The 288358-nt window shown below is 47.6% G+C and overlaps 1 protein-coding gene and 1 long non-coding RNA gene across 9 annotated transcripts; both read left to right on the forward strand.

The window, feature by feature from the left end:
- Positions 1-7228: 7228 nt before the first annotated feature.
- LOC307181926 lies at positions 7229-12464 on the forward strand. Its single transcript, XR_013827080.1, has 3 exons — positions 7229-7728; positions 8290-8406; positions 12194-12464. It is a non-coding gene; the product is annotated as an uncharacterized lncRNA (long non-coding RNA).
- Positions 12465-28376: 15912 nt separating this feature from the next.
- ARNT2 (aryl hydrocarbon receptor nuclear translocator 2) lies at positions 28377-232278 on the forward strand. Of its 8 annotated transcripts, XM_079909991.1 has the most exons (21): positions 59759-59850; positions 62538-62607; positions 81451-81565; positions 88667-88714; positions 101417-101630; positions 105310-105523; positions 139437-139539; positions 142320-142385; positions 142728-142813; positions 181207-181283; positions 183406-183540; positions 186018-186092; positions 193373-193524; positions 199541-199648; positions 203750-203822; positions 205111-205234; positions 210559-210658; positions 214117-214255; positions 214958-215123; positions 225860-225996; positions 227583-232278. In XM_079909991.1, the coding sequence occupies exons 2-21, from the start codon at positions 62547-62549 to the stop codon at positions 227679-227681; spliced, it is 2292 nt and encodes a 763-aa protein (XP_079766117.1). In that variant the 5' UTR covers positions 59759-59850; positions 62538-62546; the 3' UTR covers positions 227682-232278. The 8 variants fall into 8 exon arrangements, with proteins under 8 accessions (XP_079766119.1, XP_079766118.1, XP_079766123.1 ...); XM_079909993.1 differs by lacking the exons at positions 59759-59850; positions 62538-62607 and adding an exon at positions 28377-28398; XM_079909992.1 differs by lacking the exons at positions 59759-59850; positions 62538-62607 and adding an exon at positions 32526-33688.
- Positions 232279-288358: the final 56080 nt, after the last annotated feature.

Genomic DNA, 288358 nt, shown 5'->3' on the forward strand with positions numbered 1-288358 from the left:
CCTGCGTGCAGATATTACCAACCACAACCCCTGAGATGCTGATGGCCTTAGACTAGCCTGTAGATGGTGGCTCAAACACTTACAGCTTGGCAAGAAGCCCCCATGCAAACTCGGGGCATTTTTTTAAGGGGAGAATAGAACGAGAAAGGCTGTCTGAGTAAACACATGGATTCTTCCAGAAAGAACTCAGCCCCCAATACACTCTTTTTCCTTCTTTAAATCAGAGAGGAGAACCCTATCCCCACGCGGGCCACAGCAGCAGACACAGTGCTGCTAAGAACAAAGTGAGGTCCCTTTGCGCTGAGCCATGAAGAGCTAAGATCAAGAGCAATTAAGTTGGGGAACCTCACAGTGAAGGCTGAGAGCTTCTGCTCTTGGGATCATGCTTGGGGCACGTGTCGACCTAAACACTGAGAATGTTCTGGAACCAGATTGTCAGTTCTGACGTTGCCAGCACACATCAGCTTGGGCAGCAGGTGGAAGAAGAAGAATACAGGAGAAGGGTGATGAACTAAGTCAGGGCCAGGGTGCAACCAGAACGTAGCTGTTGCCTGACGTTCCCTGACTGAGAGGAGATGAATTCCCAAAGGAGGAGGGATTGGGAGACCAATACTGCAATCGTCTGGCAGCAGGGCCTTGAATGAATTCCACATCACCCGGTATAGGTTCACCCACAGGCTTTATTTAGGGAAGGAGGAACTTACAAAAAGGTAGGTTCATGGAGAGATGAGGTTGGGGGTTCGCCCTGCTCCCTGGCCCTGCTGTGGGTGTGTGTTGCACAGGACCATGCTGGCAGACAGAAGCCTTACTGGCGAAGGACACGCAAACCACAGGGACCAACAGTGTGAATGTGGGTGCAGCTGCTGGAGCCATTGTCTGAGAATGTGGCTGCAACAACCTGGAAATCTTAGGTCCTGTGGGAAGTTGAAGCTTCCTATCCTGGTCCTATCCTAGGGAACTCATTGCCTGCGCAATCATAGTGAGCCCCAGAGTCACTTTCTGGCCCTCCCTGTCCCTTGTATCGCGGTAAATCAGGGTCGACACCTAGAATGATGGCAGATGTCAGGCAGGTGACATGAGGAAGGGCCCAGGGGGAAGTATGGGAGGTGGAGAGCGTGAGTCCCAGCTAAAGGAGACATGTGAGATCTTGGTTCTCTGATCAGGGATTGAACCCACTCCCCCTACAGTGGAAGCATGGAGTCAACCACTGGACCGCCAAGGAAGTCACGTTATTTAATTCATTTTTTAGAAACACAGTGTGAGCCTCATAAAATCATCCCTGAGCTGGAGGCAGCCTGTGGCTGCCAGTTTTAGCCTGTCTTGTAAACTATAATTTGCAATGTGTTTTAATTCAACAGTCATTTGCTTATTATTCATTTTTGCAAATTTAGTTTTTTTTCTAGGTTAAAAAATTTTTATTATAAAAGTTTCAGGGGCTTCCCTGGTGGCGCAGTGGTTGAGAGTCCGCCTGCCGATGCAGGGCACACGGGTTCGTGCCCCGGTCTGGGAAGATCCCACATGCCGCGGAGCGGCTGGGCCCGTGAGCCATGGCCGCTGAGCCTGCGCGTCTGGAGCCTGTGCTCCGCAATGGGAGAGGCCACAACAGTGAGAGGCCCGCATACCGCAAAAAAAAAAAAAAGTTTCAGGTGTACAGCATTATAATTCAACCTCTGATTACACCAGAGAGTGGTCACCACCACAAGTCTAGTTGTCATCCTTTAAAACTCACTTTTTTTTGCTGGCAAACAGAGATATCAATCTATTCTTCTGGAATTCCAGTGGGCTTGGGGGCTAGGGAGAAAGGATCTATTGTCCAGAGCAGTGCTTTGCAGAACTCTTTTTTCAAATAAAACCTTCTGTAGAACTAGTACAATATATAAACTGATAAAAATGATAAATGGGTTCCTTCATTTCCATGGTGAAAATAGATTTTTGAGGGTTTTTTTCACCCTGATTATATAAATAATGCATGTGTGTTGGGGAGGAAAATAAAACAGTACAAAACAGTATAAAGGAAAAAATGAAAGTCCCTGAAATCAGACCTCCTGAGAGAGTCACCATTACCTTTCTGTCATTACCTTTTTGTACATCTCCTTACACACACACACACACACACACACACACACACACACACAATATTTACACAAACGAGGTTGTGCTGTATTTACTCAGGACATCATTTTTAATTTAAATTCTCTTTTTGTTTTGCCTGCCCGGCCCTTCTTCCCTTCTGTCTCTCCCCCGGCTCTGTCTCTACCCCGATTCCAACACACGTTAGAACCTAATGGGTATTTTCCTATTTCCCTGTCTCCTTCCCGACTATGTCTGTGTCTGTCTGTCTATCTACCTATCTGCCTCTCTCTCTCTCATGTGTGAGTAAAATACACTTAGGGTATCATTGTTTTGCATGAGTGAGATTGCGTCACGCATGCCTGTTGTTCAAGAAGGAGCTGCCGCACAGCCTCATTTTACCTGCTCGGGACACCAGGATGCTATGCGGCTCCCTTATATCAACGTCTCCTTGACTGATGCTGGTTCACGTTGTCTCTGGGTTTGGCCATTACAAACATGCTGAAGTAAACATCCCTGTACTGATATGTGAAGTTTTATGTTTTGGTGCTTCTTTTTCTTACGGGTAGAATCCCAGGAGAGGGACTATAGTTTCAAAGAATACGTTTTTAATTTTAAAACTTACTGCCAGACTCTTTTCTAGTGGTCTAAAACAAATTCCCATTTCTATCAGTGGTGTGTCAGAATCTTCTTTCTCCTGAAAGCTTACCAGAGGGAGAGTTTACAATTCATTTTAGTTTTGTCAGCCTGATGGGCTTAAGATGATAACGCATTATTTATTTTGTGATTTTTTTCAGACTTCAAAGGGTTTTGAGTATCTTTTCGTAGGCTTACTGGCCAGTTGGCTATGCTTTCCTGTGAATCTCCTATTCTTTTTCCTTTAAAAAGTTAGGTTGTCACTAACAAACGTAGTAAGGTAGATAGCTAGTGGGAAGCAGCCGCATGGCACAGGGATATTATTGGCTCGGTGCTTTGTGACAGCCTGGAGGGGTGGGATAGGGAGGGTGGGAGGGAGGGAGACGCAAGAGGGAAGACATATGGGAACATAAGTATATGTATAACTGATTCACTTTGTTATAAAGCAGAAACTAACGCACCACTGTAAAGCAATTGTACCCCAATAAAGATGTTAAAAAAAAAAAGTTAGGTTGTGCATTATAGATACCAATGCTTTATCCGCCATCTGTGTTGAATATTTTTTCCCAGTATAACATGTGTCTTTTGAATTGATGATATTCAGTTTCCTCAGTGAAATAGAAGTTAGTTACTTTGAATTTGATATCTTTTGCCATGCAAAATTAAAACAGCATTATTTTTCAAGCAAATACATTTATCTTTTCTCTTTTAACGTATTGTCTTGTTTACGAAAGTCTCCCCATGATTATGTGTGTACTGTACTGGGAACAACAGTAACTGTTCTAGCTCCCTACTACGTACTGGGTAGGAAGAATTTCCCTCTACCCTTCAGAGGTTCTTTCAGCTGGTCTAATGATCAAATCGACATGAGACATGAATAGGAGAGAAACCAAATTTAATTTTGTACATACAGATGTTCAACGACAGAAAGGTAAAATGACGTATGTATGTCATCCTGAGCTAAGGAATGGGGCCTGGGACCTCCAAGGACAAGAGGGTCATTCACAGAACAACAAGAAGAAGAAGAACAGATGTTTGGTCATTAGGTGTCTACCCTGATGTACAGATGCAGCACTCAAATCAAAACTTATCTTTGGTAATAATTCTCATTCTGGGAAAGACCCCTCAATCTAAAAACTCCTACACTGTCTATACCTTAACTACCATTAAGGGAGGGGCAGACGTTTCTCTGAACCTGCTGAGTCTCACTGGCCTTTAGCTCAAAATAATCCACATGCAAAAGTGACACGTTTGGGGGACGCTCGTTCTGAACCGCTTCATTACTGCTTTACAACAAATGACATCAAAACGCTGGCTGAAAACAACAACAGTAACTGTGTTGCAGCTTCTGTGGGACAGAATCCTGGGTGTGGCTTAGCTGGATGCTCTGCTTCCGGGTCTCTCCCAAGGCTGCAATCTACCTGTGAGCTGGGGCTCTGGTGGTCTCCCGGCTACACTGGGGGAGGTCTGCTCCCAGAGCATGTGGCTGTCGGCAGCGCTCAGCTTTGTGTCTGTTCCTTGCCCTGTGGGCCTCTCCGTAGAGCAGCTCACCACCTGGCTGCTGGCTTCACCAGAGCAAGGAAGCAAGAAGGGCCAGAGACAGTGCCAGCCAAGGGGAAAGTCATGAACTTTTATACCCAAATCTGGGAGGTGACATCGATCACTTTTGCCTCACTCTATTCATTAAAAGTAAGTCACTCTGGGCTTCCCTGGTGGCGCAGTGGTTGAGAGTCCGCCTGCCGATGCAGGGGACACGGGTTCGTGCCCCGGTCCAGGAAGATCCCACATGCCGCGGAGCAGAAAAGAGTCAGATGAGAAGTCTGGGAGAAAGCACTAGCCCATCGCGGTCTGTACCATTCTCTGCAACTCCGTGCTCTCTCCAAATGGATAGGAACCTCCTTGAGGGCAGGGAAAAGTTCCAAGTCTTTTCCTTCTATAATCATCATATAATCGTTTCTCAAAGCCCATCCCATCCCTGCTTCAACCGTTGCCATGCTTTCTTGTTGCCATGTTGAGGCTCCAACCAGGCCCTCAGAACTGAGCTACGTCAGCAATGGCATCACACAGGGCTTACTGGAAGCCTGGGAGCCCACTCAGATCCCAACTGCTCCCAGAGAGGTTGTGGCTCCCAGATCTCCCTGTGGGACAGCGCCTGTAGCTGCCGAGTCACGGAAACCCAGGACTCAATCACACTCCCCAGTCTGAGAGAGGGTGAGACACCACCTAAGAGTGGGAGGAAGGAGAGAAGTCCTTCTGGAGACCATGTTTTAGGCCACCTTCGCCCCGACAGGATGAACGAGCGGCAATGGGAGGAAGAGGCTTTCTCTAAGAGTCCAGGTAAGCGGGGGGAAGATGGTCTGGTGGATGATGGAGCCTGGCAGCCACGGGTCTGCCTTCCCTGGACAGGGGGCCAGGAGAGTGAAGGTGAAGGATTTGGCGTGAGGGGTGAGGCTCACTGAGGCTTTCACTGAGAAAGAACCGCCCTTTAGGAGACAATTCACTCAGTGTGTAACGTGAATGAAGAAATGAAGGAATGAGTGACTGAACCTAAGAATTTCCTCTTGGGAGTCTGAGGACCTTTCCTGGATGGGCTGAGACTAGGAACTCGGCTCTTCAAGGCTGAGACCTTCCTGCTTTGTGTCCTTGGAAAGGAAGCAAGTGGGCAAGTGGGGCAGTGGGTGTGGGGCTGGGGAGGAAGTGGTTTGGGGTCTTGTCCTTCAAGTCATCACGTTTTCTACTGACAATGAGTTAAGACATCATGTGCAGCTTTAAGAAATACAGTTGACCAGGAGGCTATGGGAGTGGGTGGCATGAGGAAGCACGGTACCCCATGCGGCCGCAGGGTCCCTGCCCCGGTGGGCCTACAGCTGTCCCCAGTGGAGAGAAAGAAAGGTCTGGGCAGACTCCCTCCCACAGCTCCACGGACCTCCCTGTATGGCCTCTACCCACTTCTTCCGAGGACCTCAGCAGCGCACACATGGGGTCACATCAGAATCACAAGGTCAATTCCCACTTAACCGGTGCTTCTGCCACAGATCCCACTTTCACAGCCAGTTTGCCACCTGGACCATGTCCGCCATCTTCTCTCCCCTTTCCCTGTCCTGCCCCCACTGGCGCAGTCCTGAGTCCCCTTCCCTTCTTGGCCTGGCCTCCAACACCTTCCTAGGCTCCTCCTCGCCCTCTGCTGTCTCTCCCTGGACCTTTCACTTCTCTCTACCCGCAGAAACACACAACTCCACCTCTCTCAGCATCCTGAGCTTTCCAAACTACCCTCCTATCAGAAACATGCACAGACCCTGAAGCTGACACGTCTGACCCACGCAGATGCACTCCATGAGGTTTTCACCTACTGGCCATGGAGGCAGGGATCAGGGCCCCCAGAAGCCTCCATACTGATGGAGTTCATCTCACAGGGACGCCTTCAAGGAGCTTGTTTGGAGAAGGTTTTTCACCTGCTACTGATTCTTGGTTTAAAAAGGGCACGGGGAAGAAGTGTACATGCAAGAACCTTAACAAAGTATACACATTATTATGTCTTGAAGTACAATCCTTCTATAAGTGCTCTCTTTAAGAGAGGTTGGAAAGAGGTATTTCACCTGTTGTATGCTAACACCCTAAATGTACTAGAAAATCACTTCACAGACAACATCTCTCACAGAAATAACATAATAATATGAAGGTTCTGGGGAAACAGCTGATTTCCATGTGCTAAAGGACAAAATTCATTGGCATTAAACAGATATTGAAAAAAAATTAACTTGAAGATCCTCCAATTACGAACATCAGCTCCCAACCTGTCTTATAGTGTCTCCCCAGTGACTTTTGGTATGAGGTACCACTGCGCTCATGAGACTCCATCTCCCCCAGCAGCGTTCCCAGCACCTTGCAAGATGTGATGAGATTTCCAGAGGTGGAGGAGGGTAGGGATGGAGAGGCCCCAGGGACCCCTGAGACCAGGGCCTGAGCATAGAGACCAGGCTCTAGGCCCCAGAGCTCATGTAACTGACACTCTGTCCTCAGAAGCCTCAACCCCGGAGGACAAGGCCACGAAGCATGCAACGTCCGAATCAAGAAGCCCGAGCGCCGGGACCAGGAAGACGCCATGACTACCAGAGAGGTCTCGGTCCTCGGCTTCCATGGAGCGGACCTCTCACTCGTCCAGATACTGGGCGCGATTTGAGAGGCGGCGGGTGCGCTGTGCCCATGACACCCGAGTGCGCACGGTGCAGGGGGTGGCCGTGGCCTGGTAGCCCCGGAACGCCGGCGCCCCCGAGGACGAGCCTCCCCGCGTTTTCACAGTAGGCACCCTGTGCTCCCTGCCCAGCCCCGCAGATCCCGAGTCCCTGCCCGGCGCTCCGGAGCCTGGAGCCCGCCCGCCGTCTCGGAGGCGCGCGGCCACCCCCGAGTGGCTGGCGAGACGGGCTTCCGCCGGAAGGCCTGCTGTCGCGCGTTCCCGGGGCCCGGCCCGCGGTGGAGTACGCCGAGCGCGGGATCAGGAGGGCTTACCGGCCGCCGTGTCTTCTCCGAGGAGCTACCGGAACGCCGGCCGCCCAGATGCCGCCACGCCGGCCCCGACGCTGCCAGCTGCGCGCCCAGCGGCACCTGCTGGCGGCCGAGGCCCGGGAGGAGCAGGCCCAGGAGGAAAGCTGTCGGCGCCTGGAGGCCAGGCTGCGGGCGCGGAGCCGGGCGCTGAGGCGGCTGCCGGAGGAGGCCCGGCAGAGGCGGGGGCGCGCGCTGGAAGGGCTGCGCTCAGACACCGGACGGCGAGCAGGGTTGGGAGGTCTGGGTCTGTCCCGACAGCCTTCGGGGCCGGCTCCTCATCGCCTCCGGGAGCCCCTGCACCCGCTGCTTCCGGGGTCCGCTCTCGCCCTCCACGTGCCCAGGAGGAATGCCTGGAGGGACCCGGGGCTTTGGGACAGCCGACTCCGGATACCAAGTCAGGGCAGAGGCTAGCCCGCCAGGAGAGATTGGAGGCCTCACCTAGAGGATGAGTCCCATGGAGACCCTGAGGATGGCCACGGCGTAAGTCGGGAAAGAGAAGGGGATTTCAGGGGACTCTGGGGACTGGGAGGGGGCCTCAGCTCTAAAGAGGAGAGGCTGTGAAGGGGGTGTAGCTGATTCCTTGGGGGAGGGCGCAGAAGGACTCCAGGATGTGGAGGAACCAGCCTGCACTAGAGCCATGGGAACAAGCCCTCTGCCAAGACAGCAGGATCCCTTCCCAGCCACTTCCAGGGAGAGGCAGGAAGGAGGCCCTGCAGGAGGAGGAGTGCAGGCCCTGCAGGAAGGAGGAGGGCAGGGCCTCTAAGAGAAGGTCAGCTCACCATCCAAGTCCTCTGGCCTCCCTGGGAGAATTGGGGCTGGAGGGATGTCGGTTTCCTCTTTGAGGGGAGTAGAGGTGGCAGCTGGGCTTGGGTGCTGTGCTCTTCTCAGAACAGGGGATCCAGCTCTGGACAGTTCGCAAGGGAGCCTCTCAGGTGCAATGGAAGCAGCTTAGGAACTAGTTCATCCCTTTAGAGCAGGTTTTACCTTCTGCTGATGAACACATCCGTGGCACTTATTCTTTCTTTGTCCGGTGGTATCCAGGTAGGACCTATCTTGAGATCAGAAAACTGGAAGAAACACCTGGCTGAGAATGAAGCAGCAGAAGAGGGGGTGAGGCCCCTCAACCCTGGAATTACAGCGATGGCCCAGATGCTCCAGGTGAGGATGGGAAGGGGCATGTTCAGGCCCAGATTCCATCTTGGGCAGAAATACCAAAGTCACAGCCACAGCATCCATTCTTAGGGCTTGGGAAGTCCTGGGGGTGCCAGAGGTGTGTCCATGTCCCTGGGAGGTGAGAGGAGTGACATAGGGAAGCTTTAGGGCCCAGGATGTGTGGACAGGGGCTCCAGGCCTGGCACATCCATCCATAGGCTGTCCTGTTTGTACTTCTCAGAGGGACGGAGAGGGATTCTGAGAGAGACAGGGTCTGTAGTGGAGGGAAGCCGGGGCGTTGAGGCAGGATCCATTCTGCATGGCTCTGATGATGAAAAAGGAAAGCTTGTGATTCGCAGGTACCAGTTGGGGATGGTCTGGCATTTCCAGGATGAGCAGAGGCTGGCTGGAATTTTCCCACTGTCCAAAAAACCTTTCGGCTGAAAAAAAATTTTTCCCCCCAAACTGCATACTCCTAGTTAAATTCCTCTATGTACAGTCCACAAAAGGCCTAAAATGCACCATGGTGGATTTTCTAGTAGGGCCTTTGGGGCAGGAAGTTGGGATTGGTGCCTATCAGAGTAAAGAATCTTAGGTGGTTCACATGTTATTACTTTTTTTATTAAAATTTTTTTTTTATTTTTATATTTTCTTGGCCGTGCCATGCTGTATGTGGGATCTCAGTTCCCCGACCAGGGATTGAACCTGCACCCCTTGCATTGGAAGCGCAGAGTCTTAACCACTGGACTGCCAGGGAAGTCCCTCACACGTTATTTTGAATTGCATGTGGTGTCCAGCCTTCTTCACCCCTTGACATGTACACTCGGTAGATGTTGAAGAATGATGTTTTAACCCTCACAGAATACTCTGATCATTTTGAGGTATAAAGAACAGAGAGAGGTCATTGTCTCTGAATACCAAGGGAGAATTCTGCTGGGTCTGACTTTTGTATAGTCTATGTGTGCTTTCATCCTTTGATTGAAATCTTTGAATCCAACTACAAGACTTTTTAACGTATTTAAATAGATTCAACTATGTTTCTTTTCTTTAAGACAAAATAAGTTTATTTATATCTTTAAGATGTTAACCGAACGTCATTCTTTTTTAAAATGACACATTCAAGGCGTATGCCTGTTGAACTTTAAAAAAATTATTTATTGTTTTTCAACTTATGAAGGTCTTAACGTTTCTATAGCATGTTTAAATACAGATTTTTTAAAAAGAAGTAGTTATAGTTGCAACCACCTCCTCATATGTAAATTACACTTCCTGTCTTAATGTGTCCAATTTTCAAAAATACTTGTGTATCCTTCCTTGCATTTTCCTTGCTTGGATATATCTGTATACAGTCACAGGCACACACAGAGATTTTTTTTTGAGTTGAGTATTTTCTTTTTTTAATGGAAATTGGGTCGTACTCTACCCACCTTGCTCTGCCCATCAGAAGGGTACGCATTACTGGAATGAACACTGGGGAGGGCCTTAGGGGCTGGGGTAGGGGACATGAGGGGTCACCACCCACTCAGTTGCAAACCCCGAGGAAGGCAGGTTGGGAGCCCAGCACCTAGTGCCGCCAGCGACCAGCCCAGCCTGCCCAATATCCCTGGGCCGCCGGGCTTTGCCGGGACGAACCACAGGAGGGGAAGCTGGCGGCTGAGGAGGGCGAGGCCGGGAACCCAGACCCCGGGAGATCCAGGTAGCAGCCGCCCCTGGCAGTGCTTGTGCCACAGGTGGATGGCGGAGGGTTGGCAGCCAGCATGCTTCTGGACTGTGACTCGGGAAGGGTGAGGGAGGGATGGTCACACACGTGCCTGCCTCCGCCCAGGCGAGGGGCCTGGGGTCGAAAACCAGGAGGAGGACAGTCAGGACAGTCACACGCTTCCAGGCTGGAGGCTCTGCCCTGGAGGGTCCTCCCAGGGCACTCATCCCTAGCTGGGGGGCCCGAGACCACACTGTGTTCTTCCGGAGCCTCCCAGGATTGCTGCGTGCCCAGGGCCAGGGTCGTAGGGCTGGGCCTGGCCACCTCCCTTGCAGCAGGTCTGGCTGTATGTTGTCCCCTGTGGACATCCTGGCATTTTTGAGGTTCTTTTTTGGTGGGTTTTGGCTTCTGGGAGCAGACACTGCAGGGAGAGCAGGTTTATGACTGTGCACCGCCCCGCCACTTGGCCCTGGGCCTGTCCACTGCAGCTGTGCCCAGCACACGATCCATGGTTAGAATTTATGGATCCTTTCCAATGATGTACTTTCCTAGATCTTGTTTCGGCTCTATTTCTTTTATACTTCCCCCCGCCTCACTTCCCAACCCCTCCCCACTTAATTTCCTTGTGAGAATCCATTAGTTCTCCTTTGTCCTCACCTTCACCTGATTCTGAGGCCCTGGATGCCCAGCCTGTAGGAATCCCATGGAAGATGCTAGAAGGTGGTCCATGTGCTAACCGCTGCCCAGGACCTTGGGGTGGGAGGCCTGAGGCTCTGCATTTCTTGCAATATCTTCAGGTAATTTTGATGCTGATAAAGTGGGAGCTTTGCATCTTATAGGGTCCCTTGTGAGACTGGCCTCTGATTTCCCACGAGCTCCACTGTCCTGCGTGGTTTAGATGGTAGACTTGGGAAGGAGATGGCGCTAAATGACAAGGAATCTGCAGCCAAGCCTGCCTGGTCTTTCAGTTTTCCCCACTGTCATTGCTGGCTGTGAACAGACTGTCCTATTCCTAGACCAAAGAACTGTCTGAATGAGCTTAAAACAGACTCTCCAGATCTCACTTCTGGGTAAGAAATGAACTTAGAAAATTCAGCAGTAGCAACAAACCCTGCTTAAAGTTTTATTTGCTAAAACAAACAAAACAAAAAGAAAAAGGGCCCTGAATAAAATCCCAAAGGGCAAGAAACGAGCCTCTTCCTTTAGGCAACCTCCCTAGTCCCAGCTTTCTTATCTCCTAACACTCAAGAGTGTACAAACTAAAATCCTCGGAATAAAGATCCCAGGAATATTACTGTCACCTAGCGAAGATCTCCCCCACTGCTGGGTCAGGCATTTGTCCGAGGTCCTCCTGGGCTCCCTGGGCCTCTGTACTTGACACTCAACACACCAAGCTGCAGAGCTATTAAAAGACTTCCCAGCAGCGGGCATGACCCCAGTGACCTTGAGCCCCTGAGCCCCGAGAACCTCCCATAGTCAAAGACAGCCCTCCACCCTGATTTCTTCTCCTCAGGGGTCTCAGGATTATTCTGGTCCTCGTGTCCCTTTTGGCAGCTTTTCTGTTAAAGGACCTAAGGGCACTTCTGCTCTGTGCCTAGCACCCGGAAAATATGCCACCTCTGAGGTTGGGCAAACAGCTGTGTAAACTACAACTTTAAGACTGGCAGAGGCCACAGAAGCACTGGGAAGGAGAGAGGTGAACAGTTAGAAAGGCCTGATTCTGAAGGCAGCCATGGACAGAGACCCAAACTCGCAAAGCTGGCCCCAGGTGAAGTACACTAAACTTGTGGGTCCTGGGCCCTTTTCTACTTTCAAAGGAGAAAGTCTTTTGCCCTGAACCTTTTCAACTGGATTGGAAGTGCCTTTGACTTATGATATAAACCTCCAGCGCCTCTTGGGGTGCCTGATGGTTCAAGGAGGCCTTGCCTAACACCACCTGTTCTTCCTGCTGGTAAAGAACCCGTCATTTTAGTCTCAAGCTCATTAGCTGACCTCAACTTGGATTATTGGACCTCGAAGGTGCTCTGGCCTAGAAATACTTCCTGGGTTCATCTTCTCACAGCTGATAGCTTATTTCCCTGTTTTATTACACAGTGAGAAATGGAACCAGGAAAGGAGTATGGAGACATGAGCCCTGACCTGTTAGCATCCACTCCTGCTTCCTGAGGAGGGAAGAGGTAAGGAAGACAGCAGTTACTGTGTCCTTTTACACGTGTGTGATGAAATCCTTACAAAGACCCTCTCAGGTAAATAGCTGGTAGAAAACACTTTGCTTTTTTAGTTTTAATTTTTTAAATTAAAAAAAATTTTCTTATTGGAGTATAGTTGCTTTACAATGTTGTGTTAGTTTCTGCTGTACAGCAAAATGAATCTGTAAGTATACATATATCCCCTTTTTTTGGGGATTTCCCTCCCATTTAGGTCACCACAGAGCACTGAGTGTTTCCTGTGCTATACAGCAGGTTCTCATTAGTTATCTATTTTATAAATAGTGTATATATATATATATATATATATATATATATATGCTGCATATATACATACAAAGTGAAGGAAGTCAGAAAGAGAGAAAAACAAATATCGTATAATATCACTTATATGTGGAATCTAGAAAAATGATACAGATGAACTTATTTGCAAAGCAGCAAAGGAGTCACAGATGAAGAGAAACTTATGGTTACCAGGGCGGGAAGGGGTTGGTGGGATGAACTGGGGGATCAGTATAGCATTTAATCAGCTTCTCCCCAAACCCAGGATCGGAACGCCAGCCAATCCTTCACAGAATCCCAGACTTACCCTGAGCCAGCTGCTCTGCCATCCTGCCTCCAATTCCAGCTTCTTTCCAATCCTCTGATGCAGAGTTTTGGTTTTAAATGTATTGTCTCCTTTCATGGATTGGACCCAACCCTCATCATGACAACCTAGCCCCGTGGCTCTCAAAGTCGAGCAAGCATTAAGATCACCTAGGGGGCTTGTTAAAACACGCATTTCCGGGCCTCATCCCTAGCGTTTCTCATCCAGGACGTCTGGGGAAGAGCTTGAGAATTTGAAATTTTCTAACAAGTGTCCGGGTGGTGTTGATGTTGCGGGTGTGTGGGCCTCCCTTTGAGAACTACTAATCTAGGTGGTGATCACTTCTCTTTACAGGGACCCCCCCGCCCCCGATCTGGGAGCTGTGGGGGGCAAATGGAAGTTATCTCCATGAGGCTCTTGGGCAGCAGCCCCGTCAGAATATAAGGGAGAGGGACTTCCCCGGCGGTCCAGTAGTTGAGACTCCGCATTCCCAATGCAGGGGGTCCGGGTTCGATCCCTGATCGGGGGACTAGATCCCGCACGCATGCCACTAAGACCCAGCGCAGCCAAACTAAATAAATATTTGAAAAAGGAATATAAGGTAGAAAGAAGGGGAGGCTAGACTGTTTAGCTGACCTCCTGGGTAGGATCTTTCAAATCATTGGGATTTCAAGCCACTGGAGCCCCAGGGGCTTCGCAGCCAGTGATGTGAGGCTAAATGTTTAACAACTGGCCACTGAGGGTTTGCGGGGGGGGGGGGGTGCCCAGATTTGTGGCACCTGCCAATACCTACGTATGAATATGCTGTAGCCGATCTCAAGCTACAGCTATATTACCTTGGGCAATCTTCAGTTTCCCCACATATAAAGGGCAGTGATAAAATACGTTCTCCGTGTCGTCAGGTGTGTTAGCAGTAATGCACACAGGATCCCAGGAGCAGAATGGACTCCCAACAAGTGGTTATTCTTGTTCTCAAGATTCCCCCCAAAACTCCCCAGGGAGAATTATAATTTCTCCCAATGAATAATGTGTGTGATGCGTTCAGTCGCAGTGGATATATGTTTTCAAAGTCAAGCATTTTTGTTTTAGAACCTGTTTTAAACTGTGCTGGAAAACAAAATTTCAGCTAGCATTTGGCCTAGAAAAAAGGGTAGAGAATGCTATGCCCCATTTGGAAAGAAGTTGATGTGGTATTTTTCTCATTTACACCTATGGTCTCATATTGTGCATCAGTGATATTAAGAATTTTTAAATGAACGATATAATTATTCATTGACTGTTACCAAACTGTTGCTCTTTTTCTTTGGTTATCATGAACAAAGTATTTGCCTGGAAGACAGTGCTTGAGAATTCTTCAAGCCCAAGAATATAGAACGGTGGGAAACCAGACCCCTTCCCATCTTTCAGTACTGTTTCTAGAACAGCATTTTCTCCCATAGCGCCATATGCTCTCTCAAAACACCAGTTTGGGCACATTCTTGCAAACCTTCAAGTGTGGAGACCTGAAAAGTGCCCATTTGGCATTTACAGATGGAAAGGGGAATGAACTCTTCCATGCCGTAGGCATTCAGGTTGTAGAGTCCTGCCTTCAAGGACTCTCAGTGGGTGAGGTCTGCAGGCATGTAAACATTGAATCAAATGACTGTGCAGAAAGAATGCCACCAAGTTTAAAATACGAGCTTGTGCAATGCAGGAAGAAAGAGCAGTCCTTGTAATGGCACAAAGATAAAGGAGGCCAGTCTTACATAACTCAAATCCAATTTTATGACAAAACGTCATACATTTTACAATGAAAAGTCAGAAGTTCTGTTGAATGCAGATTTGTCTTAATTAAAATTATTTGGTTGCAGGTAAAGGGAAGCAACTCAAGTGGCTTTAGGACGAAAAATAGAGATGGGCTCCGGAATGCTTTGGGGAGCCCTAAGGCTTGATGGTCACAGGACCATTCATGGTACCCAAGAGCCAGAAAGCCCTCAGATACTCAAACTGTCCTCTCTCCCCATCTCTTTCTCCCTGCGTGTCTGTTTCATTCTTGCCTTTCTTCCATTTTTCTTTCTCTGCTTCTCCAGGAACAGGATGGAAAATGGCTGCCCCACACATTTAAGTATGTCTTCCCTAAATCCAAACAACCGTAGCCACATAGCAACGTGGCAACTGCAGGGCACTCTGCTCGCAATGGGCAGTTCTCAGGGAAAGTGAGTCATTCCTTGGGTAAACCATCCCCCTAGTGTAAATCATCAGGTTGGGACATGAATGGGGGATGCAGCCTTTGCCCTCAAGAAGCTTACTGTCCAGCGAGTGACACTGCTCAAGTTGCACAGACAGCGATGGAAATGGCAAAATATCACCAGATCTGGAAGAGTGGTGCAGATAAAGTGCTGGGGGAGGTCAGAGGGAGAAGAGAGGGAAGACATGGGAAGAAATGGAGCATTGAAGGAATATTTCAACCAGCGTAGGAATTGGAAGGAACCCCAAACCCAAAGGGTGAAGCGGAGTCTAAGGGATAATCAAACAACAACCAGGGAGACTGAGCACAGTATCTAATGAGGGGCCGGGAATTAGATGAGGCAAAGCGGTTCAGAAGGAAAGCTGGGACTGAGCTTGTCCTGAAGTTTTCCTTTTGTATGTGCATAGCAAAGAACTGGCTCTGCAGAGTTACCCCGTGCCTGTTCCTTGGATTCATCTTCAAAGCACCTCTCACGTTTTATCCTCATAGTGACCTTCCCATTCTTGTTCTGACTAGTACCTCTGGTGATCAGTTTACCATGTACCAGGTGCTGTGTTACCTATACTGTCTCGGCAGGTTTCCATAACAGTGCAATGAACTAGGTGTCATTATTCCCACTTTAAATGCAAAGGTTAAGCAAGTTGCTTAGGGTGACACAGCGACGAAGTGACAGATCCAGGTCTGTGTGATGCCAACACCTGTGTTTTGTTATCACTCTAGTGTCTGTGGGTTCTGTCTCTTGCCTGTTAACTTCTGAGTTGTCACAAAAATAGCATCTGATGTATCACATTTTTCTGCCTCCACTAAGAAAATGACCTATAATTCCAAATCGCCTAAATAGGCTGAGAAGAAGCAGCTGAGACTGGTAAATACATGCAAATTCCTGGAAAAAGTCTGGTACAAAATACAAGACAAAGGGCTTCCCTGGTGGTCCAGTGGTTAAGACTTTGCCTTCCAATGCAAGGGGTGTGGGTTCGATCCCTGGTCAGGGAGCTAAGATCCCACGTGCCTCGCGGCCAAAAAACCAAAACATGTAACAGAAGCAATATTGTAACAGATTCAATAAAGATTTAAAAACAAACAAACAACAACAACAAAAACCCAAAATACACGACAAGTTCAGCCTAGAAAACTCCCACCAGGTTTCTGCCCACTTTCTGCTTCTTGGGTTAAAGAGTTCTTGAAATCTGCATGACCATGTGTTTTCATTGTAAAACTTCTCACAGTAGCATTATAGCTCCAGTGGGGGATGCTGTTGAAAGCAGAAGAGCATCTACATTTAGCACAGAAGGTCAGAAGGAAGCCTCTAAGTAGGAAAGTATGTGTGCTTAAACTTTTGACTGATTTAAATATGGAGAGAAATTTAAGCACTCTTTCGGTGTCAGCAATTCCAACCTCATAAATTAGGAACAACTACAGTAAATGCATCTGACAGCATTTGAGCTATCTTTTCTTTTTTTTTTTGGTCTAATTATAAAGCGTGGGGCTGAAATCATTTGCTTTGATTTACCCAATTTCCTATTGTCAAGTGCTACGTCTATGCTTGATGTGATTATGTTAATGTGCTAATTAAGTTCAGTGTCCTTTGTTGTACATTCTGCTTTCAGCAAAACAAGAGAGTAGTTCTCAAAGTATGTTTTCTTTGACTGTGTTCTGGGATAAATAGGGCAAAATACCTTGGGAGGGCAGGAAATGTTATCTTTTGGGCTGAGCTGGCTTCCATACAATTTAATTTGAATAATTGAACATATTTATGAGGTACAAGAAGCAAACAAAAAAAGAGCATTCAAGCTGTGTGTTGTGCCTTGCCGTCACCATTCGAGCTGCAGTAACAGTGAGCATGCAGCTTCGTGGGTCATAATGTTTTGGGGGGAACACTATGGGGACACAAGCCGAGAATATTCTGCTTATGTTTTCCCCAAAGCTATCTTTTCCTTGAATTTATATCTTGTATTTTTTCTTGACTCAGTTTACACAGACATTTTCGTTATCTTGCAGTTAATATTGCTTCTGATTTTCATTTCGAAATTCCAGAAAAAGACCTGAGGCCCAGGTCTTGTCTGAGATAATGAATATTTCTTAAAAGAGACTGAAAGAATCCATTGTTTCAATTTGCAAATGGTCCCATGAGTATAAAGAACTCAGGAATGCCAGTTCCCTGCTCCCAAGATTATCCTGATGGGCTTGAAGGTATCTGGTTAACCTGCACTGCCTCGAGACACAGCCAGGTATCTGTGTGAGTGCTCTGTGTTAGGTGACTCACAGGGCAAAGGAAGTTGACACCACAATACCAAAAACTGAGCTGTGAGCAGTGGGGTACAGACTGGCTAAGAGCTGGGATGTGCAGTCAGACCCGAGTGAAGATCTTGGCTCTGTCTTTTACTTGCTTGGTGAGTTATTTAATCACCCTCAGCCTCTGTTTCCTCTTCTGAACAATGGGAAGAGTACTGTATTTCATAGACGCCATCAATGGTAAAATACGTTACTGATTGATGTACCACAACAAAAAACACACATGCACAAGAAACAATGACAGTTAAACTGATGTGATACTTTCTTAGCATTTAAATTTTTATTTCATGTTATTGAGAGATGTTTTAGATTTATTTAGACAGAGACTTTTTAGAAAATCATGTATCACTCTTCTGCATATATTTATTCTTCTCCTAAAAGTTGGTCACATTCAGTGTCCTCCTTCTGAATCACTTTCACCTCAGAGCTGTCAGTGTCCATGTTTTTCTTTACAGTATAATCACGTGGGCCATCAGCAGTGTAGAATTTGGAGCACTTCTTGCAAGAATGTCCTACTGTTGTCTTCAGGACATTCTGCAAGTCTTGATGCTGTACTTTCTTGTTCTTACCAGAAAGCATCAACAAAAGGCTTTTAGTCCAAGTTGTGTCTAGATAGAGAAAAATGACTGTGTCAATGTGACACGGACTGTGAAACACCACTGACTGGAAGATAAGTCTCGATTTCAGAAACGTGCATCCTAAATCCATGAGATACTGTAGCAGCACTTTCCTCCCAGGGTTGCTGTGAGAAAAATTCAACTAGAACCCTGAAATAGTGCCTGGCACTTATTAAGCATTTAGTAAATAGTAGCTATTAGTAATGCTACGATAATACTTTGTGATGGCTCTGTATATGTAAATTATCAAATAATTTGATTAAGTTAATAAATTATACCCAGGCTATAATTATACAGTTATTTTAGGAATGTGTGTATGTTTGGTCTCAAATAAATGAAAAATTGAGACCAAAGTTGATACTAAATTATGTAGATAACTTAGGTGTACTAGATCCCAACTTGGAATAAAGATTCAGCTGGCTATGTTACTCATGGTTAATGAAGATCACCCCACCATCAATGAATTCGTTATGCAACTTCATTATGACACAGTCATTGCTGCAGCCAGTTCAGCCATGGACTCAGATATATGATCCATGGACAAAGACTTTTATGTTTTTAAAATGTCGATGGAAACATCTCACCACGACACACCTATTAAAATGGTGAAAAGCGAAAGCACTGACAACACCAAATGCTGGCGAGGATGTGGAGCAACAGGAACTCTCAGCCGCTGGTGGGAGTGCAGCACGGTACAGCCACCCTGGAAGACAGTGTGGCAGGTTCTTACTAATTGAAACATACTTTACCGTTTCTCGCCATGTGACCCAACAATCACACCTCTTGGTAGTTACCTAAAGGGACTGAAAATTATGTTCACACAAAAGTCTGTGCGTGGATATTTATAGTAGTTTTATACATATTTGCCCAAACTTGGAAGCAACCAAGGTGCCCTTGAGTAGACGAACCAATAAACTGTGGTACATCAGATGATGGAATATTATTCTGTGCTAAAAAAAAAAAAAAGCTATCAAGTCATGAAAAGACTGGAGGAAACCTATTACTAAGTGAATGAAGCCAATCTGAAAAGGTTACATACAGTGTCCCCCAGTATCTGCGGGAATAGGTTCCATGACGGCCCTTGGATACCAAAATCCACAGACGCTCAAGTCCCTTATATAAAATAAAGCAGTATTTGCATATAACCTACACACGTCCTCCCATCTACTTTAAATCATCTCTAGATTACTTCTAATACCTAATACAATGTAAATGCTATGTAAATAGTTGCCAGGCGAGCAGTAAAGTCCAATTTTGATTGTTGGAACTTTCTGGAATGTCTTTTTCCTAATATTTTCCATCAGAGATTGGGCGAATCTGTGGATTTGGAGCCACAGATGCAGAGGGCTGACTGTACTGTATGGTTCCAATTACGTGACATTCTGCAAAAGGTAAAACTTTGGAGAGAGTAAAATAATCAGTGATTGCCAGAGTTCTGGGCAGGGGGCGAGGGGGAGGGAGGGATGAACACGTAGAGCACAGAGGATTTTTAGGGCAGTGAAACAACCTGTATGATACCATATTAGTAAGATCAATGTTGTCATAAATTTGTTAAAAACCCATAGACTGTACACTACCAAGCGTGAATCATTCTGACCATAATTCAAAAAGATACATGCACCCTAATGTTCATTGCAGCACTATTTACAATAACCAGGACATGGAAGCAACCTAAATGTCCATCAACAGAGGGATGGATAGAGAAGCTGTGGTACCTATATACAATGGAATATTACTCAGCCATAAAAAGGAACAAACTTGGGTCATTTGTAAAGATGTGGATGGATCTAGAGACTGTCATGCAGAGTGAAGTAAGTCAGAAAGAGAAAAACAAACATTGTATATGAGCACATATATGTGGAATCTAGAAAAATGGTACAGATGAACCTATTTGCAAAGCAGAAATAGAGACACAGATGTAGAGAATGAACAAACGTATGGACATCAAGGGGGAAAAGGGTGGGTGGGTGGGATGAACTGGGAAATTGGGATTGACATATATACACTGTTGATACCATGTATAAAATAGATAACTAATGAGAATCTACTGTATAGCACAGGGAACTCAGTGCTCTGTGGTGACCTAAATGGGAAGGAAATCCAAAAAAGAGGGGATATACGTATACGTAGAGCTGATTCACTTTTCTGTACAGTAGAAACTAACAGCATTGTAAAGCAGCTATACTCCAATTAAAAAAAAAAAAAGAGTGAACCATGATGTAAACTATGAACTTTGAGTGACTACGCTGTGTCAATGTAGGTTCATCAGTTGTAACAAAGGTACCGCTTTGGTGCGTGATGTTGACAGCAGGGAGGTTGTGCTTGCATGGGCAGGGGGTATATGGGAACTCTGTACTTTCTGCTCAATTTTGCTGTGACTCTTAAAACTGTTCCCTGACAAAAGTCTACTAAAGAAAATAGTGGAAACATTTCTAGACTACAGGAGACTACAGAGACATAGCAACATGTGACCCTGGATTGGGCTCTAAGTCAGAATTCTTTTTTTCTATAAGGAACATTTTTTTTGGTAATTGGGGGAAAAATGAGTAGATAATTATTTCATCAGTGATAACTTCTTGATTTTAATAATTATAATGTGTTTACGTGAGAGAGAGTCCCTGTTCTTGAGAAATACACACTGAAGTAGTTCGCAGAAAGGGCTGCAATGTCTCCAGTTATTCTCAAATGGTTCAGAAAAGTAATGTGAAGATGTATATATAGAGAGAAAGCGAGAACATAAGTGCCGTGACATGTTAACAATGGAGGTGAAAGGTAGGATAGCTCTTTCTACTATTTTAAAGCTCTACTATGAGCCTGAAATTATTTCAAAATAAAAGAGAATAGAAAATTGGGGAAATAAACCACTTCAAAGGAGGTAAAATGGATGGAAAGTGTATTAAACTCATTTTGGACCAATTCTAAATCCCCCCCCCTCTGACTTTTCATTACTGATACGCACATTCGTAGAATTGGAATCATAGTGTTTGTTTCTTTCTTCCTGCCTTTTTGTTTTTGTAACCCACCGTTACTTCACATAAGCAATGCCTTGCGTTGGCAGAGTGTAACGACCGGGCACACTCTAGGGGCCGTTTGGAGCCCACTGTGTGCCTGTGCCTCGTGGCTCAGCTGCCTTACTATTGTTAGGAATTTCAGTTATTTCTCAGCCATTTATTGTTTCCTTAGTGCTTGACTCTATATATCTATCATTTATGTATCCATTATCTATCCATCTATCTAGCTATTTTATACCTATCTATCATCTATATCTATTATCCATCCATCATCTATCAGCTATGTATCTATTATCTATCTATCTACCTGTCTAGCTATCTAGCTATCTAGCTAGCTATTATCTGTCCATCTATCTAGCTATTATCTATCTATCTATCATCTATCTATCCTCTATATCTATTATCCATCCATCATCTATCATCTATGTATCTATTATCTATCATCTGTCTATCTACCTGTCTATCTATCCATCTATCTAGCTATTATCTATCACCGTCTGTATCTATTATCCATCCATCATCTATCATCTATGTATCTATTATCTATCATCTATCTATCTACCCATGTACCTTGCTATTATCTATTTATCTATCATCTATATCTATTATCCATCCATCATCATCTATCTAGCTATTATCTATCTGTCTATCCTCTACATCTATTATCCATCCATCATCTATCATCTATGTATCTATTATCTATCATCTATCTATCTACCTGTCTATCTATCCATCTATCTAGCTATTATCTATCATCATCTATATCTATTATCCATCCATCATCTATCATCTATGTATCTATTATCTATCATCTATCTATCCATCTACCTGGCTATTATCTATTTATATATCTATCATCTATATCTATTATCCATCCATCATCTATCTATCATCTATGTGTCTATTATCTATCTATCATCTATCTATTTATCCATCTACCTGGCTATTATCTATTTATATATCTATCATCTATATCTATTATCCATCCATCCTCTATCTATCATCTATGTATCTATTATCTATCATCTATCTATCTATCTATCTATCCATCTACCTGGCTATTATCTATTTATCTATCATCTAATCTGTTATCCATCCATCATCTATCTATCTACCTGTCTATCTATCCATCTATCTAGCTATTATCTACCTATCATCTATATCTATTATCCATCCGTCATCTATCATCTATGTATGTATTATCTATCTATCTATCTCAATACTAATACCATCATCAGTAATTGTGAGAAACCGATTCCCTGTGCACTTCTTGCTCTTGCACCTGCTCTCACTTTCTCACTGAATCTGTGAGTTCTGGCCCCTGGGCATCTCACAAAGCACCACTTAGAGGTCATCAGGTATCCTTGAGAAACACAAAGCCGAATCGCTGACTAGAATAGCTTCTGTCCACACAAAATCCCTTCATATTTTTTGGAGACAAGGCAAGGGGGTAAGTCCAGTTGTCTGTGTGCAGCAACGTGAATGAATGAAAGACCTGGGTGAGCGTGTTCATGTCGAGGAGCAGACTGTACACCTATGGCTGCAGAGGAGCAAATATGTTCATTGCGTGTTTTCCTTTGCAAGGGGCACATGACATATTATAATTACCATACATGAGCAAGGTGTAAGGAGCAGCCGTAAAATGGGTTCTCACCTGTGAAACCTGCGTGTCCACCACCGAGCTCAAGGAGTAGCACGTGACAGATGTCTAAGCCCCATGCGCCCCGGCCCGGACCTCCTTCCTCTCCCTCTCTCCCTACTTTCCTGAGTCGTGTGCTTATTATTCCTCCGCTAGCTTTTTAATTTTACCACATGTGTATGTATCCCTTAACCATGCATGTTTTTAACTTTGTGTAACCAAAATCATGCTTACGTATTCTTCTGAAACTTATTTTTTCTTATTCAAAGTTGTTTTTAAGATTCAGCCGTGTTGATGTTAGTAGCCGTTGTTCATTCGTTTTCACTGCTGTGTATTACTCCACTCTGGAGCACACACCACACTGTGTTTGTTCATTCTCTTATCCATGGCTGTTTCCAGTTTGGAGCTGTTAAATCAAATGCTGCCATCAGCATCTTTTTGCGAATCGGCTGTGTCCCTCTGCATCCCTGTGCAATCTGGGGGCTCATCTGCTACTGTGACCCAAAGAGCTTCCTTGCCCAATTCTTGAAGGTATAAAACACAAAGTCCAATCATAAACCTTAGGAAACCCAACTTTGTACTTTAGAGAAGTTGTTTAGAGACGTTATTTCAGTTCACTACTGATCTCACCAGAAAGTTCAACAATCTGGGGTCGAATCTGTGTGCTGACATTGTCAACAGGATAAGGGACAAGGCACTTATCACAGCGTGTGTTCAGCTAGTGACCAGCGAAACCACAACAACCGGGTCTCAGAGTGGGCAGCCTGCAGGCTCCTGCCGTCTGCGTGACCAGAGCTTATCTGGGGCGTTGAGGGCTTAGCAGGGAAGTTACCTTTCTAGTTTGTATGTTATAATATCTATCAGTAGTGAGGGGCTCTTTTTTGCATAGATTAACACTTGGAGATTGAGTGAGCAAGCATTTTTGAGTCTGATCAACCTGGGTTCAAAGATTTAGCTCTGTGACTTTGGGACAGTTGCTTAACCTCTATGAATATCAGTCACCAGATCTGTAAAATGATAATAAGCAAAGATTTACATAAAGGGTTAAATGAAGTATATACAGAAATAATTTTTCTCTCTTTAGGCACCCTTTATATAGGTATATGTGTAGATAAAGGCCCAGATAGTCACATGAATACAAATGTCCTATGGTTGTCCTATAGATTGTGTTGATTTAAATTAGACATTGGTGAGACCAGGATCTTCTCCAGGGAGGTCACGGGATGCCCGGCATCACGTCGGGGCATGAACACTGCCCATGGTCTGGAATGTTGTTGTTTTTTTTTTTTTTTAATTTAAGCAGAGCTCGTCAGGTGTTGAGGGACAGACTGAACTGACCAAATGCTAATCTGTTTTTAATAGGGAACATAAATGCCACGGTGCTCCCAAGGGTCGGCCAGTTCATTACGTCCTTAGGTAACCAGATCATAGGTTGAAGGCTGCGAAGGTGGGGGGGGGGGTGTTTTGGGGTGGAGGAGGGAGCGGGGTACAGGCCAGATGCTGAGTGATAGGAGATTAGAAAGATGGCCTTGAGACCAGTATCACTGAGTCATGACAGCCTGATACGTCCAAGGGGAGGAACCAGCCACATGAACAGGTCCCAAGATCCCACTGGAGTCTTGGACACACTTTGCTTTTTGCGTGTTGCTTGATAAAGCTCCTCGTAGACCATTCCTTTTTGTTGCCAAAGGAGTTCTTGAGTATGTTTGTTTGTTGGTTGGTTTTTTAATTGTCAGTTGTAACTAGTCTAGTCTTTGTTTATTTGAATATGTATTTATCTTCGGCAGGACTTGCTTAGATTTTCTAGTCCCGTTCTTTCTGCTTTAGAACAAATAAAGATCTTCTTTTAAGTCAATATCTGCTTTAAACAACTTTATCTATTTTATGTTGACTTCCCACCCCCTGAGCTCTGGGCTGGGGGTGAAGGTGGGGGTCCCATTCTCAGCACAGGATCCCGTTGCTCTGATCAGAACTTCAGAAATGGCCATGGCAACTCGGCAAACAGCTCCTCTCTTTGGGCACCGTGAGAGGGTGACTGGGGAAGTTCCCGATTAGGAATGCACCTGAAAAAGAGAAAAAAGTGAGGGTTTCAAAGATACCTTGTATTAACAATGTCTGGGACCTGTCACAGCGAGGATGCTACTGTCCTGTGGGTTGGCTCTCCCTCTGACCGAATTCTCCTGAGTTATGTCAACGGAGTGCCAAGGGACTATACAGGGGCCAAAGCCGAATGGTTCTCACAATGAATATAGGGATAGTCAGTATTACTTTTCCATTCAAGGATCATGTAAGACAAATATAATTTGATGGACAAATATTCTGTTTAAATTAAAAGTTTAGAAACTCACGTGATGAAACGGAGACCATATGAGGATCTGTGCTTTCTCCTAAGCATCTCCTTGCTCATTTTCCCTCAATCCTGCAGGATGCTATGCTTAAACAGTGACATGAGGATGAGGAGACCCAGCCCCACCCTTGCTATCATCCCACAGTCTCTGTAACAGGGAATCTGACTTACAAGATTGAGAAACCCATGCTTAGGGAAGGGTACCATTATCAGTCTCATCCTTGTCTTATCCAGTCCCCAGGAACAGCGGGGAGGAACCCACATCTTGGTAGGTCAGGAAGGAATGCATGTTTCCACTTTCAGTTCTCTAGGGAAGCTGGAAATCTTAAACCAGGAATTGAGGTGGGCTCTGAACTGTCTGAGGGAGGGATGTTCCCAGGTTTCTGGGAGCTGGAAGACATTGGGACTCTGGACTTCAAGGAGCAGAGAAGGCCAGAGCACTGGGTGGTGGGAGGTGTGCACGTGGAGGTAAGGCCAGGTACGCGGTACCAACATGCCCCTGGTTTGTGCTTCATTTGTTTGGCTTGGTTTTCAGTTGATGACAAGTTGGTGTTCAGTGCAGGTGGCAGGTGACTTAGCAGCAGAGAGAAGGGCCGGTTTCTGGAGCACATGGGCCTGTAGTTAGAGATACTCTGAGTTCTGGTCCCATTCACAGGTGAGAAGAAGGCACAGAGTTGCCCTTTGTGAACAAGGAGAGCAGAACCTGCCCTAGAGCCAAGCCGGGACGGCAGCCAGGGTGTTGGCAGCAGGGCCCAGTAGAGCAGAAATCTAGCAGGGTTCCTAGAAGAGACAGGTGCTGACCAGGAGAGAAGTCTGGACTAAGGTGTGGCAGGGAGGTGGCCACCTGGGGTGGCAAGAGGCAACCAAGACAGATTCCTGGGAAATTCAAATTCCTCGAGGACCCCCAGAGATGCCTGGGCACGGGAAACCTGGTGAAAGACTAGACTTCTTGCTAATAAGGTGGGTGTTTGTGTCGTACTCTGAGGCACCATAATGGAGGACTTAGGGATTTCTTCCCCTTCCTTCTAGCCATAAGGTACCCACCTTGCCCAGGATGCTAACATGGTACACGTCTCTTGCCGTTTCTAACCTTTAATTGCCTAATAGATACAATAAGCAGAAAGAACTGGAAAGTTTCAAAGGTTTACCTCTAAATTACACATGAGATGGGCTTTCAGGTTTACCTCTCAAAGTCTATGACTGTGTTTAAAACAGGTAGATATTCAGAAGACCAAAACCTAACCCCTCAATAAGTGAGACTGAACGTTTGCCAAATAAATGTTCTTGAACAGAAACAGATTTCCCTCTCACAGTGTGACCTACAGGAAGGGAAGTCATTGTCACCTGTCTTTTATTTGTAGTAATTTGCATGCTAGTGATTGAACAGTCGCAGACCAGTTGGTTGGATAATGAATTTGGTCTAGACGTGTTGTATCAGAGTAACCAGAGTGGATGCCAACAGAATGTCGAATATCACTTGGAAAGGGAGGTTAATCATTAACCCCATTAATTCACTTGGTATTTTTAAGCAAAAATTACCTCTGTAAATGTATAACATGGGAAAAGACCTAATGCATAATAGTTAGTATTACCTACTAAAACACCCGGAGAATCTTGTTAGGCTGAAAAAGAAAATCGTTGTCCTTTGTGAGGTGGTTTCCAAAATGGATTAATACAAACAGGAAAGCAGTTATCTATCAAAATATGAATAATTTCACATAGGTTCTATTTCTTCACTAATAAAGCCAAATCAAAAATGCCTGAGCCTGTGGAATAGTAGTGTCAGAGTGATGTGAAAGTCAGAGAGTGGGGCACGTAGGAGAGGAGTTGTTCTAATTCCTACTGGAAATGGAGTTGCTGAAACCATTCTCATGCACCTGGAGAAAAGGAAGGCTTACACTGCATACAGTGCTGAGCACTGGGTAGAATATCTTTTTTCATACTCATTTCCCTCTTCTTCTCTAAGGGTAACTGATGTAGCTTTTAATATGGATCAGAACTATGGTTACCATTGGGGGGAAAGGGGGGGTGGGATGAATTGGGAGATTGGGACTGACATACATACACTACTATGTGTAAAATAGATAACTAATGAGAACCTGCTGTATAGCACAGGGAACTCTACTCAGTGCTCTGTGGTGACCTAAATGGGAAGGAAATCCACAAACGAGGGGATATATGTGTACGTATAGATGATTCACTTTGCTGTACGGCAGAAAAGCGCAACATTGTAAAGCAACTATACTTCAATAAAAATTAATTTAAAAAAAGAAAGAAAAAGAACTATAGCAGGAAATTAAAAATAAAAACCCAGCCAAGAGGAGTTAAAAGATAGAGCTGCTGGGGTTCCCTATCGCTGGAAACGTGTAAGATGTTGCAGAGAGAAGCAACATTTCGTTCTGTGTATCCTGTCAAGACAGTCACATTGGGGAGGCATGGTGGGTTATATGATCACTCATGTCTGATAAGATACTCAACCACTCACTCCATAAATATTAGAATACTTCTTATGGGTCAGGATATGAGCTAGGTACCAAAGGAGGAAAAAAAAAAAGGAAAAATGAAGGCAGTAGCTCACAGCTTAATGAAGCAAAAAACATATAAAAAAAACAACCCCAGTACAGCGAGATATATGCTAAAGTAAAGGAAAAGGAGAGATATGGAGCCCCTCCATGAAAGAAGTCATGGAGTCACTGCTTGGAAGGGAGAAGCCAATCAACAAATGGTGACCGATGAGTGAGAAGGTCATGGGGGAGGGGCAAAGGAAGCATTATGTTGTGTGTAGGAAATGACAAGTACTGGACTTTACTGGAGCATAATTGTTGGTGGGGGGTGGAGAGTGAGTGTCAGAGGTCAAATGGATAGGTAGGTGGAGCGGATACACGAAGGTCCTTTCCAAAGGCTTAGCCCTTGGAGTAACTGGTGAGTGCTTCTTTTGGGGCTTGCTAAATCCCCTTCTGCATTCCTCCTTGTTAATTTTTTTCTCTTTCTTTAACGCTTACCCACTTTGCAGTGGCCGTCCATGGGTACGTCCCCTAGCCTTTTCATCCTTCTCTCGGAACAGCATCCCCATGTTTTTGAGCGCTGCTTCTTTGTGGCTCCAGCCACAAGGTTTCATCAGGAGCTGCGTTCTTCTCACATGATCAGGTCTCCTATCCCAAGGTGGGACAGTCAAGGTCACCTGCCTCCTGGGCACGGCTGGGCTAGAGGTAGGCATCCAAGCCAGGGCCAGCCTCAGCTGCTCTCTGTTCGTGGGAGCCAGGGAGTTTCATCTCTACATTTCAGGAGCTATGTTCTGCACCGTGTGGAGGAAGGTGGTGTGTAGTGAGAAGGAATGACCCACAAAGAAGAGGAGAAGAGAAAAATGGGCACAGTGAGTCCTGGCAATGTTCGGATGCTTGTTCCCAGTTTCCCTGAGGTCTAACTGGATCCCTGTCTTCTGTGTTTTGCTCACTTTGTGTATTATCTGGGTGTATTTAGCATCTCATGAAAGGTCTCTCCTTTGAGCCAATATGAGTTGGGGAGTTGCTGTGGTTTTGAATTCCTTTTTTTTCTTTTCCAATTTACCCCATCTTACCCTAGGCTATTGAACCTTACCTCTCTGATAACAGCAAAAATATCAACAAGTAAGTTATACCAACCACATGCCAGATAATGTTCTAAGCTTTCTATAAATATTAACTCGTTTAATTCCCACAAAATTCCTCTCAGGTGAATGCGCTCCATTGTCTCTGTTTCATGGATGACGAAACTGAGGCACAGAGCGTTTAACTCCCACAGCAGGTGAGTAGAGCTGCTGAGATCTGAACATGGGCTGTCTGGCTTTGGAGGCCAGAGCAGCTGAGAGTCTACCCTGCTAGGCTGTCTTTGCTTTACGTGGTAGATGAGGCCAGTCCAGATGCCACCAGCAAGTCAGCAAAAGGGCAAGGGCAAGCACGTGCTGCCCCAGTAAAACTGTGGAACTCAGACTGGGACTCGAACCCGGCCACAACCCAGACTGGGACTTGAACCCACAGTCTTTATTTTTGAATTTTATTTTATTTATTTTTTTATACAGCAGGTTCTTATTAGTTATCCATTTTATACCTATCAGTGTATATATGTCAATCCCAATCCCCCCAATTCATCACAGCACCACCACCCGCCCCCGCCACTTTCCCCCCTTGGTGTCCATACGTTTGTTCTCTACATCTGTGTCTCTATTTCTGCCCTGCAAACTGGTTCATCTGTACCATTTTTCTAGGTTCCACATATATGCGTTAATATATGATATTTGTTTTTATCTTTCTTACTTCACTCTGTATGACAGTCTCTAGATCCATCCATGTCTCTACAAGTGATCCAATCTCGTTCCTTTTAATGGCTGAGTAATATTCCATTGTATATATGTACCCATCTTCTTTATCCATTCGTCTGTCGATGGGCATTTAGGTTGCTTCCATGACCTGGCTAATGTAAATAGTGCTGCAATGAACACTGGGGTGCATGTGTCTTTTTGAATTATGGTTTTCTCTGGGTATATGCCCAGTAGTGGGATTTCTGGGTCATATCGTAATTCTATTTTTAGTTTCTAAAGGAACCTCCATACTGTTCTCCACAGTGTTCATATCCATTTACATTCCCATCAGCAGTGCTAGAGGAACCCATGGCCTTTTAACAGAGATCACACACCCGGTCTCAGGACTTAATGAAGCTCAGGTTCTTGATGTCTCGTTGCAGAAAGAATTCAGTGAGAAGCAAAGTGGTAGGTAAGAAGTGGATTTATTTAGAGAGAAACACACTCCACAGGCAGCGTGTGGGCCACCTCAGAAGGCGAGAGGCCCCGAAATAGGGCGTGGTTCGTTTTTATGGGCTGGGTAATTTCGTAGGCTAATGAGGGGGAGGATTAGTCCACCTATTTGGGGGAAGGGGCGGGGATTTACAGGAATTGGGCCACTGCCTACTTTTTGGTCTTTGAACTTGGCCTTGGAACTATCATGGCGCTAGTTGGTGTGTCACTTAGCTTATGTTAATGCATTACAATGAACGTATAATGAGGTTCAAGGTCCACTGGAAGTCAGATCTTCTGCCACCTTGGATCTCGTTGGTTCTAACCAGTTTTGGTCACGTTCTACGGCTATGTCGTTCTTTTAATGGTTGCCCCCTTCCCTCATGTTTCACCAGTACCTAAAGAAGTTCAGGCCTTAGGATGAGAGCAACTCCCAAGAGACAGACATCTCCAGGGAGGAAGACTATGCCTGTCCCATTGTGGTCTAGTCATTGTCTCCAAGCCCACTCAGTCATAGCCACATGCTTTCCCCTTGGGGCCGGGTGACTCTGGCCCATGCTAAGAGGAAGAGTTGCGCTCAGGCTAGCGGAGCAGAGTCTACGGTCCCACACTATGGCTGAGAGTAAACAACAAACTTCACATCAACATATCTTACATTAGCATTTGTTGTTGTTCCATCAACAACCAGAAAAAGCTTAGCCTGCGCTGCCACTGTGCTTTTCGTCAGTTCCTTCTTGAATTTCTAGTAGCATTTGCTGTATACATTTTCATGTCATGCTTCCTGGTCTCTTGCTATGTTAAAGTTAAAAGAAGATAACAATTCTTGGAATCATTATACGTTATACAGTGGGAGTCCTGTCTCTTATATCAAAGGGATACGAAGCAGAGGCAAGGTGATCTCTTCCCCCTACCTAGTGTTATCAGCACTGTGGCCTACACCCCGAGTCATTTCTGGGAATACCGTACCCAGAATCGTGTGCTACAGGCCCAGCGGTTCAGCGTTAATTAAAAAAAAAAAAATGCAAATCTCAGCTTTGAAAGCAATAGCCTCCTTTGGAATTTAAAAGAGTTCTAGGTTGTTTAAACATTGAGTGGGATTCCTGAGCCTGTTAACCGGTCACAGTCTACTAGCTCTCATAATTAGCACAAGACCACTGTACTGTGCAAACGACACTCAGTATTCAACAATGACTAACTGCTCCATTTCAGACTGCTTACTTAAGAGTGGGGGGTTTGCATCCACAATGATGTTTCTGGGTAGTTACCTATTTAACACCGAGAGACAAGAGAGATGATGAGGGCCCAAATCACCCACTCCTCTATCCCTTCACAAAACCCTGCCCATTCCACCCCTCCACCACCCCCCCCCCCAAATCCCAGCATTGTGGGTGACTCAATTCCAAGTCTTATTTGGCTACTGAGCTGTGTGACCTTGGGAAAGTCACTTCCCTACTCTGAGCTTCAGTTTCCTTATCTGCAGACTCTGGGGGCTGAATTGGGTGATGCCAAAGGTCCCTTCCACCTCTAAGATGTAGTGACTGGGGGAGAGGATCTAAGATGTAGTCACTGGGGGAGAGGATGAAATGCCTCCTTCTCTGTTCAAACGCAGACATATTTATTACTTACTGAAAACCGCAGCACGGCAGACTCCAAGCAGACCATGGTAAGTGTCCCAGCCTCTTGTAGCTGTCCATATTCTACCTTTTATTGCCATGGACAAATGCAAGAAGAAGGATTAAAGATATCTGCAGAGCAGCGTTTTAGAAAAATGGGCAGAGGGCAGCAACACAGTTAAATATATGTGTGCGTGCAGCTGTAATGGTCACGTTTACTACACTTTTATTTTTTAGGGAGACTATTAAAAATGTATTTGTTTGGAGATAATACCAAAATGAGCCACATGTTGTGGACGATGCGTGAACACCAAGGAGAGGGCCTTGCTTACCTCTGAGGGGTGTGGAAAGTCGGAGAATGCAAAGAGCTTGGTGGAAGCAGGGGTACAGTGATGCTGGGGGCTATGTAAAGATGCGCCACCACAGACAGAACTGCCAGTGGGGAGCGGCTCCTAAAAGGGGATCGTTCTGTAGCAGAAACATTGAAGGTGGATTTTTACCTTGCTTGAGGAGTGCAATAAGCCTCCTCTTCCACTTACCCTAACAAATCTTCAGTCAGGTAGACCGTGTATTTATTAAGTGCACATGGGTCTTTGAGGGTGTTGCCGGTTGGGAGTATGTGGAAGAGAGCCTGAGCTCTCATTTGACTGATGCTGGGGAAATCAGGGGCAGCTACTTGGATGGGGGTGGTTCCAGCTGGTGCCCGAGTTGCTCTCTCTCTCCCTCTCGTTATCTGTCTGGAGCTGGCCTGTCGTGATGCCGGATGCACACATGCCTTAAGTCTTCACCTGAAGTGTCTTTCTTTTCCACCTCTCCACATTCTGCTCATTTCTTTACGGCCTAGTTTGTGCTTTCTTGATCACTCCACCCTCTCTCTGGCCTCATTCATTCACCAGTGACCACAAGGTGCCCCAGGCAGCTGTTGCTTCTTGAGTGCAAATACCTTAGAAGTCCAGGGAGGGCAGAGCCCCTGTGGCTCTCTTTCCACGGTCTGACCAATGCCTAGCTTTGTGCCAGGCACACAACAGACATTCAGTTTCGTGGAATCGATAAACAAATGAATATTAAGCACGTGTTAGTCAAATCAGTGGTGTCAAATACTCTCCGGAAGACAATGCTTATGCGAAAATATACCCCAAGCATTTTTTCTCTACCCACCCCTCCAAATGCTTCTTCGTAAGGATTTCAGACAGTCCGATGTTTTTGCAAACATGTCTACATTTAGGGGCCATCTTGCCCTTTGTGGCTCTCACTGGGATGTGTTCACTCTTCCATGGAACCTGCACAGGGCACCCACTAGGGTGCCAGTCTTCTTCCTAAGAGCCAGCTTACCGTCTGGCAGAGAAACAATCCCTCCAAGCTCCCTACAGCCTAACTTTACCAGGATATGCCGACAAAAGCATTTAGAGAATCTTTTAAATGCTCAGGTGGTCGCATAAGGCTCCTGCAAGAAGTTCAGGTGATAGCCAATGACAGCCACCGCGCAAGAAGGAAAGCAGAGCTGAGAGCCTTTCTCAAAGCCAAATCATCCACAAATTCCCGGGCCGGCTGCCTCTGCCAGGGTGTTTGCTGAGTGCTCTCGTCAGCTGTCCGTGGCCGTGGCCTTGGAGGTGCCCGTGGCCTTGGGCGTCTCTAGCCGCGGGAGCCGAGCGGCACGGCCCTGGCATGCTAAGTGGGCAGCACTGGGGCGCCTTTGTTTCTCTCCGTCTCCGAGACCCGCGTCCCTCTGCATCTTAAGAGGTTGCCCCCCCCACCTTCTCCGCCCCGGCCCTCTGGCCTGGGGACAGCGCCCCTCCGTGATGCGTCCCGGACACCCGGGGGTGGGGGAGACCCGGACCCAGCGACAAGGGAGGGGCCGCGCCTCCGGCTCAAGCCTGGGCACCTGCGCGGGCCCGAGGGGGCGGCCCCAGACTCGGGGGTCGCCCCACCCGCCCGCGGCCCCAAGTCTCGCGGTGCTGCGGCCTGGCCGGGGGAGCCGCGGCCCGGCACCCCCCGCCGCGTGACAAAGGCTGAAGCGGGAGGAGGAGGCCGAGGAGGGGGCGGAGGCGATAAAGGCGGGGGCGGCGGGCGGCCGCGGCGGCGGGAGAGCGCGGAGGCAGCGCCCGCCCGCGCCGTCCTTTGTGTGGCAGTGGTGGCGGTGGCGGCGGCGGCGCCTGGGCCTGCGCTGGCCTCGCCTGCCCCGGGTGGGGCGCCCGGCTCCGCGCCGCCCCTCCTCGTCCCCGCCCGGCGCGCGCCGAGCCTTCCGAGCAAGATGGCAACCCCGGCGGCGGTCAACCCTCCGGGTGAGTAGTGGCCGCGGGCCCCATCGCAGCCCGCAGGCCCTGCCCGGGGCCGGAGTGGGCCGGAGGGACTGGGTGCGCCGAGCGCCCCCGGGAGCGCGGAGCCGGGCGCTCGACACCCCCTGGGGCAGGGTGGGGGGAGCGGCTGTCATTCTGCGCGGCAGCCTCAGCATCAGCACCAGCCGCGGCATCTTCATCCCAATCTCTAACCCCATCCCGGTTTCCAGGACGCGCCAGCTCCTACCCGCGGGCGGCGGACGCTGGCCTCGCCTCCCTGGGAACCAGAAGGGCCAGTCCACGATCCACTTAAGTTCCGAAAATACCCAGCTTTGCCTCCCCCATCCGACGCCTTTTTCTCTTCCTGTTGCGGCCCCTGTGGCATCAGGCGTCTGCCGGTCGGGGCGGGTAGGAGGGTACCGCGTTGACCGAGGGAAAAGTTTGGACCCAGGATTCAACAGGGTGGAACTCCCCGGATGCTCCCCTGCCCGCCCCGCTCCCCAAGCGCTGGTCCTTTGCGCCCTTTGCGACTAGCTACTATGTATCCTGATCTTCAATGGACACACGCACACAGTCTGTAGAAACGCAGCGTGGAGAAGCCCAGGCCGGTTCAACATCCTCTGCTTTCTAAGGCTGACCTGTTCTCAGGGTGCCGTCTATGACAACTGTGCTCAATGGGCAGATTTCAAAAAATGGGAAGAGTTCATGATCAGGTGGGAATATTGACCTGCTTTGGAATTGCAGCAGGGAAATTCTATTTTAGTTGGGAAAATGCCCTACCTTGTGAATAGGACAGCCAGAAGGGTGTCCGAGAATGGAAAGGGGGACACCTAGACAGACTGCTACAAAGTTTTGGGTGCTGTGCAGTGACTGCTCTGGCCATGACATGGTGTTAGATCCCTGTGGAGGATGCAGGGAGAGGAAGAGAGAGGCCAGTCGTCAGGGAGTTCCCCGTAGAGGGAGGTCGTGGGGTGGGTGGGAGGGTGAACACCCACAATGCCTAGCAAAGAAAACAAATGTGTCATACGAGTTAGAAGTGAAGGATTCCTTCCATCTAAAGTGGTAAGGGAAAGGCTTTTGGAGGTTGGACATTTTAAAACTGGAGTTTGAAGAACTGGAAGGTTTGAATACACAGAGCCCGGCGCTGAAAAGACTTGCAGGTACAAGGGATGGCGTGAGCTATGGTGGACTTACTCTGAGCGTGTGTAGATGCCAGTGGGTGGTTGGAGCGTTAGGGGTATAAGTGAGCAGTGGAATATCACACAGACTGGTTTGGCAGTGGCCAGGCTTTAGAGGGCTTTGAAGGACAGGCTAAGGAGTATGGGCTCTTGCCCTACACGTTATGAGAGAGTTCTCTGTGGTATTGAATAGGGTAGCCACATGGTCACAGTACTTGTGGAAGATTAATTTGTCAGCTAAGTTGAGGTACCATGGAAAGGAGGCAGCAAGACTGGAGGCGGGGAGGCGGGGTCAAAATGAGGCAGGTGCTGGGGAGGTGAGACTTAGCGGCAGTGGCTTGGAACAGAAAGAGGAAGGACAGCACCATTGGGCAGGTGGAGCAGCTCAGACTTGCACTGCTTAGATTGGGGGTAAGGGTAAAGGGGGTGGCCTAGGAGGCACTGAGGTGGGGTGTCCATGGAGACACCGAGGTGAAGAGCCTCAGTAGTTCCAAGGACGGAGGTTGCATTAGCAAAGTAGGGAGTCTTGGAAGAACAGATGAGTTCCCTGTCCAGACGCTGTTTGAAAACAGCTGTGCCAGTTTGCTTGCGACCGAAGCCTGCCATTTCAACCTGTTCAGCTGCTTAAAAATCAATAGGAAAAAAAAAAAAATCAATAGCAACTTGATCGATTTAAATGTTATGACATTAGAAAAAGCGAAAGAAGTTAAATGAGGATATTTTAGTCCAATGTAGGTTTATGTTGGAAATAGGAATAAAATCAGAGGCAATGTACATTTTATATATATATATATATATATATATATATGTTTACACATATACACATATACGTACATACCATTACATCTCCGTTTAAGGCGTTTTGTCCATAACACTGTTCCGTGAGCTTAATGGAATAAATACGGGGCAGCTGCTGGGCTTGGCGGTGCTGAGCACACAAATGTCTGTGCCTTGGACTGTGGGACACTTGAATCAAGCAAGTGCAGGGCATTGTTTTTATTATTTGCAAAATAATAAAATAATTTGGCTTGCTTGATGGACAGTGATGTCTGTGTCTTTTCTCTGTTCGCAGAGATACCAGAGATCTTGAGCATGGTGAGACCTTCTCAAGGGAAAACTCCTTGAGGGGGTCGCCTTTTCTCTTACCCACCCGTCTTGTCTTTGAGTGGCCCTCCGCGGTAACCCTCAAATCTGTGGGGCAGGTTGTTCTCTCACCGTGTGAATCGCGAACCTCTTTGGGGAAAGGGTGTAGTTTCAAGGGATACAGCTAAAGGTTAGAGCCCAGAGAGAGGTTTCAGACTTTTCCTGGCAAGTTACCACCAAGAGAGGCAAGGTGCCCGAGCTGGACACCCAGAGTCCACCTCTCAGAGGCATGAGTCATGTGATGCTTGGTTGAATGCCTCCTCCTCTTTCTCCCACCTCCCCCCCCTCCCCAGATGTTGTTGCTTTGCAAAGAATAAGAGCTCAGTGAACACAGGCAAATGCACTGGGAGGCACCGAGGTTTATTTCTGCTGCTAATCTGTGTCCAGGGTACAAAGGTGACAGGCCGTCACTTCCGCACCCCTACCCACTTGTTCCTTTCTCTGCGGCTGACCACGGCACACCAGCAGACCCATTTGCGATGATGCTTGTCTGTGATGTACGGCAGGGGCACTCTGGGGTCTAGGTAATGACAGGTGAAGTTGGAATCTTCCTGCTGTCACGTATTCAGGTGATCTGAGCCAGGTTCAAACCTCTAACCTGCCCCTTCTAGGTCCCCTGTTTGGGTTTTCAGATTCTACCAGTTACTCTGGGGGAAGAGTGGTCTTTGGAGAAGGAAGGGTTTGTCTTCCGGACGTTCTTCTCGTGGCATCTGCCACAGTACTCCTGGTCTGGTTCCCCTCTCCTGGGCCCTCTGACCCCTCCCTATTTCTAGGTCATTGCAGCCCCTACCTTCATTGCTAATATTATGGTAGTGGCTGATTTTCTCTATTCTTTCTAGATAGGAAGAACTTATGTCCTCTAGACTAGAGAATGGAACTCTAGAATCTTCTGTTCCGTATATATGTATTATTTGTTTCACTTCCTTTGGGTGATTTTTAAGCATTTCTGATTTGTATTTAATAATGAAGGTTTGAATTAGTTTCATGCATGAAAGGGTACGTGCAGCTGAAATGGCACAGTTCGGAAGGGGACTGTTTTTCCAACTCCATTGTTTCCACCTTAATCTTGTGTAATTTAAGCATGAGGGACTCAGGTTCAAATTCAGACCAGTGATCATTAGGAATTATGCATTATCGGAGCACACTCCGAAATGAGTATCTGCAGAGTGTTAATAAGGCTTGCACATTTTTAAACTTCAGAGGTATGTTTTAAGAGATTTAGAATTTCTACTTTTTTCTGAAATCAACTATTAGATTTTTTTCCCCCTCCAGGTTTCTGGTCTCTGGCATTTTAGTTTGGAATTGATTGTATAGTGCAGAAGATTCTTGGCACAAATTGCCTTGGATGGAGGGATATTCGGGTCGGTTCAGCAAACATATTGAAGACCTTTGACCTTCCAAACACTGTGCAGGGCGGAGGGCAATGTGAACATCCCTTCCTCAACCTCTGGGAGTTCTGAGTCTAATAGGGGAGATGTCAAGACCAGGTTTATAACAAAAGGTGGAATGAAATGAACTTGACTAGGTGTGTATGTATCATGAGAGGAAGCTTTGTAGGGAGGTAGCTTCTGAATCTGGGCCCCTCAAAAAGAGAGAGTTTGGCCTATGGAGAATTTAGGAAGGGTCTCAGAGAGCTGGTGGTGGGTGTGTGGGTGGGTGGATTTGTGAAAGTCTGGGGAACCGTCAAGTGCTTGTCTTCTCAGTGCTCTCAGGGACCCAGATGGACCCGCAAGAACGATGGGGTAGAGTTAGAACTTTGGAGAGATGCTAGCTGTGATTGCAAGCTGCCCAGCAGCACTGCCTCAGCTAGAGGTGGAACACCCAAACGAGCTGAACATACATGTCCAACGTCTTTACACACTGCATTTCGTGCTTTCTAGAAGTCTCTTGATTGCAAGATACATCGTTATTTTATGTGCTTCCCAGAAAATACTGCTGCCAGTTCAATGATGATGTACTATCAGTCGTAAAATGCTCCTCCATTTCAGTGATGTTTCAGAAGATTGCATCTAGAACCAGTAAAATACCGTGCATTAAGAAAAAGTCAATTTTGCTGCTTCACCACCTGTACGTAAAACATATGGTCTCTTTTTCCAGTAAAAAATGATACAGAGTTTGCCCTTTAGGCATGTGCCAGGGAGCCCAGTGATGAACCAACAGCCTTTTAGCACTTGTCAAAAGATAGGAGTGATATCTAAACAAGAGATTGATTTATTCCTCAGTCAGTGTTTATTAAGCAACTACTATGTGTCAGTTACGGGGAGCTGCGCTAGCTTGAGGTCGGGAAGAGCTGGGCTGGTTCGAGGAGCCAGAACAGGCCAGGGTGGCCGGAGGACGGTGGGTGAGCAGGGGCGACGGGGGTGTGGGGGACCACTCACGGAGAGGCATGGATTGGGGTACGGGGTTGAGGTTCAAGTCTAAGAGCAACAGAGAGCTAGACGGGTATTGAGCAGTGGAGACACGTGATCCCACCCGCAGTGGCTGCTGTCTGGAGAGCAGACTGGAAGGAGGACAGCGGAGAAGCAAGGGTCCCGTTAGATATTGCTAACGTGGACGGGGGGTGGCATTGGGCGTGGAGAGAAGGAGATGGAGTTGAGATATATTTGGGGGCCAGGACGCCATGCCGAGCAGCTCCAGGGGCACTAGTTGTATCCTCGGCCATCCTTGCAGTCGGGCAGGGCACCTGCAGCACCTCTTTTTTGCGGGTAGCACCATAACTGTAGGGTACAGGGTTGGGAGAGGGTGCTGAGGGGGAGGGAAGGGTCAAGAATGAGTCCCAGCTTTCTGTCCTGACAGCTGGGTGGTGGGAGGTGTTGGGAAGATAGTGAGGCACACGTGGCTGTGGGGTGTGCTCGAGGTTCCTGCATTAGACGGTTGGGTGCAGGTGCCCAGGAGACACAGAGGTGGAGCCGCTGGGGAGACCGAGGGCCGTGTGGGCCCAAGGGATCTGGGCTGGAGAAATAAGTAAAGAGCAGCTTCTCTAAATGCTTTCCTTGGGGAAAGTGAGATCAAGGAGAGTGGAACACTTGGACCAAATCCCCTCAGTTCCCCAGCAGTGCCTCCATTACTGCTTCATTGTCGGCCTGTGCCGAGATTCACCAAGATGCACGGAGAAATAATTTCTGTATCTTTTCCAGAAGCATTACTCCACTCACAGTGTCAGCTCTGTGCTGGGCCGTCCTTAGGAAAGGAATGTCCAGCAGAGTTGCCCAGGAATGGGATATGCTGTGTGAGGAGCTGAGAGCGCTTTCACACAGAAGCGGGTAGGAGCCGTGCAGGTCAGGCTGATGCACTAGTTTAACACACAGAACTTCTTGTTCAATGAATAGAAATGGACTCCCGCTTCTAGTCAAGCCCTTTCCCACTTGAGGGCTTTTGCTTGTGCCGTGTTCCTCTTCTTGGGATGATAAACTGCTCACCTGTCCCTTCCTCCTCTCTCCCAGCCCCTCCCCACACCTAACCATTTCCCCATCCGACTCCTTTTGTTTCCTTACGGCCTCAGCTTGAATTCTTATCTTACTCCATTGGAGAAGGCCCTCCTGACCCCTTTATCCAGATCAAGTGAGCCTGTAATGCATTCCACCAGGGCCCCGCAGGGTGGACTTGGGTTGGAGCTCTTCCTCTCATGCGGAATGAAACAGTAAATCACCTAGATGTTTGATCCATGCCTGTGTGTCCTGCAGCTCTGGGAGCCCCCTGAGGGCAGGGAAGGCATCTGTCGCTGACGTGGCCCCAGCATCTACCATATTGCCTCCTGTACAGCAAGGCATGCGGGAAGGTTTGCTGATGAGTGAACGTCTGGACGCCAGACAGTTGCATCATAGTTTCGTATGTGACTGCCTTGAAATGCCCACCTTGAAGAAAAGAAAGCATGTGCACTGTATCTGTGGGTCTCTGAAACCAAATACACCAGTGCTGTCTGATCCAGATTCTGATTTTTATTGGTGGGAACTGATTCTGATCTGAAAACCCTACCAGAAGAATCTGTCCCCACAGCAGTGCCTCGAGACTTTATAATAAGGCCTTGGAAACACAGATATTATCCTTCTTCCCAGAAGGAGGGCAGGGCAGACTGGTAGTAGCCTGGAGACCAGCTGGTAGTGGTGGAAAACCCGTATCCCCACCCTGTGAAAGCCCCACAAAGGTCCTCCCCTTTGGGGCCTTCTGCTCTGTGTGCGAAACCGTTGCTATGGCTTGTGTAATCACCGGCAGTTACAGATAAGGTCCCCCGGGCTGGCTCTCCATCCAGCTGCCCCCCCGGAGGGGCTGACACGGGTCCCAGAAAGGCAGCATTGAGGGGCCACAGGCCCTGGAGTTGGAAGCGAGACCCTTTGCAAATAAGTAGAGTCTGTGTGGCTTTCAAGACTGACTGTAACGATTGGAACATTTTTCAGGGAAATCCACAAAGAAGCAAAAATGTTCACAAGTAGGTAATTCCTGCTCTTGTACATTGTACAGTAACATGGGGCATCTTTGACTGCTCCAGTTGTGTTGTGAGAGCAGCTAAGCAGAGCCTGGGAGGGGTCTTCTCCTAGCCCCCGCTGAGGAGTTGGCTTCTTTCTTCCCCATAATCACTTTTCCTCCTGAACACAACAAGAAAGATACGTGTGGATTATGAAAAATTTGGAAACTGTATGTAAGTGCCAAGATAGTTCTACTACCCACTATTGAGAGTTTCACATATGTTGTTACAGACTTTTTAAAAAAGTCATAAGTCAACACAAAGTAGAATTGTTCAGAACATATCATTTTTTTCCACCTTCATTAATAGGAACAGTGTATCTTACCAGAGATACTGAAGTGTTCTGATTTATGGCCTTGTCATAATTTTTTGACTTAGTCTCATATTTAGGCATGTAATATTTGGAGTGCTTTTCCATTTGTCAAAATTATACACAACACTGTAGTGTCCATCCCTGTATGTAAATATATAATTACATGACTTTTTTCCTTAGGGTAACTGCTAGAAGTGGAATTACATAGCCAAGTGGGTTGGTATGTTTTTATTTTATATTGCTTTCCACAGAGGTTAAACCAGAGGCTCAGAGGGGTTCAGAGACTCACCTGGGGTCCCTAGGGCATACATGGACATGAGCTCAGATGCTCTGCTTCCAGCTCTGGGCAGGGCCCTGCAGCCCCCGCCAGGCTCCCCTCTGCCCCCCGGGTTCTGTCTGCACCCAGCCCTGCCCTTACCCGTTCCCTTCTTTCACGTGGCCTTCCCAAACACACGTGCTATAACTGTCCTGGAAACCTCTGATCCCTGTCTGTTGTCCACACATCCTCCTTGGTTTGAACTATCCATCCCCCACCAGACCACCTGGCTGACCAGCCCCCAGACTCAGAGAGCACAGGGCGCGGTAAGGTGTTGTCCTTCCTGCCTGCCTTCTGTGGCGTTAGGCAAGCTGTGGTAGTTACTGCCGCTTCAGATGCAGATTCAGGACGTTTTAATAACGGAGGGCAAATGTGTTTGCTTTTGGTTTTGATGATCCCTGCTTTTCTTCCACAACTCTAAAAAAATAGAGACCAGCTGCAGGTGGCACTGGGCACCTCTGCACCCAGGCTCAGGTAGCAAAAGGAAAGGCTTGGATGTTGGCAGCCTGGGACGATTCTGGGGTACTGTGTCCAGGGTGAAGAGCACCCCGGGGGGTTGGCCCAAGCCAAAACCAAGCTCAGTGGGTGGATTCAGAGCTTTCCGGGAGCCAGGTCAGTGAAGTACCTTGCTGGTAGCCGAGTGAGGGACCAGAGGAGAGGAGGGTAGTCTTCGGTACACGGGGCACTCCTGGGGGACCTACAGTGACCTACTCGTGGCCATCAGAGGCTCTCTGCCTGTTGAGAAATGCAACTTCCCTCCGGTTTCTGTCTGGCCTGCCAAGCTGCCCTAACCACAGTTAAGGAAAATCCACTGGAATCGATAAATGATTGATTATTTATCAGGAGGGCCACGTGGTTGCTCCTTACAGACAGCAATACGTGAGCTGGGTTCCAGACTTTGAGGCGACAGCAAGTAGCGAAGTTCATTTTGCCCCCATTTATTTCATTCATAGCCGTCATCAGATGCTATTCTCTTTCTTCTCTCGGAGACTCTGAGCCAAGTGGCAGGGCATCTAAGAACCCTGGCCCAGGGGGGCCAGAGATGTGTCCACACAGTGCTTATCGACTGGGAGCCATTCCGGGTTGTTACAGCATCAGGGGTGGGTGGGGAGGTAGGGTGGGAGGTGGCATCTTGGGGGTGGAGGCCAGGGACTCTGCTAAACATCCTGCAGTGCACAGGGCAGCTCCCACAACAAAGAATGACCCAGCCCCAAATGTCACCAGTGCCAGGCTGAGAAACCCCGGTCTATGCGGACAGGACTTCTCGTAAGCCTCTGGGCAGTGGCAACTGAGAAAGGAACCCGGGAGTTCCATGGGGTACACAGCTGGCAGAAATGAAGGGGCTGGCCCCCGAGACCACCACTTCAGAGTACGAAAACATGGTGGCTTTAGAAACAAGATGCTACTTCTCAGAAAATTATGAGATCCATAATGGAAGTTAATTTAAATGTGAAATAACAGAACTGCCCGAATTTTTTATTATTATTTTTAGAACAGCATTGATGTTTCTATCACATCAGCAGGTTTAAAACGAGGCATAGTCTGGACTCATTTGCCATCATTTGATATGCTTGATGGATTCCAAGTCCCAGAAAGAATGAAATGAATGAATGTGATCAAGGATCACAGCTGTGTTCTCTCTCTTTGAAAGCATTTCACATCAGAAAACTTCTAATTTGTTTCAGCCAGCCTTCCCCGGGCACCCCTCTGCCACCCCTGCACCAAGGGTGAGGTGCCCAGTGCTGGCGGTGGCGTGTAGAGAGATGCTGAGCGAAGTAGGTTGGCCACACGTGTGTTCAGCCAGTGTCCACAGCAGGCTGGGCGGGACAGTTTTATGCACATGACTGGCGGCTTGTTAGAGGGCAGGAGCGAATGTGACCCCGCCCCCCAGCTCCTCCTGAAGGGCAGAGAGAGCGTGTGTTACAGGAATGGCTCGGGGCGCACAGCTCGATTTAGCACCAGAGTACGTGCCTTTTCCTGAAGTCAGCCTCACAAACCACAGGTCTCTGTTTCCCGCTGCCTGCCCGGCGTCTTGTCCACCTCTCCCTCACGTTTTGCAAAGCCAGCACCTCCTCCACGCCCGCCTCCCCCAGGTCCCCTGTGGCAGTGAATGGTACCACACTCCATTCACTGGTCCAAGCCCGACATTAAGTATTTTAATTGCTTATCCACCTAATTAAACAAATATTAATTGAATGCCAACTCTGTGCTCACAGTGGTGTGCAAAGCCAGGCGTGGTCCCGGCCCCCGTGGAGCTCACTGTGGGGAGAGTCGGCTGTTTATTAAACAGTCACATGCACGAGGGTATTATTTAAGTAAGTATCAGGAAAAAGAAAGGTGTCTTTGTGTCCAAATGCAACAGGAAGCCATTGAAGTGTTGTGAGCAGGGCTGTGATGTACTGGGAGGTGGATTTTGAAAAGATCCCTCTGGCTGTTGAATCAGGCCGGCCTGGTGAGGGCATCCATCCTCCCCGTCCAGGGAGGGGACCACCGGGGCCTGCTCCACGTGGCAGTGGACATGGAGAGAAGCAGGTGGATCCCCGAGATACTTAGGAGGTAAAGCCAACAGAACCAGATGATGGATCAGATTGAGCTGATAGAGGCGGCAGTGGCTAGGTTCCCAGTTCAGTCACGGGAAGGGTAGGGTGCTGTTTCCCAAGACGGCGAACGTTGATGAGGTCCTGGTATTTTGGTGGAGGTGGCAGGGAGATGACAGACTTGGTCTTGGGACATGTTGAGTTGAAGACATCATGAGTTCAAGGCATCCAAGTGGGGATTTGCCAGAAACCTCAAGTTGCTTCATTTCCCTTTTAGAGTTGGGATTTTCTTTTTTCACTATGGTATCCCCAGTGGCCTGAATGAAGCCTGCCACATAATAGGTGCTTAATAAATATTACTGAATGAACGAATGAATGAATGGATTGGTCTCCAAGTCCCTCAAATTGCGAACCAATGAGAAGCAGCATGACCACTACAAGGTTCCTTTTCTGTTTTTAGTAACTTTCTACGCTGAAGTAATTTCAGGCTTACAGAAAAGTTGCAAGAATAGTGCACAGAACTCCTGTATTCCCATCACGTAGATTCCTCAAGTGTTAACATTCACCACCTTTGCCTAATCAATTTCTTCAGTTTTTCTCTCTCTTTATTTTCCTGAACAATTTGAGAATACATGGTAGACACGACGCCCCTTTTAATTCTAAATACTTCAGTGTGTGTTCCTAAGAATTAGCACATCCTCCTACAGAGCTACAATGTATGATCAAAATCAGGAAGTTAGTGGGACTTCCCTGGTGGTCCAGTGGGTAAGACTCAGCGCTCCCCAATACAGGGGCCTGGGTTCGATCCCTGGTCGGGGAACTAGATCCCGCATGCATGCCACAACTAAGAAGTCTGCATGCCACAACCAAACCGATCCTGCATGCTGCAGCGGAGATCCCGTGTGCCGCAACTCAGACCCGGCGCAGCCTAAATAAATATTTTAAAAAATGTTTAAAAATCAGGAAGTTGGCATTAATAACAGTATCAGCTAAGCCACAGACCTTATTCGTATTTTACCGTTGTTCTTCACAGCCAAAACATTTTTTTTTTTTTTTTGGCTCCAGGTTTAAACCAGGATTACAAGTTATGATGTCCCTTAGTCTTCTTTAATTCTGGAATTACTGCTGTCTTTTTTGGTTTGTTTTTTTCCCTTTCATGGCTGTAACATTTTTGCTGAGTACATGCCAGTGCCTTTATAAAATATCCCTCAATTTGGTTTTGTTTGATGTTGCCTCACGATTACGTTGGGATTTTGCTTTTAAAATTTTTATCAAGAACCCCCCCCCCAAGTGATGTTATATCACAAGGCTGCTTTTAGCAGGCATTACTTAAAAGCGAGTCTCTGAGTCGATGAAGTCAAGGTCCTGTGCAGATAAAGCTAAGGAAGGATGATTAGTGGTTCCACGTGCCATTCCCTACGTGCTTGGCAAACCTCTTTGGGTTCTATACACCATATATAGGTAGCTTCAGATGCTCCTTGTCAAGTGCAGGTCCCAGGGTTTTGGGGTTTTTTTTTTTTAAAGCCTGTGAGGATAACAGTTTCCTAACTAAATATCAACTTCACTTGACAAATAAAATAATTATAATCTAACTGTGTAAGGATGATCATATCTCTAATAAAGTCAATAGGAAGTTGAAGTGTTTAATTACCAACTTTCCTAACATACAGATTGGGAAGCTTTTCAGGTAAGTTACTCATGTGCAGTGCCTGAAACACACTGCAATTAACAATCGGATCTTCCTTCAAACAGTAATTAGTGTGTGATTTGTCCTGCTCTTCGTGGCTGGTGCATATCCAGGTTTAGATGTGTATTTGTGTTTACTTTAGGAAGTGAATTTGCTGCTGCTTTTTTTTTTTTTGGCTGCACCACATGTGAAATCTTACCTCCCCGACCAGGGATCCAACCCGGGCCCCCTGCATTGGAAGCGTGGAGTCTTAACCACTGGACCACCAGGGAAGTCCCCTGCTGTTTCTTCTATAGTCCACTTAAAAACAAGTTTGCATTTTACTGTGACTTCATAAAGAAAGACCTAGTGACTTAAAAATCAGATATTTGGGGTGCATAATTTGCCTGCAGAAACTTGCTGAGTTTTTCCCCAAGATCTGAGAATCTCCGTCCTCCCTCCTTCCCTCTACCCCTTCCTCCCTTCTTTCTTTCTCCCTATGTCTCTTTCTCTTCCTCCTTCATCTTCTCCTCCTTGCTTCCATTTGTCCTTCCTCCCTTCCTCCCTCTCTCCCTTGGTCCTTCTTTCCCTCCCAGCTCCCCCTTCCTTTGCGTCAAAGACCCAAAGGAACCAGAGAGATTGGAAATGTTCGGGTCACCGCAGTAGCTCATGCTGGGTCACCTTGCTACAAGTATTTAAAAACCCAGACTCCTCTACTGTGTGAGTGGTGACGATGTGAACACCATCTACTAGGGGACAGTAGAGGCAAAGGCCTCAGTTTTCCCATCTGTAAAATGCGGTGACTTCTTCATTGAGCACTGACTGTGCTGTGTGCTCAGGATTCAGAGGTGAGCAGAACACTGCCCCCCGGGCTCGAGGCAGGCCACGGAGGATGCGGTGACCATGACTCGTGGGCTGGCTGGTTACCCTCTCGTGGCCGCTGCCGCCTCACATGTACAGTGGTGCACCTCTTTCGGTTGCATTGTGGATTAGATGGTTCTGTTTAACACCTTTTGGGGTGGGACCTGGCACGTGGTACACACTGGGTCAGCGGTGACTTTGCTCCCTGTAATTGTTTTTCACGGGGGCGCGGAACAGGGCCCAGGGCTCAGAAGTGAAGGGCATCTTTCCAGCTGGGCAGGGAAAACGTGGGGAACAAATAACCAAAAGTGCTTATGAAAGCAGGCAGTCTGATGTTACCAGGGCTCTTCTGTGCATGTGGGGATCGCAAGCTGTCCCCGCTCCAGTATTCCTCCTCCCAGGCTCAATGCTGGGGAAGTCCCCGCCCTGCCTGTGTTCCTTACCGGGGCAGTCCCTCCCCCACCCTGCTGGACTCCAGGCTTTTCCCTCCTGTCGTGTTGTGACTGTCCTTCTCGCCATCCCTCCCTGTTTGCTAGACTTTCTGCCCTGGTCCTGCCCCTAACTGCAGACCAGTGTGTAATGCCCTGCCCCCCACTTCTCTGCTCCCTGTTCTCACTGGCATAGTGGGGTGGGGGAAGGGTCCCATCGCCCTAGAACAAGTCTCCCTCCTGGCCTCTTCATACTCTGGACAGACTGGGATGGGCTGACCACCCAAGAGGGTCCCCTGTTGAATGCCTAGGGCTGCTGTGACCTCAGACACGGTGCCTGGGCGCCTGGAAGCGGCCTCTGCAGGTGGTGGCTTGGTGCCCCTGTCTCCTTCCACCTCTTGAACTGGCGCCACTGGGCCTCAGGCTGCATCCCAAGACATTTCAGTTTTTCACAACACTTTGTGGACAGACTAGGAGTTAAGACGTGTGTCTCCTTTGTTCAAGTTTATTCATTCGTATTCATCCATTCAACAAATATTCATTAACTGTATGCCCTTTATTAATCATGGTGCTTAAGTGCTGGGATTATACTGGTTAGAAAGAATGGCGCAGTCTGTGCCTTCAAGCATTTACAGTCTTGCAGAGGGCAGCTCCTCCCCTGAGTCATTCAGGCTGAATGTTCGCGCAGGAGCTGTTAGGCCCGTCCACCACTAGGTGGCGCAGTCACACAGGTAGCTCAGTCACTCAAACTCGACCTGCCTCAGAATCACCAGGAGGGTGGCTTGTTAGTACCAAGTGCTGCCCTGTCCCAGAAGCTCTGTCAGTAGGTCGGGGTCGGGTCAGAGAGGGGTTGGGTTGACATTTGTATTTCTGACAAGTTCTCAGGTGATACTGCTGGTCTCTGGACCACCCTTCAGGTCCACAGAAGCAGAAGCAGCTAAGCCAATACTGTGCCCGCTGCCAACTAACTCAGCCTGTCTCAAGGCTTCTGGGTGTGTGAACTTCATGGATCGTTCTGATGGCTGGACGTAATAGCCTCATTTCACAGATGAGGAAGTTGACAGCTGGTAGGAGGCAGAGCTGAGACTGGCACTGATTCTGATCCTAAGTTCACCCTCTTTCCACTGTCACACTGGCTCTCCCTGGGTGGTTTGGGAGAGGAGGAGGAAGGTGAATGACTGAGCGGACCTGGGGAGATGTGAACTAGAAGTGTGATAGGCATTCCAGGCGGCAGGCGAGGTGGGAAGAGTGCTGTATTCGTGCCCGGTCCTGGCTCTGTCCGGCATGGGCCTGGTTTGTGCCCTTGGGCACCCCGCTTTTTCTCTTTGAGCTTTTATTTTCTCATCTACAAAATGAAGGTTTGGACCGTGGTGTGGGGATTTGTTTCATTTACTGTGCTGGGTATTCAGTGGGCCTCTTCAATCGAGAGACTGACTTTAGGGCTGAATTTTTTTTTTTTTTAAGTAAATTCTTTCTCTCTAGCCTCTCTTTCTGGAAATTCTGTTAGTTAGCTACAGACCTCCTGGATTGATCATCTCTCTCTTCTCTCCTTCCCCAGCTCCTGATTGCTTTGGGGAGGTTTATATTTCTTTAGAAAACAAACCGCCAGTCTCATTCCTTGGGGGAAATACCAGCTTGTTGGCATTAGGGGTTAGAAGTTCCTTACTGTCATTAATGGTGTGTCGGGAAGAAAGAGGGGATGAGGCATGTGTCACTGGGCCTCCTTTAACTGGAAAACGGTGGCTTTTAAAAGAAGCATCTAGATTCACTTTTCTTTTAAAAGAAAATGATTCTCTAACTGTGTAAAACAACAGAAGCCAAACTATACCACCATGTACTACTATTTACAACTTGAAAAAAGTGATTTAAAGGTTTGAAAATAAAAGGACTGACCGTGGTCTGTCAGGCCAGTGCAGACAAAAGGAAAGCTGTGATCACAATTTTAAAATCAGTAAAAAGGGAATTATTGCCAAAACATCTAATGGTACAAAGAAATTATTACCCTATAATTTATTGGTTTTGAACCTTAATGGACCCAACAACACTGTGTAACTGATAGGAATTTCTTATGATACCTTGCGTGGAAACCCCATCTTACTGCTTTATTTTTACCCATCAAATTAAACCTGCCTCATCTCTGCCAGGTTGGCTGTTGGAACATCCATTTTCATTTTTCCGGGGAAGATACACCCTTTGGTCATTTATGACACCTTTGGACCTTACACAACTCAGGAAAATTGGAAACAGGCCTCTGGTCTTTGGCAGTTCCCAGTGAGATGCTCATTAGCCAGATCCTCAGGTCTGATTGAAGGCAACCTGTTGGCTAGCTGTCATTTAGTCCAAGTGGGCTGTCAGGAAATTATAGCATTGAAAAATAAGCAAAATTAGGAAACTGATGGATGAGTTAAATAGCTACTAAACACAGATGAATAGGGAATTAATGAATTAGAAAGTGGAACGAAAGAAATGACAGAAGTCAGCATAGAGATCAGAGTTAGAACATATCAAAGAGTGGCTATGAGACAAAGAGACTAGGCTTCCTACTTCTTTTTTTTTTTAATTGAAGTATAGCTGATTTACAATGTTGTGTTAGTTTCAGGTGTACAGCAAAGTGATTCAGGTATACATACACATCTATCTGTTCTTTTCCAGATTCTTTTCCCTTATAGGTTATTACAAAACATTGAGTATAGTTCTCTGTGCTACACAGTAGGTTCTTCTTGGTTATCTGTTTTATATATAGTAGTGTGTATAAGTTAATGCCAAACTCCAATTTATCCCTCCCCCCCACCACTTTCCCCTTTGGTAACCATAAGTTTGTTGTCCATGTCTGTGGTTCTATTTCTGTTTTGTACATAAGTTCATTTGTATCATTTTTTTTAGATTGCACATGTAAGCGATATATTTGTCTCTGGCTTACTTCACTTAGTGTGATCATCTCTAGGTCCATCTGTGTTGCTGCAAATGGCATTATTTCATTCTTTCTTTATGGCTGAGTAGTATCCCATTATATATGTACCACATCTTTTTTAAAATTTATTTCTTTACTTATATTTATTTTGGGCTGCGTTGGGTCTTCATCGCTGTGCGCAGGCTATCTCTAGTTGCGGCGAGCGGTGGCTACTCTTCCTTGCGGTGCACGGGCTTCTCATTGCGGTGGCTTCTCTTGTTGTGGAGCACGGGCTCTAGGCGCACGGGCTTCAGTAGTTGTGGCACGTAGGCTCTGTAGTTGTGGCACACGGGCTTAGTTGCTCTGCGGCATGTGGGATCTTCCCGGACCAGGGATCGAACCTGTGTCCCCTGCATTGGCAGGCAGATTCTTAACCACTGAGCCACCAGGGAAGTCCCTGTACCACATCTTCTTTATCCATTCATCTGTTGATGGACATTTAGGTTGTTTCCATGTCTTGGCTATTGTAAATAGTGCTGCTATGAACATAGGGGTGCTTTTATATTTTCGAATTATGGTTTTCTCTGGATATATGCCCAGGAGTAGGATTACAGGGCCATATGGTAGCTCTATTTTTAGTTTTTTATTTTATTTTATTTATTTTTAAATTTTTATTGGAGTAGAGTTACTTTACAATGCTGTGTTAGTTTCTGCTGTACAGCAAAGTGAATCAGTTGTACATGTACATATATCCACTCTTTTTTAGATTCTTTTCCCTTATAGGTCATTACAGAGTATTGAGAAGAGTTCCCTGTGCTATACAGTAGGTCCTTATTAGTTATCTATTTTATATATAGTAGTATATACATGTCAGTCCCAATCTCCCAATTTATTTTTAATTTTTTGAGGAACCTCCATACTGTTCTCTATAGTAGCTGAACCAATTTACATTCCCACCAGCAGTGCAGGAGGGTTCCCTTTTCTCCACACCCTCTCCAGCATTTATTGTTTGTAGACTTTTTGATGATGGCCACTCTGACCTCACTGTAATTTTGATTTGCATTAGGCTTCCTCCTTCTTAGTGCATGAATTAGAATTCCAGTCAGAGACAGTAGGGAGAACAGGGGTGGGGCAATATTCGAAGACAAGAGGCTGACAATTTCCCAGAAGTAACGAAGGGCATTGAGCCTGAGATTCAGAAGCTACAACAAATCCCGGAAAAGATACAAAGAAATCCCAACCTAAAGAAAATGTAGTGAAAATAGAGAACACCAAGGACACCGAAAAATCCTAAAAGCAGTAACAAAGAACAGGCAGATCACCTACACAGCAGTGGCAGTGACAGCCGACCCTTGAACAACGCGGGGGGTTAACCCACATACAGCCTGTAGTCAGCTCTCCGTATTCCCTTTCCTCTGCATCTGTGGATGCAACCCACCACAGACCGCGCAGCTCTGTAGTATTTACTATTGAAAATATTCACGTATCAGTGGACCTGTGCAGTTCAAACCCAAGTTGTTCAAGGGTCAGCTGTAGGTTGATGAGTGACTTCTTGACAGCAGTAATTCAAGCCAGAAGACAACAGAATAATAATTTCAATACGCTAGTTGAAAATAATTGTAAACCTAGAATTCGAAACTTTACAAAATTTTTCTTTTAAGAATGAGAGGAAAATAAAAACATTTCAAGATAAATAAATCAAGAGAGTTACAGATTTCATCAAAGAAGCTTGTAAAGGATGTAATTCTGGGAGATGTTAAGTAACCCCAATGGAAGTTCTGAGGCACGGGGAGGAATGCTGAGCGAAGAGAGTGATGAACACAGAATAAACATAAGTATGCTTTGAATATAAATAAATAATACTAACATGTACTTTATGGGGTGATCAGAGGTAAAGCTATCCAGGATTCCTGAACTCTGCCATATGTGTAATCGTATTTCTAGAGTAGTAATTAATGCAGATAGAGTATATAACCTTCGAACTAGCAGAACAACAAAGAACAGAATGGTGTATATAACCCCCATCTCCAATAAAACGGCAACAAAGGAGGGGAAAAGAAACAGAAAAAGCGGGACAAAAAGAAAAAAAGCGGTAGAAGTAAGTCTGTACATATAAGTAGTCCCAACAAATTAATAAACCTTTGTTTCTGGATTAGGAAACAAAGATTGTCAAATTAGATTAAAAATATATACCTATAGCCATGTGTGGTTTACTAGAATCATATTTAAAATGTAATACAAGGAAGTGTGAAGTTTTTCCATTGGAAAAGTTTACAGCTTCAATAGGGCATGTTTTATTTCTTAAGGTGGGAATTTTTTGTATAAATTTCATTCCCTTTTGTATATCTTAACATTTTTCATAAGTTAAAATTTAAAAGTCAGCTTAGACCAAGTTAAATATCAACGGAGAAAATATTTTTAAAGTATGTGAGGAAGAGTTAATATCAATGTATGTATATCTGTACACGTGTGTGTATGTGTGAGTGTGTGAGTCTATGTGTGTATACACAAACAATAAAAGGAAGACTAAAAGCTCGACCATTTTTGAAATAAAGAACTAAGCAATTCAGAAAATAAATAAAAATAATCACAATTATGTTTAGATTCATTGATAACTAATGAAATAAAAGTCAAAACAAGGTATACATTTTGCTTGTCAGTTTGGCAACAGTTAAAATGCACTATAAAATCTTGCGTTGGCCGGGAAGTTCGTTTATTTCTGGTGGTGGTAAATGTGTACACTCTCTGATTCAAGTATGTTAATCGATTTTAAGAAAATAATCAGAGTGAGAAAATACCTCATACGGAAAGGATTTTTGCAGTGTTGTTTATAAAACTGGAAACAATCTAAATGTCCAACAATGACAAATAATGGTTAAATTATTTGTATGTATTTTAAATGGCCTATCATTTAGGCATTACAATGATGATATACTTCTATTTTTATTGACAGGAAAAAGCTTCATGATCTATTAGTTGAGAAAAGTAAATTATATTAATAATATGATCTTATTCATATTAAATATATCTATTTTTATTCGTATTTATATATGTACAGAAAGGGGTCTGGATTCATATTCAACAAAAAGTTAACTATGGTTATCTCTTTTTGTGTAAGCATATTTTCCAGCTTTTTTGGTCTTGTAACTTATAATCGAATAAAATTTTAAATAGAGAATGTGTTCCTAACCTAGAGGCCATATTTCGTACTGTGTGATTAAAAGCAGTAGCTTTTTAATCCAATGTACGTTGGTTTGCATGCGTTTTAGCTCTAGCCGTTACTTAGCTGTGTGACTTTAGGCAGATTACTTAGCCTCTTAACTTTGGTTTCCTTATCTGTGAAATGGAATAAGAACAATACCTAGCTTCTGGAGCAGTTGAGCTGAGCTGTTGAAATGAGACGCTGCATGTAAAGTGTTTAGCAGTGTGCTGGACGGTGTCTGTGCCCAGTACATGTCAGCTGTTCCCATCACTGGAATCATTCTGGCTCTGAGGACCATTTCCACATGGAGCTGAGAAATGATTCTCAAGTGATCTGAACAAGGGCAGCTTTGAGCAGTCAGTGTGGAAGCACACAGCAACTCGTAACACTAGGAGCACATACCTGTCAAAGGGATGAGTCACATGATCGGTTATGTCACATGTCCTTCTCAGTGTCTATTGAGATAAGCACAGGTTGTTTTTTTTTTTTCTTAGTTCAGCTATTAATAGATTTCCTAATGGTGAATTATCTGCATCTTCCTGGAATAAAAGGTACATGGTAACACTGCATGGTTCTTTTAATATTATTATTGTAAGATATGCTGGATTTGATTTGCTAAGATTTTATTTAGGGCTTTTCCATCCATGTTAATGAGTGAGATTTTTCTGCAAATACAGAATTTGTAGTGTAGCCAGTGAAGTGTTGTGCTTGTCCAATAATTCATCATATATACCGATTACAAATATTTATTGTGTGTGAGAGAGACATGGAGAAGAAAAAGGAGAAGAAGAAGGAAGGGAAGGGGAAACGAAGGGGGGAGGAGGGGAGGAGGAGGAGGAGAAGAAGGAAGGGGGAGGGGGAGGGAGAGAAGGAGGGGAGAGGGAGAGGCGGAGGAGAAGGAAGAGGGGGAGGGGAGGAGGGGAGGGGGAGGGGAGGAGGGGGAAGGGGAGGGGAGGAGGAGGAGGAGGAGGAGGAAGAGGGGGAGGAGGAGGAGGGGGAGGGGAGGAGGAGGAGGAATAGGGGGAGGGGGAGACTCAGAGAAAATAAAATCACAATATATTCGCCAGGATTCTTTCACTCTCAAAAGACAGACGGCCCAGTTCAAACTAGCTTAAACAAACCACGCAGGAATTATTGTTCATAAAGTTAGGATCGCCAGACGGGCGTTTGGCTTCAGATAAAGATCCAGAGGTGCTAGCACTGTACCTACGGCACTGTTTATCCTTCCTTCGGTCCTCTAGCCCTTCCTCTTGTGCTGGTTTTAATCTCAGGCAGGCTCTCCCCGAGGGGTGGTCCAGTTACATCTCATCAGCGAAACTCCTGCAGAAGTCAGATGATAGCACTGAGCCAGGGTCTGTTGCCAGGGGATGCAGTACTCTGACAGACCAGATCTGGGCATGTGCCCACCCCAGGAGCCCTCTTGGGGTCCCACTTTAGCCACATGGACTGTGAGTGTGTGTGTGTGGGGGGGCATATCTCAAACGTGGTTCTCAGCACTGTCACCAAAGTGCAGAAGGGGGCGGGACAGGCAGTTCAACAGATGATTGATTATCCGTAATTGATCAGGTGCTTTTGTGTGTCCCAGGTTGTGGTTACTTCATTTGGTTTGCACACCACTCCCATGAAGTTTGGTTTTATGTCACTTTACTCCCGTATTTATTGGGGAGATGCTCAGAAGCTTTCCCACTTTGCCAGGACTATAGAGTGGTAAAGTCAGTCCAAGTTGAGGACTCCTCTCCCTCAGTGGGGCTGCTTCTCCGGTCAGGACAGCCTGTGCCGCGTCTCCTGGAGACGCTCTCAGGCCAGCCATGGCGGTGTCATTGTCAATGTCCCACGTGCTGTTACTATAGCACCCTCTTGTCTGTAATAGTGCTGTAAGATCTACCTGCGGGTGGAAGCCAAAGTGATTGTACCCTTACTGCTTCACTATCACCTAAAACCTTTCCTTTCAGTTGTCTGAGTCATACTTTTCCTTTGGTTTATTGACAAAACAGCTTTCACTGTTTTCCTCCCAAAGAGTCCTAAAAAGACAAACAGGTAGAGAATGGATTTCTAATTTGTCTCACAGACTCAGGCTTCCAGACACAACTGAAACCCAGAATCTTCGCTTCAAAGATGTGAATGTGGAGCTGTCTCTATCTATGGTTGCTTCCAAGAATCTGACATGAATTTTGTAACATTCCTTATGAAAAATAAGTCTTGTTTTGCAGCACAAAGCGCTGAAGTTGAAGGATCACATAAGACGTAGAGCAAGCGAGTTGTTAAAATAAACACTTATCACAAAGATGTTTTTGCAGAGTAACTTGGGATATTAGCCCTTATCCAGCTGCTCTTGACCAAGTCTTGGCACACTGGGTGTTTTTGCTTTACAATATTGAAGGTCCGCTCAGAGTAGCCTTGTTTCTGTCAAGATGAACATAAATGAGATGATCAAGATGAGGATGAACAGGGACTCAGATGCCTTTAAATAGCTCAAGACAAGAATGTCCTTCCTGGGAGCCTGAAATGCTGTGTAATCTTTGACTTCTTTTTTTTTTTTTTTTTGACTTCTTAAATGTAGAGCAGACTTCCTGTTTCTGCGAGTGTGGCTCACTAAATGGCTGTTTTAAAATCTGAAACCCTAAGACGCACGTTGCTTTCCACTCTCTTCGATGAAGATAGCTATGTCAGTAGCATCTCTACAGGATGACCTCTGAGGGTCGTGATCCATATTTGCTCCCTATTTCAGGTTCCCCAGTCTATCCAGGAGGCTCGATTGAATTAAGTACTCTTTAGAAATGGAGATTTACCGTTTATTTGGTGTATGGATAAAAGCGAAAAGATGGAAATGCGATTGATTGCCTTCTGTGGCCAGGGAGGTAGATTCTTGAGGTCCGTGCTTCTTCTCAAGATAAATGTGGGTTATTGGTAGCTCCTAACAGCTCCTGGGTCATGCTGGCCCACATATTTTCCTTCTTTTTTTTTTTTTTTTTAAGATTTTTTGATGTGGACCATTTTTCTAAAAGTCTTTATTGAATTTGTTACAATATTGCTTCTGTTTTCTGTTTTGGGTTTTTTGGCCTTGAGGCATGTGGGATCTTAGCTCCCCAACCAGGGATCGAACCCACGCCCCCTGCCTTGGAAGGTGAAGTCTTAACCACTGGACCTCCAGGGAAGTCCCCTGGGCCCCATATTTTCTACTTTGAGCATAACTGGACAAATAGAGTTGGGTTTTAGGATATTATCTTAATAGGATACCTAGAACAGCAAATCATAGGAGCCCCAGGCTGCCATCAGAATTCACCTCCTCCTGACCCTCTTTCCATCAGAGCAAAACCCAACTTCTTAATGGCCCCTTTCTCCCAAGGCCACTACCTAGGAGGGGGCAGGGCCGAGGAAAGGGAAGACTTGGTTAACACGAGGGTGCGGTCATCATTCCCTGGGTTGTCTTCCCTCGGTGTCCACGAAGAGGAAAAAAGTTTTCACTACTCTTAATCTGGTTAAATTGTTTAGAACACCTTTCACAAATGAAAGGCATTCTTTTTGCCCAGGTGCTGTTGACCAACTGTATTCGCTTGGGCTGCCATAACGAAATACCACAGACCGGGTGGCTTCAACAACAGATATTCATTTTCTCACAGTTTGGAGGCTGGGAAGTCCAAGATCAAGGTGCTGGCCCGTCTGGTTCCTGACGGGAGCTCACTGTCTGGCTTGCAGATGGCCCACTTCTTGCTGTGTCCTCACATGGTAGTGAGAGGGGGGGAAGCAAGCTCTCTGGTGTTTCTCATAAGGGCACCGGTCCCATCGTGGGGCCTTCACCCCTGAGGTCTCATCTAAACCTCATCACCTGCCAGAGGCCTACCTCTGACTACCGTCACATTAGGTTTTAGGGCTTCAACATGTGACTTCTGATGGGGACACAATTCAGTCTGTAGCGCTAGCACAGAACTATTTTTGTTAGATGCTTGTTGTAGTGACCCACGTTTGGGGCAGTAAGGTCGTAAACTCGGGTGGGAAGAGTGAGAAGAAACAGACGTCAGGAAGGGCCGTGAGGGGGGCAGCAGGCCTGCGAGGTTAGGGCTCTGTGGCCAAGGCTCCTCCTGCTGAGACCTGAGCTTGTGTGCTCTGTGTCCCTGTCTCCCTCTCTCCTAAGACACTTAAAAATGACTTCTTTGTTCACGGCTCAAACTGAGTCTGTATGGGACCATCCCACTCAATTTTGAGTTTGAGGCAGGGCCTGGCATGGTACCTGATAGAAGATGGCTGCCTGGAAAACCTTAACGGAAGGAAAGCAGGGAGTTTTGAGCCTCAAGATTGAAAACAAGTGAGGTTCTGCTGATGGAAAGAACGGAAGTCAGCTTATCAGATGGTTTGGGAAGGAAAAACTGAGTTCCGTTTTAGAATATAAAGATTGAGGTTAACCGTGGAACCTCTAGTCCATACGTTATTGCCAAGTAGTTGAAGATCATGTAGTCATACGTCTTAGGAAGATACAGGTCATTTCTTTTAACCCTGTAGTCACAGCAGGGTTCCCTATGATAAAGCCATGGCCCGATAGCCCCCCACCCATGCTGGGTGACATGTTCATTTATAAGGCATTTAGACATTCCCGTCCCAGCTCTTGGAAAGTTCTCTGCTACCCTTCAGTTCTACTATAATTCTTCCTTGTTCCCGTCATCTGAGGGCTTACAGTCTGCATCCAGCTTCCCTTCCTGCTGCCCGGCCAGCCCCGCTCTGCCTCGCCGTGTCTCTCTGGCATTTATGGTTAGATCACCCCCCTCAGCAGCTGGTCCTGATGATGGTGAAGGGCAGTCTCTGCTTGTCTATTGTATTGACCTGCGGGCTGAGTACAGGGACTTAAACACCACTGGTGTTTGCATAATAAGGACTGTACTCATCTGATGACTGAGTGGAACACTCATTGTGGGCCAGAGGCCCAAGATCTGGGTGCTTTCCTCCAACCCTACGAGAGGCAGTGCTGTGGAATGGTTCACCCTGACCACGTCTGTGCACAGACTCAGAGGACGCTGGGGAAACTGCTGCGTAGTGAGCCATACTCGTATGTGCATTGCCACATTGACCTACTAACCGTTTCTTGGACATGATCTCATGAGGCATGAGTACATGGGTTGCGTCACTTACAGATGCAGCGGGGGTGGGTCAGAGTGTGGCTCACCCAGCTTCACAGGTGAGCAAAGAAGGGACCTGGATGTTCTTGTGTTCCAGCCTCAGCATTGTGTTCAACCTTATGCCGCAGTTGTGCAGGGATTTTCTCAGCTGCTTGAAACCACTGTCCGCTGAAGGGCCCTCAGTTGATAAATGTGGGAAGTGGTACTGAAGGAGGGTCCAGGTCACACAGAGGAGGAACTGGCAGAACTGAGACCGTAAGCTTTGTGTCCCACATCCCTGACACATGCCTTCACAAAGCAGATTCTTCAATTTAATAGAGGCGAATTCCGTTCTCTTCTGGAAGAGATATGCAGAGGATTCTGAGAACCACTGTTGGTTCAAAGTGAACGTTATCCCTTTAATATGCAATTCCCAACTTTCATTCTCTGTCATCTGCTCATCTCCACATCTGGCCCCTGGATCTAGAAATAGACAAAAATAATTTTGTGACGTGTAATGAACTTAACCCTCGATGTGTATTTGACACATCCTTCAGGCCAGGAAGTGGCCTGGAAAATACAGAGGGTTTACTTGATACAGTGTAAGTCACCAGAAGGTTCTTTCTTCTCAGAATGCCTTTTCTATGTTCCAAGCCTCCTTTTAGGATAGAAAGCAGAGGAAATGAACTTGACTGACACAGCTTTTCAGAACAAAGGGATGCTGTGCCCTAATACTGCTGGGTCGAAGTTCCCAGCAGAGCCTCCGCCCAGTCAAGAAAGCCAGGCCCTTTCTCGTGCCAGCCAGGGTCACGACCACCATTCTGTCCTAGGAGGCGGCAGAAGCACCCCTGCACCCCTGCCTGGCATCTCATCCTTTTCCCTACCCTGCCCCCCTTGGAGTCACATCCACAGGACATCACTGTCCTCTGAGAAGTACCAACAGGGCAGCCGGTGAGGGACCACCAGCCATCATCAGGATCTTTTTGTCCCCTCAGAAGGGTTCTCTTGCCATTCAGGTCTCCTCCCCAGGATGAGAGCCACTGTTCCTGGTACCACCATGGCTTCCTAGGCCTTCTGACTCGATACCATAGCTGTGACTGGGCTTTCAGCCTCTTAGATGAGTCAACAGGTCGTATGACGATGTGTGTGGTCCCGGCTCTGAGATCTAGGTGGTCTCCCCACTTCCCAGGCCCAACCAGCCTCTCTTCTCCCCTGTCCCCCAGCCATGCTGGCCAGTTTCCTGTCAGACCCTGGATCTAAGGTAGACCCATGGGAGAATGGAAAGGTCAACTATGCGTCATTTGTATGGTCAGACCAGTCAAACCCATAGCAGAGCTCCTAAGTCAACGTTCTTCCCCTCCAAAATCTCCCTGGGTGTATTCCCTCTTGGGATACCCCAGAGCCAGGAAGAACAAGCCCAGAGGAGACAGAGCCCAGAGGACCCCAGATGCCACCACCGCCGGTCTCAGATTTGACGTGTAAATGGTTTCAGCCTCTCCTTCCTGGCTTCTCCATACCCTTCTCCTGATGTCTTTGAAGGCCTGGATCTGCCTGATGCTTCAAGGATATTGGTTGTGACCTTGGGGTTTTGCTCTGCTCGGGTGGTCTGTTTAGCTTTAGTGACACAGAGAAATCGTCAGGATTGGGAATGTGGGAATGAGGGTCATAATATCCTCCCCCCATTCCCCCCACCGCCAGAAACTTGAAAGCAGTCACTTAGGCAGCCAGTCCAGACCTTGGGTGGGGGGAGGACGGTGTACCTGGGAGAGCCTGTGCAGCTTTCCGTGGTCAGCTCACCCACGAGCTCAGTCTGCCCCGCTCTGTGCTGGGCCCTTCCTGGGTGGTGCGTGCACAGGGATGAATCCCACATTCTCCTGCCCCAGACAATGTCCTAGGGGAGTTTTCCACCAGCCGACACTCTGCTCGTCTTCATTGATATCATTCACCAGGATCCAGTATCACACCCCCCGCCCCCGTGACCTCCCGCCATGGGGCAGTGGGCAGCAGTCAGGGGAACCGTGCAGTGGAATTCTTCTGAAGAAAAACAATCATCACCTGTCACCACCACCCCATCCCTCCAATGCAGTAAGTCCCCTACACATGTACCTTCAGGTTGCGAACTTTCAAAGATGTGAACGTGCGTTCGCACATCCAGTCACGTAAGTTAGTTCACGTGTCTGGCTAACATTGTCACGTGTGTGTATCCTGTACAAGTGGTTGTGCTTTTGTGTACTTTACTGTACAGTACTGTTTAGAGTACAGTAGTACAGTATCTTTATTTCAAACCCAGGAGGGCCAGAAGCAAACATAAAAACAGCAGTGATGTAGCTGGTACTGTACTTTTCAAGGTACCGTACTGTAGGATTAAAAATGTTTTTTTTATTTTTTGTGTTTCTTTTTTACGTATTATTTGTGTGAAAAGTATTATAAACCTATTACAGTACAGTACTATACAGCCGGTTGTGTTAGTTGGGTACCTAACTTTGTTGCACTTACGAACGCGCTCTCGGAACGGAACTTGTTTGTATGTAGGGGACTTACTGCAAAGGCAACAACGAAACCAGACTCAAACCCCGAATTGTCCCTGCAAAGTCAGCAGCCCAGGCCCTGCGATTGGCAGGCTGTCTGCCTGCTCCGCAAGGTCTCCTTCCAGAGGCCCTGGCTCTCTTCCGACAGGTGGGTTGCCGGGAACAGCAGGGTTATGATGGGTTGCATGGAGTCTTTATGGCCGTTGCTCCTGCCCATGTCCCGGTCACGGGAGGACCAGCCCCCCCTCACCCCGTCCGCCATCTCCAGGGCAGTCTTCCTGAGGCCCTCTTCCTGCCAGCGCCTTTCCTCTGAAAGCCCGTTGGCCTTTCCTTTCCCCGGTAGCTGCGGGGCTGCCTTTAGGATCCTGAAGGAGGCACGGAGGGGCCCTGCCTGCTCTGAGCCTCCTCCCAGAACGCCCGTTTCAGGACCGTCCCTCGTCGGGGCTATGGGTGGGGATGGGCGGAAGCAGCTTGGCCGGCGCTTCTTGCAGTCCAGGACCGATTCCTCTCTCTCTGTTGCTTCATCTTCTGTCCTCTCCTTGTGCATTTTCCCCTCAGGCCTCGTGGCCAGGACAGCCCCATTGCTTACTGCCAGGACCCTGGTTCTGCAACCCAGCCAGCTGTTTCTCAGCCCCCAGCCCGAGCTGTTCCCACTCATCCAGCTGCTTCTGCAGGGCTCTGCAGCCTTCTCTCACTGCCTGCACTGCTGTTGGCAGCTCCTGCTGGTCTTGGTGCCGAGGGCAGGCTCTGCATCCCTCATCCTCCTTGAAAGATCACCCAGGGGCTGAAGCCCTCTCTGGCCATGCGTGGGTGGCCTGCTGGGTGGGGATCATCTTGCAGGAGGCCAAGCAGTAGAAGCAGCTCTCTGAAATGACCAGCCACCCCTTGATCTCTGCCTGGACCCCTCCTCTGCCTCGGGGTCAAGTCCAGGTGTGGTGGCCCTGGTCCCCTTCTCAGGTGGCCTGATGGAACTGACCACAGACCTCGTGAGGGTTTGACTTGGTGGAGCCCTCCTGGGAGCTCAGCCTCAGAGATTGGGGGTTTTCTCAATAGGTAAAAATGCAACATCTGTTTCCCATCTAACTACTACTCTTTTGGGTGTGGACCGTGATGAAATACACACACTTGCTGTGTTCGCCGGCATCTCTGGGGCACAGTGGGAGGGCAGTGCCGTGCCCACCGTCAGCTGCATTAGAGGTAGAAGGTTCCTCAGCTTCTCCTGGGACCTGCTTTGGCAGGAGGCTTGGGCTCATTTGCTTAGACCAGAGGTTGCAAATAGTGGCTGATGGACAACATCTGGCCTGCCTCCTATTTTTCTATGGCCCACAAGCTAAGAATGATTTTTACATTTTTAAACGGTAGGGGGAAAAAAGCCCACAGAAGAATAATACTGCAAAATGTGAAAATTATATGAAATTCAAGTATCATTTGATAAGTTGGCACACAGCCAAACCCACTCATTTACATACCATCTATGGCTGTTTGGGGACCATAACCTCAGAGATGAGTAGTTGCCCCAGAAACCGTGGCCTGCAAAGCCCGAGATATCTACTTGCTGACCCCTCACGGAAGAAGTGTGCCGACCTCTGGCTTAGATGGTCTGGACTGAGGGGGACTTCTCTGCTTGGGCCAGAGCCTCTGAGCACAGAGTGATGTTCGCATGAGCTCTTGGAGCCTGGGGTCTTCATCTATAAGTAGAGTGTGGTCTCATGATCACCGAAGGCCTCTCCAGCCCAAGCTTTCCATGGTTCTAGGAAACCTCAGTAGCTCCTTCACCAGGAGCTCACCCACTCCGCCCTTCAAGTATCAGGGTCCTGGCAGAAATTGGGCCACGGGGAACAAATCCATTTGGTTTTTGGTACCAAGGAGCACAAAAACAATACAGTAATCACTTTGAAAAGAAAACCAACTTTAATGCCTTGCATGTAAACATTGTTACTCCTTTGCACATTTTGTATTTGTGGTCACTCGCTGTGTAAAACTGAAGGCACAACGTGTTTCTCGCATGATGGATGAATTATTCATCAAGGAATATATTCAACAGGGAAACCACTTTGTTTCATAAAACTTTTCAAAGGAGATTTTATATCTCTGGAAGGATAGTGATTTCCTTAATCACCTTTTTGTGGGGTGTGTTCCCGGTTTTTTTTCTTCTTTTTCAAGTAAAGGCATGTAAAGAATGAGAAGAATTGCACTTAAAGAATGAGAAGCGTTCTTCTTTTTTTTTTGTTCCTGTTTGACAAGATTTCCTGAATGAGAAACGCTGGTCCTTCCCCAGGCGACAGCATGACACTGGACGTCTATAGACTTGAGGGTGTGTAACAATATTGCTTTTCTCTGCTGCGTTTTCCTATGGAAAGTTTACCTCATTGACATTCATCTCTATGTGGAGTCACACAGTCGCATGTGACCGCACCTGAAAACTTGAAGCCAGAGATAGAGTCCCGAGGGACAATACCAGGGCAGAGGGACCTCAGAAGGAGAGAGTTTAGGTGAAGGTGTGCATATGCTTTTGTGTCAGGGAGAGGGTTGGCGGGAATCAGAGATGTCAAAGGGCTGAGAAGTGGAACCAGCAAGCAAGGGACAGAGGGAGGGGTCAAGAGAAAATTGGTGGAGAGGGAGGGGCTCAAGGGGGGGCAGTAATGCAGCAAGAGTGCAAGGGAAGGGAAGTGGAAGAGGTGGGGAGGGAGAGGAGAGGAGGGAGGGGAAGGAAATGTACAGGAGCAGGACGGTGGAGGTAAGCAGGCGGGAAACCAGGAGCTTAGACTAGAGAGGTAAAAAGTGGTGCCTCAAGGAGATTTTACATGACTTTTTCTTTTTTTTTTTAACATCTTTATTGGGGTATAATTGCTTTCCAATGGTGTGTCAGTTTCTGCTTTATAACAAAGTGAATCAGTTATACATATACATATGTCCCCATATCTCCTCCCTCTTGCATCTCCCTCCCTCCCACCCTCCCTATCCCACCCCTCTAGGTGGTCACAAAGCACCGAGCTGATTTCCCTGTGCTATGCGGCTGCTTCCCACTAGATATCTATTTTATGTTTGGTAGTGTATATATGTCCATGCCACTCTCTCACTTCGTCCCGGCTTACCCTTCCCCCTCCCCGTGTCCTCAAGTCCATTCTCTAGTAGGTCTGCATCTTTATTCCCGTCTTGCCCCTAGGTTCTTCATGACCATTTTTTTTAGTTTCCATGTATATGTGTTAGCATACGGTGTTTGTTTTTCTCTTCCTGACGTACTTCACTCTGATGGACCTAGAGACTGTCATTCAGAGTGAAGTAAGTCATGACTTTTTCTGAAGTCCTGGGTGCAAGGTGGCGGGTGGGCAGAGCACATAGCAGGTGGGAACGTCCAAGGCCACCTTCTCCTTGATTCTTTCCAAGTCCTTCTCCCGTGAGGCCGCACCTGGACTCTACCTGCAGGTGAGCTGCTGGTACCAGTGGGGTGTGTTCACCCGCTCATGCCCATCCCTCCCGGGATGACTTTTACACTCCCCAAAGCCCACTGTCCAGGGAGCTCCCCATCCCTTGGTGTCTGCAGACACAGCAGGTGGCCAGCATGGCTCCTCCTGGCCCTGTGTCCTCCCTCCTGCATTTACCTCCAGGCCGCTTTTCTCAGATGCGCAGCGTGCCTCTCCAGCTGCCGGCTCTCCCCCTGGGCTTCCTCCGTCTCTGGGCTGTAGTACTTGCTCCCTTATATTTTGGTTTTCAGTGTTCAGGAACCCTTAGGCTCCAAGATTCAGGGCATAGGAACCGCCCCCCCCACCCCCAAGAAGAGCCACTGTCCGGTGCTCTTGCTTTGGGGACGGCAGAACCCACTGCTGCTGAGCAGGGGCCATTCAGGCTTTTGAACTGGCTTCCTTTCACTGTGGGGTCCCCGTCCTCCCTTCCCCCCGCTTCTCATCCGTTCCACTTCCTCCCAATCCAAACAGCAGTGCCTCCTGTGCGTCTTTCTCACCACACTCCTCTGTCTCGCGCCTGCTTCCTCCCCTCTCTCCCTCCACAGGGAGCGGGCAGTCATAAGGATACTCTATCCGAGGTCGTTACCGGGTCAGACATGGGTGGTGTGTGGGCTCCAGAGACGGCTTCGAAGCTGCCATTGGTTACTTGCCACTGATTTTGCACCTGAATAATTGAGAACCTTTTATGTGCCCCTTGGAGCAGCACTCAGAGTAAAATTAATTCCTCCACCCATTCATTCATTCACGTGAAATGTATGTACTGAGGGGCCTGGGCGTCCCATCTATGATGCTCTGCACCAGTGAGCAAATGACCTCCATCCAGGTGTCCAGGAAACCTCCACTGTCTTCACCCAAGTCACCCCCTTCCTTCGTCCTTCCCTGTGTCTGCCCAGCTCTCACCATTATAGAGCTTCCCCCTCCTGTCTTTACCCGAGGACGTGGCGGGGGCTTCGTCCAGCCTGGGCGAGCCAGCTGTAGCTGAAGTCCCAACTTCTCACCAGACAGGCACTCTGTTTCTCGTTGACTTTCAGGCCAGAGGTGGTGTTTTAGACTGTTTAAACTGCTATAACAAGAATACCATAGACCAGCGGCTTAAACAGCAGACATTTATTTCTGACGGTTCTGGAGGCTGGGAAGTCCAAGATCAAGGCGCTGGCCTCTTTCCCCCTTGCTGTGTCCTCGTGGCTGGGAGCAGAGAGACAGGGAGAGGAAGCAAGCTCTCTCCTGTCTCTGCTTACAAAGAAACTAATTCCATCATGAGGGCCCCATCCCTAGGACCTAATGACCTCCCCTCCCAAAGGCCCCACCTCCAAATACCATTCCACTGGGATGAGGGTTTCAACATATGAAGTTTGGGGGGACACAAAGCAGTCTATAACAGGTGGGTACATCACTCAGAAGAGCAGTTAGGATCTGAGCATTCAGCAAGGCTTCCAGGAACCCTGTTCTACGGGACCCAGTTCATCTCAAACATGGCAACAAGGAGAGCATGGCAGTCGTTGAAAGATGTGTCGAGTCCCTAAGAAAAATGAATAGACACTGCTCCCTGCCCTCGGGGACTAGAGACCCATGCTCAGCAAATGACATATTGTAACAGCATGATCTTGCTTCCGCCCCGTGCCTCCAGGGGTCTCCGTCACAGTGCCGCCTCCTTAGGGTTTGAGTGAAGGTTCGGAAGTGTTGCTTGCGGGGCGGTTCGGGGAGTCTAAACTCGGCAGTGGTGTTCCCAGGTGACCCACATCCCCCAGATCATTAACCATCTAGTGTCCTGGTGGGGGTGCGTTTGCTCATAGTATATGGGTCCTGGCGCCAGAGGTGTTACCCACCCCTTTCACTGTGGCGTCCAGGACCTGGCGTCCACACACAGCTGCGTGCGGTCTGGTTTAGTATATGTGCCACTCTCTGTCAAAAGTGTCCTTGTTTGGATGAGGATTGATAAGGCCGCGGTATCTCTGAGACTCTAGTCTGACTCGCTTTGTCCGTCGCTCACTGGGTAAACAGTGTTCACCACGAGTGCGCCGGCTCATTGCCTCCAGAGCCTCTGGACCTTTCCCAGGCGTCGCTGCTTGCGGTGTGGGTGTGCTGACACCTCAGGTCCCGGGGCTCTGTGAACTTACCTGTGTGTCCCTTCTCACACAGCCACGTGTCCTGGGCTCTTTGCTGGTCCTTCTTCCCTCCCATTGTCAGGCTCCCTCTTGCCTTTCTCCGTATTCACCGCCTACACCGTGCCTGGGACCAAATACTAGGTAAGCGTCGGGGTGTGTTGGAAGGCGGGCACAGCTGTGAGGAGTTCAGGACCAGGTCCTGGTTCTGAATGGTACCAACTGGAATGACCGGCCCCCTGTGTGTGCAGGGAAGTGGGCCTTCGCTCCCCACGGCCCACGGGCATGGAGAAGTCATGGACTGGGGGTGGGGGATAAGGGGCAGGCCCAGGCCTCTGGCCACCGCTGTCCCTCGTCCCCGCTTCTCAGCGGGCAGCAGCATGTCCCTCAGCTCGAATGACTACTCTCCTAGTATTTCTTGGCTGGAGTCTCACCTTCTCTGTTTCTCTCCTCCTGTTTTTCTCCTCTCCTCTTGTCTGGCCCCATCTCCCCGTTCTTTCCACTTTCCTGAATATTTCAGATTGTTGACCACGTATATTTACTACTGTTCTCATCAGAAAAGAATAAATACTGTCTCACCTGGGAAATGGGGATGGTGGTGCTTCTCTCACAGCCCTGCTGTGGGACTCAGCAGGTACTTCATCTTGGAGCCACGCCCCCTTCCCACCCACCACCCCTTCCCCTTCCTCCAGGGCGAGCTTGCTCAGCTCTAGGTGCTGCACGACTTCCCACCTGCCGGCCTCTGTTCCACTTCCCAGCTCCGTGCTCTAAGTTCCCAAGCAGCCCGCCCACGGGTCCAGCATCCCACGCCTGCTCCTTCACTTTCAAATCAACCACTTGCATTGTACCCCCACCATAAGAGTACTGTATTCTAAATTGTAACAACTTAGAGATACAGAAAATGGTAAGTGGGAAATAAAAATCACAGGTAATCTGACCATTCAAATATAGCTTTGTCCCCTTTTTAGTGTACTGACCTCAAGACACACACACACATACAGACACACGCACAGAATCTTTCTCTGCTGTATGTGTGTATTAAAGGTGCATTGAATTAAATCCATTGGACCTAACGCTGAATCTCTGAGCATCAAAGTCAACGTTTGGTTGTGTTTGAGGCTGGCGCTGAATATCACCATCGTTGAGTGAAAGCCAGACATTTTACAAAAGTAGGTTTTATTGCTATTTTACTATTATTTATTAGTAGTAGTTACATTGTAAAAGGTTGACATCTGACTCAGAATAATATATGGGCACTGTTCACGGCTGATTGCTCCTGTGTTCATCATGCTGCAGTCGGTGATACTAAATAGATGTTCGTTTGCAGTTGAGTTTGGGGGAGGAACGAGAGGTATCAGGCGGACTTCATATTTCCCTAACACCTCTCTTTTTTCTCTTTGTTTTCTTAATTGCATCTAGATTGTTGATGATTTCCTCTAGATCAGCCTGGTGTACTTGATTTTGAAGGTTTTCTCTCGTGCAGTTTGGAGGTAGCAAAGTTGACAAAGCTGGCTACTAATCCATCCTTGTACAGATATGAAAACTTCCAAATAAGAATTTTCCTTGAAAGATGCATGGCCTAAACAGATAAATTGTAAAAATTTAAAATCTCGACAGTTTATTGCTATGAAGGCCAGTACATATACCAAACAACTCCACAAAGATATTAATTACAGGGCTTCCCTGGTGGCGCAGTGGTTAAGAATCTGCCTGCCAATGCAGGGGACATGGGTTCGAGCCCTGGTCCGGGAAGATCCCACATGCTGCGGAGCAACTAAGGCCGTGCACCACAACTACTGAGCCTGCGCTCTAGAGCCCGTGTGCCACAACTACTGAAGCCTGCGTGCCTAGAGCCTGTGCTCCGCAACTAGAGAAGCCACCACAATGAGAACCCCATGCACCACAACGAAAAGTATCCCCCGCTCGCTGCAACTAGAGAAAGCCCACGCGCAGCAACAAAGACCCAACGCAGCCAAAAATAAATAAATTTTAAAAAGCAGTCTTTCAAAATCTCTAAAAAAAAATATTAATTACAGCATACTCTGATAATCTCTTTTATTCTGCTTTGTAGTATTATTTATGGTTCTATAGACATCTTAGCTCAAAAAGGATATAACAGTCTTCCTAAAGGCAACAAGCTAATGCATTCTCCCTTAATATTTGTATCATTTCCCCATTTTCTCTTACATTTAAGTATTTGAAAATTCTTAATAATTGGTTTTGCACGTAAAATTAATAGCTTTCAGCCTATGGCAATGAATTATGACACATTATACTCCTGCAACAATATATTTATAAACCATCTGATAGGGAGAATTGAAACATATATACAAGGAGCTTTTCAATCTTAGTTCGTCTAGAATGCCTATTTACGTTTGAAAGTGAACATTCAGACTTGAACAGTAAGTTTGTGTGGCATGCCTTGTTTTGGGACTGCTGTTGATATACTATAGATGTAGATGACGATAGCGACCCATGTGATTATAGGGTCATTGATTACCCACAAGTTCAGGGATGCCAGAAACGATCCTGAAATTGGTATTCCACTGCTCGTCCTTTCAAAGGTCGAGGCATTCGTTCAGAAGCAGGGCAAATACTGTGACTGAAGCTGAATTTTGATGAATCCCTGACAGATGTATGTTCGCCTCTGAGCTTTTGTATCCTGCTCTATGAATGTGTACCCTTAGCATTTTCCTGTAACATTATTCTTTGAAATCATAATATTTAATGGCTGAGTGTGTTTTTATCTGTGTGGGTATTCCATAATTTATTAGCTTTTCACTTTATGTCAGATGTTTGAGTTCATTTGGTTTCTTTTCAACTTCAGACTGTATTTGGACAGTCAGCACGCATGCGAGTCATTCCTTTCTTCCCTTACCCTTCATATCCTTGGTCGCCGTGCCAAGGCCTTGGCAGTAATCAAGAATTGGCCTCTTCCGTTTCATACAGGAAGGTCTCTCACGTATATTCATGTCTCCTCCTGCCTCAAAGAGTTTCCTTCAACCACAGCCTGGATTTTAACTGAAGATCCCTCTAAGACGCTCTCAAGGGCATCCTGTCCACTGACAGACCCCGAGCCTACAGCCCAGGCGACCTGGCCTGTCTTCTGCCTGACAGATGAGACCCACTTCCCTCTGATGGTCTCTGGCTGTCGTATTTGACTCAAGCATGGGACAATTCGTGGTGGAGGCCCCGTTGTGGTTATATATATATATATATATATATATATATATATATATATATACACATGTCCCAGAAGGCGGCCAGATTGAGTGTGGAGCTCACTTCTCCTGTCTTCCTCCAGAATCATAACCTCATTGGTAACCTCCCTGCCTTTCTTCCTCTGGGATTGTTGGTTGTCCGTCTTCTTCTTGGGTCTGTGTGTTTTACCCTTTTTGTAAAGTTCAAGGCAGGGATGCAGGGCCTTCAGCCAGGAAGGTGGGCTTGGACACTAGTGGGAATACAGGTGCTAACGCCCTAGTGGGCTCTGGTGCAGTGTCCGTGTTCCAAAGGGCACAGCACTGCCCACTCGGGCCAGGGAGCAGGGCTCTGCGTAAGCCAGCATTGCTAGCTGAGGTGGGAGGGCATCTCCCCAGGCTGCCCTGGGACTGGTTCCAGTTCCCTAATGCCAAACCTGCCTGCTGGCTAGGAGTGACTCAGGCCCACAGCCAGGGCTCTGTGTCCAGGAGGGAGACACGAGCTGATGGAGGAAGGACCTGGCCTCTTCCTTCTTTCCTGGGTCCACTGGCCATCTCTTCCCATGTCTACCACCTCCTGCCCTGCTGCAGAGACCCCCACCCAGCCCACCTTTGGATGAGGGCTGCCTTACAGAGGATACACGGCTGGTTAAAGTCTAGCAAGGACCTGGGGAGTGCCTTTGGGAGTCATGTGCCCTGCCTTCCTTCCAGAAGTGGAAGGGACCCTTTCTCCCTTGCACATCAGGAGGAATCTTTTTTGATCTCTGCCTGACATGTTTTGATAACAATCTAGAGATTTCAGCATACATTGTGGTTGCACAAGAAATCCAAGTCACCAATTTTTCAGAACCTAAGCAGTTAACATTAGAAATTTTGCCGCAAATAAATTGATCAGTATGCAAGACAGTTGTCACGGCTGAATCATGGTCCACAGTTAAGGTAAACAGATCTGTGATGACATTTTCTGAGCGGAATACAAATGCAGCTCATTTCCTCCCAGAGGTTTCTGACATTTCTTCTACACGGAAAACAGATTCTCCCAAGAAGGTGCTGGTCACAAGGAAGAAAGATCTTTCTTTAATCCCTCTGAAAAGGTATGGCTGTGAAATTTTTTATGCTTTCTGCGAAAAGAATTGTTCTAAGAGAAATGAATAGTGACGAGAGCGTCTTTCTTTGATTAGCTGTCCCTTACTCCCTCCCAACCATGGAGAGACCCTTTTGGGTTTTGTTTATTTGAACGTTCATTAAAATATGATGTCAGGGCTTCTCTGGTGGCGCAGCGGTTGGGAGTCCGCCTGCCGATGCAGGGGACACGGGTTCGTGCCCCGGTCCGGGAGGATCCCACATGCCGCGGAGCGGCTGGGCCCGTGAGCCATGGCCGCTGAGCCTGCGCGACCGGAGCCTATGCTCCGCAACGGGAGAGGCCACAACAGTGAGAGGCCTGCGTACTGCAGAAGAAGAAAAAAAAAATTATGTCATTGTATTGTGAGAGTTTGCATGTCAATAACATTGTTTTGCAACGTGAAGATCAAGGGATATTTTTCTTATTTAGGTTCACATGAAATAGTGGGGGAGGGAACAAAATGTTTTTTCATTTCCTCATGTTCTTTTCATCTGTAACGCTCTCAAGTTTCACATTTTCCCCCAGGTTTTTGCTCCCTGTACTGTATTTTAGGAATTCTATACACTGTGTCTGCATCTGAAATGTGAAGTAGTCCTTAGCTAGATGCTGCATTGTAAGCTAGATCTGTTTTCTGTATTCAGGTGAAGCTTTCAAAAGCCTCAGCTTGTACTGCAGTTGAAATGAGCTGAAAACCTGCAACTTTGTGTAAGGGTAGGCAGTCATTCCATCCCTGTGTGTAACGGAAACAGCATTTCCTGGGTTGGGGGCAATACTGGCATTTGGGGTGGGACTGCTGTAGATGGAGATATTTCTGTCTATTTGTGCATTTGTCGTTGGTTATGACCAGGGATCCTGAGCAAGGAGCTATACAAGACGGTTGCATTTGAGGTGGGGGAATAATTCTAGATCCTGTTGGGAGTTGCAGTTGGGGTAAAAGGCCAGAAAGCGCCAGTGACTGGACATGAACAAGAGGGCATGCCCCTCAAAGCAGGGGCATGAATGAGTCTGTTCACCAATTCTGGAGCAATCAAAGGAATACACTTAGGAAAAGGGCATCTTTTATATCGTGCTTCATTCCTCCCTGAAGCGTTTGCTGTCCATTGCCAGGATAGCACAGGTGTGGCCTCCTCCAGAAAGCCTTCTTGGATCTTCCTGGTCCTTCCCACTACCCAGTGTCCAGTCTCTTGCATAGCACACAGCTCTCAGTATGAAATTACCTGGCTCTGGGTCTCCATCACACTCAAGACTGAACCTGTCAGCGGCAGGATGGGGTCTTTTCATCTCTGACCGACCAGCTGGTAGCACAGCTCCTGGCTCAAAATCAGAGCTTTGCAAATGCTGTGTGTAATTGAAACAGGCCCCATTTTCTTACAGCAGCTTCTGCAGAAGGAAGGGATGTCCTGATTAACCCCATTTCTTAGTTGGAGAATAGATGGGGAAACTGAGTCGCATAGCAATGAAGCCAGACTAGAACCAGATGCCTATTTAGTGCGTGACCCTCTGAATAAATGGACAGAGGAAGGTGTAAGCGATCACACCTCTCCTTTGCTGCAGAGTCCCCATATATCAAGTGTATGGTGTGGTAGATGTAAATATGCAACCGAACCAACCGTATTTTTCTTCCTCCTCCAGAAATTTTTTGCCCCATGCAGTCTCAGTGTAGGAGGATCAGGTGACCAAGGCTTTTTAGAGTCTTCCTTTCTGGGCTCTGACAGTGACACATCATGTATTTTGAGGCAGTAACATCATCTCCTTCCTCCTGAATGCCCTCTGGGTGGCTCCATCATTCAGGCCCTGTTATCTGTCATCTGGACCGCTGTGACCTTCATTCATTCACAGGAGAAGTACAGGTACAGTAAGAATGAGTCACCAGGGACCAGACCTAGAATGGGAGGGGAAGGGATTGGCCAAGGACAGGCTTCCCTGGAAAAGTGATGTTTGAGCTGAATCTCAATGACCGTTAGGAGTTAACTTGGTGAAGAGATGGAAGAGAGCTTTCTGGCCACAGGACACAGCATGTGCAAAGGCCCTGAGGTGGGAGGGAACACAGTGTGTTCATAAGATTGATAGGGCTGTGTGGCCAGAGCCGAAGAGGTGGGTAGGAGAGGTGGACAGCAGCCTGGCCACACAGGAACTGGCTGATCGTTGCAGGGAACTCCACATTTGTGCTGAGAGCAAAGAGAAGCCGCTAGAGGAGAGAAGTAAGAGGTGGACTGGTCAGCTCAGACTCCTGTGCGAAGAGTGGGAGAGTAGATGCAGAGGGATCAAAGGAGGAGGCCCTGCGATAGGCCAGCAGAGAACCCAGAGGATGGAGAGACCTTTAGGACGTGACAGCAGGACTTGAGAACTGGATTTGGGAATCATCAGCACAGAAATGGTATTGATGCTGGTGCTTGAATGGGTTCACCTGGAGGGAGAACAGAGAAGAGGGAGTGGTGTAAGTGCCTGGAGGCCTGTTGGAGGAGGGGGAGCTGGCCAAGGAGAGGAGAAGGCGGGCCTGAGAGGTGGGAGGGAGGGGATGCGGCCCCTGGCAACCCAGGAGAGAATGCTGGTGATGGTGAGTGGGCAGTTGCGCCCCACAGAAAAGGGCGGGGGCAGAGATGAGACCCCTGAGATGATGCCAGCTCCCTAGCCAGGTGACAGGGACAAAGGCCTGACTGCGGGGCATTGAAGGGAGAATGGGAGGTGAGGAGACCCTGAGGGGAGACCCGAAGGGGAGCAGTGACTTTGCCACATGTGGCAACTTTTTTTTTTTTTAATATTTATGTTATTTATTTATTTATTTGGCTGTGCTGGGTCTCACTTGCGGCATGTGGGCTCCTTAGTTGTGGCATGAGGGATCTTAGTTGCGGCATACACGTGGGATCTAATTCCCCAACCAGGGAGCGAACCCAGGCCCCTTGCATTGGGAGCGTGCAGTCTTACCCACTGGACCACCAGGGAAGTCCCTACACGTGGCAACTCTTACTTGTACAGTTGACAGTTCCTCCTCTGCTTTTAGGATTGATATGCATGTTGACGTGGTGTTCTGGTCCGTAGGATGTGTTCATGTTTCAGTGGCACTAGAGCCTCTCCTTGTTACGTGTGGTCAGCCCTCAACTGCAGGGGAAGTCAAGGTGCGGACCATGACCGCCACGCTTCTCTCAATGGAATTCCTTGCCAGTGCCCGCCTGGGTTGCCCACAGGGAACCAGAGTCAAGTGGGCGCGGGTGGTTCATCCGGGATTTCTGGGCTCCCTTGCTGGCTTTCGTGAACCCTCTGAAGGCAGTGTGGAGCTGTGTGGGACCGTGGGGTCCCAGGGCTGTGACGGGGGCACGTGCACCTGCTCAGGTGAGGCTCTCCTGGGTGAGAGCACGGTGTGGTGAGGAGGGAGCCGTGTCCACCTCAGTCCAGGGCGGGGGGTGTGCATCTGTGGAGCCCTGCAGAGACCTGGGAGAGGGGGTGGAGGCACACTTGGGGCCTGTCTGCTGACCCCTCCCTGGGCTATGGGTGGGCCAGCCACTTAAAGGCAGAGCTCTCAGCAGGGAGGCAGTGTGAGGTCAGCACAGGACGAGGACCGCGGCTCAGGCTGCCCGGGTGTGTGGCAGCCCCCGTGTCTCCCTGTAATAGCATCACCCTGGGGGGCATTTTGCACGTGGGGCTGCAGAGGAGTCAGTCCCGTGGCCACCCCCCTCTTCTGTGGCCCACTGTCACCCTTCCTGCACTCCTTTGAGGCAGAGCCATAGAAATCAAATCACAGAAGTGACCTAATTCCTTACCGTAAGAAAATGATTGTAAGTTTTGTATGTGTCTGTGTGTGTGTTTTACTTAGCAAACGCTTAGAAGTGCTTACTGTGTGCCAGACATCGTTCTAAGTGCTTTATGGGTACTAGCTTTTTTAATCCTCATAGCAACCTCATGAGGGATTTACTATTTCTTATTATGCCCATTTTATAGATAGAAGACTGAGGCACAGAGAAGCTAAGTTTTGCTCAAGGGTTAGGTAAAAATACACACACACACAATGTCTGCTTTAAAAAATATTCTTTTCTTGGGGGAAAGTCAAAGGGGAAAGGGGAAATAACTTCTGCCAGGCATCTGTTATTTTTATTTTTTATTTGCCAGTCTTCTTTATTTTTTTTTAAACGACAGAAATTTATTGTCTCACAGTCTGGAGGCTAGAAGTTTGAAATCAAAGTGTCAGCAGGCTTGGTTCTTTCTGAAAGCTCTGAGGAAGACTCTTTTCCGTGCCAATCTCATTGCTCCTGGTGGTTGCCCACAGTCTTTGGCATTCTGTGGCTTGTAGACTGCCAGGCGTCTTAAATGAGGGATCTTCCTTAATCCCCACAGTAACTGTGCATGATGTGGGGATATTCCTTTTTTTATAGATGAGGAAACTGGAGCTTAGGGATAATGAATAGCTTGCCCGTGACCCCAAAGCATGGACATTTCCTGCATGTCACGCAGCTTCCACCTGGGCCTGTGATTTAGAGTCTTGATGTTACAGCGTCTCTGGTTGCCCCCACCCCACCTGGGGAAGGGGTCTGCTGGCCGCCCAGCCTCTGCCTGAGCACCTTGAGGGGCGAGGGCCCAGCAGGGGGTGGCTGAATGGCGAGAGCCCGCTCTGCTGCTTTGCAGTCATGTGACCGAGGCATGGCCCTGACCTCTCTCTGCCCAAGTTCCCTCGTCTGTAAAACGAGTTGACTTTATACCTCTCTTGTAGGCTGGATGTAAAGCACACGTGAAGAGCTTGGGACATAGCGAGCACTCAACATAAATCTTATTACCTTTATACAGAAATATTTTACATATTTTTGTATAGGATGTTTATCATTATTATTAAGCCAGTCCATTCCATGTTGGACACTCTTGTTATTAAAAAGGTATCCCCTTCCTTTATCTCTGTCTCATTCGTTCACTGCTTCTAGCTCTCCAGCTATATATGCTTTCGACTGTGGCTTACAATGAAACCCTTTAAAAATACGTATTTCTCTGTTTGTGGTCATTAAATTAACACATCATTAGATTAGTGTTAAATTAACACATGTTGTTGAAGAAAAAAACCTTGTATATTCAAAAACAAAAAGAGCTTTTAGGAGAAAATAAAACCCACCTATAATTCCCACAACAAAAATAGCCAAGTTTAACACGTTGATGTACTTGTATCTGCCTTCCGGTCTTTTTCTGTGCATATATTAAGTACACACACACACACACACACACACACACACACACACACAGCTGTGGCATCCTTTTGTGAGGCAAGGGTAACTTAATGTCTCTTGACACGTACTGCCAACTCATCCTTCACAAAGGCTGTGTTCATGTACACCCCCAGGGGCAAGGTATGACCATGGCCACATTGTCACCCAGTAGGTATCCGACTCGATTTCCTCTCTGCTCAGTGCTACGGTCAAGGTTCCACTTTTCTTCCTTTTGGAGTGAAATTCAATAGCCCTGGAGCAAATCAACAATGGGCTTATGGGGATACTTTCCATCTAAATGTATAATACCAGGCTCGGGGACTTCCCTGGTGGCACAGTGGTTAAGAATCCACCTCCCAATGCAGGGGACACGGGTTCGAGCCCTAGTCCGGAAGATCCCACATGCTGCAGAGCAACTAAGCCTGCACTCTAGAGCCCGCGAGCCACAACTACTGAGCCCGTGGGCCACAACTACTGAAGCCCATGTGCCTAGAGCCTGTGCTCTGCAACAAGAGAAGCCAACGCAAATGAGAAGCCCTTACATTGCAATGAAGAGTAGCCCTCACTTGCTGCAACTAGAGAAAGCCTGAGAGCAGCAGTGAAGACCCAACGCAGCCAAAAAAAAAACAAAACAAAACCAGGCTCTGCCTTGGAGACCCTCACCTCTGAGTGAGGGTCTCACCGGGTGACCCTCACCTGGTGAGTGACCTTCCTCTGGCCACCTTTCCTGGGTGGGTGTCCTAGAGATTTGGTAACTTATATTCGAGTCACATGAAAAAGTTGCCAGATCTGGGGAGCAGTTGTCATTTTTCCAAAGAAGGCTGACAGCTGATCACATTGGTAGATATGAATGTAGATTACAGATGAGAGAGACATGTTTTTTATATTTTTATTTGAATGTATTAAGAGTGGCTCCTAAAAGACATTAGAGAAAAGTTTAACCTTTAAAGTGAATTTCAGTCTCATCGGTTGCATCTTTCACTTGGTTTGTTTCGTACCTAAAACTCTATTTTAGTTACCACAATGGCATTTGATAAAATGAGACATCCGTTCCTTGACAACACTAAGAAAATGGGATAGGAGTAGATTTCCTTGATGTCGTAAAGCATATTTGTCTTAAACCAGCAGGTCATTACAATTAAATTCAAGGGCCAAGCAAGTTTGCTTACCATCACCATAATCATGATAATTTTAATCATTGCTTCCTGAGAGTTTTCTTCCCTCCCAGGCACTGTGTTAGGCTCTTCATATACATTATCCTTAATTTTTAAAATGATCCTTTGAAGTAGACTATTGCTAGGAACTGTTTGAGTTGTGATTTGAAACCAGGTATGTTTCGCTGCAAAGCTCTGTGGCCTTTCTGGTACCCAGTTATTGGTCATTATTATTGAATATTCTGGAAGTTCTGGTCAGTGAAATAAGACATGAAAAGAAATTAAACCTTTAACTATTTAAAGTGAGAAAATAGTATCATTATTTGTACCCCATAGGATTTGTAAAATTAGAAAATTCAGAAGAATTAATGATGAATCATTACAACAATTTAAAAAATTTGGTGAAATGGCAGGACATATGGCAATGGCCCTAGAAACTCTGTAGCCAAATTTTGAAAGCATAATACGTACACAGAACAGCAAGGGAGGGGAGGGCAACACCTATCTTAGCTGCTGGTCAAATCAGTTGACATCAAGCATGACAGAGTTATCGTAGCACAATTATCTTCATAGCTAGTAACCAATCAGAAAGTAATCTGGGAAAGGAGATCTCATTCACACTAGTAGCAATGGTCATAATACACAACACAACATCACATCGTAATAACATCACAAAGTACCTAGAAATAAACTGAATGAGAAAGTGGGGGGATCTGTATGATGAAAATGCAAGACTTTTTATTGAGCTAAAAAGGAAGTCTTGAGTAAATTATAGACTTATGTCAATTCTTTGTTGAAAATTCTAAATGTTGCAAAACTGTCACTTTTCTCCAAAATTAATTTGTAGGTTCAAGATAATCCAATTAATTTCCAAAGGAGGTTAAACTTTATATCTTAATCAAATTATTCTAAAATTTAAATGGAAGAATAAGCCAGAAGAACAAAGATAATTCTGAAAGGTAAGAGCAGTGAGAGAAACTTGCATCACTAAGTGTGTTATGATGGTGCAATACTAGAGCAAGTATAGATAACTGGGTAATTGACAAAAAAAGGAAATAGATATTCTAGAAACAGACACATTTTCTATGTACAAATAAAATGTAAGAGGGAGCATCAAAAAAACTTATGGGGAAAAGGAAGGACTCGAATAAATGAGGTTAGGACAATTGATCTTTTCTTATGCTGTGGACTGAATTGTATCATCTTCTCAAAATGCATATGTTGAAGCCCTAACCGTACCAACCCCCACCCCCACCCCCCATTGACTGTATTTGAAGCTAGAGCTTATGGGAGGTAATTAAGTTTAAATGAGGTCATAAGAGTAGGGCCCTAGGATTGGTGGCCTTAGAAGAAGAGAAAATGTGACGACACGGAGGGCAGGTGGTCTGTAAACCAGGAAGAGGATTCTCACTGGCGCCCAAATTGGCTGGCACCTTGATCTTGGACTGCCCAGTCCCTGAACTGTGAGAAAATACATTTCTTTTGTTTAGGCGCCCCATCTGTGGTATTTTGTTATGGCAACCCAAGCTGACCGATACATCTTAAAACTCTACCTCTTAAAGCTTTCTCTAGTATTAAAAAATCTCTCTCAAAAAAAAAAAAAATCTCTCAACCTAAAAAAGCAAGCAACAGATTGGAAAAATATTGTAAAAGATTTTCAGAAAATGTGGCAAAGCTCTAGTATCTTTGTCATAAAAAGAGATCATACAAATAGAAGAGAAAAAAACCACTGAGTCTCAGTAGGGAAACGGGTACATGATATACAGATGCAGTGTACAGGAGAAAATGTAAACCTAGAATGAGTCAGGTCTTCTTAGAGATGCTTTTTGAATGCGGGAGGGGGGAGGGGGTAGTTTTGGACATTGTGGATGGTGAGCTGCCATCCTTCTGTATTGTGCGTGCAGCCCCCTTTGCTGGAGATGTGTATGTGCCTCTCATTTGCAAATTATGTCGATGTATTTGCATATAAGGCTCCCTTGCTCCCTTCCCCTTATCCCATGGTGCATGGGCTCTATGACACATGCATATCACATGTAAAGATTGTAGCCAGCTCAGCGTATCCACCACATGGCCTTCATGAAGCATACACTTTCTCTGTGGTAGAAACTACTTGTGTCTGCCTGTCCACGTGCACTTGGTATCTCGCACCAAGCCTGGAGGGCACAAGAATATACCTAGCGGGGTCTGATGGAGGCAGGCTGGTGTGGGCCTGTCTTCGCAGAGCTGGCTCTTTTTCTGGGCCAGTGAAACTTAATCATGGGAAACAGTCCAGCAGAATAAGATGCTGATGTGACAGCAAGACTGGGCCTGCCCCTGGCCCGGGCCCTGGTCCACCGTGGGCACCTGTGGAAGTCACTTAATCTCTTTTTCCTTGCTTCCCTCATCTGTCTGAGGAAAGGATTGGACTTTCCATATTCCTCAACCCTTGCCCCATAGCCAGGGTTTTTGTGGAACTTCACCGTCTGCACCTTTGTTTTCCCCAAATAAAATGGGACAGATATCAGCTTCTTTCCTAACTGCACATTGCCTTCCGTTTTCCACTCCTTCCTCCCCACTCCCCACCTCCGAGCTGGAGGGTAACCACACAGGGAAAGGGTGGGCCTTTCCAGGTCTGCAGACAATGGCAAAGATCTCCTCCAGCCTGACGTTTCCTTAACTCAAAGGCAGGAATGAGGTAGTTGACTTTAAAATACTTAAACTAGTGTCACGTGGAACATGAGTTGTTCGGAGAACACATTTTAAGAGTTTCCACCATTAGAGACCTTTATGATACGCTGGCTTAGTCACGGGTAAACAAACGTCCTTATATCAGGACTTCTCGGTGTGTTTTTTTGGTGGGCGCTGAAATCTTCGAGAAGGGGGATAAGTGTGTGGCTTTTCCCTAACCTGTTTGACCACGCAACCCTTTTTCCTGGAGAATCTTAAGGTCCTGATGTTCTGTGGGACTTACTTTGGGAAGCAGTGACTTCTGTTTTCGCCCATGTTTGCACTGGCAGTGATTCAGCCTTTTAATTTTGGGACTTAATGGACTTAACATGCTTTAGCCTCCATTGCAGAAAAGAAATACAGATTTCTTATCAGAAGCAGGCAGATATAAGGTTATGAGGTCATTGCTGTTCATACTGCCTAGCTGTCACAAATCCAGTACAGGAATTGTTTAGAGAGGAGAGGATTGCTTTAAGAAAGGGATTTTTTTTTCTCCTTGAGTACTTTCCAATGTGTACATTAGTTTAAAAAAAACCAAAAACAACAACAACAAAAAACTAATAGCTCTCAAATTTTTGTGAACATAGTGGAGTAGCTAAATTAAGATTTTGTTTATTAGTACTGTAAAATTCTTCTACAGATCTTTTGAGTGGAGTAGTTCAGGTTGACCTTAGAGTGTGTTTATTAAACACAGTGTCTTTGGACATAACTGTGGATCAGCGGTCAGATGCCTCCGTGGTTTCTGGGAGGGGGCAGAGAGCAGTAACTTAACACTTCTGAGCATCACCAACGTTCCTTCACTAACAAGGGCCCAGATCCCTGTCTTTATCCCAGACTGTCTTTCTGAAATACATTTTCGTAGACTGTTGCTTCCCTTCTGCCCTGAATAAGAGTTGGGCTGAGAAAATAGAGCCCTGTGGGAGTCATTCCCAAGAACAATAAACAGGATAGAGAGGCCCCTGGAGTACTGCATTTGTCATTTAATGGTCTGAGGAAAGGTCATCTGAGTTCAAGAACTCTCCACAAAGTGGGAAGGAGAAATTCTTTAACTGTGGTTTCTTTGACATTAGGGATGTGTACCTTGGTCTTAACAAGCTTCTGAAAGTTTCTAGCTTATAAGCAATAATACATTATGATAAAGATGTACTGGAGAGGTACTCTCGTCTAATGCCAGACATACCTGTTCTTTTTTTAACTGAAGTATAGTTGCTTTACAACCTTGTGTTGGTTTCTGCTGTACAATGAAGTGAATCAGCTCTATGTGTACATCTATCCCCTCCCTCTTGGACCTCCCTCCCAACCCCCGCCATCCCACCCATCTAGGTCATCACAGAGCACCGAGCTGAGCTTCCTGTGTTTTATAGCAGGTTCCCACTAGCTATCTATTTTACACATGGTAGTGTATTTCTGTCAAACCTAGTCTCCCAGTTCATCCCCCCCTCCCCTTCCCCGCACCGTGTCCACATGTCTGTTCTCTGTGTCCTGTGTCTCTATTCCTGCCCCGCAAATAGGTTCATTTGTACCACACCTAGAGTCTGTCATACAGAGTGAAGTAAGTCAGAAAGAGAAAAACAAAGACATACTTATTCTTTAAATTAACATTTCTTCCCAGAAAGTCCTGGCTGTGGAGAGCCGTTGTCACTGGCTTACCGTGCAGCCCGAAGGGATGCTTTTAAGGTCCCTGGACCTCACTGTCCTCGTCATGAATGGAGGGCCAGGCGGGGCTCTGTATTCAGGGATTCTGAGCCCATACCTAGAGAGGGGAACAAGACTTTCTGCTTGAACACAGATGCCCAGGGTGAGGACCGAGCATCAGTGGTGGTGCTGCAGGGGATTGGCTCTTTTGGTTCTCTGGGTTGGCCCCATGTGGGCTACCAGTAGTTGGCACCAGCAGTGGGGTCCTTCCCCTTAAGCTTTGGCCACATGCCTGGATTCCTGAACGTCTTACCCGCCTCCAGGTGACAGGAGACAGGAGCTCTTTATGAAAGCTAAGTTAGCTGCGCGAACTCTTTTTTTACCACCTAAACTAAGTATGGGCATACTGCCCAGGGATATCCTTTTCCAGACAGGGGAAGGGCTCAGCTGCGTCACGTGACTAATGATGGGCCCAGGACCCAGGTCCCTGGATTCTCCTCCCAGGTGGTGCTTTTGGTCTGCCGGACAAGCTTCTTGCTTATTCTTGGACTTTTCTGGCATTAACAAAACCTCTCATCTTTGCTGAATTGCAGAAATGGCTTCGGACATCCCTGGATCGGTGACATTGCCCGTCGCCCCCATGGCGGCCACTGGACAGGTGAGGATGGCCGGGGCCATGCCCGCCCGCGGAGGAAAGCGGCGTTCTGGGTAAGCAACCTCGGTGGTTCCAGGAATTGGGCTTAATACATGTTGAGCAACACTCTTGACCTGTTAGGAAAATATTGTCTCTCCCCCTCCTGGAGAATCAAAGCTCAGCAGTTTGCATCCTGTTTAGATTTTGCAAGATTCCTAACTATGCATGTGATTTGCCTCTGAGTGTTTTTGGGCCTCGGCACCCAGCTGGGGACTTCTGTTTGCTTGTCCTTGTGGTGAGAGTGGCTCTGTGATCCTGCTGGGCTTTGCTCAGGCCATCTCTCTGAGGGAGGGGACTTACCCATCCCTCTGCCTGAGCCCACCAGCCGGAGGGCAGCCCTGCAGGTCGAGCTTCAGCCCCTGTGGGCAGCAAAGATCCCTCTGGTGCTCTCTGTTCTTTTCTCCCTCTACCCATCTTTGCTAGGTGGTGTGCAGGAATTCCTTTCCAAAAAACTGGCTCTAGCCCAGCACCTAAAGGCTGGGCGGCTTGCATCGTAACCTGCTCTGCCAGTAAAGTTGGTAACAGTGTTAAGTTCTGGTGGGACCAGAAAGACCATCATTCCTAAACTGATGGAATCCAAAACGACATCTACTCATGATGTATGGTGTCTGTAGCTGTGCAGAGATCTACGAAACCGATCAACCAACACAGATCCCTGCAGGAAAAACATAACCGACATTTTCAGACTCTGTATATCAACCAACCCCTTTCCTTCATTGAATCAATTTTATTTTCAATGAAATATTTGAGAGACAAATATTTGATAGACAAATACTTTCATGAAATAGAATAGACATTGAAATAGAATGAAATATTTGATAGACAAATACTTTCATGAAGTAGAATCAATTTGTCCTATTAATGCAATTTCCAATAACCCAGGTCTCTCCAGGAAGACAAAGGTCCAGGCTCATTTGTAAAATGGTCCATCATTTTAAACCTAAGAGTCGCTTTTAAACCAGTGTGATTCTTAAACAGGGCTGGGGGAGGGGGAGCAGGTATGTTATGAGGACCTGGAATGGAATGGAGTAGGATGAAAAAGCCCCTTCAGCGTTATAATTTGAGATGGTGAAAAGACTGCTGTGTGTGTAGTAGTCTTTAAAAGAAGGGCTAAGATTTTGGTGATTAGTGAGAGGGTAATGGAGTCTGGTTCCCCAGCTTTCTCCCCTCCATTCAGCTCGCTTCCCTCCAGGGTCAGCGTTCCTTCCAGCGGGACCAGCAGAGCTCTCAGGAGCAGTGTGGTACCTGGGGCAGAACTCCTGAGATCAGCTTTAGAGCAGGAAGCAGCCTGCCCTGGGGCTGACTACAAAGCCAGACATCCTCTTTTAACCAGCTACCCTTGCTAGCTAGGTGCTAAGCTCAGTGGAGTGTGGGCTGTTGAAAGAATGCACTTGATGTCAACATATAAACTTACTGAATTTTTGTTTAAGATGCCAGGCCTTTTAAAAATTATTTTAAATGTCTGTGCTTGCTAACTTCCATTCCCTGGGGACAGAGCCTCATTGCTGGCCCAATCCTTTTTAAGAAGAGGAAGCACAGGACTCTTTTTGTTTCTTTTTTTTTTCTGTATATTTAACACTTTTTAAAAATTTTTTAAATTTTATTTTATTTATTTTTTTATACAGCCGGTTCTTATTAATTACCCATTTTATACATATTAGTGTATACATGTCAATCCCAATCTCCCAATTCATCCCACCACCACCACCCCCCACCACTTTCCCCGCCTTGGTGTCCATACGTTTGTTCTCTACCTCTGTAGCACAGGACTCTTTGATGCAGGAAGGTGGGCTGGGCCAGGGCCAAGGACAGGCAGAGATGCTGGGGCCCAGTATTTGCAGGACAAGGAGCCCTCTCCGTGCAGGGGAGTCGTCGCTGAGCCTCTGCCACCCCTCCCGCAGGGTGTGTGCTGGGCCTACGCTTTGCTCAGGGCTGGGCTGTGGCGAGCTGAGGCTCCTGCCCTCCTTGACCTCCGAGTTCCTGGCGTCCAGACCCTGACATCTGCTTGCTGCCTGAGCTGATGACCGGACAGTGGACTCGGTCTCCTTTCTGAAGAGGTCCTCCAGGCTGCCCCTTTCCCTACCAGGTCACACATGCACGGCGTGACACTGGAGGTGGAGGGGGACCTGGGGTGGACTGAGACAGAGCCCAGAGGTCACTTCCACTTAGAAGCAAGGAAGCACCACAGCAAGCAAAGAAACCAGGGATTCAAGGGGACGCACAGCAACTGCTGGCACGCTACCCAACCAGCAGGATGAGGGCCCGCGCCTCCGAAAGGCACATCAAGGAGCCGACCTCCTCGGGGGCTCGTCCTTTATGCTCCTCATTTTTGGAGCCCGTGCGCCTGCTTCCTTTTCCCCGTCAGAAGGAAGAGCAGGCAAACCGCGCTTCCTTCTGCTAAGCCCCTGTGACTAAGGGATGTATCCTCTGCGTCTCAGCAAAGAAACCTCCATTTTTAGAGGGCAGTTTCCATAGTAACTCTCACATCTGGTATTTTACGTGTTTTGCTGAAATTCTGTGATGGAGGCCACCGCGGTTGTAGAACAACCACAGCAGTGATAACGCCCCGCAGACCGCAGCCTGCGCTCTCAGTCCTGACGAAAGTCACATTCATCAAAAAGCAGGTCACCCCGGGCTTCCCTGGTGGCGCAGTGGTTGAGAGTCCGCCTGCCGATGCAGGGGACACGGGTTCGTGCCCCGGTCCGGGAGGATCCCACATGCCGCGGAGCGGCTGGGCCCGTGAGACATGGCCGCTGAGCCTGCGCGTCCGGAGCCTGTGCTCCGCAACGGGAGAGGCCACGGTGGTGGGAGGCCCGCGTACCCCCCCCCCCAAAAAAAAAGGCAGGTCACCCCCTGCGGCGCCCACCCCTGCACCATGGCGCGTTTATGCACGCTCCCCCGTCACTGCCACGGTGCTCTTCCTCCTTCTCTCCGAGACTGTGGGGCACAGCTGGAGACGCAGGGAAGGGGAGAAGGAGAGAGCAAAGGAGTGGGGGGTTGGGAGAGGTAAGGACCTGCCTCCCGCCCCCTATTCCCTGCCTAGGTCTTCCCGCTCTGACCTGGTGATTCCGGTGGAGGGACGTGTCCCAGATTCCCAGGATGACCACCCAGCCCTAGTGTTTTAGAGCCAAGTAGAAGTGACCCCTCGTGGGGTTTGGATGCCCCGGCCACATGCCTGGCCCAGCGCCGTGGATCCTCTGATGAATGCTCTTTCCCTGTCCCCTGACGGCTCCCCCAGTAAGCATCTTAGCAAGCAGCGTGCTCTGCGAGCAGTTGGGACAAAGGTGAAGGTTCAGAAGTTTCAGATTCTTTGAAAAGTGATTCCACATGTGTGGCAGAAGTGACCAGAAGCAAGTCACCTGGATTGCGTTTTTGTAGAGAACTCCCTGATCCCAGTGAGGCGGTGGGACGGCATGGGGGGGGCATCCACAGGGCACACTTGGTGCTTTTCAAGTGACAGGGGAAGTGGCTGTCATTAGACAGGCTGTGCCCATCCCCAGAGTCAGCCCTTGGTGGGGAGGGAGGGTGAGGCTGGAGGGCACTGGGTGTACCAGCCCCTTCCCGCTGCCCTGGAGGCAAATGTTGGGCTTCTAAAATATCGTCATTGGAGGGAAACGATTTCCAAATTGTGTGCGGCCAGTAGGCCAGCGTCTGCCTGCAGTCTAACCCCACGGCTGCTGGAATGTGGTTGAGTAAAAGACATATTACATAAGCAGATGTTTTGCTTGGTTCAAATTTCTGCAGTAGTGTTGCTGTAGCCCCAGTCAGCTGGCCCAGGCCCTGAAGGAAGGGTGTTGGCTCGCACCCGTGTCACTTCTCTTTTTTTCAGCAGCAACTTCACGCTGGCCTGGGGTCGCTCGTTTGCTGCACTCTAGAACCAGCCTTGTTGGCACAGCGTCTCATCTTCTCTCATAAGAGCATAAGTGAATGATTTGCTGACTCATATTTGACGATGCATTATTATTATTATGCAATCACTGTCAGGCAGGTCCGCAGCACTCACTCGTAACTAGCTGCAGGCTCAGAAATGCTTGAAATGCTTTTCACGGCTTTTTATCGAGGTCAGAATCCATGCTCAGCAACAGGAAAGTGAGGTAAAATGCATTCTCAGCCCACCTTTTGAGGACTCTTAGATCATCCACTTATTGTACCAAATTCTTTAAAGTGAATACAATAGGACTTAAAAGGCATGTTTTGATTTCTCTCCCTTATTATCCAGATGCTTAACTATAATAGAGACACATAAAAGACACACAGGATGATTGACTCAGAGTTTTTACAGCAGAAGGAAAGCACAGCTATTGTAGTCATATTTAAAGTGGAGCCTTTGAATTGGTGGCAGAAGACCCAAAGGCAGCGTCTTGGCAAGCGCTCCTCCGAAAGATCCTTCTGTCCTCAGAAGTTGAATTGTTTTCTGTGTGGCTGATGAGCAGTGAGACCGCTTTGGGGTCAAGTGAGTTACCCTGAGGATCTGAACGGTCGTTTGTGTCCTGATTGCTCTCCTGAGTTCACGCCCACATTATGCATTTCAAAATTCCTAGATGTGATGGCAGCGCACGTGTGATCACACGCTTACACAGGTGGGAAGGCACAGTTTTGTGGTCCCTAAGTTTTCATAGCCAAATCCTGCTTCCTGAGTTTTCAGTAGACTTCAGAAAACTCCAGCTCCAGAGCCTGGCCGTCCCTCTCTTACACTCTCTGCTCAACTGGGCTGACCTGATCCAGACTGGGACCGTTTACCGTATGGCTTGCTTCCCCATCCGTCTGCTGCATGAGGTTCAGGTAAAGAGACAAGCTGTCCTTAATGAAAACTCTGGTGACCAACTGTCCTGGTTGGCCCAGGACCTTCCCAGTTTTAGCACTGAAGCCCAGTACCTCCACAGATCCCCACATTCTGGGAAAACCTGGACAGTTGGTCTCCCTAAATACCCCAAAGATCGTGCAGCCTGAGGAGGGAAGACTGACTTAATCAGTTGTATCTTGCAGGAGCCAGATTATCACGCTCGTATCAACTTGACCTGAAAGGCATTTTAAAGATAACTGTACATGTCACACCCACTTGAGGTTTTGCTAAATGCTTGCATAAATCCATTAGAATTTTGAAAGTGCGAGTTCTTTTTCTTAACACTAGTCTGTTTTTGCCAGCCCAGGGGTGTTAAGTAACCTTCATGTCTGCAGCAAAGTCGCTCTTACCCGTGATGAACACTGGGTGGCAGTGTGGTTCTGTAGCTCTGCAGAGGCCCAGAGGCTCTGGGAGCAGGATTTTTGGTGCTATCTCCCAGACGTGATTTTTCAGGAAAGGTGAGGTGATGGCTTAGTAGCTAAGCAGTATATTGATGACTCTGCTTCATTTAGAAAGTCGTGCGTTCAGCCACCATTTTCCCACAACATAGGTGACTCTGCAGCTGCTGTCTGGTGCCCGGCTGCCCAGTCTGCATTGTAGCGGGGGTGCATGTCTGTCTCTCCCAGTGGTGTTTTAACTCTACTTTCCCTTTCTTATCACTCTTCTTCCCGGTCTTCCCTCCTCTTTGTGCAGAAGTATTTTTGTTAACATCGCTGTCATCTCTCCCGGTTATGTAATGCCTTTTGTTCTTTTATTCCAAGCAGCCAGTGCAAGCCCTGGTGCCTGGAAATCAGGGATTCCAAACTGGCAGGGGATCCCATCAGTTCAACTCACATTAGAACTCTGGCCACACTGCACATAAAACAGTCCAAAAATAAACATGTGATACCATTTTAAAGAAGACAATGTTCCTTTGCCCTATGTCATCACAGTCTCTAGGTCCCCCAAGTAACCCCAAAGCCTAGAGAGTACGATTTATCTCATTAGGGGCCTCTCCCACGTGCTTGTCCCGTGGTGGCTCTTCCTATGCAACTGGCCATTTCCTGGTGGCCCGGGTGCCCTGTGCCTTCCCCCCATCACCCATTACCCACTGGGACCCCGACCCTGAGAGCTGAGGGGGAGATCGCGTTCCCTGTGAGGCCAGCAGCCCTGGCATATGCAGCTGTGGTCCTAGAGCACACCCACCACTCTGGTGGCAAGCTGTTGGCCACCAGGCAGGCCGACCTCCCTTCTGCTTGGGGTCCACGGAAACTGTCCCACTTAGTCCCTCGGTTCCACTGAGAACAAGATGGGGCATGCAGTGGCTCTGAGACGTTCTTCCCCCAAGGAATCCCACCTCCCTCAAATGTCCAGGAGAGCTAAGACATCTGTACCATTTCTGTTTTGTTCCCGAAGACTCTGGGTACACCTTAAATAAGTACCTGCTCTGCTCTAACATCTTCAGGAGTAAAATTAACTGACCTTAGAGAGGACTGTTTTTTGTTGTTTGTTTTTTGAGAAGGAGAGTTTGGGATATCAGTTAAAGAAATATCTATCAAAACTTTTTGTTTTATGTGTATTTGGAGAGGCCCAATGAAGTGGGAATCTTCAGTATTTATTGGGTGAGTTTCAGTAAGCAGACAGGCACTTTGAGTAGCTTGGGCCCCAAACGACTGTTTCTCCCGCACACCCATTTACTTGGACCTGGAGTTTATAGGCTAATGGCCTTAAATGCCCTTTCCATGTTGACTCATCCACGCCAGCCAAGTCCTCACATGGCACAACCAGTAGTATATGTTTCCCTCATAATCCCTTCATTGCCCTTAAAACTTCCTGTTTTTGAAACCCTCTTGGGCTTTTCTCAGTCTTTTAATATACCACAAAATAATTTAAAGAAGGAAGTCTCCCTGTGGAATAAATGATATGGAGGGGAGCAGGTATCCCCAAAGGTGGTGGGAGATAAGGGGTGTTTGACTTTTCCAGCACAGCCTGAGCAACCCACTGGCAGCCTGTATAGGGTTCTAGAAGGGTTCGAGTTGATATTCCAGCACTTTTGCAGAAGTCCCCAATCATATAATTAATGGCACTGGTGCTGTAGACCTTTCATTCTGCCCTTTCTTGTCTCAAACCTGTACGATGACCGTGTAGAGAGACTGTTTTTTGCACTGCCAAGGGTTGGGATTGTTGGAGAGCAATCTGACCAAATAAAACCCCCTGTGTGCGACACCAGCTCATGTGTCCAGTTAAATGTCCTACGTATAATGAATGCTCACTCGTGATCTTGACTTTTCAGAATGGACTTTGATGATGAAGATGGAGAAGGTCCCAGCAAATTTTCAAGGTGAGTTTACTTTATGTTCCCTAGATTTAAAGAAGCCAAGACCATTTATCACCTCATTGGGACCAACAGGGGTTTAAATGTCTTTCGTCATTGAAAGAAAGCCATTGCCTCTGGCCCGGGGACAGGTATCTATTAGCAAACCTGCCAACCCCAGCCTGGATGATCAAAAGTTAAGTAACGAATTATTAGCTCTTTTGGCTTTTTGAATTAAATACTGACTGCCCGTTTCAATGGATTCTTTTTTAAAAGACAGACCAAGAGTTCAAGTTTAGAAAAACAGTCAAGATAAAGCCTCTTTTTCTACCGTGGAAAATAAGGAGAAATATAAGAAACCTGGGTGGCCCTGTTCTGGATGTAGGATATAAAATTGGACCTTACGTTCCTAAGAGCTGTATCACCCACTGGCCACGTGACAGCATCTCTAACTAGGCTCTGTGGGGCTGTCCTGAGAACAGACCGCCTCACAGAAGGATACTGGCCCGTGGGAGCCGGTGGTGGTAGATGTACCGCGTACCTGAAGGACAAGGCCGGCCCAGCCCCGTGGCTTTTTTTTTCTTTATTATCTTGTTCAAGTTACGGGAGGAAGTTTGGCAACACGGAGAAAAGGGCAAAGATCAGTCTTAGCAAAATGCCCATCTGTACCCAGTTTACTTATGGAAGGGCCTGCCTTGACATTCCTCCCCCGCTGCCCCATCAAAGCACTCCTAATTCCTGGTGGTTGATGCGTTTGAAAACGTACCCCAGGTTACGGGTACCTTTCTCCGGTACGCACAGTCCACAGTTTGGATTGACAACCTCGGTTATTTTATAAGTGTTTTTAGCAGAATGATGTCCGTATTGAGCCCCAGACCCATGGCCTCCGCCAGTTTGCTCATCCCCATGCAGTTACTTTTGGTTGGCTACCTTTTACCTGTGTTGTGGGTGTGGATTGAGCACCCCTTCCCCAAATCCAAGAGGAACATGCGTCTCGTTCCTGTTCCTGGGCTTCCTGGCATCTCCAAGTCCATAGAAAGTCTTGTCACTTGAGACGCTTTCCTCCCCGAGAACTTTGCCTTCCATCCTCCCCGCTCCGCTTGGGTGAGAAGGACAGGGAAGGTGGAGCACGCTTTGACCTCTAATGACCCCGGAGTTTCTAATCAAATCAAGACACGAGTTTCAACAACAAAAGCGTGTATTCGTTTTCCCTTGGTGCAGACAGAACCCCAGCTTAGATGTCCACCCATTTCTTAGGATAAGTTTTAATAGCAGGGAGTGCTTTGTTCCCGAAAAGAGAGCTAGCCTCGGAAATAAGGGCCCACGTCTCCCCAGCCTAGTTTGCGCTCGCCTTACACAGCCTCCCTTTACAAGGAAACAATGACCTGTGGTTTCTTGGAGCAGAATTCCCCTTGAGATAACATTCCATCGCTTGTTGACCTCAGGAAATGATGGTTCCTGGGTCTCAGAACAGAGGGAGGAAGAGAGACGAGGAGTGACGTTTGTTTGACATGGAAGATCAGTGTCAGTGATGAAATAACAGTGCAGGGACACAGAGAGCTCATTGTTTGAGGTCCCATCAGGAGGAAACAGAAACCCTAGACTCTGTGAAACTGTCTTGTAAGCCCGCCAGTGAGTCAGGTTGTACATAGTCAGGGTTCAAACCTAGGCTTCTGGGAACCGCATCCTTTCCCCTGCACATGGAAAATAAGAGGGAACGATGGGACGTGCTTCCAACATACACTGGTACCCGCGGAAGCCTGGGCCCACTTCAGTGTGTGACCGTCGGAGAGTTGATGGACCTGTCAGCCGGAGGGGGCATCTGAGCTGCTCCCAGCTGGGGAGGCGACTGAGGCTACCTGCCCTCCGCTTTGCGAGCTGTTCTGGCAGCCGTCCAGGAGAGGGTCGGAGAGACTGCTGCAGGCCGTCTCCTGCCGGTGGCGGGCATGGCCTGCCTCGGGGCCGCTTCTGTTTCCCACTCCTGTGCTTACAGTCAGCCTAGGGAGCCCTTGGGCGAGGCCCTGGCAGAGAGGGTGGCTGAGATGCGGGCATCTCACCAGCAGAATTTGCTGTCTCAGAATCGGGCCAGGGTGCTAGGCTGTGATTTCTGTCCCCCTGCTATGTGTGCAGCCAGCTTTCCCAGGGCTTCTCAAGGGTGGTCCCAACTCAAACGTCCGGCCTCTCGTCAGACGTCGTGTCTCAGTTTCGGATATGGGAAATGCGGTCACAGCCACATAGGAGGTAAATCAATTGGGTTTGGTTCCTGCCTGATCACAGCAGGTCTCAGGAAGAACAAGGTAGTAGCCATGAAGCTGCCCACAGCCACCTAACCACACACATGCACACATGTGCACATGTGCGTGTGTGTACCCAGCCGCTGCACACAGGTACACACATATGCACGCGCACACACATGTGTTCCAGGGCCAGAAATGCCCTGAGGGCCGCTGCACCATCCCCAGGCCTCAGCCCTCCTTTCCACACCGGTTCATGCCGCTCTGGGGGCTGTGGGACGCAGGACAGGGCTCTGCTGACCCCGGATGCTTCCCACCTCCCACACAAAGTTACGGGCAACCTGGTGGGCAGAAGCCAGTCTGCAGGGGCGGAGGATCGTACTGGGGGATGCAGAATTGAAGCCTGGGGGAGACAGCTCGTTGAGCAGCTTGGATGTGGATAAAAAAGGAAGAGGGCATTTGGGGCTTGGGGAGGGAGACCACTCTTAAGGATGGGAAGAGACCATGAGCACATGTCCACGGGGAGGGGGAAGAGTGAGTATAACCGGGGATTTGGAAGGTTCTGGAGTGGGGTTGGGGAGAGATGGGTCAAGGGAGTGGGGAAGGGGAGGGATAGCTCCAAGCCCAGCAGGGGGACGACCCATCCTTGGCCGCAGAGAGGAGGAGCTGCAAGTGCAGCTGAGTGTGATGCTGCTGGGTGTCCGGAGAGTTGAGGGGTTCATTCTGATGGTTCCTCCTCTCTGGTTAAGCAGAGGCCGTGTGCTCTCAGGGGCAGAGGCTTAACGGTGCGCCTGAGAGAGAAGTTTGGGATGCCTGGGTGGAAGAGATGTACGAACTGTACCGTAGACCCCACACCCTAGCACACTGTGTTAGCGTGCGGTTTTCCCCCAGTAGCGCCCAGCTGGTTGGATGCCGGGGGATGCAGACGGCCTGTGCACTCAGGCCCGGGGGGTCCAGCAGGGGGGCGGGGTCAGCAAGGTGGTTGATGTTGATGAGAGGGCCGTTGAAGAGGTCAAGCTACAGGTCCAGCTGCAGAAGGAAGAAAGGCCAGGAGCAGAGAGAAGGGAGGGTTGATGACCTGGGAGAACATGGAGGGGAGTAGACTGGAATACAGCTCGTGCCACCCCACGTTCGTGGTCTGCAATTTCAGTCGGGGTCTAACGTTTTTACCTCCGTTTCCTCCATTAGCCTCGTTGGAATTCAACCTGGGGCATCCCAGACTTCCCTCTCAGGCACACCTGTAAGCCTCTGCCCACTGCAGATGAACGAAGAACCTTCTGCTTTTGTGGGAATCTGAGGGAGCTGGAGAAGCAGCGGGTGTGTTCACGAAGTGGGGAGTCGCAGCTCTGGGAGAGGTTGGCCGAGGCTCAGGGGTGGGGGGATGGCTGCTGGAGAAGAAGGGGGACGCGGAAGGTGGTACAGCCGGGCGGGCTGGTGCAGGTCCCCGCTGTCGCCTGGGTGGCTGGTGGGGACGGTGACAAGGAGCCTGGAGGGTGGTCGAGACAGGTATGTGGGAGCGTCAGGGGAGTGGGCGTTCGGAGCCGGCCTTCCTTCCCAGGCTGGGCTCCACCTCACGCCTCTGGGAATTCCAGTTGCCAAGTCATCCTCCTGTCATCGGTTGGGGTTGAGCTCTCCATCTCTGGGAAAACTGATTATACACCAGGAAGTGTTTCTCCGAAGATGAATCTCCCGGGGGCGGGGGGGGTGAGTGGGGCTGGACCCGCCTTCGGGGAGGCCAGCGTGAGCCCCTCCCTGACCCCGTCCCCTCGCGGACAGCCCTGGTCTCCCTGGGAGGCGCTCGCAAATCCTGCCCAGCAGATCCAGCATCCCTACACTCGAGGAGAGGCCAGAGCTCTTCCATCATGCTGAGCGGCTCAGGGTTCTTCCTACTTTAATGCCCCCTTGGTGGATAATCTAGTGAGTCCCAAAATCTCCTCTTGTGCCTGCAGCTGGGCTCAGTGGCGTCCTTTTTTTTTTTTTTTTAATTCTTTTTTGTTGTTGTTTCTTTGTTTTTTTCATTTTGGCTGCGCTGAGCGGCATGCGAGATCTTAGTTCCCTGACCAGGGATCGAACCCGCGCCCCCTGCATTAGTAGTGCGGAGTCTTAACCACTGGATCGCCAGGGAAGTCCCTCAGTGGCGTCTTGAATACTGTTTCATACACAGGACAGCTGGCATCCCAGAGCTGTCATCAAGAGAGTCAACTTTACACACCATGCTCTCCGTGTGACTTACATATATGTACATACACGTGTACGTGTACGTGTGTAATGTTCATTAAAACAGAAGAGTGGAAACATGAAAACTAGAGATCTTTTTAAATGTTGGGTTTATGTCTTAGGAACAACCAAGTGTTCACTCCCAAACCCTTCATTTTTGTCGCTACGTGCTATCAACCATGTTCACACTCATTCTGCACCCTTTCTCAGAAGACCCAGGAGATCTCGCAGGGAGTTCTCACATCTGTTACTGTGAATTCTACTATAGTGCATGGGACCATCTACAAACCTGGAACTAAAAGACCTCGTTGATGAATTTTATTAGTCTCTCTTCCACCCTTCACCCTTCACCCTTCGAGGACCGGCTCCAATTGACCTTCCCGAGGTTCCATCCATCATCTGTGTGACTCTCAGCTGTTCCCTGGGGACACAGTGTCACCCAATTGCAGCAGTCCAGGAGTCCTTATATTTTTTTGTAGGGTTTTGCCAGTGAACCTCTGACATTATCTAAAAGTAAAGCTGCCCACGCTAGGAAAGTTTCCACAGAATTGACTTTTCCTTTTTCATCACACCCATTTTGATATTTTCCTCTTGGTTTTGTGCAGTATTTACGCTTGTGGGCATTTTGTTTCCTGGCTCTGTGGGTTGCGATGATGTTTTAGTTTAATCTTTCCCTGGGAATCTACCACCCTGTTTTATTTAGAGCTCTGATATCAAAACCCCATTGATAAGGGAAAACTATGCAACGTGGGCTTGTCCTGCAGAGATCTTTCCTGGCAGAAAAAGAAAAAGATTGTCATGTCCCAGAATTCTCAGTCTGTCCATCTTAGCTGAGAGAGCTGAGCATTTTGTTTCGAGGTGGGAAGATGCTCAAAGTGCTTCTGATGCAGAGAGGGCAGCTGGGAAGGAGCAAGGATTGCCTTTTTTTTTTTTTTTTTCCTACTTATTTATTTATTATTTGGGGCTGTATTGGGTCTTCGTTGCTGCGCACGGGCTTCCTCTGGTTGCAGCGAGCGGGGCCTACTCTTCGTTGCAGTGCACAGACCCCTGATTGCGGTGGCTTCTCTTGTTGCGGGGCACGGCCACTAGAGCGCGGGGGCTTCAGTAGATGCGGCACATGGGCTTTAGAGCACAGGCTCAGTAGTTGCGGCTTAGGGTCTTAGTTTCTCCGCGGCATGTGGGATCTTCCCGGACCAGGGCTCGAACCCGTGTCCCCCACATTGGCAGGCGGATTCTTAACCACTGCGCCACCAGGGAAGCCTGGATTGCCCTTTTCTGTTGGACTTCATCTTATCAGTAACCTTGTGGGGGACACCCTGGATTGGCCGTGTGGACTCCGTTTAGAGCAGGGAGAGATTCAGCTGAGCCTTCTGACACTGCCGAGTAAACACCCAAGGTGAGCACTGCCAACCTTCCCAAACATTCTCCTTGCCTCAACAGCCTTCGTTCTTTTTTTTCTGGACTGTGATTTTCTTTTCTTCCTTTCTTTTTTTTTTTAGTTGGAGTGTAGTTGCTTTACAATGTTGTATTAGTTTCTGCTGTACAGCAAAGTGAATCAGTCACATGTATACATATATCCCCTCCTTTTTAGATTTCCTTCCCATTTAGGTCATCACAGAGCATTGAGTAGAGTTCCCTGTGCTATACAGCAGGTTCTCATTAGTTATCTATTTTATACATAGTAGTGTGTATATGTCAATCCCCATCTCCCAATTTGTCCCACCCCCGCTTTCCCCCTTGGTGTCCATAGTTTGTTCTCTACTTCTGTGTCTCTATTTCTGCTTTGCAAATAAGTTCGTCTGTACCTTTTTTCTAGATTCCACTTATAAGCAATATTATACGATATTTGTTTTTCTTTTTCTGACTTATTTCACTCAGTATGACAATCTGTAGTCCATCCATGTTGTTGCAGGTGGCATCATGTCGTTCTTTTTTATGGCTGAGTAATATTCCATTGTATATAGGTAGCACGTCTTCTTTCTCCATTCCTCTGTCGATGGACATTTAGGTTGTTTCCATGCCCTAATAGCGCCACAGTAAACGTTGGGGTGCATGCGTCCTTTCGAATTATGGTTTTCTCTGGGTATATGTCCAGGTGTGGGATGGCTGGGTTAGGTGGTAGCTCTATTTTTAGTTTTCTGAGGAACCTCTATATTGTTCTCCATAGTGGCTTCGACAGCCTTAGCTCTTATGAACCAGTGAAGTCTGGCAGAGAAGTTGGGTAGAACCTGGCATGGTGTAGCCCATGAGCAACCAAATTACTGGGGGGTTTAGCTTGAGACCTTCTTGTCATTTCAGTGGGTTGGGGTTAGGATTGGAGTTAGAACGCTTTGGGATGAACTCCTTTCAGGTGGAGCCAACCCTCTGCCCTCAGGCCCATCTGGACCAGTCACCCCTTCGTAGATGTTGGGCTCTCGTGCCACTGACTTCAGTTTTGATGCCCTTCTTTCCTTGCTCAGCAACCCCAGCTCCTCCCGCTTTTCTCCTGCAGAGACTAACCTAGATTTGCAATGACAGTACCTGGATAACCCCAGACTTTGTGGAGAAGGGGAGGAAATCGTTTCTGGAGTCGTAAGTAGTCCTGAGCTGTGTCTCTCTAGAAGCCGCCAGGCCTTTTCTTCCCCATAGAGCCTTAGGTATCTTTGCCTGTCAGTCTCCCCGGCTGTTCCAGCTCTGAGGCTGGGACCAGTCAGCGCTCTCCTGAGGAGCCTAGTTCAAATCCTGGGACGTCAGTACCTCTCTGAGCTCAGGGTCGTCTTCCACAAAGGGCGGTCCTGAGGACCAGAGCAGTGACCAGTGGGAGAGGCCTTGGGAGGCTGTGGGGGAAGTGATCCCACCGGAATGGGGGTGATCAGAGACTGGGCCTGGGCCTCCTCTTTGCAGGACCTGGGCTTTCTCAGACTCCATCTCCCTGTGTCTTGGGTGAGCCTTATCTTCGGCCTAAACACTGGGGTATCTTGCAGCTGCTTTGCAGAAAACCATGCCGTGGATGGCTCCTGGGGGCGGGGTTCCTGCCTCCTTCCCAAGGAGGAAGCATCTTTTGCTCCTTCTGCAGAAGCCTTGGAGCCCAGGGAAACTGCCTCGCTGGACATGCCTCTGTGGGTCCCCTCCGCAGGGCCTGTGACCAGCGTCACCGTGGGGCTGCCCAAAATGCCCTCCTCGGGCCTTCATGGCTCTCACGGTGCCCTGCCCTGCCACCCAGGAAGGGCTGGGCAGGACAGGAAGGGTGTTCCCTGAAAGCTTGCAAGATACAGTCTCCCTCCTGGTGTCAGGGAGGAGGAGCCAGGGCCAGTCTGAGCCTGAGGCTGCTGTCAGCCAGCAAGGACTCGTGTGGAAACCCCCCAAAATCTGGAACGCCCCCCCCAAATCCTCCCCCCATGGTCAGGATGGTTCCCCATCCCAGTCCTGAAGGACAGATGGTCTGCACCTCTGCAAAGGGTCTCCTCCCACAGTCTGACTCCCCCCGGCTGGAGGGGACGGATGCTTCTTTCGCGTGAGAAGTGCTGAAGACCTTTACCGAATCAGACCTTTCCTGCTGCTTGGCCGTGTGTATCCAAGTGGACAGAAGAGGCGTTTTGCTTGTTTCCTGCTGGTCTGTTGTTGAGACCATGGTGGCCTGGAGAGCAGCGCGTGTGTCAGGAGGTGGCGGTGGAAGCTGAGGTGTCATAGAGGAACGTGGCCCTGGTCCCACCTGGAGCAGGGCTGCTCTACCAACAGTCCTGTCACCTGTGGAGCTACTAAGCTGGCAATGGCGGGGGGTGGGTGTCAGCACTGACTTCTCAGGTTTGGGACCTGGCCGTGTGGGTGACCAGGCCGAGAGGGAGCTGGTCGTGTCCCTGATGGTGTCAGGCTCTCTTCCACCCCCAGGGCTCACAGCTGGTGACAAGAGCAAAGAGAGGCAGCTGGAGGACTTAGGTTTACCACACGCTCCTCTCAGCCAGGCCTGCCTAAGGGGCACGCAGGGTCTTGGGGCCCTCGGGTTCCTGGAGGTTTCTCGGGACTTTTGTTGTAAGTCCTGTTTGTTCGTAAGTCCAGCAGAGTTAGCCTAGGTCCCCAACTAACACAGTCGACTCTCTAGTACTGTACTGGAATAGGTTTATAATACTTATCACACAAATAATACATAAAAGACAAACACAAAAAATAAAGAAAACATTTTGACTCTTACAATACAGTACCTTGAAAAGTACAGTAGTACAGTACAACAGCTGGCATCCAGGGGCTGACATCTAGTGAACAGGCAAGAAGAGTTACTGACTGGAGGAGGGCGAGGAGGTGGGAGATGCTAGAGCTGAAGGATCGTCAGCAACAGGAGACGGAGGACGAGCTGCGATGTCACTCACGCCTGACGTGGATGGCACAGGTTCTGGTTCCCCGCTGGAATCAGATGCACGTTCGCGTCTTTGAAAGTTCGAAACTTGAAGGTTTGTATGTGGGGGACTCGCTGTGCACAGGGGCTGTGTCTTTGCCTGCCCACTCTCTGTTGCCTCTGCTGGTCTGTCAGCGTCTGTCCTGCCTGCCCGCCCCCAGCGCTCAGACCCTGAGGTGCCCCGGGTGTCTTGGGTCTGTGGTGACCGGGAGACCTGGCCCCGGCGTGGAGCTGTCCTGTCCGTCTGCCTGTGCAGGTCTGTCGTTCCCTTCCCACCAGAGATGGGAGACTCAGCTGCCATCCGCGGAGTTGAAGGAAGATCTTTATTGAGATTTCCAAAGCAGCCCTATTTTGTATTTAATCAGGATGGACGTGTATCTCACTGCTCCGATTACCCTTAGGAGGTCAGCCTTGGGAGCCAAGTTGGAAGAGAAACCCAAGGCAGCGTGCAGCTGCACTTCCTCTTTCTTGCCCTTAGTTTCTGCAACCGTGTTCCTGGGCCAGGCTGGGGGCCCTCTTGTCCCAGCAGAGGTGTTATAGCCGACGGCTGTGCCTGCATCCTCAGCTGTCACTGCTGCAGAGCCCTTGCCCCATGCCCACGTACAGAGGGGCTCATTGCTTTATTGATGCTGCACGTGGGGCACACGAAACTCAGATGCCAAGGGCACAGGCTGCCCCTGCAGCTCCTCCAAGCAGACCCCGCATCGGCCCACACCCTGTGAAGGATGTGGCCTGGGTCCTGGGGACACTTCCTTCTGTTTTCCCAAGAGGGTGTTTTTCCTGTTTCTTGCCTCCGTGATCTTTCAAAACGGACCTATATATACATACATGTATATGAATAGACATATACGTATTTTAATAGATTCCGTAGCTACACTCATTTATCTTGTTGCTAGGTAACTGGCAGCTCTTCGTCATTTTGACCTTCTGTTGATAACTCAGTCTTACTTCGTGAAACGATTGGAGCATTTTCTGCACTGGTCAGTCAATACAGTCGGTTTTAAACAGTTGCCCTCGCGTCTCCGTCAAGCACCTGATGTCACGAGTTGGGTTTATCCAGTGCAGGGATGAAATTGCTTTAGATCCATGTTTAAGAACTTCACAAAGACTCTTCCCCCCAGATGTTTACAAGGCGAGATGGTCTGTGGCTCTTTTGGAAATAGGATCAGAAGCAGGCGTGCCCTGGTCCAGTCTTGGCGCGGTTGCTGTGGTAGCTAGCCAGGGGCTTGGACTTGGCCCTGTGGGTCTGGGGCATCACTGAAGGGCTGGAAAGGGAAGAGCTGGGTTTGCGTCTTTAGAAATATCCACCCAGTCACAGCACGCAGACTGAACTGAGGGCGATGGGATGAAAGAGGTGTCCAGACTGCGGAGGCTGGTGGCACCGAGTTGAGGGGGTGAGAAGTGGTACCAGCCGGTGGGCGTGGGCCGGGAGAAGGTAGAAGAGAACCGGCAGGTATTTAGAAAAGATCTGACGCAGACCGAGTGTGAGGGGAAGAAGCACTTCACTGTGGGCTGCCCTGAAGGTGAGGAAGAGGGGACAGCGCATTCCTGTGCTGTGAGGCGAGTAAAGGAGCTGAGCGCCTGCTGGAACACAGGGCGGAAAAGTGGGTGGGCCCCGACGTGGGGTGCAGGGGGGGTCCTAAAAATCAAGCTGAGGAGGTGGAACTTAGACGGCAAGCCGTAGGAGCAAGTTAGGGTTCGGGAGTGTCTCTGAGCAGGAGATACGGGGAAGCATGTCCAGGGCCCCCCGGCAGGGATGTGCATCCCACATCGTAATGTACTGTTCCTGCGTGGCCAGAGTTTCTGTCCGAGACACCCTTCAGCAGTCCCAGGCAGCGTTCTCTGCACACCGTCTCCGCTCCTGTCTGCCTCGATGAGGTGCAGGCTGGCAGGGTGGAGAGCACGCCCCCGAGCGAGCTCACCCAGGCCCTCCCGGTGTACAGTGCACACTGGGCCAGCGGCTCCAGGCCACCTGTGACAGGTGTGTGTGGAGGGCACAAGTGGGTGATGGTGATGAAGACCGGGGCACACAGGAGTCCCCTGACAAATTGCCCCCTTCTCCCCACTGCCCCGTCTCTGTGATGGACCCCCTCTGCTTGGTTGTCTTTACTCTCTCCACAGTATACGAGCCCCCGCCCAGGAACCTGAGAGCCGAGAGCCGTTTCTCCCGAACAGCGGGCATCCTCCCTTGCCCCGTGCAGCAGGGGCGCTTGGGCTGCCTCCGGCTGTTTCCTGTGCTCCCTAGTCCGCTGCCAAGGGCCCTCACTATGGGCAGGAGGGGAGACCTTGCCCCAGGAGTCCCCTTGCTGGCCTCAGCTGCCCTCTCCTTCTGCCTCCCCGCAGGACTCACCCACCTCCGAACCTCTCCCCAGCAGCCCGCTGAGGGGCGTGGGAGACCCAGGCCCTGTTACCAGCCCAGCTTCTCACGCTCCTGGTTGCTCGGCCCTCTCCTCCAAGCCCCAGGACCGCCCCTGCACCCAGGCCTGTCTGCTCCTGCCCACAGAGGCTGCATCCCAATTCCAGCCCTTTCTTTGATCCTGCTGATTCTCCCCCCAGAATACGCCCCCTTTACCTGCTCCCTCCCAGCTCCTCCCCCAGCCCTTCCAGGAGCACCTCCCCCTCTCCTCTCTTATTCTCTCCTGGGGTCTTTACTTTCCATGTGCCTCTGGGAGCATTTAATCCCATCCTGCCTTCATTTCTACTATGCAAGGTGATGTTTTACCATCCTAACTGGTACTTAGCTGCTTTAGGATAGGAGCGGGGCATTCCCTGGTTCCTTCGTCCCCTCCCCCTTGTGCGCCGGCTCAGTGCTTTTTGTATAGAAGGTGCTCACCGGGCCGCCCGGCTTAGCTCCTCCCCCTTGGTTTGTCGTGTTCACGTGACCCCTGCCTGTGATCAGGCCTGCCTGGCGTCTGCTCCCAGCCTGGGAGGGTGGGGTGCGAAGCCCCATGGATACATGCAGTGTGTGAGGCAGCCTTGCCTGGGGTGCTTCCTTTCTTGCTTAGTGTCACCCTCATACTCTGAGCACCTGTGAAACCCTAAATCCTACAACGGACGTGTGATGTACTTTTAGACAGTTCTTTTATCCAAGGTGACAGCTTTGTCTCAGTGTCGTTGAACTGGGTTGGCTGTCACTCCCTTTCAAGCCTAGAGGTGATAATCTCGAGACAGAAACATGCTATCATCCCTTTTGCTAGTTTAGCATCTTAACACGTCAGCGAGGGTTGCTCTCAGAATTCCTGGCAGTGCTGGGCTTTTTAATTGGCTCTCCGTTGTTTAGTGAGCGGGATGCACCTGTTCTGTTACTAAGCTGCAGAAGATGTGCAGCACATAGTGCGAAGGCTTGTTCACAACTCGATGTGACGTAGGTCTGTGGCGTGGCTGTTCAGTGACACCAAGAATGGCAAGGCTAGACATGTTTCTCACTGCGGGTCAAAGTAAACCACGTATTTGAGCAGATGGTAACTACATTCGGTGTGTGTGCACGTGTGTGTGTGCGCGTGCACGTGTGTGTGTGCGCGCACACGTAGCATGTACAGATCCGTGGGTGCACGTGGAAAGCATGTTGAGTTCACTTTGATGCCTGAAGGATAATGTCTTCATTCTTTATGCTTATTAAGAAGTACTTAGGTACATGGGATCAGTGGAAAGCTTTGAGTACATATTTAGAGGTGAGTCTGAGGCATCTGTAGAAGCCTGTCCCCACCCCACCCCCCGAGAAAGAAACTTGCTAATGTGTCGGGGAGCTGCTCTGCCCAAGATGTGTTCAAAGCCACTGAATTAGCCATTACGAGCTAGTCTTTTGATGACTTGGCATTAACGATGTACGTGCCATTTTACACCGTCAGACAGTAACCCCCAGTCTGATCCTTCTCTTTCCCCCTCCCCTGATCTCGTGCTTTCGGGAAGAGAGAACCACAGTGAGATTGAAAGGAGGCGGCGGAACAAGATGACCCAGTACATCACCGAGCTCTCTGACATGGTCCCCACGTGCAGCGCGCTGGCCCGGAAGCCAGACAAGCTCACCATCCTGCGCATGGCCGTCTCGCACATGAAGTCCATGCGGGGCACCGGGAACAAGTCCACAGACGGCGCCTACAAGCCTTCGTTCCTGACGGAGCAGGTACCCCGTTCGTCCCTCGCCTGCGTGCTTTTCTTCCCCGGTAATGGCATCATTGGAAGGGGAGAGAATGATTGACAGCATCGCCAAGATGAAATAAGCTACGTGGGGAAACAGGGTTAAAGGCTGAGGTAGGGACGAAACCAGGGGATTTTATTTCCATTCTTCACTAGGAAACGCTCTTCCAGGGGTGTCTGTCTGATTTTGCGTCCTCTGCTTTTTAAATTTCCCATGTACCTTAATAAGGCATCACTCAAAAAAAAGACATTGTGCTTAGCATGCTAATATAGGAGAAAGCCAAGCAAAACCACAGCTCTTCTGTGGTAGAATAGCGGTGGTGATCATGATGGCGATCAACGTTTTGGTAGCCGTCACAACAATCATAGTGGCAAGGATCCTAACAGCCAGCACTTAGGCCTCTGCCCTGAGCCGGGGTCAAAGTCAGATCTTTCTGTGCAGGATTTCATTCAGTCCTTATTCTAGCCCGAGGAGGAAGCCTCTGTAATTCATCCCTGCTTTAGAGATGAGCAAGTGGACTGGAGGCTTAGAGAGCGTCAGTCCCCTGCTCAGTGGCGGGGCCAGGAGTTGACACAGGTTGGTCAGACCCCAAAACCATGTATTTAACAGCTGTACTAGGAGCTGCATAGTTGGGAAGAGCAAACCCAGGAAATGGTCAGTGGGAAGTATTTTGTAACTTGACCGTTCCCTGCGCTGGAAGGCCTGTGTTCTGGGTCATGGTTCTTCTCCATGCTGGTCAGTAGTAGCGCAGATCATCAGATGCCCTCAGCTTCTGTTTGCTCACCTGTGGATGAACATGAGCTCTCTGCCTTCCTGACTCTGAGGGGTACTGCAGGATAAAGGAGATGATGGACTTGAGAGCACTTTGTATATGGTGCAGGCAGGGGAAAGGGAAGTGATGTGCTGTCGGGGATGCAGGTAGGAAGTGTTAGGTCTCGTCGGGGGCTTCTCGGGAGAGAGCTGGCCCTGGCAGGCTGTGAAGGAGCCCCAGAAGATGCACAGAAACGGGAGAGGAAGGGATTCGACACGAGCAGACCAGTGAGCACAGAGCCTTGGAGGAACAGGTGAGGAAGGCGTGTCCAGAGACAGAATCGTTTATTGTGCCAGTGTGAAGAATCCGTTCATGTCACAGGACTTAGGTTTAGAAAAAGAGCAAAGGGAGAGGAGCTAACATGTATTCCTGTGTGGCAGGCATTTTAGCAAGGGCTTGGGTCATCCCAGGGCCCACGTGTTCCTCACCTCGAGGTGTGAGGAGGTGTGGCAGCAGAGTGACCCTCGCTGGGAGGCCACGGGGCCCGGTGGTCCAGGGCACAGGGCCCAGCCTCTTTCCACCTCTGTAAAAGGACCACAGTGATGGCTCCCACCGGGCAGGGTCGTGGAGACAGGTCAGGGAGGCAGCAGAGGAGAATGTTTAACACGGGGCTGCAGTGGAATGAAGGATGGAGAGCTGGCAGGTGAGCAGACAGAAATGCATTATGACCACGAGGATCGTGAAAAGCTTTTTCTCTGCATTTCTTTAATCCTTACGTGGACCTGCCAGGGTCCATATTTGACATTAATCTCTTTACCTGTAAGTGACTCAGGATTAAGAAAGTGAAGAGAAGAGAGAAGGCAGTTATGCAAGTTACATGAGTCCTCCCCATCTTTCTCTCTCGGTTCCCAGGTAGGTTGTTGATGACAACAGCAGCTACAAGTGTTAAGCGCCTACTGTGTGCCAAGCCTTTACTAAGTCCTTCACGTGTAAGATCTCACTGAACCTCACAGAATCTCACTGAAGAAAACGTGTGAAGAAATGGAAGCCGAAGATGCTCAGTAGGGAGCCCAGACTTGCACGGTGAAGTGGAAAGGCCATAGCTGATGGTCTCCTTTCATGCCACAGTCCGTGCCTTTAGACCTAACTGTTGGCTTAACTGGAGAATACAGGCAAGGCTCATTCTGGATTCGAGGCACAGGACCTTGGTCATGAGTGACGTGCTCCCAGAAGACAAAAACCGGGGAGGAGGGTGTAGAAGGAGGGGCCTGTGATGAGGGTGAGGCTCTGTTCCATAAGCCCTTCCCACAGTCCTTGCAAAAGGGCTGAAACTGTGAAAACCTCCGTGGAGGCATCAGCGTCCACTTCCTCTCCTCCAAAGACAGAGAATTCTCTACTTTCCCAGACAACCTGTTTCATTTTTTACAGTCCTTCCTGTTGGCAAGATCTTCTCCATACTGAAAGTAAAACCGCTGACCCAATCTTCTGAACTGAGTAAACATCTAAGCGACATGGAACAGCAGAAGGCCAAGCAAGAGAAATGGACAAAATAAACTTTTCCTTAAAAAAATGCTTGTACAGCCTGCTTCCACGCTAGATTCCCAGACAGAGGATGTTACAGTTCTGACTCGGCCAAGGGCTCAGAGATGCTGGCAAATCTCCCCAGTTTCTGCTCCCCAGCAGACTCACATGTTCTAATTTTCGGGCTTTTGGAGCCCCCTCAGGACGGGCACTGAGGGTGGGGTCAGATGCTCTAGACTCCACGTCTTTTGCCTCCATGCAGATGGCCCTTACTCTGTTGTTCCAGAGGGGCTTCCACCTAAGATTACACGTGAACAAAGGATTCCCAGCAAAAAGTGCTTGCCAACCACTGACTGGAAGGATCCCTTTGTTCTTTGGGCCCTGAGCAGTGTGTGAGGTTGTTAGAGAGGCGGCTGTGGACCCCAGCACACGGGGAAGAGATAGCCCCCCAACTCCTGCAGGAATGGAGCCCCTTTCATTCAGCAGGAAAGGGCTCCTGAGCTTGATGGGAGAATGACAGGGTAGGTAGCCACACCTGAGCTGCCTGCAGGCCCTGCAAAGAGAAGACTTTATAACAGAGTTGACTTTGCCCCCTCTATGTCCCTCTCGGGATGATGGCCAGGCTTCCTGCCGCCCATTCATTGATCCCAAGCAACTTCCTTCCTGCCTTCACTGACAGTCATGAGCTCTGTGAGTGTGACTCCAGGGCTGGTGCAGTCAGCCTCTCTTCTCACTGTAAAGTGACATGGACAATGCTAGGTGCCCTGCCACCTTCTGGGATTACGCTGAGAGTCTGTTGAGATGTTGGCTGTCAAGGAGTCATGAAAGTTTGACAGACATGCAGATGTAAGGTGATACTCTTACATCTGCCGCCAGCATTCAGCTCAGAAAGGAAGGAAGAGAAGGAGAATGAGTGCACTCTGAGTGTGGCAGGTGGTGGCTGGGGAGACACCTGGTGCCTTTCCTTCTCTCCTTCCACTTTCCTATGATCCCTCCCTCCCTTCCATGAGCCCCGTGTGTACCGGGCGCTTCTGCTCCAATGACATGACTGCAGTTTGAATATGTAGGTGAGGCCATTCACACCTCTGACAACCCAACACCTCCTGGTGATCACTTCTTGCTCTCTCATTCCCCTGGGCTGGAAATTTCCTCTCTCCCTAAGAGAGGCTGGTTAAGACAGGGTTAACAGTGTTTGGAGTAGCTGTATCTTAGGGCTAGTATAAGCTTCATGCATTTTTACAGCTCATCTTCCCAAAACAAACAAACAAAAGCCCCAAAACTGTTTGTGTCTCACAATGAATTTCTGAATAAAAGTTGAAGGTTGCTAATAAGACTATTTAATTGGCCTGGGTTTGTCCATGCTTGGTCCTAATCATGATTTTTTCTTCCCAGGAACTGAAGCATCTCATCCTTGAAGCGGCTGATGGATTTCTGTTTGTAGTGGCGGCTGAGACGGGGAGAGTGATTTATGTGTCTGACTCCGTTACCCCCGTGCTGAACCAGCCCCAGTCAGAGTGGTTTGGGAGCACCCTCTATGAACAGGTGCATCCTGACGATGTGGAGAAGCTGAGAGAGCAGCTGTGCACCTCAGAAAACTCAATGACAGGTCAGTGTAGCTCTCTCTCTCTCTCTCTCAAAACTTTTCCCTGGAGAAAAATTTCTTTCATTAAACATATCAGGAAGCTGGAGGTCAGAAAAAATTGCCTACAGGTGAGGGATGTATTTGACTTAGCTTGTGTAATAGCTTCATTCATCCTGTAATGTTTTAAAACTTCATTTTTAATACATCATTTTTTTCCTATATTTTACCTGCAATTAGGGCATGTCGCCCCTAGGAAGCGCTCTTGACACATTAGTCACAACCACATGCTCTGAAATGAGGGTTATGCCTCAAGTGCATGATTATTTGTGAACCTGATTATAGGCACTGATTTCCCAGACCTTACTTACCAGAAATGAAATTTCTCATTGAGACGTTTAAATACAGTCAGCTCTGCTCTAACCCAAAATGCATGTCATAAAAATCACTGCAGTAAACAGAATCATGAAACAAAACCCACAGGGCTTAGTGGGAGAAAGTGGGCTGGGAACACAACACTCAAAAATTTGTCAGTGACAGGTAAGAACAAAACTAGGAACCTGATAAAAATGGGAGCACGGCTTGACACATTCGATGGTTAAGAAATTTATAAATATCACCATAAATGTGACACTTGGCCTTGAAACTGACTTGAAGTTTACTTATGGAAGCGAGCCTCAGAAGGGCTGCCACTTGGGTGTTCCTGTGAAATGGTGCAAGGACAGTCATGCGAAATCAGGCAGAAATCAAAAACTGTAACACCAGATGTTGGACAGGTTACGACTCATAACACACACGGTAAATTGAGGCGGCTGCTGTGTGCCTGAGTGTGTGCATTTTGTGAATTCCTATGTGGCTGAGTTCAGCTGGGTGCAGTTTTCTGTGTTCATCTAGTATGTCTTGCAGATGAAATCATGCATAAGCAAACACAAAATTCACATTCTGCTCAAATTGTCCCCCAGTGGATCAATCGCACTGGAACAGATTTGCGTTTTCAAAACAAGCGTTATAGTAGAGCTGACTTATACCGTGATGCTTGCATTCCACTTTATGATAGATCTGTTTGTGCGGTGGTGTTCCTCCTGCCACACTGAGAGCCACTGGATTCTCATCCACTCCTGTGTCTGCCTGCAGAGCCTTACTCAGTGCCTGGCATGCAGTAGGCTTTCAGCAGAAGCCTGGTGAGCAAATGAGGCAGTGCTTTGCTCATTGTAGTGGTCTGCTAGGGCTGCCGTAACAAAATACCACAGACTGAGTGGCTTAAACAACTGACATTGATTTTCTCACAGTTTTGGAGGCTGAAAGTCCAAGATCAAGGTGTTGACAGGTTTGGTTTCTGGTGAGACCTCTCTCCCAGGCCTGTAGACGGCCGCCTTCTCACTCTGTGCTCACATGGACTTTCCTCTGTGTCCACACATCTGTGGTGTCTCTCCCTGTTTATTTATTTATTTTTGGCTGCGTTGGGTCTTCGTTGCTGCGTGCGGGCTTTCTCTAGTTGCGGCGAGCAGGGGCAGCTCTTCGTTGTGGTGCGCAGGCTTCTCATTGCAGTGGCTTCTCTTGTTGCGGAGCACGGGGTCTAGGTGCATGGGCTCAGTAGTTGTGGCTTGCAGGTTGTAGAGTGCAGGCTCAGTAGTTGTGGCGCACAGGCTTAGTTGCTTCATGGCATGTGGGATCTTCCTGGACCAGGGCTTGAACCTGTGTCCCCTGCATTGGCAGGCTGATTCTTAACCACTGCTCCACCAGGGAAGTCCCACTCCCTTTTTCTTCTTATAGGGATACCAGGCCTACTGGATTAGGGCCATACTCTTTTGACTTTATATGACTTTATTCACCTCCTTAATGGCCCCATGTCCAAATACGGTCACATTCTGAGGTTCTGGGGGGCTAGGATTTCAAGATATCAATTTAGGGGGGACACAGTCCAGTCCATAACACCTATGATAAGACTGAATCAGATGTTGTCAAAAGTGACAGCAGTACCACTGTTTCTGAACGATAATAGTCATCTTCTCAGTGTTGGTTATCAATGATACGTGAAAAGGAGGGAGAAGATAAAGGATTAAGGTGTGAGGACAGAGCCTACATTGTGCTTATCTCGTGCCTCCTGAAATGGTGACACGTGACCGTACTTGTAAAACAACGGCGCTGAAACAGACGCAAAGAAAGACGTGCTCTGCCATCCCCCAGCCCGGGGTGAATTAGAGAACTCCCTGTAGAAATCGTTGGGAACACACCTTGTAAAGTTAGATATCTGGGAGGGATGTGAAAGGGAAATAAAGCAGCCAGGAAGTGTTGGTTTGACAGCTGAAAACACCTTCTGTGGAAAGAGCTGTCTTTTTCCAGACTTCAGTGTTTGAGCACAGGATGTGGCTTTTTGAAACCAGTCAGGAGACCCAGCTGGGGCAGTTGGTGGGGGAAGTGATGGTCAAGGGCAGGTCAGGCTCTGGGTCAAGGGTTTAGCCAGCGGGCTCACCAGAGTTGGGTGGACACTTCTGTCTGTGGGAAGTCTTAATGTGTCTGGCAATGTTTAAAGGGGCAGAGTGAACCACATTTGGACAGAAATGTCCCTGGAGTGGACCCTGGATGGTGGCCTTGGCATCCTTCACCTCCAAAAAGTTCCTTGTGCTCTTTCGTGGCTTTTTTTCTTTTTCCTTTCCTCTCTTCCTTCCTTTCTTTCTTCCTCCCTTCCTCCCTCCCTCCCTTCCTTCCTTCCTCTCCTTTTTTTCTTTTTTTTTTCTAAGAACGCTGAACACGAGATCCCTCCTTACTCCATTTTAAAGTGCACGTTACTGCATCCTTAACTATAGGTACAGTATTGAAAGCAGATCTCTAGAACGTACTCATCTTGCATAACTGAAACTTTATACCCATTAAGCACAAACTCCCCATTTCCCCTTCCCCCCAGCCCCTGGTAACCACCATTCCCCTCTCTGCCTCGATGAGTTGGACCACTTTAGGCACCTCGTATAAGAGGAATCAGGCAGTATTTGTCCTTCTGTGACTGGCTCATTTCACTTAGCATACTGTCATCTAGGTCCAAACCTATTGTCGCAAATGGTAAGACTAACTTCTTCAAGGCTGGATAATGTTCCATTGTATGTATAGACCACATTTTCTTTATCCATTCATCTGTCGATGGGCATTTGGATTGTTTCTGTATCTTGGCTATCGTGAACAATGCTGCAGTGGACGTGGGAGTGCAGATAGCTCTTTGAGATCCTGCTTGCAGTCCTTTTGGATATACACTATAGCCAGCAGTGGGGCTGCTCCCAGGCAGGGTTGATTCTCACCCAGGCTCTCCTCATATAACAAAAAAGGTGTTTACTAGAAGCTCTAAGTTTATGTTCTACTAACTTTGCAACACCAGCAGAAGCTGTTAGCCTTCCCAGTACTTCCAGCAGATGTCCCAGGATTGGCTCTCTTGGACCAGCTTGGGACACCTGCTCTGCCCTGTTCCGGTGGCTAGGGAGTCTGAGCCAGGGTGTGAGGCCAGCTTCTCCATCCAGGGCACTTGGACCCGAGAGGTGGGGAGATGTGATTTCCCAGAGGAAATTAGCGCAGTCACTAAAAGTTGGCCCTGGCTGGGAGAGCCAGGCTCTGGGCGTTAGAAGTGATGCCCATGGGGAAGGATGGGCGTTCTCCTGGAGAACGGGGAGCACCTTCTCCTCTTACTGGGAATGCTGGGGATATTGGGGTTAAAGGATTCTGAGCTGAAGATGGAGCCAGTGTCAGGTATGAAGGAGGGCAGTGATGAGGTAAAAGTTTGATGGAGGGAGGGGCTGCAGAAATAATTACTGTGGGTCTTGGAGTGACCTGAGCCCCAGCTTACTGTGTGGAAGGAGAGGAACCAAGGAGAGGCCCAGGCTTTCTAGATGGTGGCAGAGCCTCTGACTATAACTGGATGTGCCCAAGGGGTGGGGTCAGAGGGCAAGCAGCACAGAGACCTGCCCAGCAGAGTGCAGAGAGAGCGAGTCCTTCTCTGTATCTTCCATGATCTATCCCAAGACCCCACCCACTCACCACCACTCTGGAAAGCGCTGATCCTGGCGAGCAGAAACTGGAAACGCCTTGTCAGTGACACTGTGCTGCGCAGGAAGTGCCTGGTGGCCCCGGCTGGGAAGTGGACGTGGAAGAGGATAACCCGTGGCCTCGTCAAGACTAGGTTTATTTGGCCCATTTCCCCACTCTGCTCTTCTGTGGCTCTGTATCTGCTTGACTCTTCCTTCATTCAGAGAATTGGGTCAGCCTTTTGGTTCAGTATAGGGAAGAACTTTGCAATAGTTAGAACTGTCCAAAGGCACAAAGAGTGTAAAGCCAAGTTTGGATTAACCTTCCTTCTTTCCTTCCTTCCTTCCTTCCTTCCTTCCTTCCTTCCGTCCTCCCTCCCTCTCTTCCTTCCTTTCTTTTCTTTCCTTCTTTCCTCTTTCCCCTTCTTTCTTTATCCAGTCACTACTTTTTAAAAATCATTGGGGACTTCCCTGGTGGCGCAGTGGTTAAGACTCTGTGCTCCCAACGCAGGGGGCCCGGGTTCACTCCCTGTTCAGGGAACTAGATCCCACATGCATGCCGCAACTAAGAGTTTGCATGCCATAACTAAGGACCCTGCCTGCCGCAACCAAGACCTGGTGAACCAAATAAATAAGTAAATAAATACTTTTTAAAAAAATCATTTATTCATTCATTCAACCATTACCTGTTTTGCATGGCCGTAGAAAGGTCATTTGGGATGCAGCCTCTCCTTCCCAATCACCGACAGGAGTTTCCAGCTGTTGTTGAATGAATGGACCCCCATTTCTTAATTGTTCCAAATTATTTGTGATAGTTTGGGGAGAGCCCCAGCCAGGTCGGTCCCTGAGGCCTTTGGCTGGAAAGCTCCAGTGCGTGATTCACATGTCCCAATCAGCTGTGATTAAGCTTCCCTATCTCCCCGAGAGCTTCGCTGAAGTCCAGAGATACTTTCAGCCTTGGATCACAGGATTTGGCCGGGCCGCGGTCTGGGCACAGATAGCAGCTCACCAGGAAGCCGTGCTCAGCCAGCTCTGCCGGCTGACCTGTCATCACGCTGTTTCTGGGAGAGGTTAAAGATGCTGCATCTGCTGTGCAGTCTCCCTGCTCGTCCGCGAGAGGGGACGCCTTTGGGACCCATCGCACGTTTTGCTTTTATTTTCTCACTCAACCCTAACAGGGAACTATTAATAACTATAACAAACTCTCTTACATTCTGATAGCATGTTTTTACCACTTTAGTGGATATGAACCCAGGCTGCACCTGCATCTCCTAAGAGCATCTTAGAAATCACAGGCCCCCTGGGCCTAGACTCAAGAGCTACATTTTAATGAGATCCCCAAGGGATTTATATGCACATTCTAGATTGAGAAGCCCTGAACTAAAGAATTTAGCAAGTTGTGGTTGGGGTCTTGCAGCTGCTGGGGTCGGAGACATCCTTCGACTGCTGGGGCCGGCAGGAAGCGGTGGGATCGGCCCCAGCAACCTCTGCTGCCCGTCTTGGATTTGCCCAGCTCTCGGGCCTGAGGCCAGGCCTTTGGGGAGAGCAGCTGGAGGAGCAGCCCTTGGAGGCTTGATGCCCAGGGCACTGGCTGGCCAGGCAGGGGCACGAGCATACACAGAGCAGCCCGCAGCCCTGGGACCTCGCTCTGCAGTCCACACATGGCAGACTCTCCACCAGGGTCAGGAGGAGGTTTGCAGGGTCGGCAGTTGGCATCCTCCCCTGCAGAAGAGGAGGAGAGCAAGGAGCTGGGGGGGGGGGCTCACACCGCGCCCTCGCGGACCCTCTGGAGCAGAAGCAAACTAGTTACGCGTGGCACCGCAGAGGACAGCAGGCCCGCCTGGGAAAAGAGCTGACGGCAGTCAGCATTCAGCCTCACCCACCCAAGGCAGCTGGGCCTCCGTCGTAACACTTTGCAAAGGAGGGCAAGGACGAAACTGTGTTGGACTCAGCCACGCAGCTGGGTCCTTCCGGGAAGAATATCAGGCCAATAATTGGTCCCCCAGGGGTCCCATGAAGTCCACCCCTGTGATATCAGCTCTGGAAAAATATAGTCTGTTTCCAAATGTCAGTCATGAAGGTAACTTCATGAAAACCATACTTGCAAATCTATAGCTTATTTTCTTTGGAATAGCCACACTTAGTCCTTGGACTAACGCCAGACTCTGAACTCCTAAACACATTCATCAGTCCCTTTCTTGCCATATTAGGTAACGTAGATAGATGTGCCCCCCCCCAAAAAAATCCCTATTTTATCTGAGTCAACTATTAACACCGTTATTGGGTTTCTGCTGAAATAGAAATAAAGTGTTTTAGTGGCAAGCAAAGCATGTTTATTTGATTCAGGCTCCTTAGAAATTGCCCAGTTGTGTAGTGAACACTTAGGCCACCGGAAACAGCGTTTAGAGTTGGGTCGCCAGAGGTGCTTGGTGAATGCACGTGAGAGCGCAATCGGAGAATCACGAGCTGGTTAGTTTCATGTCTTCCTAGTGACTTTTCCACTAGAAACCGCAACCTACTTAGATCTGTTATCCCAGATGTTTCTCTGGCGCCAGTTCAGTTCTTTCTCATTGTTAAATATTTATACAACCTGCCTTGTTTTGCTTTGCTACATACATAGCATGTTGTTGCTGCTGAGCTGTTTGTGTTTTTCTCACATATTTTATGTTGGAAGATATCTCATGAATCCGGACAGATTTCCAGCTTGGGTTGCTGGGTTCATTATCACTCTGGTGTCACCGCGGATAAAGGAGTTGGGCATTGTTTTCACACACGTCGCAGATTGTGGCTGGACGGCCAGCTTCCCTGCCATCAGGGAGAGCAGAGAGAGCTCACCCCAGCCTGCGTGTGTGCTCACCAGGGCGGCTGAGGGGTGAGATGGGGTGGGCACGGGGGCTGAGGGGAGACCCCTGGGGGTCGTGGAAGCATCCCTACGCTTGGAGTCAGATGGACCTGGTGACAGTTCGGTTCATGGCCCTTTATTTTGTGTGAATGACTTAATCTCCCCGGGCTAAGTTTCCTCACCTGTAGATGCAGACAATAATATGTCCCCTACAGGACTGCGTTGAAGCATGCACGACAGGACATATGGGATAGTATTAATGATTGTGTTTGAGAATTGTGGAGATTTCATTCACTTTTTTTTTTTTTTGCGGTACGCGGGCCTCTCACTGTTGTGGCCCCTCCCGCTGCGGAGCACAGGCTCCGGACGCGCAGGCTCAGCGGCCATGGCTCACGGGCCCAGCCGCTCCGCGGCATGTGGGATCTTCCCGGACCGGGGCACTAACCCGCGTCCCCTGCATTGGCAGGCGGACTCTCAACCACTGCGCCACCAGGGAAGCCCTCATTCACTTTTAAATAACTGAAAATTATATTTAAACACTGATGTGGATCAGTGGTTTTCCAAACTATCTGTCTTGCTTGCTTTATTTCTCTTCTTACCCCTATAAAACCTGTCTTAGGATTTTGGCACTGTTGACAAGGGAAGGTGGGTAGACTTTGACCTTTCTGAGTTTTGCCCGGTTATGAAAGGATGGCTTCCCCCTCCCACCCTGTGCTTGAGATCCCCCATCACACATTCCGGAGGAGGAGAGGGGTTGAAGAAGTGCTTACTCTCTTTCTCTCTTTGTTCTGTTGGTTCATTCATTCATTCATTCATTCATCCAGCACATATTTATTGAGTACTAACTCACTTTGTGCTGAGTGTTGGGGATATAGTGGTGAACAAAACTGACGCAGTCTGGCTCTCCTGGAGGTTAAAGTTTAGTGGGGAAGAGAGACAGCAAAGAAATAATCACATGTAACACACACAACACACCATGACAAGTGTTAAGGAGGAAAAGTCCAGCGGGGGCGTGGAGAACAAATAACATAGGACCTGGCTCATCTGGGCAGGTTGGAGTGGGCTCTTGTGAGTGAATGAGGCTTAGTGACATCTGGGAGCTAAATGTTACCCGAGGAGACGGTGGAGGGTGAGGAGAGTGTATGCTCAGTCCCAGAGCAGTAAGTACCCAGACCACTGCAGGTTTTCAACCAGAGGAGTCCCGGGATCCATGGTGCTTGTGAGAAGCTCACTCCGGCTACAGAGTGGAGAACATGCTGTGTGGGAGCCAGCCTGGGTGGGGGGAGTCACGGTAACGAGGGTGTGGGAATTATCCTGGGGCGGTGATGCAGACGGGGGTTAGGATGGTGTCTTAGTTTCCTTGAGATGCAGTCACAAATTACCACAAACTGGGCAGCTTAAAACAACAGGAATTTACTCTCTCACAGTTCTGGAGGTCAGAAGTCCAGAATCGAGATGTCAGCAGGGTCGAGTCCTCCTGTAGGCTCTGGGGCAGACTCTCTCAGCTTCCGATGGTGGCCAGCAATCCCTGACGTTCCTTGACTTGTAGACACGTCATTCCCATCTCTGCCTTCTCATCACATGGCGTGTGTGTCTCTGTGTCCAGTTCCCTCTTCTCACAAGGATGCCAGATGTACTGAATTAGGAGCCACCCTGATAGAGTATGACCTCATCTTAACTTGGTTATAGCTGCAAAGACCCTATTTCCAAATAGTGTCACAGTCACAAGTTCTGGGTAGATGTGCATTCTGTGGACCTACCATTCAAGCCAGTACAGGAGGCGCAGGGGAGTCGGAGATTCAAGACATGTTTAGGCAGCAAAACCAACAGGGGGAGATGATCCACTGACCCTAGTTCTGTCTCTACCCAAATTATGTTTTAAAAGCTGATGATCTAGGGCCTTTGGTGACCTTTTGTTGCTGCCTGGATTGTCACTGACAAGTTTCTTCCACCAGAAGTGAGTTGGACTGGGGAGAGCTGGAGGTACCCCCTCAATGGCCCCGACGTGTCATGTTGAATCAAGTCACAAAGCTCATCCCTTCCTGTCATGCGTTTGCACCCCAGTGGAGCGCTTTGGACCCATCAGCCTGCATTCATGATCAACTTGGCTACAGTGCAGAATGTGCTCAGTGTACAGTGCTGGGAAGCAAAGAGACTCAGTGGGAAGCGAAGAGACTCAGTGTTGTTCCTTGTGTATAACTGTGGGTCACCCTGCAGCGTGAGTCGACAGTGTCACGACCCCAGGACTGGGTCTTGCAGCCCAGTGGGTGGGGCGGAGTTTGCGTGCCCCTCCCCCAACTATCCATGGCGCTCCTTCAGATCTGAGCCTCAGCAGAGGTAGGGCTGTGCTCTCCCAGTTCCTCTCCTTCCTGCTCCCCCCCCCACCCCGCTTCACTTCCTTCTGGCTGGACCTGCTGACGCTCGCCCCCATCCATCTGAAGGAGGGGGAAGCCTGCCCGAAGGCAGGATACAGAACAGCCTCTCAGAGCTGGTGGGGCCTGGCATTCAGTCACCCCTCCTGACTGGGATGGGCAGTCTCATTCCTGCCTCTCACGCTCCCTCCAGCTCCTAGCCTGGGCTTCCGTCTCTCTCTGCCTGCCCTCGTTCTGACCTGATTCACTGCGTGATATCTGAGTCCCGCCCACCGCCCCCTGTCTTGGGCCAGACCTGCCACTTTGCACTGTCTTCACGGACAGAGCAGAGCCAGCCACAGTCCAGAGCCAGGGCCAAGGCCGTGTGGTGCTGAGAGCGCTGGAAGGTCGCCGCGGCTGAGCGCGGGCTCAGACGGGGAGAGAGCAGGGGTCCAGGTCAGGGGTCCAGGTCAGGGCCTGAAGCTAGAGAGGGAGCTGGGCGATGCTAGGATGGCCGAGGGCAGGGAACAAGCAGGGCACATCCGAGAGGGGAGGTGGAGTTTGTCCTCCAGCTTGGGCCATGTTCTGCTGTGACACAGACCTGGACTGCTCGGGCCTGTCTCTGCCGGTCTTCAAGGTACAGAATCAGTTTCCAGATGTAGGACTTAGACCGTCGGTGCAGCCACAGTGCCTGCGTTTCCTGAGGCTTCCTTTGGAGTCAGACCCTGCAGCTAGGGTAGGGCACCCATCCCCTCACCAGACCCAGACTCTTTTCTCTTCCTGTCCTTGCCTCCCCTTGTCTCAGGACCTGTCCTGCGTTGTCCGGAGTAACAGCTTGTTGGGAAAGGGTCCAAAACTTAAGTGTGCCCAGCTTTACAAGTCTGCAAGAGGCCTGCCTAGGAATGGCCCTGAATGATTGGGTTTTCCATTCATCATGGAGCACACCTCTGCAAGAGAAGTTACGGAGAGGCGCACAGACTCCTGCACAGAGGGGCTTCCAGGAAGGCAGGGAGACATCCAGGGATGCAGGTGAAACAGCCACCGCTGGGAGTGTTGTGTTCATTGTATTTATGTACAGCCAAGTGGATTCTCCCCTCTGGTGTTAGAGAACCAGCCGCTTCCCCTTCAAGTGAGAGCCTCCCTGGGTGAATCGAGGGAGCCCTCGGCCTCCGCCCAGGCTGTGCCATTGCTCAGTTGGGCAGCCAGGTTTGAGAAGAGAGGGGAGCAGGGCCGCCATATCTGGGGAGAGAAGTAGTCTTTTCCCAACTAGCAAGAGCAGTGAGTCTGTCCTGAGAAAGGGGGAGCCTGAGGTTACAGTTCTTAAATAGGTCAGCATACACATTTTCCATCCCATTATAAAGGTATGTGAATTAGACTTGAGAACTTTAAATCTTGCTTCAAATGCACGCCCAGATTTAACCATATCAAAGAACCACTGGTGCGTTTCTCTGAAACGCTAAAATCACCCCCTAAAGATCTGTTCTCTACATGCTCATGTCTGTATCCTGGCTTTTCTTGAACTGAGGAACATGCAAGAGGCGCTTGAAACACAACTGCTTTGTAAATACGTTTTTTTAATTCCCAGCCCCTGACACAGTGGTTCTCAAGCTTGATGCACATCAGAATTTTATCGGATGTTTTAAAAATTCTAATGTCAGGGCTTCACCACGTTTCTCTGATCTTAATTATGTTGTGGTCAAGCCCAGGCATCTATATTTGTAAGAGCAGCCCTGGTGATTCCAGTGTGAACTAGAGGTTGAGAATTGCTGTATCCTGGCGTATCCCCGCCAGATAAAACCCAATCCAATCAAATAATACAGCCTCATCTGTTTTACACTAGGAGAGAGATTTCAGCAAGATCAAAATAACAAAGAAACAAAATGTTAAAAATGCAATCGTGTAGCAACACGATTGAAAAACGAGCAGCTTCAGCATTTTAGAACCTGTTTGCAAGAGTCTTCATTTCTTAATGAGGTATCTTTTGTCCTAAGTTTGATGCTCAAGAAATAAAGACCTTTTTTTTCCTTCCACGTATGAGAGGAAACTATAACAAAAATAATCTATAAGTAGCGTTGTTTTTAGGCAGATGAAATTATTTGGAGTTAGTTTAGGACATTTGAAAAGACACATGGAGTCATTGCTTCCTGCTGGTATGATTTCGGTTTCAGTAATATTCTCACGTGATGGTCACATTGTGTAATGCTTTGGTTAAAAATAACTTGATTGCAAAAACCCCAGCGTGATCAAGAAAATTAAAATAGTTTCCTTTGGTTTCACTAAAAAAAGAGACATATTTCCTCTGAAAGGTTGTGACTCACGCCAAATGGTTAAATAAAAATGCACACATAGCACTGACCTTTCCTGTTTATTGCTTTCTCAATAGAAGCTAATTGAGGAAAACATCTACATTCGGTTTTCCCTTTGTTTTTGTTTTTTTAACATCTTTATTGGAGTATAATTGCTTTACATTGTTGTGTTAGATGCTGCTCTATAACAAAGTGAATCAGCTATGCGTATACATATATCCCCACATCCCCTCCCTCTTGCATCTCCCTCCCACCCTCCCTATCCCACTCCTCTAGGTGGTCACAAAGCACCGAGCTGATACCCCTGTGCTATGCGGCTGCTTCCCACTAGCTATCTGTTTTACATTTGGTGGTGTATATATGTCCATGCCACTCTCTCACTTCGTCCCAGCTTACCCTTCCCCCTCCCTGTGTCCTCAAGTCCATTTTCTACGTCTGCATCTTTATTCCTGTCCTGCCCCTAGGTTCTTCAGAACCTTTCTTTTTTCTTTTTTAGATTCCATACATATGTGTTAGCATATGGTATTTGTTTTTCTCTTTCTGACTTACTCACTCTGTATGACAGACTCTAGGTCCATCCACCTCACTACAAATAACTCAATTTCGTTTCTTTTTATGGCTGAGTAATATTCCATTGTATATATGTGCCACACCTTCTTTATCCATTCATCTGTCGATGGACCCTTAGGTTGCTTCCATGTCCTGGCTCTTCTTTTCTTATCCACCAGTTTTCTCAGGCTGTGATCTGACGGGTGGGTTTCAGTTCTCCTCTCTCTGGTGATGATGTAAGTTACTCTCCAATGAGTGACAGACAGTGTCATTCTCTAACCTTGAGTTGAAGGCTCATATTCTGGGGATCTAGAGTCACTAGAGCTGTGCATCGTGTGGACCTCAGAGGTCACACGGGCTGACTCTTCTCTGGATCACACAGCTCCTTCCAGAGCACGCCTCTGGAGTGGGCGCCTGGCTCCTTCTGGAATGTCCGCAGGGGCAGAGCTGACGGCCTCGGCAGACAGCCCTGTCTGCTTTGGGATAATATCCCTGTGCTCAGTCAGTTTGGTCACCCCAGCCCCTGTTCTAACCAGCACAGCTGACTTGTCTGATAGGACTGGGAGTCTGCACACACGCACACAACACACACACGTGGGGTGGCGAGTGAAGGACATGGACTTGGGAGACAGAGTCTGCCATGAGTCTGGGTCCTGGTATCACTCTCGCCCGGCGAGGCAACCTTGAACAGAGGCCGGGTTCTCCCTGGGCCTTGGTTTCCTCCTCAGGGTTGCCGTACGGCTGGTGCCTAAGACGGTGCCTGGCCTGTGCTGCGTGCTCAGAGCTCGTGGGCGTCCACTCCCTGCAGCCGGCAGCCTCGGTCTCAGGTGGAGTCCCCAGACACCACGCCTGGTTGGGGGTTCGTGCACACACCTCCTAAAAGAGCCCCCGAAGAGGAATGGTGAGGGAGAGGCAGTGTGGGTCAGAGGCAGCGCCACGCCAGGTTGGGTTCAGGAGAGGTCAGCTTCAGCCTGATGCCACAGGGAGCTCGCGCCAGAGTTTGTCCCACCTGGAGGAAAGGAAGAGGGCTGTCCTTGGTCACAGACCTCGAGGGGTGCGTGTAACTCCCTGGCACCTTTAGGCCAGGCGGCTTCCAAGTGGCTCCAAGCACACGCCTCTGAGAAGATGCACGTGTGAGCCGTTAGCTGAAGCACCTCCAGCAGCTGGAAGAGGGATCTGCTGGTCAGAGATCCAGAGAACTTGGCTGGGATAATAGCAGTGGCCACGACATCCCTCGGAGTAAAGAAGCCCGAGGTGGGAGATGAGGATCCTCAGGCTTGCCCACAAAAGCAGCTGAGGTTTGTCCTGGACAGCCTGACGAAGCAAGTCTTTGGATTCCCCACTGTCCCAGCTCTCTAGCACTGGCAACAGCCAGGCCCAAGGCAGAAGCCAGCTCCCAGGGCTTGACCACTACGTCTTCATGGATGCAGGGGAAACCTCTTCCTGGGAGGCAAATTGCATGTCTTGATTTAATCCAACAGATATTTATTTAGCGCACATCACTGTGTTAGAAACTGAAAATACAGCTGTGGGTGAAACAAACGTGGTCACCATCTATGATGGAGCTTTCGGTATGGCTGGGGGAAAATAGCAAACATGGTCAGACGAACATAGAATTTAAATGGTGATGTGTTCTAAGGGGAAAAAACAGGAGTCTAAGCACAGTAAGAGGGGACCCCGACTCCCATGTTAGCAGTAGTGGGGAGAGTGGCACAAGGAAAGTCCTCTCTGAGGAAATGATTGTTAAGTTGGGACCTGAAGGATATGAATAGGGATTAGCAATCTGTAGGGCCTGGAGTGTCAAGAACTTCCCCAGCCATGGGACCAACACGTGAAAAGGCCCTGTGGCAGGGAAGGTACTGTCGAGTCTGGGGAGGTGAATAAGGCCATGGAGTGTGACGGGGGAAAGGCCAGGCCAGTGGCAGCCACAGAGGACCATTACGCGTTAGAATTTACTCAAAGTGCAAGAAGCAGTCCCTGAGCACGTTATCATGCTCCGATTTTCATTTTTATGCGTTTTCTGGTGCAGGGAAAGAAATGGTTTTATTTGGAATCCAAGAATGAAAGGAACTAATATATACATACTACCTGAGGTGCTCTGTGAAGTAACTTCACAAATATTTCTCATGTAATGCTCATGAGAAGCCGTTTTTGTTTTACATGTGGATATCCAGTTGTTCTAGCGCCTTGTTGAAAAGACTGTCCCTTCTCCACTTAATTGCCTTTGCATCTTTGTCAAAAATCACTTATCGCTGTGTGTGTCGGTCTATTTCCGGACTCTCTATGCTGGTCTGTTGATCTCTTTGTCTGTTCATACACCAGCTCCACAGTGTCTTGATCACTGCAGCTTTCATGAAATCAGGTAGTGTTCGTCTTCCAACTTCTTCTCTAGAGTAATTTTGGTTCTTCTAGGTCCTTTGCAGTCCCATATGAATTTTAGAATCAGCTTGTCTGATCCTACAGGAAAAGTGTGATGGGATTTTGATTGAGGTTGCATCCAATCTATTGATCAATTTGGGAAGAACTGACATCTTAATATTGAATCTTCTGACTCGTGAGTACTGTCTACCTCTCCATTTATTTAGTTTCTCTTTCATTTCTGTCAGCATTATTTTGTTATTATCATGGTACAGATCTTGCACATCTGTCAGATTTATCTCTAAGTATTTTGCATTTTTATGCTTTTGTAAATGGTATTTTTTTCATTTAAAGTTCTAATAGATGGAATATAGAAGTAGAATTGATTTTTTTTCTTGCCTGATTGCATTGTCTAGAACTTATATGTAAAATATAATGTAGAAAAGAAGTAGTGAGAGTGGATATCTTTGTTCTTTTTATGATGATACAAAGTATTTAGTCTTTCAACATTAAGTATTATCTTAGCTTCAGTTTTTCATAGACTTGAGATTTGAGTTAAGTTATCTTCTACACAAAGTTTGCAGGGTGTTTTTATTACAAATTGATGTTGGATTTTGTCAAATACTTCTGTGGCATCCATCGTGATAATAGTATGGTGTTTCCTTTTTGGTTTGTGCATGCAATGGATTACATTGTTTGATTTTCAGAAGTAAAGCCAATCTTGCATTCCTGGGGTAAACTCTACTTGGATGTGATGTATTATACTTTTTACATATTGTTGGATTTGACTTGCTAACATTTTGTTTAAAATTTTTTATGTCCATGTTCGTGAGGGATATTGGTCTGCAGGTTTTTTGTGTTTTGGGTTTTTTTTTTCTGGTAGTATCTTTGCTCTACTGTCTTGTCACTTGCATTGACCCCTATGAGAAACCTGCTGTCATCTTTATCTTTGTTCCGCTTTTCTTCTCTGGCTGGTTTTAAGGTATTTCTCTTTGTCATTGGTACTGAACAATTTGATTATGATTTAGCTTAGTACAGTTTTCTTATGTTTATTATGCTTGGGGTTCATTTAGCTTCTTTGGTCTTCAGGTTTATAGTTTTCATCAAATTTATTTAAAATAGCAGCTATTCATTCTTCATATTTTTTTTCTATCTCCATCTTTCTTTCCTGTTTCAGGGACTCCAGTTACCTGTATATTAGACTGGCTGAAGTTGTTCCACAGTTCATCGATGCTCTTTTTATTTTATTATCTTTGTTTCTTTTTCTTCTTAAAAATCCTTTTATCTGTGTATTTCACCTTAAATAGTTTTTTTCTATGTCTCCAAGTTCACCACTCTTTCTTCTGTGATACCTGATTTGCTATTAATTCCATCCTGTGAATTTCTTATCTTAGACATTGTAGTTTTTGTATCCAGAATTTCAGTTTTTTCAGTGTTCAAGTTTTTACTGTCCTTTCTGATATTTCAGTTGGTGCTTTCCCTGTCCTCAGATAATCTCCTCACATGCATGTGAGGTCAAGGGGGACCCTCTACAGATCTCTGGGGTTCTCTTTGTGGACCTCTCTCCCTCCTTGTACTCTGTCCTGTGGATTCTAGCTGCTTGGTCTTCCTGGTCTGTCAGCTCGATTTCCTCAACTCAGGGAGTCCGCTGGGCTCAGCCTGGGTGCCCTGTGCCTACGGTGCAGCCTGGAGTTCTCCAGGCAGTGTGGTGGGGGACTGTAGGGCTCAACCTGTGTGTTTCCTGTCTCTCACAGATCACTGTCCTTCGCTGCCTCATGTCCAGTGTTTTGAGCACTACTGTTCTGTGTTCAACTGTTCAGTAGTTTTGTCAGTTGTTTTGACTGTTTCGGAAGGGAAGGCAAATCTGGCCTCTGTTACTCTGTGTTGGCTGGAAGCAGAAGTCCTTATATTTCTTTGAATGTCTCTCCTCTGTCAGCTCTGTTTTGCAGTTCCCGTGATGGATCTCCTGACTGTTCCCTCAGAATGTTAGAGGTTTGCTTATCACACTCACCTCCTTTTTCTTTTTCCGTGATGTCTGGGGCAGTTTCTCTTTGGAGCTTTCGAATTCAGCAAAGTGAGCTTTCAGCAGTATCACTTTGTACTGCCTCCATTTGAGTTTTCAATCCTGAAATCATGTTTTTCATCTAAAACTAATCTTTCGTGGTCTCAGGTTGTTCTCTTTTTATTTATGAAAGATCTCCTCAAATATCGCTGAGATTTGGTATTTCGAAATATTGTTTTCTTTCTTGGAATGTGTTTCATGGAGTGGAGTGGTATTATTCCAACTTTTCAGATCACTTCCTTCCTTTTTTAGGTACTGAATCTTTTCATCTACTAAGCTACCCTTCCCCTTCCCTCACCTTTTTATTCATCCTATGTTCTTAACATTTATTAAGACTTGAGATGATTTAAGTCATTGTATATTTCTTTGAAACTTAATTTGTCTAGCTTGGGGGTCTGGTTGGCTGGCAGGGGCTATGAGGTTGTGCAGGCAGGGGCCGCTGTGTGCTCTGGTTGTGACAGCCTCAAGTTGGCAAGGGCATCACCCACTCCTCTCACTAGCATGCTGCCCCTTGGAAGCGGCCTTTCCTCCTCTTCGTGGAGCAGGTTGGCTGCTGTAAGTCAAGGTGATGTGAGAGCTCTGCCCCTGGCCTCTCTGGGTCCAGACTCTGGACCACTTCTCTGCTTTCTGACCCCCTAGTCTCTTCCCTGCTTGCAGATTTAGAGGTTTCTTTTAGGGGACCCTTTCCCTTCCTTCCCAGGCAGCCCATTCTTTTGTATTTGTTGAGCCGTATTCATTCTCATCCCATCCTTAGATGTGCTGTTTCTTGCAGAAATCCCTCCATGTTTCTGATCCATGTTTCAAGACCCCTTCCACTGTTTTTCTGCATGGGTACGCATCGTCCCTGCTGCTTTTGTATTTCTTTGAGCATTTCATTAGCCATTTGCAGGGGAGGCGAAGCACGACCTGAAGTTGCCTTCTTGAGCTACATGTCAACCTGGGCTCTTTCCATGCACCAGGCAGCCTCTCTGCAGCAGAGGACAGAGAGTAGGGTTAATCGTCCGCCCTCAGGCTTGCATTTCTGGCATTTTTGCAGCATGATACCCCAAGAGGAATGTATTTCTTTAAATCACACTCCAGCACATTCTAAACAGGATGAAGAATTTGTACTTTGTCTACAGATTAAATAGCAGAAGAGGTGCCGGCCGGCCACAGGGGGGACTGCGGGGTGACGATTTTATAATGAATAGCAGAGCCCCGGGCTACAGCACGCAGCACTCCAGTTAGTCCACGTCATGTTTGGAATGTGAGCATTGGAGAAAGCTGTTAGGCTCTGGGGCTTTTCAGCGAGGTATGAGAGCTGTTGTTTAGGTGGATGAGATGGTGTGGCCTGTCACGCCTGCTGGTGCTGTCTGCCCCGTCCTTGGTACGGATTTGCCCCAAATGTTCTGGTCTTGGGCTTGTCCCTGCACACAAGGCAATTATCCCTTTGATGCTCTGTGCTGATTTCACCACCCTCCTTTTGCAGAGCTGCTGCCTACTCCTTGCCCAGTTAGCGACTCCTTACCACCTTCCCCAGATGGTGGAGTGGGGAGATGGAAAGATTGACACAAAAACCAGACTGCTCGGCTGGGAGGCTCCTTCTGAGTGTCCGCGGGGCCTCTTAGTCACCGTGCTCAGTCCTCTTTGCCAGCCCTAGCCAAGGGTCCCTGTGAGCCCTTTTGCGTATTTCGTTATTTCACAGCCACAGACGAGAGTCCTGACCCAAACCCCAGCCACTAGCTTCCTTGGTCCAGAAAAGCAAAAGGGCTCAGAGGAGGGATGTTTCCCCTCAAACCTATCCCTACCCCCGAAAACAGTTCACCCTGTGGGTCAGCCAGGAGCCTGGTTCTGCTCAGTGATCATGATGGCTCTTGCCAACGGTCACTTCTTCCCAGTATTGATTTAGAAAAACAGCACAACCTAAAAGTTGACAGTTACGTTTTATTCGGAGACCTTACTGAGGACTATAGCCTGGGAATCAGTCTCTCAGGTTGCTCTGAGGAACCATTCCAAAGAGGTAAGGGAAGAGCCAGGACATACAGTAACTGCCCTACCTACGAACCTTCAAGTTGCGAGATTTCAAAGATGCGAACGTGCGTTCGCATGTCCAGTCACGTCAGTTAGTTCATGTGTCTGGCATACCTTGTCCCGTGTGTGCATCCTCTACAAGTGGTTGCGCTTTTGTGTACTTTACAGAACTGTACAGAGTGCAGTATCTTTATTTCAAGCTCAGGTTGTCCAGAAGCAAGCCTCAAAGCCCGTTGGTGTAGCTGGTACTAGTGTACTTTTCAAGGTACTGTACTGTAAGATTAAAAGTCTTTATTTCTTGTGTTTGTTTGTTTTTTATGTATTATTTGTGTGAAAAGCATTATAAACCTATTCCAGTACAGTACTGTAGAGCCAATTGTGTTAGTTGGGTACCTAGGCTAACTGTTGGACTTACAAACAAGTTGGACTTAACGAGTGCGCTCTCAGAACGGAACTCGTTCGTATGTAGGGGACATACCGTACAGGAGTTTTTGCTAAAAACGAAAACAAACAAATAAAACCAGATAGTTGAACATGAAGAAAATTACTATTAATCACCAAAAAAAGACATCTCAAGGATGTTAGTCCTTTCTGTGTATGGGAAGATGCAATGAGTCTGGGCTCATTGAAATCATTCCTTTGATTTCATCTTAACCGTCTGGGGCCAGTATCCTGTTTTTCTCCATCCTGAATCCCCTCAGGGCGCACCATAAGGCGGCTGCAGTGGCTGATGGCTTGATGGCAGGCAACATTTGTTGTTTACCTGAAAGGCAGGCAACAATATTTTGTCCATGCCAGCAAGCTTTTTTTTGCTGCGGACTGAACACTGTCCCTGGATACTAGGGACAGTGAATCCCAAGCCTGGCGTCTCTCTTTCCCTGAGTGTCAGAGGTAGGCAACATTGGATAGTAATGCTAGCCTTACAGGTTTTTTGCTTCTGAAATCGAAATTATTGTTATTCTTATATAAATCTTACGAATTTCCCCAGACAGTTCTGGGACAGTTAGAAGTTTTGCTTTTACAATACGATGTGGCCTGTGCAAAGCACATTCAACGTTGGTTGCCAAAGACATCAGGGGACGGCTGGGTCTGTCGGAAGCACATTTCCTAAACATCTGGAATCTCTGGCTCTCCTGCCTCTGTGTGAAGGACAGTGGAACAGCCCTGAAGGCTGGACTCTTCTGTTTGCTTCTGTTCACGGCGTTCTGGTCTTCTGGGCCTTGGGGCTGGGCCTCAGCCTCTCTCCCGCTGAGCTCCATCTGGATAGGACTGGACCCCATTTGCAGACCCCTCCCTCCACTGTCCTGCACCCTGCTCAGATCCCTTGGCTTGGGACACCCCTCCCCTCTAGCTCCGCCTCTCTGGACCTCCAGGGCTCCTTCTAATGCCACCTCTTCCAGGAAGCTTCCCTTGATACCCCTTTGTGCTCTCTGACGTGAAGCACTCTCTTTCTGCTCTGTGCTGCCTTTGCACTTGGTCTAGACTTCTCCTCCAGCCCTCAGTTGAGTTGGTTGAATAGCTGGCAGAGAACGGTGCCTTGTCTCCCCCTAACTGTGAGCCGCTGGAGCGTGCACTTTGAAGTGTCTATGGAATAGAGCCAGTTCATAGATTCTTGCTCCCTGCGAGCCTTTCAATGTTCATGAGCTTCCAGGTGCCCTCTTTCGACAATATTATTTTGACAAAAAACTGCTGCTCTGTGTGGTGAATTTCCATCTCAGGGCAATTGGGCTGCCTTTTGTAGTCCCTTCTTGTCCAAATTCACCGCGGGCCAACCACCCTCCTCTCCTGCCAGCCTGAGTCATGAGCACCGGATGTGATATGGAAGAACCCTACCCAGCATACGGTCCAGGTGGGGAGAGTTTAACACAACGTGTAACTCGAGCTGGGTAAGGAAGCGTCCCTCGGTTGCTGCCATTAGACCGTGTGTCTTTCCTTACGAAACCCCTTCCAGAGCCAAGTGCCGGTGTCCCAGTGTATAAATAGTTGTGAACCGGCTAGTGTGACACACAGCCTGCCATTCATTGGATGTCACCCAGCTTTCCCTGCCTGGATAACCAGACAGAACCAGGGGCCCAGGTTACTAGGGGAGGGCCCTTGTTTACTGCCTCTGTGTTGTTGAGGAGATCTCAGGAGCTCGGCTTCCAGTAGCTGCTCAGGTTTCCTACTGCCAAAGGGAGATGCAGTGAGGCTTGAGGTGGGTGGAGGTGCTCTGAGACAGAAGCCCTAGTCCTAAAACTTCAGGAATCCTTTAGAAAATAGGGGGAAAAAAGACTCGTGGGACATGCATTGGAGCACATGAAGATTGTAATTCAGCCACCATACAGTCATGACAGCTTAACCTCCGTGGTAGGTGGTGGCGATTCAGGACAGAGCTATTGGACACCAAACGTGTGGGAGACACCTGGCCTGGGGGACACGAAGAGATCCAAGTCATCTGACCAAGTACAGTAAGTCCCCTACACACAAACGAGTTCCATTCCAAGAGTGCGTTCGTAAGTCCAATTTGTTCATAAGTCCAACAGTTATCCTAGGTCCCCAACTAACACAATCGGCTCTCTAGTACTGCACTGGAATAGGTTTATAATAGTTTTCACACAAATAACACATAAAAGACAAACAAAAAATAAAGAAAACATTTTTAATCTTACAGTGCAGTACCTTGAAAAGTACAGTAGTACAGTACAACAGCTGGCATCCAGGGGCTGGCATCGAGTGAACAGGCAAGAAGAGTTACTGGAGGAGGGCGAGGAGGTGGGAGATGGTAGAGCTGAAGGATCGTCAGCAACAGGAGATGGAGGGCACGATGCAGTTTCACTCACGCCTGATGTTGATGGAACGCACGTTCGCATCTTTGAAAGTTCACAACTTGAAGGTTCATACCTAAGGGACTTAGTAGCTATGATGTTAGGGAAAATGGTGGGCAGTATATTCAAAGGTTCCCCAAGCTTGCCCCCTGCCCCCGATTATTCACTCAAACATGAATCTAGGTTCTTCTGGGAAGGGATTTTACTGATGTGATTAAAGTCCCAAGTCAGGTGACCTTAAAAAATGAAGATTATCCAGGTAGGTCTGACCCAATCAGGTAGGCTATTTAAAAGCAAATTATGGGCTTCCCTGGTGGCGCAGTGGTTGAGAGTTCGCCTGCCGATGCAGGGGACACGGATTCGTGCCCCAGTCCGGGAGGATCCCACATGCTGCGGAGCGGCTGGGCCCGTGAGCCATGGCCGCTGAGCCTGTGCGTCTGGAGCCTGTGCTCCGCAATGGGAGAGGCCACAACAGTGAGAGGCCCGCGTACCGCAAAAAAAAAAAAAAAAAAAAAAAAAAAAAGCAAATCATTTTTTCTGGCTGGTGACAGAAGGGAAAGTTGGAGAGATCCAAAGCACAAGAAGGATACCGTTGCTAGCTTTGAAGGTGGAGGGGGCCGTGAGCAGTGATCTGTGAAGGTCTCCCTGAGAGTGACTCCCCCCACAAAAAAAAGCCAGAATGGAAATGGGCACTTCAGTCCAACAGCTGCAAGGAACTGAACCTGCCAAGACCTTGAATGAGTTTGGAGGTGGCGTCTTCCCAAGAGCCTCGAGACAAGAGCCCAGCCCAGCCAACACCTTCAGTTTGGCCTTGTGGGACCCTGAGCAGAAAACCCAGTCAAGTCCACCCAGACTTGGACCTAAAGAACGTGAGCTAACAAATAGGTGTTGTTTTAAGCCTCTGGGTGTGGGGTAATTTGCTACAGGGCAATAGAAAGGAACACAGGTAATAGGGGGCAGAGCATTCCCTGGGCTGTCGGCGGTTCCCAGAGGAATAGGAGAGGACCCCTGCCCTGAGAAGCTCACATCCTGCCATCACCAGTAAATGGTTGCATGTGGATTTGAAATAGTAGAGCAGCGTTGCAGACGAGATAATTATGAATGTATTCTTGATGAGGAAAAGGTGAAAAAGAAAGGCCTTCTTTCTAGAGCAAGAATTTTAGAGGGAAGGGGAAGGAGAAGCGCTTTCTGATACATTTCATCTCGAGACTTCACTTTCATGTTCATCTCCAAGCATTTGCAACAAGTCGAAACCTTGACTGTGACTCAGGCAGTGCTCCTGGGGTAGCATTAATCCGGTGCAGCTCAGACCAGAGCAGCATGAGTTCAGCCAGCTGCTCCGCTCGGGCCCCCAGAGGGTTTCTTTAGAATGGCGCTTTCCCACTCCGCCCGAGCATTAACTCCCCCTTCCCAAAGCTGAGTGAGCTTTTGCTTTTTGTGAACATGTCCCGCTGAACCAGGGACTGCATTGCTAGCACACCCTGTTCTCCTGAGAGGCTCTTGGAGAACTGCCCGCTACCTCTAAAGACAAAATGGAGACCTGTCCAGGAGCAGAGGGGCCGAGCGAGGGACAGGAGGGCTAGGTGACCTCGAATCTAGCAGAGTTTCTCAGTCTTCCTAGGGTGAGATCCATCTCTCACTCTGATTCCCTCTGAGATCACCTGTAAAGAGGGACATATGTATATAGTCTATCATCCGAACCTGGACACTTTGGGAGTGAAAAGAGGCCCTCCTAATAACTATGCTGGGACATTGGCAAAAGCCAGGACGGGCAGGTGTGGTCATTCTAACCATGTCTGCCCCGAGGAGTGCTGCTCCTTCCATAACTCCATCCAAATATAGACATAAATCCATTCCAGTGATGTCCGAGGAATGGCTGAGACAGGCTAGCATAATCTACAGGTCTCTATTAAATCAGAGGGAAAAACTGAAAAGCAGGAAACACACACACAGTTAAGAATTACAAGGAAAAAGTCCTTGCATTTTCCTAGTCCAGGTTTCTGATCCTGAAGCAGCTACGGGCTGGCAACGATCCCCTGCAGATGGCTGACCTCTTGCCCCCCTGCCTGCCCATCTGCTTCCGTTTGGTGGCTGCTATCTTAGCATCTGCGGAGGGATATGGCCTCCCAGGTCCCCTGAGCAATCGCTGCTGTGACGAGCACAGACTCCAGTTCAGATCGTGACTCCCCACTCCCCAGTGATGAGACCCATCTTGGCTGAATTATTCAGTATCTCTGGGCTTCAGTTTCCCCATGGGAACAATACAGCCTACCCAGGGGCTAGCAAGGAGGGGGTGTTGTTGTGAGTTTCTGCCCAGGGTGCCAGGAATAAAGGGCTGCATTGTTTATAGAGAATTAAAAAACAATACCAAAGCCTACTAAAAGGTCATCTGCTTTTTATTATCACCCTGCACCAGCAGTTCTCGGCAATATCGGTGATAAAATACTTCTCCCCTCTGAGGCTGGTGACTCCCGATGCCCTTTCTCCTTCTCCCCACTCTACCTCGGTACACCATCTGACCTAATTCCCGGGGTTGCGATGTAGACCAAACAAATAATGCATAGAAAATGTTTAATAATATTTTATGATAATCACTGGTCCTTCCTAAAATCCTCTAAAAGTGAATCCTTTGTCTTTCCTTTTCTGTCAGAGGCCGGAGATTGTTGTGTTGGTCTGGGCTATTTGGCTGCAAGTAACAGAAATTAAAATTGAACTGCTTTAGGCATTAAAGAGGGCACTTATTGGCATCAATGATGTGAACACTGCGAAGGAACTCCTTCACTGGTTTATGTCTTCACTGCTTTCTTAGAGTCAGCTTCATTGTCTTAGATCCAGTTCTCCATGAAGCTGGAATCATGGCTGCTGAAAAAGCTGTGCTCAGATTCCTAAAGAAAAAGGGGAGAGGTAGAAATGGTCACATTTTGCCTATGGAGGATTCTGATTGGCCTGGCTGGACCATGTCCTAGTCTTGGGGCCAGTCACTATGGACAGAGGAGGAGTGAGGTCCAGTGATTGGCCCAGCTTGTGTCAGGTTGCCCAGCCCTCACCCATTCACTGTGGGCACAGGGTGGATGAGGTGCTATGATTGGCCTAGCTTGTGTCAGTTACCCAACACTCAGCCAATCACTATGTCCCAGGAGATGGGCTCTTATAAGATGGCAGCTTCTCGTTTGACTTCCCTAATAAAGGAATAGCACAAGGTAACCAACAAGGTCCTACTGTGTAGCACAGGGAACTCTACCCAATATTCTGTGATAACCTACATGAGAAAAGAATCTAAAAAAGAATGAGTATATGTACATGTATAGCTGAATCACTTTGCTCTATGCCTGAAACTAACACAACAACGTTGTAAATCAACTATACTTCAATAAAATTAAAATATTTTTTTTAAAAAGGAATAACACAAGAACATTGTGGTGGGGGAGGTTCTGGGTGGATAGAGGAGCAGTTGTCCTTAGCAACTCTACTGCCCATTCAGAGACCCCTGCTTCTGGTTTGAGAAGAAAATAGCTTGGCTACAACTTCAGAATTGGTATATTTGTACCCTCAGTTGTGTCCAAACACCTGCCAGAGATAATGAAAAATAGGAAAATGTACCCACCCTCGGTAGCAGAAGGCCCATTCTCTCCCAGGCTCAGTAGCTGTAGCTCGTGCTCTGGAGTTTGTTCTGGAACAGGCCCTGTGCACTCTGCTTAGGTTCCTCTGCTGTGGGGTATGTGTTCCTGTGTGCACAGCTGCTGGAATGGCTGGGCTCAGCCTTTTGAGAATGAGAACACATTGTCACTGGAACAGCAACCAAAGTCTCCTCTAGCCCCTGGGCTCCCGTTTCAGGGGCCACACATTTTTGGAAGGACATCAAATATTGTCCATCATGGAGCCGTCGCTTTGCTTTTGTTGCTAATCATTTTCTCTTGTTTTCCTCCTTTTCAAACCAAGATAAGATGTTTCCAGTTTTCTTAAGGATTCTTTTGATGAAATAATTCTAATTTATATTTGTATTTCTGTTATAGCCTGGGGAGCTGTTTTATGAGCACAAAGCCTTCTTTTGTGATCTTATCCAAGACAAACTTCTGATTCTTCTTTTATCAAAAAGTTACTACTGACCAAAATACTACTTAAAAATCAGCTTACTGAAAACAATTATAGAAGGGCCCTCTGCCCGTAGAAAAAGGTGCTCTGTTGTTGGACTCTTTATAATCATTCTTCTTCTAAAATAGGAGTCAGCAAAATGTTTTTTGTAAAGGGCCAGATAATGAATATTTTTGGCTTTGTGAGCCATATTGTCTCTTTCACAACTACTCGTTTCTACTGTCCTAGCATGGAGGTGGCCATGGGCAGTGCATAAGTGAATGGCCATGGCTGTGTTCCAATAAATATTTAAAAACCAGAGAGTGAGCCAGCTTTGGGTCATAGGTCAGAGTTTGCCAACTCCTGTTCTGAAGCATCTTATGCTTTTTCACTGTCTTTTTAAAAGTATAGTTAAAATCCAGGATGTGTCATAATTCTTCCATTTCATGGAGCAGAAACACTGAATATTGGTCAATGTGTTAACTGCAGGGTTCACTAGGACCTGGCATTAAGAACCTTAAGAAAATGTTTTCATTTGATGCAGTAATTCCATTTTCAGGAATCTGTCCTAAGCTGATATGGCTAGTTTTTTCTCTGTAGTTATTTACCACAGTATTATTTGCCACGTAAAAATCCTGGGAACAACTTAAGGTCCCGTGGTAAACTGTCTACTCAAAATAATATCACAGAGCCTTTCAAATCATATGTATGATTAAATCCTTTATGAGTCTATGTTGTAATATAAAATGGAAAAATATATACCATGAAACCTCACTTAATTAAAAGAAAAGAGCAGGCATGCATAGAAAAAGATTGACAGGAAATACACCGAAGTATTAATAGTTTTTTCTCTAGAGAGGAAGATTATCTGAGTTTTTTACTGTGTGTGTGTGTGTGTGTGTGTGTGTGTGTGTTTGATTTTTCTAAAAAGACCACTTTAGTTCTAGAATTTTAAAGAAGTATTTTAAGGAGAGAAGTAGTTCTTCAACCTTTTAGCCTGAGACAGTGTAGTATGCGTTATTCTAGAATCTTCCTTAGAGAAGCCAAGGGGCAGGGGCTGGGTTGACTCTAGGAGAGCCTCTCAGACCTGTGCTCTGTGTCCAGGACGGTCTTCTTAGGGCTCACAGATTGGCTGCCTGGGGTCTGCCAGTCATTTATACGGTAATTCTCGAAGCAGACTATTGAGCTCTTATGTGTAAGTCTTCGAATCCCCACAGAACCTTCAAAGTAGGCAGGTCTGACCCTGCTTTCCAGTTAAAGGGACTGAGACAGAGAGAAAGGAAGTGACCTGCTCCTCTCCCACAACTGCACCTGCAGGATCTGTGTCTCCCATCCTTCCCAGCCTTTCTCTTTGAAACAGCCTACTTCAGGTTTGGGATGTGTTATTCACTCACTGATGGTTCTGCTTTGTACATCAAATTCAGAAAAATATCTGCTTCCACAACTGCTGGTTGCGTTGGAAGATTTCTGGGGCTTCTTCGGAAAAGTGGGCCATTGTGTAACGTGAGACCTGCCTGCTCTGGTGACCGGCTGGGTGCGCGTGCTCAGAGAGAAGCTCGTGGCTTCTGTACTGAAAGCAGGAAGAGCTGATGGGTTGGGAGGCTTCGGCACTGGCCTGTCTGAATTCAAAGAACTGGTGAAGTGGGAGGGCCAGAGTGAAAGGACCAGCGGGTGTGAAATTTGTGGTCCAGAAGGGGATGTTCGAATGTAAACTCTCCCAGGGAGCAGTTGTAGATGCCTGTGGGTTCCAGCATACGGTGGTGGGCGTGGAGTCTGCCATGGAGTGGGGCGAACATATCAGAATTGAGGAGGACAGATACTGAGGCAGGGATGTTAGGGGAGTCCTCCACATGGAGGCTGAACCCATCCATGGTGACAGCAGGTCTTGGGGTGAAGAGAAGGACTATGAGTGACGTGCTAACATCTAAAAATGAAAGAGGAGCAGTGACCCGGAGGTTTGAAGACGACAGAGGACGGGGGGAGAGGGGTAGTTAGGGAGTTTGGGATTGCCGTGTACACACTGCTATATTTAAAATGGGTAACCTGTAAGAGCCTACTGTGTAGCACAGGGAACTCTGCTCAATATTATGTAACAACCTAAATGGGAAAAGAATTTGAAAAAGAATAGATACATGTATATGTATAACTGAATCACTTTGCTGTACACCTGAAACTAACACAACATTGTTAATCAACTATACTCCAATAGAAAATAAAACGTTTTTAAAAACTACTGTAAAAAAAAATAAAAGAGGGCTTGCAGGTGAACGAGGCTGACATGGTGAGTCTGGAAGGAGCCTGGGGTCATATGAGAGGAGTGCTGGTTTGGAAGGGCTCTGGGGGCCCAGGAAGATGGCAGACCTACCTCTGACCCCGTAGCATATGGGATGTGAGAGAACAAGTCTCTTTTCCGAAGAAATGCTGCCAGGGGAGCAAGCAGGTCAGGCTGGACTGTTAAGTCGGGGGGGCTGGGGAAAGGCCCTCAGCTTCTGAAAGGAGCTGAGGATATAGGAGTTTGTTTATTTCAGAGTGCGTGTTCCAGAGGGCACCTAGAGGAGATGAGGGAGGAGGGGAACAGGGGGCTTGGATCGTCGTGGTTGAAGAGGACAGAGAGTAGAGAGAGGTGACCAGGGTGGCCGGGAGTTTAGGCACCAGCCAAAGGAAAGCAGGATGGGAATCACGGTGACAGCAGCCAGTGACAGGATTACAAAGGAGCGAGTCCTCCTGACCCAGTGGATGAGGTTGGGTGTCAGGGGAGTTTCTGGAAGGGGTCAGCTTTGGCCTGGTTGATTGTGTTTCTAGGGACCCACTGGGAACCAGTCCTAGAAGTCCAGACCCATGGTTCTAAGCAGACCAAGGTTTCTGTGGGTCAGGAAAGAAGGTTAAGAGCGGTAGAAATAGCAGCTGTGTCTCCATGCTTGCTTCTCTCCTGGGGAGCCCCGTTGTAAGTAAGTCGACACCCAGTTGCCATGGGATGGAGCGTGATTCTCAGTCCATTACACTGGGACTCACTGCCCAGAGCCGGGGGTCGGCCCCCTCCCTTCATACATCTCCCCTGCTATTAAATTTGTCACAAATCCAATTTCCATAAGCCTTTCAGGAACACACCTACTGCATAAAGTAGGCATGCTTTCCATTCCCAAGGAGCCTGGAATGGGGGTTCGTTGTGCCTGAGGAAATTGGAGAAGCACACGGAGAAATAAACGCTGAAGCTCTTGCCCCTCAGGGTCAGGACAGCAGACCGTGGAAATGTGTTTTTTCATTTCCTCATGTTCCAGGGCTCATGTGCTTCGCAGCTGTGATTTATTTTCACAGCACACTCTGGAATTTGACAGACTTTCATGCTGGCCTGCTTCACAGCTGAAACCATTTGCCATTTGGTAGATGATGAAGCAAGTGACAAGTTCCACTAAAACAGCCCTAAAAAGAAGACGTCTGTGAGTGAGACAGACAGGTGTCAAACGCTGGCGGGCCTCCTCCGTGCGGGATGGTGCCAGAGCTCCCAGCAGACAGAGAGCCGGGCGACGGGCTTGAACTGGGGGTGCACCTCCTGCTTAAAGATGCGTGGCTCTGTGGTGGGCATGATGGTGACTACCGGCTTTCGGAGGGCTGCTCACCCCGCACCCTACAGGGCCCTGGTCCACGTGGGGAGCTGGGGAGCGAAGGCTGCAGTGTCCCAGCTGCTGCTGCAGGTGCTGGGGAAGGAGAGTTGACGCCCCTTCCGAAACCCTGCGTGCCGCCCCTGCTTCCTCCCCTCTGCTCGAAGCAGTGGGAGTCACTTGGGTGGGGGGGGCGGCCTTCTTCAAGGACCTTTCAATTTCAAGTGATAGAAACCATTCAACTACTTACTGCAAAGGTGTGGCTCTCTGACCACTTTCTCACTCTGACTTTATTTTGTTCCTAGCACGTATTTCCTCCCGACGCACTCTCTCCTCCTGTCTCCTCCCTTCCCTCCCGTTCTTCGGTTTTTGTTGTCTATTCACGCGCTGGAACAGAATGGCCTTTGCCTGGTTAGCTTTTTGTGCTTATATTGGTGCTTTACCTATTGTAGGTGTTTAATAAATATGTATTAAATGATGGCAAGATGACACCTTGGGTAGATTGTGACAATAAATAGGAGTTAGTCAGGCAAAGGGAAGGGAGGTCCCAAGGCAGCTGCAGGGAAGGCCCAGAGCTGAGAGGTGAGAGCAGCCCCTGGGGACCCATGATGAGTCATTGTATGCCAGGGAGGGAGCTGAGCGGTGGTGAGTGACTGGTCAGCAGGAGGGGGTGACAGGTAGAGTGAGGTGAGCAGAGACCAGATCTTGGGGGACCTTTTAATGCCATGCGGCATGTGGCATGCGGGATCTTAGTACCCGATCAGAGATTGAACCCACGCCCCCCGCAGTGGAAGCGCAGCGTCTTAACCGCTGGACCGCCAGGAAAGTCCCTTTGGGGGACCTTTGATACTGGGCTGCAGGACTTGGATTTTATTGGGAATCCATCGTGGGGAGCATGAAGGGTTTTCAAGGAGGAGTGTGACAGGATCATTTGTTTGAAGTCTGCTGGGAAACTCACCCTTATTGCTCTCCTTCTGTGTGCAGGTCACTTGTGTATGTGTTGTATCACAATGATCCTGAAAGTAAGATCCTACTCCTCCATTTTGCAGGAGTAAAACTGTGGACTAGGGAAGCTAAGTGCTGGGGGTCACACAAGGCATAGAACCATTGTCATTTTTGTGTTTTAAGTAAAGACTCCTGGTAGCTGCGCAGAAGCCTGATTGAAGGGGGCAAGGCTGCTGCAGCATTCCATCCAGGGGAACAGCGATGGCAGATCTAAGTAGTAGCAATGCAGATGGACGTGCATAGACCAAGGTGTACAGGAGGGAGAGTTCACAGAACGTTAGTAATTGACCAGATGTTGGAGTGAGTTTTTCATACTCACTATTTAATAAGCAGTTATAGAGCGCTTTCTATGAGCCATGCTTACTTTATAGCATTAACCCATTTAATCCTCGCAGCAACCACCCGAGCAAAGTGCTATTATTATCCTCGTTTTACAGACGAAGAAGCTGAAGCACAGAGATGTTAGGTAACTTGCCCAGGGTCACACAGTAAGTGAAGGAGGCAGGATTTAAAGCTAGGTCCACGCTCTTAGCTATTAGGTTTCTAGATGGAGCAGCTGAGTAGTGGTAGTGCCAACGACCAAGGCAGGGAACTACGGAAAAGGCAGCTCTGGCTGCTTTGGACAGGAGGACGGATTTGGTTTTGGACCTGTGGAGTTTAAGGTGTCTGAGATGCCCAAGAGACAGCTGGACACAGAGGAGCTTCCCAGAGGTCTCGCTGGAGATGACATCTTGGTGTCATCGGCATGTAGGGCGTAGGAGAGCCAGAACATTACTAGAGGGTCCTGGGGAGAGTGAGAGAGAAAAGGACCAACCCTCCCACACCCCAGGAGTGCCAGGCTGGGCTGAGGAGAAAGAGCCGCCACAAGGGCTGAGAACCAGCAAAGGAGAAGCAGGAGAAAGTGGTGTCCCGGGGTAAGAATGTTCCAAGGAGGAGGGACTGGTCAAGGTCAGGGATGAAAGCAAGAGCGACTGAATAGTGTGTATTGAATGTGGCAACAAACAGGGACCCTGTGGTCTAGGCTGGAGCAGCCTTGTGAGCTGTAGAGAAGGCAGAGTGCAGGGAGGGGCCAAGCCATCAGGAGGAGCGGGGCGGGAGACGGTGCACGTGGACAGGATGCTCTGACTGCGGGGGTTAGGGGGAGGATGGGAACTTCAGAAGTTGGGGGACAGGATGGGAACTGACAAGAAGGATTTTTTATTTGTTCCCACCCCACCCTGAGACACCGATGATGAAAGATACTTGATGATGTTTGAATACTGGAAGGAGCAGATGGTAGGGAGGGGAGATGTTAGAAATAACTGGGTTGGAGGGCTCTGGCTGATGGAACAAAGCCCATTGTGGGTGGGGAGGCCGCACTGAGATTCAGCATTTCTTCCTCTGAGATGAGAGCACAGCGGGTGATGGGTGCAGATGCGTGTGTGTTTTAACGTAGGGACAGGGAAACAAGGAGGTAACAATCCATTTATACTAGCATGTTACTTAATGCCAATTGTGTTGAAAAGTCCTCTTATGGATGGGTAAAAACAACTCAGTTCAACTAGCAAGCGTATACAGTCGAGCCTCCGTATCCATGCAGATTAGTTCCAGTACCCGCCACAGATACCAAAGTCCACGGATGCTCAGGTCTCTTATATAAAGCAGTGTAGTATTTGCATGTGGATCTTAGTTCCCCGACCAGGGATCAAACCCACATCTCCTGCATTGGAAGTGTGGGGTCCTAACCACTGGACTGCCAGGGAAGTCCCCCTCCTGTATACTTTAAATCATCTCTAGATTACTTGTAACACCTATATCTAATAACAATATAAATGCTATGTAAATAGTTAATTCAAGTTTCGCTTTTTGGAAATTTCTGGAATTTTTTCCCCCAATATTTCCCATCCATGGTTGGTTGAATCTGGGAATGCAGAACCCATGAAATACGGAGGGCTGATTGTACACTGAATCAGACACCATAAGTGGTGCTAGGACACAACATTTTAAACTTGATTCCTTTCTTCAAGGTACAGAGCTCAAGGTCAAGGAAAATGGACATGTCATTAAATCATTACGATACAATGTGGAAAGTGTTATAAATGTCTGTTTCTTCCACCAGACATGGTGGTAGACATGATCTTGCACATACGTGCATCCCCTGAGCCTCACAAGATGCCTGTCTCATGAAAAGCATTTGATAAATACTGAAGGAAGGAATGAAGGGGGAAGGGAGGGAGAGAGGGAGGAAGGGAGAAGAAGGAAGAAAAGGACATGAAGCTCTGCCTGAAGAACTTAGAAAAAATTTCCCAGAGGTTGTGACATGTGAACTGGTGCTGAAGGATGAGTAACAGTTCACCGGGATGACAGTTCATGTGGAACAGAGAGAGAATTTCTGGCAGAAAGGACCATATCTGCAAATGTGTGAGGGCACAAGGCACTTATAGATATGCCTGCCTGGTGAGTGCTTTGATGAGGCCACGGTCCAGAGCCGCTCTCTGTACTGCAGGGAAGCCTCTAACCACATATGGTTACTAAGCACCCGAAACGGGGCCAGTCGGAATTGAGATATGCTCTACATGTAAAATACACACCAATTTCAAAGACTTAGTATGAGAAAATGTGGAACATCCCATTAGTAATGTTTGCAGGGATTACATGTTGAGAGGATAATGTTTTGGATATATTATTAAAAGTAATTTTACCTGCTTCTTTTAACTTTTTAAAAATGCTCCTGCTAGAACATTTAAAATTACATAGATGGCTCTTAGTATGTTTCTCTTGGACAGGGTACCAGGAAGCGTAGGGGAAATGAGGTTGAGTGGCAGGCAGGGCTCAAATCATGGACTCTGGAAGGACCTCCTGTAAGCAATGCAGTTTTTAAAAAATTTTTATTTTATATTGGAGTTTAGTTGATTTACAATGTTGTGTTAGTTTCAGGTGTGCAGCGAAGTGATTCAGTTATACACATACATATATATATATATATATATTCTTTCTCAGATTCTTTTCCCGTATAGGTTATTACAAGAGTATTGAGTAGAGTCCCCTGTGCTATACACACTCCTATATATAAAATAGATAATCAACAGGGACCTACCATATAGCAATGCAGTTTTAAGCCAGGACGGGCACAGTCAGATGCGTGTTGTCTAGACAGCTGTCAGCTGTGTGAAAGGTGGACTGAGGAGAGAGAATGCTGGGGGTTGGAAGTGAGTGAGTCCCCCTCGAGGAATGATGAGCCAGACGAGATGGACCGACTGAGTGTGCGGGAGGCGAGGGAGAGGAAGGTAAGATGACGTCGAATTCTGGCTTTGATTGCCGTTGGATGGAGAAGCTTTTGCGCGTATCTGGGGAGAAGTGGGTGATGCTGCCTTCGAGGTATACAGTCAGCTGCTGGTGGTTTAGATCTTGGTGCTGGAGTTGTAGACGTAGGGTCATTAGGATAGAGGTGATCATGAAAACCTCGGAGTGGATAAAATCGCACAGGGGATGCATAGAACAAGAAGAGAAGATGGCTGAGGTTGGAGCCCCTGGGGGATGAAGGGGCAGACACGAGGAGAGTGGAGAGTGCTTGTCAGAAGCCAAGGAGAGGGGGGATTTTTGAGAATCATTGTGCCGTTGAGTAAAGTTCTGCCAAGCAGTCAGATGAGTCAAAGAGAGAACGCGTTTTGGATTTAGCAATAAGAAAGTTGTTGGTGACCTTGGTGAATGCCGTTCCCATGAAGCAGTGGGGGAGAAAGCCGAATTGGAGGGACTGGTGGTGATGGAATTGAACAATGCAGAGGCAGCAAGTGTGGACCACTCTTTGAAGAAAACAAGGCATTTGACTTGTGTGGATTTCATTGCTTAAAGAATGTTGGGATTTCCAAGAAACAAACGACTTGCGATTTGTGTTGCCCCCTGTGTTTTCATTTGCAGAGCTCTCCCTGCACCTGCACCCCCCACCCCAATCAAAGGCAGAGACTTATGCAAATGTCCTTTTCTCTCTCTCTCTCAGGCCGGATCTTGGACCTGAAGACTGGGACGGTCAAGAAGGAAGGGCAGCAGTCATCCATGAGGATGTGCATGGGCTCCCGGAGGTCCTTCATCTGCAGGATGAGGTCTGTTTGGGGGAACAGTGGGCTGGGCTCTGATGGGGTTGCTCCCTTCTCACCTCCGCTGAGAGTCCTGATGGGCTGTAAGATCACACCTTCACTCTGGTGATGTCATCTGACTGCAGAATGTAAGCCTTCTCCTTCTTGGTCTGTCTCACCTGTAAATGGAGAAGATGAGTCGACAGTTGGACATATAGTTCAGGAATTCACAGGAGAGTTTGGGGCTGAAGCCATAGAGTCAGGGATTGACGACAGTGAGGTGTATCTAAAGCCCCGAGACCGCATGAGATCACCTGGGAAATGAGTGTTGCTAGAGAAGAGCTCTGAGCTCAGGCCACCCCTGCACCAGGGAGGCGAGGAAGAACCGGCAGAGACTGAGAAGGAGCGGCTGGGCAGATGGCAGGGAACAAGAGAGGGAGAAGGAAGTTTCCAGGAGGAAGGCGTGGTCCACTGCCAGATGCTGCTGCTGATTCCCAGATACGAGGACTGAGGATCCATCACTGGACCCCAGAGGGAGAAGCAGCGGCAGCTGGAACTGCAGGCAGGTGAGCGAGGCGGGCGTCCTCCTCTCCTCCAGGAAAGAAGTCGGTCCCCGCTGGCCCGGGCACGTGCTCTCCCAGGCTCTTCTTGAGCACTTTTCCCGACAAGGCCACCCAAGTCCACACCAATCCTGATTCAGCTCCAGCGCCTCCTGCCCTCTCCGACCTCCTCCCCGCCCCTGCCAAGCTTCCCGATGCTCCGATCTCAGGGCCGGGCACAGTGGAGCCACTCACTACCGTCACCTTCCTCCAGTGGTTTGCTTCTGGGACGGGGACTTACCACTTGAGCATCTGTTGGGAACTATGAAGTTACAGACAATCGATGTTTAAAATAAGTCTATATTTTCACTAATTCAAAGTCACCTTTTGAAGCAACTCTACTTCTTTTTTTTTTTTTTTTTTTTTTTTTGCGGTACGCGGGCCTCTCACTGTTGTGGCTTCGCCCATTGCGGAGCACAGGCTCCAGACGCGCAGGCTCAGCGGCCATGGCTCACGGGCCCAGCCGCTCCGTGGCATGTGGGACCCTCCCGGACCGGGGCACGAACCCGTGTCCCCTGCATCGGCAGGCGGACTCTCAACCACTGCGCCACGAGGGAAGCCCAAAAGCAACTCTACTTCTTAAACAAAAACTGTTAATCTACGGGCTAGGCCATCTCAGATCACAGGTTGCCTGTGTTGAGGGGAGACCTGCCTCTCTAACCTCTAGCTGAGTCCTGAGAACCGGCAGAGGACTTGAGTATGGCTGTCCTTTCCTCCCCGTCGGCTCCTCTCCAGGCTGAGCATTTGGAATGCTTCCAGAAGACACGGATGGAATCCCCTTCACCGCCTGCCTCAGGTCATAAGGCGGTGTTGGAGTGACAATACACGAGCATCTCCTTGTGATTTAGCACTGAGTCTGCGCAGACTGCCTTCCCTCTGTTCAGCCTACAGGGGCAAGCTGGGGGGCTCGACTCACATGCGTTAGTGTCCACCCAGGGACAGAATGCCATCAGTTAATGTAGTCCGACACAGCAAGGGCTTTCCACAGTGCTTTGGCCCATCCTAGCTTGATGGACATTCAGTCTAGCACCAGCAATGTGAATTCTTAATTGCACCATCTAAGCAGTTGCCTTGTGAATGAATGTATTGGAAGCATCAAGTTCACCATTCCTGAGTAGCCTCCAGTGCCATTAGCACTGCCCTGTCGACCAGATTCAGGCGGTCCGCTTCCTGCCCTGGTGCCTCTCAAGACATGCTCTAGGTAGCTCTTCCCAGTGCCAGACCCACACTACTTGGATTTACCTGTAAGGTGTGCAGCACTGCCATCTGCTGAGAGCATGGCCTTCGCCTCCAAATAAAGCAGCTTAGTTTCAGGAAGACACTGGGCATCCCCAGGCAGCAATGTCTTAGATTGACCTGCTGTGAAAATACGCTCGTGCTGGCAGCCATCCCAGGTCTCAGAGTGTATAACTGGACTCTTATCTTTGTTGTATTGAATACTGAGGCATCCAGGGCATTACCTGCTATGTAGCTGGGAAGTGGAAGCGCATGTAAAGAGTGGACGTCCTGAGAGCACAGGTCAGAGGTTGGCCACAGTGCAGGCTTTGGACATGCAGAGCCTGGATGCTGAGAGAGTTATGGAGAAGGCAGAAAAGGTGCTACCAGAGTGGGCAGTGGGACGCCTCACGTCCCCTGCCTCCCAGAGAAGGACCCCAGAAAGCCCTGATTCCAGACTCATCCCTCCCTGTCCCCACTCTGACCTTTGCCATCCGCAGGCCTGCAGCTGTCTGCTTATTCCTAGTGCCAGAACATTGCAGGGGAGGAGGCAGTTTCCACGCTGTGAAGCTAAAGGCTGAGAAGATGCTTCTGTTCATCAATTGGCAACATCTGTTTTGAGTCGATGCCTCTGCTCGGGCCTGAAGAGACACTGTTGCTGTCATCACCCTCTTCCCTTGTTTCCTGAAAGCCACCAAGTTACACTGAAATGATCTGCAGGACGGAGCATGGCCAGGATCCTCCTAGTGTCTTTCTGGATGTCTGCGGCTCCTGGGCTGGGCCCTGAGGCAATTTCCATGTGCAGTGCAGAATGGCTCTTGCCTTCAGTGACAATCAAAATTCACAGGCATGCAACCCTGCTTCTGCACTTTGGAAAGAACTTGGCTACAGGGTGCTCGCATTAGATAAGGCCCGTATACTTGCCTGCAGCACTATGTGCTTTATAAACTTGCCTAGGTCTTCACTCACTCTAATATATTTATCAAATCTTAGGTGTGGAAATGCTCCTTTGGACCACCTTCCTCTAAACAGAATAACCACCATGAGGAAAAGGTTCAGGTCAGTAAGCCTTTCTGATGTATGTTTTGGGGCTGTGCTGGTAGATAGCTTAAATGCACTAAGCTAAGGAGTAGCCGGACTTGAAGACGGGGCTTAGCCTTGGAGAGCACCAAGAGACCCGCACATCAGGGTTGCAGTGGTTGAGATGAGAAAGGGAGTTGGGTGGATTTATTTTGCATATTCAGACCATGTAGGAGGAGGGAAAACAGGATGGTGGGAAGTCAAGTTTGAAAACCACAAGGCCAACAGGAGAACCCAGTAACCTAGATACCAAAAGAGTCATGGACATCCTTGCCTCACCCCCAGATGTCGAAAACAACCTCACAGAAGTTCTTTCTCTAGGAATGGCCTTGGCCCTGTGAAAGAAGGAGAAGCCCAGTATGCTGTGGTCCACTGCACAGGCTACATCAAGGCTTGGCCTCCAGCAGGTAAGCAGAACCTGCATATTCATTCCCAGGGGATCTCATGTTATTTCACCTCACCATGGTATCCTGTTAGAAATGCATTCTTTTTTCATTTTTTTTAACATCTTTATTGGAGTATAATGGCTTTACAGTGTTGTGTTAGTTTCTGCTGTATAACAAAGTGAATCAGCTATATGCATACATATATTCCCACATCCCCTCCCTCTTGCATCTCCCTCCCACCCTCCTTATCCCGCCCCTCTACGTGGTCACAAAGGACCAAGCTGATCTCCCTGTGCCACGCGGCTGCTTCCCACTAGCTATCTATTTTACATTTGGTAGTGTATATATGTCAATGTTACTCTTTCACTTTGTCCCAGCTTACCCTTCCCCCACCCCGTGTCCTCAAATCCATTCTCTACGTCTGTGTCTTTATTCCCGTCCTGCCCCTAGGTTCATCAGAACCATTTTTTTTTTTAGATTCCATATATGTGTGTTAGCATATGGTATTTGTTTTTCTCTTTCTGATTTACTTCACTCTGTATGACAGACTCTAGGTCCATCCACCTAACTACAAATAACTCAATTTTAACAATCTTCTTTATCCATTCATCTGTTGATGGACACTTAGGTTGCTTCCATGTCCTGGCTATTGTAAATAGTGCTGCAATGAACAATGTGGTACCTGACTCTTTTGGGGTTTTTTTTTTAAATGTTTATTTATTTATTTCTTTGTTTTCTTATTAGTCATCCATTTTATACACATCAGTGTATATATGTCAATCCCAATCTCCCAATTCATCACACCACCACCACCACCCCCTGCCACTTTCCCCGCTTGGTGTCCATACGTTTTTTCTCTACTTCTGTGTCTCAATTTCTGCTCTGCAAACCAGTTCATCAGTTCCATTTTCTAGGTTTCACATATATGCATTAATATACCATATTTCTTTTTCTCTTTCTGACTTACTTCACTCTGTATGACAGTCTCTAGATGCATCCACGTCTCTACAAATGACCCAATTTTGTTTCTTTTTATGGCTGAGTAATATTCCATTGTATATATGTACCACATCTTCTTTATCCATTCATCTGTCAATGGGCATTTAGGTTGTTTCCATGATCTGGCGATTGTAAATAGTGCTGCAATGAACATTGGGGTGCATGTGTGGTTTTGAATTCTAGTTTTCTCTGGGTATATGCCCAGTAGTGGGATTGCTGGGTCATATGGTAATTCTATTTTTAGTTCTTTAAGGAACCTCCATACTGTTCTCCATAGTGGCTGTATCAATTTACATTCCCACCAACAGTGCAAGAGGGTTCCCTTTTCTCCACACCCTCTCCAGCATTTATTGTTTGTAGATTTTTTGATGATGCTCATTCTGACCAGTGTGAGGTGATACCCCATTGTAGTTTTGATTTGCATTTCTCTAATGATTAGTAATGTTGAGCATCTTTTCATGTGTTTGTTGGCAATCTGTATACCTTCTTTGGAGAAATGTCTATTTAGATCTTCGGCCCATTTTTGGATTGGGCTGTTTGTTTTTTTGATACTGAGTTGCATAAGCTGCTTGTATATTTTGGAGATTAATCCTTTGTCAGTTGCTTCGTTTGCAAATATTTTCTACCATTCTGAGGGTTGTCTTTTCATCTTTTTATGGTTTCCTTTGCTGTGCAAAAGCTTTTAAGTTTCATTAAGCCCCATTTGTTTATTTTTGTTTTTATTTCCATTTCTCTAGGAGATGACTCAAAAAGGATCTTGCTGTGATGTATGTCATAGAGTGTTCTGCCTTTGTTTTCCTCTAAGAGTTTGACAGTGTCTGGCCTTACATTTAGGTCTTTAATCCATTTTGAGTTTATTTTTGTGTATGGTGTTAGGAAATGTTCTAATTTCATTCTTTTACATGTAGCTATCCAGTTTTCCCAGCACCATTTATTGAAGAGGCTGTCTTTTCTCCATTGTATACTCTTGCCTCCTTTATCAAAGATAAGGTGACCATATGTGTGTGGGTTTATTTATGGACTTTCTATCCTGTTCCATTGATCTATATTTCTGTTTTTTTGCCAGTACCATACTGTCTTTATTACTGTAGCTTTGTAGTATAGTCTGAAGTCAGGGGGCCTGATTCCTCCAGCTCCGTTTTTCTTTCTCAAGATTGTTTTGGCTATTCAGGGTCTTTTGTATTTCCATACACATTGTGCAATTTTTTGTTCTAGTTCTGTGAAAAATGCCAATGGTAGTTTGATAGGGATTGCATTGAATCTGTAGATTGCTTTGGATAGTAGAGTCATTTTCACAATGTTGATTCTTCCAATCCAAGAACATAGTATATCTCTCCATCTGCTTGTATCATCTTTAATTTCTTTCATCAGTGTCTTATAGTTTAATGCATACAGGTCTTTTGTCTCCTTAGGTAGGTTTATTCCTAAGTATTTTATTCTTTTTGTTGCAGTGGTAAATTGGAGTGTTTCCTTAATTTCTCTTTCAGAGTTTTCATCATTAGTGTATAGGAATGCAAGAGATTTCTGTGTATTAATTCTGTATCCTGCTACTCTACCAAATTCATTGATTAGCTCTAGTAGTTTTTTGGTAGCATCTTTAGGATACTCTATGTATAGTATTGTGTCATCTGCAAACAGTGACAGTTTTACTTCTTTTCCAATTTGGATTCCTTTTATTTCTTTTTCTTCTCTGATTGCTGTGGCTAAAACTTCCAAAACTATGTTGAATAATAGTGGTGAGAGTGGGCAACCTTGTCTTGTTCCTGATCTTAGTCAGTTTTTCACCATTGAGAACGATGTTGGCTGTGAGTTTGTCATATATGGCCTTTATTATGTTGAGGTAGGTTCCCTCCATGCCTACTTTCTGGAGAGTTTTTAATCGTAAATGGGTGTTGAATTTGTCAAAAACTTTTTCTGCATCTATAGAGATTATCATATGGTTTTTATCCTTCAATTTGTTAATATGGTGTATCACATTGATTGATTTGCATATATTGAAGAATCCTTGCATTCCTGGGATAAACCCCACTTGATCATGGTGTATGATCCTTTTAATGTGCTGTTGGATTCTGTTTGCTAGTATTTTGCTGAAGATTTTTGCATTTATTTTCATCAGAGATATTGGCCTGTAGTTTTCTTTTTTTGTGACATCTTTGCCTGGTTTTGGTATCAGGGTGATGGTGGCCTTGTAGAATGAGTTTGGGAGTGTTGCTCCCTCTGCTATGTTTTGGAGGAGTTTGAGAAGGATAGATGTTAGCTCTTCTCTAAATGTTTGATAGAATTCACCACTGAAGCTATCTGGCCCTGGGCTTTTGTTTGTTGGAAGATTTTTAATCACAGTTTTAATTTCAGTGCTTGTGGTTGGTCTGTTTATATTTTCTCTTTCTTCCTGGTTCAGTCTCGGAAGGTTGTGCTTTTCTAAGAATTTGTCCATTTCTTCCAGGTTGTCCGTTTTATTGGCATATAGTTGCTTGTAGTAATCTCTCATGATCCTTTGTATTGCTGCAGTGTCAGTTGTTACTTCTCCTTTTTCATTTCTAATTCTGTTGATTTGAGTCTTCTCCCTTTTTGTCTTGATGAATCTGGCTAATGGTTTATCAATTTTGTTTATCTTCTCAAAGAACCAGCTTTTAGTTTTATTGATCTTTGCTATTGTTTCTTTCATTCCTTTTTTATTTATTTCTGATCTGATTTTTATGATTTCTTAACTTCTGCTAACTTTGGGGTTTTTTTGTTCTTCTTTCTCTAATTGTTTTAGGTGTAAGTTTAGGTTGTTTATTTGAGATTTTTCTTGTTTCTTGAAGTAGGATTGTATTGCTATAAACTTCCCTCTTAGAACTGCTTTTGCTGCATCCCATAGGTTTTGGGTCGTCATGTTTTTGTTGTCATTTGTTTCTAGGTATTTTTTGATTTCCTCTTTGATTTCTTCAGTGATCTCTTGGTTATTTAGTAGGGTATTGTTTAACCTCCATGTGTTTGTTTTTTTTACAGTTTTTTTCCTGTAATTGATATCTAGTCTCATAGTGTTGTGGTTGGAAAAGATACTTGATACGATTTCAGTTTTCTTAAATTTACCAAGGCTTGATTTGTGACCCAAGATATGGTCTATCCTGGAGAATGTTCCATGAGCACTTGAGAAGAAAGTGTATTCTGTTGTTTTTGGATGGAATGTCCCATAAATATCAATTAAGTCCATCTTTTTAATGTATCATTTAAAGCTTGTGTTTCCTTATTTATTTTCATTTTGGATGATCTGTCCATTGCTGAAAGTGGGGTGTTAAAGTCCCCTACTATGAATGTGTTACTGTCGATTTCCCCTTTTATGGCTGTTAGCATTTGCCTTATGTATTGAGGTGCTCCTACGTTGGGTGCGTAAATATTTACAATTGTTATATCTTCTGGTTGGATTGATCCCTTGACCATTATGTAGTATCCTTCTTTGTCTCTTGTAATAGTCTATTTTAAAGGCTATTTTGTCTGATATGAGAATTGCTACTCCAGCTTTCTTTTGATTTCCATTTGCATGGAATATCTTTTTCCATTCCCTCACTTTCAGTCTGTATGTATCCCTAGGTCTGAAGTGGGTCTCTTGTAGACAGCATATGTATGGGTCTTGTTTTCATATCCATTCAGCCAGTCTGTATCTTTTGGTTGGATCATTTCATCCAATTACATTTAAGGTAATTATCGATATGTATGTTCCTATTACCATTTTCTTGATTGTTTTGGGTTTGTTATTATAGGTCTTTTCCTTCTCTTGTGTTTTCTGCCTAGAAAAGTTCCTTTAGCATTTGTTGGTGGTGCTGAATTCTCTTAGCTTTTGCTTATCTGTAAAGGTTTTAATTTCTCCGTCGAATCTGAATGAGATCCTTGCTGGGTAGAGTAATCCTGGTTGTAGGTTTTTCCCTTTCATCATTTTAAATATGTCCTGCCATTCTCTTCTGGCTTGCAGAGTTTCTGCTGAAAGATCACCTGTTAACCTTATGGGGATTCCCTTGTATGTTATTTGTTGCTTTTCCCTTGCTTCTTTCAATATTTTTTCTTTGTATTTAATTTTTGATAGTTTGATTAATATATGTCTCAGCATGTTTCTCTTTGGATTTATCCTGTATGGTACTCTCTGTGCTTCCTGGACTTGATTTACTGTTTCCTCTCCCATGTTAGGGAAGTTTTCAACTACAATCTCTTCAAATATTTTCTCAGACCTTTTCTTTTTCTCTTCTTCTGAGAACCTTATAATTTGAATGTTGGTGCATTTAATGTTGTCCCAGAGGTCTCTGAGACTGTCCTCAATTCTTTTCATTCTTTTTTCTTTATTCTGCTCCCTAGCAGTTATTTCCACCATTTTATCTTCCAGCTCACTTCTCCATTCTTCTGCCTGTTATTCTGTTATTGATTCCTTCTAGAGTATTTTTAATTTCAGTAATTGTGTTGTTCATCACTGTTTGCGCTTTAGTTCGTCTAGATCCTTGTTAAATGTTTCTTATATTTTCTCCATTCTGTTTCCGAGATTTTGGATCATCTTTACTAACATTACTCTGAATTATTTTTCAGGTAGTTTGCCTATTTCATCTTCATTTATTTGGTCTTGTAGGTTTTTACCTTGCTCCTTTGTCTGTAACGAATGTTTTTGTCATTTCATTTTTTTTTTTAATGGGTGGTTCTGTATTCCTGTCTTACTTGTTTTTTGGCCTGAAATGTCCAGCACTCAAGTTTGCAGTCAGTTGGATAGAGCTGGGTCTTGGTGCTGAGATGAGGACCTCCAGGAGGCCTCACTCCGATTGATATTCCCTGGGTCTGAGGTTCTCTGTTAGTCCAGTGGTTTGGACGCAGAGCTCCCACCACAGGAGCTCGGGCCCAACCTCCAGCCTGGGAACCAAGATCCCGCAAGCCAGTCGCTGGGGTTCCCTCCATCCCCTTAGGTGTCCGTGGTCCCCCATTGGTACCTGGTAGGTGCCCTAGTTGTGAGGAGATGCGAATTACGCGTCCTCCTAGTATGCCATCTTGACTTCACCAGAAATGCATTCTTAAAGAAAGAGACAGGAAGATAGTCTTATTTTCCTTTGTAGTTAGAACATAGTGATCTTTGTAACTGAAAAAAAAAAGTCCTGCTACTTGAAACAAAGGTTTCTAAAAAGAGCAATCCTGCAAAGGTGGTGGGAGCCTCACAAATCCTTTCTATGATCTGTCACCCAGAGCACTCTGTAAAGTCAGAGTGACATTTGAAACGATAATTGTATTCAAGTCGTTAGAGAAATGCAAATCAAAACCACAATGAAATACCTATTACGCTCACTAGGATGGTTCAAATAGACAGACAATAACACGTGTTGGTAAGGATTTGGAGCAACTAGAACCCTCACACTTTGCAGTGGGGATGTAAAATGGTGCAGCTGCTTTGGAAAACAGTCTGGCAGTTCCTCAAAAGGTTAAACACAGAGTTGCCATATGACTCAGCGATTTCACTCCTAGGTGTATGTGTGTATATATATATATATATATATATATATATATATATATATATATATATATATATATATGTTCAAGAGAATTGAAAGCATACGTTCGCAAAGAAAATTGTACCTGAATGTTCATCGCAGTATTATTCATAGTGACCAAAATGTGGAAACAAATCACATGTGTACATCAGTGGGTAAATAAAAAGTGGTATATCCATATGATGAAATAGTATTCAGCAATAAAAAGCAATGCAGTAGTGATTCATGCTATAATATGGGCAAACCTTGAAAACATCATGCCGAGTGAAAGAAGTTAGACGCAAAAGGCCACTCATGATTCCACTTATGTGAAATATCTGGAATAGGCAAATCCATTGAAACAAAAAGTAGATTTATGGTTTCTGGGTTTCTCCAGGTGGAGAAAAATTGGGAGTGACTGCAAATAGATATAGTGTTTCTTTTCAAGGTGACAAAAATGTTCTAAATTTAGATAGTAGCAATAGCTGCGCAACTCTGCAAATCTAAAAACCACTGAATTGTATACTTTAAGATGGCACATCTTACGGTATGTGAATTATATCTCAATAAATCTGTTGCTAAAAGAATATATACAACGTTAAACCATTTGTGGACACTTTATGGCCCCCAGAGTAGTCTGGCTCAGTGAATGTTCCATGTCAGCTTGAGTACAACGTGTATTTCGCTATTGTTAAATGGAGTATTCTTTAAATGTCAATTAGATCAGGTTGATTGATAGTGCTGTTGAGGACAGCTATATCCTTATGGATTAGTCACCTGCTTGATAGATCAATTACTGGAAGAAGGGTGTTTAAGTCTCCAACTATAATAGTGGCTCGGCCTATTTCTCCTTGCAGTTTCCTGTTTTTGCCTCACATATCTTGACGTTTTGTTGTTTGGCTCGTACGGGTTATGGGTTTTTATGTCTTCTTAAAGAAATGACCCCTTTGTCATGTAGTGCCCTTCTTTATCCCTGATAATTTTCCTTGCTCTGAATTCTGCTCTGTCTGAAATTAACATAGCTACTCTAGCTTTCTTTGGATTAGTGTTAACATGGTATATCTTTCTTATCCTTTAACTTTTGAACTTTGTCTTTATATTTAAAGCGAGTTTCTTACAGACAACCTATAGTTGGGTCTAGTGTTTTTAATCCATTCTAACAATCTTTTATTTGGTGTATTTAAACCATTCACATTTAATGTGGTTATTGATATAGTTTGATTCATACCTAACATGTTTTTTTAAATTTAGCTCAATGTTTACTTTTTTTATTTTTTTATTTTTTATTGGAGTATAATTGCTTTACAATGTTGTGTTAGTTTCTGCTGTACAATGAAGTGAATCAGCTATATGTATACCTATATCCCCTCCCTCTTGGACCTCCCTCCCACCCGCCCCCCAATCCACCCATCTAGGTTGTCACAGAGCACTGAGCTGAGAGTGAAGTAAGCCAGAAAGAGACAAACAAATATCGGATATTAATGCATATATGTGGAATCTAGAAAAATACCTAGCATGTTTTTGATTCATTGTATTTGTTCTTTGTTTCTTCTTTTTCTCCCTGCTCTTTCACCTTCCCTAGTTTTCATTGAGCATTTTATTTATTTATTTTTCAGTCCAGCTGGTGTTGACTTTATATCTGATTCAAACATTTTATGATCAAACTGTCTAATTCTAAAACATGCCAGTTCAATACCTCATTTGCATGCTGTGAGCTCCTTTTTTTAGGGCTTTTTTTTCTTTTCTTTTAAAGAGGCAGCCTTTATTTTAAGGATTTTTACATTGAAGAATTCAAAAACTGGTAGGTTTTTGGAACTTATTGATCTGTATTTAAAAGGAACTGTTGACAAAGATTCACCAGAAATAATCTAAACAAGCAGGAAAGTACAGTTACTACTACTGAAACCTACTAAAATAATTCCAGGACATACGGTTTATCCGACATCATTGAGCATTTTATATGATTTCATTTTCTCTTCTCTCTTGGCATATCAATTATATTTCTTTAAAATTATCTTTATTGTTTGCCCCAAGTTTGAAATATACATTTACAACTAATATAAATCCACTTTTAAATAATATCATACCACTTCATGGGCAGTGCAAGTACCTTATAGCTAAGTGTCCTTCCTTCCTCCTTCCCATGTCTTCATGTTGCCTGCATTCACTTCACTTATCCATAGGCTGTCATTGCCCAATACAGTTGACCCTTGAACAACGTGGATTTGAACTGCGTGGATCCACTTATAAGTGGATTTTTTTCAGCAAATACATATATGTACTGTAAATGTATTTTCTTTTTCCTTATGACTCCTGGTAACATTTTCTTTTCTCTAGCTTACTTTATTGTAAAGATACAATATATAATACATATATCATACAAAATATGTTAATTGACTGTTTATGTTATCAGTAAGGCTCCCGTCAACAGTAGGCTATTAGTAGTTAAGTTCTGGGGAAGCCAAAAGTTATACATGGATTTTCAACTAGGTGGGGTGTCAGCATCCCTAGCCCCCATGTTGTTCAAGGGTCAACTGTACACTGTTACTGTTATTATTTTGAACAAACAAGTCTATTAGCTCAATTGAGAATAATAAAAATAAAATATTTTATTTTACCTTAATTTATTCCTTCTCTGATGCTCTTCCTTTCTTTGTGTAGATCTGAGTTTCTGAACTATATCATTTCCTTCTTCATGAAGAACTTCTTTTAACATTTCTTGCAGGACAGTTCTGCTGGTGATGAATTCTCACCATTTTTGTTTTTCATAGAAAGTCATTATTTCTCCTTCACACTTGAAGGATAATTTCACTGGATATAGAATTTTAGGTTGGTGGTTATTTTCTTTCCACACTTTAAATATTCACTTCATTTTCTTCCTGTTTGCATGGTTTCTGATGAGAAGTCCACATAATTCTTATCCTTGTTTTTCTATATGTAGTGTGGGACTTTTTTTCTGGCTTCTTTCAAGATTTTTCTCTTTGTTTTTGGTTTTCTGCAGTTTGAATATGATAGTGTAGTTTGCTTAGTCTTTTTTGTGGTTTTTTTTTTCATTATTTGTACTGGTTGGTATTTTCTGAGCTTCTTGGGCCTGTGGTTTGGGGTCTGTCATTAATTTTGGAAAATTCTTAGACATTATATCTTCAAATATTTCCTTTGTTCCATTCTCTTTCTTCTCCTTTTGGTATTCTAATTACATGTATATGTTTTGAAATTGGACTACAGTTTAGGGGTATTCTGTTCTGGGTTTTTTTATTCTTTTTTCTCTTTACATTTCAGTTTTGGAAATTTCAATTGACACATCTTCAAGCTCACTGATTGTCTCCTTGGCTATGTCCAGTCTACTGATGAGTCTTTCAAAGGCATTCATTTCTGTTACAGTGGTTTTTTTTTTTTTCCTAGCATTTCCCTTCGATTCTTTCTTAGAGTTTCCATCTCTCTGCTTACATGACCCAACTGTTCTTGATGTTGTCTACATCTTCCATTAACACTTTGAATATATTAATCATAGTTATTTTAAATTCTCAGGCTAGTAATTTCAAAATCCATGTTGTATCTGAGTCTGGTTCTGGTGTTTAGTTGTCTCTTCAGGCTGTGAGGTTTTTTTTTTTTGCTTTTTAGCATACCTTGTAAATCTTTGTTGATATCCAGACATGATGCATTAGGTAATAGGAACTGAGGTAATTAGGCCTTTAGTGTGAGGTTTTATGTTAATCTTGTGATGAGTTGGCAGTGTTTAATGTTTGAGACATATGTATATAAATATCTACAGATATATAGATATATCAGTTTTATTTATATTTATGTCTTATTTGTATATGTTTTTCTACTTAGACCATAATGCACAACATTGTCAAGCCGTTGTTTGCCTAAAGGCTGGACTCGAGGACAGGGACTCAGAAGGCGCCAGTCCCTTTACAAGTGTCCAGAGCCTGGACCTCAGCTTTGTAGATCCACTGTCAAGACAGTGCTGTCAAACTGATCAGATGCATGTTCTCAGCAAGAGTTCTCCGAAGCTGACATGTTAGTCAGGTGCGATTCTGTGATGCCCTGGGGTTTCCTCGCCACTGGCATGGATGCCCATGTCCATTGTCCAGGGCATCTATGAGGTTTGGCAGTACTTGAGACAACAGATTTGTACTGGAAGGTTGTCCAATGAGAAGCAAATAAGAACAAAGGGATGTGGGCAGCCTGGAGAGAGATTTCCAGCAGGGACTCAGTTCACCGAGCACAGGAGATGGCCTCATATGTGCAATCTGCTGAGCAAGGCTCTCGGGCACCAGACATAGCCCATCCCTCAGGGAGCGTGAAGATGTGTTAGTGGGGGACCAGCACGTGCACAGGTGACTCCAGGAGAGAGTGGGCAGGTAGTCAGCCCTGGGACAGAGGAAAGGTCCCTAACTGTCCCGGGGTCAGGAGAGGCTTCCTGGGCTCCTGAGACCCATTACATAGACGCCCCAGTCCTGCCAAATGCAGCGTCTCGGGACAAGCGGGCCATCTCCTTCTTGATGCTTTCCTCATTTGAACTCATCATTCTCATCATACCAGGCAATTCCTCTTCCTTTTTCTGGCGTCAAAGTGCTTTTTTCTACCACTTCATTTGAGCGCCAGGCCTACACATCACAGGAAATGCCACCATCGTGGTCAAACTAACCCACAGTATCCTTGTGGATGAGCAGGAGAAAGGAGGCTGATGCCCAAGGTGTAGGCAGGTGACTGCATCCGGAGAGTCTAGCAGGAGGATTTGGGGCATGCTTTTCTGGAGTCGCGTGGAGTTCTGTACCCGAGGGTGCTGGAGGGTACAGGGTCACAGGGGCAGGAGGATTTGTTATGCATTTTCTCCAACGACCGCCCTTGAAACTTTGCCACAGGAAAAACGGTTGAAGGAACCAGAAGTGTTTATCTTGGAGAAAGTGAGACATGACTTTTGTCTTCAAGTATTTAAGGGGCTGTCATATGAAGGAGGAATTAAACTTACTTAGGATAGTTCCAGAAAGCACAAGGCAGATTTTAACTTAATAGGGAGATATGAGCAAAAGCTATGAACAGGGTGTTAAATACATATACAAATATGAACACATACACACACTAAGCATCTGGAAAAAATTCAGCCTTCTGTTAATCAGAACCGCAAGTTAAAATAATTTTATACCATCTCCTCTTACCTATCAAATAGCAAAAAATAAAAAAGACAAAACACACAGTATTGGTAAGGGTTAGAAAAATGGACACTTTTATGTTCTGCTGATGGGAATATAAATCAGTACAAACCTTCTGTAGAATAACTTGCGAGTATACATTAAATGCCTTAAAATGCGTATTCCTTAATATACAGGAATTGTACTTCTAAGAAGTTATTTTAGGGAATTGATCAGAGATGTGTGTGTGTTGTATAGTTAAACATTATTTATAATTGTGAAAACCTTGAATTATTCTAAATTTCAAATTCTAAAATTCTAAATATCTAAATTTAAATAATAAAGAATTGGCTGAAAATAGCATGAAACATCTACATGATAGGCTACTGGACAACCATTAAACAGGCATGCTTTCAAAAGATATTTAAGAATGAAGCAAAGTGCTAAGAAGTGTTACAAAGAAAGACAGGTCATGCAACATAAACGTCATGGTCCCAATTTTATTTTTAAATTATAAATGAATAGTGCATCTATGCATTGAAAAATTGTACATAGAATATTAATCATTGTTATTTCTGTGTAGTAGATTATTGGTTACTTTTTCTTCTCTATTCAGTCTTACGTTTTCCAAAATTTTACCTGACTTTCATAATCAGAGAAAATGACATTTTTAGGAAATCAAGCTGAATTTTCTAAACAGCATTTCAGACAATTGGATTGAGTGGTTTGCACTGAATTCAGAAATTGTGTCATTTTGTTTGTTTTTTGGTTTGGTTTTGTTGTTGTATTTAGTTGTTGTGTTTCTATAAAGATAGAGGTTCTAGAAAGTAAAGTTGTATCCACACGTGATGATTATATCATGCCTCCAGGGTCCTGAGCTGACGTACCTTGTTCCATGGCTGTTAATACTCTGTTTGTTGATTGAGAACTCCATTCTTTACACATATAACCCACTATCTTGCACTTACATTTAGATCTCTTAAGACCAAGTGCATGCTTCATTTTCTCAAGTAGTGCTTAGCACATAGAATGTATTTCACACAGACTGGATGGATGGATGGATGGATGGATGAAAGGAAGGAAGGAAAGAGTCTTGCCTAGACAAAAGAAATAGTTGACTTAAGGGAATGGGTATTTGAAAGAATTTCTTGCCAGAATTTTCAAAGATATTTATAGAATCCACTTTGCCAGAAATCTTTTGAGAGGGTACAGATAGTCATCTGGCCTAGATGAGGTGACTGAAATGAGGTCATTGGCATGCTTGCCCTATAATAACGTCATGAAACTGGAGCATTGGAGCAGCAACTCACTGGATGCTTGAACGATGCCTCATAAATGTCCACGAGGAACGCTGTCCCTGCTTGTTCATGGGCTTAAGCTCCTTAATTATAAACAATGACTTCGTTAGGAAGTATGAAGATTCCTGAGCACCCAAGTTGTGAACAATATCTACAGGCCATCTTGGAAATCTCTAAAGGTGAGCAGAAGCAGTAGACTTTGTGCAGCCAACAAGGGCCTCATAAGTAATTCTTTGACAACCCACTCGCAGCACGTGTGCTTATTTCTGAACCGGTGAGTCCTGCACTCGAGGTTTTGCCTGGTGCCTGTGACTCCACGGTAAACATAAACATTGCAAAAAATTCTGCTGTATTCCAGAAGCCCTTTCTATTACACAATGGCCTTCCCAGGGCCTCACATCAGCTTATACTACGTAGGTTTCACTTAAACTGTTTGGGGTATGACTAAAGAAAAAACAGAGTTCCACAGTTGCTTTGTCTAACCCTCCAGTCTCAAGAACAAACGCTGTGTTCAAGATAGTAAAGAAGGCATCCCCATAGGTGCAGAAGAAAGCACCCACGATGGCTTGCAGTTTACATTTTGTTTATTTTTATTTATTTATTTTTTTTGCGGTACGCGGGCCTCTCACTGCTGTGGCCTCTCCCGCCGCGGAGCACAGGCTCCGGATGCGCAGGCCCAGCGGCCGTGGCTCACGGGCCCACCGCTCCGCGGCATGTGGGATCCTCCCGGACCGGGGCACGAAACCGTGTCCCCTGCATCGGCAGGCGGACTCTCAACCACTGCGCCACCAGGGAAGCCCGCATTTTACATTTTGTGAGGTATGTTCAGAGTCCAAGGGAAACTTTGAAATTCTGAAGATGTGAATTGTCTCCACCCCCCTGTCACTGCCCTGGCACCTTGCATTTTGAAGACTGGAATCCAGCTTTGAGCCACAAGCCATTTCTGTAACAGAGGCCTCCTTTCCAGTAACCATCATCTGACGTGCTTGGTTCATCACCGAGTCATCCACGGAAAATCTCTGATTAATTGGCAGTGTGTCTGCACAGGAGAGCCAAGGTCTGCCCGGGTGGAGGGAGTGCCTGACCAAGATCTGGTTACCTCCCCTTGGGACCATCCTGGTCAGCAAGAGGCTCGGTTCTCGGTGGCCTCGTGTGCTTTTTCATCAGTGAGGCTGGCGCTCTACTGCGTTGTGCCGCTAGACTTTCAGTAAGCCTCGGCCGCAGCATGCCAGAGGCCTGAAGTTGTTTGGGGGTTTTAGCTAGAATCTGCGGTGGTCAGGCCTACGGTGTCACTTTACCAGACACCTCAGCCCTGCCACGAGCTCATTGACAGCAGCCCTGCCCTTCTTGCGGTTTGCTTGTTGAACATAGTGTGTTTGGTTTTTTCCTTCATCTGAAAATCTTCAAAAGCTGCTTGTCTGTATTGAAGACATCCACCCACGAGGCAAAGCCTGGATCCCTGCTCTCTCCAACCCTCAGCCAGTTCTGTCCTGCCCAGGTTGCATGTGCACATCAGAACTCAGTCTCCTGCTCATGATCTCGTTCTGATGTCCTGGTGAGACATCAGAGCCATGAACTTAGCTTGTGAGATGGAGAAAAGCGGTTGGCCACATCTCCCCTCCTCCTCGTTCTTAGGCAGGGCACAAGCCACCCTTCCATTTCCTTCAGTGAATACTTTCTGATCACCTGCCATGGGCCAGGTACTTTACTAGGTCCTGGGGCTCCTAGGGTGAGTCTGACGTAGTAAGCCCTTAAGGAGCTCACAGTGCAGTGGAGGAGACAGGTAGGCTTGCAGGTCATTGCAAAGCCCTGGATCAAGGGTCATAACAGAGGTATTCATAGGGGAAAGCGTGTAGGAGGTAGATTCCATCTGCTGGGAATGTCAAGGTTGGCTTCTCACTCCTACACGCTATGGCCAAGCCTCACTGAAAGTCTAATAGGCAGAGAGTAACCTTTGAGCTGAAACATAAACATAAGGGAGAGATGGGAGTTTGCTAGTTGAAGAAGTGCTTTACAGGCACAGAGAGTGGTATGGATAGGGCAGAGGAGGTACACCGATGATCGCAGTTTCCATCTGTGAGAGCCCACTCTGTGCGGGTGCTGTGCAAAGTACTTTATGCACTTCGTGCCTCAGTGTTCACGACAACCCTAATGAGGTCCAGGCATTGTTATCTCCATTCTGCAGAGGAGATGCCGGAGGATTAGCATAGCGACTTAATCAGCCCAGTTCACACAGTAAGTAGCAGAGGTGGGTCGTGGCTCTAGGCCTTCCTGATACTCTGAGGTGGGAGAGAGATGCTGTCTTGGGAGCTGTGTATAATTCACTGGCTGGTATGGAGGATGGCTGGACAGATGGGTAGAGTCAGATCCTGGGGGCGAGGCCTTCTGTGCTAAGCCTGGGAGTCTGGACCCTTCTCTGCTCTCTATGGAGAGTCACTGAAAGCCACTGAAGGTTTTAAAGATCATTCTAGAAGTTGGAATGAAGTGAGAGGAGGGGAGGGACACACCTGATGGCAGGGGGGCCCAGAGAGGACTAACCCAGGGAGAAATTGTGAGGCCTGAATGAAGGCAGTGGCTGTGCAGATGGAGAGGCACGTGGAGAGTGTACGGACAGGGGGGAAGTGTGAGCTGATGCGGAAAAGCAGGCCGCAGGCTGGGGCCGTGCTCGGCACATGGCTGGTGGGTGGTGAGGCTGGGATTCGGTCCCAAGGAGACCGACTCCAGGGACTTCCCTGGCGGTCCAGTGGTTAGGACTCTGCGTTTCCAGCACAGGGTGTGCGGGTTTGATCCCTGGTCGGGGAACTAGGGTCCTGCATGCCGCACAGCACGGCAAAAAAAACTTCTAAAAATAAATAAAAACAAAACCAGGGAGGCCAACTCCAGAGTCTGTGTGTTTAAGAATTACACTAGATTGCCTCCCCCACCCCAGCCAACTAACGTGGAAATAATCTGGGCTTTAGATCCGTAATTTAGATTTTAGATATATGGTCCTTATTATTTTACATTATCTATCTTTCAAGAAATAGGTTTGCCATTTGCAGTAAAGTCTGGGATTATGTTACCAACAATTAATCAGCCTCCCTGGTTTCCTCACTCCCCTCTCCTGGCTTCTTGACCGTGCTCCCTCCATATTTTGTGTCAGTGCCAGGATGAGCCTTGAAATAATTTCTTCAAGATGGGTGAGTGGGTGCTACATTTCACAGTTCCTTGGACGTGTGAGAAGTTCCTCCTGTTGCTCTTTTATGGCTCTATGAAGGCTTCGTGGGCCACGGGATTCTCCGTCAGAACCCGGGGACAATGCTCTGTCATCTTCAGACGTCAGCGCTGTAGAGAGGTCTGAGGCCAGCCTGTAGTTCTCTTTTCTCCGTAGGCTGTTATTCTTTTCTCCCACTATGACCCTTGTAGTTTGTTTTGAGTTTACCCTTGGAATTCAAGACTTTCACTTAGATATGTCTAGCGTAGATCTGTTTTCATGAATTTTATTTGGAGTTGGATGGGCCCTTAGAGTTTTCACACTTAAGCCTTTCCTCACCAGGGGGAAATCTGTCTGGATCTTTCCAAGTTGCCGCTGCTTCTCAGCCCGCTCTACTCACACCCGGAAGTTCCATATCCGTTTCCTAGATCTGTTCTCCCTACCACTTGAGAGTTTTGCTCATCGTATTAATTTCTTTATCCTTCTGTTCTAAATTCTTGGAGAATTTCTCAGCCCCAGTCTTCTATTCATGATTCCCATTGAATATTTTAATAATTTGGCCATTACACTTTTCATCTGAACTCAATCCTTGCTGAATAAAGGCTGTGCCTTTTTCATAAGCATTATGTCCTCTTGAGTCACACTGAGTAGCTGAGTTTAGATTTTTCCTCTCCTTTTTTTTTTTTTTAATAAAAAAGTCTTTTCTTTAGTGGGAACAGTTGCTGTGATTCTTTAACTCAGTCTTCTCTTGTCCACGTGCTTGTGATTTTTTTCCACGTGGCTCCCCTTAGCGAGGTCGCCGTGTGGGCGTCCATCATCGAGTGTTGAGCACGGTTCCATCATTGGTCATGTGGATTCTAGTAAGAGCTCTCAGGCCCTGACAAGGGCAGAAGAGGAACGTTTAGCTTTACTGTTACCTGACGAGGAGTTCAGTTTTCTGTAGCTGAGGGCCAGTGGTGGGGCGAGGTGACCAAAGTCACAAGCAACCCTGATGGGACACACTGGCATTCTGCCGCCGTGCTGTCTCCTGGGAGGCGTGAGGTCAAGATTGGCTCTCCCTGGAGACTTGGCCCGTTCTGTGCCACTGTCGAGCTGAAGCAGCTCTAAGCTTGTAGGTTAGTCCTGCTGGGGGCCCTTCCACACACTCCCTATTCCTTCATGTGCAGGGAATCATAGCTTACTCAGTTCTTCCCTCAGTCCCATGTTGCCCAAACAATACCTCAACAGTTTCTCCCAATTGCTGGTCTTTTAAGGTAATCCTCCCTGGTTTCTGGTACTGACATATCCTTCTCCTATCTCAGACTCTGGTCATTTCCACAGTAATTTGGGAGGGACAGGTAGCTACTCAAGTGGTCTCAGTTTGCTCTTAGGAGCCAAAAGCACCAGTTGTACTTTGAAGCTCTGCTTTGCAAAGTGGGGGGATCCAGCTCCTTAGGGTTCCCAGCAGGAACCCTGAAATGCAACATACCTGCAGGCCAGCGATTCCTAAAGTATATTCTGAGATCACAGTCCCCAAAGATACACCATGAAGAAAGGATTCCCTGGTCAATAATCTGAGTACCTTTCTCTCTCCTAGAGAATAGTACTCCAAAGTTGCATATGTCCTGAGAAGGCCTACGGTGATAAAACCTCTTGATCTTTGTTTAAACTATGTTTCCCAAATGTATTTGGCCAGAGAATCATTTTTTTTCCCCTAAAACTTATTAATATTCCTCAGAGAACACTTTGGAAACATACTGTGAACAAGTGGCTGTTTTTTCCCCCTGCATTTGGTGGAATGAAAAAAATACGTCCTAATTCACATGTGAAGATGTGAATCCCAGGACAGACTCCACCCAGTGTTACTGAAAAACAACCCAACTTTCCGTGAGTGTCTGCACAGAGTTAATGCAACCCATAGTAAGACATGAAGAAGCCTTTCTGGCCGATGTTAAGTTTCATCCCAAACAGCAGTTTCCAGTTACACTAAACTTGAGTGTTGTTTCTGTTACTCAAGATTTATTTAGACCTGGCATTAGTGGAAAGTGTTTCCAAAGAAAAGGTAATTTAACGTCAGGCAGAATGGGCTTGTGAAACCAATTAGGAAATCGTTGAAATCTGTTAAAATGGTAGGATTATCCTGTTCCTATTAAAATCCACTTTGAGAAATGTTGCAGTTCCTGCCAGGAAAGCGTTCCCTCCCGACACAGTTCCTCCCGGCCCTGGCTTCCAGCCTTGGCCGCCCGCCCTTCCTCAAAGCAGCGTGTTTTTTTCTCTGTTATAACAGTAACCACATGCATTGTGATGATCTGGTTCTGGTTCTCTGTTTCCCGCTCCAGCCATGAACTCCTTGAGAGTAGGAACCGGTCTCATGCATGCTGAACCCTTAGTGTGTAGCATACCGTCAGGCACTTGATAGGCGCTCAGAAGGTATGTCAAACTTGACTGATCGCATGGCCAAACTCTGACCTGGTGTTCGGACCGAGAATGTCAGAGTCAAAGAGAACCTTCAGCGTTACCCTGAGCCGGCCCCTCCTCTCTATAGAGGAAGAATCGAAAACCCTTCAAGGCTCTTGCATCTCAGCTGACCCCAACACTTCTCCCCTCCCCTTGACCACAGCCCAAACCCTGCGTGGGAAGCCTGCAGCCAAGCAGAGCTCAGCTACCAAGAGGCTCGCTCAGAAATGGGATGATTCCTTGTCTTTTGACCAGTGCCAGGGAAGGCATTACCAGCCTCACAGCAAAGACGAGAGCTGGATGTATTAAGCCCTATGTGGCAGGGACTGTGCTGAATGCTTGATGTGTACTTTCTCATCTGATGCCCAAGGCGGCCCCATAGAGGAGGAACTGTAATTGTTCCTATTTCACAGATCATAGCTACTATTATTCCCATTTCCTGAAACTGACAGAGGCCTAAGGCTTTGTAGTCGGTACATAGAGGAGTCAGGGTTCCTGACCTGAGACTCCTCTGGTCCCTCCAGAGCTGGAGCCCTTGATCACCAGCAAGTCGCCCTGTCCCATAGACTTGTCTTCTGTCAGTGTCGATGCCAGACATGATGACCATTTTACCTTTAAAGCGTCTTTCCTGGAACCAGTTTTGCCACTCAGTGCACTCATTGTGAGGCCTTCCTAGTGGCACCTCTGCCCCTGACATACAGAGAAAGTCTTGTCACCACCATTTCAAATATAAAGAAACTGCCTACCTTCCCGGATTGAGAGGTAACCTACAGTGCTCAGCGGCTGTGCTCGGAAAAATTCTCTCCTGTGGATGCAAGTGCGTTCTTTGCTCCACGTGCTTAGGCCATAGACCACTTTCTAAAAGACCCTCATGGTGGCCAGTACACTGCAGGGCAGGACAGAAAGAAGAGCTCAGCCAGCCTGTAACAGAAAGTCATATTATGCTTCTATCAAACCTACTTGCCCTTCGTATCACTTATCACTTCCTCACTGTCCAGATTCTTACTCGGGTGAGCTGCGCCGGAACAGATTCTGAGATGTGTCTTCCAGGTAGTAGTTGCTAGAATCAATTTCACAGGTGGAATGAATGGTCCTGAAATTGGTGACCAGCGGGGAGCCTTTGAGGTTTTTGGAAAAGGGGCTTGAAATACGGTCAAGGCTGTGCTTTGGCAAGGCGAAAGTCGCGATAGAGTAGACCACAGTCAGGGAGAGGCGGGGCTGAAGAGGAAAGCGCGGTAGGAGGACCTGTTGGGAGAAGAGTCTTTGGAGCCCTGGTAACGGGAGGGCTGTGTGTAGGCAGCGTCTGGAGGGGGCCCAGGGGCTGTGACCAGGGCCTGTTGGAGGAAGAAGCAGCTTCTCCTGGGGAGGGGGTCACAGTCAGGGAGGTGCCCTGGAAGCAGCCACGTCACAGAGCCTGTGAGAGGTAGACGGCCAAAGGTTCCGGTCTTCAGTTGCAAAGAGTACGGTTCCCAAGGACTGAGTAGAAGGAACTTATCTGGGAGCTGGGTAGTTTTGAGAAAGGTGAACAAGGCCAGGTGGAGGCTGGTCTTCATGGGGGGAAGACTGTGGAGCAGAATGCAGCAAGACACTGATGGTGGTGAGAGGTGATAGCAGAATCAGGATGTGAGGGCCACGAGGGGGACCGGCTATGGTGAGTGATGAATCAGCAGACTTTGACGTCATGGAGGAACTCTTGGTGCCAGCCGGTCCCCAGCCTGCCCAAGACAGAAGTATGGTGACCAGAGGTTGGAGCCATGGTGGAGCCCCAGAGCGGGGATGGGTGGCAGGTGGACTGCTAGGCACAGCCGTACCTTCTAGATGCCTGGTTGGCCCTGGTGAGGGTTTCCAGCTTCTGAAAGGTGGAAATGGGGGAGAAGCCAGTCAAGGGAGCATGTCATTTATCTGTGAACTTTTTATAACTGAAAGCTAAAAATAGCAGTGAAGTGCTACAGCTGAACTACGGAGAGGATGAGAGGTTCAGTGTCCTTGGCTTCCTTTGGAACACAGCCCACTGCTTGCCACCGAAATCCCTCCTCTGTCAGGGAAGATAACACATACTCAGGGGCCTCGAAGTGGGCAGGGGGACTGGGGGACCTCATGGCCCACTCCTCTCTGTACCCATGGTGACACCAAGGCGGGGAGAGGGGCGGCTGTCATGCCCCCGAATTCCTTTCTCCTGACGTCTCTGCTGTACCTCAGTGCAGCTTTATTGTTACAGCCCCTTAGCCCTTTGTTTACAGATTACAATTTACTGGAAATGAAGCTCTATCTTCTGAGTCCAAGTTTATACAGAAAATACTCCTTTACAACTTTCCCTTCAGGCAAAAGAAGATGCACGTTAATTTTCATGAGTTAATGGCAGCTAATTTGGCAAGAAGTGTTGCATCTCTACCAAATGTTTGAGAATTAAACTTCCGCCATCATCACGTGCATTTTCCCTCAATTAGGTAATCGGGGCAGAGCTCTAAAGTCTGAAGTTAAGTACGCCACGCTCATGTTTCTAACCTTGTTGGACAGTGAGGTGCAAACTGGGAAAATTTCCCAGGTATGTGAAGCCCACCTTTTTAAATACCAAACATCATGTGACAGCCTTTTTTTTTTATCACCTTTTTATTATTATACTATAAAACAGACCATCTTTGTTAAAGAATTCAAGATCTATAAAATCTTTAAAAATAAAGTAAAATTCACCTGAAAACTCATTTTTAAAAAAATTTAAGGGGTTGTGAAGTAAAAAGTAAGTCTCCCTTTCCACCCTGGTTCTACCCCCAAGAACCAGTTCATAACACCCCAGTGCTTCTTATTCTAGACATTTTTCTATATATTAAAAAAAATGGAGCTCATATGTGTATATTTTATTTCACAGCCTGTTTTTTTTTTTTTTTTACTTTTCATGGATATCGTAAATGTTTCCAAGTTAGTACATAGAGCGCTACTTCATTCTTTTAAATGCCTGTGTAATATTCCATCAGCTGCTCCCCAAATTAGAACATTAAGCTTGTTTTCGGGTACTTCCCTTGCGGTCCAGTGGTTAAGACTTGGTGCTCCCAATGCAGGGGGCAGGGGTTCAGTCCCTGGTCGGGGAACTAAGATCCCGCATGCTGCATGGTGCAGCCAGACCGTTTTCAGTTTGGGGCTCTTGCAAAAGATACCACAGTGGATATCCTTGCACACGATTGTTTGCCTGTGGGTGCTGGTGTTTCTACAGGATAGTCTCAGAAGTGGAATAGTGGAATAAAATACATTTTAATAGATATCATCAAATTCCCTTACAAGGCAGGACACATGTCCATGTTTCCACACTCCTACCAGCTCTGAATGTTTTCCTTCTTTTGTAAGTTTTGCCAGTCTGATAGTTTTTTCTGGCGGGGGTGCAGATGACATATTTTAAATTGGGTGGTCTTCATTAGTGAAGTTGAGCATCTTTCCTGGGTATATCGACTACTTGTATTTTACTGTGAGTTGCTTGTTCATGGTATATGCACATTTTCCTGCGGAGTGATTTGTGCTTTTCTTATTTACTTGTAGGAGGTCTCTGTAATATTATGAATATTAATCCTTTGTCTACTATATGTTGCAAATATTTTCTTCTGGCCTGTCGTTTATCTTCTACTTTTGTTTGCAGTATCTTTCATTGCACAGAACTTTTTTTCTGCTTAAATGAGAGGCCCAGAACATGCTGTCATCTTTTTCCCAGATGATTCAGAGCTGGCATGACAAAGGTCCAGAGCTGGACAGGAATTGAAAGGACAATTCAAAGATGTCCTCAGGACTTGTCAGCCCACTGCTGCCTCCCCTGCGGTTGTTGTTGTTTTGTCGGTTGTTTTTTTGGGTTGTTGTTTGTTTCTTTTTATGCTCTGTGAGGATTCGCTGTCCTCAAATTCACCTACTGGTAGATAATTCTTACTTTCCATGTGCCTATTTTTTTTTTTTTTTTTGCGGTACGCAGGCCCCTCACTGTTGTGGCCTCTCCCGTTGCGGAGCACAGGCTCAGCGGCCATGGCTCACGGGTCCAGCCGCTCCGCGGCATGTGGGATCTTCCCAGACCGGGGCACGAACCCGTGTCCCCTGCATCGGCAGGCGGACTCTCAACCACTGCGCCACCAGGGAAGCCCTCCATGTGCCTATTTTTATACTGTCCCATCCAATCACAAATTGCTGGTTCTCATCCTTCATGGTCTAGACAACCAAACAGCACAACTTGTCAGTATCATGGGCAAAAGGAATAAAATAGGTTGTGAGTTGGGAACTGACAGCTTTTCCTGAGAGTAAAGTGCCCGGGCTGTAGTGAACGGCCTTTGACATGTCTGTTAGGGCTGCGTAGAGACCTTATTCCGGTTCGCTGAGATTGATAAACATAAAATTTGTTGGTGGATGAGGTGCTTTTGTAGGCTTTTTTCTTACATGAGAAACATTTATTTGGAGCCTCTGCATGGGACTCAGAGCCTTGACGCTATATGGAACTGTGCCCGACTCGTTAAGACACCATACTTCACCCTCTTCCCCCTGACGCCATCCCTGGAGACATCTTTCCCCAGTCTCCGCCGGTCCCGCCAGACAGACACACCCAATTCTGATGAATCCTTGTCTATAAAGCCTTCACCAGTATTCTCCCAACAACTTCGCAGCGAAGCTATTTGTGTCATGTTGAACTTTTCATTATAGCTTTTTTGCATCTGTCTGTCTTCCCTGCTTATAACAGCGCTCCTGGAAGGCAAGGACCAGATCATATGCATCTCTGTGTTATTTAAGCTACTGAGCACAGGGCTTAGAACACAAAGGGGGCCTGGTGAGTGTTTGGTGACTAAATTTCTCTTTGCATCTTCCGCTCGCGTACCCTGCAATACCTACTCAGAAGGAACCCAGGTTTACTAATACCACTATTTTAAATTGTTATTTAATCACTACTATTGAAATAATTTGTACAATTTTATAATAAAACACTAAGCTAAGAAAACAGAAGCGGCAAATACGTTTTATTTTATGGCCCACTTTGATGAACTGTTTTGGGTCTGCTGCAATAACTAGAGGGAAAATATACCATAACCAATTAGTGACACTTGTCATGAGTACAGGAACGGGTTCTCCCAGTTCATATGCTAGGTTTGTGTCATGTCTAACCTGTTAGAAAGGCCAAGAATAGAGTATTCACAGAGGTGTTTTGGGTTGAAATGGGTCCCCCTACAAAATTCATGTGTTGAAACCCTAATGTCTAGTACTTCAGAATGTGACCTTATTTGGAAATAGAGTCCTTGCAGATGTAATTAAGTTAAAATGAGATCATACCGGAGTAGTGTGGGCCCCTAATCCAATACAACTTGTGTCCTTATGAAAAGGTAAACCAGTTATGGTATTTGTACAAAGAAACCTATCCTGGCTGACTTTTGGTGCAGGATGGAAATCAAAATTAAACTCTCACTAAAGACTATTTTGTAATTAACCACCGTGGCCCCATTCCATATCAAGACTTAGTGGATGTGGCCAAAACAGTGTTTATAGGAAAGTTGTGGCTTGAAATGCTTTTCTTATTAAGTGTGGGAAAACTAGGTATTTAACTTATGAATTAGGAATTTAACTTATGAAAATAGAACTTATTTAACTTACAAACATGGAAAAAGAATAACAAAATACCATGAGCAAGCTAAAAGGATAGAATTAATGAAAAAATAGAAGTGCTAAAAATTAAACTAGAAAACAAAATTTTTATCCTATTGATAAATAGTTATTCATCAAGACTGGTAAAAGAGAAAACCTCTGACAAGTCTATTCCTAATTTTTTTTTTAAAAAAGAAAGAAAAGAAGTGCATGTTAAGGGTGAATAGATTTATCAGAGAAAGTTTAAAAACTTATAAGCGTAGTGTGCATAATTTAGATTGATACATGCTAAAATCTTTGGGAAGAAAGCTGATTTCTGGGAAAATCGAATCAAAGAAAGGTTTTTGTTTTCTTTTTTTAATGAGAGGAGATCAAAACTTGGCAAGAAATTGCAAAAGCTGACAAAGAACTGCTCTCGCCAATGGTGCAAGGCCTAGAGGTTTTATGAGCAAATTATTTAGACACTTAAAAAGCATAGGAAGAGATATAGCATGTGGACTGCTTCGTTTCTTAAAGTTCGCACAACTTTGATACAAAAACAGACAAGGGCATTTTAAAAAAGAAAACCATGAACCCAATTTCATTTATGAACATACAGGTGCTAAATGCAATGTTAGCAAATCAAATTAACAGTTATACGTATACGTATTAATTACAAGACTACCTTAGTGCTTTAACATTAGGAAATCTGTTAATGTAATTAATCAAAGGAAGAGAGCTAATTAATTTTAGCTATTAATTTTTTAAAATAAAAAGTTTTTGTAAACCAATGATAGAAATATGTTTCCTTAATGCGGACAAAACAAATATCTGAAACCAACAATCAATATCTTGCAGAATGGTGAAATATTAGAAGAGTTCTGATTAAAATGAGGAATATGAGAGGAGTGATCAGTATCACCTCTATTAATCAACATTGTTTGGGAATTTCTACTCCAGACAATAAAATAAGAAAAGGAAATAGGGACTTCCCTGGTGGCACAGTGGTTAAGAATCCGCCTGCCGGTGAAGGGGACACGGGTTTGAGCCCTGGTCCGGGAAGATCCCACATGCTGTGGAGTGACCTGGCCCATGCACCACAACTACTGAGCCTGCACTCTAGGTCCCGCGAGCCACAACTACTGAGCCTGCGTGCCACAACTGGAGAAAGCCTGCACACAGCAATGAAGACCCAATGCAGCCAAAAATATATAAATAAATTTATTTTTAAAAAGGAAAGGAAATAAAGCATAACTACTTGAAAGGAAGAAAAGAAAGAAAATGATGATAGACTTAACATTACTTGCAAATGATATGATTAGCTGAAGAACCAAATCCAATCTACTGAAAATCTTTTAGAAAATTGAATACAAAGGCATTTAGGAAATACTAAAAAAATCAGTAACACATTAGACAATAGCATATGAAAAAATACCCACCTATAAAAATAGCAACAATTTAAAATATATGCTAATAACATTAACATGAAATATATTGTAGAAGATTTCTTCACTTAAACTACAAAATAATATTGAAGGATATGAATGTAGCTAATATATGAATTATATATGAATATAGCTAAGTGGAGAGTCACGTGTATTCTTTGATGTAAAGGTTTAAGTATTACAAAGATTTCAGTTTTTTCTAAACTAATCTATAAATTTAATACAGCTTTAATAATTGCCCCAATGGGATTTCTTTTAATTGAAAATTAATTCTGAAATTCATATGGTCAAATAAATATAAAAGTTGCTAATAAAATTTTTTTTTTCGGTACGCGGGCTTCTCACTGTTGTGGCCTCTCCCGTTGCGGAGCACAGGTTCCGGACGCGCAGGCTTAGCGGCCATGGCTCACGGGCCTAGCCGCTCCGCGCGCAGTATGTGGGATCTTCCCGGACCGGGGCACGAACCCGTGTCCCCTGCATCGTCAGGCGGACCCTCAACCACTGCACCGCCAGGGAAGCCCAAAAGTAGCTAATAAAATTTTGATTAACAGAGTACTGGGGAGTAATTGCCTTACAATATGTGAAAATATTTTTTAAAGCCTAAATAATTAAGATGTGATCAATGAATTTTATAAATCCAATTACTGAACAAATATAAAAGACCTAAAACAGACCCAAGTATCTTTAGAAATGTGGTGTGTGATGAAAGATGCATTTTCAGTTAGAAAGTAAAAAATTAGTACATAGTTTGAGGACAACTGACTGATCATTTGGAAAACCATCAAATACAGCATATCAAAAATAAGTTTCAGATTTATTAAAGGTAAATATGAAACTATAAAAGTACTGTATGAAAATATGGGTGAATATTTTACATAATCTTAGGATAAAGGTTGTGCTTTTCAAAGAATGACCCCCAAAGACAAAAACCACAGAGTAAAAACTGACAGTTTTGATTATCTATACTTTAATCATACTCTCTGCAGAAATAAACAAAGAAAACACTTTAAAGGAAAAAAATATAGATAGTAACTTATATGAGACCCATATATATTCTTTTTCTTTTTTTTTTTTTTGGCTGCGTTGTGTCTTCGTTGCTGCCCGCGGGCTTTCTCTAGTTGCCGCGAGCGGGGGCTACTCTTCGTTGCGGTGCATGGGCTTTTCATTGCGGTGGTTTCTCTTATTACGGAGCAGGGGCTCTAGGCGCGCGGACTTCACTCGTTGTGGCACACGGGCTCAGTAGTTGTGGCTCGTGAGCTCTAGAGCGCAGGCTCAGTAGTTGTGGTGCACGGGCTTGGTTGCTCTGCAGCAGGGCTCAAACCCGTGTCCCCTGCATTGGCAGGCAGCTTCTTAACCACTGCACCACCAGGGAAGTCCTGTATTCTTAATATATAACAAGAGTTTTAAAATCAATGTGGAAAAACCCCGCAAACAGAACTTTTATATGGCAAAAATCACGTACAGGCTGTCCATAAAAGAACAAATGGAAAACAAATACATGTTCAAAGAAAATCAGAGAGAAGCAAATACAACTAGTAATAAAGTACCATTTATACTCTTTGAGCTGGTGATTTCACTCCAAGGGTTTTTATGCTAAAGAAATCATTGACATGCTCCAAGATTTTGTCTAGAAGGAGGCAAGTAATTGTATTTCTTGTATGTGTGAAAAACTGGGGAAACACTAAATGCATTAAGTATAAGAGAGATTGGGTTAAACAAATCACAGCACATCCATACAAGAAAAATGAAAACACAAAAATGTTTCAACACAGTGAAAGGTTTTCTCAGTAAGCTGGAAAGTTTCCAAAGTAGATTATAAAACAATATAAGAAAAAAAGACATTTTATTATACACACAGTAAAAGACATAAGGATATTAACATAATTAAGGTTAACTTTTAATGTTTGTCCTTTTATTTATCTATAGTTTTCTAAATTTGCTCCAAAAAGACTGGACGGAAATATACCAAGACATCACTTTTGATATTTTTGTGGTAGGTCTTATGAGTGGTTTTTTTACTCCCCTTACTTCTACTCCCTTTTTTTTCAAAATCTTGTTTATGTACCAGCTTCATTGAGATATAATCCACATATCATAAAGTGTACGACTTGAAGTGTACAATTCAATGGTTTGGGGTGTATTCACGTAGTTTGGCAACTATCATTAGAAATAATTTTAGAACATGTTCATTATCCTAGAAAGAAATTCCATACCCATTAGCAGCTATGCCTTGTTTCCCCCCAATTCTAGGCAACCACTAATCTACTGTCTGTATCTGTGGACTTGCCTGTTCTGCACATTTCATATAAATCGACTCATGGAATATGTGACTTTTTGTGACCGACTGCTTTCACTTAGCATGGTGTTGTTAAGGTTTATCCATGGTGCAGCATGTGTCAGTATTTCCTTTTTGTTGCCAAATAAGATTCCAGTGCCTTGGTTTGCCACATTCTGTTTATCCATTCATCAGTTAACAGGCATTAGGATTGTTTCCACTTGGGGGCTGTTGGGAATATTGCTGCTGTGAACATTCATGTACATGTGATTGTGTGGACATTATGTTTTCATTTCTCTTGGGTGCATACCTAGGAGTGGAATTTCTGGGTCATATGGTAGCTCAGTGTTTAACCTCATGAGGAAATGACAGACTGTTGTCCAAACCGACTGCACCATTTTACATTCCCACCAGCGGTATATGAGGGTCCCAATTTCTCCACATCCTCACCAGCACTTGTTATTGCATTTTTTTTATTAGAGCCATCCTAAAGGGTATGAAGTGGTATCTCATTATGGTTTCGATTTGCATTTCCCTGATGACTAATGATGTTGAGTATCTTTTCGCATGCTTACTAGCCATTCATATACTTTCTTGAGAGTAATGTTCAGATCCTTTGCCCTTTTGTTCATTGGGGATATTTGTCTTTTTATTGTTGAGTACTGAAAGTCAAAACCCCTTTAAAAGATCCTGTGTAGCTTGAGAGCATTACCTAAGCAACGCTTGGAAAATAGAGAAAATCCAAAGATCTAGATGATAATCTGGAGATCGCATATCACTGCCCTGTCAGAGGCATTTCATCAGAAAAGCATGTGAGGGCTTGATCCCGAATCCTTTCCACCTGCCAGCGCCAGAGCCTGCCCCTGCCGTCCTGTGGTCATCAGCAGCCACTTCCAGACCCTGGTGGTCTGAGCAACGATGATCACAGCTTTCTTGGCAGTTGGGTCCCTACAGCTGCTCGTGGGATTGTGTCAGAGCCGCCTTTACAAATGTTTGTCTCCACTGTGTTAGATGCCAACCCTTTCATGGGAAAACTGAGTCCAATGTCTTAAGGAGACCCTTCAGACAGGCACATAAATAAATTCCTTTAAGGAAGTTTGAGTTTGCTGAAGATTTTCTGGAAATTTTGCAAACACAAACTTGGATCTCATTCACAACTAAAGATTACTTGCCCACGTGAAGGCCCAAACTATTTATTTAATAAGTCGCAACTTTCCACCTCATTTGTGCAAAGCCAAGGGATTATTTTAACATAATCATAGCTGGTGGATTAAAATGCCTTCTTACAGATGAGCCTGTTTATACACTTAAGGGACTTGTAGCTTGGGCCCCCATCAACTCTCTTCCTCTACACTTCTAGATGCACCTTCTAATTGAGACACCTTATTTTATTTTATTGATAAAACCACCACTATTTTATTTATACTCGCAGCTTCTGTGGGCCAGGGGTTGACACAGGGTGCAGTAAGGATGACCCGTCTCTGCTTCTCAGTGTCGGGGATCCCTTGTCTAAAAGCCAAACAGTGTCACTTCCACTGTATTTTATTGGTCAAAGTAGTCACAAGGGAATCTAACTTCAACTCTTGATAGAAGGTATGTAAAGAGCATTTGTGGCTATTTTTTTTAAAATCTGCAAAAATTCTCAGTCAACATTGGTGGAATAAAGAACAAATCAACAAATGGATTGTGATATCTCTAGGCAGATGGTCTCAAGTATCAGCCAATGAGAGCCTCATCCTGCCCGATTCCTCCAAAGGATAGAACAGAAAAACATGGTTTCTTCATGCTGTCCTCTCTGCTTCCTTTTCTGGCCAATGGTATTGCACCCTCATCCTAAGTGTGGCAAAGATGCATCTGTGCCCACTGCCCACAGATGTACCTGCTACCAGCAGTTGGGGAGTGAGGTCAGGGAAGCGAGAAAGAAGCTGACATTCGGGCCTTGGGCTGGGGACTCCACGCATCCTCTCATTCAAGCCTAACAGCATGACGTGAGCTATTTCATACCCATTTCAGACAAGGAAGCAGAGGACAGAAGAGGCTGGGTCACTCTAACAGACACCACTGGTGCCCTACGGCCCTGCAGCCTCAGCTGCATTCAGCAGGCGAACTCAGACTCACCTCAGGCTGACAGCATCCCATGTCAAGATGTGGTGTCTGGGACTTCCCTGGTGGCCCAGTGGATAAGACTCCCAACGCAGGGAGCCCGCGTTTGATCTCTGGTCAGGGAACTAGATCCCACATGCATGCCACAGCTAAGGAGCCCGCCTGCTGCAACTAAGCAGCCCGCCTGCCGCAACTAAGACCCGGCACAACCAAATAAATAAATATATATATATTTTTTTAAAAAACCAAAACGATGTGGTGTCCTTCTCCTCTGCACCAGGGACTCCCCTGCAAGGGTCACAGTTGGTCCAGTTGTAGGCAAAGCCCAGAGTGTGGAGATGCTTCCCCGATCTTGGTTTTTCTTCCTTTTCTCTTTCACTCTCCTCACTGTCTCGCCCCTCCTTTCTTGGACTCACCTCCCATGTAAACTATCTGCACTAAAGTCCTGTCTCAGGCTCTGCTTTTGGGTTGACCCTAAACCAAGATACCGACTTGTCCATTTTCTGGAAAAACTCGGATTTGAAAAACTCTGATCTGAACTTAGTTTAGACTGCAGAACCTGAGGAGTGGTGTGAGTCAAGTCGCCCCTCAAGACTTTTTCCACTGTCAGCCAGATTCAGTAGAAGAAGAGCTGGGCATGGGGAGAGGGTGAGGATAAAAGAGTGGATGGGACGGTTGCTTACGGTCACTGTTTCTCCTGCAGCCCTCTCTTGAATAAGACTTTATCAAGATGGGCATGAACAAATCAGTGAAGGAGGACATGAATCAGTGCATTCAGTCTTCTAACACTTTAACTTCCTTCTCAAGGGATTTCTGGAACTGCAGTCAATGACAGTAGTTGCCGTACCACTCATGAGCACTGTAACACGTAGAGGCCTCTCCCAAGGTGGGTGTAGAGACGTCACACGGACCTCATTTTAATGCAGGCTAAGATGGAGCTTAGCCAGTGTGGCTCCAGGACCCTGACTTCTGTGTCATATATTGTCAGTGGCATATACCATGCTAGAGAACTTTCCATGAAGTGAAACTGAAGAATATGGATACTACCCCCAAAAGGGTTTAAAAACCATCTAAGACACAAATAAGCTTGAACTTAGATCTTTAGTATTTCTTCTAAGCAGCATATGGTTAAGTCTTGCTTTTTTATCCAATCTGATAAACTTGGCCTTTTAATTGGGGCATTTAGACCATTTATATTTAATGTGATTATTGTTATGGTTCATTTATGGATCGTTTTCTATGTTCCTATTTGTCCTTTGTTCCCTTTTTCCTCTTTTCCTGCCTTCTTTTTGAATTTTTTTATGATTTCATTGTATCTCCTTTTTGGTATTATTAGCTGTAACTGTTTTGGTATCTTAATGGTTGCTGTAGCGCTTATAATATACATCTTAACTTATCAGAGTCTATCTTCAAGCAATATTATACCACTTCACGTACAGTATAACAATCTCACAGTAGTGTGCATCCATGTTTTCCCCTCCTGGCTTTTACATTACTGATTTATTTCACAGGAAAATAATCTTGGGAATTCCTTGGTGGTTGGGTTCAATTCCTGGTCAGGAAACTAAGATCCTGCATGCCGCGTGGTGTGGCAAAAAAAAAAAGAAAAAAAAACTTACATATTTACTCATGGTTACCCTTTCCAGTGGTTTTCATTCCTTCCTGTAGATTCATATTTTCATGTGGTGGTATTTCTCCTGTGGCATAAAGATGTTTTTAACATTCTAATAATGATGGTGTGCTGGTGCTGAACTATTTCAGCTTTTGTATGTCTGAAGGAGTCTTTATTTCACCTTTATTTTTGAAAGATATTTTCACTTGATATAGAATGCTAAGTAGACAGGGTTTTTTTTCAATACTTTAAAATATTATCTTCTTACTTACACTGTTTCTGACAAGAAATCAACTGTCATATTTATCTTTGTTCCTTTGTATGTAAACATGTCTCTTTTTTTTTCCCTCTGTATTCTTTGAAGACTTTCTCTTTTTTTTTCTTTTTAATTAATTAATTTTTGGCTGTGTTGGGTCTTCATTGCTGCGCGTGGGCTTTCTCTAGTTGCAGCGAGCGGGGACTACTCTTCATTGCGGTGTGCGGGCTTCTCATTGCGGTGGCTTCTCTTGTTGCGGAGCACGGGCTCTAGGCGCGCGGGCTTCAGTAGTTATGGCTCGCAGGCTCTAGAGCACAGGCTCAGTAGTTGTGGCGCATGGGCTTAGTTGCTCCATGGCATGTGGGATCTTCCCCAACTAGGGCTCAAACCCGTGTCCCCTGCATTGGCAGGCGGATTCCTAACCACTGCACCACCAGGGAAGTCCTGAAGACTTTCTCTTCATCACTGGTTTTGAGACATTTATGATGTGCCCTGGTGTAATTTTCACATTTCTCGTGCTTGGGGTTTATCACCATTCACTTGCAGGAAAAATTAATTTCAAAATTTAATTTTAAAGTGCTGGTTTCACTTGAGAATGTCCTTGATGAAGAAGTAAAAATATTAATAATATTAATTGTATTAAAGTCTGAAATTGTCAGTATGTATAAAGTGACTTCTGCTGCATACCAAAGCATGCTGGTTGTGTCAAGGAAAAGCGCTCGTGCAGTTGTTTGAGTTGTGAGCTGAACTAGCTGCTTTTTTCACAAACACCGTGTTTTTACTTGAAAGAATGACAACAAACTATGGTTATTCAAACTTGTGTGTTTGGCAGGTAGTTTTCTTAAAAAGTTAAAATGAGCCTGTCACTTCAAGGAAAGCAGTTGATAGTATTTGTTGTCAGTGATAAAATTCAAACTTTTTAGTGAAAGTTTGAATTTTGGAAAAGTTGTAGCCACCACCATCATCATGACCAATACCTAACCATATCTTCTGATGCGATACATGGTGAAATTAACAAGTGTGATTTTTTTTTATATTGTATAATGTAATGTGTCAACATTTAGAAGATCTGTGTAATCTGGTAAACCAGTATTTTCCAAATGATCAATACATGATGTTCCGAATCATGTATGGGTAAAAGATTCAGTCAAAGTGTTAGACCAAAATCTATTTTCACATAACAGAGTGTGAAAATTTCATTGATATAGTCAGCGAATCACATTTCAATTAACCTTTAAGACACTATCACTTGTCAAGGCTCAGGAAACTATCAAAGAAGAATATCAATAATTACCTTAAAAAACTTCTCCCCCCTCCAACTAGCCTCCATGTGAGGCTATATTTTCTTCATATTCCTCAAGTAAAACAACATATTGTAATAGATTTTGTGCACAGCAGATAATAGAATACAGCTATCTACTATGAAGCAAGGCATTAAAGAGATTTTCAAAAATGCCAAACAGTAATTCAGAGATAATTTTTTAGGTATCTTATTGAATAAAGCAGAGAAACCCTTGAGACATTTCCACTAAGATCAGGAACCAGGCAAGAACGCCCACTATCTCTACTACTAGTCAACACTGTAATAGAGATATTAGCCCATGTAATTAAACAAGAGAAATCAGAGGCAAAAACTGTGTAAAGAAGAAGGAAAACTATCTCTGTTTTAAATTATATGATAATATACCTACAAAAGCCCAGTGAATCAATAATAAAATTAACTGAAGCAATAATTCAGTGAAGTAACACAATACAAAGTTAATATACAAAAGTCAATAGTCTTTGTATACATAAACAATACACAGAAGCGTAAGGGTAGAGAAAACCCCATTTATAATAGCAAGAAGGAAGGTGAAATACTTAGGATGGGGGAGTAGGAAGACCCTGAGCTCACCTCCATCCATGGGCACACCAAAATTACAACTATTTACAGAACAATTACCAATGAGAACAACCTGAAGACTAGGAGAAAAGATTTTCCACAACTAAAGAGATAAAGAAGGAACCACAGGGGCTTCCCTGGTGGCGCAGTGGTTGAGAGTCTGCCTGCTGATGCAGGGGACACGGGTTCGTGCCCCGGTCCGGGAAGATCCCACATGCCGCGGAGCGGCTGGGCCTGTGAGCCACGGCCGCTGAGCCTGCGTGTCTGGAGTCTGTGCTCCGCAACGGGAGAGGCCCACTTACCGCAAAAAAAAAAAAAAAAGAAGGAACCACAGTAAGATGGGTGGGAGGGGCAAACATGCCATATAGTCAAGACCCACATCCCCAGGGAGGTGACCCACGAACAGGAGGATAATCACAATTGCAGAAATTCTCCCCATAGAGTGAGGGGTCCAAGCCCCACATCGGACTCCCTGGACTGAGAGTCCTACATCAGGAAGACAAGCCCCCAGACATCTGGCACTGAAGGCCAGCAAGGCTTGCGTACATATATGTGTTGGTGTTGGGAAAATGGACAGCACATGCAAAAGAATCGAACTGGACTACTTTCTCACACCATACCACAAAAAGATCAAGATGGATTAAAGACTTAAATGTAAAACCTGAACCCATAAAACTCTGTGAACTAAAATATACTATGCTCTTTGACATCCATCTTAGCAATTTTTTTTTGGATATGTCTCCTTAGGCAAGGGAAACAAAAGCAAAAATAAACAAGTGGGACTACATCAAACTAAAAAGCTTTTGCACAGAGAAGGAAACTAGCATTAAAATGAAAAGGCAGTCTACTGGATGGGAGAAGATATTTGCAAATGATATATCTGATAAGGGGTTAATATCTAAAATATACAAAGAGCTCAGCATCAAAAAAGCAAACAACCCAATTAAAAATTGGGCAGAGGGTCTGAATAGACATTTTTCTAAAGAAGACTACAGATGGCCAACAGACACATGAAAAGATGCTCAACCTCACTAATCATCAGGGAAATGCAAATCAAAACCACAGTGAGATAATCACCTCACACCTGTCAGAATAGCTATTCTCAGAAAAACAACAAATAATAAGTGTTGGCAAGGATGTGGAGAAGAGAACCCTCATGCACTGTCAGTGGTCATGTAAATTCGTGCAGCCACTATGGAAACAAAATGGAGGTTCCTCAACAAATTAAATATAGAACTACCATCTGATTCAGCAGTTCCACTTCTGGGCATTTTTCCAAAGAAAACAAAAATACTAATTCAGAAAGATATATGCACCCTTATGTTCATTGCAGCATTATTCACAGTGGCCAAGATGTGGAAGCAACCGAAGTGTGCATTGATAGATGACTGGATAAAAAAGATGTGGTATATATACACAACTAAATATTACTCAGCCATAAAAAAAAAAAATGAAATCTTGCCATTCGTGACAGCCTAGTTGGACCTAGAGCGTATTATATTGATACTAAGTGAAATAAGTCAGGCAGAAAAAGACAAATACCATATGATTTCACTTCTATGTGGAATCCAAAAAACAAGACAAACAAATGAACAAGATAAAACAGAAACAGACTCATAGATACAGAGGATAAACGAATGCCAGAGGTATCAAATAAATAAGTAACAGGGATGTAACGTACAGCATAGGAAATGTAACAACTTTTAAGGTGACAGATGGTAACTAGACTTAGTGTGGTGATCATTTTATAAAAACATCAAGTCACTGTGTTGTACACCTGAAACTCATAGGTCATTTACACTTAAATTTTTTAAAAAATTTAAGTACTTAGGAATTTTCATAAGTATACAAAGTACAAGTATATATGAGGAAATTTTTAATACAGTTCTGGAAGACACAAAAGCAGGTGTACAAATGGAAAACATCCCCTGTTCTTGAGTAGGACAATTCAACTTTATAAAGATGTCAGTTCTCCTGAAGTTGGTTTATAAATTTAATTCAGTCCTAATAAAACATACAATAAATCCTCTGTAATTAAAATCCTGTGGTACTAATGCTTGATGGACAATTGGCCTGTGGAATAGAAGAGAAAGCCCAGTATTAGACCCAAATACATACTAGAATTTATAGTATGATAAAGGTGGCATCTCAAATCACTGCATCTTTAATAAATGTTAGTGGGACAACTGGATAGCCATTTAGAAAAGGATAAAATTAAATCCAATATATCTCACACCGCTACACAAGAATAGCTCCAAATGGATTAGGGATCTAAATGTAAAAAAGGAAACCATAAAATGTCAGAGGAAAACAGGGCTGACTTTCTCTTTAACCCTGGTGTAGGAAATGGCTTTCTAATTATGACTCAGATACTAGAGGTAATAGATAGATAAATTTGACTACATAAAAATTATAAATTTTTTCAATCATCGTAAGGGAAGTCAAAAGACAAAGGCCCACCCGGGAGAACATATTCACAACATATACCACAAAGGCTTAATATGCCTGATATACGAAGAACTCCTGAAAATTGAGGGGCAAAGGATCAAAATCCCAATAGAAAAATGGGGAGGGGACTTCACTGGTGGCGCAGTGGTTAAGAATCCGCCTGCCGGGCTTCCCTGGTGGCGCAGTGGTTGAGAGTCCGCTTGCCAATGCAGGAGACACAGGTTCGTGCCCCGGTCCGGGAAGATCCCACACGCTGCAGAGCGGCTGGGCCCGTGAGCCATGGCCGCTGAGCCTGCGCGTCCGGAGCCTGTGCTCTTCAACGGGAGAGGCCACAGCAGTGAGAGGCCCGCGTACCGCAAAAAAAAAAAAAAAAGAATCCGCCTGCCAATGCAGGGGGCACGGGTTTGAGCCCTGGTCCAGGAAGATCCCACGTGCTGCAGAGCAACTAAGCCCATGAGCCACAACTACTGAGCCCGTGTGCCACACTGAAGCACGTGCGCCTAGAGCCCGTGCTCTGCACCAAGAGAAGCCAGCACAATGAGAAACCTGCACACCTCAATGAAGAGTAGCCCCTGCTCGCCACAACTAGAGAAAGCCCAGGCACAGCAACAAAGACCCAACGCAGCAAAAATTAAAGTATATAAATAAAGAAAAAAGAAAACCTTTTAAAAAAAAATAGGGAAGATACACAAATAGACAATTCACTAAAAGATAAGATACAAAAATGATCCTCAAACATATGAAATGATGTGCAGACTCACTCATAATTAGAGAAATGCAAATTAAGACAGCACTGGAATACCATTTCTAACCTATCCAACTGACCAAAATTAAATCATATGACAGCATATTCTGTTGGCCAAGACTGGGGAAAAAGGCCTCTCATACCTTGTTGGTGGGAATGCACATTGGTACACTCCTTCTGGAGGGGAATTTGGCAACACCTAACAAAACTACGTACATATACACTTACCTTGTAACCTAGAAATCCCGCTTCTAGGGTAGGTGTATCTTCTGGGTGTATCTACACCTCCAATTCTTAAGAAAATGTGTGTGCACAAGATTATTCTTTGCAGCCTTGTTTGTAGTTACAAAGTATTGGAAACGCCTAAATGTTCATACATAAGAGGGTGGTAGTATTCAACCTTGGTTACTCTACATAATGCAGCAATATGCAGTTCTGAAAAAAGAATAAGGAGGAGCTCTATGAATAATTACGGAGTGACTTTCAGGACATACTGTGAAGTGAAATAAACAAAGCCCGAAAGAGCATCTACAGTGCACTGCCCTTCATAGGAGAAGAGGAGACAGATGCTCATTTGTGCAAAAGAAATACAGCAAAAGATAAAGCAGAAACATAAGGGGCTGGTTACCCCCAGCAGGGGGAGGGGGGTGGGGACGGGGGAGGCAGAGAGGAGTGTGAAGAGGGTGGTGGGAATGAGGAGGGAGTGACATTTCTCTGGCCCTTACAGCTAGAGTCGTGTTAACACTCCCTTCACAGTCTGTAGTGATGGGCTGTCACTGTGCTTGTGTGATTCCATCACCGTGAACCTTCGATCTGACCTAGTGCGAAAATACTTAACATTAAGTGTTATGCAGTATAAAAGGGAATTTTCTACTTAACAGCTCTTGTCTAGGAGATATCAGAGCAGAATGCTTGTTTCACTACAACAGTTCTAACCAACAACAATGAGGATTGTTTTAACCAATTCCTTCCTGTCCAGAGCACTGGTTTTTAGCGCTTAATCAGTTTCTCCTTTCTATCCCTCGAAAACCCTGACTTTACATCAGAAGGGTGAACACTGGTTATGTTCTCTTCCCTGGCAAGTTAGTCATTTTGGTTTTGGTGAGTTTTGTTTTTTGTTTTTGTTTATGATTCTGCCTCTGATGGTCTTTGATTTTTGGCAACAGATAAGTGAAATATTTACATAATTTGAAGTGCCCCTATACACTTCTTATCGAAATTTCTCTTATAACCAAGTGTTTTAGCCAAGTTTTGCAAATGTATAAATGAATAATTTGTTTCATCTTCCTTAAATCCCTCTGCATCATCCACAGATGCAGATGATAATGTACCGTGAAATTATCAAAAGACATCAGGCAGAGAGAGGAGCAGGAAATGAGCGAGGGGTGGTTAATTCATTGGCAGCTTCCCAGACCCTGCAGGGTCAACAGTGGATCTGTATCTTTGACTGTGTAAATAACATCATGGACGCTTTTACCCTTTTTCCATTCATCTTGGACATGTCGTTGATGACTCTGGCATTTCTCATTTCAGGAATGACCATACCCGAAGAAGATGCCGACGTGGGACAAAGCAGTAAATATTGCCTTGTGGCAATTGGAAGACTCCAGGTAAGAAAAAGCTCACAGCCTTTTTGATCTCCAGGGAAGGCTTATTATTGCAAAGAGCAAGAGCCTGTAGGTTTGGATGCCTTTTTCGAACTCCTGTGTCCTCAGTATTGTTGGGTTCTGTGTCTCACCCTGTGGGAGAAGGATGAGGCTGAATCTGGGAGAAGAAGGGGGGCAGGGACTCTGAGCTGCGGGCAGCAGAAGCAAGCTGTCCTTGCTTCACTGAGGGCCTGAGTCAGTCCGTCTCCACATGTGCGCCAGTTACTGCAAAGTTGAGCTCTGCTTACATCACACCCGGGTTTTTAAAATATTTTTATTGAAGTATAGCTGATTTACAATATCATGTTGGTTTCAGGAGTACAGCAAAGCGATTCAGATATATAGAGAAAGATAAATAGAAATATAGATAGATAAACAGATACATAGACAGAGACATAGATAGACGCATAGGCACATAGATAGATATTGGGTTGGCCGAAACGTTCGTTCACGTTTTTCGGAAAAACACGAACGAACGTTTTGGCCAACCCATTGCATAGACAGGTATATCTTTTTCAGATTCTTTTCCATTATAGGTTATGACAAGATACTGAATATAGTTCCTCGTGCTACACAGTAGGACCTTGTTGTTTCACACCCCTGTTTAATCCCCTTGAATGTTGCCCCATCATCTGCAAGATAAAGCACTCACTCATCTTACAGCCCCACCTCCTTCCTCCCCCCTCATGCCCTGTTCCCAAACGACAGCACGCCCTTTCCACAAGCCCACCGTGCACTTCCCCACTGTTGCAGGTGTCCATGGGCTGTTCCTTCTGCCTGGTGTTTCCTTGTTTCCCTTCTTCTCCTTTTACAACTCCTTCTCCTCTTGTTTACTTCCTATTTCGTCATCCTTCAAGATCCAGTGAAATGACTCCTTTATCTGCTTAGTCAAAATGAATCACCCCCTCCTCCCTACACGCCTGGCATTACGTTTATATGTCAGTTCTTCACTGTCTGTGTTCGTATAGTTAGTTGAGGGCAGTCCCCTTCCTTGCAAGCTCCTCGAGGGCAAAAAATGTGTCTTTTTAATCTTTTGAGAATTAGATATGCTGAATAATGTATATAAAGTCCGCTGGCTTCATGCCTGGCACACACAGTAGCCACTCAGTCTTTCTCCTTGTGGCATCGAGGGCCCTCCCCGTACTGATGAAGGGGCCATGACAGATGTAGTTCAGAGGACACTGACCTTTCACATCCCTGGTTTCCTAGGTCTTACCATTTTCAGACAGATGAATAAGCTATTCCATTCACATGTGATAAGCATTGGTTATTCCTTGCAAATGGGGAAGAAAGAACACTTGGGTAAATTCAGTTCACAAATATAGACTTTCCAAATATTTTGACCAGTTCCTTAAGACTCATTTCCCATCCTTAGTAATGGGAAGGTGGGGGAAGGGAAGGGTGTTAACATTTCTGAGCACCAGCTGTGTGCCAGGTGTTGTGCCAGGGTTTGACGTGCAGTGTCGCTCTGAATCTCACAACCACCCTATGAGGTTACAACTTCCTAATTCCCAGGGACTGATAAGGAAACGGGCTCAGAAATGTAAAGAAAGTGGTCCACTCTTCCGGTGAGTCCAGGGTGTGGCCAAGGCAGTTTGAAACATTTTAAACTCATTGTACTCATGACCTGGAAGGATCTGTGAAATTAAATCCACATGGGGGAATTCCTTGGTGGCGCAGTGGTTAAGAATCCGCCTGCCAATGCAGGAGACACGGGTTCGAGCCCTGGTCCGGGAAGATCCCACATGCCGCGGAGCAGCTAAGCCCGTGCACCACAACTACTGAGCCTGCGCTCTAGAGCCCGCGAGCCACAAGTGTTGAGCCCACATGCCACAACTACTGAAGCCCGCGCGCCTAGAGCCCGTGCTCCGCAACAAGAGAAGCCACCGTAATGAGCCTGCGCACCGCAACGAAGAGTAGCCCCAGCTCACCGCAACTAGAGAGCCCGTGCGCGGCAACGAAAACCCAACGCAGCCAAAAATAAACAAATTAATAAATTAATTAATTTTTTAAAAAATCCACATGGATTGTTCCCATTCTCTAACTCAGTCTCCATCACCACCTCCCTGTGGATTTCTCCATCCAGGTGACCAGCTCTCCTGTGTGCATGGACATGAGCGGGATGTCGGTGCCAACGGAATTCTTATCCCGGCATAACTCTGACGGGATCATCACATTTGTGGACCCAAGATGCATCAGTGTGATTGGCTACCAACCCCAGGTAGGTGGTTTTGAGCTCATGGCAGTCAGCTAGAGATTTAGTTTTACTTAAAATGCACCTACTTCATTTGTTCGAGATATTGTACATCACAATATAGGGAAACACAGGGTAAAAATCCATCTCCCTACCTGGGTACAGTAATGTCGTTCCAAAGCAAAAAAGAACATTGTATGCCACTGCACTGCTTAAAATTAACTCTCCATTTTTTGTCCTAACCACTTCGTTTAATCTAAATGATTTTTCTCAAACTAGAATTAAGATGCTCTATGAAAAAGAGGCTCTCTGATCAATTAAGTTTGATTAACACCAAACGGAAAATCTCCTTAGAAACTTTAAAAGTATATTAGTGTGAAAGATGCTGAAAAGTCTTAAAGATGTTCAATTAATTTTGTCTAACTGCTTGTTTCTCAAATGTATTTGGAACTTCTTTTTACAGGGGGCACATTTTCAAGGCCTTTCTTTAAAAAAAGTCTATGAGAAACACAGAAGTCATAAGAAACACCAAAAGGCAGGAGAGATTGTTCCAAATTAAGATAAACCAAAGAGATAGAATAATAATATTAATGTAAGAGCCTTAATTGGGTCCTCAGCCTGAAGACTTATAAAGGACATTTGGGAGGAAATGTTAATATGTGTGGAATAATGGGTGATTTTATCAAATAACTATTGATTTTTTTTAGGCATAATATGGTATATTATGGATTTGTGAGATGGTGTCATTTTTATGAGATACATATTTCAGGGGAAGTGTCATGATTTCTGCTAATTATTTTCAAATGATTCAACAAAAAATTTTAAAATATATGTGTATATGAAAGATATTTCATTTCTATATATTTTATGTTTCACTTATATATTTATGTTTACATATATATGAAAGAAAGAGGAAAATGCAAATGTGGCAAAATATTGACAATTGATGAATCAAGCTAAACAACACACAGGTGTTTATTATACCACCCTTTCAACTTTTCTGTAGATTTAAATTTTCAAAATAAAAAGCATTTGAACAAAAAAGAAAGAAAAAAAAGGAACAAAGTTTGGGATATGTTGATATGGGTGTTTTAATTATATATATATTTTTATAAATTCGTTTATTTTATTTATTTTATTTTTGGCTGAATTGGGTCTTTGTTGCTGCACGCGGGCTTTCTCTAGTTGCGGCAAGCGGGGAATACTCTTTGTTGCAGTGTGCAGGCTCATTGCGGTGGCTTCTCTTGTTGCAGAGCACAGGCTCTAGGCACGTGTGCTTCAGTAGTTGTGGCACACAGGCCCAGTAGTTATGGCTCACAGGCTTAGTTGCTCCGTGGCATGTGGGATCTTCCCGGACCAGGGCTCGAACCCGTGCCCCTGCATTGGCAGGCGGATTCTTAACCACTGTGCCACCAGGGAAGTCTCCCATGTAGATTTAATTTCACAGATCCTTCCAGGTCATGAGTACAATGCGTCTAAAATGTTTCAAACTGCCTTGGCCACACCCTGGACTCACCGGAAGAGTGGACCACTTTCTTTACATTTCTGAGCCCCAGTTTCCTTATCAGCCACCAGGGAAGCCCACATATATATTTTAGAACAGACCAAATTGAAATATTGGAACCATTCATATAATTCTACATCTCTAGGTTGATGGCAAACTTCAGATTTTGGATTGGAATGATGGGGAAAATTAATCTGTTTCCAAAATCACCATAACCTCTGATGGCCCTCTGTTTCCAGCCAGATCCATTTATCCGCTGGCACCTTCCATGGACATCTAGATGCTTTTTGGCACACAAATAAGACTTCAGTGTCAGTGTCCGCTCCCACTGAGGCCATTTGCGGATTTGGGTTCTGATCGATGACTTAGTTTAAATCCTTTGCCATTTAAGGCACTTCCAACTGGACCACTTTCCTACAAGGCATTTGCCTTTTGACGGTTTATCTTTTTATAGTTGGTTTCATTGCAAAACACTTTTGTTTGGGGTTAATGCTGGGTCCTTTGAATAAAACATAGAGGAGCAAAGGTAGGTAGTAAACAGGCTTTTAGCAAGTACAGTTATTTTATGATAACAGCATTTCTCCAGGCACGAGAGAGCTGCAGTTTCCCCATTTAAACAATTCCAGTTTTCATAGGCAACACATCTGACCTCGTGCTATCATTTGCGTTCTTTTTGTTTATTAAAATGTTTATTACAGTTTGCCTGCGCAGTTTGCCTCTCCAAGGCAAACAAAAATAAAATTGCATTTTGAAGCCGCTGCTCTAATGCCTTAGCACAATTAGAAGTTGGTGTTGAACATGCCGAGAGGACTGAGGATAGCGTACCAGACGCCAGCTCCATGATTGCTCAAAGAGAAAATTTGCATCCGCTTCTTTTCCCCTAATGATGGTGTGAGCTAAAGGGTTGAAGGGGGTGTATGTGAGCGCTCTTGTCTAACGGTGAGATATAAAAAAATGAAATGTGGGATTGGAGATGATTAAAGCTTGTCTCTTTGTTTAGGATCTTCTAGGAAAGGACATTTTGGAATTCTGCCACTCTGAGGACCAGAGCCATCTGCGGGAGAGCTTTCAGCAGGTACCACCAGTGCTCATTTACAGGTGACGTAGAAGCCGGCTACACACGGATGTAGTCCTTCGATGTGCCAGGCAGGCCAAGCAGGGTCCCACCGAAGGCATCAGTCGGGGCCCCTGCCGTGAAGGGGCTCGCAGTCCAGCGGGGACGGCAGACCATCAGGAAGGAATTTCTGTTCGTGGGAGAAGAGCAGAGGAGGGAGAGGTTGACAGTGTGGGGAAGAGGCCGGAACAGTCTCCGAGGGGAGGCAACAATTGGGATGGGTCTTAAAAGATGAGCAGAGAAGAAACGACATTCTTTCTGAGGGGCAGCACCTGAGATGCAAAAGAGCATGGCTTTTTGGGCGAGTTACGAGTAGTTCCTCACGGCTGGAGTGACCCTGGCTGGCTTGTGGGGAGGAGGTGGGCAGTGGTCAAAGATGAGGCTGGTGAGGCCAAATTCTGAAGGGCCTCACGTGCCATTGCGAGGTGCTTAAATCCTCTCCTGAGTCGTTTAAGTGTGGATTCCCTTGAGGATTTGAAGTGGAGCAGTGTTTTTGAAAAACAATTTTGGCAGCCCAGGTATGCAGAAGAGACAAGGGTACGAAATAACTGGAACAAAAGACAAATTGGGAGCCTGCTTCAGTCGCCCAGGTGAGAGGCGGTGAGACCTGAAATGGGGTAGGAGCAGCAGAGGAGGCGGTTGTGGGGTTAGTGATGCTTTGGATAGAGACAGTGAAGGAGAGAGAAGGATTGAGGATGACCGTGAGGGTCTGAGAGGAAGGCCACACTACTGACTGCATCCCGAGCAGCATTATGACCAGCTGCTGTTTATTGAGCACCTACTATGTGCCAGGCGCTATGGAAATCCCTTTCGCACACACTGCTTTCCTGAATCTTCACGACAGTCACGGGAGATGGGCAAGTGAAGCTCAGTGAAGGAAGAGCACCTTAGGGCAGGCTTCTCACTGAGGACCTGCCACCTCCTGAGCCCGGGTCCACCTGGGAGGAGAGAGAGAGAGCCAGTTTCACAAAGGGCTCCGGCGACTCGCTTCAGCCCCCGCAAAGAAAAGGACGGGTAATGTTACAGCAGAGGGGCCTTTAAATGACTTTTTAAGAGGGAATAATAGTTCGTCATTCATCTGAGAGAATAAGTCCTTGACATTCTGCTTTACAAGTGTTTCAGAATGAGGGCCTCTGACAGCTGAGCTCTCCTATTAAAGGCCTGGGTATGTCTGCACAAATAGATCTAGTGCTCCAATTACACGCCTCCTGCGCACGCAGATCGCGTAACCCCTCCTGCGCGCTCCGCTCTGTTCTTCCCAAACATCACCAGCTCCTGGTTTTCTTTCCACCTGTCAGACTGCTTTGTTGTCCCTCTTCTGCCTGCGTCTCCAAGCCATGATGCCCTAGGGCTCCGTTACTGACCTTCTCTCCTTCTCTCTAATATCCCCCAGGCGATTTTTTTTCATTAAAAAAATGTTACTGGAGTATAGTTGATTTATAATGTTGTGTTAGTTTCAGGTGTACAGCACAGTGATTCAGTTATACGTATACATGTATCCATTCTTTTTCAGATTCTTTTTCAGATAGGTTATTACAGAATACTGAGTAGAGTTCCCTGTGCTATATAGTAGGTTCTTTTTTTTTTTTTTTTTTTTTTTTTTTTTTTGTGGTACTCGGGCCTCTCACTGCTGTGGCCTCCCCCGCCGCAGAGCACAGGCTCTGGACGCGCAGGCCCAGCGGCCACGGCTCACAGGCCTAGCCACTCTGCGGCGTGTGGGATCCCCCCGGACCGGGGCACAAACCCGCGTCCCCTGCATCGGCAGGCGGACTCTCAACCACTGCGCCACCAGGGAAGCCCTACAGTAGGTTCTTGTTGGTTATCTATTTTATATACAGTAGTGTGCGTATGTTAATCCCAAGCTCTTAATTTATCCCTCCCCCCCCCAGTGTTTCCCCTTTAGTCACCATAAGTTTGTTTTCAAAATCTGTGAGTCTGTTTCTGTTTTGTACATAGGACAAATACTGGTATGATATCACTCATAGGCAGAATCTAATTTTTTTTAATGATATAAATGAACATATTTACAAAACAGAAACAGACTCTCCCAGGCGATTTTATCCGCTGGATGACTTCAGTCCAGACCGTCGCCTGCGGATATATAGGCCCCTACCCCACCCTTGCACTCGAATGCCCATTAACCTTCAAATATAGAATGCTCGATTCTCTCCTCACAGCCCACAGTCTCCCTTGCACCACTGTCTTTCTGGTTGCAAAGGCCAGAAACCAAGAAACAGTCTTCACTCCTCCCTTGGTCTCCCTCCACACATCCAGGCCATCGAGTGCCCCTGTTACACCTCAAGAGACGCCCGTAACCCGCCCCGTTCTCCCTGTCTTCGCTCCTACTGACCTTGCCTAGGCCACCCGTCCATATCTCTCATTTTGACTTTTGCAGCAGCTCCCTGGCTGGTCTGCCTGCTTTTACTCTCGTCCCAGGCCAAACCATTCTGAAAACGTAAATTGGATTTCGCCACATCTTTACCTAAAAAGTGCCGGCGGCTTTCCCGGGCACCTAGAAGCAGGTCCAAGCCCCTTACTCACCACGGATGCAGGAACCTTGCCCTGTGTGTCTCATCCGCATGTGTTCACTACACATGGGCCACCCTGGCCTTCTTTTGGTTCTTTGAACACATTATGCTTTCTCCCACCTCAGGGCCTTTGCACGTGTTTCCTCTGACCCTCACTCTTCACGTGACTGACACCTCTTAGCTTTTAGGTTTTAACTCCTGTCACCTCAGAGACCCCATCAGTGACTACCCTAGCTGAGAAAGATCCCCTAACCTCCTTCTCAGTCCCTCGTTTTTCCTCCACAGCAACTGTTGCAGTTTTCAATTGTTTTCTTTGTCCATTGATTTCCTTTTTTTTTTTTTTTTTTCTGTCTCCTCTACTAAAACATAAGCTCCCTGTGGGCACGCTCCACATCTGTGCTTTTCGCCATCGTCTCCACCGCTGGCTATGGTGTTTGCATGTGACTGGTCTTAATAAAGTAGTCTAAATGGACCATCACCCACAGCAGGTGACTTTCAGTTTGGAAAAAATGGGAAATCAGAATGGTTAAACATTCAATAAACACTGCTGTAGTATATCTCTTATGCCACCTTTGCTACATATGTGGAAATTATTATAAACCGTGTGGTCTAGCATCGTCCTCTTTGGACTGGGTTGGCTTCATTTTCATATGGAAATGAAGCTCTAACAGTGATGGGACACCCCCCACCCCAGTCACTGTTGGTAACCAGCCAGACCCTTTGTCATACATTATCCTGTATGATCCTCAATCCTTCACAGTATATTATCAGCCCCACGTTTTTGCAGTGGAAACCAGGACTCAGAGAGGTTCAGTCACCTGCCCCGAGTCACACAGCAAGGCAATAACAGATCTAGGGCTGGAGCCTGCCTCCTTCCACAGCCCCACACCGGCCTCACCGTCTGACAGCACCCCTGAGATTTTAAAAGAAAAAGAAGGAATTTAACATCGATCCCACGCTGGTATCTGGCTTAAGTAACCCTCGCTCTGAGAGCAGCCACCTCATTCCTCAGGCAGGAGGCAAAGCCAAAGCAACCACGCCCTAGAGCCGGCAGCCAGGGCAGGTCACAGGGCTCAGCGGGCAGCAGGCAGCGGCCACAGGGACATCCTGGGGAGCGCCAGGCCTGGGCCCCTCGCTTGTGTTCTTTGGGTTCTAGCCACCAGTGGTCGGGGTGAGGGACAAATGTTGATAAAGGGAAGCGGCTTGTTTTTGCAAAAGCACGGAGGAGGCTGTGTCAGTTCGGAGTCAGCCCTTGAACTCTGGATTTAAACAAAAGTATTTGAATGACCCTGACATGAGACCTTAGAGTGGGATCGAGTTTGTGAGGAATACTGTGGTTGGTTTGTGAGGTTGGCTGGGAATCCTGAGTTCGCTCTGGTGTCTGCTCTTGGATTCCCTCTCTGGATCCCAGCTGACCTAGAAGTCAGATGAAAGAGTGGAACCCAGTGAGATTTAAGACAGGTTCCTTCTTCTCTCTGCTCAGATGCCTTCAGTGGTGACGGTGGTAGCAGTGGTGGTGGTGATGAGTAAGGCTGTTCTCAGGAAGAGCTGGGCTAGGCTGGGTTTGTGCCTGGCCTTTGTGATCTAGGACACTAGCATCGCACCTGAATAAGGCGCAGTTGAACATACCAGCCTGGCCTCCAGGCCTGGACTGTGATACCCACACTGCCTTAACGTGCCTAGTCTCATCCCCCATCGCACCTCAGGTCTCCCCGCCCCCAAACATCTGCTCACGCTGCGCCTTCTGCCAGGAGAGCCCTCCCCAGAAGGCGCAGCGTGTTCACTTGCCAACATTTTACCCAAACCCGTCTCCCTCCAGGAACCCTTTCTGGATCCTGAGAAAGGCTGTCTCCTCGACTTGCTGGTAACCTGATCTTGATCTCAGGTGGCCTCGGCCTGCAGCAGCTTGAAGCAGGGCTTCCGGTTCCCGGCCAGAGATTGAGGTCAGGTCGCGGCAGTGAGAACACCAAATCCTAGCCACTAGACCAGTGGCCAGTGACAAGGCCCTGGCCCTTCAACTTTGCAGAAAAGAATTCCACAAAGACAGAAAGCAGTGAAACAAGTAAAATGTTCATTAGGAAAAAGAATATGTGTGGATAGACACACGGGCGGGCTCAGAGAGAGAATCACTTATAGGGGGCATTTCTTCCCGTTTCCTTTGTCCAGTCACCTTGCTTTGCCCGGTTCTGAGTCCATATTTGATTTATCTCAGGGTCCTCCCATGTGTGCGCGCATCTCTTAGCCAAGGTGGATTCTAGTGAAGAGGCCTAGGGTAGGTTGACATCACTTACTGTGAGGTGGCTCCCCTTTCCTTTTTGACCTCCAAGGAGCCTTTCTGCACGTGTGTAGTCGGGAAGGTCTCCTTGACTTCGAGGATGAGGAATATGTGGTCTTTTATCTCTTATCTGGGTGGGGCCCAGCTCGTCTCTCGCTCCTGCAATCTTGGAGTGTCTGCCCACAGCGGGGCAAACTCCAGCCGCTGAGCCTGGGACCCATCTATCTCCTGCCTCCATCTTATGTTTCTGTAGTGGTATTTGCTCTCTCTGAGTTACAGTTACCCATGCACCTGCCCTGCCTGTGCTAGGTGAGAAGCTTTTTGGGGACAAGTGTTGTGTCTCAGCTATAGTGATTCAAGAAAAGACAAGGGGCACAGGGGTCAGGTAGACCTGGGATCCCATCCTGTCTCTGCCCCTCCTTAGTCATAAGGCTTTGGCAGGACAGTTAACTCCTTTGAGGCTCAGTTTCCAGTTACACAAAATACTGCTGTGAGGACTGCGTGAGGTAACACGCACAGATGCTTGCCCGTCGGCCCCGAGGCGGGTGCAGGGCTGCACTCCCTCCCCCGGCTCTTTAGCCACAGCTCCAAGGGCGGAGCTTGCACACGCCGTGCCTTGGGAGTGTTTGTCACATGGAGTTAAAAAATTTCACACCATCTCAGGCATCCTGCTTAGAGGAAACATGAAAAGGTTCCATCCGCGAGCTTCAGAGCGTGGAAGACGTGGTCTCGCGACGGGGGCGCTGCCTGTGTCCTGTGTGCTTTGTGCAGACTCAGAGGAGGACCCCTCAGAACATCGACCTGAGGGGCGCATGGCCTTGACCTCTGGCCAGCTTCCTGTGGGGGCTGCAGGCCGGCTGGCAGGCACCCCCGAGTGCCCGGCCTGGCCTCGCCACACGGCTAGGCTTCCTCACGTGAGGTGTCGGGAAGGGTCTCCCCTCCTTGCGCTTTTGGTCTGGTTTCTTTATCACGTGGACTTTCCCACCAGGGAGCCCAGCACCCTCAGGTTTCATCTCATCCTTCTCCCCAGGGGTGGTGCAGAGAGAGGATGGCCGCCCCGGCTGCATCAGCCCAGGGCACAGGGTCAAAGACGCATCAGGTCGGCTCAGGAAATGTGCTCGAGGGGCCTGCTCTGGGCCGGGCCCTGGGCTGAGGGTGGGGGAGACTCGGTGACCGAAGGGTCCCTGCCCCCAGACTGGTTACGGACGTCCAACCTGGAATACAGCACCAGTGCCTCCCCGACCCCTAGGACCAGGTCCCCATTCTCATCTCTGGTCACACTATGGTCTGCAGTCGGGCCGGCCTGTTGCCCAGCGTCCCGAAGGCCAGGAGGGGGCGCTCCTGTTTGCCTTGCTTTGTCCTGGGTGCTTGAGCACAGCCAGGCCCAGACGCACCAGCCATCTGTGTCCTTCCTCCTCGTGTTCCTGCTTCAGCTGAGAACTGCCCCTGAGAACGGCTGCTTTCTGCACCTGCGCCCGCCCGCCCCCGCATCTCCGGGTTTCTGTGTGTGATACATCGTGTGTGTCTGCACAGAGCAGGAAAGCCAGCCGTGTGTCCGCTGAAACGCGCTTGTGGTTGGGAAGCAAGATCTTGGTTCCTGTCCCAGCTTTTCCACCAAAGTTGTCCGATCTTGGGCAACTTATTTTATTTCTGTGACACTCAGCGTTATCCTCTGTAAATAGTAAAGCCCACCTCACCTAGTTCTTGTGAGGGTTTACATTTGGAAGTATTCTGGAAACCATACTGCAACATAAAAGAAGTTGTAGAGGGACTTCCCCGGCAGTCCAGTGATTAAGACTCCACGCAGGGAGCAGGGAGCACGGGTTCGATCCCTGGTCAGGGAACTAAGATCCTTCGTGCCACACAGCACAGCCAAAAAAAAAAAAAGGGCAATAATAGATACATGCATACAAAGAGATAATGCATAGAAATTAGTTATTTTATCTCCTCCCAGAGAGTATATTTAATCCAATCTACAATGTTAAACAGCGTTTAAGAATTTCTTAATGAGAGGTATGAATAAATAAACCCATGAATACAATGTCACACCATAGCTGAGTATGAGAGCCTTACTTCACGGGAGCACTGTCACCAAACCCAGAGCGCCCTAGCAGCCAAGGCAAAAAGGGAAACCCTCCAGCTTGCAGGGTTCTCATGATCTCATTTGTAAACGCTGAAACGTTCTGATATCAAATGGGCATTGACTAGTTGGCTTCTCACACGGTGGCGACAGAACAACCTAAATGCGGTGCCCGGCCTCACGGGGGAAGTGGACAGAGGGCTCCAGTCAGGTGACCGCTCTCTCCCACCCCCACCCTCCCTCCGTGCCTGCCTTTGGCTACGATGCTCCTGTCCTGAGCTCCCGCTGGCTGCCTCCCCCTCCTCTGTCTGGCACCATCCTTCCTCCTGCTGACTTCCTTCTCCAAATGTTTGCTCAGGTGGTGAAGCTGAAAGGCCAAGTGCTGTCGGTCATGTATCGATTCCGCACCAAGAACCGGGAGTGGGTGTTAATCCGCACCAGCAGCTTCACCTTCCAGAACCCCTATTCTGATGAGATCGAGTACATCATCTGCACCAACACCAATGTCAAGTACGTACCTTCCCCTCCCGGGACCCCCTTCTCAATTCCCTCCTGAGGTGTGAGACCCCAGCGCTGAGCGATGACCCCCGTGGCCCTCCCGCTCCGTCAGCACAGCCGGTTCGAGGTGCTCTGGTTTCCCATGCTGTTTTCTCTGCCAAGCACAGCAGGGCAGAGCTGGGGGCTTCCTCGTGCCTCCGCAGTGTACCTGCTGCCTGACCTGGTTTCGTGGTCCTGCTGAAGCCGGGGGCAGAGGAGTGAGGCTGAGCCTCTTGGCAGCGCTAGGGTGTCGGGGCAGGCGGCGTGGGGGTGGACGCGCCCGGGACACGTGGTTTCTCTTCTGCCTGATCACTGGCGCCGTCCTCCCAAGATCTTTGCTGGCGTCACCACTGCTGTGTCCCACGCATGTTAACACACAGACCCGAGCTCCGGTCTTGGCCCCCTGACTTCCCAGCCATGTGATCTTGACTGCTGTGTCCCCTCATTCCTCACGTGTGCAAGGGGTGATAACACCTCCCTCTCAGGTTCCCGTGAGGATTAGATGAGGTCTGGCTCCTAGATACAGGCGGGTCATGCCTCCTCTCCGGACTTCCTCTCGAGGAAATAGAAGTCCAGAGAACCAACAGGAACAAAGGCAAAATGATGTTGAGGTGTGTGGCAGGAATGGCAGCCTTCAGGGGCATGCGATGAGCTGACTGGTGAAACTGTCACCGTGGCTCCCCGTACCGGTCAGTGCACTGCCGTCCTCCACTTTCCCAGGTCCGACACTGAGTCCGTGGAGTCTGTTCCCACCCTGGCCACCTCCCATCCTCATCTGCTAACAGCCCCCCCGGGCACTGATGCCTCCGGGCACTCACTGTGACCTCCTGGCCTTCCTCAGGGCTCTCCGTTGCCATATCCCAGCTCCCTGGGTTTGGGGGTTCCCATCTGCGTCCCACAAAGCAGCCTCCTTTCCAGGCAGCACCCTCAGTGTCTCGGCTTTGGCCCAGCTCCTGGGCCACAAGGCACAGAGCTTGACAGGTGGGTCCACACAAGATCCCTCAGAGAACAGGTGACCTGGGTTTCAATCCCAGCTCCCACCTGGGCAAGTCACCTGCTCTTCTGAAGCCTCAGTTGCTCATCTGTAAAATGGGGAGAATAACAGAACACCCCCCCCCCCGCCTCGGATCCTGCGCGTAGACGGTGTGTGTGAATCGCCCTGGCGGAGTAGCAGCCCTGGGCGGTGGGGTCTGCAGCAGTCAGCACCGATGCTCTGGAGGCGGAGTAGCAGCCCTGGGCGGTGGGGTCTGCAGCAGTCAGCACCGATGCTCTGGAGGCGGAGTAGCAGCCCTGGGCGGTGGGGTCTGCAGCAGTCAGCACCAATGCTCTGGAGGTGGCGGCAACCCCTCTGCCACCTGCCGCGGCTGCTCGGGTTTCTTGGCTTGTTCTCTACGGGCTGCCCCAGATCCGCTAAGTGCGCGCTTCCTTCGAACCCTGCGCACATCGTGTTGCCTTCCAGCGAACAGAGAAGCCAGGGCCCTCCGCGTTCATGTGGGGGTCTGTCTCCATCCCCTCCACTCCTGCTCTGCTGGCTTCTCCCTCCAGGGCCAAGCCCTCCATTTGCTTTCTAGCTCCCAGTGCATCCTCTGTGTCCCGTGGCCCCTGGGTTCTCGTCCAGTCCCGCCACAGCCTCCCTCCCAGGCCCTCACCTAGCCACGTGGCTTCCTGATCTTGGAAAAACCCTGTCTTGCCAATCCTCCTTGCTTTCCTCCCAGCTGGCCCTGCCACCTGTCTGTACTGGAGCCCCCTCACCATGCATCTCTTCTTGACCCCCGAGAGCCTGGCTGTGGCACCCAGCTCCGCTAACTTGCTTTCCCAGCAGCCACCAGGGACCCCATCAATAACTCGTTCTCAGTGGTCATTCTTCCCAGACTGTCTGGCCAACTCCTCTTTTTGTCTTTTCCTTTTTTTATTTTAATATAAATTAATTTATATATTTATTTATTTTGGGCTGCGTTGGGTCTTTGTTGCTACGCGTGGGCTTTCTCTAGTTGCGGCGAGTAGGGGCTGCTCTTTATTGCGGTGCACGGGCTTCTCATTGTCGTGGCTTTCCTTGTTGCAGAGCGCAGGCTCTAGGCTCATGGGCTTCAGTAGTTGTGGCTCGCAGGCTCTAGAGTGCAGGCTCAGTAGTTGTGGTGCATGGGCTCCGTAGTTGTGGCTCGTGGGCTCTAGAGCGCAGGCTCAGTAGTTGTGGTGCATGGGCTCAGTAGTTGTGGCTCGCGGGCTCTAGAGCACAGGCTCAGGAGTTGTGGTGCATGGGCTCAGTAGTTGTGACTCGATGGCTCTAGAGCGCAGGCTCAGGAATTGTGGCGCATGGGCTCAGTAGTTGTGGCTCGCGGGCTGTAGAGTGCAGGCTCTGGAGTTGTGGCGCATGGGCTCAGTAGTTGTGGCTCACGGGCTCTAGAGCGCAGGCTCAGTAGTTGTGGCGCATGGGCTTCGTTGCTCTGTGGCATGTGGGATCTTCCCGCACCAGGGCTCGAACCCAACTCCCCTGAATTGGCAGGCAGATTCTTAACCACTGCACCACCAGGGAAGTCCCTACTCCTCTTTCTTTACATCTTATCCCTCGGCTTACTTGATTCTGATTCTTCTTACACCTCCATATTCTAGTCAGGACTTTGCTGGTGGTGAGAATAACAGGGGGAAATATAGCTGTAGATCCAGGTATGCAAAAAGATAATGCCATTATGTTTTAATAACTGACTTTGTCTAGTCACTGCTTGGTAAACTCAGTCAAATGGAGGGGATTTTGCTTCTCCCACTTCCCCCGACCTGGGCAGGAGAGAGAGCCGAGCGGCACCCGCTAGTGCCAGGCCTATGTCCCGCCCTGGCCTTGGGGAAAATGGTGAATCTCAAGAAACAGGAGGAAGAGTCAGACGGGCAGGGCTCAGGATCCCATGGCTCCTTCTTCATTCCACAGAGGGGATGACACAGGCCTGACCTCCAGGAGCTCCTAGGATGAAGGTAACAGGTGTGCTCATTGGCCTGGAGCCAGGGACGGGCAGTGGGAGCCCCGGGGGACGAGGCTGAAGCGAACGAGAGAGCAACAGACCTGCTCGGCATCTGTTCAAGCCACAGCTCACCTGCAGGCTCCCCCTGCCTGTCCCGGCCCCTCTCCAGCCCCGCCAGCTGCCTGTGCCCGAAGCCGTGGAAACGGGCAGGCCGGCCACGCACTCTGAGCCGTGGGCACTCTCCTAGAACGTTCACTCTCTTTTTTTTTTTTTTGTGGTACGCGGGCCTCTCACTGCTGTGGCCTCTCCCGTTGCAGAGCACAGGCTCTGGACGCGCAGGCTCAGCGGCCATGGCTCACGGGCCCAGCCGCTCCGCGGCATGTGGGATCTTCCCAGACCGGGGCACGAACCCGTGTCCCCTCCTGCATCGGCAGGCGGGCTCTCAACCGCTGCGCCACCAGGGAAGCCCCCACCCTCTTGATGCCCACCTGTTGACTGGCTCTTAGCGCAAGGTGCCTCCTGCTACGATCCTGTCCCTCTTCTCTTCCATGCATCCCTGCCTGCCTCCCTGCCCCACGCCCGCCGCATGTGTAGTGCCTGATGTCTGTGGCTTGCTGCGAGAGAACCTCTGAGGGTGTGGCAGGAACAGCCCACCTGTCACTGAACCTGCTCAAGTGCGGGCCTCCCTCTGCAGTGGAGAGCACGGTCCCAGGCTGGGGGCCGGGCAGAGTCCTCTAGACCTAGGGCAGAAGAACAGACTGAAGCTCCCTTTTTGGGGGTTTTGGTAGTTTTACCCTTTTCACCATTCATTCACTTCTAACATGAATACGGGCTTCAGCCGTCACGGTCGCGTGCCTTGTTGCGACTCAGTTCAGCGCAGTGGGTAGTCGCTGAGCACTGTGCCAGGAGTCCAGTAAACTCAGGACGCCTCTGTTCTGGTCTCTGCACCACCACCACCCCGCCCCCTTGGAAGGCTCCCATCACGTGGAGAGCGTGAGAAGTAGGCAGCAGGAGGGAGTGACAGGTAAAAACGCCATCACGAGGGCACAGGGGAGACAGAGAATTCACGCTTCCACACAGGGCCTCTGAGAAAGCATCCCCAGCAGGTAGCGCTGCAGCGGAGCCTGGAAGGAAAGAGAAGCCCTTCCTCCTAAAAGCTGTCACAGGCAGAGGTTTTGATTACTTCCTGGAAGTCAGACATCGTTGACAAAACAGAACATTCTGTCCCCGGGGGTGTCCCTACATCTCTTCTCAGGACGATTGCTCCTGGCAGCTCACTGAGGTTAGATGGGGTGACGATGTCCCTCAGCACATGGCCTCACACCAGAGGCCTGAACTGTTGTCTGCTGGACCAAAAGGTCTTCAGTGGGTAAAGATGGTAGGAAATGTTTACTGTGAACAGTAGAGGGCAGTGACAACTGTCACGAGAACTGTCCGCCCTGCTTCACATTTGTGGCTAAACGTCGCCAGCAGTAGGCAGACTCGTTATGCAGAGGTCCTTACGTGCTCTGTGCTGGCAGGGCGGGGGGGGGGGGGGGGGGGGGGGCGGGGGGGGTGGTTGCAAACCCAGTTGCATTCAGGCAGGAGCATCGGAAAGAAACTCCCCAGGGAAATGGAGTGTTAATGGTCAGCATTTGAAGCTGCCGAAAAGAAGACCTCTTTGTCACCCTTGCCTATTTTCCTGGTACGTTGATGGAGGAAAATGGAGCGAAGTCCAGAAAACACAGACTCCCATTTCATACACTGGTGGCACAACTTTGAGACGTGCCCACGTCTTAGGGTCTAGTGATCGACACCGTTTCAGGTAGACAAGCCGTGGGCATCTCGGAGCAGGAGTCATTCGCGCGACCCAGGTGCTGTGCTTTCCTCAGCGGGGACGGAAGGCAGCCCTTTGCCTCTGCTGGGTCTGAGCCCTGTTTGTGCGACAGCCCCTTGCAAAGTCACTGTGGGTCTTCATAACCACAGCTGCGTGTTGTGCCCGTGTGTGTGTGTCCTTGAAACTCCACCGCGCCCGTAGTCACAGTGGGCGTCTCAGGGCCCGCCGTCCAACCCCACGTCTTCAGGGACGGCTGTCTCGGGCCCAGCCCACCTGGCCGGTAGTTGGCAGGATGTGGGAGCAGGGAGTAAAAGGAAGCAAAGAAGACCTACAAGGAAGGTGTCATTCCTGGTCTTTGCAGAACTTAGAGAAGGGGAAGGGGCCAAAACACCCAGCCACCAAGCCCCATCCTGGGACTTGTCTTGGGTCCTGCCCTCTCATCCGCCTGCAACAGACAACCTAGCAGAGAACCGGCCCCCAGGTTCCGTCTGGGGTCCTCTCTGGCCCTCCTTCTCCTCCTCTGCCCCTTCTCCGATGACCCCATCCAGGCCTTTGCCATCTCCTGGGTGAGCATCCGTCCTCCTTCCTGACCGGTTCCTCCTGCCTTCCATCCGGCCCCAGACGCCATCTCTCTAAAGCCACACTCACACTGCGCCCTGTCCCTGATCAGAACAGTTCCAAAGCCCTTGACAGGCACCCGGAGTCCTTCACAATGGGCACGCAGACGGTGCTCGGTCAATGGTGGGTATTATTCGCCTCGCTCTGGCCAGCTGAGCTTGCCCAGCCCCTAGATGGCTCCAAGCTGGATTCCGGTTCCACCCAGGGGTGCGACCACACGCTGCCCCCGGAGGCCCCCCTAATGGCTGGTTGCTCACTTACTCAGGCTGAGTAAAAGCCTCCATTCTGGGAGCGTCAGAGATAAACTGACAGCATCTGCCCAACATCCTGCGCCTTCCCGTGCAGGGAGGCCACACGGACAGGAAGCCTGGGCTTGATGGTTTCTAATCATCAGCTCTAGTCCCCCAGCTAATGGACAGGGGGCAGGGGGCAGCGGTCGGGGGCAGTGGGAGCCCGGTTCCCTCAGGTCCCTCCCGTGCACTGTCAGTCAGCTTGCAGCCGAGCTGCCGTTTGTCTCCCTCTCTGGAATTTGCAAGCACACCAAGGTTTATTTTTATTCCGTTGCCGTGAAATGTCCGAGAAATCTCCTTTGGCTTCTTCTCAGGATGGGGCGGCCTGCAGGTCAGCATTTCTTCCCCATGCACTCGGCTACGGAAGCGGAAACCAAAGGCCGGGACAGAGAATCTGATGTCCGGACCACAGGGGGAGTGAGGTTAGCATCCTTGGGATTTGCCAGCCAAGCCCGAGACTTTATTTTCCTTCTACGGTGAAAGTTGCTTTCTGTGGTCTCAAAGCCCCCAGAGCAACAGAGCTGAGAACAAACTCCCATCGTAACACCTCAGGCCCTGACCACACTTCTGTGCAAATTAGAAGCCCATCTTCCCTGCATCGCAGACCAGCCCCAGAGTACACAGCAGGGTGAGTGGAGAGGTCTGGGCTTCTGCCCTGTTCACCCCACGGCCAGGCCCCAGGCACCGCAGCACAACTGCCCAATCACCAAGATTCTGTGCTTGGACTGGACACCAAGGCTGAGCCACAAGGTAGGAGTGGTCATTATTTCTTGGAAAAATGCTTGTGGGTTGAAGGTTGGGCCCTGGGAAACTTGTGAAAGGAAGAAAGGGTGGTCCACGGATTCCCACCATGAAGGGGAGTTCACTGCTCCAAAAATCCCAAAGCACAGGTCTTTTTTTCTCTCCCACCTGGTGGCTCAAGGTGCTGTCTTGTGGGGCCCACAGCTCTGGAATGGGAGGCGTGACATGATGGTTCCTGTTACACCTGTGGGACAGAGTGCGGGGTCTGCAACCAGACAGACTTGGCTTTGAGTCCTGTGTGCACCACGCAGAGCTGTGTCACTGAGCCTCAGTTTCTTTATCTGTAAAATGGGACTTTTGCAGAGATGTGAAAACAGTAGCGAAGTACTGGCTCTGGGTACTACACTCAGATTTTAGAGGCCTTGCAAATGAAAGATGAGGGTGCCTTCAAGATGTAAATCAAAAGAAAAGAAAACAAAACTGTCAAGCAAGAATAAGAAAATATAGAAAGCTGTGATTTTTCTATTGATGATTATATCGATTCTTTAAAATGTTTTTGAAATATCCCTTTTTTTGAAAATTATTTTTAGTGCTCCTGTTTCCTGGTGTTACAAGCATAGGCTTAGGCTGCCTGGTGGGCAGTCTCAGGAAGCTGGTTTTATTGTTAACCTTTTCCCTGGGGTCTCACACCAAGGTGGGAAGACATACCGTGTGCTCAGATAGAACCTCATTCTTCCCGTGTTGTGGCCTTAACTCAGCATACCGCAATTGCTTGCCACCTTGTCTGTTTTCCTCTGGAGGTCGTCAGCTCCCCAGGGGCAGAGACCACATAGGTTCTGAATCATCATCCTCTCTCCAGTGCCTGGCACAGAGCTTGGCGTAGATATTTCAGCACACGTCACTGAAGACATGGCTCACCCGGGCTTAGTTCCAAATAAACTATTCACTGGGTCCTCCAACTGGGGTCCTTTTCTAGGATGCCTTCCCTTACAGGGGACACACACGCCAGGGGCACCAAGTGAAAGGCACGGCTGGAGGAGTGAATAGTGTTCGGACCGTACATCTCTGAATGCTGAGAAAAAGAGTTGAGAAGCACAATTCAAGTTATTTTGTGTTTCTCCAGGGCAGAATTGGAACTCAAACTGGGAGTTGTAGGAAGGTAGATTTGGGCTGTTTTGGGGACAGACTTTTTATATCGTTTCTGTCTACAAATGGAGTAGCAAGCTCCCCAGGACAGTGGCGGTCGGGCAGAGACTGGCCAGTGGCCCATCTGAGATGATGTATCAGTACTAGGGACTGCTCCAGCTGGGGAGCTGGGGACCAGATCCCCTCTGTTCATTCCGTTCCTAGTTGCTGAGAATAGTCAGGAAAAGGAATGCTTCCGCACGTGGTGTTAGAAAGTCTCTTCGTTCTCAGTCTTCACCACCTACCAGCCTGACGGTTGTGTTGACGTTCGTGTTTGCCCTTTGAGACCTTGTTTCCACACTCTGCCCTGTTATGTGCCCGGGAAGGGCCAACGTTGAACTCTATGGACAGGAACGAGAGGGTTTCCAGTTGTCCGGCCAGTGGAGGGACAGGCTGCAGACAGTGGGGTGAGAGGAGGCCGGCCACCTCCCAAGGCGAGCGGAGGCTGCATCCGTCATCAGGCAGCTGCTCCCTGCCGGCTCCCCCGCCCCTTCAGCCCGGGGGGAAGTTGGGCTTCCCCCCACTGCTGCCAGCCCAGGGGTTCTTCAGTATCCAAGCCAAGTCTCCCTTACCACCGTCCCACACCCGCCAAGTAACCCCTTCCCTACACCCTCTTTGATCACCCCTTCCAAGAGCACCATCCAGTCTCTGCAGCCCGGTAGCCTCTCTGGGCCTCAGTTTCCCCACTTGTAAAGGGAGTTTCTAAAATATCTACCTCGAGGGTTAGCTCACGGTGAGGCTCACGTGAGTTGCGTGAGCGCAGAGCCGTAGCAGAGGGCTGGGGCGGATGCACAGTGGACGCCGGCATCTTTGCCCTCCCCCTGGCCCAACTACACCGCTCCTCGGAGGGGGGCCCTCCAGATCCTGCTGATTGAGGTTGCAGTTATCCCACTGCGAGCTCGCGGTGGCCCCTCTGCAGGGACCTGCTCCCCTGACTGAGCCGATCCACACCAGCCCACCCCTCCGTTCCTCCCCGTGGAGTGTCTAGGGAGCTCTCCGTGCACCTCACACCCCGAGTGAAGGCGGGGGGGAATCTGTGAGCTGTCCCTCCAGGGGTCCTGCTACCTCCCTGTCCAGGGCGTGGCCAGGGATGAGAAAAGCTTGATGTCCAAAGATGTACAAAGGGACCCCCAGGATCATTCTTGCCTTAAAATAGTGAAATAGTGAAAACGAAACTCTGTCCAATTAATGCAAGCACTTAAGATATTTTTTTCCATGTTCCAAATCTTGTTCACCCACATAGGACATAACGTTTGTAGCCGTAATCATAGCGTCCGTAATATTTCGTGCTGAACTTTTCCACACACTCTTATCACACCTTCTAGTGTTTCCAGGTGGTCTTCACAGTGGCCACTGCTGGTGACCGTGGAGGATTTCCTCAGCAAATTAATTTACGTAGTTTACCAAGCCACTCCCCTATTATAGCCAGCTTTACGTGGATAGCTCTTGTTTCCTGCCCCTGAATCATTTCCTTAGCAGAAACCCCAGCAGCAGGGGGACCACCTGGAAGGGAAGGGCGTGACCCTGGCCGTACCTCCTAATGTGGTCGCCGTACTGCTTTCCAAGAAGATTGCGTCCACACACGCTTCTCCTACAGAGTGTGAGCTGAGTGGTTTCAACACCGAGCCACCACACTAAGCATGTTTTTACTAACTTAGTAGGTGAAAAATTATACTTCGAGGTTATTTTAATTTGCACTTATTTTGTTTATTTTAGTGGTGAAAATATTTCCCTAATTACTTGCTTGTTATACGTATATACATGTTATATGTATACATATTGCATATTACATATTTGTTTATGCTTGAATGGTCTGTTCATGTCCTTTAAATTGATGCACGGGCAAGGGTGGGGGACTGATTTTTGTCAGTAATTTGCCAGTAAGTTTTTGTCTGACATCCTTGTTGGTGTTTAAGGGTCATCCTGCCCCTTTTTTAGGCTCTGAGCTGCAGGACTCACTGTGCCTTGAAAGTAACCCAGTTTCCATACTTTAAGACGTCAAGCAACCATTCCGTCTAAGTAGTCTTTTGGTTTCCCAAGTCCAGCAGCCCAGTACCGTGCAGAGAGCAGAGCAAGCCGGGTCAGACGCGTGAGGTCAGATCCTGGCTCTGTCGTGTCACAGCCACTTGCTGGTCAGCCAACTGGGACAACCGCTTGGCCTCTTTTGGCTTCCATCTCTTCATTTTAATGTGGGGTAAAGTAACCACTGTGAAAATTCAGCGTGAGACTTGGATAGGATGATGTCACCTCCTACCAGCTTACAGGGAAACAAGCATTGGCTGAAGCCAACAGCATCGTTGGGCTTTTCTGAATTTTGCCTTAAATGTTTTTCTCTTTTAATGTTGGTGTCTTTTACCCTGCATAAAATGAAGTCATAAATCAAAACTTATTTCCTAAATATTGGCGGCCTACACTTGAAAGACAAGGCTTGGGGTCTTGATTTGGGACATAAAAATAATGAAATCAGTCATAACTGAGAACAGCTTAGAGATCCATCGGGCGTTGCCGTCTGTGCCCTTGGGGAGCGGGGACAGTTGTGGCTCCGCCCCGTCAGCACCACTTCTGTTCTTCGTGACTGCTGACTCCTTGTTTCCCAGGCAGCTTCAGCAGCAGCAGGCGGAATTGGAGGTGCACCAGAGAGACGGGTTGTCATCCTACGACTTACCGCAGGTGAATTTCTGGAAAGCGCGTTCCCAGTTGGAACTGTCTCCAACCAAAGGACTGCGGACTAAATCCCATCCTTAGCTTGAGCCCCTCCGCTCAAGAGGTGCTGTCTCTCCCTCTACCCACCCTGCAAAAAGTATTTTGGTCCCCGGAGTGGGGCGGGGGGTCGGCTGTGACTCTTCCATGCAGAGCCGAGCCGAGCCATGAAGAGTGTAAAACAGGAAGCGCTAGGAGACGCGGTCAGCCAGCACAGTAAGTGCCCTACATATGAACCTTCAAGCTGCGAGCTTTCAAAGACGTGCATTCGCACGTCCAGTCACGGAAGTTAGCTCACGTGTCTGGCGTACATTGTCACATGCGTGCGTCCTCTACAAGTGACTGTGCTTTTGTGTACTTTACAGTACTGTAGAGAGCACAGTAGTACAGTATCTTTATTTCAAGCCCAGGATGTCCGGAAGCAAGCGTAAAAGCAGCAGTGACGTAGCTGGTACTACTGTACTTTTCAAGGTACTGTACTGTAAGATTAAAAAGGTCTTCTTTATGTTTTGTTTTTTATGTAGTATTTGTTTGAAAAGTAGGATAAACCTATTACAGTACAGTACTATAGAGCCGATTGTGTTAGTTGGGGACCTAGGCTAACTTTGTTGGACTTACAAACAAATTGGACTTAAGAACGTGCTCTCGGAACAGAACTCGTTCGTATGTAGGGGACTTACTGGTACTGAGATGCAGAGGCTGTGTGGGAACTAACCCTAACCCTAAGCCTAACCCTAACCCTAACCCGAACCCTAAGCCAGCACGGCTTTGAACTGTGTCAGCCCTGCAGCCTCCTCGCTGCTTCTCCCGCCTTTAGTCTGAGCCGCTCTGTTCTCAGCACACTTGTCCGGTCACAGCCTGTGTCTCCCACTTCACTGCCCTGTCCCCTTTCCTTCTCCCATCTCCCCAGGCCCCACTGCGGGAGAAACCGCAGCTTGTGTTGGTATTTGGCCTCTCTCTCCAATTAAACTTTATGTTCACTTTTCCCGATATTTAGACTAGGTTGATTATTTTTATTTATCTCTCTCCAAGTGATCAGTGGGACTCCAGTGACCTTTCTGTGACCTCTCGTTCACACCCCCGCCCGTCCGTTCTTGGCTTTCCTGTACAGAAAAGCTCCTGCCCTACACAACACCGAAGGCTGAAACGCCAGCAATTCTGAGGGAGGGGGATCTGGTGGAGGCAAACAGGTGACCTCTGGGAGCGTTTGCTCTGCCCCTCACACGCAGGATGCTCTTGTGTTTTCATGTGCAAACAGGTTCCTGTCTCCAACCTACCAGCCGGGGTTCACGAGGCCGGGAAGTCTGTGGAAAAGGCAGACTCAATCTTTTCCCAGGAAAGAGATCCGCGGTTTGCCGAGATGTTTGCAGGAATCAGTGCATGTAAGTTTCCAAAGGATGCTGCGGTCGTGAGATTGTGGGGTTTATAGTTGCTGTCCAGCCATTTGGAGGCAGCCACCCTTGAGGGTGAATTTACAGCGACTTCTATAGGGTAGAAAAGTAGCACCAAATCCAGGGGTTCCAGTGGATCCTCTCTACTCCTGGCCTCGCCTCTCATTTACCCGTTACCTGGGGCAACCAACCTGGAGCCTCTGACATCTCATCTTCAAAATTTGAGGAATTGGAATAAATGAGCTCTATTAATCATGGTAGAATTTAGTTTTATGAAGACAAAGACATGTCCCTATAAAAAACAAATATATCTTGGGACTTACCTGGTGGTGCAGTGGTTAAGAATCCGCCTGCCAATACAGGAGGCACGGGTTTGAGCCCCAGTCCGGGAAGATCCCACATGCTGTGGAGCAACTAAGCCCGTGCGCCACAACTACTGAGCCTGCGCTCTAGAGCCCGTGAGCCACAGCTATTGAGCCCACGTGCCACAACCACTGAAGCCTGCGCACCTAGAGCCCGTGCTCTGCAACAGGAGAAGCCACCGCAGTGAGCGCACTGCAACCAAGAGTAGCCCCCGCTTGCCACAACTAGAGAAAGCCCGCGTGCAGCAACGAAGACCCAACGCAGCCAAAAATAAATAAATTTATTTAAAAAAAAGAATCTCAACTTAATCTCTCATGCAGAGAGGACCGCATTTTAAAATAAAAATATGCAGTAAAGAGGAAAGTAAAAATTATCCAGTATCCTACCACCCAGATTTAATCTTTTTTAACTTTTTAAAAGTCGTCCTTTTTGTCTTTTTCTGCACATGTGAAATCTTTTTATATACAAAATCGAGCTCCTGCTGTTCGGTAGCTTACTTTTTCACATGACAATTTATTATGAACGTCTTTCTAGATTATTAAATGGTCTGAATCGTATTTACCGCCTGCGTGGTGTTCCATTGTATGGGTGTTCCACGGCGCATCCTTCATGGTGGTCACTGGGGTGCTCACCTGTGTTAGCTCTGCAGTTAGAGAAAATGGCGCCATTCTTGGGACTTCGCTGGAGGTCCAGTGGTTACGACTCTGTGCCTGCACTGCAGGGGACTCGGGTTCAATCCCTGGTCGGGGAGCTAAGATCCCACATGCTGCGAGGGGCGGCCAAAACTAAATAAATAAACAATAAAAAGGTATAAGAAATTTTTTTAAAAAAAGAAAATGGTGCTGTTCAAAGTTCAGGTGTCACGTGGAAGCCACGTGGGCAGCTGCCTCACTCGCCCACTCAGACTGCCGCTAAGATCAGCAACATATAAAACTTGGAAATGTCTTTGTCAGTTCCAAAATTCAGGGAAAAGCTTCCATTTTCATGTGATCTGTGACATACAGTATAATCGGGATCAGCTGAAGGGAGAAACCGGCCGACTCACGCCATGGAAGCGTGGGGAACGCGGTAATGGGAAGGGACCCCCATGAGCGTCCTCCTAGGGCTAAGGAACTGGGGTCAGCACGGGCCACAGGGAGGAACAGAGAGGCCCCGGGCAGCTGGGAGAGAGCAGATCTCAGGCCTCCTGCTGCCAGCACCTGTAGTGGAAGACCCCAGCCCTCGTGCCCACGTGGCTGTGAGCCAGATGCTAGGAAAGTAGGGAGCATGCTGGAGCTGCCCGAGCTGAGAAGAGCAACAGAGAACAGACCTGTTAGCACGACGGGGAGGCTCCCCTCTGGTGCTTCCCACCGGCCATCCAGATATGCCGCCCGCCCACAGCGGTATTTCCTCGACTTTTATAGAGAAACGTAATTTCGTCCAGCAAGAGGAAACAATAGCAGAAGTTCCTCTTCCTCTCAGATAAGCCTGAACTATTTGGTCAGATACCCACAGCATTTCTGGAAAACCCATTTGAAATTTTCATATTATACAAACATAGACCTTTTCCCATAAAGATGACAAAATAGGAAAAAAATTAACAGAAAAGGAAAAAGAAGGGAAGGAAAATATGTCATCCAAGAGTATTCCCACCAACCAAGCTGCTTTCCTATATGAAAAAGCAACAGAAAGACCTTCTCGGACATTCACCATCTACTTATACTTCCTGGAAAAAAATTACTTGCAGAAGACTGTGCTTTTTGTGAAATGAATCAAAATATGGAACACAAGAATGGAAGTGATAGGTTGGAAAAGAAGTAGCGATGAAAAAGTGAAACTAGTGACACCTGGAATTAATATAACATTGTTAGAAGATAAAAAAATATTTAAAAATAAAAACCAGAGTTAATTCAGCAAAGATACGTACTTTGGATCAGGGGACTAGAAACAGACATTTCTCATCAGTCTATCCTATTTTATCTCTGACATATAACTTCAAGTATGTTTAAACATAACCGCTAATGGATGGAAAAAAAAAAAAAGATGGAAGGAAAGAGGTCTCGCCTCCAAACCACTTCCAAGAAAAGACAAGGAAATTTTTAGCAACTTGCAAAACACTCAGGAGAAAAATAAAGAGAGCAAGAAAATATGAATAGCACGAGTAATGAAATAAGTTGATGCTCAAGGGCTTCTGACGGATAATTCTTGAATAGTATGGTGCCAAAATGTGATATAACCAAAACAAGATGAAATGAAAGTATGGAACCGGAAAGAGCGGGTGGTGATGATGCTCTCCAAAACCAAGGAGGAAAGCAGAGAAAGAAGCCTATTGTATACAGGTAAAAGATGGAACCTAGGGCTTCCCTGGTGGCGCAGTGGTTGACAGTCCGCCTGCCGATGCAGGGGACACGGGGTTCGTGCCCCGGTCCGGGAAGATCCCACATGCCGCGGAGCGGCTGGGCCCGTGAGTCATGGCCGCTGAGCCTGCGCATCTGGAGCCTGTTGCTCCGCAACGGGAGAGGCCACAACAGTGAGAGGCCCGCGTACCGCAAAAAAAAAAAAAAAAAAAAAGATGGAACCTAAAATGAAGATATAAATGTCATGAACAATGAAATATGAAATCCAAAAATAGTTTGAAACACAAGAGATCCTGACAAAGCCAGATGACAGCAGAAGATTTCAATATGCCTTTCTTCATCTCTAGCAAATCATGGAGATCAAAATAATAAAGATATGGAATATTGAATAATTTTATGTGTATATATATTAAGTGATAGATAGATAGATAGATGTAATTTTGTACCCCACAGATGTCCTGGAGCATTTAGAAAAACAATGTTTCTTATTTAACCAACCACCAAAAAACCTTAAATACATGAGAAAAAGTGGCTTGTTTATAGTCAAGAGAAGTCCAGAAGTCTTCCTAACTCATGCAGCTTTTAGCCTCATCTCTTTCTTTCCAAGATTCAAGGCCTTATGATCGGGTTAGCAATACACACCCGAGTCTGATCTCTTTCCATCCTGTAAGGATTTCCCAATGAGCACCCCGTCACTGCAGCAAAAGAAAAGGGACCAGGAAAACTGCTCAGTGCCTCCGGTTTCTCAAAACGTCACAGAGGTTTGTTGCCTCGTGTGGGCGATTTGTCACGTGGCCCCTGAAGCCAGCTCTCTGGGCCCCAAGCCTGTGAGCCCGAGCGTCCATCACTTCTCACGCTCACTCATTGGAGGATCCACCCGCTCTGCCCATCCCCCCACCAGCAACCAGAGACAGGTGCAGACGTGGGGTCTGTCCAGGCTCAAAATAATTGCCTTTATATCCTTTATTCCAAGATCTTGTTGCAAGCAGGGATGTTACGGTCTATAGGAATAAGACGCGTAGGGATTTTGAGGTTCTAGGGAAATTGGGAGGGTGCTTCGGAGAGCCCTGGACCCCTCAATTACCAGAGGGAGTGAGAAGGCTCCCGTTCCCACTCCTATTTCTCAAACTACCGCCCTCTTCCTCGTGTTAAGATCTCACAGCCCAGCTGGGATTTGAGCCCATTTCTTCAGCCTCTCTCTGTGGGAGAGACTGCTGAGCTGAGCTTCCTACCTAGCACTCCGCGGTGGCAGAGAAGCGTCCACTATTACGCATCTTGGCTGGCCTGAGTGTTCTCACTTGTATGAGGAGCTTGGCCTCTCAAAGAAACCCTCGTGGAAGGGGAAGGAACGCAGGTCGGGGCTGCTCCAGGTTAGCTGGAGCACCTGCTGGGTTAGGGCAGCGGGGTCAGGCAGGGTTCTGGGCCAGTGGGAGGAGTGCTGGACTTGGATTCAAGCCCTGAGTCCTCCTTCACTGGCTCGTGAGCTTGGACAAACTGAGCCTCAGTTTCCACACTAGCAAGTGATAGCAAACATTTAAACGCTGTTGGCTCTGATACTGGCCCCTGTTCTAAGCACTTAACTTATGCTAACGCATTGAATTCCCACCACAGCCCTATGAGGAAGCTGCTATTATTATCACCATCTTTCACTCGGGGAAACGGAGACAGGAGGAGGTTAAATAACATGTCCAAGGCCACACCCCAGATAAATAGGGCAGAGCTGGATGTTAGAGCCTGTCCTCTTAATCATGGCTCTGCACCTTCTCACGCATAAAATGAGAGGTATTGGGAATTCCTTAGTGGTCCAGTGGTTAGGTCTTCGCCTTCCAGTGCAGGGGGTGCAGGTTCGATCCCTGGTCGAGGAGCTAAGATCCCACATGGCAGACTTCCCTTGTGGTCCAGTGGTTAAGAATCCGCCTGCCAGTTCAGGGGACACTGGTTCGATCCCTGGGCCGGGAAGATCCCACATGCTGTGGAACAACTGAGCCTGCGCTCTAGAGCCTGTGCTCTGCAACAAGAGAAGCCACCGCAATGAGAAGCCCGCGCACCGCAACGAAGAGTGGCCCCCGCTTGCCGCAACTAGAGAAAGCCCGTGTACAGCAATGAAGACCCAGTGCAGCCCCCCCCCAAAAAAAGCACAAACATATAATAATAATAATAAAAGGATCCCACATGGCTTGTGGCCAAGAAACCAAAACATAACACAGAAGCGATATTGTAACAAATTCAATAAGGACTTCTTTAAGAAAATGGTCCACATCAAAAAAATCTTAAAAAAAAAATATGAGAGGCATCATACCCACCCCATGTGAGAAGAACTCCGTAAAATACTGTGTGAGGAAGAACCCTCTTTAGTTCTTTTCATCTTCCCGACTCTCGGAAAGAGCCTGCCTTACAGCTTGTGGCCCAGCTGAGGCTTCAGGGAACAGCCGGGGGCCCGCAAGAGCAGCTGCAGAGATCAGGGCGGGGCAGGCCGCATGGGGATGGGCTGGGCTGCCCAGGGCCTGTGCCCTCCTGCTTGTGCCCGCCACCCCTGCATCTGTGCTCGGGGCTCCCTGCCCTGGGGTCTGCAGGGCAGGAACTCCTCCAATGTGACCCTTGCTCTGCTTTTCCCAGCGGAGAAGAAGATGATGAGCTCGGCTTCTGCAGCAGGAACTCAGCAGATCTACTCCCAAGGCAGCCCGTTTCCCCCGGGACACTCGGGAAAGGCCTTCAGGTACCTGGTGGGGGCGGGCAGCGCGGCAAGAGGGGAGGAAGAGGCCCCCCTACCCAGTGAAGCCCTGGGTCTCAGAGCTTGGCTCTGCGTGCAACAAATACTGCAAACCTCACTTCGTGCTTACGCCTCCACATGCCCGGGCCAGGCTCAGGAGTCCGGTGGCTCCGGTTCTGCCCTGTGAGCCCTAGGTGAGTCACCGTAAGTGATGGTGTCAGTTAACTCTATATCAGATGTGAAAGGTGCCAGCCACTGCGTTGTGTAGCAGTGCCTGCTGGGGAGAAGGGAGTGGGGTGGCCTCTAGCCAGGACCCAGATGGGGCAGAGCTGGGGACACCTGACAAGGCAGCAGGTTCTGAGGCCATGGCCAACTCCAATGGGGAGAGGACAACTTGACCCATCATGCCTGGGGTCTCAGCCTAAAGGGCCACTCATGGGAGGTACAGGCAGGATGTCTTGGTTCTTAGCATCAGGGACCTCTTGTAGGTCACAGAGGAAGCTGTGACAACACCACCATGACAGCACCACCAGAGGCAAGGCCTGGCTCCACTGCCTGCCGGGGAAAGAGGAGCACAGGCTGGGGAGAATGGCTAGAGGAGAGACCCGCAGCGTTCAGGGAGGGTGTGGGGGTACTCAGCTGAGCATCAGATGCCCGCAGACTCACTAGACGAAGCATCTCAAATGCGTGCCCAGGAGGATGGGGCTCCTCAGCCCAGCCTCTGGCTGACTTGGCCAGAGCTGAGTTTTCAGATAAGATGCAGGCAGGGAGCAGGACTGGGCAGGTGGGACCAGCCACCCCAGGGAGAGGTCCGGGCCGGGGCTGCCCTCTCTAAGGGGATGAGGCTCGTGCTTCCACGCTGGTCCGTGGACAGACCTCCTGGGGAAGCAGCAGGCAGCTCGGCAGCTGTGCCCTGGAACAGCAGCCTCTGAGATCTTGGAGTGACTCTGACCAGCCGTGCAGCTGGGCCTCGCTGGATTGCAACCTGTTCTGAGTCTCTGAACAGGCAGCGACTCTCTGGTCTGGGGACAGGAGGACAAGACGACAACCGCAGTGAGCTGCTCCTGAGCCGTCATCACTGCCGGTCACCCCGCTCTGCTGAGCGCTGGCCGAGGCTCCAGACTTCTGCCCTGCTGCTGTGTCACTCGTGCACTCAGCACACAGTGACCACTTGTAGTTCCGTGCCAGGCTGTGTGCCAGCCTAGGCCCGTGTTCACCAAGTCCTCATAACACTTGCTGCTCCCCCGCAACCCCCTGCCGTCTGCACAGAGGGCAGCAGGGACGGAGCAGAGGCCAGAGGTGAGGAGGGACAGCCCGAGGCAGCGTGGCAGGGGGCGGGAGGGCCGCCCAGAAGCAAAAGTCAGGTGGCCACCTGCTGCCAGGGCGGGCACCCAGCCACCGGGGATCAGGAGAGATGGGGAGGCCTCGAGTCTGGGAGAAACGGAACGAGACCTCGGAGGCCTCGAATACCACACCCGGGAGTTCGGACTCCATCACTGATGACTTGTGGGAGAAGAGGCACTTGAGGAAGCGGAGTCCTGGAGAAAGTTCAGGGTGGCAGGGGTGTGGGGGGCGCAGTGAAGGAGTGAGACGGTCCAGCTGGAGGTGCTGTGCCTGTGTGGACTGTCATCACAGAAACAAAAGAGCGGGACGGGGTGGAGGGCAGTTACCAGAAGGGAAGGCAGGCTGGTGTCTGGACGGCTGTGTAAGGAAGGAATCCGGGGGGGACGCCAGCCCCCATGTGGAGCCTGGCACTGGGGAGGCACTCACTAGATACTGGTCTATAGAATGAATGGATGGCTTAATTAAAGAGGGCTTCCCTGGTGGCGCAGTGGTTAGGAATCCGCCTGCCAGTGCAGGCGACATGAGTTCGAGCCCTGGGCTGGGAAGATCCCACGTGCCGTGGAGCAACTGAGCCCGTGCGTCACAACTACTGAGCCCACGATCTAGAGCCCGTGCTCTGCAACAAGAGAAGTCACTGCAATGAGAAGCCCTCATGCAGCAACAAAGACCCAACGCAACCAAAAATAAAAAATAAATCAATCAAATAAATTTATAAATAATAATTAAAGAACGCCTGTGGGATGGGCAGTTTCCTGTAAATCTGCAGGGCCCGAGCTGGTTAGAGTGGGAAGGGCTACGGGACGAATGACCCTGAGCCCCCAGCAGAACGGCACAGCTGTGGCTGCACATCCCTAAGTACGTCCCCAGCCCAAGTCCTGCTGTGGTCCCGTGGGCCCTGTGCGTACGTTAGCCAGGGCACCTTTCCCTGGACCCACGGGGCTACTGCCAGCTCTCCAATCAGTGCTGGGAGGGCACCGAGGGCCACCCTGCCCCAGAGAACAGTGATCAGAAAAGGCCCTCTGAGCTCACACATTCATCAGGAGGGAGAATGGGAAAGGAGTCCTGTGTTAAGTGAGGAAGTGCTCTCAGGAGGATGGGAATGAAGTGCCCCTTGATCGTGGTTAGTGCAGGAATGTCTTGTCATCTTTGAGTTCTCCTTATTTTAAGAGGGACCGGATAGCATGGAAAACATATTGTAATACAATTGGTGAAACGGTACCCGGTCTTCTTTACTGGTCTATAACCTTCCATTCTTTACAACCTGGCTGAAAACCCGCCTCCACCCAGGCCTTCCGTGATTAGCCCCCTTCCTCCCACGTGATTCGCTCGTGGGCACCCAGCACTCTGCCTGTGCGGAGCTGGCCCTGGGGAGGCAGGAGGAAGAGCCTGAAATGAAACGCAAGTCTTCCCCGGTCTCCTTTATCTGTAATGAGCTTGTTGTATAACTGGCGGAACTGGGAAAATCTCACAGAAGCCGTGCCTAGCAGTGCAGCCAGCGCAGGCCTAGGGGCAGAGACAGCGGTCAGGGACTGAGCCTGCGGGAGGACAGGCAGGGAGCACGGGTGGCACACACAGCAGGTGTCTACTAAGGACTCGTTGGATTCAACTGAAGATTCACTGAAGGGTCAAAAGAGGTAAACAGCAGTTTGCGCTGGGATGGGGGCAGGCAGGTCCAGGCCCCACCCAGCAGGCTTCCACTGACAGGCTCTTTTCTCTGAAAGCCTGTGGCCTATTTCCTGAATCCTTAAGCTTTATAGGTGCCCCAAAGGAAGAAATTAACCAGAGCACAGAGAGCAAGTTAACACCAAGACTCATTTTTATTCCAAGAAGCTGCTCTCTTCTGGAAATCATCCGTTGAAAGCAAGAGACACAGAGGGGTGGGATTGGGGCTTCGTAGAGGAGAGTGAGGGGAGACCCTGTGGGGAAAAAGAGGCAGCAGTGGTGGGTTGAGGGAGCCCCGGGGGAGAGAAGGAAGACCGGGGGCTCCCCCTGAGGGCCTTCGATCTAGTGATGCACAGCTCCGGTGGGAGAGAGCGGTGCGCTCCGGGAGAGGTGGCCCGGGACAGGGCGCGTGGAGCTGGGGCATCTCCCCGGGACGAATGCCTTTGCTTCCCTTGCAGTTCTTCGGTGGTGCACGTGCCTGGCGTGAACGACATCCAGTCCTCTTCCTCGACGAGCCAGAACATGTCCCAGATCTCCCGGCAGCTAAACCAGAGCCAGGTGGCGTGGGCGGGTAGCCGGCCACCCTTTCCCGGACAGGTATGGGTGTCGGCGAGGGCACTGCCCCCGGGTGCCCAGAGGGTGCAGAGCACCTGGGCTGTGCTTTGCATCCCAGCTCTGAGAAGGGGCGGCACTCTGAGCTGCAGCTGACCACCCCAAATGCAGCCGGGCTCCCAGGAGCACTGGCCACCCTAAGGGTACTTTGAGAACTGGGTCCCCAGCAATGGTACCGAGTCCGCTTTCAGCAGCCTTTTCTCCCGGCAGTCTCGGGGAAGTCCTGGGGAACCTGAGGGAGGGGTGGGCGCACAGAGGTCCTCAGTCAGGAGCGAGCCCCTCACCACTCGGGACCTGCATTTCCCTGGCCCAGGAGTGCGTGAGAACATCAGCGCTGGGACACACGCAGCTCCGTGTGGTCGCTGTGAGGACGGCTGTCCTCTGGGCCGAGGGAGTCCTTGCCAAGGTCCCATAAGCAGAAGGCAGAGGGCCTAGATCCTTGTAGCCCTGGGCATGAATGTCAACCAGACCTGCCCCAAAGATCCAGGGCCCCAGTGCTGTGGTTCCTGGGCCGGCACACAGTGGCCTGATCCCAGGCCTTGTGCCCAGCAGGCCCAGGAGGGCCTTTGGAGCCACTATCGGCCCAGGGCGGGACTGCCGCTGTGGGTGGCAGTGACCAGCCCAGGCCGTGGACCGGGGACACCTGCTGCTGATGCTCTCCATCTCTGTGCTTCATCCCGATTGCAGCCAATCCCCTCCCAGTCCAGCAAGACTCAGTCTTCTCCCTTTGGGATTGGAACGAGCCACACCTACCCGGCCGACCCCTCCTCCTACAGTCCTCTCTCCAGTCCAGCCACCTCCTCGCCCAGTGGGAACGCCTACTCCAGTCTTGCCAACAGGACTCCAGGGTTCGGTAGGTGGGAAAGGAGGGAAAGAATGCCTGGGAGTGTCAGCAAAGATGCTTTCTGAACATTCTGAGTTTGGGGGTCTGAGCCCCAGGCTCCCAGAATCCTGGTACCAGGTCTGGAGAGTTCCAAGCGCCTCTTCTCTCTGGCGATCTGGAGGCCAGTCGTGTCCCTAAGAGACTGGCTGCCTAGACCTCGGCTTTGTGGAGGCTCTGGGACTCTACTCCCTTGCGCTGATGTCATCTGGATGCTATTTTAACCCTTTATGGCCCTTGGCAAGGACTTTTAGGTCACCCAAGTCAAAAACCCTATAGTCTTATTTCAAAAAACTAGAGAAGTATAGGTTATAGGGATGACCAATTGTGTAAGTAATAAACACCGTAAAGTTCACTTTTTAATATTAAAAGAGGGATCCTATCCCACGTAAGAACATCTCGCCTAGCTTTGTTTGCACAACCTCAGGCCATAAAGGGTTAAGTAACCACTTCCTGCGGTGCCCTTCCCAGGAGCCCTTACCGCTGCTCACCCTGCAGGTTTTTAATGGACCCCCTCAGCATGTCTGCCAGGGTCCGGGTTCCATGTCACATGGCAGGGGCTCAGAAGGGACCGTGGGACTGGCAAGAAGCCCGAGCTGGTGCCCATCTCCCCGCAGTGCTGTCCCCGGAGAGAGACAGCCAACAGCGTGCTTGGGGAGGGAGCACGAAGCAGCGCCCAAACATCTGAATCTCCATTTGAGTTGCAGGCTTCCCCTTAAGCCGTGTCAGCCTTAGGAAAGAGCAGCGCCTTGTTCCTAGCAGCTGCTCGCACGCCCTCTCCGTCCCCACCACTAATAGCAGCACTTCGGCCCCTCAGCCCGAGGTCTCGAGGTCTCGGGGCCCAGCATTTCCCGACTCCGTATCTGTGGCTCCCCCTTGGACTCAGCTGTCCCCTCAGCGTGAATCCCATTTCCTTGTAGCAGGTTCTCACGTTCAGCCTTTAAATATTCTTGCTAGATTAGTCGGTGCCTTTAGAAGCACAGAGCCCTATTTCAGGAAGGAGCAGCCCTGAGGCAGTTGCTTTCAAGTCAGCCAGGCCCTCAACTAGATCCCCCCTGAGGTTGGAAGCCTCTGGTTCCCAGGAGCAGTCCCGCCTCCCTGCAGTCTCTGCATCCGGCTCCCTCACCGGGATACGGAGAGACCTCCCACCCTCCCCCAGCCCCAGTCTCGTCCTGAAGGCGGCCGTGGCACACCTGGCATGCAGGCACCTAGTCCTTCCTGGAAGCACAGGGCCCACCTGGCACTGACCTACTCACCAGGCCCTCCTGAGTGCCAGGGCCTCCTGAGTGCCAGGCCCTGGGCTGAGCCCTGGGAACAGAGGGAAGGAGACTCGGTTCCGACCAGCAGTGCAGACACGGAGGCAGGGGAGACTGATGGGAACAGAGAGACGGCAGGCCAGTGCTGGAGGTGCAGCGGCCGAGGCCTACTGAAGGCAGGAGGGTGAGGAGAGGCTCAGAGGAGACCTGGCGCTCACCCCGTAAGGCCTAGAAGCACCTCAGTGTGGCTCTAGCAAGAAAAGAGGGGAAGCCACCTGCTGCCCCAATGACTAGGGCCTTTAGCTCTGTGAATCTGTCTGGTCTCCACTTAGCAAATGCTAGGCCCTGAAGTGCAAATGGAGATGGAAGACAGAAAGGACAAAGCGTGGGGCTGAGGCCACCGTACAACCTGAAGACCAAGAACAGGATCACACAAACGGGGTCCAGGCTCAGCAACCATTTTTACAGCTGCCATCCAGCTATCTCACACTCGGATGATAACAATAATAGTTATGACAGTAGCTAACTCTTACAGATGCTTACTACATGCCCAGCACTTTACACATTTGAGTTCACTTAAAGCTCATGGTAGCCCTATGAGGGAGAAACTATGACTATTCCCATTGCACAGATAAGCAAACTGAGGCACAGTGAGGTCAGATAACTTACCCAAGGCCTCACGGCTGGTCAGTGGTAGCATCATGCCTGTGGAGCCAGGTAGTGCCATCTGTGTCTGTGCTCCCATCACTACCCTATCCTGGCCGTTCTCTCTAATTCATCGTTCAGGGTATCTTAGAATTAACGCGGGAATTGGATGTGTCCTGATTTATACTAATGAGAAAGGGGCTGGAACCCTTTCAATGAGTGCATGGAAGACACTGTAAAGTAGAGAAAATAAGGACTGCGGAGCTTCTTGGGGCCTTACCGTCAATACCTTGTTTGTTAACCTCACAGAAGCAGTTCGAGTGGGAAAGGACACAGTTGGCGTGTGTTTGGAAGCCAGCTCAGGTGGAGCGATGAGGTGGGGACAGGAAGCTGAGGAGGCGGGAGGCTCAGGCTGGAGGTAGGGAGGAGGACCTTCAGCGGGGTGGGCGCCAGAGTCATCTGTGATGCGAGGCTCCTGGAGGACAGCCCCCAGTGCAGGCGGGGGAGGCCCAGGCAGAGGGGTCAGAGTTCACAGCAGGGTGGAGGACCATGGTGTGGATGTGGCCTGGAGAGCGCACGGACCACGGGATCTGTGGCGTGTGGGTAAAACAAGCAGCTTCTGCCCCAGAGGGCTTCCAGGGCAGGGGGGCCTGACCCCTGGTGTGCCCTCCAGCTGGGTCACACTTCTCCGGGCCCTTTGGCATCCGGAACCTCCTGTAGGTCCCTGGGTGGAACGGACCCTCTTCACTGCCACGTCTTGTACAGACTGATCCTTGTGTCTGGAGTCCTGGTGGAGGAGAGGAGGCAAGCTTCCGTCATGGTCAGAGAAGAGAGGGGGCGTGATTAGGGAAAGGGTCTGAGGGGTGTGTTATTAACGAGGACGGCTGCTCCAGAGCACGGAGGGGAGGGCTGCAGGGAAGAGCAGATGGGAGTCGGGGAGTGGGGAGGGAGCAGAGCAATCTCGGTAAAAGGTCAGTTTCATTAATTATTAAATAAATATGAAACCATTAAAACAGCTGGTGGTGCTTACATTTGCAATGGACATACCCTGGCCCGTAGGTGCAGATCTGAGTGGCTTCCCCAGGCCTCCGCCAGGGCGTGGGTGAGACAGCTGTACCTCGGGGCCTGTTGGTTGGGCCTGAGGGTTTCAAGCAAGGCAGCCTAGAGAAGACCACACCCCATGAAGCCTCACCTTGTTGAAGGTGTATCCACCACAGGACACACAAGCTACTGGGGGTAAACAAACTTGTCAGAGGCTGTGGGCTGCAGCAGGTCTGCAGAAGCAGCCTGGCAGTGTTGTGCTCCTACACCAGCTAGAGGGCGCAGGTGGACCAGAGCCAGTGGACCCCCGCACCAGGTGGCTTGAGGTTTCACGGAGAGCGCCGGCAGGGTGGAGCTGGCCTGCAGCCCTCTGGGTGATTGAGGATGCTTGCTGAAGAGTGGGTGCCCCTGGGCCTCCTGCACGCTGCTGGTAGACACACGCCGGGCAGAAAAGCCACCCGAACCAGAAGACAAGCCACTTCCTCTGCTGTGCCCGGCCTGTCTCTCCAGCTCCCTCTATTGACAAAGCCTAACATTGCACCAGCTAGCAAAGGAGAAATGTTTCCAGGGTCCAGTTCCCATTTCACAAAGCAGGGCAAAGGAGGGTGGATTTAGAGTTTGGAGGCATTCAAATGATAACTGCCGAAGATTTATATGATGCGAATCCCTGAACTGGTTAATCCTCTGTTTCAACTACCCGCGGGCGTCTGCTTGTTGATATTACCATGTTTCTAGGAGAAATGCAGGGAGCCAGGCAGACGAGTTGCACGATGAAAGTGGTTCAGGGGTGCTGCGGCAGGCCAGGCTTTCATTCCCTGCCTTGGCTCGAGGGCCGCATATATGCCTTTTCAGGGCTGGGACTTACTTACATTGCTGTCTTACCCCCGTGCTTCCTGATGTAGTAAGTTGGCAGACACAGGCGTGTCCATTGCTTCTCCTTTGTCCCCCATGTGCCTTTCAGTTTAGGAAGAGGTAGCTAAAATACCTCATTCCCGCATAGCACAAGTCACAGCTGGCCTAGCAGATTTACCTTGGAGAGGAAGATTGAAAGAATACGTCATTCCAGCAATGTCTGAAGATTCTTTCAGGGAGAAATAGGATGAATAATTAGAGATAGGGAAGCAGGGTAGGATACGCACTGAGAGGGGATTGCAATAACCCGAAACGTTTGCAGACACCCTGTTCCTCTTGCTCCCCACCTCCTGCCCCCAAAACTCAGCCCTGGGAATTCTTCAATTTCTATAATTTGAGGGAATTATAGACCATCCCACCCTTACTAGTTAGTGATGAAAAGACAAGATCTTAACCAGATAAAGCAGAAACTAACACACCATTGTAAAACAATTATGCTCCAGTAAAGATGTAAAAAAAAAAAAAAAAGATCTTAACCAGAAATCGTGAGAAGCGTGTGATCCCTGTTGTGAGGTGCAGCTCTTGGCTCAGACCCACAGGGAGGCCTTTACCTGGGAGGCGCTCGTAAGAGGATAAGCTGCCCCTTTGGTGCTCTTTGCTGTCTTTATCCAGCAGGGCTTCTGAGCTACAGCAAAATCACCCCTGCTTGAGAGCCACTGAGCTAAACCCAACCGCTTAGGACCTCTGAGCTGGACTTCAAGTGAACCTTGACTCTTAGGGCAACTTCCAAATCAGATGAATCTCACCGAAAATGTTAGTTAGCAAAAGTGAAATTATAACATTGAGTGCCAATGAGTTTTTCTTTTAAGGAAGTTGTCATCCCCTTCCCTCTACAACCTAGAAATCTACAAGCTCCTGAAGATTCTGACTCTTGGTTTAAAAGCCCACCCAGTTGGCCCAGATTGTAGCAGCCTAAAAATATATTCTATTTGGACCCCTGGGCTGGCAGGTGGCCCAGGCATCCAGCCAGGACTGTAGCAGCCTAGGCCTTGCGCAGGAAGCCCACAGAACACAAGAAACAGAGCGTGGCTAGAACCTAGCTCATGGTTTGCAGCCATATACATGGCTTTGGGAGCAATAAGGGAACACAGGAATGTTGGTTAACACTGGGGCTTTTTCCAGAAAGGAACTTGTGGGTACATCTTGAGGGCGGGCCATGAACATGCCCTGTTCACCAGGTGTCTGCAGGCAGGTCAGTCAGGGCCAGGGTTTAGGCTAAGACCCCACATGGCTCTGTCATCCGGGAGAGGTCATGTCGTAGTTATGACTCGTTGTTTAATCCGAGAGGTCACTAATGCAGCTCAGGAAAACTTTCAGTAGCAGAGGCTGGAGGGAGGGCTTTCCCCTTTAACTCTCCTACCACATGGCCGGGGAACTCATCCTGCAGATGTCTTTGGATGTAACTTTCTCCAGGAAGATGCAGACTGAGTTAGGTCTCGCTCCTTTGTCCCTCCGCACTGCCCTTGCTTCCCTTATAAGCACTCTTAACAATTCCAGTTGCCTATGTACTCATCTTTCTGTCTCAGTGGATTGGGCCATTGCAATGCATTGTATCCCCAACACACTGCTCAGTGTCAGGTACATAGTCAGGGTTCAGTATGAAAGCTGTATTTATCAAATGAATGCACGTGGGCTTCAGTGTCAGAAAGATTAGGTTCAAACCCTGCCTCTGGCATTTATAAGCTAAATGAGTTGGGGATATTTCTTGACATCTTTGAGCCCCGGTTTCCTCATCTGAAAAACGTGGAAGATGGACCCATCTCTTAGAGTCAGAGTGAAGAAGAAATGAAATGAAATAGTGTCTAGAAAGTACCCAGCACGATGCCTAGCACATAGTCAGTACTCCAAAAATACTAAGTCCTTTCCCTCCTTCCTTAGCTAGTCTATGCTGTTTCTAAAGCAATGCAGTTACTTGATTTTTTTCTGTTGCACACATTTAAGAAGAGCACTTCCCTCCCCAGAAGTTTAAGAATTTTTATTCTGCAATCTTGTCCCTGTAATTAGTAGAATCACCCCCAGATACAAATGGAGAGCTAATCTTCCTCTAATCTTCATGCCCCCTCCACGCTACCCTGTCTCTGGCTATCACCGAGGAAGACTGATGAGAGAATGTGTTTTTGTTTCATTATAAGTCAGCGATGTCCGGGAAGCCTCAAAGGGGAATAGAAGTAAAAGTGTACAGAATGTTCATGTTTCTGCCTCCTCCCCTCTTACCCTTCCTTTTTCCATTCCTTTATTCTTGCCTTCAGCAGATACTTATTGAAGCCTCCTTTATTCCAGGCAGGATACTCAGTAAGGCCTGGGACAGACGTAGATAAGATCTCTGGCCTTAAGTTACTCACCATCTGGGGATGAGTCAGTGTAGCACGATGGGCACCATCCCGAGAGACAATGCAAGTGCTGCAGACGAGCGGAGAAGACAGAATGACTGAGGGAATCGGTCATGCAGGGTCACGTTCAGTCGGGACTTTGAGCGTGAGTAGATTCCTGCAGGCGCAGGGCAGGGGAAGGATGCCCACGACAGAGAGACCACAGGTGCAGCAGCACAGCGACGGAGCGGTGCGCAGTGTTTGGGGCGGGGGGTAAGTCTACAACGGCATGTGACTAGGGTGAGAGGGGCTGGGGGCACAAAGAAGGGGGACATGGGGTTTGAAAAACAGGGACCATGTGCCGAAGGCTCGAGTGTGCCCCCTCTGAGGAACGTGGACGGTGGGGGACTGCGTTTTTTTGTTTTCTTTTCTTTTGGCCGCGCCACGTGGCTTGTGGGATCTTAGCTTCCCGACCAGGGATTGAACCCGGGGCCACAGCAGTGAAAGCACCAGGTCCTGACCACTGGGCCGCCAGGGAACTCCCATGGGGTGGGGGGGGTGCGGCGAGGGGAGACTGTGTTAGTTTCTAAGCAGCGGATGCCATTGTAGGAAGACCACCCTGGTAGCTGCGTGGGTCTGGGGGAGATTGGGTGCTGGCCCGGCTCGGAGCACTGGTGGCGGCTGTGAGAATGGATGGAGTGAAGGAGACTGGGCGGAGGGGTGTTTGGGGATGCAGCAGAACCCAGCGAGTGACTGGACGTGAGGGCTGGGTGAGAGCAAAGAGTTGACAGGCGTGGTGTCCCCGTCTGGGCTGTCCGAGGAGGTGGGACGATTGTTTTAGGCGTGAGGGGTCCAGGGTGTCTGTCATACTGTTTAGACACGTCTCCTAAGGTGGATAGATGGACCCGAAGCTTAGGAGAGAAGCTGCGCTGTGAACACCACCAGAGATGTGAGATGTGGGTCTGCCACTCCCAGGTCCTCCCCTCACGCCCCTCAGCACAGCCAAACATCAGTCCACAAGTCCTGGCACCTCTCTCCCCAGAATACCTCAGATCCATCCGCTTCTCTCCACCTCACGTCTGGTGCTGCTGTCACCTCCTGCAAGGATTACTCCCGCAGCCTCATGCTACCTGGGCTTCCTCCCCCTCACCTTGTCCCCTCGTCCACTGACAGGGTGACCTTCCCAAACGTGAAGGTCTGTGTGTGACGCACCTCAGCTTAAGAGCCTTCAGCAGTTCTCTGCTGCCCTCATGGTGTGGGACCTGACCCTGGTGTGCCCTCCAGCTGGGTCACACTTCTCCGGGCCCTTTGGCATCCGGAACCTCCTGTAGGTCCCTGGGTGGAACGGACCCTCTTCACTGCCACGTCTTGTACGGACTGATCCTTGTGTCTGGAATGCTTTTTAACCCCACCTCCAAGCCTTACGCCTGGTTAACTACTAACTATTCCCCTTCTGCTCTCAAGTGAAGTCTCTGAAAAGCATTTTCTACTTGCCATAACTAGGTTAGGTATCCCTCCTAAGAGGTTTCTTATTACAGCTCTGCTCAACCTTCTTATAGCACAGCTTACAACTGGATGGACATAGCTGCTTACTCCTCTCCCCCAACCATGCTGTAAGCTCCTAGGAACTGTCTTGGATATAGGAACTGTCTTGTTTCCCAGTGTATGTACAGTACTCGCCTGGAGGCTGGATCAGAGTGGGAGCTCGGGAAATACCTGCCCATGAATCAACGAATCAGTTCATGGGGATAGAAGAGGTTGCCCCCTTCCTGTCTGCTGATCAAAGGGAAGGCCTAACTCAGACCTCTGCATTCAGCCCATGTTCAGGGGCGGAGACGTATGTAAGAGCCAGGGGACACCTGGCAAGGAGTGGCGTAGGAGGTGGTGGAACCAGACTCAGGTGTAGTCGGAGAGGTCAGCCAAACAGTTCCAAGAAGGTGGTGGTCATAAGTGTCGATACCCAAGAGAGCTTAACAATGAGAATTGAATTTGAATTTCTGTTGGGTTGGGCTCGGCTATACAGACTTCGCTGCAGAGTGATTGCCGAGCGTGGAGGAGGGAGGGAAAGGTGAGAAGACGCTGTGTGTATGGCCAGCAAAGGGAAGGAGAGGTAGACGTGGGGCTTGAGGAGCCTGTACTCGTCTGCTAGGGCCGCCATCACAAAATACCGCAGGCTGGGTGACTTAAACAGCAGAAACTTACTTTCTCACTGTTCTGTAGGCTGGAAGTCTGAGATCAAGGTGTCAGCAGGGTGGGTTTCTTCTGAGGCCTCTCTCTTTGTCTTGTAGATGGCCACCTTCTCCCTGGGTCTTCACATGGTCTTCCCTCTGTGCCTGTGTCCGGATTTCTTCTTCTTATAAGAACACCAGTCATATTGGATCAGGGTCCACCCATATGAGCTCATCTCACCTTAATTGTCTCTTTTTTTAAAATATTTATTTATTTATTTATTCATTTATTTATTTTCCTGCGTCAAGTCTTAGTTGCGGCATGCGGGATCTCAGTTCCGGCATGCAAGCTTCTCTCTAGCTGTGGCGCACAGGCTCAGTAGTTGCGCTGTGGCACACGGGCTCTCTAGTTGTGGCACGTGGGCTTAGTTGCCCCGTGGCATGTGGGATCTTAGTTCCCCAACTAGGGATCGAAGCCAGGTTCCCTGCATTGGAAGGTGGATTCTTAACCACCGGACCACCAGGGAAGTCCCCTTAACCGCCTCTTTAAAGGCCCCTTCTCTGAATACAGTCACAGTCTGAGATACTGACGGCTGGACCTTCCACATATGAATTTGGGAGACACACTCAGGCCACGTAGGAAAGAAGAGTGGAGAGAATGAATTCATGATGGGCAGGACTCCAGCATAGATCACTGTGGCAGGAAGGTCCTGGAGGAAGCCGGAGGACTCCTGAGAGGCAGTCGTCTCTGAATATGTGAGGACAGACCTCATGCTGTGCCCCAGCCTTGCTTTCAGCAGAGGTGGCTGTGTCCATCCATCCTCCCTCCGAGCAACAGGTGGCCCAGCTTGTGCTTAGCCTCCTGGGCCTCCAGGATGGGGACCGAGTGTCTGGCCAGTGGGACTTCCCTCACTGCGCCAGCTGGGGCCGCTGTGCATTTAATCTTGCCGTACCAGGCCTGTTCTAGATTGTCCCATTCCGAAACTGGGCCAGGGGACATGATTCTATGAAAGAGCTCCTCCTGGCCCAGGGAGTCTCATGAGAGAGTCTCAGGTAAAGGCATTTCAGCAAAGCCAGACGCATTTTTTTTAACAACAGAATCCTACATACACGATAGATTTAAATCCCTCTTGTGCTGAAATAGGGAATTGTATCCTTCCCTGATTTTCTAAACCCCTTTACCAGCTGTGATCGTGCAGAGCTTGAAAGGCACCAGTGGTGAAGCTTTCAAGGGAGTGTATGTCTTATTAAAGCCGTTTATATCTCAGGCAGTAGGTGAGATGTATGTGTGTGAGAGGGAGGGATTGATGCTTCCCCCTGCGCACTGTCTAGCCATCCCCCAGATTAACCCAGTGTTCGCTCATCAGGTGGTGCGTAGGGTCGCCTGTGATCGGTAGGACTGTTGAAAGAGCAAGCGGAACCACGATGGGGCCTGTCCTGCCACCCAGAGCTTGACAGTGAGCCCATTGCCTCCAAAACGTTATTGAATGGTTTGGAACAAGAAGAAGTTCCTGTGGGTTTTTTTTATACACCTTAGGATAAACTACCCCCTCGGGTTGAATCTTTAAATGTTTTAGACAAAATTCTGCTCATTTTTCTTCGTTTCTGTTTCTCCATGGGGCATTTTTTGTAAAGTGTAGACAGAAGCAAGGTTGCTCTCACTTACAAATTATAATTTGCTGATTCCCACAAAGAGACCTGTCTTCTTGTCTAAGCTGTACCCAAATGCCTTTCCTCCCAAACCAGTGGTGCTGAGAGACCCTCAGCTAAAGAGATGGGCAGAAAGGGCCATGGCTCTGGACCCCCGTGGAAGGACCTTGTGGAACGCCCCATGTGGCTTCAACCAAGTTGCCCAAGAGGCAGCGAGGCTGCCGGAGGTCAGGGCTTGCTGAGTGAGGCTCTTCCTCTGTCAGGGCCAGGTTCCTTTAAGGAGCGGCCTGTGAGCTCAGGGGCATCTAGAGTGGCAGGGACCGCCTCTCCCTTCTCGTGCATGTCAAGGAGAGGGCTGCTCTCAGCCACAGACAGGCGCCACGGAAACAAGCCTCCAACAGTGATCACAGAGGGCCGAGGGCTCTGAGGCTTCCGGCCTTGGTCACCTGGCAGGTGCACGCAGGGAGAGCCACCCTGTCCAGCCGGTCCCTGCGCCATTCGCCAGAGAGCCCCCTTTCCTGTTTCACCCATCCAGCTCTCGGGTGCACAGCCAACTTCTTATCTATCAGCCAGCGTGAGAGAGAGGGGCACAGCGAACACAGTCAGCCAGCTCTGGATGGAACGCGCCTTTCAGAAATGTGGGACCCTCTGGGCTGCAGTGGTTCTTAGGTCTCCCAGAGCCACGGGATGGCTTTTAAAGGAAGTGTCCTGTGCGTCGGATCTTTCAGCTGAAAGTGGACAAGGTAGCGGGCAGTTCCAAGGGCGGCCCTCGGAAGTCTGGTCGCAGTGGCAAAGCCAGCACCACGGACAGCAGAGCGGTGAGCAGCCGTCCCACCAGCCGCCGGGTCAGACTGAAGTGTTCCAGGTAAATCAGCGAGCACCGCCTTCTCGTAGGTACCGGCGCCTCTCTCTGCTTCCTGTCCCCCTCGGTCTCTGCCTCCCTGCCACAGCACGACTGCCGATAGAGACTGTGAGTGCCGGCCCCTCCCAGGGAAGGTAGTAGCCCCGACTTGGGGGGGTCCAGTAGGAGGCTCGGCTCTTCTCGTGAGGCTGCCTGGGCGCCTTGCCACTCTGAGTTTTTTGAGCCATTCCTGGTCCATCCCTCGCGCCTGGGGCAGCCCTGACCTAAGTGTGCAGCAGCAGTGGACGCTGCCGGCGGCCCCGTGGTGCAGGACGCAGCCCCTTCGGGGTGTTCGGAGCTCCACTTCTCAGCCAGAAAAGTTCTCACTGGGGAAAGGCTCCTGTTGGGGGCATGAACCGGCTGATGCGCCATCCACCCCACCAGGTCTTCATGAGGGAGCCCCAGGTGCCTTCTGTCATGTCCCAGAGCCTGCCCCGCAGAGCGAGGATGGGGGAGGAAGCATCTGGTGGTAGGGCTCTGAGACCCGCAGACTAAGATCCCCCTTCTCAAGGGAGAGCTTTCCCTTTACCCCACCCTCATCCCAAGCACCTTTCCCACCAGGTCGAGCAGCATCTTCAGAGACAAAGGTCTAGAACCCAGATGTCACTCCAGGTCCGCAAAGGGGCAGGATCCTTTTACATATGCAGAGAGGTACCCTGACCTATAATGATTAGCCCCTCCTTCCTCCATCCATAAGGCTCAACCCCGGCCCATTCTTATGCCTCACAACTGCCATGTAAGGCAGAATCCCCTAACCTGGTTCTTCATGGTCACGATGCTAAAAAGAGTTCTTGGGCAAATAAGTTTGTGAAACATGATTAAACAGACTTATTCGGTTTCTTGACTGCAGGACTTATCAGAGCCTTTATTATACTAACGAGGACTGAGGATTTTTAGGAGGTAGGCAAAGTATACCTTGTTTCCCAAACTCATTTGTCCACAGAATTCTTTCCTCCCAGAGTATCTCATGGGCCAAGAATTGGACACAACACACTTTGGGACATTTGCCATAAGGGATGGAAATATAGCTCCTCGGATTTTCTGGTTGGGTAGTCTGAGGCCCAGAGAACTTGAAGGACTTGTTAAAGGTGAAGTCAAACCTTGCATGGATTTGGCCTTGCCCTAGATATATACAGTGAAGACAGGCCACTCAGCTGTTCACACACGTAGCCCTCCTTTTGCCCCTCCCCATGTTGCAGTGCTGCTGCATTTTGATCGTCGGTTGTATGTACCTTGCTTGGCACCAAGCTGGGTTCTCCCCACCAGTGGGCCTCTCGTCCACCCTGGCTCAGTTTTAAATAGAGAAAGGTCGTGTCCTGACGTTGTGTTTGTGTGCTGGAATGACAGCTCCCAGGAGAGAACAGCTTCCCAGGATCTCAGACATTTGAGGACCGTCTCAGAGCATCCCTCAGGTGGCCGGTGGCATGTTCCTGGGCCGCCCCCTTAGAGAGATGACCGTGAGGGTGGCTGGCAGGCTGGGCTCCTGGGACGTGCCGGTGTCCAGGAGGATGGGCCGACTCCCCTGCCCTTTCTTTTCTTCTCTCCTGCAGGACATGCTGCCCATGCCAGGAGATCCAACCCAGGGGACCGGCAACTATAACATTGAAGACTTTGCTGACCTGGGCATGTTCCCGCCGTTTTCTGAGTAGCTGCGGACAGAGCGAGGCTTCCACCGGGCAGTGCCCCCCATGCTGTGACATCTACGCCCACGTGAACGGGCCCCCCCCCCCGCGCCCTGCTTGCCCTGCCGCGGGACCCCCCAGCAGAAGACATCTCGCCCCCGTGTTCCCCTCACTGCCGTGGTGTTGCTCAGCTTCTAACCCACAGCTGCAGCTGCTCGGCCACCGACGAGGAGCCCAGTAGACGTTGGGGGCTGGTAGTATTTATTGTATCTCACCTGTCTGTGCTTGGGAGGCGAGCCCATTGGGTTCTTAAAACCTGGTTGTGAATAATCTCATATTAGACAATTTTCATCTATAAAAAGTTCAGTTACAGCTCAGAGAGCCCGAGCGGCACCCTCAGGCCTGCCCAGGAAGCTGGAATCTGGTTTCTTCGGGCCTTTAACTCCTGTGTCCGGGTGGGGCTTAGGGGGTGTTGGGGAAAGAGGTGAACAGGAGGCACAGGCTTTGTTCTCGGAGCAGGAGAGGAGGAGCCTGGGGACGCCGGGGGGGACGCCGGCTCCTCTGGGCCCTGTCTCAGCCACGTCTGTCTGTGCGTCCGTCGTGCCGTGAGACGTGTGTACGTGGTGCAGTGTGATGTGAATCCTTGTCCTGACGGATGTGTTGTGCCCCGTGTCTGTCGTGTGCGGCCACAGTGAGGGTCTAGAATCCAGGGTGTGTGGCGAGAGTGACATCCGGATGTGCAGCCCCGTCCAAGCTGAGCAGGACCCCCTGTGGCCGGAGGAAGCAGGGCCCAGGGCCTGGGCACCGGGCGGACAGGCTGACCTGAGCAGACGGGCACTTGACAGCGTCACCAGGAGTCCTGGCCGGGAGCTGCTCACTTTGACGGGTCAGTTCTTTGGTCCAAGCCCCCCGGCGTGCAGATTCAGAGCCCACGAGAGTGCCCACCCTTTCCTCTCTGTGTCTGAAGAGCGGCCTCTCCTGGTTCCGCCAGGTTTCTCATCCTTGCCCTGTTGGTGAGAGCCGGGCTTTGTCCCCGCCCGATGGCTGCAGGGAGCACCCCTTGAGCTCACAGAGACCCTGGCCCCCATGGGGGTGTAAGGGGGAGGGCAGGGCGCCCAGGCCTCCCGGTCCTTCTGTGCCACAGGGTGCCTTCCTGGGACCAAGCTCTGGAGATGACTGAGGGGTGAACCCTGTGCGTGGAGGTGGGAGCTCTGAGACATTCCCCACCAGGCCGCCCGAGCGTCCTCTCTTCAGCCGGCTGGGAACAGTGGCATCATGGGGGGCGGAGGCAGGGGGTGGGGGGGGATTGCGGGGCTCCGGCTCCGGTTTTGGTTCCAGTTCTGATTCTGCCGCATACTCGCCAGGGCCTTGAATTCCTCAGATGGTCTCAAGAAAGAGTAAGAGCTGACTTCTAGAAGCTTCTACCTGGCTGACCTCTGAGCCCCCGGTCCCTGGCTTGCTGTGTTTCCCTCAGATTTGAGGAGGTCAATTGAAGAATCCATCCCTCCATTTTTACTTACCTCTGCCCCTCGCGTGCCCTTGACGCTAAGGAAAGAAACTCTCATGTTCTCTTCCTTTCCTGTCCTGCATCAGCATCCCATCAGCTCACCGACTCCTAAAGGGGAGAGACGCTGCCGGTGCGTGGCTGCCTCAGGGCAGCTGGAGGAGCCCATCCACGGGGAAAGCCTTCCCTTCCGGCGACCCCTGTCAGGCACCTGGCTGGGAAACAACAGGGCCAGGCAGAATGGAGTTGCTTCTAGGCTGCCTGAGTGGGGAGTGAGCCTGGCCTGCAGTAAGGAACCAGGGGAGAGCGTTTGCTCTCATCCTCTGAAAGTTCTGCATTAAAAGCCCAGCCCTGGCTGGCACCCAGAGGGGGTGTGTGCCGAGTCTTGCCTGGAGAGCTCCAGCTATAATAGTCCACCATTGTTCAGAATGCCTTTGTCCGGTAGCTTTGTGTGATCCCGGTTCCTAGGCTCTAAATTAACACTGACGTTACAGTTTCTAGAGTGGCTCTTAATCCTTTTGTATGTAGTGGTGATAGGACGTGGGGTTTAGACGCACATGATATCCTTCCACCCTTAGGAGCCTTTTGGCTTCTGGGAAAATGGCATGTGGCTGAAACTCCACACACCCTGTCAGTACCAGACCCACAAAGGGCTCCCGGGCGTGCTCTGCCCCTGGGGCCACCTCTGCCCACCCCTACCCCCAGCCCTGATCTTGCCTCAGGCGGTGGGCTTAATTATTTCCCAGAAAGGCACAAGAATAGCTTTTGGATCAAAGAATGGTTTCTCAGTGAAATGAAAGTGGACTTCCTGTGGCTTTAGTCTCTGGGTTTGGAAGGTTGGCGGGGGGTGGGGGTATGTTTGTCTTTCCTTCTGGTTTCAGAGGGCACTTGGGGATCTTCTGAGGGGTACACACTGGTCGGCACGCCGACTAGGCCCAGCCCACCTGGGCTGTGCTGGGTGCTGAGGGGATGCAAAAGGACAGAGGAGGGGGCTTCCCTGGTGGCGCAGTGGTTGAGAGTCCGCCTGCCGATGCAGGGGACGCAGGTTCGTGCCCTGGTCCGGGAAGATCCCACATGCCGCGGAGCGGCTGGGCCCGTGAGCCATGGCCGCTGAGCCTGCGCGTCCGGAGCCTGTGCTCTGCAACGGGAGAGGCCACAACAGTGAGAGGCCCGCGTACCGCAAAAAAAAAAAAAAAAAGGACAGAGAAGGACAGCCTTGCCCCCAGGGACCTTTCATCTACTTCACCCACTTACACAGCATCTAGGGTGAGGACCACTCAGTTCTAGAAGGCAAGGATTCATGGGCGACTGAAAGCCAGACATAAAGGGGGAGCATCGTGACTAAATAGGCCCAACGTCCCCCTTCCAGCTTTGTCCCCAGAGCCCGCGAGGGGAGTCTGACTGCAATCTGACCCACAGCTCGAGTTCTCTATTTTCTCTATTCCCCATTCCACTCTCTGGTTGTGATTCTTAGAAGCCATTAAGGAACGGAGAAGACCCAGAGGATTCCACATCTGAGGGATTCTCTCCCCAAGGAATTTTAAGACAAACTGGGGTGAGAATTAAAGCCCTAGAGGGTCTAATTACCCCAGTTTGCAGAAGAACCTCCCTCGCCAGTCCCGCCCAGCCAGGAGGCCAGGATGCCCACGGCCCCTGCGTCGGCGTGGCCTTTGGCCCTGATCCCTCTCCTACTGGAGACGGAGGCAAAGCTGGGTTGGGAAGGTGAACGACACCTAGGACTTTGGCTCTGGGACTGTCTTCCTCACACACACCTCATCTCACAGCTACTAGGCCTTCGGCTGGCTTTCCTTAGGCTGAGCAAGCAGAAGGCTTTCCACCCAAAAGGGCCAGATGGTGGCTGCCTGAACCATTGGTGAGGACGCAGACGCAGCCACGCTGAGGCTCGGCCTGGACTTGGTTAGGGAACTGCGACAGTGGCTCCGGAGGTTCTAGAACACCCTGCCTCTGTGTTGCTCCCCACTAGCTTTGTCTTTAGTTTTGGTTTCAGGGAGCAATAGAGCATCACAAACAGCCACATTCTTCTCTGCTTCCCGGTTTATCAAATTCAACCCTTCTGTTGTTTCCTGAATACCTGTTGCAACGAGTAGGATTCTGATAGCTGATGGAACAGACATCGGGGAGCGTGGATCTCCTGTGCCAATAAAGAGACCGTGTTCCCCAGACGAGCCACCCTGGACACTATCAGTGCTGCGGCCGGGCTTTGCCGAGAGACGAGGCAGGACCCGGGGAAATGAGTGTGTTCCCTTCCAGACACATCAGTACCTGGGCCAGCAGATGAGCAGTGAACCTCTCCCCCCTGGGCCCACCTGCCCCCTAACAGTTACGACCTGTCATATTAGCAAGACCAAGCCAGTCACCTAACAGCCCTAGCCAGTAACAAGTCAGGATGGAAATGCTCCTTGTTCTACTAGAAAGTATGGGTTTGGTCATGAGGTCGCTGTGCCCTGACTTGTGCCCTGACAAGTTGGGACAACCCAACTTGTCCGTTGCAACCCTTCCCCCTGTGCCAGATTCTCATCTTGCATATGAAGGGAACTGGCTGTCCTCCTTTTCCCCGGCTGCCAGGCGTCTGGGGCAACTTGAAGGGGCATCACACAACGATGCAGGCACAATTTCACATGTAGGTGTGCCTGGGTCTTGGGGCCAGAGTCTATGGACCAGTGACTGTGGAGGTGGGAAAGGGGGGGATCTCACAGGACCAGGACAGCTTGCTACCAGTAACAATCTCATTTTCCTTCAAAAGCGGGAGAGTTCACAGATGAGCTTCAGTGGACAATTTAAGCACTTAATCGTTTCTCTTTTAACCTTTCTTCTTATGAATGTGAACTGTGCTGTGGATAAATCATCACTTGTATTGCTTGAATGTTCTCTATGACTAACAGTTATTAAGTCAGTTGTGTATATGTGTAACTAATGTAACTGCCTTTTAAAATTTCCTTACAATAAAAATGGCTTTGCTCTGAACGCTGAATAGCCCAGGCCAACTTTGTAATTGAACAATTCGTAGAACCTACTCTTGGAGTTTGGGAGATTATCTCGTATTACGCTTCCTAAGGGCTGTGTTGTGTTGTAGCCAGGAAAGGGTGTAGTGACTCTGTCAGGGGGTCTAGCTATGTAAAATTTAAAAAGAAACTAATAATTCTTGGCTTTTATGTTAGGCAAGGCCCTCTAGAAGGCTCTTTGCAAATGCAATTTTTATTATCATTATAAACCTCTGCTCTGTGGATATTATTCCTGGTTTATAGATTAAGAAACTGGGACTCAGAGAAGTTAAGTGACTTATCTAAGAACACACAGGAAGGAAATGACAGAACCAAGATTTGATCTTAGGTCTCATTACAAAACCCTGTGTATACTGTCCTCTTCAAACCTCTACAGTAATTATTTCTTTTTAAAATTCTCCCATAATTAAATTAGTATTTTAATATGCTCAAACTTCTAGTAAATGCTTACAGAATCTAACCTTCTCTGTTGAAAGAGGACCATTTGGATTCTAGCAAAATGGCAGACTAAAATCACTTGGAAACTGTTTTCCATCAAACGTTTAGCATTGTTATTTTTTACAGCGTTATTGAGCTACTACTGACATAAAAGAAACTACACATATTTAATTGCACACGGGAGGTGGGAATTCCCCGGCCGTCCAGTGGTTAGGACTCGGTGCTTTCACTGCCGTAGGCCCAGGTTCAATCCCTGGTCGAGGAACTAAGATCTAGCAAGCAACACGGCACAGCTAAACCAAACCAAACAAAAGCAAGTACTACAGGGAAAGTAAGTGCGGAACAGGAAGTGAAGGTGACGAAATCCATCCGATTCCAAGTTTTGAGAAGTGGTGCACACACCCCATCACCAAGTGATTGTGGTTATTTAAGAAGAAAATATTTTTAAAAATAAAATAAATGTACACAGGAGAAAATTTTGCGTCCTTGAGTTAGGCATAGATCTCTTGGATACTAGACCAAACGCATGACCTGTAAAACAATAAAATGACAAATTGGACTTTAAAAATTCAAAGGTCACAAACGTGTATTTAAATGACAAAACTCATGAAATTGTTCACTTAAGATGGGTTCTTTAAATTATGTTTTGCATAAATTATGTCTAACTTAAGTGGATGTAAAAATCATAGCAGGAGAGTTTTTTGTGGAATTTGACAAAGTGATCCCCAATTTCCTATGGAAGAAGAAGACAAAAAAGAATAGCCAATACATTTTAATATGATATTTTAGAAAGAAGAAGAGAACGAACGAGGAAGAAGAAGAGAAGGAGAAAGATGGAACATTCAAACTACGAGGCTCCTGGAAACGTCATAATTAAAAGTGTGGATTGGCATAGAGATAGAAAACTAGATCCACAGAACACCGCAAAGAACGCGGAAGTACACACATTCAGAAAAGAGAATATTTGGTACACGTGCCACTGAAGCGAGCCGGAGACTGTTATTTGCAAGAGTCAGCACTACAAATCATGGCGACCAGACAGACTTCCAATAAATAGTGCTGGGGAAAAGCACATAGGAAAAGAAGTAATTATATGCTTATCTTACACAATATACAAAAGATAAATTCCACACAGATGAAAACATCTGAGTGTTAAAAGCAATATATGTAAAATATTTAGAAAAAAATCTAGGAAAATATATTTATGAAATCAAGTCAGGGAAGGTTTTGTTTGGTTTTGTTTTGTTTTGCTGTATGCGGGCCTCTCACTGTTGTGACCTCTCCCGTTGCGGAGCACAGGCTCCGGACGCACAGGCTCAGCAGCCATGGCTCACAGGCCCAGCCGCTCCGCGGCATGTGGGATCTTCCCGGACCGGGGCACGAACCCGTGTCCCCTGCATCGGCAGGCGGACTCCCAACCACTGCGCCACCAGGGAAGCCCGGGAAGGAGTTTTTAAACCAGGCACAGAGACCACAAACCAGGAAAAAAACCTGTTATGTTTAAGCTCACTAAAAAATAATCAGCTTAAAGAAATGGAAAAGACAACCAATAAACTGGTAGAAATATTTGCAATCCATATACCCAAGAAAGTGGTATTCACTTTGTTGAGAGAGAATATTCACAATATAAGGATTCATAAAAAACAATAAGAGGGGCTTCCCTGGTGCTCCAGTGGTTAAGACTCTGCGCTCCCAATGCAGGGGGCGTGGGTTTAATCCCTGGTTAGGGAACTAAGATCCTGCATGCTGCAACTAAGAGCCTGCGCGCCACAACTAAAAGATCCCACCTCCCGCAACTAAGATTTACTTGGTGCAGCCAAATAAATAAATATATTTTTAATCAATAAGAAACATATCAATACAATTCAGTAGATGAATAGCCAAAGAGTTTGAATTGCCAATTCACAGAAACGCAAACGGCATTAGATACACGAGAAAAGATTGAACCTCACTAGTAATTAAGGGAAACACAAAATTAAAGCAAGATAACATCTGTCACTCAGATTTACTAGGCAATTGTTATGAGGATATGGGGAAACAGGGACTCTTCCCTTGCTGGTGGGAAACAGGACAGATGCTCTGACGCAATATCCCGACACATCAAAAATGTACGAGCCCGGTGACTCAGTGAACACAAGTGTCTGTCCTGGGAAACCTCCCATGTGTGCACGAGAGGGCAGGTAAAAGAAAATTCACTGCACTGCTTGCAATAGTGAAAAAGTGGGAACCGGCCTAATCATCCTTTTAGCAGAGAAACGAATAAACTGATTTAGTCACACAACATTTGTGTGCAGCACTTAAAACGATCTTGTAGCAGCGTGCACACATCCTAAAAACACACTGTTGAATTTAAAAGACTGTGCCTATTCGTATAACTGAAGGCAGTTACGTATTTTTTGGTGCATCAATAGATATGCAGTAAAAGTTTTTTAAAAGAAGAATCTCATGGACGGATAGGCACAACTGAGGAAGGACATAGATGAGCCCCAGACTGAGCAGCTGGAGTTTGTCCTCTAAGATGAAGATAACAGGAGGATAATAGGAGAGGCTGAGCCCTGCCCAGATAAAAGATAGAGACCACATATTTCTCATTGTCAAAGTCAAGGAGACCTTCCCGACTACACAAGCACAGAAAGCCTCCTTGGAGGTCAAAAAGGGAGTGATGCCAACCTACCCACAGGCCTCTTTGCTGGAATCCATCTTGGCTAAGAGATGCGTGCACACACAGGGGTGGACCCTGAGATAAACCAAATATGGACTCAGAACCAGGCAAAGCAAGAAGATTGGCCAAAGGAAGCCCGGAAGAAATGCCCCATATAAGTGATTCAAACTACCACGAGGGCACGACTCTCTCTCTGAGTCCTGCCGTGTGTCTATCCACATGTACTCTTTTTCCTCCTAATAAACACTTTGTTTCACTGCTTTTGCCTTTGTGGGAATTCATTTCTGCAAAGCCGTATGGGTCAGGGCCTTGTCACTGGCCACTGGTCTAGTGGCTAGGGTTCAGCTCTCTCACTGCCACGACCCAACCTCAATCTCTGGCCAGAAACCGAAACCTTGCTTCAAGCTGCTGCAGGCCGAGGCCGCCAGAGATCAGACAGAGAGGGAAAGAGGAGAAGGAATGGCTGTGTGGTTGAATTCCTTAAAGCAGATTAAGACAGAGAAAAGAGAGAGGCGTTGATTGAAAATAAAGGGAAAAAGCAAAGTATCTGAAGCAGTTATGGCAAAATGTTAAACACCTGTTTCATCTTGTGATGAGCACATAAGAGTATGGTATACTTTTTCTCAACTTTTCTGTAGAGTAGAAATATTTAATAATTAAACATAAATCAGTAAATGAAAAAAACAGCTACTTAATCTCACTATGTAGGACTTCCCTGGTGGTCCAGTGGTTAAGACTGGGCTTCCACTGCAGGGGGCACAGGTTCGATACCTGGCTGGGGAACTAAGATCCTACATGTCACGGGGCGCAGGCAAAAAAAAAAAAAGAAAGAAAGAAAGAGATCTCACTATGTAGTCAGAGAAATGCAAATTAAAGTAACAATGAGATGGCGTTTCTCACCGATGGATTGCAAAAGTACAAAATAGTGATTATATCTGCCACAGGTAAGAATACGTGGGAAAGAATTTTCTCACGTAATTTTGGTAGAAATATAAGTTTTCACAACTTATTTTGAGGGTAATGTGGCAATATCTGTAAATTTAAAATAAGCATATTTTGATTCAGCTATCTCACTTCTAAACACGCTTCCTAGTGAAATAAAAGCTTTGAAATGTATAGGTAGATATATAAGCATGTTTACTGCAGCAATATTTTCCAGTGGGAAAAAGCGAAACTAAGGCAAAGCCTTAACAGATGAACAAACTGGAGAACATCTGTAATTAAATATTATAGATAATAAATTAAATATTAAAATATTATATATTAATATAATTAATATTATATTAAATATTTAATATAGCATTATTATTAAATATTATATAGCATTACCTCAATATATTAGCAAATGAAAGCAATAATCAGAAAAGCATAAATAATTTTAATCCATTTGATAAAAACAAACATTAGCAAAAGCTCCTTTTGTAGGTTCATTTATGAGGACATGATTGTGTATATATATGTGTGTGTGTGTTGTACATGTAAAGTGTATAAAAATATTCACATTAGACTGTATTTGAAGGGGAGAGAATGGTCACAGGGATTCTAGAGGTGGAGAGAGTAAGCAAAAATGAAAATAAATACATATAACTGGAAAAGTGTTCTGGTCCCATTGCATTTATATAAAATTCTGTGTGCGTTTATATGCATGAAAGATTATGAAACGATAGTAACCTATCTCAAAATGATAGAATCTCAGGTGAATTTACTTTTTTTATTTATTTATTTATTTTTGGCTGTGTTGGGTCTTCGTTTCTGTGCGAGGGCTTTCTCTAGTTGTGGCAAGCGGAGGCCACTCTTCATCGCGGTGCGCGGGCCTCTCACTGTCGTGGCCTCTCTTGTTGCGGAGTACAGGCTCCAGACGCGCAGGCTCAGTAGTTGTGGCTCACGGGCCCAGTTGCTCCGCGGCATGTGGGATCTTTCCAGACCAGGGCTCGAACCCGTATCCCCTGCATTGGCAGGCAGATTCTCAACCACTGCGCCATGAGGGATAAAATTCACATTTTATCCTTGTAATTTTTAATGTTATATGTTTTACAAAGAATATATATTACTTATAAAATCTTGAAAAATAATAAAAAGCAAATCACCTGTTGGAGTAAGAAAATACTACTCAATGATCTGTGGTGACCTAAATGGGAAGGAAATCTAAAAGGAGGCGATATATGTATACGTAAACTAACACAACATTGTAAAGCAATTATACTCCAAGTTAAAATGAAAAAAGAATAAGAAAGTTAATGACTAGCAGCATACTTAGGAATTTAGATGCCAAGAGGTGGGAGAGAGAAGCATGCACTTATGCAGTGGTTAGAAAGAGCCGTAGCTGGACACACCTGTGACAGACTGGACGGTGAAAGAATTGTCAGGCAGGAACAGGAGAGAAGAAATAGTGAATAAAACCCAAATGCTTGCCAGGACCTGGGCTGGTACTTCACCTGTAGCCTCTCTTTAATCCCCCAAATAGACAACTAAACGAAAATACACTCTTGTCATAGAGCAATAGTTATTATTTTCCTGATGTTACTAATAATATACGCTCATTATTTTTAAAGTAGAGAGTATAGGAAAGAATGAAAGATTTGATTCCAATTCACGCTGTGGATGAAGGGACCCAGTGAGTAGGGAGAGGCGACAGGGATGAAGAGCAGTGGTGTGGAAGCACGAGGCTTCTCCGGATTGGAGGGGGGAATAAAGATGCAGAAGCATCAGCTACGTTCTCACTGTGCTCCCTACACTTCCAAGGCCACCTCCCAGCCTCCCCGGGGTCCCAACGTCTCCTCATCCTCCACTGAGAGGAAAGTAAGGTCGTCTCCCCTGTTACCATTTTGAAGCCTAACGGTCGTGAACTTCTACTTCTCCCGCAAACCCTCTCAAGCTTGTTCTCTCCGTAACCACTTGCGTGGCACCTGCCACTTGCCAGGCATGGTGCTGGGGCTACACAGCGAAGACCCATTCCCACCCCTAGAGGCCCCATCCCTAGGGGAGAGAGACAAGCAAACAGAATATGACGTTCCAGAGTGTGCTAAGGGTTTAGGAGGAGAGCACACGTCCTGCGCCAGCACAGATGGCCAAGGAGAGCTGGAGAAGGGCTGAAGAGCTTGGAAGGCTGTGGTTAGTATGACTTCACCCATCAGGTCCCAGATGGGGCCCATCAGCAATGGAGCCTCCCTACTGGGCTCGCAGCTTGTTGGCTCAGCTTTTGCAGAAAGCACTTAATGGGTTCCCGTCTCCAAGCCCGAGACCCTTGTAAGTCATGAACTAGGTATGCCACCCCTCAGCAGGACACCAGATTAAAATGACTGGAATGCAGCCTGCCTCTGGTCCTCCAGCCCAACTCCTAATTCTTCCCACACATTTCACTTAAGAGTCAAATAAAAATGCCAGAAACAAAGAAACGTGACCTGGCACTAACGGGGCAAAGAAAACAACATTTCATCACAGCAGTTCATCTGTGTGTGAGCATTTCTCTTCCTGAAGTGTCCTTCGTGGTAAAAGCCATGCCGACTCACGTTTCTCATGGAACTCCCACATCCCTAAATGGCTACCATGTTTTTCATCATGGCCATGTTTGAGCCCACAGAACTGAGCTCTGTCGGTGATGACGTCACACAAGGGTGATCCCTTAGACCCCTGACTACTCTTCTGGGAGGCGGAGTTCTGAGAGCTGCCTGTGGAAGACACAGGAGGTCGCCTAGTCACATCAACTCAGTCAGGAGCCAGGATCCCAAGTGCTGAGAAGACGCTAGAGACCTTGGAGTTATGTTTTCCTAGGTTCACTTCCCTCTGGCAGAAGGAAGTGTTAACGCACTTCCAAGTCATCAGGTAAGGGTGGGAGGGAGACTTTCGTCTAAGCATGGGTGCTAGCAAGGGAGAGGGGCTGGATCCCAGGAAGGTGGGACAGAAAAGAGAAACAATCATTGGTATGGTGGTGAAGAGGTTTTCAGTGGAGGCCAGTTCAGGGTTTTTATTTTTGTTTTTTTTTCTTGCGGTACGCGGGCCTCTCACTGTTGTGGCCTCTCCCGTTGCGGAGCACAGGCTCCGGACGCGCAGGCTCAGCGGCCATGGCTCACGGGCCCAGCCGCTCTGCGGCACGTGGGATCTTCCCGGACCGGGGCACGAACCCGTGTCCCCTGCATCGGCAGGCGGACTCTCAACCACTGCGCCACCAGGGAAGCCCTAGTTCAGGGTTTTTTTAAATCAGTCTCTGCCCAGTACATCCAACAGTACATGGTGCTCAGTGACTGCTTTAAATTATAAGGAATTCCTTCGCAGTACACCTGAAACTAACACAACATTGTAAATCAACTACAATATAAAAGAAAAATTGAATTAAAATTTTTTTTGAAAACTATAAGGAATTCGGGACTTCCCTGGTGGTCAAATGGGTAAGACTCTGCACTCCCAATGCAGGGGGCCTGGGTTCGATCCCTGGTCTGGGAACTGGATCCCGCATACCTGCCGCAACTAAGAGTTCGCATGCCGCAACTAAAGATCTCGTGTGCCACAACTAAGACCCGGCGCAGCCAAAATAAATATAAACAAATAATAAATAAAAATTGTAAGGTCGGATCTTAACAAACGGCACCACGAAACAGAGGAAAGCTTCAAGTGAGCTTTATTAGGGAGCGCTCCCGGGCGAGGTTCACTGGTCCGAGAGAAAGGGGCCCGAGAAGTCGCACCCGGGCGAGGGTTGGGCAAGACTTTATAGGGGAAGAAGGGAAAGGGGTGTGGTGAATCTGGGAGGGCGCAGGGTATTCCTTATTTGGTGGTCTTTTCGGGTATCCTGGGGGACCGTTAGTCCCGCCCCTCGAAAGGCGGGAAGGCTGGGCTGGGTTCAAAGTCCCCAGGTCAGTTCCTGGAACTGGGTGGTTCGGAATGTCTCCAGGGCAGTTTCTGGAACTGGGTGGTCCGGAGAATTTCGGTCTGATGCAACCTGTGAATCTGATTGTGTTCCCCTGCCTCGGGCCCGTTGGCCTTACAAAAATAAATAAGTGGGCTTCCCTGGTGGCGCAGTGGTTGAGAGTCCGCCTGCCGATGCAAGGGACACGGGTTCGTGCCCCGGTCCGGGAGGATCCCACATGCCGCGGAGCGGCTGGGCCCGTGAGCCATGGCCGCTGAGCCTGCGCGTCCGGAGCCTGTGCTCCGCAACGGGAGAAGCCACAGCGGTGAGAGGCCCGCGTACTGCAAAAAAAAAGAAGTTAACAAGAAAGTCATGACACGTGACGGGGTTGAGGGAACACAGCCCTTCTGCGCAGACCACGGAGGTCCCTGTGAGTCTGTTATCCTGCTGCTGAAAGACCTCTGCGCCTTTTCACACACCCAGCTCTCTGCTTTCACGCTCTTTTTTTTTTTTTTAGATTTATTTATTTATTTATGGTTGCATCAGGTCTTCGTTGCAGCACGCGAGATCTTTCGTTGCGGTGTGTGGGTTTTCTCTTCTCTAGGTGTGGTGTGCAGGCTCCAGGGTGCACGGGCTCTGTAGTTGTGGCTCACGGGTTCCAGAGCACTTGGGCTCTGTAGTTTGCGGCACGCAGGCTGTCTAGTTGAGGTGCGCGAGCTCAGTAGTTGTGGCAAGCGGGCTTAGTTGCCCTGCAGCATATGGGATCTTAGTTCCCTGACCAGGAATCGAACCTGTGTCCCCTGCATTGTAAGGCAGATTCTTTACCACTGGACCACTCTTGGAAGCTGGGTCTCTTTGTTGAAGGACTGTCCTCAGGTTACAGGATTCTACTTTGCTGCAGCACACAGAGCCAGGAGTGCCTGAGATTTTTACATCCCACCAAGAACAGCCCTTTACCAATGACCAACGAATGCAGCAGCATCAATACCCCAGCTCCCTTGCTCCTTGATGGGATATCTCTACATTGTAACTTAGTATATTTTCTCTAGAGCATCCCTGTGACATTGCGATACACTTACCTCTGTGGAAACCTTATTTGCTTGATACTGTAGGCTGCTGAGTCTTCCTCTTCAATACCACTTCCTGGGGTGAGGTGTCCCCGGGAGCCTTCCCTGGTGTTTGAGGTCAGCTGTCCTGAGTATCCTGTGAGTGATGTATCTTCTAGATGTGTACAGTTATGGGATGGAGGTGGTGGCAGGTCGAAATGCCACAACACCCCTTAAGTAAATCACTTTCACAAGGAAAGTGATTTCACATTTTTCTAGGATGATACTTCTGAAGAAGCCTGTCTCAGACAGCCCATCTATAACAAACACTTAACTGCAGCAAAGTAAGGAATAGGAACATTCACCCTTCATTATTCTATCAGAAAAAAAGAAATTCAAAAATATTTTTAGGGACTTCCCTGGTGGGGCAGTGGTTAAGACTCCACGCTCCCAATGCAGGGGACGTGGGTTTGATCCCTGGTCGGGGAACTAGATCTGACATGCATGCTGCAACTAAGAGTTCACATGCCACAACTAAGGAGCCCGCCTGCCGCAACTAAGACCCAGCACAACCAAATAAATAAATATGTTTAAAAGATACTTTTAAAGCTAGGCATACAAAGAATTTCACCTTTCCTTTTCAATAAAAATAAATTTAAAATTTTAGTAATATTTGATACTGTAGACGTGGAAAAGACTTTGCCCTCAAAGAAACCTATTTTCCCCAGGACTAGAGAAAGCTATTTATCCTGGTTGACCTGAGATTTTCCCAATTTTAGCAGTGAAAGTCCTATGTCCTGGAAATGAAGATAACCAGGACATTTGTTCACCTACCCAGGACGTCAACATTTCCTGGCAGGGTGCACAGAGCCCCAGAAGAGGAAGGAAGATGTTGACAGGGTATAGTGGGACCACAGATGTTTAGAGCTGGTGGGGATTTCAGTGATTACAGAGCATTTTTAGGTAACAGATGAGGAAAAAGGGTCCAGAAATTCAGAAGAACTTGTTTCCCAGAAGCTTTGGCAATCGAGGAAAGCCCTTCTCTGCCTGGTTCTTCTAGATGAATAAAGCCAAGAATCAAACCCACAAAGACCTCATTTGTGGGGAATTTTCTACATCACATTCAACTCCCCAGATGTGTGGAGAATGACCCTTGCACTTTGACCCAAAGATGGCTGACCAGGTCAAATGTGCATGTTCTACCCGAGTCCACATCATAAAGGGATTAGCAACTGAATGCAAACCCGCCCTGGCAGTTTGGCTCACTGAAGAGAACTCTTGAGTTTTTGAGGCTGAACTTTCTGAGGAGACCACGTGGTTTTTCCCCTGAGGAAACCCGACACAAGAACTCTTGTCATCTCGTGGGACCCTCTGAAGAGCCCGAGGAGGATGGAGTGGCTGAAACCCCAGCTTGTCCCTGTGGAAGAGAAGGGAAGAGGCCCAGGGCAGAAGCCCTGGAGTGTGGCCACCGCAGAGCGTGTGGCCCAGTGCTTGACCTGCCACGGGGCTCCCAAGCCAGAGGCCATGTAGGAACAAGCCCGGTATATTAGTTTCCTCGGGTTGCTGCGACCAATTACCAAAGCCTGGTTGGCTGAAAACAACAGAAATTAATTCTCTCACGATTCTGGAGACCAGAAGTCTGAAATCAAGAGGTTGGCAAGGTCGGTTCCTTCTGGAGGTTCTGAGGGAGGGTCAGTTCTGTGCCTCTTCCGAGCCACTGGTGGCTGCCAGCAGTTTTTGGCGTTCCCTGGCTTATAGCTCTGTGCCCCCCATCTCTGCTTCCATCTCTACGTGGCCTTTCTGTGTCTCAAATCTCCCCCTCCTTTCTCTTATAAGGACACCAGTCACCGGATTTAGGGCCCACCCAGGTAATCCAGGATGATCTCATCTCATGATCCTTAACCTGATTACATCTGCAAAGGCCCTATTTCCAAGTCAGGTCACATTCACAGGTTAGGACTTAGATATATTTAAGGAGAGGTACAATCAACCCATTCCACAAGGCAAGAGGGTAGGGAGAGTTCCAGTTGCCTGTTCTTCCCCCAAAACATGCAGGAGTCCAGACACTCTGTCTCAGAAGTGTGGAGGCCCAAACAATATCCTGAAATGCCTCGAGCAACGGAAAACATCACTGCTACCGACGTGCGAGGCCAAGGAAAATGTGTCGGTTCCTGAAGAAGCACTTGGGTGAGCAGAGAAAACAGTTGCATGAGCCGGAAGAGCAGGTGGACGGGATGCAGAAACAGCAGGCCTGAGAGTGACAACAAACAGCTGGGCATCCTCAGTGCCAGAGAGGGAAAGGCCTGAGGGTGGTCACTGTATGATTCAGACTGTCAGAGAACCAAGTGGGAGCTTCACGTCTATTCCCTGAGACGCTCCTTTCAGGCACTTCCATCTGCCACCATGGCCACCATGACAATTGCACAGATCTAGAAGACACAGTGCTTACAGAAGGCTCGGAACAGCTGACCTCACACCCCAGGAGACAGGCACCTCCCCAGGAGGAGGGAGGGGAGGCAGGACCTCCAGCGGAGAGTGACGTTTTCAGGATGCCAAGGACCAGTTGCACTGCTCTTCAGGAATAGAATGGATTCATTGAGAAATGAAAGATGGGGGGGGAGACAGTTTCCAGAAAGGCAGCTCAAAGCTTAGTAATTTGCTGGGGAAAAGGAAGGAGATGGAGCAGTGGCAGGAATTACGGTGAGGTTAAAGAAATGGGGCAATGGAGACCCCTGCCAGGACAGGAGCAAATGGCACAAGTCCCTAAAACCAGCACTGCCTCTTCTTGTCCAGCAATCTCCATCAGAGAAGAGAGCAGGGCTGGTGTCAAAATAAAACAAAACAAAACAAAAATCATGCGACACGGAGAGAAAGGAAAGCTGTTCTCAAAAATCTGAATCCACCTGGTTTGAGACTAATAGGTTCACTGACAAAGGTTAGGGATTTTGTTCTTTTTCCTTTTTAATTAATTAATTAATTAATTTGGCTGCATCGGCTCTTAATTGTGGCGCACGGGCTTAGTTGCCCCACGGCATGTGGGATTTTAGTTTCCCCGACCAGGGATCGAACCCATGTCCCCTGCACTGGAAGGCGGATTCTTAACCCCTGGACCACCAGGGAAGTCCCTGTTCTTGTTTCTTTTGTTTTGTTTATGTTTTGCATTAGAAATATTGCCTTTTTATTTTCCTGGAATCTATTTCTTGGAGGCCAAGAGTATGCTGCAGAAATACCCTGGAATGGACAGATACCTAGGGTGTGGTATGGGTAAATTCATCCCTGTATCTCTACCGTCTAACACAACATCCGAAAAAGCGATCAAAGCATGTCTTTAGTTTGATTGAACGTAAGGAAATTTATCCAAGGGCAATGATGGATTTGCCCATTGGGGTACCGTACTCTCCATCTGTAGGCACCTCCTTGGCCTGGAGATCATGGGGACATGTCTCACAAAAACAGAGGGACTGCAGGTTGTTGACCTAAATTTCCAATTACAATTTGCACTTTTGGGGGGTATCATTCATGCAAAAGTGGAGCAAATCCCAGAGAATTTTCCAGTGGACCCTGGAGACTCCCAGATGATTGTGGATCAATGGCGAATGTTAGAGTAGGAAGAAGACCAAAGGAGAGCCTGGATCACCTCACATTTGTGTATTGGACAGGATCCCATCTCCAGTTCCTTTGGCCCCTGCTGCCTGACCCAGTGTCTCTGAGTCTGGAGAGACGCTCAGCCTGGGCCCTTCCAGGGGGGAACACACACAGGAACACCTGGGATAGGCAGGGACTGGACTTGGAAGCCTTGTTCAGAGACACAGGCTGTGTGCGGATCTGTACATCACAGATGGTTAGCGCTGTTTATTTATTTTTTTGCTTCCATATGGACCTGTCTGATTTGTGTGGGATTGAAGAGTAGAAGAGAGGACTACCATTTTGAGAGGAACAGTAAGACAGTGAGGCTGATTGAGCCTAGAAAGAGGGCGGGTCCACTCAGATTTCAGAGATAAAGTCCTCTGTCATCCATCCACTGTAGAGGGTGTTTGGGGAAAGCTAGGTCACGGCTACAGCACTGAGCTGAGATGAGATCAGTGTGGTGTGGGAGCAGGAAGTCATCCATGGGGCAGAGCACCACGTGCGTGTGGAGGACATTCAGCTCCAGGTCAGAAACCCACAGTCACGGGCTGCCAAGTTTGCATTTCTCAGCAACAGTGACGTCCCGTGAAGGTGCTTCTCTAATGGGGTGAACGAAGGGTGGAAAAGGGTATTTCCAACTCGAACAAGATGAAGATGGACATACTCCGGAGCATCACAGGAAGTGTCTGGGCTGACCCGCCATAGAGAGAGGGCTGGCATTCCCGGTGTGGGCCAGAGGCTGTGTCGGGCCACAGCAACTGAGCAAGAAGCGTGGAGCTAGAGAATGCTGCCCTTTCCGGAACAGATGCACCAGCCAATGTATCTTCCCTCTTTTTTCTGTTCATAAAGAAAAACCAAAACAGAGGAGGGAGTGTGTTTTGGAAGGATTATTCTGGAAAGAGGATGGTAGTTACATTTATCAAAATTCTTCCAATGCCACATGTTGCATTTTTCAAATGGAGATAAAATTCACATACCACGTTAAATTGTACAGTTCAGTGGTTTTAGTCTATAAACAAGGTTGTGCAACCATCGTGACTAATTCCAGAACATTTCATCACCCCGTAAGGAAGCCCCACACCCCTCCTATTCCCCTCCTCCCTTCAACCCCAGCAGCCAGTAATCTACTTTCTGTCTGGATGGATTTGTCTGTTTGGTACATTTCATATAAATGGAATCCTACTAAATGTGGCCTTTTGTGTCTGGCTTCTGTCATTTAGTGTAAGGGTTTCAAAGTTCATCCACGTTGTGGCATGCATCAGAACTTTATCGCTTTTATTGCCAAATAACATTCCCTTGTATTAATATACCACTTCATTCCCTTAACAGCCTTTCAAAGAGCAAACATTTTTAATTTTTACCCAAGTTCCAACTATTAATCTTTGCTTTTGTGGATGTGCTTTTGGTGTTCTTAGCTAAGAAGTCTCTAACCCAAGATCACCATGGTTACCTCTATGTTTTTCTTCTAGATATTTTATCATTTTAAGCTTTATCCTATTCTTGGATACTCCTTCTCCATATGCATTGCTTCAAGTGGTTTATTTCCTCTTTGTTTTTGTTTCATTTTTTTCCTAATTTTGGAGGAGGGCAGCATTCTCAGCTCTATGAGATCAGAGATCTCTGTCTGTTTAGTTCACTTATCTCCCTCAACAGCTGGAAATATTACCTGGCACATGGTGGAGACACGATATTTGATGAATGAATGAATGATTTCTGAAGTTCCCTCTCCCATGGCCAGAAGCACTTCTGCTTCCTCATCTTACTTGGTAAGAACATCTTCTACTTCGCATTCTTCTTCCTACACAATGGACTGCATTGTTCTAGGTGTTAGACATCCTCCCTGTCCTTGAGTTCATAATGACAGAAAGGCCTACAGAAGAAGGAACATATCCAGATTACTAAGAGAGAAAAGACGTTAGAAGGTATATCAAAAATACTTTCTACACTAGGCATTGTTGCTGTTGCAGCAGACAGATTTATTTGATCCAGATTATTTCAGAGTTATAAGCTAAGCCTTTCCTATTAACAATATGAGGCCTTTAGGCATTAGAGAATTAGCTAAATTGAAACTGCAATGAATCAAAAAAACTAACAACCCAATCCAAAAATGGGCGGAAGATCTGAATAGACATTTCGCCAAAGTAGACATACAGTTTGCCAAGAAACATATGAAAAGATGCTCAACATCACTAATCATTAGAGAAATGCAAATCAAAACCACAATGAGGTATCACCTCACACTGGTTGGAATGGCCATCCTCAAAAAATCTAGAAACAGTAAATGCTGGAGAGGGTGTGGAGAAAAGGGAACCCTCCTACGCTGCTGGTGGGAGAGTAAATTGATACAGCCACTATGGAGAACAGCATGGAGTTTCCTTAAAAAACTAAAACTAGGGCTTCCCTGGTGGCACAGTGGTTAAGAATCCGCCTGCCAATGCAGGGGACACGGGTTCAAGCCCTGTTCCAGGATATCCCACATGCCGCAGAGCAACTAAGCCCATGCGCCACAACTACTGAGCCTGCTCTCTAGAGCCCTCAAGCCACAACTACTGAGCCGCGTGCCACAACTACTGAAGCCCGCGCGCCTAGAGCCTGTGCTCCACGACAAGAAAAGCCCCTGCAATGAGAAGCCCACACACCGCAACGAAGAGTGACCCCTGCTCGCTGCAACTAGAGAAAGCCTGTGCACAGCAACAAAGACCCAAAGCAGCCAAAAATAAATACATAAATAGATAAATTTTTTTTAAAAACCTAAAAATAGAACTACCATATGACCCAGCAATCCCACTACTGCGCACATACCCTGAGAAAACCATAATTCAAAAAGAAACACACACACACACACACACACACACACACAAAAGACATGTACCACAATGTTCATTGCAGCACTATTTACAATAGCCAGGACATGGAAGCAACCTAAATGTCCATCGAAAGATGAATGGATAAAGAAGATGTGGCACATATATACAATGGAATATTACTCAGCCATAAAAAAGGAATGAAATTGAGCTATTTGTAGTGAGGTGGATGGACCTAAAATCTGTCAGAGCGAAGTTAAGTCAGAAAGAGAAAAACAAATATTGTATGCCAACGCACATATATGGAATCTAAAAAACGGTACTGATGAGCCTAGTGGCTGAGCAGGAATAAAGACGCAGATGTAGAGAACGGACTTGAGGACACAGGGGAAAAGGGGAAGCTGGGATGAAGCGAGAGAGTAGCACTGACATATATACACTACCAAATGTAAAATAGATAGCTAGTGGGAAGCTGCTGCATGGCACAGGGAGATCAGCTCGGTGCTTTGTGACCACCTAGAAGGGTGGGATAGGGAGGGTGGGAGGGAGGCTCAAGAGGGAGGGGATATGGGGATGTATGTATACATGTAGCTGATTCGCTTTGCTGTTCAGCAGAAACTAACACAACATTGTAAAGCAATTATACTCCAATAAAGATATATTAAAAAAACTGCAATGGGATATCATTCCCCATCTATCAGAATGGCTTAGATGCAAAATAGTGACAACACCAGATGGTGGTAAGTATGCAGAGAAGATGGATCGCTCAGACCTTGGTGGTGGTGAGTTTGCAAAATGGTACAGCCACTGGGGACCTGGTAAGAGAAAGTCCAGTGGTATAGCAAAGGCAGAATCCAGGTGCCCTTTCTGTGAGGACTAACGCCCAAGAGCGCAGACCCCAGGAAAAAGGAGGTCCTCAGACCTCCATCACAAGGCAACACCTAGGTTTCAGAAAAGCTCAGTGAATAGAATGGGCAGCAGGTCGACCTGATGGTTCTGGGCGGAGCCAGTAGGTGAGGTCAAGAGGTCCCAGCAGTGGGCAGAGAACCAGGGGGCAGGGAGCTGGGAGGCCCTGATGGACGCTTCTTATAGTACAAGCACATGTTCAAGGTCCTAACGGGATTCTAATTCGAATACTCGCCCCTGCTGCACTTGTACATGCTGGCTTTATACAATAGTCTTAAGAATAAAAAACGGGCCCTACATGGGCTGTCCTTCCTCCACTAAGTGCTCATTATCACAGGGATACAGACTCTGTCCCACGAGAGCTAGAAAAGACCATTGCAAGTTTCGTTTTTGTTTTTTGCGATACGCGAGCCTCTCACCGTTGTGGCCTCTCCCGTTGTGGAGCACAGCCTCCGGATGCGCAGGCTCAGCGGCCATGGCTCACGGGCCCAGCCGCTCCACGGCATGTGGGATCCTCCCGGACCGGGGCACGAACCCTTGTCCCCTGCATCCGCAGGCGGACTCTCAACCACTGCGCCACCAGGGAAGCCCGTAAGTAATGATTTAACGTTAAACTGGGAACATTCCATTCTCTTTATCCTATCCTTCCGTACCCACTCTCGACTCAGGGAGCAGGGAGAGCCTCTATGTATCCTGCTTCTAGGGGGGAATAGAAAGTACCTTTAGATAGAGAGATTACATATAGACACTTTGGAAGATTCAGCCTTTACTGAAAGTTTGAAAGACTTTTCTAGGCATTCTAGGATCTAGACTACAAAAATGCAAAGCCAAGCTTAGAGGGCTGAGGGGAGATTTACTTCCCTTTGGGTACCGAAGACTCATGATGACCTAACAGTGATCTTCTTAGCTGCAAGTGTTCCGAACGTGTCACCCCCAAACATGCCATTTTGGCATATTGATTACTTTTAATTAAAGGTCCTTGAGAAACAGCCAGTGCAAGAAAGGCAATCTGACCCTCCTTTGCCCCCTGAAAGCAGAAGATAAATCTCCCATGTGAAGTTGCCCTCCTGTACCAGGAGGGTAGAAATTATCCTCATCACAAGAGACAGGGAGTTTAGGGCTGAGAAAGCTGTATAAAGATACCTTGTTACTTTTTCACCATCTTACTATTCCGGGCCTAAATTTCTTTGTTCTGTCAATTCTTCACAAATGTATTCTCAAAAAAATAAAGCTGTATTCACATGCAAAAGAGGTATGGCTGTACCTTGTTGATGTGCCGCAGTGACAGCAGTGGAAACTTGAATATGAGGAACTGTCTGGCAGCCACGAAATGATCCACATGAAAAGGCTGCCTGAATGTGGGCATAGCCGTGAGGTGAGCAAAGAGCTCCAGATCGTCTGTTCATTTTGGAGGCAGTGCCGTGTGGCTTTGCGTGCACCCAGCCAGCGAGTACAAGGGAGGTGTGGACAGGGAATTCAGGAACACCAGATTTCGGGGATTTCCTAGACGGAAGATGCTAAGCCCGAGGCGTGTCTCTAGGAAGAAGAGGTAGGATGCTCTAAACTGACTATGGTCATGTTCTCCCTCTTTCAAGAGGCCCCAGCACTGAACGGACTAACGGATACCCCCTCAGATTTCCAGCCTTTGAGAAAATCTATAGCGGTGTTTGACCACCAACCCAAAGCGATGCCAGGTGTTACCCTGGAGCCCATGCAGACTTGTCCAGGATGTGTGAGGTCCCATCTGGGAAGCAGGCAAAGCAAGGCTGCAGGACTTGGACAACCTGCTTCTCCCTCTATGTCTCAGCATCTCTAAGAACACAATCAGATTAATAGTGCAGGCGTGGGGAGGGTTGTCGAGGAAGGGGCCCCAAGTCCAAACAGCACAGCAGAAAGGGGTATCCCTCCTCCAGGGATGCATGTGTGCCTGTGTGTATCTGTGCATGTGTGTGTGTGTGCACGTGTGTGTGTGTGTGTGTGTGTGCGTGTGTGTGTGTGTGTGTGTGTATGGCAGGGGGCTGGAGGTTGTGAAGAAGAGGACTCCCTCCCCTGTGTTCCAGACTGCCTCCCCTCCTTTTTTTTTCTTTTTTTCTCTTTATTTATTTATTTATTTCATTTTTGGCTGCATTGGGTCTTCGTTGCTGCACGTGAGCTTTCTCTAGTTGCGGTGAGTGGGGGCTACCCTTCCTCGTGGTGCATGGGCTTCTCACTGCGGTGGCTTCTCTTGTTGTGGAGCACAGGCTCCAGGCTCACGGGCTTCTGTAGTTGTGATATGTGGGCTCAGTACCTGTGGCGCACAGGCTTAGTTGCTCAGCAGCATGTGGGATCTTCCTGGACCAGGGCTCGAACCCATGTCCCCTGCATTCGCAGGTGGATTCTTAACCACTGCGCCACCAGGGAAGTCCCCCCTGCTTCTAAAGACAGCCCAGCAATGAACTGCAACTTGCTGACCCCGACTGCTCTGTTTCTGGAAGGAGAAGAGAGGAACATTCTTTTCACCCTGTTCCAGAAACACTAGACTAGCAGCTCGGCCCATTTTTACTAGATATACCATCAGAAGGGCAAACCCTCACTGCCGACCCAAAGTGTTCTCACCCCACCCTTCCCTCGTATTCTTCACTAGGCCGAACTCTGAAGGATTTTGGAGGTCTCCGAAGTCCCAGTCATGTATTTTAGCCATTGTGCAGTGTGGTCCCGCCTATTTGTCCAGCCTCGTTTCTCCTCCTTTGCGTCATCCTGTTTCCCAGTCCCACCTGACTGCTTGTGGCTACCTGTATTCCTCTGCTCTGCCTGCCGCATCAGAATACCACCAACTGGGTGGCTTCAACAACAGAAATGTATTATTCTCACAGTTCCGGAGGGTGGAAGGCCAAGGCCAAGGTGCTGGCAGGGCTGGCTCCTGGTGAGACCTCTCTTCCTGGCCTGTGGATGGCTGTCTTCTAGCTGTACCCTCACATGACCTTCCCTCTGTGTTCCTTCGGGGAGAGAGGTCTCTGGTGTCTCTTCCTCCTCTTATAAGGACACAGTCCTATAGGATTAGAGCCCTACCCTATGACCTGATCTAACCCGATTGCCTCCCTTAAGTTCCTATCTCCAAATACAGTCACGTGGGGAGTTAGGGCTTCAACATATGAATTTGGGGAGGCACAATTGGGTCCCTAACACTGAATGCATTTCTTGCCTTTTTTCCCTCTTTTTCTTTTCTTTTCTTTTTTCTTTTTTGGCTGCACGGTGTGCAGGTTGAGGGATCTTAGTTCCCTGACCAGGGATCAAACCCACACCCTTAGCAGTGAAAGCACAGAGTCCTAACCACTGGACCACCAGGGAATTCCCTCTGTTTTCTTGCCTTTGCTCATCCCAGGCCTCCAACTGTCTGCTCTCTCTACCCCCATCCCGACTCTCTAGCTGCCAAAATCCAGACCTCTTTGGGAGGTCATTGTTCAGCCGGCCACACCTCCCAAGGGAAGGACAATTTGATTCAATCAGAAGCGTTGCGGTTATCAACAAGCAGTCATGTTTCTGTTCTCAGAGTAGCTTTGCAACAGGCCGAGGAGTAGGAACAGGCATCCTCCCTGTCTGGCTCTCCGGACAGTCAGGCCTGCCGCACTTGGGCCTCCAGTGTGTTCTCTACTCCACATTCTTGTACTCCGGTGTTTTCAGGTATAAAAGACGGCAACACAAGGCTGCTCTGCAGATGCAAGGAGGTGATGCCTGCGGGCGATGCTCCACATACCTGCTTCATGTCATAAAATCTGTTTCACGTCATTCATGTACCCCTCCGTCAACCCCGCTGTTTCACACGTCCTCTGCTCAGGTACCTATGACACCTGCAAGTGCTGAATCTGATCGTGATTAAGTAGGCTCCGTGATGGAAGCCATGTTTCCTCCACTGGCCGACTTACATGAGGGCCTCCTGAGTTCCAAATGCAAATGACTCCCGTTTGACTGATAGGCAGCACAATTCAAGCATGTCTGGTTTCACTGTCATTTTCAAGGTCGATGGAAACTCCCATCAAATAGACACACACACACACACACACACACACGCACACACATTTACCCTGGGACGCTTGGTTCTGCTGATACAACTTCCTGCTAAGTCATCAAACATTGAGTGACCCCGCCGCCCCATGAGGACATGACCTGGGCAGCTGGTGAGAGGCCTGAAGGAATGGAGAAGGGGTCGTTGCTACCCTGGTGGCTCGGCAGCCCCTCTGCAGCCTCCAAGCCCAGGCTCGTGCCTTCTAGCTGGTCTTCCACACTGTGGCTCACAAAATGTCTATTTAAAAGGGCAAATCTGCTTGACGCCTCTCTTCCTAAAACCCTCCACGCTTCCCCCACGGGACAGTCCACGCTCTTTCACATGGCATTCAAGGCCTGCCTGTAAGGCCCTGCCCATCCATCACTCCAGCTTCGTGGCCAACTCTTGCCTCCCTCACCCACTGGACTGCCCTCTGCTACTCTTGAAGCAGCCTTCGTGCCTTTGACTACGCAGCAACTTTGCTTCTGATGCCCTTGCCCTTAACTAATGACCTTCCAAACTTTGCTCAGGAAGCCTTCTCTGGCCCCCCAGCCTGACAAGGCATTCCTGCTCCATGCTCACACGTGGGGCAGGGGCCGCTTTGCATGGACACAGCTGCATGGTTCCCTTAAGGACAGTGGCTGCCCCACTCACTTCTGTTATCTCCAAAGCCTCATACAGTGTTTGGCACCCAGTAGGAGAACTGGATTAAAAAGAATTCAAGAAACGTGCATCCCAGCAGAAGGAGTTAAGCTACCCTGTCCTGTGCTCTCTTAAAGGTGTGGGCTTAGCTCCCTGATATCGGTAAAGCAGCCCATAGATGCTGCAGTTTATAAAAATCTCCCTTGGTGGCAGTAAACCGTTAAGCCGACAAGTCCAGAGCTTCAGAAACTCCCAGAAAAGGACAGAAGTGACGGAAGCTGGTATTCATTACTCACCACCGACATTTGTTTTCCAACCAAACGGGATTCTTGATTAATGGTTTTGTAAATCATTTGGGAAATATATAAAAACAAATTAACGTGATGTTCTCTGATTCCCAAATCCCTGCCAGCCATCGTCCGTAACATTACCATCAGGCGTCTGACGAGCATCGCTCCTCTTTGCCCAACCCTTTGGAGTCATGGGGAGAAATTCAACCACCTGATTTGAAGCCACAGTCTCGATGAAGGACACATTTGATGTCACTGATCCCAGGAAGACACAGAACAGTCACCATCTCCTGCCTGAAGGCTGATGTGTAATTCCAGAGAGCTATTTTATTTATTTCTTCATTTCCTCTATTCCCGGCCCTCAAATGGCTTTGGAAAAACAAAAACATAAATTTTCCTACCAAGATTTGACTCCACTGATGTATAAGGCAATCAACAACCAGTGAAGATTTCTTATAATAAATGTGCAACAACAACTACCTCTTGTTGACACTAAACGTGCTGTCATTTATCCCTAACGGTATCCCAGCGCGGCAAGGACCATATTCGCATCGTACGGATGTGAGAGCTGAGGCTCAGCTTTACCAAGTAAAGCCGGGTAAGTGACGGAGGCATGATTTGAACTCAGGACAGCTCTGACTTTGAAACCATGCTCTGAGCTGCTGCATGCCGTGTCCGAGTCCACAAACTCTGCCCCTGTATCCATGAATTGATTCAGATAATCCTAGCATCCAGAGGTCATCTGAGCCCATCACCTTTCTCACTACCCACAGCATCTCTGCTAAAGCAGCAAGCTCATGGCCTCCCACGGTGGCTGGATCCAGCTCTGCTCAGCAAACTTTGTGAGCCTAGCCTTTCCCAGGTTGAGTTCAAATCTACTAGCGCTCCTCCCATTAGTACTCGTTTTGACCTCTGGGACCTCACAGAACCATCTTTCACAAGACGGCCCTTGGGAAGACTGAAGACATGATCCACCGCCCCGGGCTGTATCAGGACACAGGACTGAGCCCAGGGAAGAAGCTGAAGTTAGAGAAGGGACTGATCTTGAGTATGTCAATTATACCCAGCATGGCTGCACCTCCACGTGAGGTCTTGAGCCAACGTCCAGATTCTCCATCTGCCAAATGGAGCTGAACTTGGACTTTTTCTCCCCTGGGGACTAGGAGAGGAAGGGCTACTCTCATAATGGTCGTCCAGAGACACACTGAGTGATAAGGATGGGCCCTAGCACGGTGAGATGCTACAACAGCGGGGTCAGTCACTGGGCCTGTCCTAACCCTCACGGCATCCAGAGAGAGCCTCATGGAAGCTCAGTGGCCAGAACTAATTAGTGATTCCCAAGCCCTGTTCCTATCTGACAAGGCTAGGCTCCCCATCTTAGAGGTGACGGTTGTGTTTTGGTTTGACTCTTCCCCTGTTCCTTTCTCTTCTCTTGCTATTGTGGTTAGTGAAAAAGAGTTTAGTACAGGGTACAGCAAACTTCCTCTGCAAAGGGCCAGAGAGTAAATATTTTAGGCTCTGTGGGCCATACAGTCTCCGACACAATGACTCAACTCTTCCATTGTAGCAAGAAAGCAGCCATAGACATAGGCATAGGTCAACGGGTGTGGTGGCATCCAACGAAACTTTCATTTTAGAAACTGAAATTTTAATTATATATAATTTTTTTTTTTTTTTTTTTGGGCCATGCACTGTGTGGCATGCAGAATCTTCCCTGACCAGGGATCAAACCCACGTCCCTTGCAGTGGAAGTGGAGTCTCAACTACTGGACCACCAGGGAAGTCCCATTATTGTATATAATTTTAATGTCAACAATATTACTTGATTTTTTTCAAAGATTTAAAGATTTAAAAATCATGTGAAGATTGCCAGCCGTGCAAAAGTAGACAGAGGATTATATTGGGTCCACGGGCCGTAGTTTTCAGATCCTTGGTCTAGGATGTTTACTGATCCCAAGTGTAGCTGGGCTGAGAGACTCTAGACCATATGATCTCCCAAATGTTTGACCCCAGACTCTGAATCTGGGCCATGTGCAATTTATATCCCAATGACTCTTCTGGAAATAATGTGTATCCTGGCTCCACATGGCTCCTTCCCCTGCAGCTCCATTTCTCTGCCGAGGGCCGTGCCAAGTCCAACATCAATTGCTTCATCGCATCCGTTTGCATCTGAAATTTGTGGTGTCACTCTTTGGAAGGCTTGGCCTGCACAAGGGGAATATTTGACAGCTGCCTGGAGCTTTGACTCATTAGTGAAAAAGGGCCTAGGGGAAGAAATATGATTAAGAGGAAACGTGAAGGCTTAGGGACAATAACAATTTGACAGGAAAACGGGCACTTGGGGAAGCAGGAGTGAACCAAGAGTTGGGATGGGCCATTGAGTTGGATCAGTTGAGGACTCAGTAGTTCTTCCTGGAGCTGAACACTGATCTTTTCCCATCGTAAAAAGATTTCTTAAACTTAGTGTACCATTTTTTGGCGCTGTGATGTGAAAGTTTTTGGTTGCAGCAAGTTGTTTTCCTAATCTGGAATTGGATGTTTTGAGTTCTGCTAAATATTGTTATTTCTTTTAAATGCTTCGTTTGTTTTAGGAAAGTCCCAGGGCTCTTGTTCCTGTTTGCATGTTGACTTGTTCACCAAAACTGCTCCGTTGAATTCTGTTCTTTCCTGCTTTCTGTGCTGCCTGGGAAAAGGAAGACCACACGGTTAGGGTGGAAATAGCAGGGACCTGAGTCAGAAGACAGGGGGTATCACTAACCAACAGGTCAACAGATTCACCTTCACTGTTCATTGTTGCATAACCAGGAATAGGTATAAACTTCCCCAGGCACTGCCTCATGAAAGTGGGTGAGAGGCACAGAGTATTTACAAGTGTCAGGCCTTACTGCTCATGGAAAAAAATTCAAGGTACTTTTGCCAATCACATTCTGACCCACAACTCCGAGGAAGGAAATGAGACAAGTTTCCAAGTTGTCAGCAAAGTGATTACATGAACCACACGTTGGAGCCATTGTAAATACGTATCAGTTCACAGATTATGGGAAACGTTGAAGGGCTCTCAGTACATATGATTTCACTTATACCAGGTATCAAGTATAATCAAATTTAAAAAGACAGAAAGTAGGATAGTGGTGACCAGGGGCTGGAGGAAGAAGGGAAAGGGCAGTCAGTGTTAAACGGGTACACAGTTTCACTTTAGGAAAATGAAGTTCTGGAGATGGATGCCAATGACGGATGCACAGTAAGGTGAAGGTACTTAATGCCACTTAAAAATGGATAAAATGGTAAATTTTATGTTTTGTATATTTTACCACACTGAAAACATTACCCATTAACAAAAGAAATACAAAACATACACTCCAAAACCTGTAAAACATTGTTGAAAGAAATTATAGAAGACCTAATAAATGGAAAGACAGCCCATGTTCGTGGGTTGGAATACTTAATATTGTTACGATGGCAATACAAACTGATCTACAGAATTAGAACAAAAAATGTATAATTTGTAAGGAAACACAAAAGACCCTGAGCAGCCAAAGCAATCTTGGGAAAGAAAAATGGAGCTGGAGAAAGCAGGCTCCCTGACCTCAGACTATACTACAAAGCTACAGTAATCAAAACAGTATGGTACTAGCACAAAAACAGAAATATAGATCAATGGAACAGGATAGAAAGTCCAGAGATAAACCCACACACCTATGGTCACCTAACCTATGACAAAGGAGGCAAGAATGTACAATGGAAAAAAGCCAGTCTCTTCAATAAGTGGTGCTGGGAAAACTGGACAGCTACATGTAAAAGAATGAAATTAGGACATTCTCTAACACCATACACAAAAGTAAACTAAAAATGGATTAAAGACTTAAATGTGAGACCAGATACTATAATACTCTTTGAGTAAAACATAGGCAGAACACTCTCTGACATAAATGGCAGCAAGATCATTTTTGATCCACCTCCTAGAGTAATGAAAATAAAAACAAAAATAAACAAATGGGACCTAATTAAACTTAAAAGCTTTTGCACAGCAAAGGAAACCATAAGAAAGACAACCCACAGAATGGGAGAAAACATTTGCAAATGAAGTGACCCACAAGGGATTAATCTCCAAAATATAAAAACAGCTCATGCAGCTCAGTATCAAAAAAAACAAACAAACAACACAATCAAAACCTGGGTGGAAGATCTAAATAGACGTTTCTCCAAAGAAATCATACAGATGACCAAAAAGCACATGAAAAGATGCTCAACATCACTAATTATTAGAGAAATGAAAATCAAAACTACAGTGAGGTATCACCTCACACCAGTCAGAATGGCCGTCACCAAAAAATCTACAAACGATAAATGCTGGAGAGGGTATGGAGAAAAGGGATCCCTCCTAAACTGTTGGTGGGAATGTAAACTGGTACAGCCACTATGGAGAACAGTATGGATATTCCTTAAAAAACTAAAAATAGAATTACCATATGACCCAGAAATCCCACTCCTGGGCATATATCTGGAGAAAACCATAATTCGAAAAGATACGTGCACCCCAACGTTCATTGCAGCACGATTTACAGTAGCCAGGACATGGAAGATATGGTACATATATACAATGGAATATTACTCAGCCATAAAAAGAATGAAATAATGCCATTTGCAGTGACATGGACAGACCTAGAGGTTGTCATACTGAGTGAAGTAAGCCAGACAGAGAAAGACAAAAGACAATATGATATTGCTTATATGTGGAATCTCAATATATACAATGTCCAGAATAGGTAAAGCCATAGAGAAAGGAAGTAGATTAGTGGTTGCCAGGAGGCGAGGAGGAGGGGGAAATGGAGAGAGACCGCTATGGGGTACTGGAGATTTTTTTTTGAATAATGAAAATATTCTAGAATTAGATAGTGGTGCTGGCTACACAACTTTGTGACTCTACTAAACACCACTGAATTTTATACTTTAAAAAGATGAGTTGAGGGTTATGTGAATTATATCTCAATTTTAAAAAGCTATACCTCTTTTTACTCCCAGTCGTAGAGCATGAAGATGATTATTTCCTTGCACCTTTTCCTTCTGGCTGGCATAATTTTATCCTTCTTAATTTGATAAGCAAAAACGTCTTGGGTGTTTCAACTTGCGTAATCAAAGAAATTGAACCACTTCTTATGTTTATTGGACATTTGCATTTCATATTTGTGAATTGTCTGTTCACAGTTTTTGCCCCTTTGTCTTGTAGGTGTTCATTTTCTTCTCACATTAGTTCATGAGATTCTTCTCTATTTTAAGGATTTTAAGCCTGTAACCTTTTGTCATAAAGTTGCAAATATTTTCCCAGTGCTTAATTTTCCTTTTAATTTTCCTTACTTGTTCACTCTTTCAGTCAATATTTATTGATGCCTCCTATATGTCCTATGTGAGCCTTTTGACTTAATGCAAATAAAAATATTTGTGGGGTCATTGCGTTACTCTTTCTCTTTATGCTTTCTGACTATGCTCATATGCTTAGAAAAGACTTGTCCACATTAAATCCAAAAGATGTGAAAAATCTGATTTTCTCTTAGGATCTCTTTGGTTTTCTTTTTTACATGCAGCTCCTAAATTTGTGTGGAATGTTTTCACCATAGTATATGAAGGGAGCAGTGCCCATCACGGGGGTCCTTGGGAGGCTGGGGACCTCTGCCTAGATGCTTCAGAAGCACTGGGGGTAGGGTAGGGGTGCCTACTTCCGTCCATTTTTGCTTCCCAGCTCACTGTGTCACAACAGTGAACGTTTATTACCCGCCTGTCACTGTGCTCAGTATTTCTTAACGAATCAGGTCACTTAAGTCCCACACGACAGACAGCATCTCTGTTTAACAGATGAGAAACTGAGGCTTAGGAAGCTTAAGAAGTTGTCCTAGAATTCACAGAAATCTGTCACCAACCCCTGCCTTCTCAGATCGTGCTATGAAATGTGGGAAACCCAGAACCCGGAGAGAAGGCTCCGTCTGATTCTGAGATGTAATGGTGTACATCGCTCACCGCGGGGCAAGCATCTATTGAAATCCATCTCTGCTCCCTGCACGCCCTGGGTGTAGCTGATGGACGCAGATGAGTAATGCAAAACCCCTGTCTTCAGGAAGGTCGCTGTTTGCTTAGTCCCTTAGAGAATATGTGCAGCATCATTTTGCCTATTTCTAACCTGATAAACCCTCCTAGTTCTATTCTTACCTAATGTAGCAGAAACCTGGGTAAGCTTTTCTTATACTGTTTCATGGGCCAACGACAAAATGCCTCTTACTTCCCTTAGCCTTTGGACAAGCCTCAGTCCTCATTCCTCTGGATCTCAGCCCACCAATAACGGTCAGTCTCCATGGTGACAGGGTCAGGCACTTGAGACTGCCCCCAGGGAGCTGGTAATGGCCTTCTGAGCGATAGCTTTGCTGCTTGCTCCCCAACCCCACCCACTTACCCTTCGCCCTGGGAGCGGGGCGGGGGGCGGGGGGGGGGGTGTTGAGTGTGTGGTGGGGGAGGAGTTGGGAGGACTCACAGTCTGCTGCAGGGGCTGCAGAACCCCCAGGGCATCCTCAAGGCTGAAGCACTGCACCCAGGCATCTGACATTCACCGTGTCTGCTGTCCTATGGGTGGGACTTGCTACCTGCAAGAAGAGGTTAGGACAGACTGATTTCAACCAAACACGGCCCATTCCCAGAAAGGAAGTTAACCAGGAACTGAGACTGGCTTTTTTTTTTTTTTTTTTAGTTTTTAGCATCTTTATTGGAGTATAATTGCTTTACAATGGTGTGTTAGTTGCTGCTGTATAACAAGTGAATCAGCTATACGTATACATATATCCCCATATCCCCTCCCTCTTGTGTCTCCCTCCCATTCTCCCTATCCCACCCCTCTAGGTGGTCACAAAGCACTGAGCTGATCTCCCTATGCTGTGCAGCTGCTTCCCACTAGCCATCTATTTTACGTTTGGTAGTGTATATATGTCCATGCCACTCTCTCACTTCGTCCCATCTTACCCTTCCCCCTCCCCGTGTCCTCAAGTCCATTCCCTACATCTGCGTCTTTATTCCCGTCCTGCCCCAAGGTTCTCCAGAACCATTTTTTTTAGATTCCATATATATGTGTTAGCATATGGTATTTGTTTTTCTCGTTCTGACTTACTTCACTCTGTGTGACAGACTCTAGGTCCATCCACCTCACTACAAATAACTCAATTTCGTTTCTTTTATGGCTGAGTAATAGTCCATTGTATATATGTGCCACATCTTCTTTACCCATTCATCTGTCGATGGACACTTAGGTTGCGTCCATGTCCTGGCTATTGTAAATAGAGCTGCAGTGAACATTGTGGTACATGACTCTTTTTAAATTATGGTTTTCTCAGGGTATATGCCCAGTGGTGGGATTGCTGGGTCGTATGGTAGTCCTATTTTTAGTTTTTTAAGGAACCTCCATACTGTTCTCCATAGTGGCTGTATCAGTTTACATTCCCACCAACAGTGCAAGAAGATTCCCTTTTCTCCACACCCTCTCCAGCATTGATTGTTTGTAGATTTTTTGATGATGGCCATTCTGACGGGTGTGAGGTGATACCTCACTGTAGTTTTGATTTGCATTTCTCTGATGATGAGTGATGTTGAGCATCCTTTCGTGTGTTTGTTGGCAGTCTGTATATCTTTGGAGAAATGTCTATTTAGGTCTTCTGCCCATTTTTGGGTTGGGCTGTTTGTTATTTTGTTATTGAGCTGCATGAGCTGCTTGTAAATTTTGGAGATTAATCCTTTGTCAGTTGCTTTGTTTGCAAATATTTTCTCCCATTCTGAGGGTTGTCTTTTTGTCTTGTTTATGGTTTCTTTGTTGTGCAAGAGCTTTTAAGTTTCAGTAAGTTCCATTTCTTTATTTTTGTTTTTATTCCCATTTCTTTAGGAGGTGGGTCAAAAAGGATCTTGCTGTGATTTATGTCATAGAGTGTTCTGCGTATGTGTTCCTCTAAGAGTTTGATAGTGTCTGGCTTTACATTTAGGTCTTTAATCCATTTTGAGTTTATTTCTGTGTATGGTGTATGGCGTGTTCTAATTTCATTCTTTTGCATGTAGCTGTCCAGCTTTCCCAGCACCACTTATTGAAGAGGCTGTCTTTTCTCCATTGTATACTCTGGCCTCCTTTATCAAAGATAAGGTGACCCTATGTGCGTGGGTTTCTCTCTGGGCTTTCTAACCTGTTCCATTGATCTATATTTCTGCTTTTGTACCAGTACTGTACTGTCTTGATTACTGAAAAGGCTGGCATATTTTTAATCAAAATGTGCTCCCTAGACCAGCAACATTAACGTCTTCTGGGAACTTGTAAGAAGGGTAAGTTCTTGGCCCCCCAAGCTGGACCTACTAAGTCAGAAGCTGGGGATGGGGTGGGCACAGCAGTCTGTGCTTTATCGAGCCCCCCAGGTGATCCCAAAGAGTGTTAAAATTTGAGGGCTGTTGTTCTAAAGCAGTGGACTCCAAATTTAGCTGCACTTTGGGCTCAGCTAGAAGCTTCGAAAAACAGCTGGGGCTTCCCTGGTGGCGCAGTGGTTGAGAGTCCGCCTGCCGATGCAGGGGACACGGGTTCGTGCCCCGGTCCGGGAAGATCCCACATGCCGTGGAGCGGCTGGGCCCGTGAGCCGTGGCCGCTGAGCCTGCGCGTCCGCAGCTGTGCTCCGCAACGGGAGAGGCCACAACAGTGAGAGGCCTGCATACCGCAAAAAAAAAAACAAAAAAAACCCAGCTGATGCCTGTCCCCGTAGGGGGCTGCAGCCAGCTTGTACCAGCTCGCAAGAGGTGGATACAGGGAATGGATTACATTTTGTGGGCCAGAGCAGTAGAAAAAGAGACTGGATGACCCCTAGAGGAGAGAGTTAAGAGGGAGCTGGTGCTACCTAGAGTCTGGGATCTAGATGCCCTGAGGCTGAGGCTCCCACACCCTTGCAGCCGCCCACACCTCGGTGCCCCAGGAAGTCAGAGCTTGCGTCCCTGCTGCCGCGGTTGAAGGCAGGCTGCCAGATCAGGGCTCCTGCTGGCCCTGACACCACCTGAGCCACAGCCCCCAGCATCTGGCTGGAGAGACTGTTGACATCACGGCAGCCTGAGCTGGAGCCCAGGAGTCCTCCCTCCCCACTGCTGCTGCAAGAACGACAGCTCGGAAAGCCTTCTCTCCCCATCCTCCAACCTCCTGCCAGTGCCGCTCAGGGCCAGAATCTAACCAGCGTGCAGCGTCTGAATGCGGTGTGCAGGGCCCAGCTCCTGACACACAGCGCAGTCCACGGAGGAATGCAAAGGGGGGCTGAGGGCCAAAATGACCAGCATAGGGTGGGTGGCCGAACCTTTCATGGCCTGAGGTAGCTAAATGGGGCAGAAAGCATCTCAGTTGCACCCCAGGCAGAGCGTAAGCCAGGAGAAAATTGACCTTACAGGTATAGATTTGCTTGTCCATTCTTTTTTTTTTTTTTCTGGCTGCACCGCGTGGCACGCGGGATCTTAGTTCCCCGACCAGGGATCGTACCTGCGCCCCCTGCAGTGGAAGTGCGATCTTAACCACTGAACCGTCAGGGATGTCCTAAGAAGTGACATCTTTTAATAACGTTTTCGCCTCTGGGAATATGGTACGGCTATTTATTTAAACATTATTATATGTTCCGTAGCGATAATTTGCCGTTTGCTTTATACTGGTCCTATACTTTTTGTGTTACATGTATTTGTAGTTTGAGTACTGTTTTGAGTGTTTTTTTCTGTGGAGATTTGAACTGGTTTTGTATTCCGTTTTTCTGTTTAACTAGTTAGTGATAGCTTAGGGGAAAAGCATTTCTGTGCATTTCTTTTATAGCGCCCTCGCTAAGTTTTGTTTTGTTTTGTTTTTGGCCTCGTGGCATGCGGGATCTTACTTCCCCGACCACGGATCGAACCCGCACCCCCTGCATTTAAACACTCGACCGCCAGGGAAGTCCTGTTTGTCCATTCTTTTACTCACTCATACATTCACACATGCGTTCGTTTGCTGTTCGCCAATCTAACCGACAGTGAGACCTATGATGGAAGCTTCCCTCCTTCCCTCTTTTACACCCTATTGATCCCGCGGTTCTGTGTGGGCTTCTGGTATTCCCTGTAATCATTCGTCCCTGCACAGAGACTGGAACCAACAGCAACAGAGGAGGGGGTGAGGACCCTGAGGTGGGCTCTGTTCACAAGCCCATAGAAAGGACTCTGAATGGACCACGAAGCTGGTGCTGGAATTCCTCCAGTTTTGTCACTACTCCAGGTTCATTGTACCCTGCAGAGAGCAAAGACTGCTTTCACATCCTTCTTTTTATTAAAGAGGCAGAAGCACACCTTCTCCTTGAGGGAACGGGACTTTCTCTGGCACCGAATTTTAAATAGAATTTGTCGCGTGGAGCTTTCTACAACACATTGGCCCAGCAAAGGCTATCAGGCTGCTTCTGGTGGAGGCATCAGAGAAAAGCCAAGGGGCCAGAAGGAGCCCTGTCTGTCGAAAGTACTGTCTCCTGCAAGTGCTTGGGAGTTTTGGGGAAGAACGTGTGTTCTGGGGAGTGGGCCTCAGTGATGAGATGAGGCCCCCTAGTGTACTCAAGCCTAGTTAATTTCCACATTACCCTTTCTTTCATTTTCCTCACGGATATGGTGAGACTGGAGCTTCTCCAGTTCAGCTGGTGGAAAGCTATAGCCTAACAGAGACTTTGCAAATGCCAGAGCCAGGTTCCCATGACCACTCATCAGGTGAACTCTCCCTGGGAGCTGAGTATGAAGCCATCTGTGGTACGCCGAGGAACACACACCTTCTTATCCACATCTCTGGCTTCTGGATCTGCAGGGCAGGCTGCTGGAACACAGAGGGGGGATCAGTGGAGCAGAACGAGGGAAAGATGGGATTAACACCCTTGAAAAGCAGGTGGCATTGGAAAGCCACTGGGTTTATGAACACTGGTTCCTTTCTGTGTGAGCAAATACAGGGCATGTCCTAGAAGAGAACCGATGGGTGACTCCCACCCAGAGGGACCAAAGCTGATCGGCACATTTCTACTGTTCTTGGCTACAGCGTTCTGTGGCCAGAGTGACCGTGATGCAGAGACTCAGCAGGAAGAGGAAAGCCATAATTGTGTGCAACATGACGTTCTGATGGCAGAAAGTCAATAAGTCATATGAGAATTCTCTAAAGGTCAAGTTGACAGTCTCGTTGTGTTCTGTAGAGATAGCAAGGGAAATATTTCATTTTCTGTTTGAGATGTGTCATCTTGCCATCTGGAGTTAACATCGACTTAGTGGGCCTAGGTGTTTTCTTCCAAACCCAAGAGGCAAATAGCCTATCAGAGGGCACTTGGTGATCAGCCCATGGAAGGAAGAACATCTCAGAGACCACGAAGCCGGCCATACATGGAGGCGCCTATCGGCATTAGGAATGAACCATTCTCATGAAGGGAACTGCCAGAGGGCCATGAGCATGGAGAGAGAGATAAGAGAGATGGGTAATAAAATCCAGGTGAGTCATGTCCCAAGGGCCCTGTGCCCCTTGGATCTTACCCTTCCGTAGGCTACTTATTTTTTTTTTTTTTTTTTTTTGCGGTACGCGGGCCTCTCACTGCTGCGGCCCCTCCCGTTGAGGAGCACAAGCTCCGGACGAGCAAGCCCAGCGGCCATGGCTCACGGGCCCAGCCGCTCCGCGGCATGTGGGATCCTCCCGGACCGGGGCACGAATCCGCGTCCCCCGCATCAGCAGGCGGACTCCCAACCACTGCGCCACCAGGGAAGCCCCCGTAGGCTACTTATTGATCCACCCTCTTATTTGCTGCTTAGCAAAGCTGGGGCACGAACTCTGCAAATTCCGTTTCCCAGATCCCCTTGCCAAGGCATCCTTTTAGATTTTGCCAAAAAGAAGCATTAGAGAGAGAGAGAGGGGAGGGGAAGAGGGTCTTCCTCTCTGTTTTTCCTGTTCGTGGCTGAATCCTCGCTCCAGCTTCCAGCATCTTTGGGTACTCCCGAGACCAGCTGCCTGTGGAATGCCAGGTCTGGAGTGAATATAAAGGTACTGTTTTAAGAAGGTCTAGAATGTCATCCAAAATGTGTTCCTCAGGTTCTGAAAGACCAGGGTGAATGTCACCGTAAGGGGCAAGGGCAAGTCCTGAAAGCCAACCTCCTCCTTGGAAATGGAGGACGAAGCACTCAAAGAGACAATTCAGAGGAACAACTACATGTCGTTAAAACGAAACATAATGCAACCACACACACACACAAATGTTCAACTACGCCAATAATTTTTTTTTAAAAAAAGGAACAAAGAATCAATATTTATTTTTGGCTGTGTTCGGTCTTCTTTTCTGTGTGAGGGCTTTCTCCAGTTGCGGCAAGCGGGGGCCACTCTTCATCGCGGTGCACGGGCCTCTCACTATCGCGGCGGAGCACAAGTTCCAGACACGCAGGCTCAGTAGTTGTGGCTCACGGGCCCAGTTGCTCCGCGCCATGTGGGATCCTCCCAGACCAGGGCTCGGACCCGTGTCCCCTGCATCTGGCAGGCAGATTCTCGTGTTGACGGTTTAATGTAGATGATAACCCTTGACTCTCAGGAAATGATTATCGTTAGACACAAAATACATTATGTAATGGATTCTTTCCTAACATATTATTGATGATAGTGAAAAGGTTAAACTAAATACCTAATACAATTATGGTAATTATTGTAAATCCACAATATGAAACACTGTTTGGACATTTAAAGGTCTAAATAATACATTTAGAGTGTACAAAATGTACTATTTAAGCTAAGTGTAAGAGTACATTTAAAATGTCTAAGTTAAAATAATCCTGTAAACAAGAACCTAGTGACACATAAAAATGTTTGTAGAATAATATTACTTAGTAAAATAGAAAAAAGCAAAATTTTTTTTTGGTGGCACCACATAACATGTGAGATCTTAGCTGCCTGACCAGGGATCAAACCCATGCCTCTTGCATTGGAAGTGCAGAGTCTTAACCACCAGACTGCCAGGGAAGTCCCTGAAGGAAGCAAATTTAAAAACAAACAGTAGGACTTCCCTGGTGGCACAGTGGTTGAGAATCCACCTGCCAATGCAGGGGACACAGGTTCGAGCCCTGGTCCGGGAAGATCCCACCTGCCACAGAGCAGCTAAGCCCGTGCACCACAACTAGTGAGCCTGCGCTCTGGAGCTCGCGAACCACAACTACTAAGCCCGCGTGCCACAACTACTGAAGCCCGCACACCTAGAGCCTGTGCTCCGCAACAAGAGAAGCCACCGCAGTGAGAAACCTGTGCACTGCAACGAAGAGTGGCCCCTGCTCTCCGCAACTAGAGAAAGCCTGCGTGCAGCAACGAAGACCCAACGCAGCTAAAAATAAATAAATAAATTTATTTAAAAAATATAGCATATACATTTAGTATGATCCCATTGTATTAAATACATGCATGTATGTGTATATACGTAAGAGATATTTTTTAAGGGGAAGTTTTAAAAAGTCCTCTTGCCCAGGTCACACCCCAAACCAATTAAATCATCATAATAATTTACTGGGCGGAACTCAGGCCTCGGTAGCACCTCAGGAGATTACAATGTACTGTCAGGGTTGCAAAACACTGCTGTAAGCACACCCAGTCTCAACCTATGCACTCTCCCCTACACCTTTATTTAAATTTTTTTATTAAATTGGTTCGATTTAATTAATTTAATCAAAATTTGGTTCTGTTTAAATTGATTGATTTTTTAATCAATTTTTGATTAAGTCAATTGGATCCCAATTGATTTTTTTTTTTTTTTTTGGTGAGCATTTGGTCTTCAAGAAAATAGACAGTCCCCGTGTCAGGCTTGTGGCAAAGAAGCCTGGAGCATTTTGCTGGGGTCGAAGTGTCTGGAATGTCTCCGTAGCCAGCCTGACCTCACCTGAGTAAACCATCCTCCTCCGCCCCCATCAGAAGAGCGAAGGGTCTATCTCCGTTTATTCCACCATGTTTTTTATTTTTATTATTTATTTATTTATTATTTTGGCCACACCGCATGCAGGATCTTAGCTCCCTGACCAGGGATGGAACCCGAGCCCCCTGCAGTGGGAGCGCAGAGTCTTAACCATTGGGCTGCCAGGGAAGTCCCCACCACCATGCTTTTTTAAAAGGAGTAAGTAAGGGGTCAGGTGGATCACAGCATAGAAGAGGGGACTGAGCTGTCTAGTTGACTCTGTAATTATTTTTGCAGGGAGCGATTCCAAATGTTTTCAAACCTCAAAATGGCATCGAGCAACCTCAGGGAACTCAAAAGGTAGGCCCAACAGTGGGGTGGGAGCCTCCTGAAGACTGAACAGCTGCCTGCCTCCTGCTCCATCCAGCCTCACCCAGCTTGGTCCATCTGTCAAGATGACCTCCCATCACTCAGGGTCTGGCGGGGATTACCACCTGCTGCCTGTCGCTGTTCCCATGGAAGGCTGCAGGGGAGGAATAGTCATTTCCCTTTACCCTTCTAGGTTCTGTAGCTGAGACCCCATGTGTAACAGACAGATTAACAAGGGAAAAACCCTCAATGCTCTGTGGTGACCTAAATGGGGAGGAAATCCAAAACAGAGGGGATATATGTATATATACTGAGTCACTTTTCTGTACAGCAGAAACTAACACAACATTGTAAAGCACCTACACTCCAATAAAAATTAATTCAAAAAAAAAACAAGGGAAAACCCAACAGAAGTTTAATAATATGTATGTACGCCTCATGTATACATGGGTGATACCCAGGAAAACTGAGTGAAACTCCCTAAGATGTCCCAAGCTACCACCTGAAACACCACCTTCAGCTAAAGGCAAAAGAAAGATGTTGGGCGGGGCCAGGTAGGGGAGGCGACCAGGAGAAGCCCAGTAAACAAGGGTAAGGTTTGTTATGCAGATTTAAGCCGGTGCCTTCTCCACTGATACACAGTTTCTGGAGATTTCGAGCCTTCTTTCCCTTCCTCCAGGAAGACATCCTTACAAATGGAGACTTCTCTTACAAATGTAAGTTTCCCTCACAAAAAGGCAACTTCTGTTCTGTTTTCAGAGATTCTCCAGTCTGCCATTTCTTAAAAATAATCAGCTCCGAATAATCTTGATGCCAAAGAGGCACTTTCTGCTCCCCTTCTCTTTTCAATTTTTAAAAATTTTTATCGAAGTATAGTTGATTTACGGTATTGTGTTAGTTTCAGGTGTACAGCAAAGTGATTCAGTTATATATATCTGTATATATATCTTTTTAACATGCTTTTCCATTATAGGTTATTACAAGATATTGAATATTGTTCCCTGTGCTGTGCAGTAAATCCTTGTTGCTTATCTGTTTCAAGTCTAGTGGTGCCTATCAGTTCATTCTGCCGCCTTCCTTGTTTGCCGTGGGCAGAGCCTCAGCCCCACATGATCCCCACACCTATTCCGGGTCTCAGCCTGCTCCAGGTGCATGGGTTTGAGACAGGCTGTGTGTAGTGTGGAAGGAAAGAGCACAGGAAGAGGAGCCAGAGGTCTGGATTCAAACATTAGGCTGCTCGGTGCTCTGACTGACCTCAGCCTTTCCGATCCCCACTTTTCTAGGCAATGAAGTAGGAATAAGCGTTTCCAGCCTTCCTCACAGCTGTGTGTGTGAGCGTGTGTGACACCTGCAGTGGATCTCAACCTGGCTGCACACTGGAATCAGTTGAGCTTTGAGAAATGCTTGTCCTACCCCCAGAGATTATGATTTCGTTGGTCTGAGGTGCCTCTAGTGCATCGGGATGTTTCAGAACTTCCGGAGGGATTCCAGTGCACAGCCAGGGCTGAGCCGCCCTGCTCCGCCGGATGTGAGAGGCCTTTTGAACAGCAGACGCAGCTTTACTACAGTGATTTTCAAAGTAGGGAGGGGACCAGCGACTACTGGTCCCCTTGTTAGAAATGTCAACTACGGAGCCTTAACCCAGTCTTAGGAATTAGTGACTAAGAGCAATCTGTCTTTAACATGCCCTCCAGATGATTCTTGCAGTGATAAAATGGGAGAACCGCTATTTTTTTTAATTTTTATTTATTTATTTTTTTTGCGGTACGCGGGCCTCTCACTGCTGTGGCCCCACCCGTTGTGGAGCACAGGCTCTGGACGCGCAGGCTCAGCGGCCGTAGGCTCACGGGGCCCAGCCGCTCCTGCGGCAGGTGGGATCTTCCCGGACCGGGGCACGAACCCGTGTCCCCTGCATCGGCAGGAGGACTCTCAACCACTGCGCCACAAGGGAAGCCCGAGAACCGCTATTTTAAAACAATGGTCCTAAACCGTGATTGTTCAGTAGAACTTGTGGGGGAGACTTTAATTTGAAAACAATACTGATGCCCAGACCTCAGAGGGTGATTCCCATTCAGTCACTGGGAGTGAGGTCCAGTCATTGTTTGTTTTTTTGGTTTTGTTTCGTTTTGTTTTTAAGTTTTCCAGGTGATTCTAATGCCACCAGGTTGGAAAATCTGTTTTTTTTTTTTTTAAATAAAAGGTCTTTTTGAGCAGCAGAACCCTCTAGAAGGAACACACACACAGCAGAAGACCAGGCTGTGTCTCCAGCTAGCCGGGAACAGATGCCGAATCTCTAATGTTTATAACGTGACGGGATTCATCTCTTTCATTAGTGACCTTTGGTTAGGTTGAATCATTTCCTTTGGAAATAAGAGAAAATACCTCCATTGTTTTTAACAAGTTCTCTTCATCTTTGAAAATATTTTGTGAAATGACTTGGAAGCCTCCAACTTCCTCATGATTTTGTCTCTACTGACCTAAGCAAACAACCACATGATGTCGTTGGGAAAACTGTTGATTTAATGGGGGGATTTTTCACAATGGATGTGAAGGCTTTCTCAAACTTCACCCACTGCAACTTACTCCACCCTGCCCCCATCCCATTTTATGGCCAGGATGCCGAGACCCAGAGAGGCTCCATATACCTTGCTGGGGTTGAGCAGAACATTAATAGCAGAGCTGGGAGTGAGGCCAAACTCTTGCCACCTCCTCCAGCTTTATTTTTGCCAGATGACACTATGTGGGTGATAAACATTTCACTGGAATTTTCCCTAGTATCACCAGATTGCTGCCTGGTGCGGTAGTAAAGCGCAGGGCCTCTTGGTATCAGCCTGCCCAGGTTCAAATCCTGGCTCAATGGAATGCTAGCTGTGAGCATTTTGATAAGTTACTTAACTACTCTGTGCCTCAGTTTCCTCATCTGTAAAACAGGGACGCATAGAGTTCCTGTGAGGATTAAACGTAAGGCACACAGAAGAAGAGAGCCTTGTATAGTAAGTGACAGTCATTTTTATGGTCCACGAGGTGCTTTGCCTCATTGTTTTTGCACCAACCTCCAGTCCCTCTTTCACTTCGGCCTTACGTCCCCCTCTTGGGGCTCCCTTTCCCACACTGTGTCCTGGGAGTCTGTGTGCTGGGTCAGAAGGAACTGGGCCCTCATACCTCAATAGCGGGAAACGCTGCTCAGTCTACAGTAAAGTGGGAGGGTGGAAGTTTGGGACCTGGGAGCAAAAGGAGGGCTCTCGAGATCAGGACTTCTGAGCACTCTTGTTCAGAGCACAGATGTACATCCAGTCCATCAGCAAACCTTACTGACTGGGCCACTTGGGATGATGACCTTGGTCCAATGGGGACCATGAGCCTTTTGGACAGTTATCTGAGAACTTCCCATCATCAGATACTTGGACTGGAGTGCGGACACTGCTGTGGCCACAGTTTGGCTCTGAGGCGCCATGTGACATCGAGCTGGACACCGGTCTTCTCTGGCCCAGCCTCCCCATTGGCCCAGCAGGCACAGACTGGTTATAAAGTGCTATGACCTTGTCACATTTGATGCTCACAAAAACTGGTAGTGAGGGTGGGTGTTGTTACCCTATTTGATGAAGGTAGAAGCCAACTCTCAGGAAGGCTTGCCCAAGATTGTAGTTTAATACAAGGAAGAGGCACGGGGGAAGAAGCCCCCCTACCACCCAACACCACTCTGTTTTCTTATACCCACCACCATGGGCTGACCTCATGCCCTCATCCCTCCCCTCCACCATCCATGTCCAACCTCCCTGGGCTTCTCTCCCTAGTCCCTCCTTTTCCATAAAAATCTATCTTTTTTTCTCCACGTCTCCACCAGGGCCTAGTTGATTTTAAATAGTGTGTTGGTTATATATAAATTATATATATATAATTTTTTAGATTCTTTTCCACTATATGTTATTACAAGATATTGAGTATAGTTCCCTGTGCTATACAGTAGGTCCTTGCTGGTTATCTATTTTATATATAGTAGTATGTATATTCTAATCCTAAACTCCTAATTTATCCCCTCTCTACCCACTTTCCCCTTGGTAACCATAAGTTTGTTCTCTATGTCTGTGAGTCTATTCTGTTTTGTAAATAAGTTCATTTGTATCATTTTTTCAGATTCCACATATAAGTGATATATGATAATTGTCTTTCTCTGTCTGACTTAACTTCAGACAGAGATGACCTAGTATGATCACCTCTAGGTCCATCCATGTTACTGCAAATGGCATTATTTCATTCTTTTTCATGGCTGAGTAATATTCCATTGTATATATGTACCACATCTTCTTTATCCATTCCTCTGTTGATGGACATTTAGGTTGCCTCCGTGTCTTGGCTATTGTGAATAGTGCTGCTATGAGCATAGGGGTGCATGTATCTTTTTGAATTATAGTTTTCTCTGGATATATGCCCAGGAGTGGGATTGCTGGATCATATGGTAGCTCTATTTTTAGTTTTTTTTTTTTTTTTTTTTTTTTTTGCGGTACGTGGGCCTCTCACTGCTGTGGCCTCTCCCGTTGTGGAGCACAGGCTCCGGACGCGCAGGCTCAGCGGCCATGGCTCACGGGCCCAGCCGCTCCGCGGCATGTGGGATCTTCCCGGACCGGGGCACGAACCCGCGTCCCCTGCATCGGCGGGCTGACTCTCAACCACTGCGCCACCAGGGAGGCCTCTATTTTTAGTTTTTTAATGAGGCTAGGCTTTAGGCAAAGCGAGCCAGCCTGGCCCACAGTGAGTTCACAAGTTACCACTTTCAGGAAACTGAACTAATATTTAGCACAGCTTGTTCAGACGAAACGCCACTCCCAGAGAGAATGACTGACTCATACATGACAGAAATTTCTGGTGCCTTGGCATGCCGGAGATACAGCTGCTGCCGTAGGTGAAGCTGGCCCGTGGAGGGCAGAAGGGATGCAGGAAGTACCGGGGCTAACTTGCTGGAGGTACTTCCCTCCACTTCCTGGCCTCAGCTTCTCTGTCTATACAATGGATGGTGGAACTAGGTGCTGGCTGATGTAACGTCCAGCTCTGGTGTTTCCATCTTCCTTAATGTCCCAACACCCGCTGCTGGGGGTCTGTGGATCTTCGGGGTACACTGGTATTTTGCCCCCCTCTCTCCTATATCCCTTATGAGGAATTCCAAATTACTTAAATTTTTTTTCTTTTTTTTCCCTAACCTTATGGTTAATCATTTAGTAAGGAATTTAATTATGCTCTAATGAATTGTGTTATAATAAAAAGTCTAATTGGAGGTTTTGAGGCTGTGTCACCACCCACCCTCCACCCATCCTTTTTTTTGTTTTTAAGAGTGTAATTGCTTTACAATGTTGTGTTAGTTTCTGCTGTATAGTTCAATGAAGTGAATCAGCTATATGTATACATCTATCCCCTCCCTCTTGGATCTCCTACCTCCCCACCTACAATCCCATCCACCTAGGTCACTGCAGAGCACCAAGCTGAGGTCCCTGTGCTATACCATAGGTTCCCACTAGCCATCTGTTTTACACATGGTTGTTTATATGTCAAACCTAATCTCCTAATTCATCCCACCCTCCCCTTGCTTCTCTCTTCCATAGCTTTGAAATATTTCAGGCCTTTTTAACCTCACCCAGGCTTCCATTGTCCTGTTTGCCTCTTGCAGACAGAGAAACTAGAAACAGGAAATCAAAATGTTGGATTCAACAGATATTACTTTAGTGGCAATTGGCTGTCAGATACATGGAGCGAGCACAAAGGGGGTGGGTCTTTGTTCTCTCCCTCAAGGCCCCAGACTATACACCCAGTCGCGGTGGAGCCAGATGAGGGCCACAGAGGGGAGGAACCAACAACGGAGGGGGCTTGGAGGAAGGAGATTTGCTCAGTCTGGAGACGCCTGGCCAGTTAAGAGGGGGCAGAGCCGGTCCTGAGCAGCAGGCCCACTAAAGACGGAAAAGTGGGTCACTGTGGGGCCTTCCTTTGCATTTATTGTATAAACAAATGAAACAGCAACAGTAGAAGTCAGGGAAAAAGAAAGACAACAAACAAAACACCACAACTTTTCCTCTTAACACATCAGACGTTTTTATTTTTCCAAGTCTTTTTCCAGGCCCTGGTGACATTTATGCAAAAATGTTTTGTTGCAGTAAACACTGCAAGGCCTAATTCTGAACTCAGCTGTTCTCACTTAGCCTCACATACCAGTACATTTCCACGTTGCTACACAAACTTCATCGGTTTAATAGCTGCCCTGAATTTCACTGGCTGCTTTCACCAATGCCACCAACAATAGATGAGTGTACAGTTTCCTGAAATCTGCGTGATTATTAATATGATTTATTCAAAAGGTTTACTGACTTGTTAAACACTGAACTTCATTGTTATATTTTTCTCATTTCCTTGATAACGAGGAAGGTTAAATATGTATCAGGGTATTTTTTAACTCCTATCATAGTTTATTTCCTGAGATTCCCAGTACAGAATTTCTAGGAATTAAGGCAAGAAGACAATGCTACTCTTAAACTCCTGTACCAAAGGTTTCCCAGAGAAATAATATTGGAGACCTCAGAGCGATACCCAGCCAGGGACTGTATTAAGTTCTTCAGTTCCCTCAAAGCAACAGCTTAAAAATAACCATATAGTGTTTGTCTTAAAAGGAAGTCTCTAGGTAGCTGCAACCTTTCAATGGAGTAGCAGTCTAATAGAAAGAAAGAGATCCTATACTGCGGCCGTAGGAACTGGGCCTTGAGAAACTAAATTTGAAAATTGTATCTCCTCTTAATTCGAATGATCTTTGGGTTTTTTGCTTGCCTGGACCTGCTGTGTTTATTAGCTCTTTGCATTGGGTGACCAACTGCCCTGGTTTACCCAGGATTGAGGAGGCTCCTGGGATGCAACTTTTGGTTCTAAAACCAGAACCAGATGATCGCCATATCTTTATATACTAGGTTCAGCAATTGCACAATTAGTATTTGATGCTTTCCTTCCCGCTCTCCCAAATAAGCCTTCCTTTCTTTTTGGTCCCTAAGAGAAGTAATAGGGTCACTGTAAAAATAAATGAAATAGGGGCTTCCCTGGTGGTCTAGTGGTTAACACTTCGCCTTCCAATGCAGGGGTTGTGGGTTTGATCCCTGGTCAGGGAACTAAGATCCTACATGCCTCGTGGCCAAAAAACCAAAACATAAAACAGAAGCAATATTGTAACAAATTCAATTAAGACTTAAAAAAAAAAAGGTCCACGTCAAAATAAAATCTTAAAACAATAAAAATAAATTAATTAACACAGTTTAAGCACTCGGAACAGTGCCTGGGACAAAGTGCTTAATAAATTGGAGAAGAGAGGGCATAGCCTATTGATTCAGATTGTATCGTGTGGAATCAGACTGCTTGAGCTCCGATCCTGGCTCCTCCATTTCTTCCTCTGCAAAACTGAGATGACCATTACCTGTCTTGCAGGCTGGTCCTGAAGGTTCCATGAGCTAATACATGCAAAACACGTAGAACAGGGCTTGGCCAGGATTAAGCCTCCAAGTATTAACTACTGTTCGTGGCAGTAGAAATAATAGTAATAAGTACCTACAGATGCCATTATTGACCATCTGCTCTATGACAGGTGCTGCTAAGGTGACCAGCTGTCCCAGTGTACCTGGATCTGTTGTGGGTTTAGCGCCGAAGGTCCCATGTCCTGGGAATCCCTCCAGCCCAGGTAAACCCGTGGCTTGCTACCGTAAGAACGTTAAATTATCTCACTTCTGTGAATGAAAAATGTTGCCTCCGTATCAGTAAACAAAGAATGTTGCCGCCATCAAGCCATCACATTACAGCGGCCCCAGTGGTGCCCCCTGAGGGGACTCAGGAAGAGAAAGCACTGGCCCCAGAGAGCAGAGGCGCACATCAAAGGGATGATTTCAGTGAGCCCAGACTCTTGCATCTTCCCATACAGAGAAGAGCGCTAAATTCTTTAGCTTGAGATACCTGGTTCACTTCAATTCACAGTGATCTTTTGATGTCCCGACTACCTGGGCTTTGTTGAAAAAACGCCTGGCTCCTCCCATGCCTCTTTGGAGCAGTCGCTCAGCACTACCTGAGAGCCCTGTCTCTTGGGCTTGAAGTCCTCAGAAAGTCCACCAAATAAAACATAACTCTCAACTTTTAGGCTGTGCATTTTTTTTCAGTCGACAGTTTATCCTCCCAACACCCTCTGCATGACACATAGAGAAACAGGGACTCCGAGTGCTGCAGAAATTTACCCAAGTGACACAGGTAGTGAGGGACCGAGCCAGCTGGCCGCAGAACCTGAAGTCACCTCCGTCTATGAACAGCGTCTTTGCTGGGAAGGAGCTGGATGCCGCCAAGAGGTTGGCCCGTGGACACTTGAGATCAGCTTTTCACATTTTTCAAATTTTCTCACATGCTGGCTCTCTGTACACTGACATCAACCTCACAATGTCTGTGGCTTCTGTAGGGGGGGAGACAGAGTTTTGAGAGCCACTGTCACCCTGATGCTTAGGGACACCATCGGCTGGTGATCACACAAGTGCCAGAAACGTTGAGTGAGAGGCTGAGGCCACATACAGGTACCTTGTCGTCTTACCTCTTCCTCAAGCCTATCGACCGAGGTGCTGCAGACCCTAGCAAGCCGAGATCAGGCAGGCAGGGACTGGCATTGTGTTTTTAGACGGTGTTTGGCAGAGAGAGCAGCCTGCGCCGCATCTGTGTGGTACATATACTCTGGGAGTTGAGACCTCCTGGACCTCATCCTGGAGCCTCCAGACCCGGTGCTGGACGGCCCTCTCATCCCACCGTGACTGGAGCTGAACCTCATTGTCGGTTCAGAGGGACGATCCTGCAAACACAGTCCCTCAGTCCCTGCACAGTGTCTGTTCCGGGGCTGGCGGGGCTGGCGGGGCTGGCGGGCAGCCTCCAGCTTCCCTCTAGGACGCAAGCCCCGGGAGAAAAGCACCATTAGGGGGTTCGGCCGGGAGGGAGGGCTGTCTCCCTCCCCCGTGTGCACACCGCTGCCTTTACCTTGAACCCGCCTCAGGTCCTTCTCCCTCTCCCTCGATAGACAGGGACTCCTGCGGGCAGAGATCGTGCCTGACTGTGTAGGTGCCCGATATTCTGTCTCCCCGCAGACAAGCGCAGACGCCTTAGGGTTTGGTCCTACGCCGTGTGTAGCAAAGGAACAGTCTCTAAGGATGGAACGATAACGAGAAGAAGACGGTTCTATAAGATGTAGCGAAGTGCTCTACACGTAACCCTCACAACGACCCTAGGAGCAGGTGAGTGTGGCTGCCCACAGCTCTCCTTCTGCGTTCTGTGCTTCTGCTAATGCAAACTAAAATCACGTTGCCTTTTTAATTAATTTATTTATTTTTGCTGTGTTGGGTCTTCGTTTCTGTGCGAGGGCTTTCTCTAGTTGTGGCAAGTGGGGGCCACTCTTCATCGCGGTGCACGGGCCTCTCACTATCGCGGCCTCTCTTGTTGCGGAGCACGGGCTCCAGACGCGCAGGCTCAGTAGTTGGGGCTCATGGGCCTAGTCGCTCCGTGGCATGTGGGATCCTCCCAGACCAGGGCTCGAACCCGTGTCCCCTGCATTGGCAGGCAGATTCTCAACCACTGCGCCACCAGGGAAGCCCTCTTTTTGCCTTTTTAAAAATGTATTTATATTTTTGGTTACACAGCATGTGACACCTTAGTTCCCCAACCAGGGATGGAACCCACGCCCCCTGCATTGCAAGAGTGGCATCTTAACCGCTGGACCACCAGGAAAGTCCCACGTGGCCTTTTTTAGCCATTGAAAACCTAGCATGAGTTCAGAGGAGAGGGATAAGGAGGGTGAGGAGCCTCGAAAGAGCCAGAGGAAGACTGTTTAGGCCGAGCTCACAGGAGGCAGAGACCACTGAGGCCTCCCGAGGAGCAGCAATGCCCACCCTGCAGGGCTCTGCCAGGCGGCCGCTGAGAAGGCCTCCAGAGCCTGCAGAGGCCATGGCAGGGCATCAGGAGGCCCTGTAAACCTGTAGGACCGGCGAGGGGTGGGAATGGGGACAGGACTCAAGACACTTGAACTGGATTAGAAACACAGGCTGGTGCATTTGCACAATCAGGATAAAGCAGAGGGTAGCTGAGCCAGCGCCTCTGAGATGCTATTCTCCTCTTGATTCTGGGCTTGGATGGGACTATAGTCAAAGGATGCCGTCACCCAGAAGGAGCCCAGACGATGAGGAAAGAAACAGCCGCTTCCAGAATACGTCCTTTGTTTATTCACTATAGCATAAGCCAAAGGTGCCTGCAGCAGTGGCGCTGCCTGGAATAATTTGCAATTGATACAGTTTCCACGACCTTCTCTAGATTTCCCCCTTTTTTCTTCAGTGGACAGAATGGGGATGAGTAATTGTACCTGACTTCACTATGACATCAACTGGCGCATCTCCTCAAGAAGACTTTTGTCTGCTGACTACCCTTCAGGGGAGTATGTTTATATTTATGTCTCATTTATTCTCCTCCTCTGTGGATTGTGGTTTTCCGGGAGAGAAGTAAATTCCGTTTTAGGGGATAGTGGAAAATCCAATTGTTCAATACACGATAAATCCCATTTCCTATCCTTTTTTTCAAAAGATGAGCTGTTCAGGGCTTCCCGGGTGGCGCAGTGGTTGGGAGTCCGCCTGCCGATGCAGGGGACACAGGTTCGTGCCCCGGTCTGGGAAGATCCCACATGCCGCGGAGCGGCAGGGCGCGTGAGCCATGGCCGCTGGGCCTGCGCGTCCAGAGACTCTTGCTCCGCAGCGGGAGAGGCCACAACAGTGAGAGGCCAGCGTACCGAAAAAAAAAAAAAAAAAGATGAGCTGTTCAGTCACGTGAGGGAGGATGATTGAGAAATATGAAGTTTCTGATATTGCTGCCTCGTCAGTTTCCGCGGTATCTTTACCTGTCGTTTTTACCTTTTTATTTTAACAACATTAACCTTCTCTGCCATTAGGTTCCTTTCACCAGAGCATCTGTCTGTGTTCATTGATCACTCAGATCCTTACAAAGAGGCCCCACCCTTCACTTTGTCACCTTCCACTCGCATGCCTTCTGCTTTGGAAATATTGAATTACGTATCACCTTCCAGATATGCTGTGCTCTCTCCCACCACCAGGCTTTCACATGTGCCACTGGCTTTGCAAAGAATGCCTTTCCTCTCGTTACCTGCCTGGATCACTCCTCTACATCCTTTAAGCACAAGGTTATCCCTGCCCCTTTCTCCTGGAAGCCTTCACAAGCCTCTCCCTGAGAAGGTTGGGTGTCCCTTTGCAGGCTGCAGTCTTCTCCGTCCACCTCTGTCACATGCTATCATAACTGCTGCTTGCTTGGGAACTCCTTGCAGACAAGGACTGTGGCTTTGTGTCTTCTTCAGCCTTGTATCCCCAGGGCCTTCATATTGTACAGTGCACGGCACAGAGTAATGGCTCAACAAATACACATTAAATAGAAACAAATATCTGAGGAATCAATTTGCTCTGCCACCTCCTTCATGAAGCCTTCCTAGATCCTTCCAACCTGGAAGGCATTTGCACCTGTGCGCTTCCTTTGCACTCCACCTGTTCCTCTCTTTTACCCCCGATCCCTTTCTCACTGTCCATTCCACTGGCAAACTGCCTGGCACTTAGGAAGTGGTCACTGAGGGAAAGTTCGTTGAAACGGAGCTGAATTTGCTCACCATGGCATGGAAAGAAGCATTCTGGGATATTCCACATATCAGGACAAAGTTTTTTTGCTCTTACATTGTAAAACCAATATATCTAAGAATCCAGGGCAGAGCATTCATTCTGAGACTCAGGCACCTGCCTGTGTAACATCTTCATCTTTCACTGGTTATAAAGTTGCGCAGAATTCGTTGCAGCTGTCATTGTTTTGAGGTCCGCAGAATTTTAAAGATCTAGGGAGTTCCATGGTGGCCCTACTGGTTAGGATTCTGGGTTTTCACTGCCGTGGTCTGGGTTCAACCCTTAACTGAGATCCCGCAAGCTGTGCGGTGTGGCCAAAAAAAAAAAAAAAAAAAGAATTTTAAAGATCTAGAATTTGAGAGCTGGTATGGACTTAAAACGTTATCTAGGGACTTCCCTGGTGGTACAGTGGTTAAGAATCCACCTGCCAATGCAGGCGACACGGGTTCGAGCCCTGGTCCAGGAAGATTACACATGCCGCGGGGCAACTAAGCCCGTGAGCCACAACTACTGAGCCTGCGCTCTAGAGCCCACCAGCCACAGCTACTGAAGCCCTTGCGCCTAGAGCCCGTGCTCCGCAACAAGAGAAGCCACCACACCGCAATGAAGAGTAGCCCCCGCTCACCACAACTAGAGAAAGCCCACATGCAGCAACAAAGACCCAACGCAGCCAAAAATAAATAAATAAATAAAATTCTTTTTTTAAATGGGAGACACTCAACTTAAAAAAAAAAAGGATACAAAGGAACTTATTTACAAAACACAAGTAGAGTCATGGATGTAGAAAACAAACTTGTGGTTACCAGGGGATAAAGTGGGGGAGGGATAAATTGGGAGATTGGGATTGACATATACGCACTACTATATATAAAATAGATAATTAATAAGAACCTGCTCTATAGCACAGGGACTCTACTCAGTTCTCTGTAATGGCTTATATGGGAAAAGAATCTAAAAAAAAAAAGAGTGGGGACTTCCCTGGTAGCATCGTGGTTAAGAATCCGGCTGCCAATGCAGGGGACACGGGTTCGATCCCTGCTCTGGAAAGATCCGACATGCCACGAGCGACTAAGCCCGTACGCCACAACTACTAAGCCTACGCTCTAGAGCCCATGAGTCACAACTACTGAGGCCGCGTGCTGCAACTACTGAAGCCCGCATGCCTAGAGCCCGTGCTCCACAACAAGAGAAGCCACCGCAATGAGAAGCCCGTGCACCGCAACGAAGAGCCCCGCTCTCCACAGTTAGAGAAAGCCTGCGCGCAGCAATGAAGACCCAATGCAGCCAAAAATTTAAATTAATTAATTAAAATAAATTTTAAAAAAGAGTGAATATATGTATAACTGATTCACTTTGCTGTACACCTGAAACTAACACAACATTGTAAGTCAAATATACGTCAATAAAAATTTAAAACAAAGATTTCGTCTCTGATTCCCGTTGTCTCTTACGAGGCACTTCTCCTACCTCCCCTCCTCCCTCCTTCCCAACATCCAGCTCTTTCAGTCTCATTCCATCTGAGAATCTGACTTGCCCACTGCCCTCCTGGTCACTCCTCCTGTATTCGTGGAGGAACTGGGCTCCTGTCTCTGTAACTTCCTCTCCACCCTCACTCCTGCCTTAATCCTTGGTGACTCCAGTATCTAACTATTCAGTGTATTGGCCTTTCAATTCCTTAAGCTTCTTACCTTCAGCCCAGCACAGCCCCTTCTTCCCTTCATCATCTCTAATACGCCGCTTTCCTAATTCTTTGAGCTAGGACTTCCCTGGAGGTCCAATGGTTAAGACTCTGTGCTTCCACTGCAGGGGGGCGTGGGTTTGATCCCTGGTCGGGGAACTAAGATCCTGCATGCCACATGCCAAGCCAAAAATTAAATAAAAATAATAAAATTCTTTGACCTGAATCCCTCAATCCCCCTCCCTCTTTTCCCCATTAAAATTTCAACACCCCTTTACCTCCCTTATGTCTTTGTGTGTCATCATTACCATCCATTCTTTAAAATATCTTCATGTCCTTTGTTCCTTTCTCCCTCTATCACATTTAGGCGGCAAAACTCCAACCCTAGTTGAATCCACCTTGTGGCTTTCCCAGTCCTCGTTCCTGATGGCCTGAATGTCACTGGAGGAAAGTCCGGAATCTGGATGACTGGTTCACTTTAAAGGTCATAACTGCAAGCTGAAAACAGGCAGGCAGCACCACACGGCAAGTCCTTTTTTTTTTTCTTTAGTAAATCTGCTTCTTTCTTTCCCCAGATGACAGTTTTATTATGTCAGGCTACTTCTCCCTCCATGTCCATCTGATGACCAGATGTCCTTTTGGAAGCTCTGTCCACTGAGACTCTGTCTCTTCCCTTAGTGCTGTTTTCGGGACCACCCATGAGTGTCTCTGTGGGCGCAGCGGTCTATTTGGGGCTAGAACCAATAAATTGAGTTGACTGATTCATGTATGACCCAGGCATCGGTGTTTCCTTCCCCCATCAGCTAGTTGTAGAGAACCTTCTTTGTGAGGCCGTGGGTGGGAGCTGTTGCCTTGGCGCCCCAGAAGTGGATGACTTGGGAGATGTCTGTCTGCAGAGTTCACTTGTGCTCTCCAGACCTGTTCAGGCCTAACCTTAAATGGTCGGTTCCCACTGTGCCCTGCTATTGTGCCCACCCCCAGCTAATGACTTGGTGGGTTTGCCAGCTCTCAGAACCTACTGGTCCTTCAGTGACTCACGTCAGTCACACAGTCTCAACTGGGACCCAGTAGTATGCCTGGATCTGCTTTTCAAATGGAGAATAGTTCTCTGCTACGGGTAGCGCGGCCTTGTTCCAGAGCCGTAGGGGGCTGCGCTGGACCAGCCTACCTCACACGGTCTCCTTGCCTGCCACGAAATCCTCTCACACCTTGGAATTTGCCAGGTCATGTGGCCCTAGGGGCAGCACTGCTCACATCACATCCTGAACCTAGGGCAGAATTCTCTCCTGCTCTGGGCTCTAGCCAGGAAGCCTGAGGGAGACATAGAAATAGCTCATTCATACCAAGACACTCTTTGAATACTTATTTGCTTCGCACTTAGGAACTTAGAATTCCCATGTTAGCATTTAGTAACGTAAAGTTAATTTTTTGTCACCTACCATTTCTTTTAAGTGTCCAGGCCAGCACTGTCCAGTAGAAATATAATATGAGCCACATACATGAAGTCTAAATTTTCCAATAGCCACATTACAAAAGAAACAGGTGAAATGAATTTTAATAATCTATTTTATTTAATCCAATATATCTAAAATATTTTCAGCACGTGGCACTAGCCACATTTCAAGCGCTCAGTAGTCACACGTGGTGAGCGGCTGTCATACTGGAGAGCTGTGATCCAGACCCCTTCTCGAGAAATTCCTCACATTCATACACAACTTTAAAGGTTACAGAGATTCCCCATGCCTTTTCTAGTTTGTTCTGAGAGAGAGCTCAAATAGGTTTTATCCCTTCTATGTTAGAGATGAGAAAACTGAAGCTCGGAGAAATGAACTTATTTGCCCAAGATAACCCAGCTAGCATGAAAGCAGCGGAGGTGGGACTCAGATCCGGCTATTTCTCAATCTAATTATGTTTTGAATAGAGCAAGTGGTTCCCAAACTTGTCTGCACATTCAAATCACTTGAGGATCTTTTAAAATGTCCAAAGCCCAGGCCACGCACCACATGGGTTAAGTCACAGTATCTGGGGTGGGACACAGGCACCAGGAGTGTCTGAAGCTCCCTGAGGGTTTCAGTGGGTAGCCATGTCTGGGAAACACGGGTGTATATCCTTGATACTCAAAGTGTGGTCCATAGACTAGCAGCATGGGTGTCAGAAATGCATCATCTCAGTACAGCACAGAGAATATAGCCAGTATCTCATAATAACATTAAATGGAGTATAATCTGTAAAAATATTGAAACACTATGTTGTCCACCTGAAATAATACAATATTGTAAATCAACTATACTTCAATAGAAAGAAAGAAAGAAAGAAAGGGAGGAAGAAAGACATACATCATCTCAGATCTTGACCAGACCTGCTGAAACAGATTCCACCTTTTAATAGGATACACCAGGTGAGTCCAGTACACACTAAAGTTTGAGAAGCAGTATATAAAACATGCTCTTCTGCTTTTAGATGAAAGAAAACAATGCATTTTTATTGTGGGGGACTGTTGAAAATGGCAGGAGTTGTGACTTCAAGTTCGTAGCCTTTATGTTTTCATTAAATTAGTATTATATAACTGTAATGTTGTTTTCTCGATTTTATTATGACTGTATTTCTGAATGATTATGAACTCCTTATCTATTGCATACATGTGACTTGAAAAGACTCCAGAGAAACAGTCCTAAATCTCTTTCCATCCATTTCTCTCAAGCTTTAAATGGTACTGAACCTTTGTTTAACAAAATGAACATTTTTCCTCATTCATTCAGCAGACTTACTGAAAATTTACACTGTGAGTGATGTGGACAGGTGAGATGGGGAAGAAAAAACTACTGACGTGGTTCCTGTTTTCAGGGGGCTTACAGTTTGTAGCAGAAAGCTAATACACCCACCCAAATAGCTACAGAACAGAAGAGAATGTGGGTCATGAAATGAGGATGCTTAGATGAAGTGTCCTGTGATTCAGAGGTGGGAGAGGTCACTTCCTGCTACTGGGATTAGAGAGGCTGTCATTAAGAAGTGGCCTTTGTGCTGAAGGATGTAGACATTCAGGAGTGGAGGGAAGCTGTTTTTACAGGAGAGGACACCCTCTCTGGTGGGGCTTTAATCCTTAGGGCAATGTTGATGCGTCTTAATTAGGACGCTTGGTTGTAAGGGACAGAAACTCAGCGCACTTCCTGGTTAAGGCAGAAAAGCAGATTTTTGGCTCACAGAATCCATAGATTGAACAACCAAAATGTGGAGAGGCCTCTGGAACATCAGGAACCATAGACTCAAAAGCTGCTAGGACTCTTTCTCCCTATTATTATTATTATTTTATGTCACGGGCATCCTCTCTTATACGGAACTGGCTTCCTCAACATGACAGAAACATGATTGCAAAAGTTCCTCTCTTTTGTTGATATCCTACGCTTTCTAATACCAGAGAATAAAACCCCAGATATCTGGTATTTGCTTCAAAATCACGTGGAAGGAAAGGAAGCAAGATAGAGCTGAAACAAGGTTGGCCATGAATTGATCATTGATGAAGCCGGTTATCAGGTACATGGGGGTTCATTACGCTCTTCTGTCTACTTTTATATATGTTGAAAATTTTCTTTAAATTAAAAAAAAGAAAATCCTTGAGAAGGAATTAGCAACATGTTAGCCTGTCTTGATCCTACCTCTGAATGAAGCCATAGTAACCAGGGGATGTGGTGAACTTGGCAACTCTTACAGTTGGGACTCCAGGGTAGCCAGGGAGGGGCTGTTCTCAGAAGAAAAGGTGTTTCTGTTTCCAGGGGAAAAGGAAGGGAGGAATCCGGGGTAGAGAGGGTCTGCTCCGTGCTGGCTCCTGGCTTTATTACCTGCCTCTCTCTCTTTCCATATTTCTGACCATCATCAGACCATCCCAGCTGCATGTCCCATGTGTACCCCTAAGTTGATCATCTGCAGGGTATTCTTCCCCCATTCAGTTGCTCCAGACAGAAATGTCTGAGTCATATTCAACGGATCCTGCTTCCTCACAATCCCCCATCTCAGTTTTGTCAGTTCTGCCCCTGAGATAATCATGTGCTCCATCTTACCCTTCCTATTCCCAGCTCCACTACCCGAATTCAGAATTCTCCCAGCCTCGATCCCACCAGAGCCTGTACTATCTCATACAACACAGCACAGCTGCCTACAACACCAACTTAATCATTTCATTCTCTGCTTTGTTGTCCCATGACGACCATAAGACATTAGGGTCATTCAAAATCTGGTCTTAAACTCCTTTTTTTTTTTTTTTTTTGGCCACTCCACACGGCATGTGGGATCTTAGTTCCCCGACCAGGGATGGGACATATGTCCCCTGCAGTGGAAGCATGGAGTCTTGACCACTGGACCACCAGGGAAGTCCCCAGTAAATGTATTTTTAAGAGTTTCTTTCCATTTGCACCCATTGGGGTCTATACACCTGGTACATTTATTCTTCTGTACTTTTGCATATGCTGCTTCTCCTATATGAACACGCTGGCCGAATTCTGTAAGTTTGAGCTTAAAACCCACTTCTTTCACTAAAATCTTCTCTCCCTTCCCCAGCAGTGCTCATTCCTCCTGTGCCGACTTACTTACGCACCCTTTGTAACACCATACGGTAATGATCTTTTCTGATTTGCATTCTTTTACCCTCAAGCAGCAACCCAGTTTCAATCATAATGAATGTACCCCCTATACATAAAATAGTGAGTGAATGTCTCAATAAATTTTAAAGCTACAACACAAAATAGGCTCTCTTGCTTACAAGGGATCCCCCAACTCTAGTTCAGCCACCCACTGAAGATTGAACTTTGTGTGTGTGTGTGTGGTACGCGGGCCTCTCACTGCTGCGGCCTCTCCCGCTGCGGAGCACAGGCTCCGGACACACAGGCTCAGCGGCCATGGCTCACGGGCCCAGCCGCTCCGCGGCATGTGGGATCTTCCCGGACCGGGGCACGAACCCGCGTCCCCTGCACCGGCAGGCGGACTCCCAACCACTGCGCCACCAGGGAAGCCCTGAAGATTGAACTTTGATATAATCAGGTTCAGTGAAAGGGAACTCTCTCCTGACACGCCCATTCTACTTTTGGAGAGCTCTGGTATGGTTCTCCCTTAGACTGACCCTTGAATCCTGCTGTCTGCCACTCATGCCGGGGACTCCAAGTTCCACCCTAGGAACCTCCAGAAGGACAATCGGACTTTTGAAATCAGCTCTCACGTTCTTCAGTCTAAATATCAAACGTTCAAGGGACTTCCCTGGTGGTCCAGTGGTTAAGACTTTGCCTACCAATGCAAGGGATGTGGGTTCAATCCCTGGTCAGGGAGCTAAGATCCCACATGCCTCGTGGCCATAAAACCAAAACATAAGACAGAAGCAATTGTGTAACAAAGTCAATAAAGACTTTTAAAAAGTGGTCCACATTAAAAAAAAATCTTAAAAAAAAATATCAAACGCTCTTTGAAGAATTCTTCAGAAGGCAGGGTGTGAGTAGCTAAGCCTCTGAGCGTGCTTCAGCCTGTCTCGAACTATCTGGATGTGTGGTTCCAGACTGCATGCAATACCCAGGTGTGGTCAGGTTGGGAACAGGACCTCAACAAGGAAGGAGTGAGAAGGATTGTGAGTGATATTGAGGACACACTTGACATTGCATAACCCAGTACAGTTTGTCATAGCAAGTCTCAGTGGCCCATGATGAAGAATGAAAGAGACAGGTGTTTGTGTTTATCCAGGGCTAGAGACTGGCAAGAGAACAGCCCTGAAGGATCACGGAGAAGAGGACCTCTCTTGAAATCCACTCCATCCAATTATATCATCTTCACGCCATCATCTTGGTCCCCCTGTACCTTGAAGACATTGACATCTAAAGTGAATTTGTTAAAAAAAAAAAAAAAAAAGGAATTCCCTTGTGGTCCAGTGGTTAGGACTCTGAGCTTTCACTGCTGAGGGGCACAGGTTCAATCCCTGGTCAGGGAACTAAAATCCTGCAAGCTGTGAGGTGCGGCCAAAAAAAGAAAAAGAAAAAAAGTGAATTTGTTCAGGCTTTCCTCTTTACATTCTCAGGACAGATTGATGTATTTTAAAAATCTATCTCTTCTCTTTATTTGACACAGTGAAGGATAAGACACTTTTCACATTATTTTCCTAATAATATGTTGCTTAAAATTGGATAGATTCATGATCCCTTCAAGAGAGATTTCATAAGAAAATAAACTAAACTTTGTCTCATCAGACTTTCAGAAATGAATGGAGTTTCTAAGTCATCTATGGTTAGGGTTCTCCCATAAGTGTGTGAGAATCAGGCTTCAAGGCTGGGTGCCATGAAGGAATAGGTTTCCTAGATCTTTACTCTTGGCTGGAAGAGTATGGGGTGGGGGGATTGGGAGGGAATGTGTAAAACTCTCCCTTCTTAGGTTGACTATTTCAAAGAAGAAGAATGGTGGAAATTAAAGCAGGGGTAATTTCTTAGTCATAACGGAAAAATTTCTGAGTATCAGAGTCTTCAAATAACATTGCAACAAAGTCAAACATCAACCTTCTTTGAAATAGCGGACGAACACTTGACTAGGGAGGGAATGCCCCTCAAGAGGGTTGATGACTACTTATGTCATGGGGACAATGTGACCAGATCAGAAGGGCTTTTGACTGAGTTTAGAAGAAGAGAGAGAGGGAATTCCCTGGCAGTCCAGTGTTTAGGACTCTGCACTTTCACTGACGAGGGCTCAGGGAACTAAGAGCCTGCAAGCTGTGCGGTGTGGCCAAAAAAATAAATAATAATTTTTAAAAAAGAAGAGGAAGAGGGAGACAAAAACCTAGAAAACCTGTGAAACCAGGTACGGTGGAAGACAGGTTCAAGGTATACAGGAAGAACCACATGATTCACACCAGAAAATTATTTGAATAATTATATGAATGACACATACAACCTCTGCTGCCTGCATAATAACGCACATTTCACTGGTAATGTGGATCTGAGATCACGATGTAGTGTAGTAACTACAGTCTTGTAAGAATAGGCTGAACTGGTGTGATAGGAGCTCAAAATGGGAATATGAGGATTAAAAAGGGTATACACTTTTTAATGACCAGTTATAAGGGAAACTGGACTAGCGCTGCAGACCCACAGAGCATGACCGTATATTGAGGGCCAGACACTGCACTGGGCCCTGGAGATGTGATGATAATTGAGACAAACATGGTTCCTTCCCTCTTGGAGCTTACAGTCTAGTGGG

The sequence above is a fragment of the Stenella coeruleoalba genome, assembly GCF_951394435.1.
Source record: "Stenella coeruleoalba genome assembly, chromosome: 2".
NCBI classification, from domain to species: domain Eukaryota; kingdom Metazoa; phylum Chordata; class Mammalia; order Artiodactyla; family Delphinidae; genus Stenella; species Stenella coeruleoalba.

What these genes read in the sequence shown, in the direction of transcription:
- ARNT2 (XM_079909990.1), top strand. Translation starts at nt 59,754, where the DNA reads ATGGGGCAGTGGGCAGCAGTCAGGGGAACCGTGCAGTGGAATTCTTCT. An exon ending in CTTCGTTCCTGACGGAGCAG is followed by an intron (nt 101,631 to 105,309) that starts GTACCCCGTTCG and finishes TTTTCTTCCCAG; the next exon opens with GAACTGAAGCATCTCATCCT. An exon ending in TGATTGGCTACCAACCCCAG is followed by an intron (nt 183,541 to 186,017) that starts GTAGGTGGTTTT and finishes CTCTTTGTTTAG; the next exon opens with GATCTTCTAGGAAAGGACAT.